The sequence below is a fragment of the Asterias rubens genome, chromosome 18, assembly GCF_902459465.1.
Source record: "Asterias rubens chromosome 18, eAstRub1.3, whole genome shotgun sequence".
NCBI classification, from domain to species: Eukaryota; Metazoa; Echinodermata; class Asteroidea; order Forcipulatida; family Asteriidae; genus Asterias; species Asterias rubens.
In genome coordinates, this window is record NC_047079.1 from 7,083,096 (window position 1) to 7,362,110 (window position 279,015).

The window sequence follows — 279,015 nt, forward strand, 5'->3', positions numbered from 1 at the left end:
GCCTGGTGGGTGTAGAGGTAGATTTGGGTAAGTTTTGATCTTTTGACCCGGTTGTCAAAACGGAGTCATCTCGACCTGACGAACTCCATCCCGTAACGAGGCTTGTTGTGAGTGATTTTAGAGTTGTTGTTTTGGTAGGTTTGGTTGTTGTCGGTGCAACCCTGCGAATCGTGACCGTAGTCGGAGGGGGAACGGTGGCCGGAACCACCCGGAGTCTCGAGCTTGCCGTCCGGATTACACCAGCTATAACTGTTTTGCATGTAACGACCATGCCATCATCATCCAGGTCTACGGCTTTGAGCCACATTGAGTCCGCATAACCTCTGTTAGGTACCATAATCCTGTCCGGATCGACGAACGGAACTGTCGTCCATGTTTTTTGTACCTTCGCTTTGGGCACGTGTGGCGTTACGGTCAGGACGCAGTTTAGTTTAGCCGGGGAACCGACATACACCGTCAAGACTGGTTCCATGGTAAGAGCAATCATTGAACTGCGTGGTACTGGAACGGTAACAATCGGCCCAATGGTACAAGATGCCGCTCTTGGCTTGGGACTACTTGCCCTGATACGACACGGGTAGCTACTTGCAGCGTACTTTGCAGACATACTCACCGTTAACTCACGGGTAATTATGTCATCGTTTTCGTAGTATGACCAGTTTGCCGGCCGGATCCCGCCGGTCGTGAGGAGCGGGACGGACCCCGCGACCTCCCGCGTGATCCTCATATCGACGGTAGGGTTCCCGGACTCTGAGAGGCACGCCATTGTCATACGACTGTTTTCGATCACGTAGAACTCACCGGACGGGTAACACGTCGGAGGACTGGGGAAGTATAACACAGAGATGCTGGTAATCCCATACGCCACGGCAATGTTTTTAAATCTATCCATAATCTGGCACCGGTAAGTTCCATCATCTTCCTTGCGTAGCATTGTGACGACGAGGCGGTAACGCGTCCGTCTTGCTCTCGACTCCTCAGACACTAAAAATCTCTCTCTGTAGTGGGCCTGGACGACGCTCCCCACGCTGACCAGCGTATTCCGGACACTCTCAGCGTCCAAAAATACCCATGTTAGATACTGTGTTGCTTTGTTTAAGTTTTGGACATTGCACTCGATGGAAGCTCGCGTGCCGAGTTTCTGCTCTACCGGGGTGCCAACATCCACCCTCAGTACGGCATCCACTCCGGAGAAACTGCAAATCCACATCATAGCGAATAAAGTGACCCATCGGATGGTTAAGGTGAACATGCTTAGTCCAATTTCACCTCTTAGAGGTCTCCAGAGATAAATAAATCCCAAAGGATGCTTGTCCCACTTGTAGAGTTAGCTTAGTAAATCTGGCACAACGAAGCTCACCGTCGCCACCATATCGACGCACCGAGCAGGTTCAACATTCCAAGTGGGCTGAGCTGACTGAGCTACATAAACCATCCCAGTCAGACCTCCATGACAGTGTTCTTCAAAATGTGGAAGTCGCAAAAAGTTGGGTCCCACAAATACCTCAGCTCCCCGTTAGTCAGACAGCTCCCTGATACGTCTGTCTCTTCACGTAGAAACGCACCACCACCGTCAAGTGCGAACCGTGTCTCAGCAGAGCGCAACATACACACAAATTATGGGCATAAACACCGTGTACTAAAATATCGCATTAAGTCACTCGCAGGAGATCCTAGTGAGATGGTGTGTGGCATGCAGCTGTTGTCAGTGTCGGCTACCATCATCATGTAGACGCACTGATGGATGGGCGACTGGGTGTTACAAGCTGTATTGCACTCCTGAGCAATAGTTGGTTCGGTGCCAGTGAGTACCGTCCGCGTCGCTACTGGGAGAGGAATTGCTTTAAGTGCTTTGCTTAGATAAAGAGTGTAGATGCGTCAATGAGTGTGAACACTGATGTTTCTTTACTACTTGTACTATCTAGTAAATGAAGATGCATTATTAAACCACGCCCACTTCAGTCACAGCCCCAGCAACGGTCCCTAGTGACTTGGTCACGTGCGTATACGCTCCAATAATCTAACCAAAAGATTACGTCATAATTTGTATACAAAGTACATGTCCAACGCAGCCATTCCATGAATCGGCAGCTTACATTTCTGTTGTGTTTTAACGTGTCTAGTTTTGGTTGTTTTAAATGTCTTTAAGAAACTTTTAGGCGCACCTTCAAGGGTTAGTCAGCAGAGCGCTTTAAGGGGCGGAGCTTCATGCTGCGGTTCATGATTAAATCAACATGAACATGTTTGGCGCTAACATAAGTTGTATCTGAGCAGTTACAGAACGTTCACTTTGAATCTCACAGGGATCTATGAAAAATCCCGGGTGAGAATTGACCCATTTTGGGGGAACAAGGCCTATAAAGGTCATTTTGAGAACTAACCCTAGGTCCTAAAATTCCCCCATTGGACACATCATAAGGTATTGTTGCCTTGTCTCAAGTCATTGCAATCATTTGTCTTACTAAATGTTTTTTGCATGAACTAACTCTTTAACTCTTTGCAATCTTCGAATCGCAGAACAATATCGTCTGGGTCGGAGACTAGTCTGCGTGAAGAACGGCTACACATGTTGCTACAAGTTCTTTGACACAGGATGTGTTTAATGACGCATAGGAAAAGATGGAACCGATCTGTCCTATGGTGTGAGACTACTTGTCGAAATGTTATGCAAACAATAGCACATCTAGCAGAATACGAGCTTACTGCTGACAAAAGTAAAACGTGTGTCACATTACGAAGTGTTTCTGAGAACATTCACTCTTTTTTGTGCATCCCTGTTCTTTCCTTTGTCCCTGTAGTTAAATACCTCCCTTAGACTTTGTACAACAGATTTCTTGTGGAGCACTTCAGTCACTAATATTCCTTAATAAAATGTCTTTCTTGTGCAATACTTGTGGTGCTTTATAAACTTGTGCGAGCCATGTGATTCTTCTGTCTTATGTCTTTACTGGAAACCTCTTGTTTTCCTTTTTCTGTTTTGTCCTCGGTCTCTATAAGATAGTGAATAATTAAATCACGAGTTCCTCACAAATGCAGGGACTTGAAACACCATGTGCACACTAACTACGCCAAGGCACACACAACCTTATAAGGGTCCAGTTTGAAGGGGCTTGCTTTCGTTGTACTGTTATTCCCATCAAAATGCATTATATTTATTCTGAGAGAAAAATCCCACAATCTCATTACGTCACGTGGTGCATGTGACATTTGGGGGGACTGTTCATGGATCTGGTCACTACAATTTGCAACACCGGCTCAACCGAGAGTCCGACATATTCCCTCCAAGCCATTCATGGACAGGAAACACCCAATTTCTACATACATATAAGGAGGATTACTATCGCTCAACCTCTTTAACGGTGACAGATCCTTGGACTCTAGCCATGTATGTAAGGGGGAGGGGGGGTCGAGCGAGAGGCAGGGTGCCAATGCCCGAAGACATCTCGACTTCCTCATCTGAAGGAATCAGCCGAGGAGGAACTTAAAAACGGAAGTCTGCTAAAATAAAGGGACACTAGTCTGAAACATTCTTCAGGTCTCACAGAACATATGTACACATATATAAATAAACTCAAATGACTTCAGGCCAGGCGTACACCCACTACACGCAAAGGTCAGGCAATTCTAGAAGTTGGTAAATTATTATACATTGAAACGCTTTCTAACATCTTGGACACACATCTTGGATACAAGTTCAAGAACCATCGCCAACAGAATGTATCTACGCTCTATTTTTTCTATTTTTAAATCTCGTACAGGTATTACTTGCGTATCATGCATCACCAAGCGCCAAGGTTTAGTCATAACTTCTTAATGTTGATTTTAAGGAGGCAGAAATCACATAATTATATCGTCGGATTGAGGTACTTCGTCAAAGAAATGAGAAAACTATCAACAAGACAGAACCATAGTAAGACTTTTTCCCGGGTCGTAAGGTTTGCTTTTGATTACATGTCACCCAGAGTTAAAACAAAGTGAAAACCTAAACCCGCTAAGCAGGTGCTGTATTAACCATCTGACAAATCGAATAGAGTTGGGAATCATTTTTGCGGGAAGCATTTACAAACCGGGGGCTTAAAAGGGAGTTCATAAGGTCTGTTTACCCCCTTAACATTACAATACACATCAAGTTACTACAAGGCAATTAACTTTACAAACTGCGAGCGTTAGTGTCTTTATTTGATCAAGTGTTGGCAGTTTGGTTTGACTAAAAGTTTCATCTTTATATGGGGTTAATTTCCTTTTCTAGTTTGCTTTCCCGCATTTAAAAAAAAAAAAATTATATTAAAAGCCCAACCATAAAAAGACTCGACATCAGTGATAAGACGTCACCGTAAACTACATCTTTCAAGTCTGTCTTAATTTCAAGTTTACTGGGTTTTTAAGTCTCAGTGCATTCATGTTATGAAGGGTGTTGTGGTAGTATGCGATTCTCCCAACGATTTGCCTTCATTCGAAAGATACACCAGTCTCAGAATATACAAAATGTGATCATCTTAGCTTCATTCAAATATCGAGAAAAAAAAATCACAACAAAACACATTACTCAGACAGGCAGAAAACCCAAACAAACACTTTAAGGGGGTTTTACATCGCCTTTAAAAAGGAAGAGCATAGCAGTTTTGTTAGGACTAGTGTAGACTTGGTAGAACCACCTTATCTCGACTCTGATTTAACTGGCACTGTTATGAAAGATGGGGTTGCGTTAGCTTATTTTTCCATGTAAATTATTATTACTGAATATCCCAGGGCCTTAGCGGAAGGCAAGATCCTACATTCTGGTCAATGCACTATCGGAAATTACACATTATGTCATAATTTCCTCATAAATTTAACAGTTGTAAAAGTAACAGCTGGACATGTTTTGAAATATGCCCCACATGTGTGATTGTTATCAACTGTCAGATCAAAAACTGCTAAAAACCAGACAGTGTAATCTGCACAAAAATTATTTATTCAATTGATCTGGTGAGTACAAATCTAGCCTGCAAGTCCAGGGGATCCGTGGCTCTTTGAGCTGTGTACTAATTGTACATGAAGTCCCGGCTCTATATGACTCTTTTTAAAAACATGTGATGTTACGAGTGATAGTCTACAAAAATTGCAATCTGTTTTAAAGCTTCCTCCATGGTATAAACGTCCTCTGAACCATGCCCGGAAATGCTGCCTGATGGGAACGGTACAAGGTCGCTCTGCAATCAGGCATATCTTAAGTCCCTATTTAGTCAAACCACTGCGACAGTAAACGCCTTAATGGACCCGAAATATAGCAAAAGTGACAGCTGAATTATTAATTTGCAGTCCTTTCACACGCCACCCCAACCAAGGTTTGAGCCATTTGGTAAAACAGTGGCCTAATTAGCTGGAAATTTAAAAACAAGGGGTCCAAATTGTTCACTTAAAACAAACTTGCATGTAAAATGAAAAAAAAAGATTGTCCAAATTACAATCGGGTGTCCAAAAGACCCACAGACACCCCTCTGGCGACTAATTCTTCAACAATTTTTCACATGTATAACCTAAAACATGTTTAGATTCTTGTTTTGATTTTGAATCATCAAAACCATGTGCGCAGGTGTCAAAATAAAATAAAAACATCATTTAAACTCTTCAAACGCAGTGTTTACAGCGTAACTCTTAGCTTTAAAGTCAGAGCAGAGGTCGGAACACTGACCGTCATCATTATTTTTTATTGTTTTAGTTTAATGCAAGTTGCCAGACACACAAGGCCTGAATGCCACTTGAAACAGGGTTACCCCTTCAACTGTCAATACGGGTAGGCTTGGGTATCATCATTCATGCGTTAGAATGAGCCCAAATTCATCTAAATCTTCATTAAAGCATGATTGATTGATTGTGGATGACGAACCGACAAAAAAAGGATATACATAAGAAAAGTAGAACAGATTATAGAGGAATTGGTGACGAATGGACAAAGTCCGGCGTACGGAATCTTCCTCCGATCAATTGGTAACACGAATGACAAGTGTTCTTTCCTGTTGGTTCAATGTTGGCTTTCAAACCACAGGGCAAACTATTTATTGCAACATGACAAATTGGATGTGTCCAAAGACTGGAATGTGCATGTCAATTCTAATAAAATTGCCTAATACACTAACATGCAACCATGGCTTTATACAAATTGGGAACAAATATGACTAATGATTTCGTTTAGTTCGGGCTTACTCGGTGGTCTAGTGGTAAGCCATCTGTACAAGCAATGCAAATATCATGGGTTTGAATCCCAACCGTGTGATTGCCTGTTGATTTTGTTCAATAGCCTGGGATAGTACTGAGTATACAGTGCTTTATACACATCGGTATATCAAATTGTACAAACATAGTCTTTGTACCTGATGCAAAACTAACATTAAATTTGTAGCATATTCTCAAAAACAAAAACAAACAAAAAACTTCCATAACAAAATAAGTACTCACATACAAATATATAATGATCTATGCGACTCATATTAATACACAATCACAACTAACATTAACAATCTTAGTTTATCGTGAGACTTCATAGAACCTTGTTGAAGGAATCAGATTCAGTTTCTCGTTTGTTGTGATGTTTGTTTGCTTTATTTGTTAATCTTAATTTTGTTTATTTTGGAATCATTGTTTATATCATTATTGAAACCCACATACGACGCTTTGGTTACAGCACTATTTTGAAATTCTGTGTCACACCTTAAGTAAATAAAACTGCAATTCATGATTTGGGACTTTTGTCCACCACATTTTCCTCTATATTTATAGCCATTATCTCAGCTGTGTCTCTAAGACGGTAGAATATCCATCCTCCAAGATAACTTCTTCAGTCAGAGGAACATAAAGAATATTCTCCACAGTTTCAGCGTACAACTCCAGCTCTGGAACGGGAGATCCACATTCAAAATGCACCTCCTCCGACTCGGAGATGAGCACATCCTCTTGGCTCTCGTTCAACGGCAGAACCACCACTTCAGCGGCCTCTTGGTAGACATTCTCCCCTTCTGTTGAGAGCGGATCCGTCGAGTCCACTGCTTCGTGGTAAATATTATTTCCAACAAATGTGGACGTCACAGTTGGGCCCACTGTCTCGTGGTAGATGTTCTCTCCGCCGAATGCATCCGGTGGTCCTGTTGTCGGATCGCTTGCTTCGTTGTAGATGTTCTCAGAAAACATCGTCAGTGGTCTTGAGTTTAGGTAAACCGGTGAGTAGCCTGTGTCCTGTTCAGACCGGAGTTGAGCTTCTTGAACCGTGTTGCGATTCAGTTTGCGTCTTCGGCGGCATGTCAGGCACACTACCATGAGTATAGTCAGCAATAAAAGCACCACAGCAGCACCAGAAATTATTGCAATGGAACTTGGCTCGGTATACCAAGGGAGGTTTGATGTTGGGGGTAAGGTGCGCGTAGGCACAGAATTGGTTGCAGTGGTGGGATACGCAGAATTGGTGGCAGCGGTGGGATACGCTAAAGTTGTGTCAGGAATCGATTCACGTGTGACATGTAATGTTATGTTTCCTATGTAGACTTTACCCCTGAAAGTAACCGCACATTCTAAGACACTTCCGCTATCCTGCACAAGGACGCCTATATAAACATTTCTTTGGATCGGATTGCCTGAATGGAATGTTCTGTTGTAATCAATCTCGGAAGGGATCTGCCAGTGACGCTGGATGTAGTCTGTTGCCGACACGGGTGGTGTAAATACAATATCACAGGTGAAGCCTGAAATGACACCGTCCCGTAGTGGGAACTGATGCTGACGAATATTGACTGATACGTCCATTGCTCCAGGAGGCACTGCCAACACTGTGATGAGACCTATTATGCAAGTTCCATAAACTAGATAGCTATCCACTTCTGTTTCAGTAGCACATACAAACTTACTGTCGTTGAACTTGTTATCAACAATTAAATTGAGCTGTTTGACAACCGAGCCACTACTGTCATTCACGACCTCCCAGTCAGCGTCTTGAGGTCCGTCCCAAGACGTCAAGGTGTTCCTGGGTGGTATCCATGTTAGTGTCATATTGCCCGGTGATGTGACCTTCTCCGATGAGCAAGAGATACCTAGCAAGCTTCCCTCCATGACGCTGACCGATCCCTCAGGGGAGCATGAAAGAGCCTTCGGGTGATCGTGTAAGGAGACGGTTGCAGTTGCTGCTGCCAACGTTCGGCGAGTCCTTATATCTACCACCACACACCTATAGTCACCAGTATCGCCAGGCATTAAGTCACTTATAGTCAAGTAATAGTCCAGATTTGTGAGAGTCAATTTGTATACACTGACCTCAAATCGCCCATTGCTGTACTGTCTGGCTACCGTCAGTCCAGAGCTGACGACATTCTTATGAATCCAGTAAAACTCTTGATTCAGTAAGTTCACATTCCGAATGGCACATTTGATTGTCACAATGTTCCCTTGGTATTCTCGGATGTCCATCAGCGCAACCGTAACATTGAGCTCCATAGCGGCAGACACACTTTGAATAAGGACGGCGATGACCAGTGTCCTTAGTGCAGTAGTTGCTGAACCCTTCATTGTTTACAAATGATACACTCAAAAACAAGAACACAACTTAAAACAACTGGAAATTCCTTAAAATATGTGCGCTCTCCCTCCAAAAGACAATGACATCCAGTAGTCAACTCAATTTACCTTTCATGGTATTGTAACTCACTTCCTCACGTAAATCCGAACTGACAAAGCATATTCAAGGCTACCGGTTGATTGGACAAGATCTTACGTCACAAACAACCTTCTCTGACGGAAATACCAACGGTATCAAAACTTTGTATCGGTCAACGAACATTTAGGACAGTCCTGTCATATCCGATGAATCAATTGTTATTATAAAAACAATGAAACTGATGCAACTGGACATTGTTTTAAACCTCGGGTTCAATTCCTAATGGTATTTGTCTATTATTCAAACGAGACACGAGGTAAAGGGAAACTGACTGGGTAAATTGTGAGTATTTTGGGGCTGATCTAGAAAACTTCAGTATGCTTTTATTACAAACTGGGCCACCTAAACATAACAGATGGTTGACGGTCTCCCTATATTTTTTCGGGAGCGAGTCAGAAGCCAACAAGCATTTCTCGACGTGTGTAGAAAATAGAAACACAAAAAGAAGCCTTACTAGAAAAACCCCATAGCTTTGGCTTATATGCTACGTCCATTTAAAAACGTAGAGTTTCCGTACAAGGCTTAAAAATGGCGAACGGAGCCTCAGTCGGAGCAAAAGCTAGAACCGTGATATCAAAGAGGGCGGTACACACCAACAAACTTAACAGACTGGTGCCTTCGCATGATTAACACTGTAACAACTTAGTGAATACAGGAAGCCTTACAAAGATGGCTGCCAAAAGCTTTAAAAGACCGTTTTTTGTCAAACAAACATGATTATCGAGTGAGACCCTATAAAGGAATATAGGCCTATGCAGCCGGGGGGGGGGGGGGGGGGGGAGAAAGTGTGTCATGTTGACATTCTGTTCCAATTTCCGCTATAGTAACAGCTACGGAATCCCAAAACATCTCGTCCTTGATTGAAAAAACAAGTTTTTCATACCAAACTAAATATAAGTGAGGATATACAGCAGGGTTGAAACTTTACTCCTGATGAATGAGACATCTCGTCCTTGATTGAAAACACAACAGTGTGGGTTTGAACTTTAACTCATGATGACTGAGACATCTCGTCCTACGATTGAACCAGTGCAGTCTTTGATACCAAACAAAATAATTAAAGTGAGATGAGAATATAACAGTATACATTGTAAATTGCAACACTTGAATCTTGTCATTGTTTGAATAAAAGTCTTAAATCTAAAAGAACAAGTAATCAGACCCCGAAACCTGATCTGTAGGGCTGAGTTTAGATGTTATATTAAAGCATTGCATGGTCTCTATCAGAATTAAACTATATAACATTGTTTTTGATTCGATCTGTTTAGACATAGTTGGGTTTAAAACAAGAACATTGTATAAAATGCAGGAAACACTCTTTGTGAGAGTCTGGTCCCCAGAGAACCGGTACAGCTGTGAGTCAGAAGTTCATTGTATAAAGAGATTAAAGCAATGCAAGGGGGTCAGTCTGAAAAACTGCCCCAGACGTTTAATGACAAAGGAAAGAATTAATTCATCTGTCATCAACTCGGCCTGTTTATTTGTGTCAACTTGTATTCTGGGGGGGGGGGGGCTCGAGATGTCAATTGTCTCTGTATTTTAGTCAATAATTGAAACTTACCTGGTATGTCTGTTGCCACCTAGCGTTCTAAAGAATTTACATTGTATGGGCCCATGAGAACAAGCATTTTTTGCTAAAGCACAAACAGAACTATGCTTAGAAGAACAAGGTTGTCGGCCAAAAGGTTGTTTTGAAACTGTCTTAGACTGGTATCATACTTATTTTCGTTAAGCAGAAAACCGCTCAGCAATGTTTTCTGCTAAAGCAGCTCTAGCTCTAATGATGTCTATGCACCTCTTAACATCGCTACTACACAAGCAAAAGTTCTCAAGACACCCTTTAAGAAAATAACGTAGATTTGTGAATAAGATTTGCTACGGGGGCCGGTACCATGCTTGCTTTTCCCAGGCACGGAGAGAGTGTGGCCGTGGGTCGCGGTTTCCAAATAATTAATTTGCAATTTGCTGAGAAATTGAACCTTTCCGTATTGCTTGGCGTGGCTTCCGTACGTCGGCTTAAGCTGAGGAAATTGCACGTCTCTCAACTTGAGGCAGGGGCTGTCAAACCTGAGAGAATGTGTGTTGACGGGAGGTGGAGGGGGGGAGGGGGTAGTTTCAAGGGGGATCGGTGTTCTAGGAAGAAGAAATAAAGTGGGCTTTTTCATGAATGTGAACTCTCCTGAAGACGAGCAGAGTATACTGTTCGAAACGTCGAGACCAGACCGGCTCTTTTCAGAGGCTACACTCCACCCAAAAGCGATGTTACTTCTTATTTTCAAAAACATGCAACACTTCAAACACCACTTAATTCGAATAGAATTTATTGGTTATTGCATGTAGCGTGCGAAGAAGACAGGAACGTGTTTAAAGAACAAGGGAATGACTAAACCTCTTCACGCAAGTAAGCCTAACCAATGTCAACCTCAAAGAAACTTTTAAAGAATAACCTGAAACTTAAATGCATACTACATTGTGTGCCAAATGCTCCAAGGAGATCTATAGCACGTGTTTTGCATCGTTATTTATACTTCGTTACATCTTACCATGACCTCACATGTCATGGCACACTTTCATCTTCTCCATCGCCAAAAAAATATTGGAAAATCACATAAACTACCCGGCGCCACTTAGGATCCGAAAAAAGGGAATTAGGAAACAATGGCAATTGTGTAAGACGAAGTGTTGAACATGTATTAGGGAACAAAAATAGACACCTTGACGTAGGTCTGGTGGGCTGTTCAATGTGTTACACAGGTAGGGCATCATATGAATTTCATATGAATTATGATATAATAAGGTTGTGGGTCAAGACAGGCGTGACCCCGGCAGATTTAATCACTGCTTCCTGGTGCCCCTTTTTTGCAATCTGAAATGTATTTTTATTCAATTTTTCGAGAGAGAAAATAGAATTAGCTTTTGCATTTTTTTTTCTTTTTTTCCAATAAGGACCTATGGTAGACCACCATTTTTCAAATTGTATTGTTGTTGTTGTTAAACTGGATTGGCACATTACTACACGACATGCCTTAGCTTTTTATTAAAAAACACAATCTTTTATTTTCTTTTTCCTTCTAGAAGAACATGGTGTGAACTTTGTAGCACTGACATATCCGCGATTAAGGTATCTTTCCTAGCATTGCTGCATATACATGTATGTATGTAGCTGTTATTTTGCTATTAAATTAAATGTTGTAGAAAGGAATTGTCACCAATGTCAGTGAAGCGTGCTGATATATGCAGCTCTAGAATTTCGCCTATTGTGTTTTCTGATTGTTCAATTTAAAAACAGTAGGCCTAATCCATGACTATTTCTATCTTTCTATTCTAGCTCCCAACCTGTTGATCAAGGTCTCCTTAGCTAGACATACGGCTGTGTGTTGGCAAGTATACTGGTAAAAATAGGTTAGTGTTTACTGTTGCCATGGAAATAATACAACAGGCAACTCCGGAACTCCACCACCATACAATACATGTACCTGTATGACCTTTTAACAATACACTACACTGGCACGAACAAAGTGGCGAATTCATCGCGTGCTATTTCGCAGCAAAGGGGAAAATGTCAAAGCTACCTTGAAAACAGGCCCCCGCAGGCAAAATATAAATCCATGTTACAATGGAAACCATGCCAAACAAGCCTTTCAGTAAACAACCACCATGAACCCGATGACAAATCATTCACTGTGATAGAATTATGTACAGCACTCAGCGAAATATGTAAATTTATTCAGTTTTTGATCACGGTTCTACTAAAAATGTTTTCCACATTTAACTACACGAGCAGCGGTTCAATATGATACTGTTTGAAAAGAAAACATAACATATTCTGATACATGTACATGATGATATAATATGTACAATTGAAATACATTTATTCAATTTAAAAAAGAAGAAGAAATTGCAGCATGAATGAAAACAGAAATGACACAAAAAGTATAATCACAATTGTCAAAAGTGCCACACAAATAATATACAATAATATAAAACATCTTCAATTATACACAACAATATCACAAAAACCCTGTATCAAATTAAAACACAAAAACATTCTAAAAATGCAAGTTAAAAAAATATCACCGGCTCAGCCCAAAATAGTGAGGGGTATTTCTATTTAAAAAATCAACATATTTAAATTGACATTGCTTTGGCTGGTGGTCCATATTTCCTAGAAGTGAACCAAAAATATCAATTTCCATTAGATACATGTATGCTGTGCGGATAAAAACTATTGCAGTGAATGTACTGTATATTATTGCGGTTTTCCCTAAATATTGCCAACAGAGACGTTTTGTCCTTGACAAAAATAGCCATGACACAATACAAAATCAATTTTCTCATTACGGCTATAGGCGTATTATTTCTTGCCTGGGGTAAGGGACATTATGTCTCCGGTGGGAAAACCCACGTTTTACGCCTACAGGTTCCTCCCAGTTTAATTTACATGTTTGTTGTCTGTCATGTTTGTGGGGCATTGTATGGGAAAAGGTATAAGTGTAGAAAATATTCAGTTTTCAGTTCCACCCTACTCATTACTTTTTTATATTCAGTTTTTGCTATAAACACATAGGGGTTGTGTAATATAAACACGCGAAAGGAACGTTGTATAAAGTTGTATTAAACTACAAGGCAATATACATATATATGATTGTGCAGCATGTGCCAGACCTGAGACTTATGCCCCCTACTAAAGCCTTGGTGCCCTTGAAATGCTTCAGTAGAAGTCAGTTAATACACTATCCCAATAGGGTGCCCTTTACCAAGGAGAAAATGCCTGGATGCCCTCGCTCTTTCAAAAACGAAGCATATATTATTGGCCTGGCATACAATCAGTCTACCAGTGATTAACGTTTTATGTTTCACACGCGACCAAAGTATAAATATTATTTTGAGTTACAAAAAAGGCACCTTATTGACCATAAAATAACTGCATCACTCAATACTAGACGTATGATTCCAATCTGTCTTTAAAGTATTTCCTGTTTCAAGTCAGTCCCAATACACAGTATATATCTACTCTGTAAACTGACCATTTTTGTTCATTGATGCTTTGATAAAGAAATACCAATTTTTATTTGAGTGGACAAGCCTAGAGTACATGTCTGGTGGTAATGCAATTGGTCAAAGTGTTACTTGAGATCTTCAAAATCAAAACACACCCAGTCTGTTAATCAGACACAGACACGCCCCTTAAAAGACACACCCTTGATTCCACAATCATGTAGATCTAACATTATATTTGGTAAGGAGAGATACATGTAGAAGTTCACATATAAAGCAATAATAATCACACCTCACTTTTAAACTTGTTGTTCTACTTCTCTGCAAAAAACATAATTTTAAATAAATTGTAATAATTTTGTTTCCTAACATATTGGTTTCAAACCTTCAGTTTTCCGCCTTGAAGGTTAAATAAATTTGGCTATTGTGAAGCCCAGAACACCCACAGCAATTGCCGTGGTGCTCTGTGCTTCTGCTGTGGTGCCCTTTGTAAAGTTCCAAATGCAAATTTACATTTTCCTTTATAGAGGTGCCCTTACCAGAGGGAAATTGCTTATAGCCCCTTCATGAGCAAAGTTAAAGGCCAGTGTACATTACTTATTCAGGCCTAGAATTTACCCAAATCATCAACAATCATTGTCCCACAATTTTGCGAGGTAGACCTTTGCAAAGTCTAAAGAGAAGAGAACATTGCCACGCCCCCTTCAAGAATGAAGTTGAAGGTCTGAAATCTCAAGACCAGTTTGAGATGATCAACACTCAACAGAAAGTTGAAGAATACTGTGGCTTTCCTGTTATGAAGTGGAATCTGCCTCGGCTACATGAAGGTAGGCCTATGCATTGCTGAATGCTATGAGGTGTTTTATTCATTTAATTGCACAAACCACCATGAAATCAAATATTTTGTACAAGCTTCAACTAAGACCTACTACTAAAGCTGCCCACAAACTAAAAAAACTAATAACTTGAGCATTTAAAAAAAAAGGCAGTACAAAATTCATTTTGTATTGCATACATTTGATCTCTATTTCCGAGTCTACATATTTGTTTAGATCTCAATTGTTGAGTTGTATTGAGTTTCAGTGTGAAAACTGCTGGCTAACTGAGGTGAAATTCGACAGAGACCCAGTTCCTTGGGAGGCAGTAGATTGACTATCAGACCCTGTAATGTTTATGAGGTTACTAGGGAGCGTCATTGCATAGCATGCCATACGCAATGCAGGCGCGGGTAGCTCCCCCACGACGTCCCATTCATCTTCAGCAACTGTATAGCAGTGAATGTCTTTTTCTCTATGTCGACTGCGTCCGTTGTAGCCACCTATGATGTAGATCCTCTGATTGTCTATGACGGCCGAGCCGGCCATACTAAGACCGGTCAGCATTGGGGAGAGGGGTGTCCACTGGTCATTTGAGGGATTGTAACGTTCAACACTCATCACATCCACTCTGTCACCATATGGGTTCAGATGGTTCCCACCCATGGCGAACATCTGATCACGGACGGCGCACAGCATGTGGAAACCTCGTTCTGCATTCATGGAGCACCGTTGCGTCCACTCGTTCCGTTGGGGACTGTATTCAAACACAGTCTTCCTGAAATTGTGATTTGCAAACCCACCAGAGATGTAAAGTTTATCACTGATGACGCAACAAGCATGAGCATACATGGATTCAGGGAGATGCTGGACATAAACCCAGGTATCATTGTTCGGATTGTAAGACTCCATCGAAGCAAGGGCGCCTTGCTCATTTTTACCTCCGATAGCAAAGAGTTTACCATCTAGAGCAGCAAGGCCGAAGAAAGCTCTTCGTTGCTGCATTGGGCACACCTGAAGCCAGTTGTTAAATCTTGGGTCGTAGCGATGGACAGTCCCAATACTTTCCTTCCCGTTTGAGGTCAGAGTCACTTGTCCTCCAGCAACATACAAGAAGTCATTCAAGACAGCAACACTGTGATCCACTCGTCGTAGAGGCATCGATGTTAGATGCTTTAGCTGACAATGAGGTTCGTCCAAAATCATAATATTGTTACTTACACACTTGTTGGCAAGCTCCCCACCAACAACTAGAATCACCTCGCTGGTGGAGCGCATTCTGGTCCGTGCCGACTGCATAAGATGTTGGCGTTGGGGTACAAGATGATAATTCAAGGCTTCTAGGAGAAATTCATGACACGTTGCATTCTCCATCATGAAGCTCTCCGACTGCACATGATCTACAAGCTCATTCGTTGAGATCAACGGGAATCGGATGTGCTTCATGAGACGAGGTGCAAACTGTTCCCTGGAGTTGCGAGAGTGGTTAATCCACTTGGCTGCCGCTCCAAACAACTCCATCTCAGTGCCTGACATCATGCGATCCTGCCGTATGAAATACGTGATTTGTTCCGGGGTCAGAGTTGGGAAATCTCTCGTCGTCGACACTTGGACGAAATTTGCTATCACAAAATCCTGCACCGATGAGAGCAGCATTGGAAAGTCATACTTCTCAGCGAGATGAAGTAACTCTACGCAATTCTGCAAACTGATTGTTGTGATGAGGTACTGTACGCAGTACTCGGTGACGCGCCTGAAACCAAGTTTAATAGCAGCGTACAGTGTCTTGCGGACATTCTCTATGTTCAACGTCAGCTGAGACGTGTATGCAAAATGAATTAGCATCTCAAGACCCAGTCTCGGTATGCTAGTACTGATCTGGATGTCCTTGATGTTCTCATTCTCTACAAACATCTTGTGGAAGAAATCACTACAAGATGCAAGGACGATGCGATGAATTGAGAAGTGATGCTCTCCACAAATGAGAGTTCCATCACACAACACTCGCTTCTTTAGCAATCCATCGAGTTGCTTCAGCATCTCACCGCCATGCTCTGCGCACTGGTAAACCCTCGTGGGTGGGGGCGCTGTGCTATTCCAGAAAGAGAAACTGCGTTCTAACGGACTGGTTGGAATTTGTGAAGAGACTTTTGAAGCCATGTTGATATATTATGTTGCCAATATGAGTTGTTGAACACTTCAGTAAGACCAAGAAAATCCAACCTTTTAAAAGAAAAATTGAATAACGCTTTAAAAAAAAATCAACAAAAACCATGACAAGGCACTTAGCTCTTCTTCATTCATTTCTTGTACTTTCTCTTGTGATTTCTCTGTCTTTTCATCTCTTTGCACTTTGACTGCTTCTGTTGTGCCAGGTTACCTGTTTATGCGTGTTGTGTTGTCATTTAGCCTTCGACAAAGACTCTGCTAGGGTCTAAACTATTTTGTTTGTAAAATTTGTTTTAACAAAAACTGTACTGAAGTAGGTCTACTAAAATTCAGATCATTTGTTCCCAAATAGTCTGTTTGCATTGATTTTAAACCTTTTTTATTAATACTACTAAAGTAAATTTGATGTTGGGCAGTGTATATTTTACCAGCACTGAGCCTGCACAGAGACTTTTTGAGGGGGAACTGAAAATTTCACAGCAAAGTCTGTTTTTGCGTCGTGTTAGTCGATGTGTCTTCGTAATAACGAGATGGGATTCAGACGATTCGGACTTTATATCACTTTCAAATTTCTTCAAGAGCCACAATTTTTTATTTTTTTATTAAAGTAATTTGTATCCATTTAAATTGTTTATGTTCTTATTTTTTAGAATGTTTTTGTTTTATTTATGGCGGCGAAATCAATTGCGCATAGCGCATGTTTCAGTAGATAATAGCGATTCCACTTGACCATGCAGTAGTGTTCGAAAATCCGTGAAATTTAATATATGCAACAGTGCATATAACATAGCGTCGGTAATTTTTGCAGCAAAGAGTGCAAAAAAAAAAAAAGATCTGTCGGCTTAAAAAAGCATTTAGTAAAATGTAGTAAACTCCTGAAATTACATGTTATCTGAAACATCAAACTTGAATACTTACAAAGCTTGATGTGCCTTCAGGTAGCTTGAAGACCACGAGGGAACGTTTTCCTAAAGCATCTCGATCAAATCTCTGAAACGAAAATTATTTACAAGTTAGTTACAATTTTAAATTGTATACTCAAGAACACACCAAATCAATGCCTGACCAATGCACAATATCGTGAAAACTGTGCCTCGATAACACAGATAAAAGTATTTGTTGATGATATTGGTAGACCTTGAGTGAATAAAACAGCAATTGAATTCATCATCTTTTCAAACAATTTTTGGAGGTATGATTAACCCTGTAATGATGATTGATAATGACATCTACTGACCATGACATTGAGAATCATTGACTCAATCAATTGACACAAGTTGAAAACGGACAACTGTCACACCATGGATGGATGTAAGAAGTCACACTGACTGACACTCTGAGTCTGACACTTTTATAATCTACTAAATTACCTCTGCATTATTAAATTGATTGAAAAGGCAAACCAAGGCAGGAGTACAGACCATTTTTTAAAACATAAATGATAAATTATTAATGTGACGGCCTCGACCTTGGATTGGTGGGCTTGTGTTGTGACGTCAAATTAATTCACACTATTGAATCACCTAACTACTACAACTGCACTCATTTGTCGTGTAGTAGACGCAAAACACCGTTGTTTTGTTAGTCATTCGAAACAGCACTGAACAGTAACCCGGCCGACATACACCTCTGGGCCCTTGCATACAATTTGGCATTACTCATCTATATTATGCAATTATAATAATTAAATTCAGTTATTTAATTTACCGCCCTTAACAAAACAAAACAGCGTGTGTACTCACGTTCAGTCACGCATCTCAAACAAGTGATTCACAGTTTGCCTTTTTAAAACCTGTCAGTTTTCACAACAGCGAAACAGGAACGAGCAAAAACAAAACAAAACAGATGTTACGAAAATGTTTTAATCTTGTTGTGCCAAACAAAACACGTCAATATATCGACGAAAATACAGTCTGGCAGTGAATGCATGCAGGGCGTCATTGGTTGTCGAAGGAACGTCGGGTTAACACCTTGACCTTTGACATTGTTTTCATTTTTTTTTTATTATTAACCTCGTTTTAATGGACTCAACTAGCTGCACACAGTTAACTTACACGGACGTGGCGGCGTTCAGTTGCTCATGAGGACGAGGTTGTTTACGCGTGGCTGTAGAAGTCTGGTATTTACTCATTTGCAGGGTAAAATGCTTGTTGAAAGTAAGTGGTATCAGACTACTTGTCGGAAAGAAAGAAAACAAAAATCAAAATGGCCGGTGAAGTTCTAGTTGACGCTCTGCCGTATCACGATAAAGGATACGACGAACCAGGAGAAAAAGAAGCGGTAATATTTCACATAATTATTTATAAAAGGAGTATATTATTGTACATTCTGCTCTGGATCTGTAAAGATTTATTCGTCCATTCGTTTGCTGTGTCGAAATATAGGTTTTGAGAGTTGTGTAGTTTAGGTATCCGTTATCCGTGTATTTTCGACACATGTCCGTTCAAAAAAAAAACACGGTGTATATTTTGCTGACACACTGTAGTGATTTTGGGGGGCATGTAATACTTCCCTTGTTTCTCTTTATAAAAACGCCAGAAATTGGTGTCGAGGTCGTACAATTTGTCCTCAAGTCAAGGGAGGAAAAAAAGAAAGAAAAATCCCTGTTGAGAATCAAACATAACTTAAGTGCGCATGGTCACTGCACTGGTGTGTGTCAATTGTAGCACAACGAATTAGTTTCCTCTCGGGGAGTCGGCCATCGTGATATGCAGATGGAAACCATGGTAGGGCCTACTAGGGCCCTCGCTATATTATAATTTCCCTGTTCAAAACAGAAGAAAGCAGGTAATGAAAGCAAGATGTTTATGAACAATGAAATCTGTAATCTGATTACAACCATGTCAATCCATTTCTTTGCCTCAGGCCTATGCCCTGGTCGAGGAAGAAACGAGACGTTATCGCCCAACAAAGAACTATCTGGAACATTTACCAGCCATTGATCATACACCGTTTGAAACCGACGTCCTTAAGAATGAGTTTGAGCGGATGGCATCTAGACTTCCTATGGACGTCCTCAGCATGAAAAGGTGATTTATCCCTGCACATCTTGGCTTTGATTTTCCACCAAGGCATTTGATTTGACGGTTTAATTTGTTTAAATATTGGGGAAAGTTTTGTTGATAAGATTTAGAGACAGCAAATATAGGGCTAGTGAGCTGAATTGGTGGAGCACTGGCGCGTCAATTAGGGCAGATATTTTACTGGACCAGAGTCAAAATGAGAGAACAAAATATCTACACACCTCAGCACTTATAAAGAGAAGTTTTTAAAAATTTGTTTTAAAAGTGTACCTTGATACTGGCCATGTTCATTTTTCAAAGGGCACTTCCATTAGAAACTCTTAAAGTCTATGGGACACTTTTTAAGGGCACCAAGGCTAATACCAGGGCAAAGATTGTCTTTGTGGCCTCTGTTTGATTCCATGACTGTATTAATTATCAAGCTTTTTGAATAATTATTGCTGCAGATATGAGCTACCCCCTCCACCTGCTGGTAGACAGAATGACGTACTCGCTTGGAATGAGTCCGTGGAGAACTCTATGGCCCAGCTAGAACATCAGTCCGAAAGGTGAGCCTCAACTAAGGGTGTTGAAGGATAGATAAACTATGCCAACCTGCAACATGATATCATGTGGTGAATGCATCTGGAAACGCAAGGTCAACCCTTCTACTGTCTGACCATTCAATATCATCTACTGCGGTTTTGAGTTATATTTAAACTATGCCAGCCTGTAATATGATAATAGGTTTCTTCTTGGTGGACTTGGTTCTTGTCATCCAACCAAGAATGTAAAGTGTGAAATATTATGAAGCATCGAAGTTTAGGGGGAATTGTTCCAATACCTTTTAAAAAGTATAATTGTAATCATGATTAAAATTTCTGACATCATTTTCTTTTTCAGAATTGCCAATTTGGAGCTCCTTTCAAAGTACGGCAGTTCAGCCTGGAGATTTTACAATGAGTAAGTTCCTATAATATGGCTGAATGTGACATAGCAACTGTCTCTGTAGTCTGAGGAAGTCAAATTTAAGAAGTGGTAACTGGTGACAAAGCAAGTCATTGTACCAGACTTCATTGCAACTGGATCACTGAATGCTTGCTATGCCTTTTTTATTTTAACTTCATCAATTTTATGACTTATACTGTTTTTGTATTGCATTTTTCAGTATTCTGGGGAAGATGGTCGAGCAAGGCCAGGATCAACTGACAAAAACTCGCAAACACATCCAGGAGCTGAACTGGCAAAGAAAGACAAAACAGGTACGGAATACAATCAACCTTCCTTATAAACAGCACTGTATCCCTTCTGATTGACAAATCTTGCGGTTGTTTCTGTTTTTAACGGTAATGTTTTGTGTCTTACGTTTGTTTTCAGAAAAGTGCTGGCGAAGCCTTGAGGAATCTTGAAGAAAGGTAAGTAAGAGAAAAGGTTTTCTCCTGAAGACAATCCGATCGAAACCTCTCATCCAGGAGATGTACAAGGTGTACCTTACAAGATGAGCAAAATGTTGTTTCTAAAGCCTGGTTCATACTTGAATTTTGACATCACGGGGCTTTTTTCGCTGCGAATGGTTCACATTAGTTGAGTACAGCTCTACTGTTGCGAGCTGTTCGTTGCAGGAAGTATGATCCAGGCTTTAAATTTGTTTTATGATTGAATACAAAACGTGATTGAAACAGAGTTTGCATCATTACAAGCTCTTTGTAATTGTAATTTTTGTTTGTTACAGTTGGACAGGCCTTGTTGGCAAGAACTATGAGATAGAGCGAGCCTGCCTAGAGCTGGAGCAAGAAGTGGAGAGACTGAGACAAGAGCAAATCATCAAACACGCCAAGGAGGAGTACAAGACGCAACAGATGCTGCAACATCCTCAAGAAGAAGATGAGGAGGAAAGAGTCAAAGCAGAGGAGGAGGAAGAGGAAGAAGAGGAGGAGGATAGTGATGAGAGTGGGGAGGAGGGAGGGGACGATGTGGAGAGATATCGGGTTGGGAGTCACTCCTCCTCGGAAGAAGAAGGGGACAGGTAGTTGCAACATCATCTTGAAGATGGGGGTTAAGATGTGAAATTATGGGTTTGGGTTTTGGGAGAGGATTCTGAATAAGGATAGAAGGATGTGGAGAGATATCGGGTTGGAAGTCACTCCTCGAGATGGAGAAGGGGACAGGTAGTTGCAAGATCATCTTGAAGTTGGGGGTTAAGAGGTGAAATTATGGGTTTGGGTTTTTAACTTCCCCAAAGTATTGTAAACTTTGTATGAAATGGAACCCAATGTAAAGATGGACCATGCTAAAGAAAAAACATTTATTCACTGAAACTTGCTCCTTTGCAAACCAACACTTCTCTCACTCAGCTTTTTGTATTTTTGTTTTGTTTTTACTGGTTTTCAATAAATTCATTTACATTTCATGAACATGTCATTGTATAAGTCTTTTCGCAGCTGTTGTTTTAACATGAAGGTTATTTTATTTAGCACCGGTAGAGGGCGCACTTCATTATTAACGGACGGCAGTAGTGGGTCTATTCCTAAAACATCTTTGCTGTTTCGAACGTCGTCACAAAGCAGTAATCATTTGAAACTTTTGATTTCCGCCACGTGGCTTTTGGTACGGACGTTACTGGAGCCAACATTGAGGTTTTAGAAAAAGACACCAAAATAATGAGCCACATTTGTACAAGTTCCTGGCCATTAATTATGTAAAAAGCTCCATGTACATTGGTGTTCTCTCGTATTTATCACGCGTCCAAAAACGAGGCTTGAGGTAACTTTAATCTGGCTCTGTGTTTATTTGTTTTGCTTGTTGCTTTTTGATTCATACAATCACACGTACAGATAAATAATGAATAATGGTCATTACAAAATGCATCAAAGAACAATGCAGTATGAATTGGAGTGACATCCATAGAACTACTAACATTTTAGAGCTATGTCTTTAAAGCCAGTGGACACTATTGGTAATTGTCAAAGACCAGTCTCTCAACATATGCATAAAATAACAAACCTGTGAAAATTTGAGCTCGATTGGTCGTCAGAGCTGCGAGATAACTATGAAAGGAAAAAACACCCTTGTCACACGAAGCTGTGTGCTTTCATATGCTTGATATCGAGACCTCAAATTCTAAACTTGAGGTCTCGAAATCAAATTCGTGGAAAATTACTTCTGTCTCGAAATAAAACTACTCCACTTCAGAGGGAGCTGTTTCTCACAATGTTTTGTACCATCAACCCCTCTTCATTACTAGTTACCAAGTGAGGGTTTATGCTGATAATTATTTTGAGTAATTACCAATAGTGTCCACTGCCTTTAAGGAACAGCCTCAATGATACTCATAACAAGAAAAGGTAAACCAAACAAAAGAAATAACCACATCGTGAAGATCAACTGCTCATTTCATTTACAAAACACAGCATTTCATTCGACAGAAATGTAATGTACATTCTGACGACTTTGACAATGCTCCATATATCCTGAGTACTTGAGATGGCGTCTGATAAAGCAAAAGGCATCGTGGATGGGATGAAACCTCGCCCGTATTCAACCATCCATGTTCCCTCGCTCCACTGCACCATTGTAACATCACCCCAGGCGTGAAGTATCGTGTCACCTGTTGAAATAGGAAACAAAATAGTTTTTGTTTCGGTCGCACAATTTCAAGAAATTCGATAGCATTGACGAGATATAATTAATTTCTGAATAAACTGATTCTTCAGACATGGAAATCATACTCTGTATTATAGAAACCGTGAAAAATGCATTTCAATAGGTAGCATTTTTTAGGTAATGCCGAAAAATGACACACCTGACTCATCCGTGCAAATATTCACGGGCTGCCCCTGGAATGGCGAAGTACTATCTCTAGACCAACATGGTGGCACTGCTATCAGTTAGTTTATCCCTCGGTACATGAACAGCATTTTGATATAAGCATTGCCAGTTGTCAAAGGACATGGCTTATTAACGTCATAAATGGACTCTTACACTTGAGGGTTTTAAAAGGACTGACAGTTAAACAACGATTTTGTCAGTTCTGTGCTACCCCCCCCCCCACCCCCAAACAAAAAGGGTCGGCCCTAAAGACCTGAAGGGTGAAGGAAATTGAATGACATTTGTGATTGAGTTTTACTTACCTGGGATAAAGACTTGGCTTTGTGTTGTCCCTTCCGTCCATTGCCTGAAAGTGCCGGTCATGACAGTGTCGGATATATTGGCCCAGTACCGTCCTAGTAAAAAAAAAAACAACCCCAAAACAAATAAAAATGGAATTTTAAATGATGCATGCGGTTGACACTACATCTTGGGTTCTGAGCGGACCCCCTTCCACTCCCCAGCCTACCAAGCTAACGGGTGATGTCTCATTGACTGGAATAAGTATTGTCGTCTAGTTTCTGAAACACAATGAATTTCTGCATGATTCATAATCATAGACGTTAAACCAATGTTTGTAGGAGAGAGATTGGCCGTTACTATAACTTTGAGTATACACCCTTGTGGGAGTTTGCGGAGTTCCATTGACGGGAAAATCGTCTTAATCAAAAACACAAGCAAAACAAAAAAACTAGAGACTCAATCAACCCTTGACCCCACATGACCCCATATCAACCCACCTGAATGTCCCACTGTATCAACAGCTGTCCCAAAGAACGTCACATACTCCGTGACGGAGGCATGGATCATGCGCATCGCACCTTTCCATCCTCCTGCGCATACAAACATCCACTCGGTATCCTCTGGTGGTAAGATGTGACCCGGAAACATCTTCATGAGGTCAGAGTAGACTCTGTCAAAAGCCTCCTCGTGGGGCAGTCCTGTGAGAGAGAAGCAAAATATTATCACAATTTTTTTCCCATTTTTTCCCAATCTACTGTTTTATTCTTATTTCCGTTCGGGATGGATAGCTCAGCTGGTAGAGCGCCGGCACGTTAATCCGGAGGTCTTTGGTTCGAGTCCAACAGCATCTAGTCAATTTGTCATCATTCAACCCCCAAACCATTTAAAATTTTAATCACTTTACTAGCCAAGAATGGAGAGAAGACAAGGAAGTTTTAGTTTTATTGGATGTGGGAGGAAAACCCAAGACATTATGATGAAAACCCACGCAGTCAGGTAGGGACTGACAACCCAATTCACGTAGTGCCCCTGGTGGGATTTGTACCGGGGCCCCAGAGTTTGAAGGCAAGGCAAGACACCACTACGCCAATCCAACCGCCCTCTTTTCAGCTGCCACACCCAGACGTGTGTATTGAAAAAGTTGCGACATGGAGGGAGCAGTTTGAACCACGTGACCAGTGCACTGGTCACGTGGTTACTGGACGTATCAGAACCCATTGTGCAGTCTAGTCTAGCGTTATAGTTTTGCTGAAAATGACTGGGAAAACCTTTACAATAATTTTATTTTTATTTAAATGATTTATAAACAAACTTATTTGCCTGACGTGTCGACCATGCCAGAGTCTTTCTCAAAGGCTAACACTTATATACACTTTAGAACAAAAAAAACAAATTATTTTAGGTAAGATGATAACAATCTTACCAACATATTTTTCAGCAATCTGTGCAACAATCTTGTCATCAAGGAGGTAGGTTTTATTGTTGAGCCAGTGATGTATAACCATTATACTAAGACCTATGGCGATGGTCAAAATCACGGCAAATCGAACGACAGATTTGAAGTTCATTCTCTCAGGATGGCGTCTTCCAATTCAAGCAGGGGAAGAAATAATCTTGAGAGATCCGGTCCAAGTCACTCACCGACTCAATATAATCGTGAAACAACACTTCTTAAAAAACACTCCGTGACGCTTATCTGAAATGAAGCAATATTGTGTTAGTGAGATTTTGTGTTAAATGACAATACATGGATGATCCAGCGAGTCATATTAATGGCATTGATTCTGTTTGTATACGACTTTGCGTTTGCACTATAGGCTGGGGGTATTACGGCTCTATTTTAAGGTGCTGGTATACCCGCACTTGTTTGATGGAAAATCTCTGGGAGTGAAATCGAGTTTGTTTATCACATCGATGGTTAGCATGATTTATCTTCTAATTTGTGTGTTTCAAGGGATGTTGACAAATTTTTACAATATATTATTTGCAAAACTGTCATAAAATGAGACCACTTTGTATGTTTGTTCAAACGCACTGTTCGAAACATCCAACCCTTATCCCTTAAACATACTTTTAACAATATACCTACACCAATGTGTGAAAAGCACGGTACACTCCAGTCGTTTTGACAACAATCATAGAAATTATTATTAAAAATATTAACTATTATACATGATTATCATAAACAAAATGCAATTGCTTCAACTTCGTAGATTGTACTTTGATCATCAGCAGCGTAAGGGGAGGGACGGTCGGACCCCCCCCCCCCGCTCATAATGCTTGCCCCCCCCCCCCCCCCCATCAACACTGACCGAATACAACTTCACTGCAGGACCCATAATGAAGCACATAACATAAAAAGTAACATGGATGATAATCACTTACCAACAATTGGAGTTTTCTCAATCAATGTTCGGTTAAACCGTTGCTTCTTACCCGTTGCCGTACCTACATACTTACACATGAGCTCTCTACACTGACCCTATGTATAGCGTAAAAACTGCATTCATTGCGATAATGTTGTTTGCTAGTTTTACCAATAAAACAATGTCTATTTGTAGTTTGAGCTGGGCTATTGTTAGATTGAAATTAATTACATCGGTATATACACGCTATCGAGATACCTCGTCAAATCAAAGTGCAAAGTTTCAAGGACGGGCAACTGAAACTTTTAAGCAAATTGGCCGTGCTTACAAGGTCTTATTGACAGCTTACTAATAGGTCTTTGTGATCACGGAATAACAACGTGTACCAAAACCTCAGGATGATCCCTGACCCCAAGACGGTGTTTGCACCAGATAAAGACGGAGAGTTTGGATGGGGCCTCAACCCCCTAAAGCTCCCCCCCTCTCCAAATTGACACCACTCGTAGAGCCAAACTCAGCTTCGTACAATGGGACAATTTGTTTTTCCAATGCTCGCAATTCGTCTCCGCCTCCCGATCCTGGGCAGGTAGGTCGGCGTAATTCGGAAACAATTTTGAGAAAAGCAAGGAGGCCTTCAGAAAGTTGTTTTGTCATGCAGCGGGATGAAAGTGTAAAAAGAGGCCGGGATAGGAATTTACACACATACAATTATATTATGCCTTTAGAAAATTGAGAAGGAAACATGCTCTCGGCTAATTAAGAAATGATCTTTTGAAGAAACCAAATTTTTCGAGCTGGACTGTTTTGCTTCAATATTCTGATAACCCCCTCCCAAAAACATCCCTAACCACGCCCATCATCAATGTAATGCGTCCTGTATCTGGAGGTCGTAATTTAAGAACCGATAGCAATTTTCAATGTTCAATTGAATATAAATAGATTTTTACAAAATTATGGATTAATTTCTGTTCCACTTATCCGAATTGGTTAAATATTTTGACAAAACAAAGTCATTAGACCTACTGTCCTGGTGTACATACTAAATCTGAATTTTTCAAATGAAATTTGTCTTGCATTTTGTTATTAATTTGACGACACACCTCTATGTCACTGTCCATAAACAAAATAGTATTGTACTCGTTTGCCAAAATCAACTTCTAACCTCTAAACCAGTAACTCAATACATGTATTTTGTTTACATCGTTGCCCAGTTGTTACTCAGTCACCTGACTGCTCAGGGATAAATATTAAAGCTACTGTGCAGCAAAAACGGTCGATATAATGACCTACTATTTGCATAACAATCGGGGGAACTGGCATTGTAATGTCACAACCCCAGTGGTCCTGCAACAGTATCTATTCAAGCACTTTTCCCCTTCACTGCTCACGTCAACCCGGAAACAAAAATGGCCGCCAAGAGAAGATGATCGAGTGTTTACGCTGTCTCATTTTTAAGATTTGTCTGAAAGATTTAAAGGTAAGATTTACTTTCCCCTCATAGTTTAATTTAAAATAATTGTTAGTGCTTACCGACTCCAATGATGGTGTCAAGCTTTAGAGGTGGGGGTGACGGGAGATAGCATGCGCAGGGTCGCCCATCCAGTGCCGACTTCTCGCCGCATCCACCATGTTCCAGGCTTGGGTGAGACTTGAACCACACTGGATTGGGACTGAGGGTGTCCCTCTTAATGTACCAATGCATCTTCCTCCGTGCTTTTAAAACACAATCGTTTCTCTTGTTCAAAAGTACCCCCTAAAACCCTTTGTCTAAAAATTCCTCAGATTCCTAGAGAACACAGTGAAGGTGAATACACAATGGGGGGGGGGACAACCATTTAGGTAGAGAAATAGACAATATTATATTATTTGGTTTGCCGTAACACCATGTGTATACTCTACTTGCCATGTACAGTTTATTCTTGTAGAGAATTGCTTTCTTCATTCTACTGAGACTTCTCGGTTCGAACTGTCCTGCTTTTTAACTACTAGGAGGAAGTTCTTTTCAGAACTGAGAAGTCTCCCGAACATCCGATAAATTTACTCCGCGGTAGTTAAATAAAGAAAGACAGTTCTCTAAGAACAAACTCTACCTGGCAAGTAGATACACACGTGGTGTTACCGCAAACCAATTACATGTATATTGAAACCTCACCACGCATTGCCTCAAAAACATCCCATTTAGCACTAAATTGTGAAACTAAACAAAATTCATCTTTTTCGGTTACATAACGCAGGTATAATAGTAACCATGGCAACTGGAAGGCTTTCACAAAACACCCGCTCCAATGGGTTGTTGATCCTGGTCTTATCAACTGTGATCACCATGAGCTCAGCACTGGAATATGCTTCGAATCTCACAGTTTCTTCCAAGACGGCCAACACCGCGACTCTTACCTGGACATCAGCAGCCAGTGGTGGTAATGCCTCAAGCTACATCGTCTCTGTTGTCTTAGACACCAGCGTTCTCGAGAATGTGACCATCTCGACCATAGCTACTAACACGCACACAATCACCGGGCTGACCTACTCGACCTTCTACACCGTGCTGGTGTACACCTACGATTCGACCGGGCAGAGCACTGGGGAAGCAACCTCTGTTTCCTTCTGGACTAAATACACCTCATGGAACACGAAGTTCATCGGAGCGTTGGGTGTGATTGGCTTCATCATTGTCACTTTATTGACGATGATAATCTTGAAGAGTAAGTGCCTCCCTCCCGATCCGAAGCCTATGGTTATGGATGATGAGAAGCTTGTGGTGGATGGGGAAGGTGTTAATGATGAACTACCCAGCGAGGAGGGTAACAAAGAGGACAAGGAGCAGCCGAAAAGTCCGATCAAAGACAGAGATATAGCAATATTCTAAAATGAAAATCAATTATCCATGTGTAAAGTTTGTGGACTCCTTTTTTTTTGCAGTGAACTGATAAAGTTTTAAGTTCGGGTGATAGTTGTTTTAAACTTTATTTAGGTCCTTTTAGCATCCATGGCTTCGGCTCCAGAGTCGGCTCAGGCTAGGTTAGCCCCGCGGTTGTTTTGACAATTTATTGTGCGTCCTTTGCGTACGTGCTCAGGACATCAGACGAGAAGACGGAGCCCGAAGCCGAATCCAAAGCCGAAACCGTGGTTTCGAAAAGGGCCTTACAGAGAATGTCTCCAAATTGATTGTATATAAAGTCCACTGCAGCCTATTAAACCTTGTACCGGTATGTCTTGAGAAAACCTTGTTTGTATTGAAGTATAATTGGAATTGCACTGTAACCTATTTCACCACTTTAAATTAATGTAGTGTGGAGTCCAATACGTCAGTCTTGAGTCAAACACCGATTGCAAAAACCAATTAGGGCACCATCTTCAAGTTCTGTTTTATGTAACAAGCAAACTTAATAATTTTTCTGATTTTACTTCAAAGGGTATAGATTGTGGTTGACAAAAACTACATGGTGTACGTGTTTAATGAGTTACTGGCCTGACGCTTTGACCATACTAGCTACGTGAGAAGAACTGAAGTTATAAATCATGCATTCAATTCAAAAAGGATTTCAATTTTGTTGTCGCCACAATATTTAGCGAACCATAAATCATACACAATAATTCACAAGAAAATCTATGTTTGGAAGGTAACAGACAGCACACAATGGAACCGAATTTAATAGTGACAATAGTTGAAGTTACTATATCCATGCGCTGATGATGATCAAAAGGATAACAGTTTGTTGTCGCTTCAACTACCCACTTGAATTCAACGAACCACGAATCTATGCACAATAATATAATATTCAAAAGAATATCAATACATGTACATAGATTTTGTTGATGCATAAAATGATGTCCCATCTCTTTGATTTTCGTGTGTTTTTGCTAGTTTCCTCGCCTCCAAACCAAAGTGACTACATGAACACAAATTCTCTAATGGATAACAATGCATATCAAAAAATATAGTCTCTGTGTCATTGTTCATGAGTATGAATTTATTTTACTACAAAAAACTTTCTACTATTTTAACCTAACTATACGATATAAATAAATGTGTTTGTTTATGCAGCCATTAAACCGTGTCAAGTACTGATAACATGCACTGCGTATCAGATACAATCGTGTGCGTGTACATGTATTAGTCAGAAGCTATAGCGAAATTTAGCCAAAATGTATGTGACGAAAAGTTTTCAAGCCGCTCTGTAAAAAGATAATAATGGGTAAATCTTAAAACAACTTTTTAATAACAAGTTCCAAAGTACTTTTAAATCTCAGCCTAAAATGCATTTTGCTGTCTCAGACCTTTTCTCGTGCATTTTTAATTTGATCATCTTTATCCATGTTTATGCAACATACAGCAAGCAACTTTCTCTTTTTAGTTCTGGCTTTGGAAGTACCATTGCACAGAAGTATCAGTGTTTATGTTTACACACTTGTTGAGCCAATATTTGTTTGCTTAAATATTATTTGACAAATCTGCGTCCATTGGTTGGGGCTCCTCACCATCTGGCTCATCGTAGGGGGCGCTAGAGATGGGTCTACCAGAGGCATTCTTCTTCTTTCGGGCCTTGCCTTTCTTCTTTGAGTGTCTCTGGAAGGTCTGCCAGCCTTGCTCAAGGAGCTCCGTTCGCTTGTAGGCCAACACCCTGTTTCGACTCTTTGAGACCACGAAATCCAAAATGGCGAACGTCACCAAGCAGATAAGGAGGAATAAGCCCGCTACGATGGCAAGAGATGTCGTTGAACCCATAGGTGTTGAGAACTGAGCACAGCCAACTTCCGGTACTTCCGGTGCAGGGACAAGGGTCGCCACGCATGCGTTGTAGCCTCTCAAGTCGTCCAAATCTGGCAGGCTGTACATTCTCGATGAAACATTGTGAATGTCTTCAATCATGTTCATTGCAAAGTCACCTGAGTTGGTGAGACTAAATCCAGTCAGATTAGAGGATTGCGGGATGCCCAATTCCCACCGTATGGTGGCGCTATACGCTGTGATGTTAACAACGGTTACTGTTAAGGCGGAGTGTACAGTACGGAAGCTCAGAGAGGTCATGAGTATCGTTAGCTGCACGGCATAGTATGCACAGAAGGTCACGGCAGACGCCATGATTGCCAAGTTTGGATTGTCCGCTAATGGCCACCGTCCCTGTCCACTTAAAGTACTCTTAAAGTTCTGTAAAAAAAAAATAATAAAAAAAATTGAACAACAAATAATTATGTTTGCCAATAACTGTGAATTATGTGCTATTTTCACGATACTCTTAATTTCGTGCTTTTACACAAGATTTCTTGGAATTTAGATTTTTATATTGTATCGGTAACTTACGATTTGTTTAATCTTTGACCTTTAGAGCTTCAGCCCAAAAGTAAAACCCCACAAGTAACCAAAAGCTCTCTCGATGGACACTGACTACGTAGTATGTAGCGAGCACACTTATGCAAATTCCAATCGTGCATTTATCATTTATACGAATTCAATCTTTGTTATTAAAAAAGAAAAAAAGAAAGAAAAAAAAATCTTTACACCACATCAGAGTGTAAAACACACTCTTTTGTTATTTCAAAATCCTTGGTTCAGAACTGTCCATGCTTCAGTGCATGCATAGTACGGCTCAATGTCAACTTTAAATGATACATGCAGGCGTGTATGAAACACACTGTACGTGTAGGCGTGTGAGTACAATGCGAGAAGTCAACTGTGAATAACTGAATGGCAACGCATTTAATCTTGCGACAAATGTTTTGTTACTCTAGTTTTGTTACTCTAGTCAAGGTGACATTTTAATACGATTTCTGCATGACTAGCATTGTCATGGCGAATCACTTTGTGTATTTTTCTTAACACTTGTTTCGTATTGTAATTTCAGTTTAACAATTATTGACATGAGTAGTAGCCTATTTAAACCTTTGTTTGCCATCCTCGTATATATAGAGAAGGTCGAATTAAACTTTGGGATCATGAAGGTTCGGGGGGGGGGGACACTGCCACCTTCCGTTAAACTGGTGTCAAATGCCATTGTATATGCGAGTTTTGTCAACATCCAATAAAAATATCCAAGGATGTCACATTTTCTACGCAGGTTGTTCAGTCCTACAATTTGATGACATCTACAAGAAAGTCATTGAATTTACTTTTTGAGATGCGCAAACAAATCCGTTGTTGTTGTGGTTCGTATGTTTCAATTTTCTCTCTGAAAGAGTATAAAATCAAAAGACAGGTTCAATCATCAAATGTGAGTTTCAGGCTTAACATTTCCCCTGCTTTCACAAGTACAGCGCATCATAGGGACATCACACGGTGATAATATGTGCTATATAAGAATGGTTTTATTATTAGTACTACGTTCTATTGGATAATGAGGGCATTGTCATGTCGATCATAGAGACCCTAATTTCCATGTTATTTTAATGATGATATGAATATGCATGAACTGAGTGTAGTTTCCTGTCTTTTGCAATTTGAAGTCCTAATGCGGACTGGATAACGGAAACGTGCGGCCTGAAGGAAAACAACTCGAAATGGCAAACCACACTGTGTTTTATTTAGATCAGCAATTTCCCTGTTTCGATTTGGGCTGACGAAACACATAGCTCACCAAATGAATGTAAAACACCAACCGAGACTTGAAACCCTTCAGTTTCATGTATTCTTATGATTAAAATCATGACATATCGCAGAGGGTAAACAGTAGAGGGCGTGTCCGAATGTACGACCTTTATCCTTTTAAAATATGATTAAAATCATGAAATAATATCACACAGAGGGTAAACAGTAGAGGGCGTTTCCAAATGTACGACCTTTAGCCTTTTAAAATATTAAGTTAAAGGCAGTGGACACTATTGGTAATTGTCAAAGACTAGCCTTCACAGTTGGTGTATCTCAACATATGCATAAAATAACAAACGTTTGAAAATTTGAGCTCAATCAGCCATCGAACTTGCGAGATAATAATGAAAGACAAAAACACCCTTGTCACACAAAGTTGTGTGTGTTTAGATGGTTGATTTCGAGACCTCAGGTTCTAAATCTGAGGTCTCGAAATCAAATTCGTGGAAAACTACTTCTTTCTCAAAAACTATGGCACTTCAGAGGGAGCCGTTTCTAACAACATTTTATACCATCAACCTCTCCCCATTACTCGTTACCAAGTAAGGTTTTATGCTAATTATTATTTTGAGTAATTACCAATAGTGTCCACTGCCTTTAATAGTTTATGCCTAATATTTACTCTTTGACTCATATGAACAAGTCCTGTCACATGAGACGTTTGTTACATGCAATTTAAAGGCGCATGGCCTGATTTTCATCGATTATTTTAATTCATTAAACAATTTTTTTAACTCTTTTCTTTTTCTTGTATAGAAACTCTTCAGAAGATTTTAAGGGGCGTGGTACTTCTAAAGACTTCCAAAGATATCCATAACACAACGATGACGTGATAATTTGAGGGGAGGGGTGGGGTACGCCATGCCGCCTATCTAGTATAAACTACAATATCATTATGGTATTATGTTCTGTTCATAACACCAGCCGTTGATTTTACCATAAAATTAATCTAAGGACTTTGGACGAGTTAAGTTCCGTATCCTTAGACGTTAGGACGCAAATTGAACCCATCCTAAGTTAGGACATGGTTATTGGACGAGTTACTCATTTTAACTCGAGATAGGATTAATCCTAGCGTTTTGTGAAATCAGGTGCTGGCTTTTTAATTCGCATAATATCTCCTCAAAGAACTTTCATTCTAAAGAAAAATTTAAATTATTATGTTGTCAAACCTGCTTAGAGAATGTTGGGCTGATCGGTGGACGCCCACTCATAACTAAGCCGCGGCACGGATAGCTTAAAGATTACTGTTAAAGGCAGTGGACACTATTGGTAATTACTCAAAATAATTATTAGCATAAAAACTTACTTGGTAACGAGTAATGGGGAGAGGTTGATAGTATAAAACATTGTGAGAAACGGCTCCCTGTGAAGTGACGTACGGTAGTTTCGAGAAAGAAGTTATTTTCCACGAATTTGATTTCGAGACCTCAAGTTTAGAATGTGAGGTCTCGAAATCAAGCATCTGAAAGCGCACAACTTCGTGTGACAAGGGTGTTTTTTATTTCATTCATATTTCGCAACTTCGACGACCAATTGAGCTCAAACTTTCACAGGTTTGTTATTTTATGTATATGTTGAGATACACCAAGTGAGAAGACTGGTCTTTGACAATTACTAATAGTGTCCACTGTCGTTATTAAACGAAACCAACCGAGTCTCATAAATAGTTCGGTAATCCCCGTTGAGTAATCGCAAAAGTAAATGTACATTTCATTGCTCATAAAACATGATCCCGTGATACCTTTCGTTTTTTTGTCAGGCCTTTATGCTTTTATAATTGACACTTAAAGTAGAGCCCGTCGTGTACACAAAAGTGCCGAACTTACATTTCGATGCTAACAAAAATACTGCAATTGAGGTGGGGCATTCACTGCAGGTCACAGTGCAAATACAATGCTTAGCTTTGTGGGTTTTCTTTGGGTTTGGACCAATGGCTTTAGTTATGTTTAGTCCTACTACAGATTGTATTTTTTACGATGTCAGAGTTTGAACACATATGCACATACGAATATATACGCAGAGAAAACTCCTACATAAAAACATTTTAAATGGTTTTCCCCTTTGTGTTTCCCTCAATTTTATCTTTTATTGTTTACAAACGGAAACCAAAGTCCTTGGTGTATGTCGTTAACCGTTTCCTCGATACGCTGATGTTTCTTGTGAGTTTCCAATTTGGGTAATTTCCCGAAAATTCCCGATAACTTCTTTTTATATATTTTTTATTGAAGTTCACGTGTGGTACATAGAAAACTCTCGCACACTTGTTGTATCACTTTTTTCTGCGATTTTCATTGGCAAAGCATTACAAATGTAAGATACATATCGTCACATAAACGAAAACACACAACAACAAACCATAGAGCAAGTCCTTGCCCTATATGAACAAACAAACAAACAAACAAAAACAAAAACAAAAACAAAAACAAAACTGCAGTGGTAATTTAAAGCCCTATTTCCCCTGAAATAAAGACAGCAGGCGAAGATGGATAGTGCAAATAATGAAGGATTTGTGGTAAACACTAAACAGCACTAAAAATATTCACCAACATCTTACCTTTATACGTTCCAACTCACAGTAGCTCCATCCATCATACTAGACTCTTCAAAGGAACGTGAACGTAACTACACCTCACCAGTTGTCAAGAACACTCATGTACACATTCATGGTTTATTTACCATAATTTATGCCTTGGATTTCCCGTCTTTTCCTAATTATAATAATGCATGTCTCGTGATACAGTTCTGGTTGTGGTGTAGTGTTGGTGGTTTGCAGATCATCCATGTAAGAAAAAGGAAGTCACCTTCATCATCTACGCACACCAAACAAAAATGGTCTGTGGGGCGACTTCTCGGCAGTGTTGTTTCAATAAGTGTGGTCTATGTGTCAGACCTGCTGCATTCTGCTAGCGCTAACCCTCGTGGGCTGCCTTGACCTAATAAGTGAAACCAATGGCACAAATGCGATCTCTATTGGTACATGCTTGGCTTATTATGCCTGGAATGTACTACGCACTATTCCACAATGATGAAGGACAGTCCTATGATCAAACTGTACACTGCCTCCTTTGCACACCACAATCGAATCAGACCACCATGACCTCCACGCCCCAAGGTCAGTCTCGGAGGGTTTGCATCCGGTCCGGTTCATGGAAGCTGTTCAAAGCAAGCCTCGTGTTTATTTGAACATTATTTGATATATTGTGATGACAGATTATGTTCAAATCTCAAAGTCAATAATCGCAAGTGGTGAATTGTATTATTCGGATCATGCACTTGCGCAGATGGTTGGTAGGGAAGGGCCTTAGATTGTGACGTCATGAAGGTCAGTGTTCGGTAGTATAGACGCAACACTATGTAGTTGGAAAACAATTAAAACGAGCAAAATGATTTTCAGAGTACAACGAGTGAAACTTAAAACATGGAAGTAAAACATGTACACAATTAGGGACTTCGACAAAATAATAAAAAGAACACTCAAAGGGCGGACCAAAAACTACACAAATATATTAAACAGCGCCCTCAGATTACTGGACGTATAATGGCCTTTTCGAATAACGGCCTTAGTCTTGAAATTAAGTCGGTAATGGGAAACTTTAGACTATCTGCCAATCACCAAGAGAGGGCGCTCTTCACCAGGTAATGTCAACAACTTAGGAAGGAAAAGCATGAGTGACGGTCACTGACAGCAAATACCTTGTGTTTTGCGTGTTTTTGATTTTGTATTTTAGATTTAGCCAAACTGTATTTTGTTTTTTATAACACATTGCCAGCAAAAACCAAACTGTTCTGAAACAGGACGTACTGGACACGAGTTCCCCAATGATAACAAGCGATGTGCATGAGTTTTTGGGAGTGTTTCTTCTAGGGTAATTAGCAAAAATTCCAAAATGCTGACCTACCAAAAATTGAGAAGAAATCTAAAGTTAAGTTGTATGACAATGTATCTGATTTAATTTTCAAGAGGCTGAGAGACTTCTAAATATTGTTTGAGTGTTTTTGAATTTTTAGCATTTACCATTGTTTGCTATAGGAGTTGTGCACCCTTACCTGGTAGGTCTGCTGCCCTCTAGTGGCAGAGCTTTCAAAAAGTCTCCCATTGTTTTAGCGCGGTGTGGTTATGGGACTGTGACTGTTGCATGAACAGCGGACTGTGTCAGTCATCAAATCTAGCTTTGCGTACGCGCTCAGGGCTTAGACGAGAGGACAGTCTGAAGCCGAATCCAAAGCCGAAGCCGTGGATTTGAAAATGTCCAAGGTCACATCCCCTACCCCTTAGACTTGGGTCATATATACCCCCCCCCTCCCCAAGTCTCCTATCCTGAGGTTCCTTCTTCGTTCCTGTTACATCCATGGTTACATAAAGGGTGTGCCTCATTTAAATAAATTAAGCCAATATAGGTTTCCCCAAGTCACACCCCACAATACACTACCGTATTATACTTTTTCAACCTGTAAACAATATTTTGTTGATATAAAATCTTCTAGGTCAATTCAAGTCTAGTTTATTAAAGACCCAAGGTCAGTTGGAATAATAAAATGCATTAATTTGACACCTGAACTTTTGTAAGTGACGAGCTAAGCTTACAACGGGTGCGTTCGATAAGCTTCCCTGGGTCGACCCCGCAGTGCTCACTCGGTCGAGCCCCTGACAAGAGCTAATCGAACGATCACACACTCGCCCCCAAGTGACCCACTCCACAAGCATGGCACTGGGGGCTGACCCGGGTGAGCCCCGTTAAAGCTATTCGAATGTACCACCGGGGCAGACTGGGGTCGAAGCTAAACGAATGCACCCATCATGAAATACGGCGCCAGGAAGTGCACAATATTTCACGCCTGAGTACACAAACATTTCTCCCAGGGGTCAAATACAAGGTTTTATCAAAATCATAAACGGTGCCTTGAGCGTTATTGGCGGGACACAAGTTCACAGAAAAATAAACATTATTTCGTGTATTGAAAATGAAATGATGAATGATGAACTTCAGTAAAGGTTACAGACGTCGGCCCCCATAGGATGCGTGCTGTCTGTATTTCAGGAAGCGTCTAATCGCGAGTCTGAACTTGACAACAACTTGACAGATCAGAGTAAGCTATCAAGCAGTTGAGTTCGAGAGCCCACCGACTCAAGCCTTTTTTTTTCTCGAGCAGCATGAAGATGACTGAAGAAGGTGGTGAGGCAGGGACTTATGTACCACAAGGCGATGGACGTACCACCAGGAGGAAACCCGGAGACAGTGCCTGTATGATTCTACTCAAGTTCATTGTGATTGTTGGGTTCGTGATATTCCTGGTCGCAACAAGTAAGGCATGCCTGGCGGGCAAATTCTCTTTTTCTGTACATCAAAACTACCACTGTCGTAGAGCTTTTCAGAAGGATTCTTTTATCTAAATTGATTCAAAAAGGAAATCCTTAAAAAATACATCAGCAATTTTGATGTACGTGATTTGCATGTCTGGAGCACTGTATTTTACAAGCTCACTGACCCTGTCCTAAAGTACAGCGTTCGTATATTGTGCAATAATTGCATTCTCGTATATTTCATTTGATTGTACATTGTCAATCCTATCAGGGCAGAACAGGGCGCCCTTATTTCATATTATCATTTCTACGGCTGCATCAGATTACTACAAAACTTCTGAGAGTTTTCAACGTTTTTGTGATTTCGTTTTCTTCCAAAAGGCCGTGTTCTGATAGTGTCAAAGGCATGCCGTAAACCTTAGGTGCTGAGTTCGAATTCACTTGGTCTTTTGATCCAACACAATTAAGTGAAATTATTTTAGTAACTTTGCTGCTGTCATCGCGAACGGCAAAATGTCATAGAGCTGCTGAGCAATTTTCTGATTATTTACCAGAAATGAGCAGGAAATCAATTATACATGTGGTAGTTTGGCTGGTAACCTTATTTTGATAAGCATAATTTTGTTGTGCTTAGCTATACTTTTTGTGCTCAGCCTTATGAAATTAGTCAGCTCTAATGAAACTTGACATAAGTCTCTCTTGTTTTTCAGTCGTCCTCTTATTTGACAGAATTAACACCAAAGGAAGTAGTGGATATGAAGATGCCATATGTTTGTCTGAACAATGCGTCCAGTCAGGTAAGTTACTCCACAAACTTGCTTCAAAGTGCTTAAAGTTTAGGACCCAAATGTTGATTGGAGGCCAGTGTGATAACACTATTGTTGTTTGTTGTTGATGTTTGTTGTTGATGTTGATGTTCTGCCAGCATCCTTTATGTGCTCTCTTAATGTAAAAGAGTGAAAAAGCACTCGTTGAATAGCCGTATGAAGGACAACTCTTTGTCGAGTGGTCTTCCACTCTTTTAGATTGAATGATGCATCTTTTTGAGTGATTTTTCACTCTGTCCTGGAGTGAAACCCTTCTAAAAGAATGAAATAACCACCACTCTCTTTGAAGAGCCGTATGGAGGACAGCTCGAAATGTAAAGAGTGGTGTTTTTTACTCTTTTACACTTAGAGAAACCGACTATGTCAAGTGTAGAGTAAACCAAACTATACAGCTTAATTAATATTGCAAACAGATAACTTCAAATGACCAATAATTTAACAGCATATGCAAAAAAGTCGCTGGAAAAAAATTGCAAAACGAACAATCCTAACCTGTGGAAAACAATGTTGCCAGCAGGTGCTGGAGAGTTTTAGCGAATATTATCCAAAATGACGTATTAAAGAAAGGATTGAAGAAGGAAATGTTCAAGACAGTTCAAGTTGTTATTGCCAAAAATAAACACGTCTTCGCGTTTCGTTTTACTTAAAGGTTTAGTTTGGTAAGGATAAAAGTCATTAAAGTTATGGGAGCTTACTGAATACGACTTCTTTTCTTTTGAAATGAATCACTCGGGCATAAAGACTTATTCGAGAAAACTGTATTATATGCACAAAAAAAGTGCAGGAGATGAGTTTGGTTGTTACAACTGCATGCGGACAATATATTTACTTGCTGAAAATGGTGCATCGTTTTTACCTTTTTTCTTCCAGGCAAAACAGATTAAGCCCACATTGTCACAGCTTATTATTTCACGATTGTTGAAAGCGTGAACACTATTTGTGACTATTTTTGTCCATGTACTTATCCTGTTGTTACAACTCAGTGATCGAATGAGCGCATTTTCTTAATTTCCTTCATTTAAATGAAGTCGCATGTTTGACGTTATCTTTATCATGTCTCTCACTGTAGGCTACTTGGCAGTAATTAAAATCAGCGTGCGGCTGTTTTGGCGAAAATTGTTTTCGTGCGGCATACACAGTAGTCTTGTTTCAAGGCGCAAGACAGTTCAACTTTAGCTTATTCTCGAATATTGGTGCGCAAACAACCCATATCTCATCGTGTCTAATTTTAAGTAATTGATGTTCTGTCTTTTCAAACTGTCTCAATATCAATGGATTGTTTTTTGTCTATACATGGAAATAATAATGTGTGTGTTGATCCCTTTTTGTCTTTTCAAGCTGCCATGTTACAGACGAATATGGACAAATCAGCCAAGCCCTGCGATGATTTCTACGACTTTGCCTGCGGTGGCTGGGCCAAGAAACACGTAGTAACGGGGGATCAAACAAGCTTTGGTCAGTTCGCCAAACTTCAAGAGGCAACGAGCATGAAACTCAAAGGTGGGTATACAGGATATACTAGACCTTGACTGCTGCCATTTTGGCTGGCTTCGCTTTACAGTTTATTGTTGTTTGCTCAACAAGAGTGTTCCATGCCCGAAATGTGGCAGAGGGTGTACTCCCCCATTCAATGTTCGCATGCTTTAACACACTACTTTCATCTTGGCAGAAGTACCCACCCCTTCTGAAATCTTCTAAAGAATTCCTGAGATTCCCAGATCACAATGAAGACGCAACGGGGGGGGGGGTGGGCACAAGCTACACATTATCGAACAGACACCGTATTCATTCTGAAACATTCACAGGTGATTTTGATTGTATCTTTCTTGATAATGGCAGAACAATCAACGATTCTGTCTCTAAGCAGCTTCAGGAATTACAATCGACTTGTATCAAGTGCTGTCTTCCAGTTGATCATGTGGTATGCGTCTTCACGAACTCGGCAAACTCTCGCGACAAGGGGATATATTATACGCCAAGCTGGCGACAGCCATTCTCTCTCATACAAACATTGGTTCAACGTATATGGTTATGAATTGCACAAATCAACTATGACTTAGTATAGTAGACGGGATTACTTGCTTGTCTATGCCTTTAAAAAGTTCCCATGTGACAAGACCAGCTAACATTAACAATGTTTGTGTTTTTACTATAGGACTGTTTGAAAGAGATCCGAAATCAAACGAGCCCGCATCTTTCAAGAAAGTCAGGGATTTCTACCATGGGTGTATGGACACAGGTATCGTTTCATTTTTTTAAAACTTTTATTTCTAAAATTATGTTTTTCTATATTACCCCATAACAGCACCATAAGCGCCAATAACCCAATGGATAGTAAACGAGAACAAAGGTTAAGTTTTAAAACATGCCCACCAGATTTACGGGTGATGTAGCACCTCACGTGCCCTCTCTTCCGCCCTCGCTACCACTCTCACACCCTTTAAACAATCTGTCCCAAAATGGAAGAGAAACATTTACAAACCATGAGCTGTCTTGTTTCTCTTGAAGTAATATTGACCACTGATTTCCTTTAGAAACAATCGATAACCTGGGCAAGGCACCAATGATAGAGATGTTAACCAGTCTCGGTGGCTGGCCAGTCCTCGAAACAAACCCTGGTGGCAACTGGAACCAAAGTGCCTTCAGCTTCGAGCGACTGTTGGCGACTCTAATTGGGCAGTACGACACTTATCCCATCATATCTGTCTTTGTGGAAACGGATGACAAGAATTCTAGTGAATATGTTTTGCAGGTAATTTATTAAGTGTCTGTTTATACATCAAGTTAAATAGTCCAAACATCTAGTTATAAATTGAATTAACTTGAGTACAAGTTAAAGTACCATGACTGGGGGTTGATACCCCTTTTTCGGGAGAGGGGCTCATGGGGAGCTTACTGTGTGCCCGTTTTCGTATTTGTAAAAGTACTCTGTCTTTTTCGGTGAACTTGCCACGGACGTCTATTTCACCATCACGTTCTACTTAACAGTAATGTGAACTTGACATTTTTCAGGAAGTTTTTATGGTAATCAGCTGCACCACCAGTTACGGGCAAAACTACACGGAGGGGGGGGGGGGGGGGGTTGCAAAGACTTCACCGGACCTTGGGGCTATAAAACAGTGAGCAAACTTATGTGCAAAAACAATGGAAGAGAAAAGCGGACAACTCAAGGAAGTTCTCGATTCATAACAAACAATGCATGAGGTTTTTGAGTCTGTTTTTAACGAAACGCATCCGGATGGTTTGACAAGCTGGGGACGTATCCTCGATCTACTTGATCGGCCAGAACGTTTGCGTGGGCGGAGCCTCGGGTGTCAAAAAGGTATAGAGGATTTTCTACTGGAATATTGTTTTGGCTAATCCATGAATGTGTACAAGTGAAGGATTTGTGAGAAAAACAATCATAGTAAACTCTTGTCTTTTTTTGTCATAGATGGATCTGCCGGGTTTTGATGTGCCAAGCTTAGTCAGTGATAAAGACACCCGTCAAAACCGGATTAAGTCTTTGGTGAGAGAAGTGATTTTAAATGAACCTGCAAGAAATTATTATAACTGATGTTTTTTTTTATTGATCTGTTGTTTGTGTCCACTTTGTGTATTGTTTTACCTTTACACCAATCTTTTCACAGATTCCTGAGCAGCCTCAGTATGATCCTGGATACAGAAACTTAGTTGGCAAAGGAACAGAGTACTCAGCGGTAAGAAAATAGTATTGAATCAAGCCGTAATTTCTCGTAAATCAGTTTCTTGAGTACACACACTCACAAAGCCAGGTATTAAATAATGTCAACAAATAAAAACGACTAGAAAACACGTCTAGTAAGATTGCATGCATTATCCAGTGAGCTGAACAAAATAATGTGTGTTTGTGCATTCTCCACTGTACTCTCTAACCCCTGGGAGCTCGAGCTGTTACTATTAGTCTTAACTCGAGTCTTTTTATACATGCAGGCCAGAAAGGCATACCTGAAGTACATGGTTGATACCGTAGTCGCTCTCGGTGGGAACAAAACGACTGCAATCGAGCAGATGAATGAGACTATGGAATTTGAAATAGAGTTGCAGAAGGTAAGACATGGCTAGTAAGTTTGTACAGTGTCTTGAAACAATTGACATTGTAAGACATGACCGTGAAATACGTCAAAAGTTCCTAAAGCCTTATGACACCAAACCATTCTTATCTAATTTTTACGCGACTTATTTCTTCGCAGATCAGAGACACTACGGATCCGGATCAAAACTATAATGAGACCACAATAGAAGAGATGGGAATCACCTACCCTGAAGTGAGTAACAAATTTAGAGTAAAAAAAAACATAAAGCGTAATTAATTGAAGCATCGTTAGCTTCAAAACTGATCCAAACCTAAGCCAGAACCGGAGCCAAAACATAGGCCGTTTTTGGCTCAAGATGTTGTTATTTTTGGCAATTCTTATCATTACATCATGTTTAGATTGATTGGGAGCTGTTCTTTGAACACGTCATGCCAGAGACTATGACTCCACCAGTGACACCATCTGAACGGATCATTGACTACGCAGGGGGACCCACTGGTTACTTCACGCATGTAATCAGATTGCTGGCGGCAGAGGATAGATTTAGAAGCAGGTAAGACATAATAATACAATCATATAAAAAAATAAAAAAATAAAATGAAAATAATTACTGAATAAATAAGCCCAAACTTAAACTACCTGAATAATTTCGGATCTTCCAGGGTGACAGCCAATTACATGCTCTGGCGACTTGTGGAAAAAATGGTTTCGAACCTTGGAAGTGAGTTTACGGATATAGTGCAGGAATACAAAATGGCGACCCGGGGAACAACTAAAGAGCTCCCACGATGGAAGACGTGCTCGTGGAACACAAATGCTGTACTTTCTTTCGCCTCTGGGAGGATGTTTATTGATGAGTACTTTCCCGAAACCGCCAAGGAAAAGGTAGAGTAGGAACTGTTGAAGAGTCACAATGAACAAACAAACTGGACTAAAAATGTTGGCAGCCTCTGAAGCGGAGTCAGCTCTATGTATTCGGAGAGTTGCAGCATTGTTATGATACATAAACATACACAGCTAGCCTACCAAAATAATTAACAACATTCAAGGAGTTTTGGGTAAATAAATTGTCTTCATAGTGATTGTCTCCTGCAGACACTTACAAAAGAAACAAATTAATTTTGGAAAGAATTTGTGAACAAAATTCAGATTTTTCTGTTATCCATAATACAAACAAAATGCAAAACAATGTACACAGCAAAGTAGGAAATAACATAACATAAAACAAAATAATGAGATGAATAATCGACTTGTTTATAATCCCCAATGAAATACTTGTACATATAAGTAGGACTCAGAACTGTTGATGGATGGGAGTATCCTAGGTGAGGCTCATGGTATAGCGCTACGTGTAATGGTGCTACCACGAACTTCACCTTATTGTACAAAAGTAAAAAGAAGTGAAAGTCCAGACCTTTATTAAAGCTTTAATCTTGTCAACTTGACTTGCTTTCAGACGAAGGAGATGGTTCATAAACTCTTAGACGCCTTTAAAGTCATGTTGGATAGTAACGAGTGGATGCAGGATGCGGATAAGAAGGAAGCACGTGCAAAGGTCAGTTTTTTTTTTGCACTTTTTAAAACGCCCACATGCCCCCTTCCAGTCTGCCTTAACCCCCCCCCCCCCCAACCCCACCCACCCCTTGTTGTTTTCTTTCCTTTTTAAGGCTCAACACGATTAAGACTTTAAAGCTTTCAAAGGAGAGTAAATAAAGGTCACAGGTTTCACTCATGGAACAATCTCCCTCTACACATCAAACAAGCTACCACTGTCCCACGTTTCAAGAGTTTTCTCAAAACATTCAATGGGAGACTTTTGGGACGCTTGGTGGCAGCAGACTTACCAGGTAAACTCCATTGTTCTCGGTAATCTGCGCACGCTCAGAACTACGTAAACAATGGACATTTGAGAGCTTAGATATTCTTTTTGGGGTGTTAGGCGCTATATGAATGCAGTTGTTGTATTAACGTTATTATTTAAATAAAGTTCATTGGTTTGAATTGATCATGTAACATTTTTCATTGAAAACAGAAACCAAACTTCCAACTATTGGTTTAAAGCCATTGTACACTTTCGGCACAGAAAAAAATCAACAAAAAAAATCACAGACTTACAAATAACTTTAACAGGGTTTACAGAAGGTAATGGTGAAAGAAAACGTGCGGAAACAATGGTGGGTTTACCCCGTTATTTTCTCCCGACTCCGATGACCGATTGAGCCATATTTTTCACAGGTTTGTCATTTTTTATATGTCAGTTGTGATACACGAAGTGTGGGTCTTGGACAATGCTGTTTACCGAAAGTGTACAATGGCTTTAAAATACTCAGGTACATTTTTAAGTTACAACAGCATAATATAACATTACTTTTTCAAATTGAATTCATTTATATTTTGGATTGCATGTTGACTATTATTATTGTCATAAACCAACAGGCAGATAAGATGGAAATTGACATCGGTTTCCCAGAATGGATGAAGAACAATGCTAAAATGGACGCCAAGTACAAGGACGTATGTATAATTATTATGTAATTTAATTTTAGAAAGGGAATTTAAAACCATGGTTTTGCAACAATTTGGAATGAGAAAGTTTTTGCCCCTTTTCTGTCCTGCCTTTCAAGTCTTGTCAAAAATTGCACGGGAATCTTTTATCCGTTTGGTTAAAACTACAGAAATTAATTATAGGATAATTGCCCCCGACAAAAAAATTATAAACTATAAAATAAATTATAAACTCTCACCCTTGTTGATGTGATGGTGTGATTTGTTGATTTTAGATTAATACTACGAAGGAAAACGGATTTGCAAACTTATTATCGTACTACAAATGGAGGTCAAGAGAAGATCTGCAAATTCTGCGACGCCCGGTCGACAAGAACGAGTAAGTTCGTGTACTTGTTAGTTGATCCCTTATAAACAAGGAAAAAAAAACTAAATAAATGATTCTGGTCTAATTATCATTCTAAATTGATTGTGTTTTCTTTATATTAACAGGTGGAGGAAGGGACCTGCTACTATAAATGCATTCTACATCGGTTCATCGAATAAGATGCGTAAGCAATGCATTTGATTTGACGCCACACCCTCAGTTTACCCCTAATATGGACCGCCATGAGCATAAAAGTGCCCCCTTTCCCTCCGTATTTTTCAAAGTTCCCAAGTTTAATGAAACTTTACACAATGTTCATTTCACATTTCAAATGTTCAAGTTCTATGATGACATTATTCAAAACTTTCCCATTTTAGTGCATTGGTTGTTGGAGTTTGTTCATACAAACTATATATTTGTCTACTAATAGTTTCCGCATTTCTTTCTGTGCCCAGTCAAAAGTAGTGGTTCGCATAATTATCATAATCTAGACCTAAACGTATTTTGCGTAATCTTGTTATGGCGAGGTTTTCTGATAATGTCGGCCGGGCTGGGAGGTGTGAGGCTTGTTTACACAATGTATGTTAGAGAGCATGGTACATTGTAGTCTCGCAGTGGGAAATATTGCAAACAACGGCTTTATTTCAAGTCAAGCATTCTCATATTTTGCTTTCTTGATTGTCTTTTCAGAGTTTCCAGCAGGTATTCTCCAACCGCCATTCTACCACCAAGACCTTCCATGGTAATGTTACTTGGTTGTAGTATTATTTAGCTTGTCTCCTTAGTGCTTACTGTAAGATATCTCTATGGCTTCTCGAAGATAATTCCCTTCACGGGAAATCACTTTAATCCGGTGTCCTTAGGAAATCTGTCCCCATAGATTCTGTCCCCTGTATGGGAAATTAACATAAGCTAGAGGAGGAGGATTCAAAAAATGGCGCTGTTTGAAGAAGTTTGTACACAGTTGGCCGTTTGGACGACATGATAATCTTCAAATAATAAACCACGTGTAGTAATAATAATAATAATAATAATAAGACTTGTAATGCGCACATATCCACCCTGCTGGGTGTTCAAGGCGCAGTAAAACCAAAAACAAAACAAAAACACAACACAAAGAAAAACAGACACAACAAAATTAGTCATTGAAAACCTGTGACATAAGATAAGTTTTGAGAAGAGACTTGAATTTTGCAGTACAAAGACAAGATCGAAGATTAAGTGGTAGAGAGTTCCAGATGCGTGGCGCGGCTGAAGAAAAAGACCTGTCACCCCATGAGTGTCGAGACTTGGGTTCAATGAGGAGAAGCAATAACTGCATTCTGATGATATAATCAACGTGCTCTGAAGTCCTTTTTTCGATTCCTATGAACTTCATTGCAGGTATTTCAATTATGGAGGGATAGGAACAGTCATCGGTCACGAAATAACTCATGGGTTTGATACAGAAGGTGAGATACAGTTAGGTTGACTCCGCAACGCCTACTTCACCTATAGCCATGCCTATTTCATCTAATAGCCATGCCTATTTCACCCATAGCCACGCCTACTTCACATATAGCCACGCTTACTTATCCTAATAGCCACGCCTACTTCACATACAACCACGCCTATATACTTTATAATCCCGCAGTAGGCGTGGCTATGAAATGAAGTAGGCGTGGCTTACACTGGCAGTTAGCTCTGTTATTGAATGAAAATGTTTAAACATCTTTCAGGAAGGACTTACGACAAAGATGGGAACCTCAGGACCTGGTGGAGTGAGAAATCTATCGATAGTTTCAATAACCAGACTCAGTGTATGGTGGAGCAGTATTCAAAATTCGCCTTGCCGGACACAGAGACACATGTAAGTAAAGCACGGTTTCCCGTTTGGTTTTTGTCAAATTATCTGACATTTTTTGTAAAAAAAGTTGATGTTCAAGTAATGTTAGATAAGAATATGATCCTACTTTTTGCCTATTTAAGTGAAACTTGTTTCTTACTTATTCACAAGGCACTATTGATGCATCTTGAGATGAGTTGTCAGTTTTACCAGAGCGATGTGTACTATGACGTCATACTTTGCTTCGGCAATACTCAGTTTTAAGATCAATAATTATTAGCTCTTTGTGAACACGGCCCATGATTGTCTTGTGATTTTGTTGTTTTTACTCCAGCTCGATGGCGAACGTACTTTGGATGAAAACATTGCTGATAATGGAGGAGTCAAGGAAGCTTATCTGGTATAATAAACATTTAACCCATTTCTCGTTTTATAGACAGGGTACACTTTTGGTATTGTCAAATATCAAAATGTCAAATGTCAAATATATCAGAGTACATGTATCCTTAATTGGTGCATCCCTACACGCACACAAAATAAATGTGAACAATTTTGCTAAATAGTCGCTGCTTTAAGTACCCCCTTGTTATATTATGTTCCCGTCAGGCCTTCAAAGATAGCTCACCAAATGAACCCCTTCTACCCGGTGTGGACTACACTCAGGATCAAGTCTTCTTTATCTCATACGCTCAGGTAAGGTCATAGGTCAAATGACTTAGAATAGGGTCACCCAACTTGAATCACGACACTACATCGGTGATTCTATGTTTTAAAGGATTTTTGTCCGTCTTCTCTTTATAGATTTGGTGTTGCATTTTTACTCCAAAAGGTGCACTTCACTCGATTTCCCGCAAATCACACTCCTTGGAGCCATTTAGGTGTGTATCTTTATTATTGTGTTACAACAGCATACTATTAATTCTCACTTGGCATCAAAGTTGTTAAGCAAACTTGCTAATTCCTACCCTTGTCTGTTTTCTTTCCTGATTTAGACCTGTCGGCACTCTGCAGAACAATGATGACTTCTCAAAGACCTTCAATTGTGCGGCAGGGAGTTACATGAACCCTACTGAGAAATGCAAAGTCTGGTAATCAGTGTGGACGCCAGGCTATATGTCACGAAATAACCACCTTAAAAATGAACCCTACTGAGAAATGTAAAGTCTGGTAATCAGTGTGGACGCCAGGCTATATATGTCACGAAACGACCACCGATAGTTGTATTTTATTGTAATAAGCCTTATATTAATCTTCTTTTTAATTATCAATAACTGAGGTGTTTTAGCTAAAAGGTAAAGTTTTCAAACATGATTGTTGGAAGAACATTTTATATAGTAAATATTGACTCGAAAACAAGTGCCGAAACGTTGTTTACTTTTATTAATTTTTTGTTCGCATTTATAATTTTAATTGTTTTTTAATAACAAACTATTTTTTACAATTTAAAATGTGCAGTGAATATATGGAGAATATGATTCTTGTTTCAATATAAAAAAGTGCATTCGTTTTGGGTTGAACATGGCCATTTTTGTCCACCATTTTGTGGGCTGGATGGCTCATAAGTAGAGCGACTCCCAGCCTCGGTTTGGACTCCAGATTCTGCTTGGTATCTGTCAAAGAGCAGTGTGCGTTTTGATATTTCTGTATAATTATGCAAGTAACATAAACAAATTATTCATAATATTTTAGGCAGGAAATTTATAAGACATAAATATTAAATATAATCGGGAGTAAACAATATATATTTTTAAATAATTAATGGTATATTTTGTAATTATCTTTGCAAACTGATGTTGATACACTTATTTGATGGCATTATAAACTGAGAATAAAGTGTTAATGACGCAATGCCGATGCAGTGATTTTGTTTGTGACGATCTTCAGAGTTTTGCCGTTTTCTTTAAAGAGACCAGCGCCCTCATCTGACTTCGGATGGAGTAAACAAAATATTAGTCATAGCTCGGCGGCAAGCTTGCACACATGCTCACAGAGGTTTGCCATACGCGACACAGTACAACAGAAGTGCGCTAAGGCCCACTTGCCTTTGCGTTCAAGCGCGTCCACGATACAAGTGCACTATTAACACATCCACTGGTGCCTGCGTTTGAAGTCCAACCAGCTATACCCAATAGGGCAGTAGGTCTACTCGCGTTTATCAGACACCACGACGACCGAGGTTTCACCACAACGACCGAGTATATCTACACCACACCGACCGAGGATTGACCACCCTCACCTCGAAACATTCAGCCGGGGAATCGGACCCGTTTCACGGTCCAGCGATGGTACTCTCAGCGCTGAGGTCAACCTTTCGGAGTTTAGCCCGAACCAAGACCTTAAACCACGGGGAGTTGGTGACCACCGAGCTGTCGAGATGTCTGGGGATTGCGGACCTGACTGCCATCGGGGTGGGAGGCACCCTCGGGGCCGGTATCTACGTCTTGGCTGGGCAGGTTGCGAGGGAGGAGGCGGGTCCGGCTATCGTTCTATCTTTCCTCATCGCAGCCATCGTCTCTATGTTGTCAGGTAAATAATTACGGTCCAACATTATTTGCTCAGGTCTTTTCACCACCTTTGTCCTGTAATGTATTTGCATAAGCCAACAATCCCGGCCATACTGTTGGGCCCCAATTGGGCGGGGGGACAGGTGACGGGACGGGGAAGAGAATGTTCCTTGTCGGGAGAAAAAGACAGGGAATATCTATTGTAACGTTGGGAATGAGTGGCCTAAGCGCTTTAGCCGGTATTAAGATTACACAAATATTGTTTAACTCAGAGTAGGGGAGATTTGGGGAAATGTTGATTCGATCCCGACACTATTTCACCCATTTATACCCAGAGTATCTTAATATTAAACAATAGTGATCTTGAGTGAAAAAGTGGTGGACTCTGCTTCTTTTTCCATTTTGGGACAAGGGGGTAGCATGTTGTGTGTTTTCTTTCTTTTTGGGGTGGGTGGGGCTTGGGTGGGTGGCAAGAGTTTGGGTTCGCGTGGGGGGGCGTACTGATGTGTAGTGGGATGGGTGTCTTGGGGTTGATGGTTTGGTTTTGGCACGTCGGAGACCCATGGCGAGTTTAGGTTATTGTTGAGGCAGCAGTTGATAGTATTTAGAAGGTTTATGCACCATAAAGTCTCGTTTGTATTCACTGTTCTTTCGGGTCACCTCGTATTGTGTCCTATGCCTCACCGCCTCAATGTGGTGTGTCCAGTGCTGGGCACTTTGAACAGCTTCGTCACTGACTATAATAGTTAATAGTGTGTTTTGTCCGTCAGACCTTCAATCGCCAAAGCTGTCTTTCATGTGTTGCATTCTACTTTCTATCGTCATGCTAGTCAAAAAGATATTCCATGTGTTGGCTTAGTTTGATTGTGTACGTTGAGATAAGCATACAAAATGCGCCGACGATTTCACAAAGAGTTAGGACTCGTCTTATCTCAAGTTAGGACGAGTAACATAACTTAGGATTAATCTTAAGGTCTGCATGCTACAGTGCAGGGTTGGGACTCGTCCTAAGTCCTAAGATTAGTCTTAAGTTAGGAAGAGTTTTGTGAAATCGACGTAGAGCCTTTACTGCTGGGTCATATTCACAGACCCATGACTTGATAAACGTTGACCAGAGTGGTCCTTCTCTATATATCATAGCTAATCATCCTGAACCTACTTTTGTCAACGGTGTTGTATAAAACTTTTTTGTGGAAACGTTTCGCTGCACCTAAAACCTTTGACGTAACGTTTCACTGCACCTAAAACCTACAAAAGAGCTACAGTGCATAAACTTCAATGCATGATTTGTACGATGCTCAATGAAAGAACACAACTATGGAGATTGCAGTTTTATATGATGATTGAAGTTTTGATGTGATGATTCAAGGGGTCACATTTCAAACTTGTACAGCTCTTGACTTCGTTTACATATTATGATCAGTATGAGCAGTGTGTTATCTTGCCTGCCAGGAAATGTCATGGATTGTACAAGTTAGTTCACTCTTTGTGTAAACGAATGGCATAGACTATCCGTATCCATGTGTCTTGATAACTATTCTTTTAATTTTTGTTTTCTTAACGAAGGGGATTATTTTTGAGTACTTTGCTTGAGGTACGCCTTTTAAATTAAAAATGTGTACTACATAAAGATAACACTGACACAATGTGAATGATTTTATCTAGCAAAGTGAGGAATGTCTTGTTAGAGGACATTACTTGTAGTTTGACACCAGCTTGAAACATTATTGTAAACAATTGTCAATACTGAAATAGTGTGTGTATATTATGTACTTTGAGATGAGATTGCATCAAGTTCAGTTTTGACTATAAGCGAGTCAAGCTGACCTAGAAATGGATCAAGCCTTTAGGAACAGAAGTAAGACCCTGTGAAGAATCGTGAATCATAAGTGGGGAACAAACTTAATGTCTTGAAGCTCCGTGGGCATTCGAGTAGTCTACTCGAAGTGGGAGCCAATTATGATGCTTTACTATGCAGCCTACCAGGGATAAACACTTATCTTCATTTGTGTGCTTAAAGGCACTTGGCACAGTTGGTAATTAACTACTCAAAATAGTTCCTAGCATAACAACTTACTTGATAACGAGTAATGGAGACCCCTTGATAGTATGACCCATTGTGAGAAACATAGTTTTTGAGAAAGAAGTAATTTCTCACTCAATTCAGCTGAAGCCTTATTATGCATCTGAAAGCACACAAATTTGCAACAAGGGTGTTTTTTCTTGCATTATTCTCTTGCATATTCGATGACATCTTGAGCCCCAAATTTTCACAGGTTTGTTATGTTATTCATTGTTGGGATACACCAAGTGAGATTACTGGTCTTTGGCAATTACCAAAGGTGTCCAGTGACTTTAATGTCTTGAGGTTCCGGGTTCCGTTTTGACTTGAGACAGCGCGGCGTCTTAGAAGATGAAGAGGATGCAGCTTCATCCTCTTCAAGTCTTGATTTATCCGAAGGCTTTAAAATGATGAAATCATAATATTCACAGGAAAAGATAAATGAATCGTGATATGTTTGTTTGCCCTCAGGTGAAGTTGGTTTTTACTTGCAGTCAAACGAAGCCTCAGCGACTCTCTTAAAAAATAGAAATGTAGTGTTTGTTTTTAGAAAACACTATGTGTTCGGTGAAGACAAGTATGTACAGAGCTGTGTTTGAGAGATGAAACAACGCATAAACACATGCCATTTTTCGAATGTTTGTTCCCATCCGGAGAGTTGGAATCAAACGAAACCGACACGAAGCCGAAGCATTAATTCATTAAACAAAAATCAGATAAATAAAAATGAATCGAAACACTGTTTGTTGAAAAAGTCTGCTCTTCCTGAAGTATGTTAAAGCAGACATTTTGAAAGCGCGTTGAAAAAACCCTAAAACACACACACATACACACAAACAATTAACTCAATCGAAACACTGAGGATTGTTTGTCGAGAAAGTCTCCTCTTCCTGAAGATGTTCAGAGAGCAGACATGTTTGAAAGGTTAATCATTCCACTCACACGTTGAGAAAACCCAAAACACACACCGCAGACAGAACAAAAACACACAATCATGGCGTATAATCTTTCCCCGCAATGCATGCTGCACAGGCAAGACTTGTGTATGATTTTCTGTGCTGTGAAATAGATGATAGGAGAGGGGAAAAAAACTACGGGACGAATTTCCCCACCGGGCAGAGCTGCGATATCTACCCGGGCCGCAAGAGCTAATCAACGGTTAATACATTGGCTGTCTTTTCGGGTTGGTTGCTAATAAGGCGTAGATGTGTAACACGACACCATCGGGCTTTAGATCTCGTCTGTGGGGGAAATTCTCTCGTGAATTGAGCCAGCCGTGTAATTCCCTGGCTCAATCGAAGGGAGGGGGTAGCGGACATGAGATTTACTTAGTTGAGCGACCGGGGAAAACTGGCAAGGCTAGAAAATTATATGCAGTGTTTGTTTAATCATTTTATCGGGTATTTAGTTTCTATTTAATATCTACATCATTCTTGCAAAATATAATATTAAATTATAATCAGATATCCACGAATTGAATACCTACCCTTTGTCTGCTATTCAAATCGACCTTCGTTTGGATTTCTCTCGATTGATATTATATCTTTTGCGATCATAATATTAATGGTTATTCTCAAGGCCTTTTGGTTTACTGTCTAGTTACTTATAATTTCGTATTGGTATTAAACAAGAAGATTCTTTCATATTGGGGTTACATCAGGGCATTATCATATAGTTTTGCAACAAAATGCTCTAGAAATCTATCCCAGCATGACCTGGATTGTTTTTCTCTTCAATTTGATGCACTAGATGGTACAGCATTGTTAGATATTTCTAACAATAAGTATTGTATCGATGCTTGTACAATCGGGGCCCGGCTGTGACGGCAACAGAACACATGTAATTAATGTGCAAGTCTATACGTTCAAATACTCTCGAATGTTTACTTTGTCTTAAAACGGGAGCGTGATACCGTACGCAGTTAGTTCAACAAAAGGTCAAAGGTCAGTCTTTGATGCAAGGCAATGTTAAAGGGAACCTCGAGGAGATTACACCTTTAAGGCAAGCTTCGATGTCGGCCTTTTAAACATTAGTAACGTCTCAGTGCTGTTTATTCCCAACCTTTGCGTTCTGTAGACGTCCGCTCAAGCCGGTAAACCTTCCCAGGTCGTCAATCAATTTTGATTCACACGATATATTTACGTGGGGACAATTCAATCAACAGCCCAAGCTTTTATGATGAACTTGGGGGGGGGGGATTTATTGTACAACGGCCGCCGGACTGAACGCTGCTTCACAAACGGGGAAGAAATGTAATGCATTTTTGAATAACACTTTATATCTGTACAGTCAGACAATCGTGAAATTGTGGATGGGGAGGGGGCAACTGCCCTCCAAGTTTCGGGCAAAACAGTTAGGAAAACTCGAGCACAGCAAGATGAAGAACAAAAGCGAAAAGTGAAAGCAAACCCAATAGAAAATCGACCCCCCACCCTCTTTAACCAAAGTTTGACACGCCTAGTCCTTTTTCAAAACTTCAGACTGTCAAATTTGCAGATAAGAGAAAGTTCTTTTGGCCCGAGGTAAAACCAATCACCACTCTCTTCTCACGATTTAGTGATTGCGAGGATGGCATTTACAAAATACAAACGCGCTTCGTCAGTGGACGTCGATGGAAATAAAAGTATATTGTGCTTAGAGTGATGGAGATGTTTTCACGGCTCGTTTGGTGTGGAAAAGTCTTCAGGAAATAGCGAGGCGTGTCCCGCATCAGTACCCCCCCCCCCCCCCCCCTCAGCGTAAGGCCATCGTCCCTCTCGGCATTTCTTCTTTAGCTGAGGTACTTTCTTCTGATTCTTTCTGTCCCTCTCCTTATTCTTATTCTCCGTCGTTCTTCTTCTTCTTCTACTACTACTTATATAGGTCTGTGGCGGTGTAGGGTTTTGGACTCTTTCATCTTTACGGTGGATGGATCAAATAATGAATCGTCTGGTAGTCTTCTTATTTTGTCCATTGTTGGTTGGACTACTTATGTTTGTATGTACGGGGTGTTTCACGGGGTGAACTGTTTGTTAGACTTCTTAATGTGTTTACTTAGTGCCTCATTTTTTAGTCCGACGCTATATTACGAACACTAAAATAAATTCTTCCCTGGATGACGTCACAATGGGTGTATCTGCTCAAGCAATAATATAATAATTTACATTTTGACTGATTTAGAAAAAGCAGATTCTGCGTGGTTACATCCTTTTGCATTTCAACGATTCACCATATAATAAGTACAGATCCCTGTACGACCAAGTAAAGAGATCCACTTTCCTCCAAACTCAAATCGTATCATCCTTTTTGTACTGACCCTTTTCCCTTATTGTTTGTGTTGTGATTATTATATAAACTTCAATTTGGTGTGAATAGTCATCATAAATTGTTTTGAATTTGTTTAAGATGGCATCACCCTCAGTTTCACGGAACTTTAGTTATGTTGGAACTGTACGCAAAATCCAGGAAAAGGGAGGTATTGATGGCGCTATACGCGAAACGACATCCCTGATCTGCCCCGAGGGCTTTCTTCTTCTTCTTTTTCCTCTTCTCTTCAGGTCTCGTAGATTCTCTCTTTATGCCTCCACACAAAGGGCACAGGTCTCTATTTAATACACTTACCGTACCACACCATCCCTATTAGTGTTGTGCTGTCATAAAGGTCATTGCCGGGGCCTGTAAAAACATCACCTCTACCAAATTCGCATATAAAAAAGAAATCCCTTATCTCGTATCTTGATTGAGCTAAAAGGAGACTTCGCGAGACTCAAGATGTTTTCACAGCGTACTCAGAGATGTTGATAAGATGCGTTGTCATGGACTCTGGTGTGTAACGCGCTTCCAAATAAACAAAGTCGTATTCAAAATGACGTGGTTTTTCTTAAAGGTGTTGGTCTTGTTTTAAAAGCTGAAGAAATTTGTAGTGCTCCATCGTGGAGAGTAGGGGTTAAGGCTGGAGTTTCTGGTTCACAAATCTGTAGGTTTCATGTACCGGTAGCGCACGTACCTTTATCTTGAAAGAGTATGGGGTTAACCCTGGTGTTTCTAGTTCACATAAGCCGTATCCCGCATGTACTGGGATTGGTAATGGACGTGAATGAACCCAGAACACTTGTGGTGGAAGGAACACCCCAGTGTTTCAGGTTCATCAAACATTCTCGCTTACAGGTTTGCTCAAGCATGCTTGGTTTCATTACCAGACGTTTATAATAATAATATCAAAGTGTTGTCGAACACTCAAGCAGATGATACGGTGCGAAAGAGTCAAGTGCAATTATAATCGCATTATTAACATCCGGGAATATCCCTACAGATGACGTTGCTGCTAGCCGAGGTGTGATTAAAAATGGATGTATCCAGCGATATATACGGTGTGTTTGCACCTGGGAGACGGTTTTGTCAACAAACATAGGTTTACTCTTATTTGGAAAAATACAACCAATATCGAACCTGTAATCCTAGCTCAGCAAGCGTCTCTTGGAATTAATTAATTTTACATATTTTTTTTATCTACGCTTCAGTGATTATTTATATTTTTTGTGTGAAAGTAAATCGATACCCCAATTAGGCATGGAAGATGGATATAAAGCATTTTATTTCCCACATTAAAAACAAAATCGTTATCCCCTGGCAAATGTTAACATAGTTAATTTAGATAAGTCTCATTTTTACTGGCTCTGTTTTAATTTTAACTTTTTTACAGTTTTCTATTATAAAATTTATTAATACAATTTGATGACCATAGATACTGGTCCAGGGACCGTATAATTTTCTGGGAAATTTTTTTTTTAGTAATTTCCTTTCTCTCTCCATCAAAATTTAGTGCAGTCATTGTTAGGTTGCATACGGGGTCTTGTATGACTGAAATTGATACTCGATTGCATTAAGTGGATGCAAATGGTAGCATTTTATAAGTGATTCGCAATGCTCAGTTTTCCCAAAAACTATAATTCTTATCTCGAATTGCTCTGTTGAGGTTTCCTTGCCCGATTGTCTTGGGAATCCCTGCATTGGTCTTAAGAAGACGAGGATGAAGTCTTTCGTATTTCCATGGGACCTCGCTTCCTTCGAAGGGCAAATGTCTTTCATAAAGCACGATCAGGAACAACGTAAAAAGGTATCTTTTCAGGAACCTCATTTTATCTTTTTGTTGTCCCTTTTTGCGTGTCTTCCGTCTTATGATTTCTCGTTAATTGCCCTTTAGGATTTGTTGTTGATTTTTGTTTGATGTTTGTTCTGTGACTTGTTGTCTTAGTTTGTTCTTTGTTGCATATAAAGAGAGAAGAAAATAAAATCTTTTTCAGGAACAAAGTAAAAAGGTATTCCCTTTTCAGGCTGAAAGCGAATGTAACAAGAGTCGTTGCCCCAACTTGCCCTTATCACCAACTTGTCAAAGTGGGACGAGACGAGAACAAAACCTTTCCTTGTCGTCATTCAGATGGTGTGACTCTCCGTGCTGTTTGGCCGTCCATCTTGGAGGAAAGGTCACGGAGGAGCAAATCTTCCCTACACATTCTTCTACAAAGGATGATATTAATTAATATCGGAAAATGAATTTAAGATTTAATATTATCAGAGATTATAAAATAATATTTCAATTCTTAAATTCTGTCTCAGCGGAGAGCTTTAAAAATTCTAAAAATGTTATAAATTTATGTTTAGTACTGACATTACAATCCCTTTAACGAGGAGGCATTTAGGTAGAAATTACACAATTTTTGTTACGGTCAATGTAAAAGTATATTCATATATATAAATATCATACGATTTCAATAGTCATATTAACCTGAAACCTGCTGTAGAAATATTCTCACTGTAGACGAAGATGCGAGTCTAAGGCCAAGATCTTTACGAACGTCTATTCATACATCTCTCTCTCTCTCTCTCTCTCTCTCTGTTTCTCGACGAGGCCACAGGCATGCAGTCAGCGCGAATCGTCGTACCGGAAAAATAAAACAGAACAATCCTAGCCCCCGTGAATTCAAAATCCGGCAATTTAGGCATTGGCACGTCGTGTCAAAAGAGAGATTACTGATTGTCGTGCCAATTTCCTACTTCTCTGATGTACGGGGGCAATTCCTCAGCATTTCTAAAGGATTTATGCTTGGCTGCTAGCACGACACGATTCGGCATGGGAATAAGGTATTTAGGCGTGTCAGGAATTGGCGTGCAGATCAACACTGTAGTGGAACGATGAACTGAAGAAAACGAAAACAAAACTGAAGTTTGTAATCATAAAATTTGATGTGGGCGCGAACACAAATTTTGCAATGAATAGTGTCACACTGTAATGCTTGCTTTCAAAACGTCTATTTTATATCTACAAACCAAATTTTTCAAGAGGGAATTTATCATTGGATTTATCGAACCATATGTTTAGGGAATAAAGGTACCATATGTTTCGAAGAAAACAAGACATTGAAATTAGTTTGATTTGCTTAGCCGAGTTTGGTTAGAATTTAGTTTAAATGTTTTGTTTTCTCGCATAGACAGTCACACAAATATTTTTTAAATTTTTATTTAAATTTTAACTTATTGTGTTTGTTGTTTGTTTCAGGGAGGGAGTAGCAATGAAACGTAGAGTGCTTATTTCACCAACATAAAATCGAAAGACTAACAATGTGGTACACCTAACTTAACACAAACAAAAACAATTATTTATATACTCATCCAGAAATAGTAATTATGTTGATTCACATCTTTATGCGCTGGAGTATTCCAGCAAAACAATTCTGATTGATTAGACAAAACGATTATGATAAATTGAACTCCAGTGTACGTTCATCCTGGCTTTTGTCACACACCGATAACTGCCACAATTTAGCGGTCGTGACGTCATGACGCCAGGGCACGCGGCACCTCGTCTCTCCTCTTCGTATCTCCCGTATAATATGGTGGGGAGAGTAAAAACTAGACTTGTTAAACAGTCCGTTGTCCATTCTACGGAGAATGCCTTTCTTTGTGTTGTAGTGCTTCCAAAATCTACTCAGTCACACATTTTTAGCAAATGGAGGTGTTGAAACAGGCTGTTTGTCGTTACAGTTAATTGCATCAATTAATATTCATCTTCCCTCGGTTTATAAGACCTTTTGGTTTTGCCTTTCGAAATAAATTGCATCCATTAATTTGTTTCAAAGTCCACACAGCTGACTTGTGCAAGTCGACGGTACGAAAAATCCTTGCCCTATGGTATTGTATCGTATTCGTACGGTGTCGTGATTTACTGGGATTGCTATCCATGCTATACGGTGAAGTCCACCATATGGATGTAATGAGCGACCACCAGTCGCTTTACTAAAAGAAGACTGATGCAAGTCTATGACGAAGGTTGATGTTGTTTACGTTGTATGTATCTTCACGTTGTAACGATATATAATTAGAGTAAATTTAATCATAAATAATGCATTTTAAAATTATGGCGACTGCATGGTTTCAAACTGTATTTAATCCACATGTAGCATTTAGACCACAGACTAATATTGATAAAAAGGAGGAATAATTCAATAAGAGCAATGCAATACCCCATATATGCACAGGCACCATCTTGAAAAAAAAAAAAAGTATCTTGTGAAACCAGAAAAAATACCTTTTCAAGCTGCCAAGATGGACGCCACTAACCACGCCATAGAGTTTGTTACCGCGTTGCTTCAAATTTAGCGCAACATAATGGTGGCCGGTATTACCCTTAACCACTGAACGCCGCATCAACCACATTAGGGAACGCATCATGTCATATTCTTTGTCCCATCAACTTTTCCCGATAGGCACTTACCCTTCTTGGGCACAACATAACACACACCGGACTTGTGCAAGTCTACCTCAGTCCATATGGTCATTTTCTGATGATGGCCCAAACTATTCTAACTGGTGCTAGTCAATTAATGGCATGCTTCAAATCACATCAAGGAGCATAATTTATGCGCTGGTATACCTCACTGAACTTCCTGCTAATTAGAAAGGCAGAATTGCAGATGAGGGAAAGTAAGCTCATAGCGATCGGCCTCAACAACTCACTGCCAATAACACAATAAAGGGACGGTGTATGACATGGTTTTCCGATGCGTAAAATCATTTCGAATAGTTTATTTTGACTTCTCAGGTTAATGTATGTATTAAATTAAAATCAGCAGAACATGCGTCCAAGAATCAACCACGTGTAACTCAACCATGGTGGCATTTTGAGCAAGTACGGTCGATTTTTGTGGAATGTTGACGTTTCATTCAGGAAAAATATACTTCCAAGATCGTACAAGAGAAAACAATATAACACCAAAAAAAGAAAAGAAAAAAAAATACCGATGAATGAAGGCACAGTTAACATCATAGAAAGAGGAGTAGGGATGTTGTTTAAGTAAGTCCAAACTTGTAGAAATCAGCCTTGGGACATTACACAGACAACCAATGACTAGACAAACATTGAACTATAGACAAGCAAACATCGAAACTTGTAGGACAAGCAAGACAGCCAAAGAGACGAATGAACAGACAGACATTGGACTAGATAGACAAGTGTATGTTTAACATGAGGACAACTGCCATGCCATAGAGACGTCTACACAGTCTAAACCCTTCTGATGCCCCCTCCCCAATCAGGTATGACCACGCCCACATTACTCTGCGTTAACCTCGTCCCCGTGAAGGAAGCAGATGTCAAATTTGCATGCCCATTACGAACTCCATTATTGTATAATTCAGTTAGTGATCACACAAATAGGGTGGCTGTTATTTTTGTCTCTGTTCAAACTTCATTTTATTTCAGTTATTTAGTGAATATATCACCATACAAAAAGTTCAAGGACTCTCAGGATGTTTGGATCACAATAATAAAATTTACATTATTATTAAATAAGAGAAGACAAAAACGAAGATGGAGGAAACCTTTACAGAACAATGCGTGTTACGTCTTTCTTGATTTTGTAGGGGGAAATATAAAGATGCCGACGGGTGATTTGTCTGTGGTTAATGTATATTACTATTATTATTTATAACACTCATATTAAAACTGTAAATAGATTTAAGCATGAGCAGGTGTTTAATCACGGTGATGGTGAATGTATTCCTTGCCCCTGGCAGACAGGTTAAGTGCCGTAAAGCATTAATATTCCAATCCTTGAATCATTGCTGCTTGATAACCTCGGTTACGCACTTGTACTACGTTCCCATAGGCTTTTCTCATGGGTTTTTATATTAATTTTGCAATGTTCTTTATTTTGTTCTTCAATGTTGGGTTAATCTAACAACACACAGGTAAATAATATTATTAATAAAAAAACAAACATTTGTATAGCGCTTTGCAAAAAGCCTATAAATTTATGTAGAGGAAGGAGCATAAGAACAAAGAATTAACAGTCATTAAAAGGCTAACTTAAATAATGTGTTTTCAACCTGGACCTAATTCCCCCTATTAAATACACCCGCAATAGTTCTAAGCTTTTATATAAACTGTGATATAGAAAATCTAAATTCAATTCTTAAAATTACATCTTACAGACAAGGATTTAGGGAAATGTGAAGTGATACAAAATGTAAAGTGTGAATAGGACACCCACAGTGCCATAGAGACAATGTGTTTCTTTGCAATTCTTTCTGCTTTGTATTCCTTCAATTTACGCGTACAACTATGATTATGTATTTCCATACAATACACCACTGTCTGTAGTAATGCGTCAACCCTTTACATACGTCTTCTTCCCAGCAGTCTCTCCAATTCTTCTGTTCAGACAAGGTACCATAAAGATTCTCTTTAAATTACTAATACATGATTGGAGAGCTAACACTACCCCAAATGAGATGGTTTACTAGTGATCAGAAGGGGTATTATAATGCTGGAACACCATGAGCGTCCACTGACATAGTCCCTTTTCGAAACAACGGCTTCGGCTTTGGATTCGGCTCAGGCTAGCTTGGCTGGTTGGTTTGGACAAAATTGAGTGTGATTTGCGTACGTGCTCAGTGCTTCAGACGAGAGGGCGGGACACGAAGCCGAATCAAAAGCCAAAGCCGTGGTTTCGAAAAGGGTCTTAGTGGTGGAATTGAGCGGTATTAGAAGAAACCACTTCATCATCTATTGTTATTATCAATTGTGACAATTGCACAATGGTGATGTAGGAGGGCTTCACATACAATTCTCTCAATTTATACCGACCTATCTCTTTTTTGAACCGACCTGGTTTTAAAATTTTACTTATGGATGAGCTAAAGAGATTGCGGTAAATTATTCAGTACATAGTTCCCAACCCTAACTCTTCGTCTTTAAAATCCCGTCTTGAAATCCTCCTTGGTGAAGACAAGACAACGGAACTTGAGGATGCGTTAATCATTGATATAAGCAGAAGGATTGCTGGATGCTCCGTCCTGTTATTGAAGACGATCACACTGGGGGATGCACCTCCTTGGGGAGGCGTGGATAGCATTTGTTTTGCTTGAATTATCCTCTTGAAGTTATGAATATTATTCTTATAATTATTCAAATTTAGGGAGAAGCTGATGATGGGATTTAAGGCATTGCGTGGTGAGGTATCATTGGAAGTTTGGTTTGTGGTAAAACCATGTGAATATCTACATAGGTAGACTGTGTTCTTTTTGATATCTTTTCTTGCTTTTTTATTCTACTTTACCGTGGAGTAGATTTTGGGGGGAAATTTGGGAGACTTGTCTACTACAGTGAAGAAGCCGTGTTAAATTTTATCAGATACTTGCTCCTCAAAATGCTCCTTATTTGAAAATGAAGGCTACGTTTTATGAGAAATGTGGAGGAAGGAGTACAACTTGAAAATCACATACACGTACGAAGGAGCTTGGTCGGGAAACCTTAGCTAAAATACTCAAGCATTAAAATTTATTAACAATGCTCGGTGTGGTCGCATGACTGTTGACTTAATCTAGTTAACCTATTTCCGTTTGGACACCTAATGCAAAGAAGGAAAGGTGACATGCGTTCGAAACTCTTCGTGCCTCATTTTTTTAATGTACTATTTACCACCCCTTCTCCCTCCATGTAAATCGTCTTGCTTTGATGTGTAATGTCAAGAGCAATTCTGTATTTTTGAAAGTTTTATGTGGGTCAAGTATTTTTGTGACATTGCCATGGTGCCTTAAGTATTTATGTTTTTAAATTAAAGAGACTGTTTTCAAATTGAATAAAATATTTCTTCCGTCGAAAAAAAAATGGAACAAGTAACCAATTTTGAAGAGGCGAGAAAGCAATTTGACCTATATTTGTTTGGTTATTGCAGAGCCTGCTGTCCCAGCAAGACTTGTTAAGATTCCGTGTGTTCTTTATGAGAGCACTGCTTGGGAATTCAGGGATGTTTCTGTCGATAAATTATGTTTGAATCTGTCGAGGTATAGACGTGAGAGGAAGGAGCATGCCGCTCATACAGAGAGCAATCTATTGCTTTTTCACGGCGTGTTTCTCCACTCTCTGAGGCCTGTCGCCCGCCTCCATGTCCACGTTCCGGATTGCTTAATTTCATTACAACTCCCTTGACTTCTCTTGAAATCAAATCACTCTCCACTTTCAGACCCTTCGTCAATTTGGGTTACTTATTAATTTCTATAAAATGTGTTTGTGAGAGGATCGTTAAGTTTTAACGGCGTCGACGGTCTAGCTGTGCACGTTCTGTTCGGAGAAGATATCACACCATACTTCATATAGCAATAACGATGTATTCAAATTATATTACAAGTGATTGGATTTTGTTTGAGCAGAATTGAGTTAAATGAGACAGGAACAAGAAAACTTGTCATTAAAAAAAGGTTACCAATCATATTGTTATCCATGGTTTTCTTCCATTTAAACATGGATGAAGTCAATTAACAATAGTGATTTGTGTATTGTGACATCCGACTTTACTTAGAAAGTAAAATTGTCTCACACATACGGCCAATCTTAGCTCTGGAAATCGGTCCCTGGTTCACATAACTCATTTGCGCTGATAATTTGAGGCTTCATTTTGCATTTTCCTGTCCCCTCGTTTGCTGCTATTTAAGGGCTCGGTGGTTAACCTTTAAACAGACAATGTGTCGCTTCTCTCCACGGGACCAATTTACGAAGAGAAGTGAGGAAGCTACTATATTTAGCGCTCTGTCAATGTATCTTGCCTTCAATACACACATCCCAACGACAGTGAAGAAAACTAATGGCCTTTTGCGAATTGCCAGGAAACCTGTTTGCTCTGTGGAAATTTTTTCTTGGTCACTAAGCAAGACGACCCTTCTATTATCTACACGTGCCGGTTGTCACTCTCCCGATATCAGTTCAAAAAATACTGTGCTATCACCGCAATGACTTCATATGATGTATCGTTCAATTTGTTCCGATGTACCAGGGCTGAGATTGGGTTGCATTGACGTATTGTTGACGTAATGATGACGTCACGACGTGCTGACATGTCGAGGGCTGTTGTCAAGCGGGGAGACGATGAGGGAAATTGTGTTTACTTTATATCTTGTGGTGATAGGTAATAGCTGAGCTTGCGAGGGACAGAAACGTCTTCCCAAAAGGAAGTTCTACATTTCCATTCATATGCAAATTTTGATTTGATATTCATTGACGTCATCGATAACGTGACATCGATAAACAGCCAAAAGATGTCTCCCTATAGGAGATTCGCTTCAAGCTGATCAGATTTCGAAGTTTTTTTAACGGGTAACCCAAAATTGATAGTTTGTGCCTCGGAAGGAGGCTACTATTGAAGGATTTAATGAAGATAAAAAGCTGTTTTTTAGAGAAAGAAAAAAAAAGGAAAATGTTGTAAACAGGCTGAACAAAGACGTAAGAGACCAAGTCAACCAAATGTTTTAGAAGTAGTTTTTGTTTTATATTTACTTTTTATTGTTCAAATTTAAACATAAAGCAGACATAGTGTGTTGTGTTTCCATATTAAGTTTTGTAAACAAGCAAAACGGCCGGTGGTTTCACAGAACGGGATGTTTGCTGCCACCTAGCGTCTCGTACTGGATAATTAACGTTCTCTCTGTTTGCTCCGTTACAGGGTTGTGTTATGCTGAGTTCGGGGCCCGCGTCCCCAAAGCAGGCTCCGCCTACATCTACTCTTACGTCACCGTGGGTGAGTTCCTCGCCTTCGTGATTGGTTGGAGCATGATAATGGACAACATCATCGCCGCGGCAACCGTTGGCAAGGCGTGGTCTCAATACCTAGACTCCATCGTGAACCAGACTATCAGCACAGCTATCAAATCCCGGGTGCAGTTTGACTCGCCATGGTTCGGGGATTACCCGGACATCCTGGCCTTCGGGTTGCTGATCGTTCTCACGATTATCGTGGCACTCGGGGCCAAGATGTCTACCGTGGTTATGATGGCTTTGACGGGGGTTAATATGCTGGTGATAGTCTTCGTCATCGTGGCTGGGTCGTTCTACGTTGACGGGGAGAACTGGACGACGAATGGCGGCTTCTTTCCATATGGAACATCCGGGGTACGTTTTCTATTGGTAGATCTGTTGGGAAGGGGGGGGGTGTTCCGCATGCAAATGCGTTTTGGATTTTCAAAAATCACGGTACAAATAAATCAGAGCCATCCGTTTTGACCTCCCTACAAGTAAGTGAGTGTCATAATCCCAAAAGAGAAGCGCCCTCTTAAGATCTTCACAATTGAAAATAGTACAGGAAAGTAGAACACTTTTTAAAAAGGCGTGTCCGAAATATGACGGGTACGTCTTTGGGGCCTGATGGTTAGGGATAGCTACAACACCTCAGTGGCCACGGGCTATTTGTACTGGTTTATTCAAATAATTTTATACTGGTGTTGCACTCTAAAGAAGAATGATGAATGACGAACTTTGTTTTGTTGTTGTTAATTTGCTGCAGGTATTTGCGGGTGCCGCCACCTGTTTCTACGCGTATGTTGGTTTCGATGCAATCGCAACGTCTGGAGAGGAGGCTAAGAACCCAAGCCGTGCCATACCTATCGCCATAGCTCTCACCCTATTCATCTGCATGGTATGCTACATGAGCGTCTCTGCAGTCTTGACCCTTATGATCCCGTATGACCAACTCTCTCCATACGCACCATTGGCTGAAGTCTTCCAATCTAGAGGGTTACCTGCCGGGCGGTATATCGTGGCGGTTGGGTCACTGCTCGGACTCTCATCCGCCATGTTGGGCTCCATCTTCCCTCTGCCTAGGATCATCTACGCCATGGCTAAAGACGGGCTGCTCTTCAAGTTCTTAGCACGTGTCAACAGCAAAACAGATGTACCAGTCACGGCTGCTGTCATGTCTGGTGTCCTGACTGCGATCATGGCGTTGATATTCAATCTGGAGCAGCTAGTCGAGATGATGTCCATAGGCACCTTGCTATCTTACAGTCTGGTTGCGGCTAGCGTGTTGCTTCTACGGTACCACCCGGATGACGTTGGTCTGAGCAAAGACCAAGTGAAGGAGCTGGCTCGACAGTCGGGAAATAAGGATGACTCGGAAGAAGCTATATCCCTGGTCGAAAAGTCCGCCGGGAAGTACATGAAATACACGGATGCGGCTTCACCCGGTGATGCCGTCGATGACACCGTGGGTAGTAAACCCGACGAACCGTCCAGTAGGTCGGGCTACGGACTCCTCCAGAACGACGGCACCGATCAGAAAACCGACAGCAAGAAGACGTCACCAACGTTAAAGACTTACATGGTGGTGTCAATATCGTTCACCATTTTCGTAGTTTTGATCATTAGTCTAAGTTGTCTCCTAGCCTTTGGTATGGATGATATCTCACGGATTGAATGGTGGGCCATTGTTCTTCTGTGCCTCTTCGTTGCTGCTTTAGTCTGCCTCGCCGTTATCATAGAAACACAACCTCAAAATCAGATGGAGCTTTACTTCAAGGCGCCCGCTGTTCCGTTTCTTCCGCTTCTAGCTCTGCTCTGTAATACTTACTTGATGATGAAGCTCTCGGCAGCGACGTGGGCTCGGCTCGTCATCTGGCTCGCAGTGGGTTAGTATTCAAATCTTATTGAATTTGATACCCGTTTGATTGAGGGATTGGTTGATATTAGTATGCATAGTCATGAGCTGATACTTTTTTGATTGGTTGATTGGCTGACACTATCATGCATATTCATGAGCTGATAATTTTTGATTGATTGATTTAACTGACGCCATCGTGCATAATCATGAGCTGAAACTTGTTGGTTTTTTGACTTTGCATATTCATGAGTTGATGCATATTCATGAGCTGATACCTGTTTGTTTGGTTGTTGATTGGCTGAAGTAGTGTGTTTACTTGCGCTGGTGTATACAATATTTAAATTTCTTACCAATGTGAGACTTTTCTGACGATAGGTGAAAGCAGACGCACTCCATAAAATCACCCTCCCACTTTTTTAAAAGACTAACTATAGAAATATTCCTGGTTGTCTGCTGCCACCCCGTCTCAAAAATGTCTCATTGCAACCATTGATTTATCTATCTAACTTATTCGTCCCTTTTTAAATCACAGGGTTGGCCATTTACTTTGCATACGGTATACGACACAGTGTTGAAACTCTAAGAAAGCGAGCCGAAGAGCCCTCAACGACAATGTCGGAAGATGTGACCGGTGATGGCGCCCTTGACGATTCACAGGATGTTGCTGAGGATACTAAAGACCAATAAAGAATTCGGATTATCGGTGCAAATAAAAATATGTAGACCTTTCTATCAGCTTTTTGAGATAAAAAAAAAATAATAATAGTGTCATAGACCTGTGTCCGTGAATCTCAAATGGCTGCTGAGCCCAAGTTTTTGCCAACCGAGGTTGGACTGAAAACTATGGAAAGCCATACTGCAAAACAACAACAAACTGTTTCATAGTGTTGAATTTGTTGGAAACAAAACACTCTTCATGGAGGTATTATTAAATTGAACGTTTGCAGGCAATTTGGAATTTGGTCAGAACATCTGTTAACACGATCGACTGAATGTTTTGCCAACATTCGGCCGTCTATTTATGTCAACCAGCAGATTTAGTTCAGCAACAAATAGCCTTGACAGTAGAGCAAGTCTCCATTAGTTTATGTGAAATATTACGGATGAATTAATGTCTTAACAATGTGTTGTTGCACTATAACAATGGTGTATTGTATTGTACTGAGATTTAACATGAATAAAAGAAATGTACACATGAAAGTACTTAATTGTAATGCTTATCTTAAAACAACCTATTTAAATGTTGAGTCCAATCGGCTACAAATCGGACCAAGCATTGCCCGATGTTCCGACTGTTCTAAGTTTTTTGTGCACTTCCGTCCAGTCAAATTTTACACGTAGACTTGTTTGGTCTAAACGTTTATTTTTGGTGGTAACACTTTTCGTTTGGTACGCTCTGCTTACGGGAGCCAGTATCAACTGTGCTTATCATTTTTAGCGTGTTGTCATAACAAAAAGTGTCACGTTGTACTTAGTTTATGTGAAAATACTGCTTGTTTTTTTAAATACTATTTTAAATTAATGTTAATTAATTTGAATATTGAAATGAGAATGATTAGATTATTCGAAGCATGATAGCATTGTACAGTATGTATATAAAAATAGTAATCCATATTGTTGTTAATAGCGTATAGTGTACTTATTTATCAAGGGTCATGTTGTCGATGTTTAGAGCGAAGTAACTTATCTCGGCGTAATGGATGTTTTAACAGACGTGGCTAATTATTTTTTGTGTAGATAAACTGTCTAGTTTTTAGCCACTGAACTCACAGCCAAAACAACGTGTCACGTGTGTTGTTTCCGCAAATGACAGAGGTGTTAAAATGTCCGGCTCGAGTATAATCATAGTATAACCATGCTATTATGGTTAAATCATAGCATAACTTAGCTTGTATGTTTAATGAAAGTAGTAACTCAGAAATAGATCAGCTGAAAGAAAACGGTCAAATTAACATTTTGTCACCACCTTCCTTCCCGAGATAAGTAAGACTGAAATTTCAGAGACCTTTGTGCAAAGTTTTTTTCTGTAAAAAGACAACCAGGGTATCACCTCATGAACTTTTAAAATGAGGAGGACGGTGAAGCGTATTTTCACAGGAATGCTAATGGGGGTCAACGCTCCTGTAGGCCCCACTAAATTACTCACCATCGAGACGGTCAAATTTCAGTTTACCTTTCCACTCTTCGTGATTTACCGCGGTGTTTGTTGTCAATCAGAAGTTTCTCTAAAGGAGAGGATGAAAGTCTCAAGAGCAACTTCAAGAGATCGATGGCGCTCTTTCCAATTAATGTATTCTTGTCTAGGGGAAAGTTGTATGGTAAATTCTGTGCGATGTGGCCGTCGGTTAGACCCTTGGCAATGCAACGGGATCAAATTATGGTCTCTGAATTAACTCGGGAGCTTCGGAATTTAGTTTTAACTTAATACACAACTAATGTTGTTATAAAAACACTTGGATTCATGTCATCAATCATTTATGTTTTTAGACAAATTATCGGATTGAATTTATACCGGACCATTTTTGATCAGATGTTTACGTCACTAATAATAATATTGTCATTGATTATTCAAGAATGATGTGCTCGTTCCAGTTGGTTGTTGCGCAAAGGGGATTCTTATAGCCGTCAAAATAACACCCTGGCCACCATTAGGGGAACTGAAAATATTGATCAGGGTTCTGTCTTAAAGGTCGAAGAACCTTGTTACATTGGATCGGATATTGGGGAGATTATGGCGCGAAGGCAGCAAAAGCAATAGGAGACTTTCCAACGCTAGGTGGCAGCAGACATACCGGGTAAATTTCCATTGTTTACGTAGTTCTGAACATGCGCATAATTCTGAGAACAATGGATTTACCCGGTAAGTCTGCTGCCCTCTATCGTCCCAGAAAGTCTCCCATTGAATCCTTACATTATGACGTCACAAGCCCAAAACAGCGCCCCGACTGATGGAGCTCCCTTTCGTACACGCGTGTATGTTTTGCATGGACCTCGGCGGTTGATTGTTATGGCTACATCAAAGTGAACAAGTGATGTTTGCATTGTGTCTCACCATCTCATTGAACAAACTTGTCCAGAGTTGCATGCACTTGCTTCAACGGGGGTGACTTAATTACCTCACAGAACCGAAATTTATAAATTCGAGTCTTCATCAGGGAACTGTCATTTTGCAGCTGAGGCGAATAGCGCCCGCTACCGGCAAGTAGATTGGAAACCGTGTCATTAGTCAGTGTATCGTTGCTTGTTCTGAGTCTCGCACGCTGTAAATAAAGTATACATCTAAATAAAACTTGAGTTTGTCGTGTTGCTTATTACCGATGTGTTAACCTTCACGGAAATATCTGTGTGGATAAACCTTTTAACAAAATGGATATTCATGATTGTTTAGGTAAGCCTCCACTGCCATTGGTTGAATCACATAATGGTCAGGTTGCCATGGTTTCTTTCATTGCTTCAACCTCTACGACCCTGGTACGAATCACGATAGGTCACTAGACATAGATTGGATGTCCAGTCCCTACCTGACTGACTGTGTGGGTTTCCCTGGAATAGTTCCGTACAAAATAAAAACTTTAGAACAGAGAGATAGGTGTAAAAAAATACATGTGGAAAGATTACAGTATACTATTTACACTCTTTATAAAACACCGCTAAACTTTATTTAACTTTATTTAAAAGAAATTCTAGAACTCAAAGGCTAAAGACTCAAGGTTAATGGATAACAATGATATTAACCACATATTACCTTGAAGAATGCAAGTATATTCGCCTTAGAGTGTGTAGGGCTAAGACACCTTTAAGATCAAAGTGCACACATCCCCTAGGCATCTTCAATCTCATATTCAGCAACCTGCCCTCTGATGTTATTTTGAATAATTAAAGAAGAACACATCAACTTTAATAATACATTACTAGATGAATTGTTAAGTACATCACAACCTCGTGCCCAAGAACCACATCGTTCCCGTGAATAATGTAAATAACCCTGTTTCACATAATTGCTGAAAACGGCGCCGAGATTTTAAAACAAAGCACATACTAAAAATAATAATGACCGTATTTTGATAACGCGCCTTTGGCAAAATAGTTATGATGCTTACCAGAAAAAGAATATCATACAAAAAGTGTCATTAGACTTGTACTGTTTGTGACTGGTATCCTGCTTATTTTTGCTTAGCAGAAACATTCTGCTGAAGCAGGTCTTTGAAAGTGTCTTCTTATGGGAGACATCAAAGTGTAACCATACATGGTGTGACCTTGTAACCCAATTACTCATTAAGACGATCATTTCGAACTAAAACATAATGGCCTTGAAATTGGGACACCAGAACGGTGCATTACGCTATTAACCTATGGAAATTTAGGCAGTCTATTAGACACGTTAAAGGTGTCTCTAAAATAATGTGGCACCGTATTGCACTATGGGATGATCGTAGCCCTGAATAACTTAATAACCATAACCTTCAATGGTGATGGGCTTAATAATCTTGACTTGTACAAGTCTAGCTAAACATCGCCATGAGCCCAATTAGAGACGACAAGCAACTTGGCGCGCTTTCAAGCGTAAGGCAAACGAGAGGCCCGTTCCGACAGCTGCTGCTAACTGCATAAACGGGTTCAAGTTCCATCATGAAGTGGTGGGACTGGTACAAGTCTAGCACGCCCATCTCCACGCATCTCTGATGAGGCAAAACCATGGAGATATAATAGCGACATGTCTGAAACCCAGTTGAAGCTTGGAGTACCGTAGTGAATTTCAAGCAGGAAGAGGGCTTTCGTTTCACGTCTATGATGAACGCTTTGCTATGATGCTGATAGGTTAACCGCATAGCGTTCTCAATTCTCCCTTTCAACCGTTTGTAAGTGGGATCTCTGTACCGGCTCTAAAAGCTACATTTTGTAGAACTCCGAGATTCACCATCACAGTCACCGTGCCGCTCTGGTAAACCCTGCCGTGTAATTCACCATTAGCACCGGGTGGGCCCTCTCCGGCGTAATACGTAAGTGGTAGGACATAATTATTAGCGGCATTTCTTTGTTCGGGATGCAGTAACAATGCACTCACCGCTTTTGACTATTTGCCTGTAAGTGAGAGTCACTTTGAACTCTTTTCATATTTAGATTTATTTTGTCAATCAATTAGATGGAATGTTATTCACTGCACGGATAAATTCATGTTCAGCAGCGGTTTCTGAATAATTGCTACAAGTACATACGTTGTCGTTGTCACTCAATCTCAATACCGTCATTTTCAAATGAATTTCCGCTCTTAACTTTTATTAAAATATTGCCGTGTGAGTGTTGTGCTTTTGACTAAAGATAAAATCTTTCAAATTGAAGTTTCTAATTTGTGTATACACCATCCACCCCACAGGGGAAATAATGCTTTCAAACCTTTTAACGTGATAGGCATTCTACAGGTTGGGAAGGGTACAATTTATTGTTTAATTCGATAAATTGGAATCTACTGATTATGGCGTTTATTTTAGAACCATTTTTTTCTGTGAACTATTTCCCTCCGAAATAAAAGTCTTAAGCACAGCTGATTTTAGTGGTAACAACCAAAATCCAGGACAAGCTGAAAACGTATAAACGGTCTTCACTATTTTCATCTGACTCAGACAGCGGAATAAGCCCGCATTTTCGCAGGTTTATAAATTCATGGTTGAACACACACTCCATGAATTGTAGCTGTGACTACTATAGCAATAACGTTTAATACCCTTCAAACACGACAGCTTTCATGAGCTAGCCATAATAATTAATGAACAAAAAATCGCTACATTTCGGATTTATCTAAGCCGTTTACTGCTTCGCGTAACGTAAAGACAATCTTTAATGAATGTGTACAAATCCAGTTTCTTAAAAAAAATCGGCCAATTCAGAGCGTTATAAAAAAGAATTTCTATCAGAATAAAAATTAATGGGCACAATACTCTGCCACATAAATTGAAACAGAAGAATAAAACACAATGATATAAATAAAGGCTATATATAATTTATGTTTCAGGGTATTGTGCACTGTTTTTGCTGTCAGTTGTTAGCAACTTGTTCCATTTTGACCGACATATTGATCAAAAGATTCACCAGGTTTCTGCGTTCACTGGTGGCCATCGAATCCATCATAATTATGACACTTGCTTTCCAAACAATATTTTGGCGAAACTGACAAGCATGGACAGATTGTGAAGCTGCAAAGTTAACTCTCGAACCGGAATGGTTTCCCTGGTGACCACTTTAAATGCCAAACATATGACATTATTTTTTAGTGGCGGTCGGGAATGGTCTACGCTTGGTTGGGTGCTCATGCAAACTGATGACATTTATATGTCATACATTTACGGGGGCAGCCGTTGTTATGGTTGTTCATAAAGGCAATCTTTAAGGTCAGCCAGGTAATGCAGTATTTTAACTTTTTCGATAGTCAGCCATTGCTTTCTTTTCCAAATGTTCATAATTATTGTAGGAACCTTAGGGGCATATGGCACCCAGAGTATTACGGTCGGGTGTGTACCCCATTCTTAAATTCCATTGTCTGTCTTCTCACTCTTTGGACGAATGAAAACATGGCTGGTGTCGAACAAACTAATAATACACGAACTTAATATTTGAGATCAATAATGTCACTCGTGAAAATAAAGTGTTGAATAAGTAACCAGTTCCCAGTTCCCAATTCACCTTTAACATTGATTTCTTATGTAGGCCTTTTAGGCAGGGAATCCGAACACACATCACCGCCATCAACACAGATTAACTGTCTTCAAAATAACTACATACGTAAATGGCAGTACTACAGTTCGAACAATGGTGTTAGTTAGGTCAAAGGTGAACATGACTCAATTCGGATTTGCCGGTAGGCATTCACTGCAGAGCAATATTCACATAAAATATTACATAACTGCACCTTTAAAGAGAACGTATACCTTTGGAGTTTTGAACCGTTCGATTGTTTTAATCCTAAATGTAGATACAAAAAAAAAAACTAACCTGGGAAAATTTAATTTCAAAAGGTGGTTTCGTTTTTGAGATATCGCCGAGAATCCGGACCGGTTTATAGTCCGCGCATATTAGAAAAAAATCATTCGTAATTGGAAACATTTTTCGCAGTAACGTTTCTAAATTCAAATTCGGGGGGATAAAAACCCGATATGGCATTTTCCATAACCAAATTAGTTTGAGGTGAAATGGTTCCCAAAAATGCTTTATACTTTCGAAAGCTGCTGCCAGCTGTACTCCTTGTGTATAGCCAAGTAAGTTTGTATTGCCATTAATTTTAGGAGAAACTACGAAATGTATACAAAATATTCACTTTGAAAAGATTCTTGACCAAGAGTGGATGCTGAAAGTACATTTCCTGAGTTTAAAAAATACCATATGTTAACCATTTTCATATGGCGAAACATGACGTCTGCGCATGATGAACCAAAATGGTTTTTTGTTACCTGGGGTATTTTTACGCGGGCCGGGGAGGAGGCGTGTTGCATATCCGGGAGTTATTATGTGATCAGTTAAAGGTTTCGTGTGATCTAATTAATTTGGATCATTCAGAGTAAGGTTGTCACACTTTCTAAAAAGCAATTAATCTAAGTTAATAGAAAAATACGAACAGGTGACATGTATTGGGATTGTTTGTGAATGTTGGGCTTGGATAGGGCATTTTCAATTTGCAGAGTCAAACAGTTTCAATTGTTTGCAATTTTATTTTTAATTGGAAAATATATAGGGCATGCAGATGATTATGAAGATATGTTTTTTATCTTTAGAGGAAATATTGTTTTTTATTTTGCAAGATCCATAAATATTGCCCTAACCAAACAGATTGCTGACCACGTACCACCGGATTAGTTACAACATGTTGGCATAAAATGACCGTACAATCTCATTACTTCCAATTAATCGCTCAATAATACATGAAGGTCATCAAAGGTCCGTGTTTTACCGGATAAGTTCCGGTTGTCAAAGTAAAAGCCCATGTAAAACCATACGATCCGGTCACTCCGTAACCGTTTTCTCGCCAATCCCGGCCCTTACGGGTTCCTAAACCAATTTGCTTCGATTTTGATGCGACGTGTGATGCTCACGTTATTACACCACTCTCTGCGAACAACACACCCCCCCCCCCACACTCCAACAACCTTTCTTCTTTAAGATGGCAGGAGTGTGGTGACTGTGGGCAGGGTAGAACTTTACCATGGCAACAGATATGCGTGACTAGGATGGTTATGATGAAGTGTTATTTTGAGAACGTCTGCTGGCGGAGCAATGTCTGCTGATTAAACATGCATTGAAGATGCGTCAAGCTGGGTGGACTGTAGTCTCGCTCTGTGATACTGTTAAAGGAATTGTATCAGTTAACCGAAATGCACTGCTGCATCTTCGTCATGCTCCCTGGCGTGGCTCCAAAAGGGGGCCTGCCGTCGATTTCACAAAGAGTTAGGACTCGTCTTATCTCGAGTTAGGACGAGTAACTCGTCCTAACTTAGGATTAATCTAAAGGTCTACATGCTACAGTGCAGGGTTGGGACTCGTCCACGGTCCTAAGTCATAAGATTAATGATTCCTCAGTTAGGAAGTGTTTTGTGAAATCGACGGCTGACTACTTTTCTTTCGATACTCCAAATTTGTTATTTAGATTTGCATAACAGCGCGCCATAAAAGGGCTTTGAAGAATTCGTTTTATATATTAAAAGAGAAACTTATATGAGGCAGAACTGCTCCCCTTCGTTGTTATCGTGTTTTGGTGGTTTCACATGGTATAGATACCCCAAAACAACCAAAGTATACACACGGGGCTAAACTTCTTCCAAACCAGTTAAGTTGGTGTTATTTAATTAATTAATAAATACAAACCTTTTCAAAAAACAAGTTGCATTATAGTCCTTTGTCTTCTTTGAGAAATTTGATTATTTCCCCGGTTTTCATTTGAAGGTGTCAACCTGAGGTCTTAGTACCACCGAATTTATTCCACGATATACTTTTGATATTAAGCATCAGGCAATGCCCTTAAGAAAGTGACATTCGCAAATGTCATGATGTATTCGCAAGAAATGTCATGATTAGGAACAGACGTGCAATTGGGTCATGACATTGACATCACTTCAAGAAACTAAGTCAGAGGAATGAACCAACTGCATTCGTATTTGTAGACAAAAATCCTGTGCCACAAAAATATTTCTTTGTATTCCGTGTCTAAGGTTTAAAGCTATAATTATTATCTTGTAATAAAAAAATAAAAAAGTGAAGGGGATAATGGTCGACCTGATTAAATAGTTGTAGGTAGTGTTCATGTTTTGTGTGATCAATCATGAACTTACAAACCTGCATATTTTGGCCAATTGTGTGAGTCAGGAGATAGTATGAAAGCCAAGCGCAATTGTCCTGAATTTGTATTGTAGCAAACTTTTCTCAACTATGGCTTCATTTTTTAAGTAAGAAATATTTAAAGAAGTTTATTTTTCAATTAAAATACTGTAATCCAGAAAAAAAGACCTTTAGTATTTCTCAAATTGAAAATAGCATCAACAAAAAACAACAACTTAAAACGTACATTAAGCGTTTAAATTTGTTGTTTTTGTTGTTGTTTTTTTTATTATTGTTGTATCATTCCAACCTGTCATGTTATTATCAATCGTATAATCAAGGTTCGGGTCACAAGACCACGGACAGTCTTAGATCTTGCCTTCAGCTCTCCTCAAGTGCGCGGGCGGGAACGCCGTTTATTACGGTCGCTGTTTTTTGATGAATAGCCTTGGTTTTCCGGGATCATAAATTTTGTTAAAAATTGTGTATTGCCGTTGTTCAAACAAATTCCGCCTTGGGAGTACTTGTAATTCAATTCACCCGACCTTGTTTCATAGATAAATAAATTTGTCAAACGGTTATATTATACCCTACCATTTTGCTATATCATATTTAAAGGGAAGGTATATGGTAATCACTCATTGGTTTAGAAAGCCTACATTGCTTTCGACAGTAAACAAACTTCGGATAAACAAATTATTTTAGCATGTAAAAACGTATTTGCATGACATTGTTTTACTAATTTCGTAAAAACTACAGCACCCAAGCATCTAATATTTTAAGGTACACTTTCTACTATCATTATCTTCAAACGGTGTAAGTTTAATGTAAATCTGTGGACATTGTGTTTTGTGTTACAAAAAGTACCAAAATCTTTTAAGTATCGATGGTTATCTAAAGTATCAGTTGTTATGCCCCAAATGTGAATCTGAGAAGCGTTACTTTCGGTAACGCTTCTCAGATTGTGTATTTCCATTAAGGATAATTCTTGCTACGGGTTTTCAGCGATATCTCAAAAACTCGACCAAATGAAAACTTCACAATAATATGCAATAATGTCGTCCGGATAGTATTGCATATAGAGCATGCGACACCGGCAGGCATTTGGGCGAACTATAATAGTGATCCAATAAGCAATCATGCGCCACTAGCTTACTAAATAACTGTGGGTTAGTATTAAATTAGCCCACACCTGTTTCTAAATATCAATACATTATTTAAAGGCCAATGCTTGGTTTGCTGTTTCAACAAAATGCCTTCCAGTAAAAGCCAAAATAGTTATCACATAAACAGTTTTCGTGATATTATTGAAACTTCATTCGTTATCTAGCATGGTTTGGTTGTGTTCACTGTCTCCAGGTTGGCCAACGGGAAATATTCACAGCTAACCGTGTGTTTCTCATTCGGTGGGATGTTTTCTCCAACTCCGGTCCACGTTCTGCTACCTGTGGCTTGGCAGTTACTTGTGACGGTACTGTGCCTTACTGACAGACCAGAGAGAGGTGAGCAATGTGTCTATACATACTCGTCACAAATCCCGGATCAAAATTGTCCCGGGTGAAAATTGTCCCTGATCAATTTTTTTCCCGGGTGAAAACTTTCCCGGATCAAAATTGTCTTGGTGAAAATTTACTCCGATTCTGATCCATTTCTTAGTCAGGCTGATCCACAAATTTGTCAAAAATTTGTTTTTTTTATATTGATGTTTCGATTGACAAACTTCTGGATAATTGTTTACACAGATCGTTGGTCACACTGACCAAGAAATTGGTCAGTGTTATTGGTAATTGGATCCGGGTCAATTCTGACCAAGGACTTTCTAGTTGTGTATTATTTATGTTGATTTGATGTGTTTAATACCCCAGTCACTTTTTCTTCATACGCAAAACACATTTTTTGTACAAACGTTTGCATAAGAATGTCAGCTTTACAGAAATTACGCACGGATTTCATATCATCCTGTGTTAGCCATGTGTTTTACAGGACGCCATAAGCGCCGAATTTCGCAGTAAGCAGATCGAGCCATAATAAGAATCAGTGTTTTTTCTCATCAGGCTGGTTGTACAAAAACAAAATGATTCTTTTTTAATTTAAATCTTCGACTTACGACGTGGAACAAATTAATAATTGAACCAGAGAGGACGAAAATGCCAGGGAAATGAAGGACACGTTAATTATTCATCGCTAAATAAATTTTAGATGATGTGAGGTATAAATAATATATTATATTTTAATATTTTTCATAATAATATTCCCACTTAAAGTGTGATTTCTATTGGTGATGTTTCATAATAATATTCCCATCTAAGTACGATTTTGAGTGGTTTTCAAGTCTTGGGCATTACATGAATCCCTACTTACTGTGAATTAAAGATGTATGTAATATATTTTACATTAGTCGTCAATGTTTAAGAAAAGCGAAAATAAAATCACAGAGCGATGTTTTCAGAAGAGTCGCGTAAATACGTTGTACATGCTAAAATAATAATCGTCTCCTGAAACGAAAATAGTTTCCTTAACATCGTTTTACTCATTTTTCAAAAACTACAGCACCTTAGCAAGTAATATTTTAAGGGAAGCTTTCTATTATCATTATCTTTAAACCGATTACATTTAATGTAAATCTGTGGACATTGGGTTTTGTGTTCTACAAAAGGTTCCAAACCCTTTAAGTGGGGGGAGCAATTTATCCTAGAGCTTACTAGGCCGAGATTGCATTGCTTTCAACCATGCAATTGCTATGCTCTTAAGATGCACAAGACGATTGCTGCAAATTGGTTGCGTTCGTCTTGATGTTGGAGATGAAGAGGTGACGATTAGGTGTTTCCACACAATAATTTAACCACAAAAATACAAATTCTCGGCTTTTGTTTTTAACGTCTACACACAGCTGTTGGCTCCGTGGTGATTTCAAGATGCACCTCTTTTGACTATCTTGGAAAGACTCGTGTTGAGTTTGTTTAGCTTATAAACAGAAAAGCAGGCTCGTTTGGGATTTCAACATAGACGCATACATAATCCATGTAATTCTTCCGTCGTGGTTAATGAACGTTGCCCTTAGCCTAGGGACCTTAATTTTGGTAATTTATATTTCTTTTCAATTCGCACGAGATCCAGGAAGGCAGCTTTATACACAGCGGCATAGAGTAAACACGCGTTTGAATAAAATTTGAAACGCATTGACGCATTTTTCTCACCCTCATTAAATAGCTTTGTTTATTGGTTATTCCTTAAAAACATTGTTTGTACTCTGTTTTCATGAAGTATGGAAATAAATATCAGTTTGAATGAATGAATGAATCAAATTGCAGTAAGTTACATGTTGTGAATCGATTGAATATAGTGCAGTACCTCAGTATCGAGTTTTTTCCTCTCCACCCCCCCCCCCCCTGCTCTACTGTTGATCTCTCGGTTTGTACCATCATGCCATGGAATCCAACGCTTTATAATACCACCTGTCAATCATACTGCACTGCTGTGTGCGTGCTTATGTTTCTTAGCTCCGTTTTAAAGAGCAATATGTTTGGGTATTAAGTTAATTTGCACTGCATCGAGGAAAACTATGTGTTAACCGGATCAAGGGAATAACTGAGGTGTTAAAATCGATACCATGAGTTTTGTCACAAAGTATAGAATAATCTAATCTTTTAATAAAAACGATCGTCGAAAATGCAAAACTAAACCAAATTGTAAAATGTTAGCTGTACAGTTTGACGTTTGAAAACTGAGTCTGCAAGGAGTCCCTTTAATGCAGCCAGCCTATGGACCTATTCAAGAATAAAGAAGCCTCTCTCGCAACCAAATCCAAAGCCCGAAACCCAAACCTCTAAAATAAGGTCCTGTGATCTTCCCTTTAAGATGAGTGTTTTGTCCCTAAATTGGAAACTAATAATGCAATAGACGTCGACTTATTAGTCTCACATAATTGGCAATAATTGTGCATACTGGCGGGGGACATTCATTTTCCGCTTTCGTGAAATTATTAACTAGAGTTGTACAAGTCTTTCGGTGAAAACGCAAAATAATTTCTGATATCATAATTCTCTTCAACGTTACTGTTTTCACCTAGAGTCGTTTTGCCCAATGCTGTCTCTGATTTTTGGACTCTTGTCGTGTTGTACAGAATTTAAAAATCTCTGCCAGTATATCTCTATCCACTTAACCCTTGACGAGTCCTGCTTTGAGTCCGGCCTCATTAAACCAATTATGGCGACTACCAGTTCGATTTACTATAACTCTCATTCCTCGCCATTTTGTTTCTCCGCAGCTATGCCATCGATACCTCTCAACCTCACCCTGGTTCATAACCCTCCACTCTACTACAAGGAAGCCGAGATCAGCTGGTCTCCGGGGAATCCCCATGAACCCTTAACCGATTACATCATCGTCAACAGAGCCGAGGGGAGCGACACCAAAGCCGTGACCCGCATTGACCCCGAGTATACGTCATTCACATTGAAGGATTTAAAAGAAAAGACGAAGTATGTTGTGTACGTCAAGGCGGCTATTGGGAACGACCACAGCGAGGGCAGCTCCAAACTAGAGTTTAACACCCAAAGTAAAAGTACGTGAGTTAGATTAGATTAAATTAGATTAGATTAAATTAGATTGGATTAGACTATAACGTTATTCATCTATCATCAAGGGGAAATTTAGAATGGCCTTAAAAAATGCAACCAAAAAAGGGTGGCTTTAGTTAGCTAGTTAGCTTACCTGGTAAGCCATATATAAAGAATTTAAAATAGGGTCATTCATGAAAAGTAAAACTTTCTATACCAGTGTTTAATTTCATAAATTTCACCCTTCATAGCTGGAGAAGGCCTTTTGCTATTGAATGTTGCCACCATTCTGCACTTTAATGGGAGACTTTCGAACGCTAGGTGGCAGCAGACTGACTTGGTAAATGTCCATTGTTTCTGTTGTTCTGAGCACGAGCACATAAACCAAGAATAATGGATTTACCAGGTAAGTCTGCTGCCACCTAGCGTCTTCAAAGTCCCCCATTATTTAAAAACAATACTGTTTCCTTTTACCACCGCTAGGGGGCCTCCACCGCACCTTCACAACGACTGCAGCAGACATTCTAATCCTCCTGATGGTTCTGGCGGTCTGGTTTGGCGCCCTCTCTCTCTTTATACGCACCTGGAGGAAAAAGATGAACGGTCACGTGTCACAATCTTCCAGCAACGCGGGGACCCCGGTACGCCTGCGCAGTCGGTACAGGAAACCATGGATGTGGTCACAAAAGCGCCGTCCGGACCACCGTGGATACCCGATGACATGATATGATGACGTCACATCTAGGTACTATTGTCTGGTAAGCTGAACGCCTTGTTAAAAAAAATTCAAATCTTACCATTCTGTTCAAGTAAATGGGGTTCCTTTGAGACAGCGGCCAAGTCTATGTTGTCCTTAATCCATAGGATAAACGACCTTTCCCTAAAGGCCAATTAAACTTTAATTTATGGGGGTTTTCGGGCGTATTCTTAGGTCAAGGGAAAAGGGATTTTAACGAAATTTCCAACACAAAGTAATTTAAAAGATGCTTAATTAACAACTTGGTAATCGGCAGTGTAACGCACTTTGGGTAAAGTAAAACATTATTATGCCTTGTTCATAATTTTTGAGAGGTTCTGACAGTTTTTTTTCATATTTCAGCTGAGGATATTAATTAACGGAGTCTTGTTGATTTGAACGTCTCTGTCTACCATTCGGTTTGCCGTTGGAGGAATCGTGACAGGTGCTGAGGCTAGTTAGCACCGCGACGTTGAGGGCGTTGATCATTTCGACGTTGATGACGGTGTTTATGTCGCCGTTGAGGGCGTCAGTTTTACGGAGGAAATGGATATTACAACTTTGAGGTCTTGATGATGGATATGAATTGCAATTACGGTCGACGGTGCCTAATTAACCTTTCATTAATATAATAATGCTAATCATCTTTGGTAACTGCCTGCAGTATTCAGCGTCTTTAACTTTCCAAACGTCACAAGCAGTACGATGCTTTTGAATCAGTGCGCCCTCCCGAAAATCAGTCCACTCTGACTGGGAAACTGTATGTGTTTCTTCAGCAGCATGAAGTTGAATATTGATTCTACTCGATAAACCGTTTTTAAGAGGTAGAACAGTTAAGCAACGAGAGAGAACAATACCTACTCTGACAGATGTCATCGGTGACATTATGATTGGAAGGAATTGAGGAAATGCGCCCTCTGTAAAGACATGTTTCGGCAGGTAAATAATGCCCTTTGTTGATTGGTTAGCCCAAACATCTGACGTCACACGATCGAAGCTCGTGATTAACGCCCGATACCGGCTTTTATAAAGCCTAGCAGTTACCGACCAGATGTATTTTTGACCTTGCATGCCATAATAGTGTGTGGATTATAAAATGATTCAAAATGTGGTCTTTTGTGGATATTCTATGTTTCATTGGGGATAAAAATTATAACAAGATTGATCATTTATTTCATTTTCAATTCATGACGCAACATGACTGAAATCTGTTTTGGCTCACTATGTTCGTGTCCATTTTGATCGGTTGAGAGAGCACTGTTAACATTTACTCATTTAATTGATTTATGAATACTCGAAACTTTGTAAAAAAGTGAATTGTAGTAATACAAATATTTAACACTTTAACACTCCGTATTTTCTTATAAACGAACATTTCGAACTTGTATGATTAACTTTTTAAGAAAGTTGAAATTTTGTCTGAAAAGGAAATCTCTGCATCAAATGTTTTACTATTCTCAAATAGTTAAACAAATAACTAAATGACAATCTCTTCGCCCTTCACTGCTAAAAACACTTTAATTATGTATGATTATAAAACACACGTAATTTTCATCACATCTTTAGTCCAAAAAACCATGAATTGCTACATAAGATGCATTTTTGAATGTCGCTAGTGATTTTTTAATTACATTCTTTGTATGGTAGTCTGGATAGCGATCCTGATCTCTTGCTTCGTGGATCTGTGAATAAAATAAAATAAAACAACATAAAATGTTTTAATAAATCACGTACCTGTCTTTTGTTAAGTATGTTATTATTTTTGTTATATGCATTTAACAAGGCCAAGAAACAACCAGTCAGGATGGCCGAGAGGTCTAAGGCGCTACGTTCAGGTCGTAGTCTACTCTGTAGGCGTGGGTTCGAATCCCACTTCTGACAAAATAGTTTTAGATTTTTGGTATAATAAAATAAAAAGTGCAAAATTATTGTTTTAAAAACAAAGATAATAACCAACAAGTCAGGATGGCCGAGCGGTCTAAGGCGCTACGTTCAGGTCGTAGTCTACTCTGTAGGCGTGGGTTCGAATCCCACTTCTGACAAAGTTAGTTTTTGGTTTTCTTTTATAATAAAATAAAAAGTGCAAAATTATTGTTTTAAACACAAATATAATAACCAACAAGTCAGGATGGCCGAGCGGTCTAAGGCGCTACGTTCAGGTCGTAGTCTACTCTGTAGGCGTGGGTTCGAATCCCACTTCTGACAAAATAGTTTTAGATTTTTGGTATAATAAAATAAAAAGTGCAAAATTATTGTTTTAAAAACAAAGATAATAACCAACAAGTCAGGATGGCCGAGCGGTCTAAGGCGCTACGTTCAGGTCGTAGTCTACTCTGTAGGCGTGGGTTCGAATCCCACTTCTGACAAAGTTAGTTTTTGGTTTTCTTTTATAATAAAATAAAAAGTGCAAAATTATTGTTTTAAAAACAAAGATAATAACCAACAAGTCAGGATGGCCGAGCGGTCTAAGGCGCTACGTTCAGGTCGTAGTCTACTCTGTAGGCGTGGGTTCGAATCCCACTTCTGACAAAGTTAGTTTTTGGTTTTCTTTTATAATAAATAAAAAGTGCAAAATTATTGTTTTAAAAACAAAGATAATAACCAACAAGTCAGGATGGCCGAGCGGTCTAAGGCGCTACGTTCAGGTCGTAGTCTACTCTGTAGGCGTGGGTTCGAATCCCACTTCTGACAAAGTTAGTTTTTGGTTTTCTTTTATAAAAAAATAAAAAGTGCAAAATTATTGTTTTAAAAACAAAGATAATAACCAACAAGTCAGGATGGCCGAGTGGTCTAAGGCGCTACGTTCAGGTCGTAGTCTACTCTGTAGGCGTGGGTTCGAATCCCACTTCTGACAAAGTTAGTTTTTGGTTTTCTTTTATAATAAAATAAAAAGTGCAAAATTATTGTTTTAAAAACAAAGATAATAACCAACAAGTCAGGATGGCCGAGCGGTCTAAGGCGCTACGTTCAGGTTGTAGTCTACTCTGTAGGCGTCGGTTCGAATCCCACTTCTGACAAAGTTAGTTTTTGGTTTTCTTTTATAATAAAATAAAAAGTGCAAAATTATTGTTTTAAAAACAAAGATAATAACCAACAAGTCAGGATGGCCGGAGCGGTCTAAGGCGCTACGTTCAGGTCGTAGTCTACTCTGTAGGCGTGGGTTCGAATCCCACGTCTGACAAAACAGTTTTAGATTTTTGGTATAATAAAATAATAAGTGAAAAATTATTGTTTTAAAAACAAAGATAACAAACAACCAGTCAGGATGGCCGAGCGGTCTAAGGTGCTACGTTCAGGTCGTACTCTACTCTGTAGGCGTGGGTTCGAATCCCACTCCTGACAAAAAAGTTTTAGATTTTTGGTATAATAAAATAAACAGTGCAAAATTATTGTTTTAAAAACAAAGATAATAAACAACAAGTCAGGATGGCCGAGCGGTCTAAGGCGCTACGTTCAGGTCGTAGTCTACTCTGTAGGCGTGGGTTCGAATCCCACTTCTGACAAAGTTAGTTTTTGGTTTTCTTTTATAATAAAATAAACAGTGCAAAATTATTGTTTTAAAAACAAAGATAATAATCAACAAGTCAGGATGGCCGAGTGGTCTAAGGCGCTACGTTCAGGTCGTACTCTACTCTCTAGGCGTGGGTTCGAATCCCACTTCTGACAAAATAGTTTTAGATTTTTGGTATAATAAAATAAAAAGTGCAAAATTATTGTTTTAAACACAAATATAATAAACAACAAGTCAGGATGGCCGAGCGGTCTAAGGCGCTACGTTCAGGTCGTAGTGTACTCTGGAGGCGTGGGTTCGAATCCCACTCCTGACAAAACAGTTTTAGATTTTTGGTATATTAAAATAAAAAGTGCAAAATTATTGTTTTAAAAACAAAGATAATAATCAACAAGTCAGGATGGCCGAGCGGTCTAAGGCGCTACGTTCAGGTCGTACTCTACTCTGTAGGCGTGGGTTCGAATCCCACTCCTGACAAAATAGTTTTAGATTTTTGGTATAATAAAATAAAAAGTGCAAAATTATTGTTTTAAAAAAAAAGATAATAATCAACAAGTCAGGATGGCCGAGCGGTCTAAGGTGCTACGTTCAGGTCGTAGTCTACTCTGTAGGCGTGGGTTCGAATCCCACTCCTGACAAAGTTAGTTTTTGGTTTTCTTTTATAATAAAATAAAAAGTGCAAAATTATTGTTTTAAAAACAAGGATAAGACTCAACAAGTCAGGATGGCCGAGCGGTCTAAGGCGCTACGTTCAGGTCGTAGTCTACTCTGTAGGCGTGGGTTCGAATCCCACTCCTGACAAAGTTAGTTTTTGGTTTTCTTTTATAATAAAATAAAAAGTGCAAAATTATTGTTTTAAAAACAAAGATAATAAACAACAAGTCAGGATGGCCGAGCGGTCTAAGGCGCTACGTTCAGGTCGTAGTCTACTCTGTAGGCGTGGGTTCGAATCCCACTTCTGACAAAATAGTTTTAGATTTTTGGTATAATAAAATAAAAATGTGCACAAATATTGTTTTAAAACAAAGACAATAACGAACAACTCAGGATGGCGGAGTGGTCTAAGGCGCTACGGCCAGTTCGTAGTCACCTCTGTAGGCGTGGGTTCGACTCCCACTTCTGTCAAACAATTTGGTTTCTACTTCACTCACTATATTTGACGAATAGAAAATTTGTCTAATGTTCCACTTTCCAGTTTTGTTTTTAATTATTTATCGAAATAACCAATCGATACATATTACCAAACGACTATTGTTCACTGCCTCGAAATCAGGCCAGGTGCATTGGGTTTCAATTCATACAAATATTATCGATTTTTGATTATAGTTTTGTTCGGAGAAAAACAAAGTATAGAATGTAACATTGATGTTTCAACAATGGTCGTTTCGATTGGATTGTACTGTTGTTGTATAAATGGGATGCTATTGATGACGAAATAGGTTGAACGTATGCTTGTTTAGGACGGTATTGAAATAGTTCTTTTCGAAATCTGCTTTTCCCGAATAAAAATAGACTAGATCCACGTCACGATTGTCTCCACCCGGTCCTATATGGTCTTTATTCCAGACGTTTTTATTGGTAACTGATTTTGAGAACCTAATTGAGGTACGCAACTGCAGACGTCGTTACTTGTCTAACTGACCGTAATGGCGACTACGTGAAACCCGTGTTATCATACCACAGACTCTGACGAGGTTTGGAGCCAACATGCTCAGGAGAACAACTGGGGAGGAATCAGACAAAATGACGGTACACTTTATGTTTCTGGCTGTGGTGCTTGTCTTGTCGATTTCTCCATTTGCATCGCAAACAGGTAGGTTAATGTATCTATTGGCATGGTGTGTTTCCGAAAATAAATAAGTAAATAAAAAATCCATACATTTAGTATAAACACACATTGCTACAGAATGAAATGAGTCGTGCCAAGTCTTTTGGAAAACCTCATGCTTTCCATTTGAACTGTACACATGGTTTTCCTCTTGTACGTAAGTATGTAGCCATCACCCCCCCCCCGACAGTTTTCTGTAAAGAATTCTTAAGATTCCGAACACACAATCGATACACAATAGTCGGTACACCATACTCTATATTCAGAATCAAACGTATTGTAATAAGACGGTGCATAACTTGATTCGCATCTTGCAAAAGAGCAAAGCATATCGTGAAAGCAAACTACAATTCCTCATGTTACATTGGTAACATTTGGGGAAAATGTTCACAGATTTGTACATTACTGATATGGGTTAGGTGTTTCTCTCAAGTAATTTTCACCTTTTATTGACCAATTCTTTGAATCTGTATTAACAGACTCAACCACGACAAATGGACCGTTCGAAAGTGGCAGGCCTACAACGCAAAGTCAGTCAACATCGTTGCCGGTACCAACGACGCAGTTTTCGCTCACCAATGTCACCATGATGTCACACGGGACCAATGACAGCCAATCAACGACACAGCCAGTGGAAATTGTTTCACAGGGAACACAAAATGTGACCGGTGTATTAATCCCGAGTGAGTTAAACAACACAACAGCTTCTCAAAACCAACAAGGAACCACAAGCTTAGGCAAGACGACATCGCAGACAACTTTGGGTCTTAGTTTGGCGGGAACGAATAATGGAACAACTGCTAGACCCGATGGGGTTAACACAACAATGCCACAAGGGGCTAATGGCAGCGACTCGACGACACAGACGACGGAAACTATTTTACCTGGAGGACAAAACTCGACCATTGCAACACTCCCGAGTGGGCTTAACAAAACAACAGTATCTCAAAATCTGCAAGGAACAACCAGTGTAGGCCAGACGACATCACACACAACTTTGCCACTCAGTTTTGCGGTAACGAAAAATGGCACAACTGCAAGATCCGATGGGGTCAATACAACAATGTCACATGAGACCATTGACAGCGATTCGACGACACAGACGACGGAACCTATATTACCTGGAACACTAAATTCGACCATTGAAACCCTCCCGGGTGAGTTAAACAACACAACATCATCTCAAAACCAACAAGGAACAACAAAATTTGGCCAGACGACATCTTACACAACTTCGGCACCTAGTTTGAATAATGAAACAACTGCGAGATCCGATTGGGCTAATTCAACAATTGCGTTGCTCACTACTGAGTCTGTATTCAACAACACACAGTCATTCCTGTCGTCAAATCATACCTCTGCAGGAACCACAGACAAGTCAGACATTTCTCAAACGGATACTTCGACACTTCCCGTCCATACGGATGAAACGATCACAACCTCGTCCCCAAACCAGACGTCACTACTTCAGAACGAGACACAGTCGCCATTTGTAACGGCAACAGCCAACTCGTCCCCTAACTCCACAGGAGTGGATGCGAATATGACCAGCACGTGGACAACTCGACCACTACAATCAGATGAGGCTAATGAGCAAACTATGGGAGTCACACAAGAAATCCTACCTGGAAAAAGCAGAGTGCCAGCATCCCTATCGTCGAACAATAATTTGACGACCACAAATTCAGTTTCAGACAGTAATTCGACAGAAGCAATGGAAAGTGCACCTTCTACGACACTGAACGGAACACCAACCGCAGCTATTAACAATTCGTCCTTGCTTCCTGGAAAAGAACTTGCAACTCCTACACCTACCCTCGACTCTAATGTTAATGCTACAACGCAAGTTTCTACAATGCCCCTGAACATAACGCTTCCAGTGACATCAACACTTCCATTTTCAGAAGTGTCGGGAACGATCAGTGCTGTTAACAACACTCAAAATACAACATCTTCGACTTCTTTAGATTACATTACAGTGAATGTCACGCTCCCAGCGACGACCACGTTAATCGAGGTACCACCAGTTAGTGTCGAAGAAGTTGTGTCTACGGAAACAACCGATCTGAAAACCGTCGAACATCAGGGCTCAAGCACGACAGAAATACTGACTAGTCAACTAAGTACATCACTTTTGACGAATTCCTCGACCATCTTACCAAGTACACCAAATAGTGTCGACAACGACCAAATGTCCACAGACCTTGGAGGACGAGACCAAACACAGCCATCAACCCAAACTGACGACTTTCCAACAACGGATAATGTCGAACCGAAGTCTTTCAACGGCGTTCTGAGAATCACTTCAATGGATGGTCAGGTTGCAGCTTTTAACTCTTCTCTTAGCGACCATAACAGTCTCTACTTCCAAAAGGTTGCAGGTGAAGTCGAGAAAGCCGTAAGTAAGAAAGACATGCTGACTATATTATACTGTGCAAGTCTCGCGCGTCTTTTAAAGGCAGTGGACACTATTGGTAATTACTCCAAAAAAATATTGCCATAAAACCTTTCTTGGTGTAAAGTAATGGGGAGAGGTTGATGGTATAAAACATTGTGAGAAACGGCTTCCTCTGAAGTGCCATAGTTTTCGAGAAAGAAGTAATTTTCCACGAATTTGATTTCGAGACATCAGATTTAGAACTTGATGTCTCGAAATCAACCATCTAAACGCACACAACTTCGTGTGACATGGGTTATTTTTCTTTCATTATTATCTCGCAACTTCGATGACCGATTGAGCTCAAATTTTTACAGGTTTGTCATTTTATGCATATGTTGAGATACACCAACTGCGAAGACTAGTCTTTAACAACTACCAATAGTGTCCACTGCCTTTAACATTTGTGGGACCACTATGGTCCCATGCCGGGAAGCGTTTTTTTTTTCCATGACAGATGAGGCTACTACTAGCGCATGCTAAGTGACCTCATCTGTCCTGGCGGGAAACAGACCCGAAAGTAGGTAAAACACGCCCATTTATGTTAAGTGGCCTCATCTGTCCTGGAAAACAAATACGCGGCCGGTAAACGAACTCACGCAATTTAACGGGTCACGATGTTTGAAAACTCGCGAGACTTGACAGTCTATAACATAGATTTCTATTGCCCGACGATAAAAAAAACAAGCCGAAACAAAATTTACGATTGTTTCGTAAATGAATAAACACATTTTAATACAATTGCACATTATTTATTTTAGCTGGACAAGCTCTATCACAATAATCAACAGACAACCAATGTGTACATAAACTCAACAGTATGGGGTTTCAGTAATGGGAGCATTATCGCAAACTACACGACACTTATGGCGTCGGTTTCGACAATCACAGCGGAAGATCTGGGGACTCTTACAACGACGGCTCTAGATGATGACTTCATACCAGATTCTAGCATACAGGTCGACCCAACAGCAACGAAGTTTACCTGTACGTGAACATTTTTCTTGTTCTCCAATTATACTTTTTGTTACAAAAATATTACAGAAGGTAAATTTCTGGGAACTAACTACGAACTAAAAGCGTGACTTCATGTCATGGTTTGTTAGTAATTCTAGAGCTATACAATAAATCGATGGCTTCATCCATACGTGTTTTGTTAAAAATTATTGCATGAATTGAATGCTATGAGACACTAATGTCTTTTCATGAAGACTTTCCGAACAAACTGGTCGAAACGTATAACTATTCAAAATGGATACATTGATATTTATGTCGCAGCAAACCAGCCAGGAGAGTTTTAAGAGTTCGGATGGTACACAAATCTAAGAAAAGGTATATTTCCTAAGAACAAAGTCCTAACTACATTTTCGAAGTAATTTGCTTGTTTTAGAGCTATGCAATGATCTTAACTTTATTCATGGTCTTTCAGTGAATTCTCCACCGGAAGAAACACCGGCGTCGACAATACCATTGCTGTCGACAACCCCGGCACTTATAACAGCAGCGTCCGAGGCAATTGTGTCGACAACTCCTTCGCAAACTCCGGAGCCTCTTAGCAACGGCACGACTGTGATACCAGGAGAGACGTCTTTTGACGGCGTCTTGAGGATTGTGACACTGGATGGAAAGCCTGCATTGTTTAACTCATCTTTAGAGGCCCCTGGAAACTCCTACTATCTGACACTTCATGACAATGTTGTAAAAATTGTGAGTTTTCCCCCTGCAAACAAAGTTTCACTGTTACATGTTACATGTATGGTGCGAGTTTGTTTCTTTGTCATTTTTGTCACTCGAAGAAACAGAGTGCTTTATGGGTCGTTGGTTATTTATGCCTTTTTTCCACTTCACCTTTTATTGTTTATTTGGGGAGGCTGTTGGAACGCAAGGTGGCAGTAGACTAACCGGTTGAGATCAATGGATTTACCTGACAAGTCTGCCGCCACCTAGCGTCCAAAACGTCCCTCGTTGTTTATCACAGGAATGTTCCATCTTAATCTTCTTTTTTGTTTCACTCAGCTCGATACTGTGTTTAGAACGATGCCAAAGACCAAGACCGACTATCTTCGCGCCGTGCTTCGGCGCTTCAGCAACGGCAGTGTCATAGCGGAATTCTCGGTGTTTCTGACGCAGACCAGTAACCTAAACCCAAAAGATTTTGAGGACCAAATGAATAGTTATTTTGGTTCGACAAACGGGGCGATGGGTGGAGTTAACATAGTCGTTGATCCTGAGCACATAACATTCACATGTAAGTTGTCTGCTTCTTTGAAATACACCCGGAAACTCGTGAAAATTAATATCTCAATGAAGAGAATAAGCCATTTTGAAACATGGAGGACACATTATTATGACACTAGGTTTGGGTAAATTTGTCTGTATACACCCAAACCAAAGAGTGCACTCCTATATACCAAACAAACATTTGAATTCACTATTGTCACCAATTACAATTGTTGGTCTTTTCTCTAATGGATTATAGCCGTGACATGGTGCTTGACAATGATTACTACTACTAAAAAGGGGACATTGTTTTTGAGTACCATTTCATTTCTCAGTTTCTTTGTCGTTTTGAAGCATTTGTAATAATTGTACTAGCTTTGCAATAACGTTTGCTCATTTTATTATGGTCTTACAGCAAACAATCAACCACCGGTGTTGACAACACTATTGCTGTCGACAACCATAGCACCGACAACAGCAGAGCCCAAACCAAATGCGTCGACAACGCCATTACTGTCGACATCCAACGTACCAACAACAGAGTCCCAATCAAACTTGCCAACAACAACATTGCTGTCGACAACCATAGCACCGACAACAGCAGAGCCCAAACCAAATGCGTCGACAACGCCATTACTGTCGACATCCAACGTACCAACAACAGAGTCCCAATCAAACTTGCCGACAACAACATTGCTATCGACAACCACAGCACCGACAACAGCAGAGCCCAAGATTTCGACAACCCCTTTGCAAACTCCGATCCCTCCAGGTAACAACACAACTGGAGAGAAGTCTTTTGACGGCGTCTTAAGAATCTTGACGCTGGATGGGAAACCTGCTGTGTATAACTCATCTTTAGACGACCCGAGAAAATTATACTATCTGACCCTTCATTTAAATGTTGTAAAATTGGTAAGTTTTTAACTTTATAAAGGACATTGGACACTTGAATTGAAAAAAATTACCTAAATTAACATAAAATAGACTGTTACTCAAAAAAGAAGATGTGTTTTTTTCTACCTGGAGCGTCCTTTTATCTTGACCTTCGTTCTTGTTTCCCCTCAGGTTGATGTCGTATTTAGGACGATGCCAAAGACCAAGACCGACTATCTTCGCGCCGTGCTGCGGCGCTTTAGCAACGGCAGCGTCATCGCAGAATTCTCGGTGTTTCTGACGCAGAATAGCAACCTTAACCCGAAAGATTTTGAGGACGAAATGAAGGATATTCTCGGCTTCACTAAAGGGAAGATGGGTGGAGTTGAAATAGTTATTGACCCTGAACACATAACATTCACGCGTAAGTTTTCTGCTGCTTTCTTTAAGGAAAATTACAGAATTGGTTTTGCTAACAAAACAGTTGCTGGCAGTGTTGATCCACCATATCCATAAACTGACAAACCTGTAGAAGTTTGAGATCGATCGGCCATTGCGGTCACGAGAAAATAGTGAAAAAACGATTACACAGTTTGCATGGCATTGATGCAAACAAAAAAATTAATAAATCGCTCACTGAGCGATAAACTCCAAACGCAAAATTAAATTATTTATATTTCTCATCAAATATGACATTTCATATAGAGAAATATTTCAAGAGGTGTTTCCTACTATCATCATCGTTAGACCGTGTAAGTTTGATGTAAATCTGTGATCTTCACGACTTTGTTTTCTTACCATTATTATGTTACGTTCCTTTACGAAGTAAATTCCCGGTCAACTCAATGAAGTGGAGTGTTAAAACCATTTCAAATAACACTCGAAGCGTTCTGTGTTTGTTGAATTTATTTTTCTTATAACTTCTTGTACATAAAGCAATGGTTTGAACTAATTGGTTGGTTTCAGATACTGACGAATGCAAGTGGAAAACCGACGACTGTTCCATGTACGCTACTTGTGAGGATCTCGGCGCCGATGGCTTTACATGTCATTGTCAGGCTGGTACCACAGATGCACTGACCCTAGGCCAGCCAGGACGAGAGTGTATACTCCGTAAGTTATCATAGGATACCAGACAGATATGTCACCGCGGCAATCTTGTTTTCTATAGTTTTTGAGGTAAAAAATACAGGTGAACCATAGAAGATTAATGAAAAGGCATTATCGGAAAGCAAACAAACAAACCAACAACAAAAACATGAAACATCATGTAATAATAATATTGGTAACAATTTATCAGCGCCAAATCCATCTAAAATAATGTTCCATGGCGCATACAACAGAATAAACAGCAAAAAGAAACGACTTGTATTCACAGAAACGAAAACAAGCAAACAACACCAAAACGAAACGAACATTATTGTGATAGCTGGTCTAATAATGCGTCACTCTGTCGGTTTTTGTCCTCAGCAACGACGAGGAGGCCAATCACGCATAAAAAGCCACCAGTGGTGAAAGGTATCAACGGACCAACTTGGGGTACGTTTTTGAATATTTTGAGTAAACATAGTTTTGTTGTGCTGAAGCTTAGTGCTGGGATACTTTTAGGCTTGTTCTATATGAGGCCCTGGTCAAATTGTGGAGTTGTTACTGCCAACTTAGAGGCAACCAATTGCAACCGCATTGTATGAACAAGAGCAACTTGGTAACACTTTTCGAACGGTCTATAAATACTCTAATGAAATATGCGAAAATTTAAATAGGAATGGCTGTTTACTTCTTGGAGATCGCTTGGTACTGGTTAAAGGCCGGTTTATAGTCGGTCGCGCGATGGTCGCGCGACGGAAGACTTGCGCGCAATCCTAAGACTGAGGCCTAAAAACCATGTCTTTTTATGATTGCGCGTCAAGATTTCCGACGCCCGACCATCGCGCGACCGACTATAACTCGGCCTTTACTTTAAATTGCACCGGGAGACATGGCCCTAACCTATAGTTTGCCAACATGACGGAACGTCTTACCTTGCTGTTTGGGGATGATAGTGCTGTGACGCATACACGATTGTGCGTATGTCTTTTGCACAAAATAATTCATTTTAATAACAGTGTTTTATTATTATGTAAACATTTGAATTTATTAAAATCTGACTTTAAACTTATTGTCCGATAGAACCATGGCAGATTGGCGCGTTCGTGATAGGTATTACCATTGGGATGTTGTTCGTTGCTGCTGCTTTCCAGTATTTCTGCAAGTGGCGTCATAAATGCCGTGAAGAAGACGACGATCCTAACAGGTCAGTATCTAATTAGTCTCGATTCAAGGCGTCACTGAAGTATGCTGTATAAAGGATCGATACAAATTAATGCTCGTCAACAGAGGGCCCCCCCCCCAAAAAAAAAAAAAAAAAAAAAAAAAACTTTTTTCTTTATCTCTCTTTTTTTCTCGAAAAGTGAACGAGCCCTCCGAGAACAGGCCCTGTACCGCGAAAGAATGAACCGTCGGTGGAGCTTCATGTACCGCCGGCCTGAGACTGAAGGCACGGTCGACGAAGCCATGTACACGGACGGCTGTGATCGAGACAACCCATTTATATCAATTGGTCACGACCAACCTTTGATACCAAGTGCTCCAACAGCTGGTAAGGTGTTATTTTGTTGTTTTATTTTACTTTTACTGTTGTTTAAAAGAATAAAAAGTATGGATCCTGGTTTGCCTTCATTTAGAATATTGCCCCCACCCCGACCTTTCACAATTGTTTTCTTGGGGATCGTATGACATTGTTTGAAAAAAATGACCATACATTACCAAAGTGGTTCTGTAGAATTGCATGCAGTTTTGGTTGCCTCCAAGATACCTGTAAAAGTTGCCTCATGCATGTGACAACGCCCTAACAACCCTCGCGGTATATCAACACTTTATAAACATGCCATCGTTCAGATCTGCTCCCGCCCTATGTGGGAGATTTAGAGCAAACATGTTTTGGGTATCTCATGTTTAAACATAGCCACGTGATCACCTCTTGACCAATCAGAGTGTTGGATAAGCTCTCAAGTGTATCTATGAATAATTCGTGATTTGTCTTCATTTTTCAGATGATGGCCTAGATTTAAGATTAGCCCAGCGTAGTACCACAGCAGTACAGACGGACCCGGAGCCTGGCTCGGACTCAACGGGACTCAGGGCGCTCGGAGACGGCTCTGGGGGAAGTCAAGAGTCGGGTTTCCACGATCTACCGGCCGGAGAGGTAAAGTTCCTTGCCTAATGACGTCACTCTCTAAAAAACACCCTCACTGATGTCAAAGCTTAGATTATTGCTTGATACATATTGATGTTTAATTTATTTTTGTTTACAGAATTCTCAAGACACAACAGCGGTGAATGTTGAAGAAAATGGAGACCAGCCAACAGAGGGCGAACCAGTGAGTGTACTTTGTGTAATAATATTATCAAAAACCATAAATCAGAGAAGATTAAACTTTGTTTTGTTATTATTTAACTCACAAGGTTCTAGGAGTTTTGTTATAAATATAACAATATTTTTTTTTTTATTCATTGTAGGAATCTGAAGACAGATGCCTCGTGATGTAAATTAGACGTCCGTCTAGGGGAATTTCATTAAGTTTGACTGGGAGCACAAAAAATGCTAAGCACTGAAAAGCATTGCTTACCAGAAACAGGTTATCAGCCAACAATCAAATGCATTCAGTTTGCATTGTTTTGTATTATATTAGAAGGCCTTTTATTATTACATAGGTAGGTAAATAGATAAAATGGTTTATTAAAAAACTGTCCTCGCAGCACAAAGGCTGAATTACAACAATTTTACATTAATTTACATAGGGCAATTTCATGTGTTTTTGAATGTTTGTCATGTCCACTATGATGGAAACACAATGATGTGACAATACAGTGTGGTTCGTGTAGTGTTGTCTTGCCTCGCCTTCAACCTCTGGGATACCAGTTCGAATCCCACTTGGGGCACTTTGTTGATTTGGTTTTTGGTCCCTACCTGCTGCGTGGGTTTTCCCTAGAATAATTATCTGGGGTTTTCATCCCTAAACCTGAAATTTATTTATCGTCTTCTCTGCTCGTTCGGCTGTAATTAGAGCGTTGGGAGTGGATGGGACTAGCACGAGGGGCCAAGATAATCTTGAAAAGTTAAAAGTACTCGGGTCATTATTCGGCCAATTTCAAAGAAGGGCTGGAAGCTTAAAAACTTGTGGACGTTTTAGGCGGTATTTCAACGGGTTCTCTTGCCACGATAAGTAAAAATTTAGCAAACTTGAACATTTAAAATAAGTCGCGCATGATCCATGTAGTGTCTATTTTGCTGTAAATATTATTGTGTGTCAAAATTTCACTTGCTAACTGCGTAAAACTATACGCTCAAAAATAAATTATTATTGACAATGTACAGCATTTTGTTTTTGCCTCATGCCGTTTTCTTCATAGTTTGAGTAAAATAACGACATAAACATAGACATAACCTGAAAGGGGGGTTGTTGATTGGAGGAATGCAGACCTGGATTTACAGACCTCTGATCAAATTATGGGTCTTGACCTCATGGTTCCCTTTCAAAGTTTTCCTTGGGAATTAAGATTTTTCCATGCGCCCTTGTGCAAAATGAGTGGCCGTGGAAAGAGTGGAAAACCAGGCCTGGGAATAGCTTAGTGTTGATAGGCTGTCCAAGTTGGCAGTTGTGGCTACGGCTATGGCTTGATCGCCATGTAGTGTAGAAGCCCTGAGCAAGCCATTGGAAACATCCACGAGCCGCCATCCACCTGGCTCTCGGAAAGCCTCGTCAACGAGATGATGAACTGGCAATAATTATCTGAACACTTGAGGGCGCTGTATAAGTTCGACCGCCCAAACAAAACAACATTGTACAAAATTTCGCCACAGCACGAAATGTCTCACAGAGCATAACATTTCTCATCGAAAAATGCTCAGAATGACGTAAGCTGTGGGTTAATAATTAGCAAGGAGAAGCAAACAAGGACTAGCAAGAAGTGCGGACAGCTCTTGGTAAGGTTTTTATTTCTTCTGGGTATATCCGAATCGAGAGATAATTATTATTATTGACTGATTAAAATAAAAGACTTGATGCACTTGGTATTAGTTCGAAAAAAAAAAGTAATTCAAGGTCAATGATGTAGAACACATGCATGGGACTCAAATCAAACCATGGAGGAAGGGAATCAAACCTACCGTATCAGAGTACCTATTAATTATTATTACGTCTACGTGCACTTGTTCACGGAGATCGTGTTAATCATTCACTCACTGAATTAGTCACATTTTTCTCAACATGAACATGCGATCAATGTGAATGACACATCATAGTCATAGTTATACATGAACACACCACCCACTGCATCAGGACAGTTCTGCTGCAGTGACTGTGCAAGTGAGTCTTAATTTTTATCGTTAACGAAGTTACCAGAACCAGAAACAGGGGCAAAGTCTTATATAACAGGTTTTCTTTGTTGATTTGTTTAGGAACTTTAGTTTATGTTTATTTTGTTTTATTGCTAAAAATAAAATGGTACTACTTTACTTAACACTAATTTTATAGCACCCTCCTCAGTCAATGAGGTCAATGTAGCCCCACCTGTGTGGCCAGCGCACGATTCGAGTTGGCCACACAGGTGAGGCTACGCTAAGGTCAATGAAGACCTTCGATCGGTAGATGTGCATGCGTGCACTTTTCCATTGTTCGAACTCTCAGCCATGGCTGCCAATGCAAGGGCCAGACTGAAGAATGTCATCCATTTTTTGCCAAATAGAAACAACGTTTCTACAAGTTACGATGGAGACGACAGCCAAGACAACTCAAGATGATAAGGTCAGTCTTGAGACGACAAAAGAAGATGGGCATAAGAAGCAATCAAGTTCAGAGCTTGGACAACAAGCGACGACAACAGATAAAAACGTAAACCAAAACAACGCAGAAGAAACAGATTCAAGGAATTCTGCGACCAGGAGAAATGTAAGTCCAACAGATGAAAATCTTTTAGGATCAAACTCTGTTAGTTTGTGAACCAACATTAATTTGAAATCTTTAAATTGTAATTTAAAACTAGTATGGAGTAGCAAAAGCTCATTGGGGGCATGGAACCAAGTAAGCTGAGTTGCCGATATTTGTAAAGTCATCCTGTCCTAAAAATATTAACTTGGTAGAGTAGAGGGTTTCATAGTTTCATTACATTAATTGAAAGTGTTTTCCTTTTCTTTTCTTTTTTCAATCAGAAAAACAAGAAATCCAAACACACGAAAGCCACTGATGCTTTGACTGACCGACCTGAGGAATCGACCAAAGATCCAGACCCTTATCCCCACCGTGAGACGAAACAAGATGCTGCGTACAAAGCCAGACCAAGGTCCTCCAGAGGCAAGAGAAAGAATGCAATGCAGTTTGACTCACAGAAACCTAGTGGTGCAGATGCTACAAAGAGCCAGGGTGCAACACCTAAGAAAGACTTTGGAGGATCTTCAAGGGACAAGAAGAAAGGCTCTCGGACACCCAACAAACATCATCCTAGTGTAAACGGTGGTGACACGACACCCACTAAGGGGGAGCACCAAAGTCAAAGTACACCAAGGTCAGCAAGTAGGGGTCAATGTCAAGGAAATCCAACATCAAAGAGCAGGAACTATGGTGGTACTCCCAACAAGAATAAAAACTTCAAGGTAATCATCTTTTATATTTTGGTAGTGTGTTCTTTTTCCTTTCGATGAAAATGATAAAACAAGTTTACTGCTGCCTGCATTGAATTTAATGAGAGAACAAGTCACTGTGGTTTGCTATTAGCTGTGTACAACTACCAAACAGCACAACACAGTAACCAGATCCCTTAAGAGATTAACTAAGGTGATAAAGAATCTCTCAAAACATGAGAGTGCTTTTAGTGTACACTCTGCTGGCTGTAAATTGTGTCTTGTTTCTTCTCTTGAATAGCCTTTTGAAGATTATCTCTCGTTGGAAGAAGTCTCGGATGGATTAAAGAGAAAACGTCTGCTTCAAGGAGCTATACGGATCAACCCAAGGAACTTTGAAGAATCTTACTTGGCCGCACAGGTAGGTATGAGGGCGTTAAGGGGTCATCTGTATTTCTACTTTTCTGAAAACAAAATTATTTATTAAAACAAAAAAAGAAACAAACAATTTAATAACTAATTTTTGTGTTACATCCAACAGCACAATAATAAGCATCAAGAACATAATGAATTGGATCAATAATAGGCCTAAATGAATATAATTATTAAAAAGGAAATTTTAGTTTAGAAGCAAGGCCTTTTTAATTTTGCAGGGAGCACTTTCATTGGAAATTTTAAAGTCTTTGGTAATCTTGGAAGGGGCACCAAGGCCAAGACCAGGGGCAACAGAGACAAGAGACTGCCTGTAATATCCGGCCTGAGAAAGCCTTTTTCAAGTTTATCAAACGTCTCTGTATTGCTTTTTTTTCAGGATGGTGGAGCTGATATTTTTCTGAATGGACTCACGGCCCGTAATCGCGCTTTGGAGGGGGACGTCGTCGTTGTTGAATTTCTCCATAAGTCTAAATGGAAGGTAAGGTATTGATGCGTTTCAATCAAATAAAGTAAGAGGTTTTCACTGTGATATTTTGTTTCTATTATTTTGTAATTTTTAATGTACAAAATTTGAATTTTTTTTGGAAGACAGTTTAGGTTTGTAGGAATTGAGCTGGATTGATTTCCCAACAAGCCCAACGAGGATAATGTCAAACTGCAAATTTTCCAAACTGATAAACTGAAAACCGCCAAACCGCCCAACCATCTGAACCAATGACCAAATGCCCCAATTTTAATTATCTTCAACATTAAACTCTTCTTAAAAATTACCAGGTAGCTTAACCTCTCCATACTGATATAGAGATCTTAACATGTTCAAAGTTTGAAAAAGGGTAAAAAACTACACAGGTTTTGAAAACTCTTTTTTTTCCCTCAGCTCATGGAAGACGATTATCAGCGATACAAGCAAATGGGTCAGAAGGAATCAAAATCAAAATCGACTTCAAAGCCAAAGACTGAAGAAGCCGTTCTCGCCAAGCAACTCAAAGATCTGAAAATAGAAAGTCTCCAAGACAAGAGTGCAATGAACCCCACTGGGGAAGCAGCTGAAATCACTAAAGATGAACTAGCTTTGGGAAAACATGACAAAGCTGACTGTTTGACGTTCGAAAAAAGCTCCCAATCGGAAAGACCTGAGACAGAGAATCAAGCCTCAAAAGGACTCGATACTAAGAGCCAAGATGAAGGAGGAAGTCTTCAGGAGGAGACTGATTCTATAGTGAAGAGGCTTTTTCCTGAGGAGGATAAGAAGGAACAAGGCATGGACGAGGAGATTCCTGAGAGGTTTTATCAAAGGCTTGCCAAGGTTGTTTACATTGTTGAGAGGAGCCACTCTAGAGCATGCAGCGGAAAATTGAGACCACCACCTATGAAGGTAAGTCAACTATATCTCCAGAAATTTGTTACTTTAACCTTGTACTGTTTGTTCACTAAATATTATCTACATGATGATGTTTAGAATGATGGAAAAACTATGACAGCCCACAATATAATACCACCCAGTGAACAGTTAAATGTATCTGCACAACACACAGTCAACCCTCTTACTGTCTGACCATTAATGTCATCCACTATGGTTTATAATGATAGATATCTTCATGAGGTAAGAGGTAATTCTTTTTTTTTTGAGAGAGAGAGAGATCCAAAGCTATTGTGTGGTGATAACATTATAGGAAGAATTACCCAGAGAGTCAAAATGTTCAAACTCTCATAAGTTTCATCTGATCTTGCAGAATGCTCCAAACGCTGTGTTTTCACCGTCTGATTACCGTGTGCCAAGGATCTACATCCCAGTGTCTGAATGCCCAGAGGGATTCTTAGAGCGTCCCGGTGATTTTGAATCAACTCTGTTTATTGCGAGGATAGATGAGTGGCCTTATAACTCACCGTTTGCTCTAGGGTAAGCAACCAAATCCTCTCAGTTTTTTTCTTTCCTTTCCTTCTTGAGGAGCGTTAATCAGGCCTTGAACTTCGTTTCTTGAAGGGGCACAGCAATTTCCCTCTGGTAAGGGGCACTTCTAATATATATTTGTAACGGAACCTTGCAGAGGCCACCAAAGCAAAAGCACAGGGCACCACGCAATCGCTGTGAGTGCCATGGGCTATTGAGAGGCCTGGGTATTCGGGTAGTTAGGCTGTGTCCGAAACGACGACTTCGGCTACAGCTACGTCTAGATCAGCGCGTGTACCAGTGTTGAAGAATAGGCAGACGCGCGCGATCTAGCCGTAGCTGTAGCCGAAGTGGCCGTTTCGGACACGGCCTTATTATCCAAATGATCTAGGTTATATACAGCCAAAGGAAAACTATGCACACAGCTAATCTTTTGGGTTTATTTATTATTTGGGTTTTTATTATTTATTATTTGTGTACAGCCACCTTCACCGGAGTCTTGGGGAGGCTGGAGAAATCGAGCCAGAAACAGAAGGGATGCTGATGGAGCATGGAGTAGACTACTCGGACTTCTCAGACGAGGTGAGGTCTTAAAAACAATTCCAAGTCCAATTTCTGCGACAGGTCCAATATCAACCTAAGGTTATATAGATTGGCAATGATGCCCTCTTAGAATAAACTCATTGATTTGAACTTGGATAAGTAAATCAACTCCAAAGCTTCAACTACAGATGCAGAAGTCGACCAATGCTGTTATATTTATTTGCTCATAAATTGCTTTGATCCATTTTCTTCAGGTCATAGCTTGTCTTCCTAAGAACCTTCCTTGGACTATTCCTCAAGATGAGATTGCAAAACGTAGATCCTTCCGAGATGAATGTGTCTTCACTATAGATCCAGCTACGGCCAGAGACCTTGATGATGCTCTGTCTTGTGTTGCACTAGGGGATGGTGAGATAAATAGTTCCAAACCTCACGCCAAGTAGTGTATGATCTCGCCGTGCATTTGTTCTTTCCCAGTTTGCCTTGCTCGATCCTAACCCCTGGAAGTGTGACTTTGAAATATCCAATGAACCATAAATGATGATTGAACTCAAGTTGACTCTTTGGTTTGCATGGCCCAATTTCATAAAACTGTTTAGGAGGAAAAATTGCTTAGCGAATTTCTTTCGTGATCTGTATGGAATGCATTGATGGAATGTATGCTTTTAACCTGTTTCTGCTAAGCTTTTTGTGCTTGCTGGTTTTTAAGAAATTTGGTCTTGGCCACTCTATGCCTTGGCAATGCAAGACAGCTTAACATGATGTTTTGCTTAATGCTTAAAAATGAGACCTTGAAATCAGCTTTCACCTTCTCGATTATATTTTCTGAGATTTTTGTTGTATCGTTGTCATTTAAGAACTTTATGATTTACCCATCTCAAACTAATGTAACTTCCCTTGTTTTGACTGTAATCAATTTTAGGGGAATATGAAGTTGGAGTGCACATCGCTGATGTCAGCTTCTTCGTTGATGAGAACAATGCACTGGATGAGGTTGCCGGATTGAGGGCCACTAGTGTCTACTTGGTGCAGAAGGTGAGAAAGATAATTTCTTAACATCCTAAGAAACTTACAGGGTGCACCTTTTGTGTGGCCTCTCAATAACTTTTTTGTTTTGATACTTTTTAAGGTGATTCCTATGTTACCACGGTTACTCTGTGAGCATCTTTGCAGCCTCAACCCCAACGAGGACAAGTTGACCTTTTCGTTTCTATGGCGACTCACGGAGAATGGAGAGGTAGGTCATGCTCTTTTTCTGGTTATCATAAAAGTGCTGAGTATCAGTGTTAAATACAAATCAGTGTACTGGTAAAAAATAATTGATATAAATTAGCACCCCAGCACTGATCTCAAACTGTGTTTATTTCAACCTCTCCTGGATGTATCTTACCTCTTGGACTAGATCCTTGATGAGTGGTGCGGTCGTTCAGTCATCCGCTCCTGTGTCAAGATGAGTTACGCTCACGCCCAAGGGATCATCACGGAGCCTGAGAGAGTCTGGACACCAGAGGAGATGCCGACAATCACAAATGGGTTCACCATCCCGGACATCGTGGAGAGAGTTCTTAATCTTAACAAGGTACCTCTTTCTCATTACATATATTGTTACCTTTGTTTACTCTTTTGGTTTTCCAATTTTACTTACTCACTAACCTACTTATTTAGCTGCTAAGGACAAGGTGTCCCTGGGCCTTTTTAGACGACCTTCCCCATTTCAGTTTTTGCAGTTAGTTGCTCTGCCTCATGAAGTGGAATTAGGACATCTTCCTGGACTTGATCCTTCCAGCGCAATGGTGGGCATCCTCGTTGATGTGGTTTGATGAAATCATTGAAGTAGACCTGATCGGGTAGCCTGTCGGTAATCTGGTTTATTTACTGTAAAATGGGTCCCACAGCTTGAGGGCCCAATTTCAAAAAGCTTCTTAAACAGAAAAAAGTTGCTAAGCACAACAAAAGTATGCTACCAGGATATAAGGTTACCAGCCAAAACACATTGCCTAATCTGTAGTGTCTGTCACTGGTGTCCTGCTTAAATTTGCTAAGCATTATCTTGAGCACTGAGCACGTTAACTGGAAATTAGAGGTTATTCTTTTAGAATCATTCAAAGATTAACAGGAGTTGATTCACACCTGATGTTAAACATTTTCTGGTCTTGTTTCTAGATTGCCCAGAATATGAGGAAGAAACGTTCCGATGACGGAGCGTTACGCCTGGACCAGGTGAAGCTACTGTTTACTCTGGATAAAGAGAGTGGTTTACCGTCCGGTTACAATGTTTACCAACAGAAAGAGAGTAACAAGTGAGTCAACTTCTCCTTAAAGGGAGAGTTTACCTTTGGCTTTTTGAGCTGTTTGTTATAATCCTATATAATCGTACACTTATACAATAACTGGTGAAAATTTATTTTCAAAAGGTGATTTGCAAATAATCCCTAAATTTTCCATCAAGCCATCTTTATACCAGTTATGTGCATATCTGTGAACACTTATCTTTTCATTCTTACCATCTTGTGCATTGCCTTTAGCCTATAGGTATCCCCTACCGACCCCAATTGTCTCACCAATTTTAATAATATGCACCCCTTTAACTTTTGGCTTCCCTTCTCTCACCACAATTGACAGATTAGTAGAAGAGTTCATGTTGCTTGCCAACATGGCCGCCGCTCATCGAATCTACAACGCCTACAAAGACACTGCCCTCTTGCGACGTCACCCTCCACCCAAGACCAAAATGATTGACGACCTGATCCTGATGTGTTCGGAGATCGGACTCAAAGTCGACGGTAGCAGCTCCAAGTCGATTCAGGAATCGCTGAACCGTTACATTGGTCCTGTAGGAGATAAAGCATCGTGGGGCAAAGGTCAAATCCTGACTGTGTTTTATTCAAAACCGATGCAGGTAAGGTGCTTATCATACTCTACAAGAAGAAAACAATTATTCAAAATTTAATAATTACCTGTACTGAAGTGGGTTTTTTTTTTTTTCATTATTAATGTGAATACAATTTATTTCCAGAGAGCCAAGTATTTCTGTACCGGGAGCATTGAAGTTGAGGACCACTTTCGTCACTACGCCCTCAATGTTCCGTTTTATACGCATTTCACATCGCCCATCAGACGTTATGCTGACATCATTGTTCACAGACAACTTGCTGCATCCCTAGGTAAAACTTTGTTGTATCTTCTCGTTTGTTGTAGTGACCCAATTCTTTGATTTATAAAGTTTTGAAAAAAGATGAAATCTCATAGTTGTTTGGCAAGATTCACGGTGGCCAGAACTAGTCCTAGCCAGAACTGTGTTTGTGAAACTTCTAGGAACTCTCTTTAAAGATATCTGAAAAGTTGGATCTTGAAAATTTTCTCTTGTTTTTTTTCTTTTCTTAAGGTGTTGGTCCTGCCTCTCAGAGGGATGAAGTTACGATTCAAGACCAAGCTGTGAGATGTAACGAGCGCAAAGATGCTGCCAAGAAAGTCTCAGATATGAGTGGGGAGATGTTCTTCGCTATATTTGTCCGGGTGAGACTCTTTAAATCACAAGTATTCAACAATGCATTGTGTGAACATGTACAATCTATACACTGTCAAATCTTGGGGTGATGTGACACAATCGCCAATGGTATCATCCACGGTATACCCCCATTTCTTCATGTTTGCATAGCTATTAACTCTCCCTGATTCTGCAGAAAGTTCCCTGAAAAAAAACCCCAATCTTTCCATGTTCTGATGAACAGCTTTGAAATTATCCCAGATAATGGAAACTTTCTCCCTGTTTAATAAACGCATTTCTAAATACCTCCCTGATTCAAATATTGGCAGCTCTGTGTTTATCTTGCATCATCCCACCTCCGTACGTAGTCTATTGTAGGACGTGTTATTAGCCGTGTGTTTGGCCTGATGCTTCTTGATTCCAACTTTGTCTAACTTGTAAAATGATTTATACATTTTGTATAGGAGTGTGGCCCCTTGAAGCAGGATGCTATGGTGATGCATGTACTGGATCGTGCCATTGATGTACTAGTGATGGAACTAGGGGTGGTCAAAAGAGTCTACTGCAATGTGAGCCTCTTCAACCATTTTAACAAAAATCAAAGTTCATAACCAAAATTATTATTTGCTATAAGTTAAAAGACATCACCAGGAATGAAAAGGGATTCTTTTATGGCTGTGTCAGGAATACTGGCTTGGTAGTGGGTAGTGGCCCTGGCCATTGCAACCAACGCCAAAGCCAAAGTCTCTTGATTCAAACGCAACTTGTTGTTCAGTTTTTAAAATCTGTTTTTTTTTTCTTTCTTTTTTCTCAGGCACTCCCCTTGAAGAGCTTCAAATTTGAGAAGCAAGGCAAGCAGGGCCTGATGAAGATCGTCTGGGAACCAGATCACATGCATCCTGAAGAAGAAACACAGACCTTACAGCTGTTCTCATTGGTCAAAGTTGAGCTCAAGGCTGGAAAAGAACCACTCAAGTTTGATGTAAGTAAAGAAACAAAACTGTTACACCATCTGGGTGGTTTTTTTTAATTATAACTTTATGTGGTTGGTTTTTTTCTCAAAGTGATGTCTGTCAACAAATTATTGGTTATAAATTTGTGTTTTTGTCTTTTATTTTTATTTTTATCTAACAGGCAAACCTGATAAGACCAGAGTAGTCATCGGATATTGGATGAAAGGTGTAAGATGAAAGAGATATGCACATGACAATATACCCAGGGATGAGGAATTTCAGACTTTTATCCGAGTTTAGACTTCACAAGTCAAACCTGGTGTAGTAAATCAGCTACTGTTTTTCCCACAATAAGGAAATCCTACTCTTTGATCTACTTCTTTAGTGCTGTGGACACTTTTCCTCAAAGCTCTGTGGAATCTATAAACTCCAGGGGTTACCAAAAGATGGAAATGCCATCATCTCAACATGTCTCCTAATATTTGGATCCTAGATTTAGACTTGTTCGTCAGCACTGACTCTCACCAATGAATAATATGTGGAAACGATTTGTGCTACAACACCTAAGCTAAAATGACCTGTACAAGTTAAAATAATGCTTACAAAATTAGGTCACAGGATAATAGTGAATGGTACAGTCCAAAATCCCCTAAGGTTAGAGGTTAGTGACTGTGACACGCAACAGCTCTCCAATGTTTGTTACCAAGTCAGTTTTTAAGTTAACATTTGTTTTGAGTAATTACCAAACGTGTACCTTTAAACACAAGAGTTTAAATGATAGGGAAGGGGCCATTTGTTAAGGCAAACCGATTTATTTTTTATCTGAAATTTGTTTCACTTTGAATTAATTCCCTCTCAGTTAAGAATTAATATGAAAAACTAATGAATTTTAAAAACCTGTTAATTTTTAAACTATTTTTTAATTATGCAAATTATTTGAGAGGTTTAATTGAATTTTTTTATTTTTAATTCGATTAGTATCTAAATTTTTAGACATAAGATTAATTCGTAAAGGCCTTGTCTTGATGGAAATATGCTTCGCCAGCAGATATTCTTCTAGCTGGTATTTTAAAGTTGAAAAAAAAAAAAATAATAATAATAATAATAATAATAATATTAATTAAATAAGCTGTACTAAATATTAGAAGCCTTCAAAAGGTTTCTCCAAGAAAGACTGAATTTGATCGGGGTGGCGATGGGGGCACCTCAGAGTTTGCTGAACATATCTCTTTGTATTAAAGGAGCATACAGTACTGTTAATCATCTCAGTGAAATTATAATAGATGTGAAATTTGCATCGGGGATAAAGAATAATAATTTTAGTTTTTACCCATACACCGATGTGTGCTAGCACTGTATACTCAGTACTTTTCCGTGTCCTGTTAAAAAAATCACAGGCATGTTACACACGTACTCAGGTGGGATTCGAACCAACCAGACTACCGAGGTAGCTAGAGGCAGTTCGAATGCTATGTTTTGGCAGCGGGTACCGCAACGATATACATAGTAGATGTTAAATTTGTATCAGGGATAAAGAATATTAATTTTAGTTTGTACCCATATACCGATGTGTGTTAGCTCTGTATACTCAGTACTTCAGTGTTCAGTACTTCTCGGTACTTCCCCGAATCCTGTGAAAAAAATTGTTTCATCTTCAAAAGGTCACGTTGTAAATAAGCAAAGGTCAACATTTTTATTGTACTCTCTGTCAAATTGAATTTGGTGCAATACTTTATTATTTCTTTATTGTCTAGAACGAAAATTTACTCTAAAGATAATATGCTTTGTCTGGATTTTTAATGTGACCTTAAACTTTTGAAAAAGTGCTCGTCGAAATGAGATGGTTTCATTTAGGAACAGTTTACTCTACGCCAGTAAGACCTTTTGTGTCACAATTGGGTCTATTTTGTAGGCTGGAAAGCCAAACGAATCCAATGTGTTCCTTTAACAAGTAATTTGCGGATACAGATTTTAATTAAGGGTGATGTCAAATAAAATATTCAATTTGATAATTTGCATAATGCTAATGAGCAGCTTATGAATAATTATCAATGTGGGCACTCCCAGTATATCTTGACTTTGTGTGTCATTGTGTTGGAGGTTACTTACTTGTGGTGTGTGTGGCCAGTGGTCTAGACTGCATGGTTTACGAGTTATAATTATTTTCTGGAAGCACTGGATAATCGGTTCCTGAATCTGTGTAGCATGTTTTTCATAATCGCTCAATAACCTTTGGGAACAGGGCACTATTCATTCCCAGCAGCCCTGGATAGGGTTCTTAAAGGAACACGTTGCCTTGGATCGGTCGAGTTGGTCTTTAAAAAGCGTTTGTAACCGTTTGTTATAAAATATCTATCTAACCATATGCATTTCACATCAAACGGTTTCAAACACTTTTCAAATACCAACTCGTCCGATCCAAGGCAACGTGTTCCTTTAAATGCGTCAAGAGAAGTTTGAACTCAAACTCACAATTCCTATACGGTCGAACCCTGGAAGCAGAATTACTCCAGATTGGACCTTGAAACCATATAGATCGCTCCCTGACTGACTGGTCCAGTACAATTTGTACCCCCCCCCCCCCCACCACCTCCATTTTTTTTGTTATTTGCTCAATTACGTAATAGAATGTTTTGCAAACAGAACATGGTTGGACTGAACAATTAGATTAGATTATATTATAATTCTTTATTGTCCGCATAACATATACAGATAATTGTTTTCCATTGGCAATTGGAGACATTAAAAAATTATTATTATTATTATAATAAACATGTTCATAAAACCGAACAATAACCGAACAATGTGGAGTCCATACCTTCACAGGCGAGTCAAAAGAAAAACACGGGTTTTCACAATGCGAGAGGATGAAACGCAAGGCAACGTGTTCCTTTAAAAACTTGTTCTGTACTACGGTTGGGTTTTACTCTTTAGCACATTGCTTGTATGGAAAATACAGTCGACAGAGAGGTTGTCGAGAGCTATATAACACAATCACCAGGAATAGGTGTAAAGCTGTGTATTTTGGCATTATGATGATGTAAATTGCAACATGCTTTTAGAGAATTTGGCCCAAGTACCGACCCCTGAGGTAAGCCAAAATCTACTGTAGGCTGCTGGAGATTCATGAAACAAGGTCAGGAGTCAGCGCTTTACAGGATTTCTGCTCGGTTCATGCACAATTTCTGCGCATATGAAGTAACTGATCCAGACTAGTGCCACGGATGAGCAATTGTCAAAGCCTTGGGCGATATATATTTTATACAAAGCGTCAAATACAGGGGGTCAACTTTGCCAGCAACGGGGTACCTATAGCTGTCGGTGTCACGGAGAATGACAATATTATTGCACAAAATACGGAGAGTGGATATTTGTTGTGCTGCTGTGATGACATTGTAGACTGACTGGGGAGACACATCCTAATAAAGAGGTAACGTGGTTTAGTGAGCCTTTTAAATCGTTGTATTACCATGTAGGCTACATGGACCGGCCAGTATTAAAGCTATAGGTCCTCTAGTTGTCCAAAATGTTAAAGGATCATAGGTCCTCTAGTTGTCCAAAATGTTAAAGGATCATGACACTATTGGTAATTACTCCCAAAAAGAGTTAGCATTAAAACTTGGCAGTGAGCAATGGAGAGCTGTTGATAGCAACAACACAAATCAAGTCCTTGAAGCCCAACACGATTTAACGCGGAATTAAATACTCCGAGTCCAAAGGCACGGCTACCCCAGTACCACATAATAGGGTTACGCATGATTAATGTTAGGCCATGGTGGGATATCTCTGTTTTGTTTGCATTATTTTGACATTGCAATACTCCATTGTATTATGTTATCATAATTCGCATGGGGTGGATGACCAGTCTTTGCCGAATATAGGCGCTTTAACCCCAGGAGTGACGGTGTGCTATAACCAATACACTCGGGTCAAAGTAGCTGTGGGGAGTCCCACACCAATATTCTGGTGCGATTTTTCAGGTAAGGTTGACATTTTTCTATCTTTGTTGCATGAAGGAGTCCAACCTGGGCTTGGATTTAGTATTCCAATAATTGTTCAAGTGTTAGGCTCACGTGTCATAGATCAGACAGAGCGACGAATTGAATAGGCCATAAAATATTATAGCAACTTTGTTGATAAAAATATGGACGCATTTTAATTGAACTACCCCGCAATCACATAATTATACCCTTTTTTTAACTATAGACTTACTCCGACTTAACAATGGCTACAACAACAGCATACAGCCTTTGGAGGATGTTCATCTTAGTTACATTACTTCTATCGTGTGTACTGCGGCAATCTCAGGCTAATTTCACATTCTCGTTGAATGGCCAGAATTTGAATGTGCACGTGGACGGAATACAGGTACGCATTGTTTTACTGTTTTGAATATTGTACACTTTATTTCTTGAACAAATTACGTTTTCTGTAGTAAAACTGCATGCATGGTGTATGGTTTATTTAAATCAAGTTTATTAAATTAATTTAAACTCGCACTTTATTTACTTACTTAATGAAAACAGTACATAGCCAAAGCAAAAGTCACAGAGCGCCCCCTTGTGGAATAACCTCAGTCAATAAAAATTACGAGTTGGCATTTGGTTGCTAATTGTGGGAAAGTTTTGTGTGGCTGATTCTGATAATAATAACCGCGATCTCAGACTTGAAATCAAGTCTAACCATCCTACTGCATAATTATTCCCTACAGGTGATCGCCCATTCTCCCGGCACCCCCTTCCTGTTCGTTGGGAGTGGAGTGTCCTCGTTCAAGGGACACCTCGGTAATTTCGTCATCAAGGACTACGTGGAGGAACGAATTGCATTGAAAAATGTCACCGTTATCGATGATGCGGAAGGGATGATGCGAGTCCAGTTCCATAGAGACGGAACCATGAAGGTATTGTTATGGAACTTTCTTTTTGATGATCTTCCCGCCAAGGTGATACACAGGCCTAAACGCCGAGCTACAGCAACAGCCAACCTCTCTCGTACAAAGACCAGTCTTCTCACTCTTGGTGTATCCCAACATAAGCATAAAATAACAAGCCTGTGAAAATTTGAGCTTAATATTGGTCACCGAAGTTGCGAGAAAATGATGAGAGAAAAAAACACCCTTGTTGGACGAATTTGGGTGTGCTTTCAGATACGAATAAAAGACTAGAAGTCATTTATTATTCTAGTGAGAAATTACCCCTTTCTCAAAATCTATGCTACTTCAGAGGGAGCCGTTTCTCACAATGTTTTACACTTTCAACAGCTCTCCAATGCTCGTTACCAAGTCCGTTTTTAAGTTAATATTTGTTTAGAAATTACCAAACCTGTACCTTCCATTTTTTATTTAACGTATTATGATTTTATGAATAAAAAAATTGGCACAGTGCATCACGAAAAGAAACCAGACGCCATAAAGTAAGGGGTTAACCCCGGTGTCACTGGTTTACTTGAAGAAACCTTTTTACATCTCCTCGGGCTTTCGAGCTACATGTCACTTTGTTCCAATACCAGAAATATTATATTTAAAAGCTTTAGGTGATAGTCTGATTATCAGGAATGACCCATCAGAACTACATGCTGTTCATTTTAACGTGTACCAAGCGAAGTGCAAGGATTTTTCTTATTTTTGTTTTGTTTTTAATCTTATCATGTTACAGACAACGGTTACTTTCACTAAAGAGAACAGCAGTCTCGGTGACGTCATAACTTTTGAGGACCTTCCCGGTGACGTCAATCACATCTGGGTACGACTACTTGCTGATGAGAAGGAGCACGTTTACGGCGCCGGGGAGCAGTTTTCTTACTTTGACCTCAGAGGTCACAACTTCCCGTTGTGGATTCAAGAGCAGGTGTGAACTTCCGGTTTAAATTGCTTTGTGGAATTTCCTAAGTTGCATGCAAGAAAGTATTTTATTAATAACTTCTTTAAAAACCCTTTTTCACAAAACTAACTAGCCTGTTGGGCGCTACTCATGCATGAATCAATAACTTCTCCAAAACTTGTTTTCCAAAACTCATTAGGGCGTTGGGCGTAACAAGTCAACTGAAGTAACATTCGAGGCGGATCGACGTGACGGTGGGGGCGGGGACTACCACACCACCTATTGGGCCGAACCAACTTTCACCTCCTCTAGGAAATACTGCTGCCATTTCGACACCACGAGTTATTCCGAGTTGGATTTCCGTTACCCGGAGTTTCACGAGGTCCAGATCTGGAGCAATAAGCCTGGCAAGATCTTCTTCGGGGCGAGCGAGACGTTCACCGGCCTCGTCGGGAAACTGACGGCGTTCCTTGGTCGGCAGCCTGCCCTACCGGAGTGGACTTATGATGGCGCCATTTTGGGTGTTCAAGGAGGCACGGCGGCCATGTTGGATTACCTTAAATATGCACAGGTATAAGGCTATGTCCGAAATGGCGGCTACGGTTACAGCTACGGCTTGATCGCCGCTTCATCGTGCGTTGAAGTAGACTTCTTAAGCCCTTAGCAACAGTCGTAGCCGTAGCTGTAGCAATCACTTCGGATATACAGCCTATGAGAGCGTTGATTTTGACCTCAAATCACATTTTAAAAAAATAAAAAAAATTAAAAAATCTGCCGTTTTGGTCAGTAAGAACACAGTGTCAGTATTTTTTAATCGTAACTACTGTTTAGAATTAAAAGTATTTTGTATGTTTATTCCAGGGAAATTCAACTTATGTGACTGGTTTGTGGATTCAAGATTGGGTCGGTCGAATCAAAACTTCGTTCGGATCAAGATTATTCTGGAACTGGGAATGGGACAAGAAACAATACCCTGACTTGGACATTGAGATTGTGAGATTGAAGAAGGAAGGGGTGAGAGTCTTCGCCTATATCAACCCGAACCTGAACCGCGAGGGGGGTCTGTTCAAGGAGGCAGATGAAAAGGATCTTTTGGTCAAGAATTCTACGGGAGATACTTACGTTGTAGATTTCGGGGAATTCTTTTGTGGAATTGTTGATTTGACCAACCCGACAGCTGTAGAGTGGTATAAGGGCGTTATCACACGAAACATGATTGATTTGGGGTTCGGTGGATGGATGGCGGACGTTGGGGAGTACCTCCCAACAGATGCCGTGTTTTACGGCGGGCAGGCCGGGGAGGCACTCCACAACGAGTGGCCCGTTCTGTGGGCTAAACTCAATCGTGAGGTGGTGGAGGAGGCGGGTATGGTGGGCGATATCCTGATCTGGATGAGGGCAGGTTTCAGCGGTTCTCAGGAACACACCATCGTCACTTGGGCGGGAGATCAGTTCGTAGATTTCAGTCTTGCAGACGGGTTGGCATCGGTCATACCGGCGGCTCTCTCGCTCGGTATGACCGGGTTTGGGCTGACGCATTTTGACGTGGGAGGTTTCACGTCGCTGTTCGGCATCGGTCGGACAGAAGAGCTCCTGCTACGCTACGCCGAATGTGCGGCCTTCACTCCCGTCATGAGGACGCACGAAGGAAATAGACCCGCGGAAAACTGGCAGTTTTATTCCAGCTCGGAGACAAGCGTTAAGTTTGCCCGTCAGAGCAAAATATTCAACATGCTGAAGGACTACACAATTTCTGTAGTCCAAGAAAACACCGACTACGGTATTCCTGCTCAACGCCCTCTATTTATGCATTATGCAAATGATGAGCGGTCTTTCTCAATTAAATATGAATATTTATACGGCCGTGACCTTCTGGTTGCCCCTGTTTATGACGAAGGGGTGGAATCGTGGTGGGTGTACCTCCCTCCTGACAACTGGGTGTTTCTCTGGGACGGCAATGAGTACAGCGGTGGTGACGTCCAAGTATCAGCTCCAGTCGGACAGATTCCCGTTTTTTATAGGAAGGGTTCCCCCTGGACTCAAGTCTTCAAAGAAATTGCAAAAAGTAAGGGGTAGTAAATGGATTTATCTTCATTTCATGTTCTAGTTCTTTCCATCCATACACTACTGCCCAACAGCTTTATTTTGAACCTGCATCTCTTTGCCCTCTACATTTTCACCTCCATCTTACAATCTAGACTGCTTTTATAAGAGTTATCAATTCCTACCTCGGCTCTGGATGAGTATTTGCCATCTTTATTTATCTTCTTGTAGCCCCTTGTCAAGTGACCTCACAGGGCGTGGCCCTCAAACAGGCGTGGCCATATAAAAAGGCGTGACACTTGAAAGAGCTTGGCTCCTTAATACCCCACAAGATTCACTCTGATTGCATTTTGACATCATAATTGCAATCATTGCTCCCAAGTTATAATAATTTCGTCACCTTCCATAACTTTTGTCTGCAGCCAAAGACTTTGCATCGAGCAGTAGCAGGGCGCTCAGTTTTAAAGTTGTTGCATTGATGTCAGTCGTCTTCGTGGGAGGATGGGTTACCTTCAGACGGCTATGATCAACCTTCTGTACCAGAGAGCACTTTGCCTTTTTTTATTCACGCTATACCTCCTTGGTGTAGACCAAAGACGAGCTCCTAACTCTTGTTTTTGAGATATATAATACATTTTTTAACAATGAAGTGTTAACGTTTAATGAGCCTTCGATATGACAAATCTCATCCGGAAGTCGCATCCAGAATGTTTCTTGAATGGCGGGAATTCTGGAAGTTTAAAAGAATACAGACCTGAATGGATCTCATTTTTATGTTAAAGATTTTATAATAATTTTTTTTTTAAATATTTTTAAGAATTTGAATCCTTTAATAATGAATAAATAATGGTATTATTCATTACTATGTCGACTTGGCTGCTTTTGTTGCACAATGTTTACCTGTTTTTGTTTGTTGTGCTGTTAGCCTTCTTTCGATAAAGACTGCTAGAGTAGAAAGGTCATTTGTTTTGGATAATAAAGTCTTATTTCACAACGCACTGGAATGCATAACAAAAAACGAAGAGTCTGTACGTATAGGATTTATGGTACAGTTCTCCCTAAATTGATTTTATGTTATTGTAACTTCTATATACATTTTTTTAACTATCCTGAACAAGTTCAAGTTTTATGGCAGAATTTTGTTAAATTATTGAATGGTATTGATTACAACCCAAAACGGCATTACAATTTTGCTAAAACTTTCTGCAAAGATGGATTTTATCGACATGAGTAATTTTTTCGAAAATTAAAGGGATGGATCGGTCGAGTTGGTCTTTGAAAAGCGTTTGTAACCGTTTGTTATAAAATGCATATGATTAGAAAGATATTTTAAAAGTAGAATATATTGATCCACACAAACATGCCTCGAAATTGCACGGTTTTCCTTTTACTGTGCGAACTAACACGGTCGGCCATTATGGGAGTCAACAGACTCCCATATTATTAATGTCTGACCGTGTTTGTCGACGAGGTAAAAGGAAAACCACGCAATTTCGAGTGATACTTGTGTGGATCAATATATTCTACTTTTAAAATATCTTTCTAATCATATGCATTTTATAACAAACAGTAACAAACGCTTTTCAAAGACCAAAAGTCGACCGATCCAAGGCATGACAACGTGTTCCTTTAAATGGTTTGTCCAAAAGACGTTATAATCTCCACATTTAGGGCGCCACAATATATATAGAGGGCGCCGTAACGGCGGACATTTTCAGCGTGCTTGTTCGATAAAACTGTGTACATTTTGTTGTTGTTTTGTACAGGTCAGTCACACGTTCATCGTTGTGGTACGCATTGACCTTTTTTGTGTAAAATTTGTTTACAAACTAATTCATCGATCCGTGAACCCAAACCAACAAATCCCACCCACTCACCAAGCCCACTCATTGATTGGCCCCCATAAATGATTCAACATGCCCAGTCAACCACTACGCACACAAACTACTGAATTATTCATGATTTAAAAGGCCTCAAAATATTGGTGCAATTCCATTTCGTTCTCTTTCGTGGTTAGACGGCCATGCCGTGCGGACAACGACGACAGAACATCGCAAACAGCTATCGTTGCAGACGACACAGTGCATTGACGTGTGTACATTGTGACTTTGTTGTGACATCTTTCCTAAAAAGGTGAGCTCTGTTTGTTCACGAATTCTTGTTTATTTTGGCCACCCGGCTTCGGTGTGCATAGGGGCCTTGTTGACCTTGTTTTGTAGTGAGGAAAACAATTAAGTTCACAGTTTTATTTCGTTGTTATTTCTTTGTTCAATTTTTTTTTTTTACGACTTTTGTTTTGAACAATTTGTGACTGGAATTTTCTGATACAGGCAGAGGGTTTTGCTGCTAAAAATAAGAGTTCAGTTGTGAAACATGAATTAATTTCAAGAAACTCTGTAGAATAGAAAGAGGTTCAAACTGTCACAATTTAATTTTTTTTTTTTTTGTTATTTTTTTATATAATTATTTGACTGGGTAGAGCTAGAGTTAGACCACATGCAAAATTTGACTTTTGTTTAGTGAACAATTTGTGACTTGCCTTTATTTTATTACTAATTAAATAGTGTAGACACTGACAGTGTAGACAGAGGGTTTTGTTGCTGCTGAAATTAAAACTATCAAAAATCATTTGTAACCCATTTTTTAATTTGTAAAAAAACCTGTAGAAAGAGGTTAAAACTGTCAACTCAAAAACGCATTTTTACAACCTAGTACTTATTAAATAATAGGGCCTACATGTACGTAGTATAAATACATTTTAAAAATCAATTTTAATACAAATAATTTTAACAGAATGCTGTTGTGTGTAAGACTAAGAGCATACATGGAGCTATAAAAAGTAATTTTTGTTTTGTGCCAAGCACAAGATGATGGCCTCACTTGGCCCTATGCCTACAGTCCTACACATTCATAGCATGAGGATCTGAGTTGAGATGAATTTTGAGTAGAAACTCCAGTTGTTTTGACTGAGTTGCCCCCAGTTTGTCACTTACCATTGCCTTAAAGCCATTGGACCCTTTCGGTAAACAGTGTTGTCCAAGGCCCACACTTTGTGTACCACAACTTCTATATCAAATAACAAGCCTGTGAAAATTTAGGCTCAATCGGTCATCGGAGTCGGGAGAAAACAACGGAAAAACCCACCCTTGTTTCGCCGTGTCATGACATGTGTTTAAAATAAATCTGTAATTCTCGTTAACGAGAATTTATATTGTTTTACTGTTTTCTCAAAAAGTAAAGCATTTCATGGAATAATATTTCAAGAGAAGTCTTTCACCATTGCCTTCTGTAAACCCTGTAAGTTATTTGTAAATCGGTGAACTTTAATTTTTTTTTTCTGAACCGAAAGGGTCCAATGGCTTTAAAATGAAGTATAGGCTGCTGTATTTCATTAAAGCGCCCCAAATCCCTGTAATAATTATAAAATATCAACATCATCTTTTTATTTTCAGATATTAATCTCAACATTCATCCTGAGTCAAGCTCCTTCTGTATTCTACCATCATGAGTCTCGTAACGAATGGAACGAATGGATCCAATGGAACCAGGAAACGTAACTCGACTAGCAGCAGTAGTGAGGGGTCCTCCGTGACTCCCTTATCAGTATCACGAAGCCCCTCCCCTTGCAATACCCCCCTCATTGATCGAATCCTGCAGAGAATTGCGTGCAAGGAGAAGTGGTTTTCATTGGAGTTTTTCCCTCCAAGAACAGCGAATGGAGCTGTCAACTTGCTTGCAAGGTATGAACAATTTTTCCAGATAATCAATCCATATTTTCCCAAAAAAGTATAAAAAACGTTTCATAGAGCCACACATTAGGGCTAGCAGAAATGAGCAGGCTACCAGTCACAAATTGTACATGTGACATGGTGTTTTGACGGGTAACACTGTTCTGGTAAGCATACTTATGATGTGCTTAGCAGCATTTTGTGTTTTTTTAAGCAGCTCTATGAAGAGCCTCCACTGGCTTATAAATGCAGGGGTTGCAGGATCAGACTCGGTTTCATGTCAATTTTTCTTGTTCATCCCTTTTGCATTTAAATTGTGTTTTCTTCAGATTGGAGCGTATGTTCCAAGGCGGTCCTCTATTCTGTGACATCACATGGCACCCTGCTGGAAACCCAGGCGCAGACACAGAAACAAGCTCCATCACCATAGCACACAGCTCAGTCAACTACTGCGGTATAGAAACCATGCTACATATGACATGTGTCAAGCAGACAAAGGCCGATATCACCAAATATCTGAACCGTGCCAAAGACTGCGGAATACGCAACATATTGGCACTTAGAGGAGGTAAAGTATTTTGTCGTTTGTTGTCCTCCACTTTCCCTGCCAAGCCTTGCTCAAGCCCACTCTAATAGTTTCAGGGACACTCAACATTTTACATGCATGTACCGGGTACCTCAATTCCCTCCCTGAAAACACAGAATGTTAAAGACTGTTGTTTTAAATCATTTGCATTGGTGCTTAAACCTTTTTACACAACAGATGTTTCTTTGGTTAAAAAAAATTTTTACATTTTTCAATCCATAACGCAGAATAAATATTTCGTTTTTGACATTAACATTTTGTAATTGATAACAAAGAATAATGTTATGTTTTTAACACCTGTTGCCAAATTGGCAAGATTGTTGGTTTGAGGTTCAACATCAGGCAAACGCTTAGGATAAACAAAAAACATGCAAGCCATTAGAATGGCGATGATATTTTCAGTTTTAGATTAAACATTTATACAAACCTGCATGAGTAACTGTAAACAATGATGATGAAACCTTCTGTTTACGATATAAACAACATCCTCTTGTTGACAGTTTTTGATAATAATAAAGACTGGTTAGAAGAAAACAAATAATACAAGAAATGACAATGATTGATAGATAAGATAATTGTTTTAGAAACAATTGATCTTTACAAGCTATTATCAGCGAAATCTAAACTATCAGTCATTTATTGACAATCCATTGTTCAGCAGTGTTTCAAAAACAAAGATAAAATTCAAACAAGCATTTCTTATACTTTGCACCTGCCCTCCCCTTGTCTCTTAGATTTTGACCAGCATGAAGCTAGCGAGTGTTCTTTGTTTAAACAATTGGGTTCAATCATTGGACCTAGATTCACACATTTTTTATATCTTAGTCAGGGCTGAAAATTAATACTAATCTGAGTCCAGTGATTTTAGCATTGGGACACTGAAGGCATGACTGGAAAAATCTGGCAGTCTTGTGTTTTTGAAGTTTAATACAATACACTACCTCATTGCTAAGATCTTCAAATGCTGACCTTGATTTTTATGATTTCTTTAAGTATAACTATAAGTAGCTAAAGTGGTACAGTGTCAGCATGTTAATTCGGAGGTCGTTAGTTCAAATCATGTTCATGCACTTGTCAGTTTTCTTTGTACAACCACAAAATATTAGGTTTTTTTTCCTCTAGATGTTCCTGGAGACTTGGAGTGGGAGAAGACGGACTCTGAGGATAGTTTTAATTATGCTGTTGACCTTGTGAGGCACATCAAGAAGACCTTCGGTGATCAGTTCACAGTCTGTGTCGCAGGTATGTTTTCGTAGAACTTGTGTTTTTATTTGATGGTTCGACACAAATAAGTTCAACACATGTCATAAATGTCAGTTGCAAAAGCCACAATCATAGGTACACTTTTTGATACAAAGACATCAAAATTAAAAATCTGTTAATGCTGAGTAACTCTTTGCATATCTAGCACATTAAATCTATTAATTTAAGTGTACAGGATATGTGTATAATATAGGTCAGCCCTTTATCAACAAAATTGTTCTATTTTATTCCACGGAAAAAGATGGTTCTTGTGATTGATTTAGCCGATTAGCGCATTTGTTGCACGAGGCTGTATACTCCCCAGGGAGCTGAGATGGTTTAAGGCCCAGTGACCAGGGGTAATAATTTGAAGCGCTTTGAGACACCCATTCGGGAGTGAAAAAGTGCTATATAAACTCAAATATTAAATTAATTAAATTTAAAAAAATCATGCCTGATATAAGTAACATTGGATACAACTGCTTCATCAGTTGTTTTCAATGAACCCCAAAAATATGTACCCATGATTGTCGCTGAGCACACTTTTTTCACAAATTTCATTGTTTATGCCTGCAAATAAAACTTTGTCATCGAGTTAGTCTTGATTTTGTTTTGTCCTCTTTCCTCCTAAGGGTACCCTGGTGGCCATCCCGAGGCTGAAAGTTATGAAGAAGATCTGCGCCATCTTAAGTTGAAGGTGGATGCAGGAGCTGAGTTCATCATTACTCAACTTTTCTTCAAAGCCAGTGAGTTCATGAAGTTCTACAAAGATTGTCGCGCTATCGGGATCAAGGTGCCGATCATTCCTGGAGTCATGCCAATTCAGGTAAGTAGCGCAGCTGAGTTTGTGTTGGTTTTGTATTTAAACATAAAATATCAAGATGTTTTTTGAGAGGAATGTTATTTTTGAAGGTTGTGGATGACAACTGTGAGCAATTTAATTTTAGACAAGTTTGTTTTAAATGCAGGTTACATATTCTAGTAATCAAACACCAGTATCCTCACTTGGTGTATTCCAACATAATCATCAAATAACATACTTTGGGGCTCAATTGGTCATCAAAGTTGCAAGAAACAATAAAAAACAGAAAATCACCTTTGCTGCATAGAAATTAGGATAGTGTGTTTCAGATGCCTACGAAAAGTCAAGTTTGGATTTTTAGATTTTAATGGGTTTGGGATGGCAAGGAATTTAGCTCACATAGTGATTGGCTAAAGAAAGTGGTCTCTGTTGTCTTTAATAGGGGTACGGTTCCCTTCGTAATCTCGTCAAGTTGTCCAAACTACACATCCCAGAAGATATCATGAAAATTATTGAGCCAATCAAAGACAACGACGCTGCCATACGAAACTATGGAATCCACCAGGCTGTCACCATGTGCAAAGAAATGTTTGAAAGGTATGTAGTTCTGATATAAGTTTAGCAATGACTTTGACTTTAAAAGGAATGAATGAATGAATGAAAAATTATTTGGATATGAATTCAGGATGAAAATAATGAGTAAGTTTGTTTACAGTGGTGAGGTACATGGCCTTCATATCTACACTCTAAATCGCGAAGTAGCAACCATTGAGATCCTCAAGCAGCTAGGATTGTGGTCTGAAGATCCTGTCCGACGTCCCCTTCCTTGGAAGATGACCGCCAATCACATGAGGACTAAAGAAGATGTGCGACCAATCTTCTGGGGGGCAAGACCGAAGAGTTACATTCACCGGTAAATTCAAACTTTTCCTTTAAAAAAATATTTGTCATTTTTTTTCTAACCAAACCTAACCAATAACACTTCCAGGGATAGACAATTTCAGACTTTCTTCTGTGTTCAGATATACAGTTGGAACAGTTTGGATACAATATTTAACATTATTATTTAAACAATTTTCTCTGGTTCTAGAACTAAAGACTGGGATGATTTCCCCAACGGTCGCTGGGGTGACTCCTCCTCTCCAGCCTTCGGTGATCTCAAGGATTACCATCTCTTCTATCTGAAGAGTAAATCCTCAAAGGAAGAACTGCAGAAGATGTGGGGAGAAGAACTCTCATGTGAAGAAGATGTATTTGAGATCTTCAAATGTTACTTGGATGGAGAGCCCAACCGTTACGGACATCAGGTATGGGAAGCTGGAATACAAGTTTTTAGAAAAATATTATTAGCTGTTGCAAACTGCTTAACAACCAAGCGGACTTATTTTGTAATTGAAAAATAATTGTTAATGGCCTGATTACTTCAGTTTTTCTCGAAGGCTAAATGACAGCACAACAAACATAAACAAGTATACTGGTTAAATGAAATGGAGTTGGGCCCAGGTTGCTCTTCGGTAACTTTTAACTTGTATTCTCATTCCTCCCCCATCCTCCTTTTAGGTGAAGAGGATGCCATGGAACGATGATGAGATTGCTCAGGAGACATCTCGTCTCCGTGACAGACTCATCAGTATCAACAAGCGAGGCATCTTGACGATAAACTCACAGCCGAGTGTCAATGGAGTTCCTTCATCAGATCCCGTCGTTGGTTGGGGAGCTCCTAATGGCTACGTCTATCAGAAGGTAAGGCGTAAGTCTAGATGAGGTCATCTTAAGAGGAACGAGCAGCAGGCCTTGGGCTCGAGCTCCGTTGTCAATTTTAGAACAGTGTTCTATGATGTTTCTAACATCAAACGGAAGCTGGAGCCAAGGCGTGATCAAATCAGGGCCTAAATTAACAACTCTGCTTACCATAAACAACGTTATTAATCATCCTTATACAAAGTTGGGCAGACTGAAATTCAGGGCTTGCACAGTAAGCAAAGAATGGTGATCATCAGCGCAGAGTTTGGCAGTAAGCAGAGCAATGAAATTGTGTCCAAAAGCACACTTTAAATTGGGTGGGATGTATTTCAAAAAGTAACTTTTCTAAAGGAGCCATATTGAACTTTGAGGTTTTTCTTTATCCAGGCGTACTTGGAGTTCTTCACCTCCAGGGAGAATGTTGCTGCCTTGCTGGACATCTTGAGAGACTACCAAGCTGTCACTTATCATGTGGTCAATCATAATGTAAGTTCTTATACAAGTGTTTTTTTTTTTTTTTTTACCTTTGTCTTGTCAAATTTACACCCTTCAAATTGAAACTCTTGTTTCAGGAATCTTCTTTTTTTCCCAATATTGTAGAGAGATGTGATGGATTGCTCCTTATACCAGTTTTAGGGTAATGTTTTATTCTTTGATGTGAAGTTGTCAACTATGACGCAGTATGAACAGATTATTAAAGGTGTTAAAGGGTGGAAATTAAGAGAATAGTAAAAACATCACCATTGCTGATTAATCAAATCTAAAGAAGACAAAACACTAAAATATTATTTGTTTTAAGAATAATTTAAATGCATTTTTTGAGATTTTAACAGGAAGCTTTAATAGTAACCAAATTAAAAACAAACAACAACAACGAAATTAATATTCTTACTTTTTAAAATAAATTGAGTAATTCTTTTGAGAATTTGACAAGAAGCTTTGCCCCTCCTTGTGAATGGATATTTAGGGTAAGGAGGATATAACCAACACGGATAGACAGCGGCCGATAGCCGTTACCTGGGGCGTCTTTCCAGGCGCTGAGATTATTCAGCCCACCATCGTCGATCCAATCAGCTTCATGACTTGGAAGGTGAGTCCATTTTGGTGTTGATTACCTTTTTTATCCCCTGGTATTTTGTAAGCCTGGGCAATTAGTGTCAAAAACACGACTATTGACTGCTTAGTCAAGTCGCTACTACCGTTTTTCAACTACCTGTGAACCGTGCCGCCACAGCTACATGTACATGTACTACACAATTAGTTGTGACTTCCTGCTTGGTGAACAAATTGTGTCGCTCAACACTATTCACAACAAAATAATTTACTTACGAAACACATCAGACATCAGTGACACAAACCTTCAATCCTTTCAGCTTGAATTTTACTTTAGTGTCAAACAATATCTCCCAATGCATCTTTGGAAATAATTTGGTTGTGCCTAATATCGAGTCGAGACTATTTGAGGTGCGGCTAGTCAAGTGATTAATTTCACTAGTCGCCCAGGCTTAGTATTTAGTGATTTTTACTGTCTTAAGAAGGGGTTGTTTGGAAGGAAATCAATGCTGGTTGCGGTGCATTTAGGTTTGGGCAAGGGAAGGATGTTCAGAAGAAGAGTCTTTAAAGTTAAGGTGATCTATTGTAGGGTTGAGAAACTTCAGACTTGTTTGCTTGTTTCAGGCTTTGCATTGTCACAATATAATCACGATGGCAAATCTGGCTTGAATTCTATTTCATTCATTTTCACTTTGCGAAATGGCAGGAATAGCCCAGATTTCACCTCAAGATTGTATTCTGTTAAAATGCACAAGTTTGTTTTCATTCAATATTTGTAGAGTATTCTTAGTTGGTTGTTATTTATTGGAAACTTCCGGGCATGGCAATAATGGTCGGGGTTTTTAAATTAATTTTTGTTCCATTTTGTGAGCTAAACATGTCACTATTTTATTTTGTGAGCTCAAACTTGTGAGTATGTAGGCAGTAGTTGTTGAAGATATAACTTTGAAATTAAACCTTTTAAATATTCAAACTCACCATCTTTATACTGACCTAATTTTTAACGTCACAAAACGGATCTAAGAATGTGTTTCGTTTCATGTGCATGTTGTCATCAATCTGTGGCCTTGCTAGGTCGTACTTTTAATTTGTTGTTAGCACTGCACTTAACCCCTCAGCCCCTCCCTCCTGGCTGCACAGCTCTGAAGGAAGGGAATAAGCTGGCTCTTACCTATCCAGCAGGCAGAAATGTACCTTTGTTGTGCATGTGGTGAGATAAGGGTAGTCATTGGTAAATGCTACCCTATGGTAAACTAAGAGCAATGATTGTTCAGACGTGTATGAACTGATGTGGTGATATTTGTATTATTGTAGTTGATTTAATATTGAATTGAACTTAATTTGCATTTTGTCATGGTGTTTGAACTCAACATGGAGTTGTTTCACATTGTCTCGTCCACATTTAAGTTTACATAAGATCACTCGTCATACTATTTTATATTCCTTGAAGAACTCTTTATTCCCATCCAATCCCATTCCTCACTGTCTTTGCCAGCATTTTAACAGGTGCCTCTGAAAAGATAATTGGTTGATGTTTCAACCTGCCAGTAACCCATCCCATCTAAACCGTCGTCATCTGCTATCGGCTTTCCTTTTACCCTCTAACCTCCCTGATACTAACTTTCCCATAATGTGGTAAAATGAAGCATTAGCTCAGCTTGGTCAGAGCGTGTGACCCTGTGAGGTCACACAGGCCGTGGGTTCGAATCCCGCATGCTCCAATGTATCCACATTACATGGGATCTCAAAACTTTCGTCCATCCCATTTCCCTTTTCAGCCTTTCTTTCCCACATCTCTAGCTCATCTCAGAATTACAGTTAACCCTACCATCATTGCTTTTATCTATTTATTTATTTATTTATTTATTTCATTTGTACATAATAATAATTTATAGAGTGCATAAGCAGCGGCATCAATGCGCAAACAATAACATTCTTTAGCTACACATATAGAATATTGAGAAAATTATTACAAAAATGCAGGAACAACATTAGGCCTAAGTTAAAAAGTACAAAACTGTTGACACCAGCAAACTCTTAGGGCTCGAATTCGGTGAAAAAATCCAAAGGCTTGTAGCTCAAACTTTTACTGGACCAGAATTTTGAACAAAAAATCTAGCTTTATTTTAAAAAGAATAATGACATTAGTGCTCAGATTTGCATGCTTTTGATTGTGATTTTGGTCCAGTAAAGTCATACTTAACTTAACTCACTGGATGATGAAAGGGTTTAAACCAAGAGCAGACTGCGGAGAATTGAAGTGGCAGGGGATAATGTACTTACAAATATTTATTGTACATAAATTATATATTCTAATTTCCTTCTATTAGCTCTATGGTATGGTCATTGGTCATAAACCATCATGTTTTTTTACGTCAGTCCATTGTGTTTTTCATCCATATTTAAAATTGATATTGGATTAAATCAAATCATTTTGTTTTTAGGTGAAAATATTAAACACTTTCTCCAATTTCCCTAGACTAAAAAAGAACTCCCTCTAAACTTTCTTAGTTTAAAGGGACAGACTGCTGGTCAAGTTCTAACACAAGCTTTACCCTGTTGTCTCGCAGGATGAAGCATTCGGACTCTGGAAGGAGCAATGGGGTCACATCTACGAGGAAGGTTCCCCATCTCGGCAGATCATCAATCACATCCACGACACCTTCTACCTGGTCAATCTGGTGAACAATGACTACATCAACGGTAAAGATCTCCTCTTTGAGGTCTTGGAGAGGATGCTTGTGAGGCGTGAAGAGAGACAGAGAGAGGAGACTGAAGGGCCTGATATGGATGAGGAGATTTGTACAAAGAAGCTTAAGATGTAGCCAAGAAAAAGGGAAGATACAAAGACCTATATTTAGCTTTAGTTGCCAAATTTATGTTAGATTCTGTTTCTTTTCATTCTACGGAATTACAAGATCTATACTTAAAATCTTTACTTAAAATCTTTTTTAACAAATGTGACGTAAGGAAAAGTCTTAATGATATCCAACTTGAAACTTGGTCCAGTAAAAAGTATAACTTGATCCCCTACAATCTTCTTGATCGACAGCAATTCGTTTTTTAAAAACTAGGGCCAGGTGAAAATAATGAACTTGTAGACTTAGAACCTCAGTGTATATAAATGATAAGAAGGCTATTAATTTGTTCTCTTAAACTACAAGGTCAAACGTTATATAAAATCTTTTGTCTTAAAAGTGTGTACTACTTGTATTAAGTGTGTTTACAAAACCATTTATGAATTAAATTTTGAACACCCATACACAGTTCTGAAAGAATGTGTATGCCACAATGTTACCAGGCTTGGTTGGTTCAAAACAATGTGGCGTAGGATCATCATCTATATTGACAGATGCTCTTTTGTCTCCTGAATTGGGGCAAGCTTTTGTGTAGTGACTCTGTAGACCATGAACATCCATAAACTATTCTACAAGAACAATTATGGCAGAATAGTACCAGAGTTTGCTCATCTGGAGGTTGCTAGAAACTATCTCTACAGTCTGAGATGGGTTACCAACATATCCAGAGTTTTATTTATTTGTATGTAGCCAGTGGCATTGGAGGTTAAGACTTACAATTCACTGTTATCTTTTTAGTTTGTGGCATTGTGACTGGCTTATTGTCTTGTTTGTGTTTTCCATTGTTCTTTTTGAAATATATGCCGAAAAATAAATTATAACTATAAGTTTTAAGCTTTCTAAAGCTAATGAACTGAACTATAAGTTTTAAGCATTCTAAAGCTAATGAACTGAAGAAGTTGAAATCAGAGTTCAATATAATAAGAAATTCCATCCTTGCTTGGGTTTTGTGGTGATTTTTGAGTCTTAGTGGCACTAAAAAGGTTCTTAATGTATTCTAGTATTAGAGAAAGACACTTCTTTAAAACTGTTTTAATTCTTAATTTTTTTTCTCTATATTTCTCTTACATTCTCATATTATACCAAGTATACTTAAGCCACATCATATCCTTGTGTATATTAATTTAAATTAATAATACCTTTTGAATATTTTCTCCTTCTACATTTTACCCTGCAATGTTTCTGGAAATACTTGACCCAACAATAGAAATTCAATTGTGTACTTTAAAAAAGCAGTTGACCTGGTTTAAAAAAAAAACAATTTTTAAATTTTTAAATTGTTTTATTAGAAATTTAAATAAATAAATTCAGAGTGGTTGGATGCATTTATAAAAGAGTTAGATAATTTCAAGAAGTTGTGAAACTTTGACAAATTCGGTCACCCTGAACTTGAGATGACTTGATGTATCGTTTTAATGAGATTTTTGGCCAAGCCTGAAAAATTTGAATTGCTAAGCAAGGTTTAAATATACATAAAGATTTATTTTTGAACAATCACAAACTCTAAGCTCGGCCCAAAGAGGACTGAAACCTAAAAAGATCAAGGCCTGTCTGCTCCGAGCTGACTGTGTCTTTCTTGGGCTTGCAAAGTCCTTTTCTTCTTAAAGTTTAAGTTTCAACAAGTTTTTATAAATGTGTCCCACCTTTTCATCTGCCAGGTAGTGAAAGACCAGTGACGTTAGAGTAATGGTCATTAAAGTACTCCATGTTATCTATTACTATAGTATTAGTAAATTTTGTATCCCTTTCTATCTTTTTTTTTACTTCTGTGCTGAAATGAATTATTTATTTTATGTTTCACTAATTGATTTCATTAAACTTTTAACAAGCCCTTGCCCTTCAATCGTTTTGTCAAACTGTGCCATTATTATTTCACCATGGTTACACTTAACTGCCTTAGTAATCGGTTTTTACCCGATATTAACATTTTATGAGAAGTGCCGCTTGACTTGCACGTTCACACACAGTTGTCGGCTATGTTTGCAATTTATGATACGCATTGCAAACATTATAAAAGTTGTGCAATACACTATAACACAAAGCAGTCTTGCAACCACAGGCAGCGTGCTGCATCAATACCTCTCGTCACTAATCCGAGATGTGCTGTAAAATAACGCTGCTTACAATAAGTGACTGCTCTATATGACTATGTGCGCACTTGTTATAAACTTTTGAGCACTTTAGGGATGCTAAGTATAGTTGTGTCAAAATGAAAGTGTTTGACAACTCCAGTTGGAGTGAATTATGTTTTTACATGGTCAACCTAAACTGCACAGTAACACATGTTGCAATACAAAGACGAATGAGAGGCGACACCCTATATATGAGCCCATGCAATGAAGGGTCTAGTTCATATAATAACTTACACGCTACACTGGAGTCACTGGAAAGGATTGTCATAGATGTTTAATGGTGACAGGAAAGGAAATCTAACAAAATAAATAAGTATAATACATGTAGACCATTTTAAAGGCAGTGGGCACTATTGGTAATTGTCAAAGACTAGCCTCCACAGTTGATGTATCTCAACATCTGCATATGTAAAATAACAAACCTGTGAAAATTTTAGCTCAATCGGTCATCGAATTTGCGAGATAATGAAAAAAAAAAACACCCTTGTCACACGAAGTTGTGTGCGTTTAGATGCTTGATTTCGAGACCTCAAGCTCTAAATCTGAGGTCTCAAAATCAAATTCATGGAAAATTACTTCTTTCTTGAAAACTATGGCACTTCAGAGGGAGCCATTTCTCACAATGTTTTATACCATCAACCTCTCCCCATTACTCGTCACCCAGAAAGGTTTTATGCCAATAATTATTTTGAGAAATTACCAGTAGTGTCCACTGCCTTTAAATATTGCTTAGTCATTTGGCCAATCAAATACCATGTTTTGTGAGCCTTCATTTGCATTCAGAGATGCTCGACAATGTAATGGTGAATAACATGGGAAATTATTTTGTTCCATTATAAAGACTCGGAAAGTACTGCAGCTACAATCTCTTATAACTATAGACGATGTGACCTTTGACGTCACTCAAAAACCATAACAATGATTCGCGCGCATACCGCCGGGCAAAACCTTTGTGTTTTGGCAGCCAGCTAGAAAGTGTATGCAATCTTACGTCTTTTTGCCCGGCGAAACATTGCACGTATACAGTGTTTTGTCAACAGAGGGCCGTTTGAATGTAAACATGGGTCACACCGTCTATACATTGTACATCACTAAAGAAAAAAAATACAAATAATCTGTTCATATTTATTATATATAAAAAGTTGCATCAGATATTTATCATATTTCTTCCCTACTAAACCCACCCTTCAAATATGCACTCTCTTTCTTGTAAACTTCACTGTCAATAAAAAAAGCAAAATACAGGTATATTAAATGGTCCCACTTTTAAACCCAAGCAGAGTCATTGTCAAAGGCCATATGACAAGACAACACAAAACCAGTGACTGGTGTAAGAGAAGTCAAGTGGATAAAAGTGAAACAAGATTTACAAAATAGCTCCCTCTCTCCCTCTTCATTTCTTTCAAAATGGCTCCCTCTCTCCCTCTCCATTTCTTTCAAAATGGCTCCCTCTCTTCCTCTCCATTTCGTTCAAAATGGCTCCCTCTCTCCCTCTCCATTTCTTTCCAATTTTCTGTTACACACTAGTACATATTCCTGATCATGTATGTTGTGTTGTCGTTTAGCTTTTGAGAAAGACTCTGCGAGGGCTAAAACGTCCGGCCACTATCTATTCATTTGCATTTATACCATACGTTCTTATGGTTACAATCGTCTAATTCTGATTTCGACAACTAAAAATAGAAGTGGAATTGTACAGTTTGTTGTTCTGATTCCAACTCAGTTCTTGAGTGCCATGTATTTCCTCATGTGTGAAGCAATTCCTCCAGCGACTTGTTCGTCGTTCTTGTTCTGACCGAAATAATCCACAAACTCCCCGTCTGGGTTCATGAGATACATGATGATTGTGTGGTCCACCTGTGTAAATATTCAAACACAAAAACAAAAATAAGAGAGGTTGAACTATTGCTCATGGAAGAGAACATTCTAGCTGTATTATTTTCCTTTGGCAATTTTATCCCTACACCAAAGTGTGACGCTAGCTTTCCAAATAACATTTAGTCTGTAAAAGGGTGAATTAAGGTTCATCACATTTAAAGTTTTGAACTAAATGTTTTACAAAATCACAAATTAATAAACCACAAGGGAAAGTGGGTTCAATGTTATTCCACAAGAATTTACTAGAACAGGCTTTGAACCTGGGACGTCCGGACTGACTTGCAGGCGCTCTACCAACTCAGCTGTCTAGCCCTAATGCAGGTGGCCTCTCTACTTTTTCAATCGTTGTTTGGGGAGCCAGTGAGAAAGCCCTTCAACCTTAAACTACCATAATATAGCCACGGATAACACCCATGTAATGTATGAGGTCAAGCAGATGTCAAAGGTCATGCAGATGTCAAAGGTGAAATGAGAGTGACTTACAATGTAATCGTTATCATCGTCCTTGGGTCCTTGGCTGTGATAGACGCGGAAGTTTCTCGCTACTTCGTCAACCTGTTCCTTTGTTCCAGTCAGCCCTATTAAGCCTGGATAAAATTCTGTGGAGGAATAGAGAATGAATGAAGGAATGAGACAATTTTAGGCTACAAACACCAAGGGTGCAGATGGATTCATCTGCCACCACTTCAAGGTGAGGGCTACATTTAACTGGTTTGGGCTACCGACCCAGATCAACTGTCACCAGGAGCCTGTTGCCACATGTACTCATGGGGCTTAAACAGGGTTACCCCCTTCACAGTCTGGCTAGGCTATCATCCACTAGGAGCCTGACTGGTAGAGGAGAATTTCCCCGTCTTGGTGGTTTTTTTTCCAGCAAGTTGACCAACCATTTGAAACCAAGTGTGATCGTAGACTTACCTTTTACATATTCTGCGACCACTTCCACAGTGTCCCTCTCTGGGTCGATGGTAATGAATAATGGAGTCACATCAGGAAGATTGGGACTTTTATCTGAAGAAGATAATAAGTAGTAAAATTACACAAATAATAAATGTTTTTGAGTGCAAGGACGAGAATAATTTATGCTCCATTCGGTTGAGTCCATCAAGAAGATCGGTTGTCAATCACTTCTTCTCAGAACAACCAATCACAAGACAACATTTATTTACTTGATATCAACACAAATTTCTCGTTCCATTCAACTTTAAACAGAAGGACTAAGTAAAGTTTCAGGCCTGGAATTTCATCTTTGAGAGGGCAAGGCCATTTTCATTAAGCAATGGGCACTTCCATTAAAAAATCTTTAAGTCTATGAGAAACCTTTGAAGGGGGCAACGAAGGCCAGTACCAACCAGTACCAACCAGTACCAGGGGCAACACAGGCCATGTGCTCCGTGACCTTCGTGTAATTCCAGGCCTGCAGTTTCCAATTTGTGCTCATCAAATTACCTTTCATTAATTATTTTGATCAGTGTTATTTCCTACTTACGTATTTTCTCGACAGCTATTGCCATTTTTTCCAATTCGTCCGGGCAGATGTCTGGACAATGTGTAAACCCAAAGTACAGCAATAGCCATTGGCCGAGATAGTCTTTGTTTGTCATTGGTTTCCCAGTGTGATCAACCAATGAGAACGGGCCTCCTATGGCCGCTTTGCCAACCGCTCTACTCCTCTCTTTTTCAACCTCTGTAAAAAACAAGAAAGATACGTAAAGATTAGACCCTTCTCGGTATGCACTAACACTTCCGATTGGCAAAACAAGAGCAGCATTTTGTATGTGGCGTGATGCGTACACACTGTGCGACTTCTGATCCAAGTATAATTATGTCTTTAAAGTGTTTGCGAACTATTAGTGTCTATGCACAACAAATGTAAATTTTAGCATATTTCTTGTGAAGGGATTATAATTGTTAATTGGGCCTTCAGTATCATATCCTATAGATATCCAACATTTTTCTATATAGGATGTTGGAGCATTACTTGGTTCACTTGAATTCATTTCTTACCTAATTGTTTCTTGCGTTGTGCAAACTTAAAGCCGACCAATAGAGTGCCACTGAGAATAAACGTCACCAAAACAGTCTTCCATGTCACAGGCTGAAATTAAATTTCCAAAACAAATATACAAACAATAATTCACAATGTGGACAAGATGTTGCCAATTACTTTCTCCATTCCTGCAATCCAATGTCATTCAGTTGTTTTCACTGGGCGTGTCACATGAAACTTACTAAACAGGGAAACATTAAATACAACAATTGTTGTTTTACACACCGATTTCTTGTCACCACTGTTCTTGCCGCCAGCTTTCGTGGCGTAACATCGCTGACTGAGAGAGATTTTGGAGAATGTTTTTATGTCTGGTTGGTTATGCCTTGTTCCACTGTTGCATAAATGACCTTGGTTACCAACACAGCTCAGATGCCGACAGAGGTAGCACTGGAATAAAAACACACAAATATAATTTTTTTTATTAAATAAAAACAATGATTTAAGTATACCTTTATCTTTACCTTTTATTTTGCTGGTACTGATAACTGAAAAGGCTCAGTGACAAGTTTTTTTTTTTTTTTTTTTTTAGGGGGGGGGGATTTGTATGGGGCGCCATTTGTCCATTAATTGTTTGACACTTTTAAGGCATGTTTTTACCATGGTTTACAGCAATTAGATGTAAACCATAGAAACTGTTGCCAAATCCTGTTATGGTTTACATACCAGTAAAGTATTTGTTGTGTATAAGTTTATGGTTTACAAACCATGAACATACAAAAACCATTTACAAATCATGGTTTGTGACCATGGTTTATAAACCATGAAAATCGAGACTTCTTAAAACCATAATTTGTGAGTGCACGTTTTTTATGGTTTATAAACCATGATTTGTGAGTGCACACTTTTTATGGTTTGTAAACCATGATTTCTGAGTGCACATTTTTTATGGTTTGTAAACCATGATTTGTGAGTGCACATTTTTTAAGGTTTGTAAACCATGATTTGTGAGTGCACATTTTTATGGTTTGTAAACCATGATTTGTAAGTGCACATTTTTTTATGGTTTACAAACAACGTTTTTGAGATGTGTAAATTGTCATGGTTTATAAACCATGTTTTTTAAGAAGTCTCGATTTTCATGGTTTATAAACCATGTTTTTTAAGAAGTCTCGATTTTCATGGTTTATAAACCATGGTCACAAACCATGATTTTATGGTTCATTTGTTATGGTTTATAAACCATGATTTGTAAACCACGATTTTTATTCTCCAATTTTCATGGTTTATAAACCATGTTTTTTAGATGTCTCAATTTTCATGGTTTATAAACCATGATTTGTAAACCATGAATTTGATGCTTCAGTTTTTATGGTTTATTAACCATGTTTTTAAGATGCGTAAATTTTCTTGGTTTATGAACCACGATTTGTAAATGTTTTTTGAATGTTCATGGTTTGTAAACCATAAACTTATACACAACAAATACTTTACTGGTATGTAAACCATAACAGGATTTGGCAACAGTTTCTATGGTTTACATCTAATTGCTGTAAACCATGGTAAAAACATGCCTTAAAAGTGTCAAACAATTAATGGACAAACGGCGCCCCATAGATTTGACCATTTTAATGAACAAGAATTTCAGACTTTTTATTTACTCAAGTAAAAAAAATCCTCAGTTGAAACGATAAAATTCTAAATATAAATTAAAATTTTACCTTCAAACAATAATTGGAAACGTTTCCGTACCCAGGGGCAACCACTTTTCATTCAAAATGAAATAAAATAGTATCTATCTGGCGCCGCATACGGAAAGTTATCCGTAATTAATATTTACAACAAAACTTACAAGTTTACAACAGTTAAATTTTTAAATAATCTGACTGATGTGTTAGTTAAACATTATATAATATAAATCATAATTACTATTTTATAATAAAAATATATAGATTTATGATTTACTTATCTGCTCTCTCAACCATGCTCAATGTCGCTGAGCTGGGTAGATTCTCTCATCACCCCCCCCCCCCCCCCCCCCCGTTTGACATTATAAAATTCAACCATCAAAATATGCACATTTTGAAAAATAAACTTTGTGTTAAGTTTGTCCCCATTATATTGGTCATTGGTTGCCTACCTTGTTGTTACACAACGAGCTGACCGGACGAGTTGCAGACGGTGCGAAGATCAATCCACCTAGCGCTGCCTCTTGGAACACTTTAGAAGGCCCAAGACGAAAACAAAGTCTTGCTGTTAGTAGCATTGTGTCTGAGCTTGATAATGAACATTAATGTACCATAAAAACTGTCGATTTATGAAGAGATTCTGACTTCAAATCACAATCACGGAGAGGGACTTCACTTCACCCAGTCACACAACTTGTTTTATGTAAGTTGCCATTGTAGGCCGCTTAGGTTTCTGATATTTTATTGTTCTCATAATTCATTTCATGGCTTTATTTTTTATTTTATTTTTGTTCAGCTAATTAAAAAAAAAACCCATATATTTACATTATTTCCTACTACCTAATAAAGATATATAAAAAACAATTACGATTTTGATTTTAACACTGCTGTAACATTAACGATAATATTTTTAGTAAGCTAAAGGGCCTTTTATCACAAGGTCTGGTACCCAGTCGCAGTTCAGCTAAACTGAACATAGATGTGGTAGGAAACTGACTAACCATTGTAAAGCAAAAAATCAACATCAAAATGGAGGACAGACGACGTGTGGAGAATTTTGACATGGAGAGAACGATTCATTTCCTGAAACAGGAACTTTCCAAACAAGATCCTATGGTTCTGGGCGTTGGAGTAGCTGTGGCTGTTGTAATTCTTACTATTGGTAATTATTTTGGAATAAATGTTTGTTCGCTTGAGAAGTGTGCAATAAAACAAAATAGCCATATGTTTGTAAAGAAAGGAAAGTAAATGCATTAATTGCAATGCCAATGGCAATGCATTGCAATGCAATGCACTCTGCAGTATATTTTGCTTGAGTCAGCACTCAGCTCTGACTGTGACTGTCTGATGGGAGTGATGGCCTTTGTTTTTTGGAAAACTTGCCGTATCCTGCCACCACATTTTAATTCGTTATGAAATAATTTAAACTCCCTCGCTCAAATGAGATATTCCTTTTTGTTAAAATAATGAGTGAAATTGAAAAGGTTGTGTGGTGGTGGCAGGATACGGAAATTTTCCCACGAATTGTATGTAAACTAATTGTTGTATTTTTGTAAGCCAGTTAAAAACAAAGTAAAACTAAAAGTTTTTCTTGTTCTTGATTTTGTTTCACTTTCAGTATTTCTTTTTATACTTGCAAGAAGGAAAAACAAAAGGAACTCTGTTCTTCTCGTTGGACTGTGTGATGCAGGAAAGACTTTACTATTCAGCCGAGTAAGTTGATACAAAAATGATAACAAAAAAATGATATAAAAAACATAAAGTATACTATCGGTTTTATATAAAAAAATGCATAATCCATGTGATAAAATCTACAAAACCAAGTTTTTGTGGAAACTTGAACTAAAACTTAAAGGCAGTGGATTCTATTGGTAATTACTCAAAATAATTATTAGCATAAAACCTTTCTTGGTGACGAGTAATGGGGAGAGAATGATGGTATAAAACATTGTGGGAAACGGCTCCCTCTGAAGTACCATAGTTTCCGAGAAAGAAGTAATTTTCCACGAATTTGATTTCGAGACCTCAAGTTTAAAACTTGAGGTCTCGAAACCAACCATCGAAACGTACACAACTTCGTGTGACAAGGGTGTTTTTTTCTTTCATTATTATCTTGCAAGTTCGATGACCAATTGAGCTCAAACTTTCACAGGTTTGTTATTTTATGCATATGTTGAGATACACCAACTGTGAAGGCTCGTCTTTGACATTACCAATAGTGTCCACTGCCTTTAAAAAGGAAACGTACTGTAAATATATTAATATCATTGTTGTTATCTTTTGCCTTCAATAGTTGGTCCACAATAAATACATCAACAGCTATACATCAATCAAGGAAAACTCTGGCATCTATCAGTTGACTGGAAGAAAGAAGGGCGCCCTCGTGGTCATTGATGTGCCAGGAAATGATCGCCAACGTATGCAATTTTGGGACCGCTTTAAAAACCAAGCCAGGTATACTGTCAGATTTCAAATTTATCAATACTGTACTGCTTTCAATGTTTCCGCTCCTTTGTTTTAGAATTTCCATTGAATGGATTATTTTGTTGTTTAAAAGAATTATTATTATTTTTTTTTTTTATTCGATTTACAAAGAACACTGCCAGGTTTGAAACTTTCTGGTTCCTCACTTGCAATTAATTAATCTACCCATTCTTTTTACTGGTGGTCAGTTTGCAACAGAAATGCCTAAATATTTATTTTTTCATTTTCTAATTTCAGGGGCATTATTTTTGTGGTAGACAGCGCATCCTTCCAGAGTGAGCTAAAAGAAGTAGCTGAATTCGTGTACACCTTACTCTCTGATCACATCATCAGCCAACACAAGCTTTCTGTGCTCATCGCTTGTAACAAACAGGACATGGCTGTGGCAAAGTCCAGCAAGATCATCCAAGAAAGACTAGAAAAAGAAATGTAAGTTGTGATACAAAAAAGCTACTTCATATGTGACAGGTTCGAATCCCAGCCACTTCAAATGTGACAGGTTCAAATCCCAGCAATTTCATACTATTTTCTATTTCCCTTATCTTTGAAGGAACACCTTGCGAGTAAGCAGAGCAGCCACTCTGGGCAGCACTGATGGGTCCAGTGGCGGGGAGGTTTTCCTCGGAGCTAGAGGGAAAGAGTTTAAGTTCAGCCAATTGTCCCCAGTCACTGTGGAGTTTGCAGAGTGCAGTGCAAAGGGAACCAGTGATGAAGACGGACAAGGAGAGCTCAACATTGTGGAAGAGTGGATGAACAGGATTGCGTGAGTTCAGGCACAAAAATGTGTGGATAATCGGCAAATGAATATTCGATAGTTACTTATGAATATTTAATACATACTGTGAATTGTCAACACAAACTCATGAATATTCAATAGGTACTGTGTATTATTGTCAAAACAAGTTCATGAATATTCAACAGAGCTGTGATTATTCAAAACTTTTTAAAGTTAAACACATACTGTGAATGGTCAACACAACCTCATGAATATTCAACAAACCTGTGACTATTCAATACTTTATTATGAATATTCATCACATACTGTGAATTTTCTACACAAACTCATGAAATTAAACAGAACTGTGAATATTCAATACTTAAATAATTCGAAGTGAACAGTTTTGAATACTGAAAGAAGCCCAAAGTGTTACTGTTATTTGAGCCTTATTGTACTTTAATTCGATAGTGTAAAGAAAAACTCAATTTTAAAAGACATTGAGTTTCTGTGCACTTGCTTTTAAAAACACTATACAGTTCGTTAAAAGACTTTCGTTTGCTCCTTATTTCTGTTTAAACACAAGCATTAATAATCGAGCATTTTGTATGAAATCAATCTGCATGTTTTATCTTCAAACACTTAAAAATTAATTTGTCAGATTGACTAAGTCTACTGCAAAACATTAGTTTCATTATATTGGGGGTAAGATACAAATTTGTTATGCTGTATTGACAACTCATGTTTTTAAATAATAAAACGAAACAAAAACAATCGACTGGTAAAAAAAGTAAGCTTAGTACGTGTGTGTTAATTATTTCCCCAGCTAAGCCAACAGAACCTGTTCGATAATTTAAAGCAGTCAATTTTGTCAAGGACTCCCGCAAACTTTGCAAACCTGGAAATTCCCAAAGCTATGAAACACCCAGTCAGCATGGACGTTATGTTTGGCGGCGATGGAGGCCCAACGGACGGTGAGTGGGTCGGGGTCCTGCCAAGTGAAGAACGCTGGCTGACCTCTCTTCCCTACCATCGTCAGACCGTTGTAGTTCATCACCCAGAAATGGTGGTACTCATCTACTGACATCAATCCTAGTAGATCAACCTGGTGTTGAATCTGGCACAGGTGACACCTTCGTATCCGGACCTTATCATCATTCTTCTCGCCAAAGGCTAAACAAATCAAAAAGTGAACAAACTTAACTCTACTTTGAGATTCTACACAATTTCCATTTTTCTCGGCATTGTTGATAAAAAAACAGGAATCGACATTTATTTTTGTGCATAAATACCATTTTTCTGGGATAAGTTGGAGAAAAAAAATAGACTGCTTTTCAAAATTCATGCGTAATTCCCTTTTTTCTGGGATTTGTTGAGAACAAACAGCTCTACAAGATTCATGCACAATTGTTATTTTTTCTCAGCATTGTTGATAAGAAACTGGACACAACGTTTCAATATTTATGCACAATTCACGTTTCTGCTTGAATTTGATGGGATTTGATGACGTGAAACTTAACTAAACAATTGCTGGCAGCTGGCACAAACAAAGAACTCAAAACAAAATTCTCACCAATCACGTACATTCTTCGATGGTAAACTCCTTTCTCCTCAGCCAACCCTACGTACACCGTTGAGCTTGCCCGTACTGAGAACACCATAACAAACACTTCTGCTGGGTCGAATGGCGGGAAAATGAACCTGTAATTGGCATCCGGGCTGGATGGTATCACGTATTCAAATGGTGAGGAATTACCTGTAATCGATCATTGGCGTATGTGGTTACCAGTGAAATAATGTACCCTGGGGGAACAACTCCGTCATACGAGGCATCTTTTACAACTTAAAGGCAACCTACTGCCACATGCATACCACATGACCACTTCGGTAGCACATGGGTCGTTTTTCAAACAATTACAAACGGTTACAAACGGTCCCCATCCATGTGAACATTGAATTGTGAATGGCTTTTTTTTTCATGGAGATTAACTGGAACTGGTTTCCTGTAAATGTGACATGGTCTTAAGGTAAACCGACTAACAACTAAACTCATTGGAAGTCTTTGAAGGATTTTGGACTTTATGTATTAAGACCAAACTGTGTTCAAAATGTGTAATGGGATTGTGAAGGAATAGAACAGCTTTTTCCAATGCATTCATATTTTGATGGAGGTACGAATTTGTAGAAAGTTTCTCACTGTGTAAAAATAAAGCTACTAAATTGATTGATCACTTACATGTTGTCAAATTGGACTGTGATCTCCATTTGGTGTCATTATCTTCCTGTTGAATGAAACAGTCAAAACAAAATGTCAACTATAAGTATTAAATTTAACACTTGGAGACAAAGAGTGCTTAACAATGATATTGTGCTATAATAATTGGCGAACAAAATGGAGACTAGAGGTTAAGATATGATGACCTTTGACACTTCGTAGTAGGTGCAATTTACGTCCACCTGGAGGTCACCGGGATACTGTTCAGCCGTAACATTATGAAGTTCACACCGTTGGGCGTCCTTGCAGAAACTGAAGGCACTACATGCAGTGTCTTGGAGGCATAACCCGGCGCAGGATAGCGGCGACCACTCGCTCTGCCACGAATACGTATGATCTTGAAGTACTTGATTTGGTGCTGGACAAGTGGTCGTTGATGTAACAACACCTTTAAACTGCAGTAGAATTACTAAGAAGACATGACTTATAGGCCTAATGGTAAACTTTGATTGGTGTACTTTGATCAGCTTCATCTTTCTGACCACACAGGCTAGGCATTATGCATCTTTTTTGTTTGTCATTGGGAGCGCGTGCCGAGTTTGTGTCCCTTTATTCTCGCGCCACTTTTTGGGCGCGTAAATCGACCAATAATTTAACAACAATCCTGTTGGTGAGCGTGGGCGCACTACTTCCTACTACCCCTCTCGCGGCACCTGAGCTAAAGTTTGCATGATGTTTAATGATTAGATTTGATCACATCCCTTGATGTCTAATCAATCAAATTCAGTGTCAGGAACGCTCCATTTCCATTATGATAGACCCCTTGCATAGGCCGCCATTTTAGACGAAAAACAATGAAAACCTGTACGCGTTGCACAAGACTCATAGCCAATACGCATATTTGTTTTAGCAGCAATGGCTGCAAAAACAAGGGATCTTTTGTGGAAGAGTGGAGGGAGGCTCAGAGCCCTCCGATAATCTACGAAAATCGAAGTGGAAGCCTCACCCGTATTGTTCCTGGTGGTTTATTTTATCGGTGGGTCTTGTAAGATTTTCATTATTATATGGTTTTTGGTAAACAGTCAAATCCAACAAGAAAAAAACTAACCTGTTTGGGCAACAAAATATTTGATATTGAGTAAAATATAAACACCAACAACTAAATCAATCGAGCAAGTTGTGTTCTTATCTCTTTCAGCTGTGCTTGTTCTAGCGTTTATTTATTTTTTATTATTTTCAAAATTAAACAATTAAACAAAATTATCACTAATTATTATCAAAAACCAGAAGAAAACAATAGTTCCGAAGCCATGAAAGTCTAAAGAGCTTAATTTTCAAAAGTCTTTTTTTATTTTAGTGCAATGTAAACCATTCAGGAGATACCACCCTTCCACCTGTCATCTCTGACCACATGTCGATCATGCTTTCATCTTTTACAAACTGGTGCATTCGAAATCCTTCATGTCTTGGGTTGTCCTTTCTGTAATGGACGAGTCTAAGCTCAGACTCAGGGTCAAGGGTCAAAGTGTCACTTCCAACTTTAACTCCATGGATTTTGAAATAGTGCACGTTGATTGGTCGAATGATGCATTTGTCGCGTCCTCGGTTCTCCTTCGTAGCACTTGGAGTTCTCCACGGGTTCCTCTCGAAAACAGTTTTAGCTTCGACAACTTTTTTCTTGGCGTAAGGTGGCCTGCCAAAGAACCAGTTCCGAATCCGAACGGTTCCTAAAGAACTCAAGTACGGATCTTGTAGATAATCAGTAATCTTAGTTCTGACCGGATCCATGGGTTGGACGAATTCATCAACGTCTACTTTTAACATCCAGTGCGTGTTGTGACGGTGTCGCCATAGACAGTCATTTTCATGAGCTATTTGAACTTCTAAGTAAGTCTTATTTGGACTCGGTGTATGAGCCCATGGTATGATAGTCAGGAACCCAGACTCAATGTACCCTTCAAGATCACCTGACATCGTTGCGTTGGGATCATTGTCGTAGATATAGACATGTTCAACACCAAGTTTCTTGTAATAATACATCCAATCTGGGATGAACTTTGACATGTCTTTGACCATAGTGCAAAGACTCAAAAACCGCTGCTCTTTCTCAGTGAGGCAAACCGGTACGCCCATGTAAGCGTACTCCGGATTGGACAGCAGACGAAAGTTTACTCTGAACCGACCAATAGTGTGCTGTTTGACTTGGGTCATGAAGTGATGCGGCACAGGGCATGTGATGATAATGAGGTATTGCGGGTAACCACCGAAACTTAGAAAGTCTTTTACAATAGGATCAGTGATACTCATCTCGCCGTTAGGAAATTCACAGATGTACCTCTCTGCGTCCCAATCATCTTCATAGCTCCGGACTCCTACAAAAACGACTTCATCTCTTGTGGACTCCACAAAGGCGGAGTGGAGAGTAGGGAGCTTCGAGCAGCTGAGTTTCTCGCTAAGGTAGCAACCGCTTGCTGAGTTTTGAAGATTTCTGGTCCCAGAGCTGTCACACAAAAACGTCGAAAAACTAGTGGACAGCTTGAACTTTTCCCAACTATCCTTTCCCCACTGTATCCAAGGTTTGATTCCCCTAGAGTTGGCGTCTTGTGTTGCAGGAAACGAGAGGAGGAAAACGAAGAGCAACCATGCTGCTAGTACAACGAACAGCGCCCTCTTACATTGGGAGCGCTTGGAGCGTAACATGATTGGCTGGGCGTGCCGAATAATGGCAGGGGATTCATTCACACTTTACACAATTTCACGTTGAAACTCATGTTTAATTTCACTTCATCCAGACAAGTCACAAGATGGAGTCATGGGTCCTTCCCCTAGTGCGAAAGTCATCAGACACAGATCTGAAACATACACAAATAAAGCGTATAGTGTCAATGGCTCTAAACCTCAGCTCACTGATGTGACATACAATAATTACTTAAAATATCGAATAAAATCATATATTGTTTCATCTTTACTTAATGTGTTCTCTAATCAAGAGTAAATAAATAACTTAGTTTAATGAAACCAAGATCAACATCAGTCGGGAGCTGCGATGGCTTGTCCGACAGGATTTTGGAAGCCATCGACTAATAACAGCGCGAATCTCACCGTCGGTATAGTGGTAGAACCGAGATGTTTTCCCCCAACAATACAAATAATTGCATTCTATACATAGACACCAATATTTTCTGTTTTAAGTTCAATTGCAAACCTGCATTACGATCACATTGGTTCCAACATTGTCCAAAATTTCAAATGAACGAGCCAGTCACTATTTAAATAATTGTTTTATTCCTCCTCCATGGTGTTATTGAATTGTAACAGTCCATACCTGAGTTGGCCAAATCATAGACTTGCTTGATACTTTACGTTCAAGCAGACATTGTTGCTGTTGCTTTAACAGCCAAATGTAAACCTTATTTGAAGTCCAATCTGAACAAAATTTCGTGTGAAATTTCTTACCTTCATTCCACAAACGACCGTAAATTCCCATTGACATCCTCCATCGGAGAGTTAAACTGTATAACTTAAAAGTAGTGTTGAGTTTGCACACTTCGAATTGTTGCGTGTAAACACAACAGTCCAACGGTCACCCTGTGGGTTTTCTGAATAAAAGATAACACAAAGGTTGCAGACACTCAGCATTCTTCCATTCTGTGCGATTAAACTGATTACTGTTGACGAAGTTACACCTGGAGCCTCTACGAGATTAAAGAGGTCATAAAGCCATCAGACATCTCGTTCATTTGAATGATTTCGACCCCCCCCCCCCTCACACCTTTATGGAGCTCCAGGACAGGGGCGAGACTAACTTGTTCAAATACTCATGTTTTGTGTTATCAATCTTATTGATCATTATTTTGACCATTTTGTTCACAATCTTTCGTAAACACGCAGTGTGACATTATTGTTGGTTAAGTTTTAAATATCTTGAAAATTAAGGGTTGAAATATGTAGTTGCAAGTTCCCTTTAAATAATGTTTGTGTGAAAACGTCTAGACTTAATTTGCCGGCTCGACCATTACCTCTTGAGCCTTTGCAGCAGAAAGTACATTCATCTCTCGTCAGGGTCTCAGAGAGGAGATTATCTTACAAAGCAAGGTTTTATTTTCTTAAACATTCAATAACTTTCATCAACCAAAATGCGGAATGGATAATGTTTGCTTTCAAGGAAAGGATGAGTGCGTCCCACTTAATCCCCTTAAACAAAAACCATGAACGTATTGTTGTAGGCCTAGTGTTATGTTTTGTTCGATGTACACCATGTCCAAAGTTACAAGAGCTGATGAAAAAGATACAAAATTGGTAAACATGTCTTCTATGAAGTGTATTATACCCGTATCAAGCCTATAATGGACAACTGATGACATCACCGTGATGTCATAGCGTATTTCGTGTTAAGCAATTGCGATTCGATAAGTGTGCTAAGTGTGCTATAAAATAAGTTCACACAAATTGAACTTGCAACAGATTTTTAGTAAACTATAGTTCCTTTTATCTTACATTTTTGAAATGAGGAACTTTGATCAAGCTTATTATGGAAAACTAATGACGTCACCGTGACGTTATAGCGTATTTCGTACTCAGATACTGCGATTCAAAAAGTGTGCTAAGTGAAAACCAAAGTTAAACTTGTAAAATGTTTTCAGTAAACTATAGTTCCTTTATTAATCTTGCAGAACTAGTTCCTTTAATCTTGCAAACCCAGTACGGCAACAACTGGACCCCCCCCCCCCCCCTCCCACACCACCACCACCACCACCGATCCAACAGACACACACCAAGACTAACTCAAACCAACCATTGGAGTTCTCTTTCTAAATTTTCGCATTAAAAATAAAATGAAAAACGAGAAACTAAATACGCAATGCCATTGGCCACAATGACAACACATGTTTTATTATCGACTATCTGTTTATTCAGCATGTATATACCGATCCAAAGTTCATCGGCAGTAATTTGAAGCATTGAATAATACCATCACTAGGTAGTAGTCACAACCGGGTTAGAATGTCTGACCAAAACCACCAAAATAATTTCCCAGAGATGAAGAAAGTTACTTTTGCCATCTTCGGTTTGGGCCGAGCTGGTACCATCCACTTCGGCAATCTCATACGGAACCAGCGTGCCGTTATACGGTACATTGTGGAGGAGAATCGTGCAAGGGCTGAACAGGTGCTACAGGAACTTCAGTTTGATATTGTTAGTAAAGAGTGCCAACTCGTCACTGCTGCAGAAGCTGACAAGGTCTACCAAGATAAAAGGTGTGTATAGTGCCAATGATTCATGAAGTGCCCCCTCCCTTTTTTTCTCGGCTTGGGGCCCATGTGGTTGAGCACTGCGGAGCCTGTGAGTCGAGGTTAGAAAAAAACATGGCGCTGATCCTTGGATTGTATCATATGGCGGATCCAGGATTTTATCTCGTATTATTATAATACAGGGAATACAACGAAGCACACAGGACTGTGTGTGGGTGGGGTGGGGGGGGGGTCAGGGGGCGGCCCTGTGGGCGACATGCTATGATGAGCCTTTGAACAGTCGGAAACGCCCACTAACACCCCCAGTACCAAACACACATTACCCCGCCCCACCCAACACACGCGTGCACAGTTTTTTCCCTATCCCAATCAGGTTAATATGCAAATCTGTGGTGCTTATAGGTCTACCACTTTGTATACCATTGTTTTCCATTATGAGTGTTTTAATTACGTTTATTTCGCAGCCGTTGTGGATGCTCCCATCGATTTTCTTAAAACACATTGGGCTGTCCAAAATGCAATTTGATATTTTGCACCTGAGTCTATAGAGCTAACATTCAATCAAAAATGGTTTGTATATGCCTAATATTAATACACTGAGTGCAAACGTTATCCCTTTGTTTTGCCTGATGCACTGGGCACCCAGCAGTGTGTCCAAACACACTTCCCCCCTGAATATTGTGTGTGTGTTGTATAGAGCAAGGAAGAGAGTGTTATGCACTATTAATTGACACAATGGTAGACGGTGCGTCAGGGACATAACCCCTGTGCCTAAATGTTGTTGTTGTATAAAAGCATTGGACTGTTTCGACCAGATATGCCTGGCCATTCAACTTCAGTAGTTTGTTTCTCGAGGGTGGGCAGTTGGATTACGAGGAAGAATGATTTATTTTTATTTTGATGAGTGAAGTTATCAACACAAAATGCAAATTCGGGCAGTAAAACGAAGATAGTGATCGGATTTGAAGGTATTGAAGACAAATTAAAACTTGGACAAAAATATGTTTTTTTTTTTCTAGTAACCTCGTTCTACAATGAGCAACCCTTGTTAAGGCAAAATTGTTTGGTATTTTGTCTGGCACATTTTGTTTACAGACTCTAGCCCTGTTTTTATTTTATATTTCGATTACAAAGTTTAGAATTTACCTTTTTACTCATCAGTGTCGATGCAGTTATTGTTTGTACACACACGGACTCCCATAAAGAAATCGTGCAGAGCTCACTCCAAGCAGGTTTGTAGACGTGACGTCATTAGTCTCTGTCTTACTATTTTATTATTTTAACTTACGTCATGTGGTCATGATCAGTATTCGTTATTTTGATGTGTTTTATAAGTTATTCTTCTGAAAGACATGGCTGCTGTCAAATACAGATGCCTGAAGAATAACAATTACACCACAAATAAACACACATTTCCTGCCCATTACACATTTTACATGAGTGTTATTTTAACACCTTATAGTGTTCATTTGGGGGTATCTGTGACAACGCCCATGGTGTAAATTTGTGTTTTTAATTGTTTAAATTTTTTTACCCTTTCAGGTAAATCTGTGTTTTGTGAGAAGCCCGTTGCCACCGAGTTGAGTGATACGAAAGCTTGCTACGACCTCGCTGAGAAAAACGGACAGTTTCTCTTCTGTGCGTTTAATAGGTATAGTATTTATCGACTGATCAGGGCGGGTTTCGTTCACAACATTGATTCCAAAATTAGTTGATAAGTAAATATTTAACAGTTTTTTTTTCTATTTTTACGATGCTCGAATATAAGATGATTAATTTATTTGTTTATTTATTCATTTATTTATTTGTAGACGTCAAGACCCTTCCATTCGTGAGCTCCATAAACGTGTTCGAAGAGGAGATCTGGGCCAGATCCAATCGATCAAGACTTGCTCAAGAGATAGCCCCATTCCAACAAAAGAATACCTCAAGATATCAGGTAAAGATTTTCAAATAATCTTCCCGATATTCGTTGTCTACTCAATGTCTTGTCTTACATACTGAATAAGACAGTAATACACGATGCATTCATGCACAAGCTATAAGTATAACATTCGATCGAAAGTGCAGAAATTTTTTAGTGAGATGTGAGCTTGTCCCAGTGTTCTCTCGCATAATTTTTTTATTTTTGTAAACTTTTGCCCATAAAAACATTGTGGGGGTAGGTCCAAAATGTAATATTATTATGTCTTTCATTAAAAAAGAAACCTGCCCACAATGTAGCTCTCGTACCTTACGTACGAACTGACAAGTATACATACCTCTGACCAATCATAACACAGATATGGAAAACTTACGTCAAAGTAAGTTTATAACGGTGTCCAATGAAATCATTGGGTATGTAAGGCCAGTGCCTGTATTTACCATTATGACACATCCACCGGGGGAATAATCCCTCGTGCACCTGCTAAATTAACTGGTGTCTCCGTTGACACCTCTTATGACAGGCGGTATCTTTCACGACTGTGCCGTTCACGACATCGATGTAGTCTGTTGGATTCTTGGCGAGTTCCCTGACGTCGTTTACACGCAGGCACACGCCTTCCACAAGAACGTTGCTGAGCTGGGTGATGTCGACCAGGTCAACATAACAATGAAGTTTGCCAGTGGTATCATCGCTACCATTGACTTAAACAGAGAAGCATCCTACGGATACGACCAGCGTATTGAGGTAAACTATCAGTATTCGAAATTCATTGAAGGCCAAAGTACACACGGACAAGGGTGTCATGACCGAGCAATGTATAGGGCACTTAGTTCTGGTGGTTTTCAAAGTCATCGGGGGTGGGTTCGAGTCCCGGTCATTAGGTCTGCACTTATATTCTTGAACGAGACACTTCACTATAAGGCGTGGCAGTACGATCAAAAGTATTTTGTTTTCTCTCCACAGGTTTTCGGCTCAAACGGGATGCTTGAAACGAGAAATAATAGCAAGATAAACCTTGTGGGTCACCTTGGTAAGAATGGCGCCTCTTCAGATCCAGTTCCCTTCTCATTTCCACAGAGATACGCCGACGCATACAGGGAGGAACTGGACTATTTTATAGACTACGTATTAGGTAAAAGAAAACAGTACATTTCTTTGGGTTGAACAAAGAACAATCTTGAACAGAACTAAGTCCTAAGCCTGCCACCTCCGGATTGTGCCGACGTGCAGGAGATGCTGTGTCCCCTTCCCCTCATAATAATAGGGTCTTTTCGTTTTCGACGACGGATGGTTCTGCGACGGTTGTTCAGCTAAACGTTGTCGTTTTCAGCACAACGAAGATTCATCCAAAGTACTGTCGTAAAAATTGAGGGACGACCGTCCTCAGAGCCGACGCATGCGCAGATGACGCCAAATGTCATCTTTACCGTCGCAGAACCATCTGTCGTCGAAAACGATAAGTCCCTTTACCGGCGAACTGTGTACAAGCTTCTTCTGAAAGCGCCCTCTTTTGAATCCTACTCCTCCAGCCCACGTTAGCTTAACTTTCCATGTGGGGCGGGGCGGGGGGGGTGCAGAATCTTCGAGGACAGATGTCCCTATATTAAACACAAGAGCTCTGCAAACTATGTACTTTTATAGTAGGATGGTAAACATATCAAAATAAATAATTATTATTCTATGGAATGCTCACAAACACAGGCCGTGTTCGTGATGTGAAACTGGTGGAATGTCGTAACCTAAGTGTGAACTTTGATTTAACATAGCACGTGGTAGCAGATGATATTTCCTAACATCCCATTCCACTAGTGACGTGATTTGTGGACACACCTCTTTTAAAAACATGCATTGAATAGCGCGGGATAGGTGCATTGAAAAGTCATACATTTCAGCCCAAGATCATCCATGATTCTGTTTTATTCCTGCAGGGCTAGACAAGCACGTGGAGGTAACAAGAACTGATACTATAATGGCGACAATTATTGCTGAAACATGTATGATGTCCTACCACAAAGGAATCCCAATCAAGTTGAAGGACGTCATGTAAACACAGAAGATTGAGGCTTCAGCGGGGGCCGGTGTCTATGCAATAATGTCCTCCGGATAGTATTGCATGCAATCGTGTGCGCCAGGACGCTGCCGGCAACTGTGTCCGCCCGGGCACACATTTGCATATGCAGTTGTGTCCGCCCCGTGCAAAACCGTGATTGCAGTAAATTAAACGCCCTTGGTCAACGGAACACGTTCGCCATTTTTGTTTTACAAGCTAAGTGTATGTCATAAATGACATGAGAAATGTTCGGCCTGTGGGTATTCGCTGCAATCATAATACGTGAATATTCCTACATAATTTATACGTAGCGTGCATGCACGCTCGTGTACAGTCATGTACAGTCATGTATGTCCGCCGGACGGTTTTTGCATAGCCCGGACACGGATTGCATATGCAAAAGTGTCCGAAGAGGACAGTATTGCATGGCGGACACAATTGCATCTGACACCGGCCCTACCGCGGTGCACCGCCACAACTAAGCTTCACCGTCCATTGCAGTTTTAGAGTTTTAGTACGACCATTATTTACATCTGTAAGTCATTCTAGGATACAGTTAGAAATGTTGACAGCACATTTGTCACATCTGTGCAGGGGAAACTAAAAATGATACCATTAATAAAGAAAATACAATTAAAGTCGTTAGAGATCTTTCAGTTGAACACAATGTCAAAATACTCCACCACTGCTTCAATCAATTATACTGCTATGGACCCTTAAACTTTGTTTTCTTATAGTTTTTTAAATTTATGGATTATTTTGGCAGTCTATTCCAGTATTTGTTTTTGTATACATTTTATTTATAAAGGGCCTATATTTTATTTCTCTTTAAGATGACTTGGAAGTATTATTTTCTTATAAACTTGGATTCGATTTCACAGTTTAACGATGTATATTTACTGATAGAAGGCAATGTACGTTTGGTAAACATACTTTGCCTTTGAAGTTTGTTTCCTGTTGTTTTATTTTCATTTTGATTTTAATGTGTAACTTGTTGTTAATTGTACTGTGATTAAAATTGTTACTTCTTGTATAATTTTGTTATAATTTTGTTATTCACATTTCAAACACCGGTGTGTTGCTTTTGGTTATTGCTTTAAAATAAATAAAGTTATTTTTTTTTTTTTTTTAATAAGTGAACCTACCTTTCAAGAGACCACCAAGCATTTATTTTTTATCTGTTTGTATTCCCGGAGGAAAGTTACATTTATCCATGGTTTATTCAAGCAATCCAGTTACTTACACGTCAACCACCCACCCACCATCTCCGTGTCCCCGCCCCTCCCATTACATTAATTTGCATAACAAACAGCTAACCAGTCAATCAAAATGAATATTCATTTCATACCGCTATATTCATTGGTCCCCGCTCAATGACGTATAGTTTCTGTGTAACAGGTGTGTGCGTTGAACTCGTTATTTATTTACGTTCAACAAAATCATAATCAACAGAGTAGTGGCGAGTATTGATTTGCCATGTGTTTCCACGTAGCGGTCGAGCCCTCACACACACACACACATCTGACTGAGCTAGCGGTTATCACTTTCATCTTTCATCCTACTATCCGTGTGCTAAAGTGTACTTTGAGGCGTAATGGCGGACCCAATAGTTTCAGGCAAGTACACTGTTCATATTCTTCAAGAACTAAACGTGGCTTAGGGATGGTTGTCGTATTTTCAAGCAGTCACTGGGTGGTCTAGCGTGTTTGGTTGTGTCTATCATTAGTATTGGTGGACTCCATCATGAACTCTTTCAAGTTGGTGATGTGTATCTTGTGAGTGAAAGTGACTGGATGTTTATTTATGGGTGTGTGAACTTTCAGTACTGCTATAGTGTAGGATACTACGTGAGTGACAAGGCACAACTCTTGGTGAGGATTATGAGGGTTGCTTATGCTTCTAGATGATTATAGGGTTGAATAGGATTATTGGGAAATAAATTGGGACTGTATGGGGACAGGTGTAGGAAGAGGGGTGTCGAAACTTGGCCACATAAATAAGGCCAGTCTAATTCGTACATCCTTGGACATGGAATTGGATAGCCCATGCAGAGCAAACGACTGGGGTTTTAGTTTTTTGTATACACCCACCATGATAACACGGATGGTGGGCGACGTCAGTATAAACAACTCTTTGCACAATTGAATAGTTACAACTGTGAAATTCAAAACAAAAACATGTACATGTTTAGGCCTATTTTTGTTCACTGTTGTGTCCAGACTCTGATGACTCAATAGTCATTGAGGTGGAGCATTCACAGGTTTGTTATTTTATTGTAAACAAATTGCATGGTAATCACATTTGGTAACTATTTTAAAAAGAAAAACATTATTTCAAGTATCGAGGGAAGAGTACTAGGGAAGGCAAAAAAGACTGTGTAAAGCTTTGTGCAAATCAACCCCGACCCTGTGCCCCCCTAGACCAAAGAGTTCCCCCATACACCCATTTAATCCCCTAAGTAAGTAGACACAAGGGTGAATGTGAACTTTTCTCCCTTAAACCATGGACCAAGAACTTGCTCTTAAGATCTGACAAAATCGAACTTTTGTATATCTCCATGATCAAACACAATGTATGAAAACTCCACACCTTTGTAGGCCTCTAGACCCAGTAACTGGGGTGATGTTTGTTGACATCTGCGGTTTGTAAACGTCAGCATTTTTTGGACAGGAGTACAGCACCCCAATTACTGCAGTGTCTATAGTTGAACTCTGATTAGTGTGGTATTACCTGATTACATGGAAAGCATAATCTCTGCACTAGTGCATGCTGTTTTCAACCCAAGGTTGGTTGATGGGTTTTACGTGTTTTTGGTTAACAGGTGTTGTTCGTGTTTTACTTAAGCAGCCATAACCCAAAGCATACAGGTTTGTACATAATGGTAATAATAATTATAATAGTAAACAGTACTGATAGAGTGCCACAATCTGCATAAAAGAACATTTATATTTTTACCATAATTATATAAAGATGAGAAACAGAAAGCCTATTATTGAATAATACACAGTGTAATATAAAACACAGTGATTTTGAATACATAACTTGTGCAGTAAGGCCTACATGTAAGTTTCAAAATGATAAATAAAATGAGGCAAAAATTTTTTTTTTTTTAAATGTCTCAGAGGCAGGTAAGAAAATAAACCGTTTATAATTGTTTTTTTATCAGTTATAGGAAAAGTTAAATTTTCCTCCTCAGTCTTGTCTTCTCCATATCTTTTAAAAACACTTTTGTGTGATCTTTATGAGCTTGTTGAGAGAAATAAAATAATAATGATAACCATGGTGTTTTCAGCAGGAACCAGCAACATTATGATCTTGGGCCTATCAATCTAATAGAGCAGTCTGGACTGTATGCAGTATATAGTCTTGAAATCAAGTCGGTAATTGTTAAGCACGGTGTAGCTACGGGGACGGTACACTCATCCTCAATCCCAGTTTGTGTCTGAGTCAGTGGCAATCTACGACCGTTGCATGAATGACTAATCGCACGAATGGCAGAATGTGTGTTTGTAACAAATCGGCAGCCAGCACCTAACGACTTGTCATCAAGTCTATTTTTATGCAGTAGGGAAGTACCTGCAATATTTGTCAGTTTTTTTTGTGTTTTTTTTTTGGGGGGGGGGGGGGGGCTGGGATATGTACAGCTGCTAATCAAGGCACTTGTAAGAGTACTGCGTACTTGTAATGACAGATATGCAGGCAGGCAACCCTTTTGTCTACGACACAATGGGTGGATTGGGCCTTTGAATTACAGATAATATTGGAATTTTGAATTATTGTGAACAAAACTTGTAATGTCTTTTTTATCTGCAGATGAAATCAAGAAGATAATCGCAGAGTGCAATGAGGCTAAGAAGTTTGCTTATTGTCCGTACAGTAATTTCAGAGTTGGAGCTGCTCTCTTGACCACAGATGGTCAAATTATAACTGGTAAGGATTCTTATGTTACCACAAGAAGTTTTGTATTACCTAATTGTGTAACAAGACATTTTCAGAAGGTCCCATGTGCATTTTTGTTCACAGAACTTTGAAAAGCACTGATACAGAATCTTTGGGATCGGGGTGGCTGTAGATAGGGGACACAGCACTCTCAAACAAATATTTCAATGGAGATTTGTTTTGATCTTTCCAAATGTTTAAATTATGCCTATAATTTGTGTTCATCATACACACCAAGCCCAATTCAAGCACTTCTGCACCTCAAGTTTTTTTAATTTTTTTTTTATAATTTATTATGAACAGCTTTTCTTGAAACATGCTATTTAAGTTTAATGAAAAGGAAAGCATTGTTGAACGTTTCTATTGCAGACCAAACAATACTTAAACCAGTGTTGAAATTCAAAAGTAGACCTTGTTTTATAGTATTTTCTTCTTCTTTTCAACTAGGCTGCAATATAGAAAATGCTTCGTACACTCTTGGTGTTTGTGCAGAGAGGTGCGCCATCTTCAAAGCAGTATCCGAAGGTCATACAAGTTTTAAAGCAATCGCTGTTGCAAGGTAAGTACATTCTAGACCACCAACTAGCCTTACTTTCTTAATCACAGAATATTGCTTTCTTCTTGAGCTTTTAACTTTTGGTTGCCGCTTCTTCTAATTTTGCTTGGTTGTTCTCAGAATGTTTAAAGGCAGTGGACACTATTGGTAATTGTCAAAGGCTAGCCTTCACAGTGGGTGTATCTCAACATATGCATAAAATAACAAACCTGTGAAAATTTGAGCTCAATCGGTCACCAAACTTGCGAGATAATAATGAAAGAAAAAAACACCCTTGTCACACGAAGTTGTGTACGTTTAGATGGTTGATTTTGAGACCTCAAGTTCTAAACTTGAGGTCTCGAAATCAAATTCGTGGAAAATTACTTCTTTCTCGAAAACTATGGCACTTCAGAGGGAGCCGTTTCTAACAATGTTTTATACCGTCAACCTCTCCCCATTACTCGTTACCAAGAAAGGTTTTATGCTAATAATTATTTTGAGGAATTACCAGTAGTGTCCACTGCCTTTAAACATTGTGATGTAAATTGTATTGCTACACCGTAGCTTTGGTATAATCCTCTCATTTTGTTTTTTCTTTTCTAAGTTGTAATGTGATTGTTAATAATTTACTTTTTTTATTGTACATTATCATGTGCCTTTGAATAGCGTTGTCTGGAATTGGCGCATTATAATGTAAAGTTATCAATCAATGGCCACATCTGCTTTTAAAATAAAGGTTTGGAATAGTTTATATATTTATTTTATATTGGTTATCAACAAATAGAACAACTAAAGGATGAATCAAAACAAAAACCATGTTAAATTTTTGTATTCTGTTGTTTTATTATTTGATGTAGGGGTTCTTACTTATATTTGTTCTCTTTTTTAACAGTGATGTGAAAGACGAATTTATTTCTCCTTGTGGAGCTTGCAGACAAGTGATGTTTGAAGTAAGCACCTTTTATCCATGGACTAGCATTAAGATCTATATATCAAATAAATATGTTTGAGCATTACTCAAAACCAGGACTAGCTCATTAATATGCATGAGCATAAGTCAAAACTATAACTTATTTCTCATGAATATGCATGAGCATAAGTCAAAACTATAACTTATTTCTCATGAATATGCATGAGCATAAGTCAAAACTATAACTTATTTCTCATAAAAATATATTTTTCATAATAATATGAGCATAAGTCACAACTGGGACACACATTACACCCCATAAACATTTATGAGCATAAGTCTTACCCCATTAACATTTATGAGCATAAGTCAAAACTTTGATTTATATCTGATGAATATGCATGAGCATCAGTTATATCTATGACGCATTATCCCTTTATGTTTTTCTTATACTTCTCGTAATTTGTTTGCAGTTTGGTGGAAAGGATATGAAAGTGTACTTGACCAAACCAGATCATTCCTTTCGAGTGACAAGCAACAAAGAGCTACTGCCGGACGGTTTTGATTCATCTGTCTTGGACATGGATAGAACTAAGGTCTTACCTTGAGGAAACATCAGTTAAACTCCTCATTAGATCATCTGAAATCCTCCATTTTGTGCTCTTTTACTGCTACGACAATCTTAATTATTCTCTACTTGGCAGACTCCATTCCTGTGTTTTTAATGCGAGTCTGTGAACCTACTCACTTTCATAAAATATGTGAGGTTTTATTTTATAACTGCGAGGTTGCCTTCATCCTTTTTGCATATGAGGTAGGGTGTCGTGGCCGAGTGGATAAGAAGTCACATGGAAATTTGGTTGGTAATCCTGTTTTTATCAAGGAAGAAATTTAAAGCTAAGCAAATTGTTGTGCTTAGCAGCTCTATGAAATTTAGCCCAGCTATGGGGCTACCTCATGCTACTTACCATCCATTTGCACATTGTTATTTGTATTATTATAAACCTCAGGACTACCTTGTGCTATGAGACTATACTAATATTTTTGATAATAGTTTTGTATATAAGCCTCCAGCCTGAGGCTGTGAGCTAGGCTACTCATTTTCATAAAATATGTTTGAGGTTTTATATAAAGAACCTTATGTGTGGGGCTATAATAAGGAGCATACTTTCTTTCAGTTTGTCTTTAAGAAGTTATTATAAGGAAGCTGTCGAAGGTATCATAACACATCGAGAGCCTATTGTGCCCTCAAACGGTCAATGTGTATGCTAGGAACAAAATGACACTCGCAGCAAAAAGGTGACCAGTTATTAACCATCCATAGTTATTAAGATTGTTTGTGGTCTGACTGCTTCATTAATATAACAAGTATTTGAGAACAATAGAATAGATATATTATTTTAAACAAAAAACAGGGGTATTTTTAAAAGAGTTTTATGATAATGAAATAATGTATTCAATTATTGTGCATTAATAATTTCTGATGAGATTTTGAGAGAAAAAAATATAGTTATTATGCCTATAGTAGGCCCACTGCAGCATTGGCCTTCTAAACTTTATTGTTAATAAATTGTGCTGTGGATAATTGATTCATGCCTCCGCGATGGGGCAAAACCTTTAAAGCAAAACACTAGCCATTAGTCAATGCTGTAGCGTCCGAACCGGCGACATACGGCAGTCGCTGAGGGCTGCTTTGACCGTGTCTGAATTGGTGACACGGATGAAGCTATTACTGGATCGCTGCGTCATCATGATTGAATATAGGACGTCCTATAGCAACATCCATAGCAACTTGAACCGTGAGACGTAACCGTTGCCGCCAATTCGGATACGGCGTGTGCTGCAACGCATGTTGACCGGTTGATACAAGCCGATAGTCGGCATCTCCAATACGGCCGGTGTCGCATGCAATTATGTCCTCTATGCAATACTATCCGGAGGACATTATTGCATATGCAATAATGTCCGCCGGACGGTTTTGCATATGCAATCATGTCCGCCCGGACGCTCCGCCTGACATTTGCATATGCAGTTGTGTCCGCCCCCGTGCAAAACCGTCCTTGCAGTAGCCTTTTTTTGCAAGCTAAGTGCATGTCATGAATGACATGGGAAATGTTCGGCCGTTTGGTGTTCGCTGCAATCATAAAATACGTGTTTGTTCATGCTGCATACACGTAGGTTCCGTGCATGCTCATACATGCATAGCCTCGGACACGATTACATGTGCAGGGGAGTCCAGAGCGGACAGTATTGCATGGCGGACACAATTGCATCTGACACAGGTGAGGTAGGAGTTTCTGGTCCCCCATGTGGCAAACTGTGTACAAATCTCTTCTGATAGCGCGCTCCTTCAGCCCACGTTCCGTGGGGGAACAGAATCTGCGGCGGGTATTTCACTGGGACTGGGACACCGGCCTTTTAAATATTAAACAGTGCGAGAATAATAGTAACTCCTTAATTCTGAATTGGGCAGTGATTCTCATTTAGACCTGCACGATACCATTTAACTTCGTCAAGCCAAGCACCTTTCCCTCCCAGAACTTGTCAAGAACGAGTCGAAGAAAAGAGTCGGTAACCTCGTCCACCCTAGAATAGAAAAAAACAAAAAAACATCAACATTCGGTTTTGTTATTAATACCATAGTGATTTTATTGTGAATTTATGGGAGACCGTAATGCTACAGCTAGCTGGCAGTGCACTTTGCCAGGTAAATTTCTATAAAGTGTCAATCTGTTTCAAAGAAACAATAAATTTACCTGGTATGTCTGCTGTGCCCCTATAGCTCTCAAAAGTCTCTTTTTTTTTGTCGAGAACCAATCACGGGAAGTGCTACAAAGATACATGGCTCGGGGGACTGATAGGCCGTACCTCACCAATTAATTACCTTGATCGTGCCCACACCGTTAGTCGTTTATACCTTTACAAATGAGCTTATTGCTAGTAACATTAAAGGAACCTTGTAAAGGCATGGGTGCGTGCAATAATTTGGTAAACGCTTAGTCAATGTACAGCGACTTTTGATAATGACGGCTCAGCCTTTTAACTAAACACTTCCTAAATAATGTCGGGATAGATAAGGTTTGATTTGTGTTAATACCATAGAGTTATATATAACTCTATGGTTAATACTTACTCTAAGAGTCCCATATGTTGCAAGAGAGCAGTAGCAATATCCCGATGTACATCACTATTTAACCGAGCTATTCCATCAATGATCGCTGTGTTTGCAAATGCTGGACACAGAGCGCCGAAGGTTATTCCAATCGCCTTCAAGCACGGGTCAGCCTGTGAACGAGATGGAGTTTAGTTATTAAAAGCATGGACACCTTTGGTAATTATCAAAGACCAATCGTCTCACTTGGTGTATCTCAACATTTATGCATTATATAACAAACCTGCGAAAATTTGAATTCAATTGGTTTTCGAAGTTGCGAGATTATAATGGAAGAAAAAACACCCTTGTCACACGAAGTTGTGTGTTTTTATGCACGCGGTGGCAACGCTTTTTATAAGGGTGACGCCTTTCAGCCATAGCCCAGCTAAAGCAGTAAATTCGGACGAGGTTCATAAAAAAATACGATTAAAAAATGGAGCAACAATTTTGTATCAAAGCCTCTTTCTGAAACTTGCATGAATATCTCGATGCGAGTTAATGACAAACGATCATTACAAAACCACGAGGCCCACTATGGCAAACTTAACGTTTGGCGACATTTCGATAAGGTTTTGTATTAGATCAGTGAAAGTAATTTGTTTTTACCTGAAGAGCTCTAGTCCATCCAACGCTGGCGAACTTTGTAGCGGTATAGGTGGGCATGAAACTTGCCGCTTGAAGACCTTTGACAAGAAAAAAGATTGGGGGGAAAAAGTTTTAACTTACCGAAGTATCACTGATAAGACTATTCTTCAAGCATGTTCTGACGTTCACGTTCACGTATTGCTCGCGAAACGTGCAGCTAAACCTCCCTATTTTACGTCAGGTGTACGTACGTGAAGACTTTATACGTGAGCATGCAATAAGCCCAAAGTGGCAACGTCACCTATATAGAAATAACACCATTTTCTGACGTTTACGTTCACGTATTTGCTCGCGTAACAAACGTGCATCTAAACCTCCCTAATGTTTTCTTGCTCACCTGCCATTGATGCAACATTGATGACCATTCCACCTTCACCACCTTCTTCCGGGCCCATGTACCTGATGGCAAGCTTGGTTCCTCTCATCGTACCTTTCTGTTCAAAAGAGAGGAGGAAAATTGTGAAATATGGGTGACCACACAGACGTGAAAATGAAACGGGGATTCCCCCACCCCACTCAACCCATTTGGTACCAATTCCTCATTTATCTTTATGTCAATGACAATATTCGTCAGTTGGTCTACATGGTTATAACGATCCAAATGACTTTCGTAGATAGACAGCATAGCAGGCATGTATGTTTCGTTTTTGAAAGAACAAGAACACCAAGACATTTTCTTCTTGGTAAAAGGCACCCTATGATGGGCATGTTAGCAACCGGTTACCTTCGTTACCTCCGTGGAGTATCAGGCCCGGCATAGTTTTTTCAAATATGTTTTCTAAAGCATGACTCTGAATATAATAATATAAATTCGGAAGATAGGAGCGAGGAAACAAAATGGCGACCGTATGAAGGTTGTTACCAGATTAGTGTCGACGCATTTTTCCCAGTTGTCTTCGTTCATTATTCCAGCATTATTCACCACCAAGTTGATGCATCCAAACTTCGCCTTCGTCTTTTTGAAAACATCTGTAAAAAAAAAACATCGACAATTTGTTTTCTTGAATTAGAGATGAATAGGTAAAACACTTGCCTATTGGTGTTTTATGGGAACAGTTCAGTATCGAAATGATGCAAACCACCGACTAACAATGGACATTATGCATTGAAGTCGTATCACTGCGCCGATGAAAGAGAAAGGTAAACGCACAAAATGTTCGCGCGGCCCACACTACGGGCCAATGTGCAACCTTCTGCTTACCTCTAGTTGAGGGCACCCTAATCAAATTAATGACGTCCCACGCATGAAAGTCTAATCCCAAATATTTCTTTTCTCTTATAAATAAACTGTAACAACTGATATTACCTTCGAATTCGGACTGAGAGGTAACGTCACATTTGACGAACATGACACGATCCTCTCCAAACTCCTCCGCAAGTTCCCGAAGTGTCTTGTTTCCAGTCGTCTCGTTGAAATCAGCTATGCACAAACCCTGCGAATGGATCGAAAACATGAGCAACTTGTATGTTGATCTCATTCACACGTCATCGACACACTTAAAAAGATATGGTTTGTGCGCATAAATAGTGCGCACTGAATAAGTGTATGTGCATTATTCTTCACAGTATTAACTTGAGACCACACCCCGGCTCTTTTCAGAGCCAAACATTCACACAAATTTGTGTTTACACATGGTTGTACCATGGAGGAAGGAAGAGAAGGAGCTCGAACGACCCGCGAATGTTTGCACTGTACATGCGGGTATAATTATGAGAATTTATTTGCGCCATTGTTGTGAATTTTATTGCCTTCTACTTTTGGGGTTGGTGTAAAGAAAAACAAAAAGCGGACGAGTTGGTAACACAAATGCGCACGCTATATTTGGCGATATATGCGCCGAGTCGTCATGGCCACCAATCCCACCATTCATTTCTATTTTGACCGACTTCTCAAAATGATCGTCTCCTCCAAACATTACCTTGGCTTTCTTCTTGAGTAGAGCGTGTGAGAAGGATTTACCGAAACCATCAGCACCCCCAGTCACGATGGCTACCCTCCCGTCTTTCATCTCGGCCGCAGCCGTGTCAAAGGAGTCTTTGCTTACCGCTGTCATGTTTTGTCTTAGATGCTGGTTGGAGCAAAGCTTTAGTGCCGTCTGTAATGGTACGGGGTACGGGTACGTTATAAGGGAAAGTAATAACAGGTCATATAAGGCAAAAACAAAAACACTACCAGTTGATCGTTCGGATTTTTCAAAAAAGAGGATGATGAGGGCCTTACTATTTACTCTTATTTTTTTTTTTCAAGATGGCCGCTTAGTTCAAATCACAGGCCACCAATTGCAAACTTATTTTATATCTATTATGAATGGCCGAATTCTGAATTTGAAACGCAGTAACAACTGGAGAGGCAAAACAGCTTTAATTCGAACGCATGAAAATGAAATTGACTGCTCATTTGCCGAATTTGACCGAGAAAACCTAAATTAACAGGGTCGGATTTGTAGAAAGATTTGCTAGTATGTTTTATGAAACAGACGGTTACACAATTATGTTCAAGAACATCATGTTAGATTCAGAAAGCTCATAGGCCAGTGTCCTTTTGAAAAGATGGAGTAAAACAAATATTTAAAAAAAGATGCGGGCGGGGACGATCAACTTGTGTTTTTTTTATTTTTTTTATTTGACCTAACAGGCTCTCTTGTTTCTAAAGTAGCAGGAAGTTAGCCTTGACTTTTGTCCTTTATAAAATCGATTCCTGTTCCTATGCCACTGCTGTGGTAGTTTGACCATGGAGGAAGGTTCCTTCCTTGACATAGTACAAAGACGGAGCTTGCTCTGTGCATAGAGTAAGGACAGAGACTTTGACAACGAGTCTATTATATAATAGAGCATGCAAGGACAAAGTTCAAATTGAGTTCCACGGATTATATTCTATGCATATGCCAATGTTACCCTATTAACTTTACACATCTCACAATCTATAAGATAAAACAACTCACGGTGATGATACAGAATTAATAACATATTATTTTTGCAGTCTATGATTCACCATGAGTTTCAGAAAATGGCATGGCTATAAAAGAGCCAGTGAGAAAGATAACTTGTCCTTCCAGCAGTGCAATTTTCAAACTTTTCAAAACGGCTGTCAATGTTTTATAGGAACATAATGGCGCATGACCTTCAAAAGCTCGTGCGCGTATTTATACACACATTTCTGGAACTTCTCACTTGGAACCACATGAGCCCATAACCGAAAACAACCTGACATGGCAGGGCTTAGCTGCTGTGTGACTGTGTGCCAATTGGAATTGGGACATACAGACAAACCTATAGAGGCCGGGCGCCCACACAGCCAATTATACCGACCACATTGTTGTGGCACACTGCAGGACCAACACTGCTAAATGATAGTGTACCAGCAAGTTCCATAGTTTGCATATCAAATCGGAGGTAGAATTGTTAAAGGCACACCCCCCCCCCCCCCCCCATCACCTGCCTCCGACGTATACAGGGTTCGTTTAGCTTCCCTCTGTCGACCCCGGTGTGTGACGGTTTTTTTCCCCAGGACGAACGTGTGCAGATAATATACCCACGTTCGTCCTGGAAGAAAAAACCGCCACACACCGGGGTCGACCCAGGGAAGCTAAACGAACGCACCCACAAATACCGGGATAGTATCACCACGAAAGGATTCCAAAAGCATACAGTCACAATATCAATGGAGTGAACAGGTTTGCCTTTCAAATTGATCAGTTTGGTGTTTTTACACAACATGGATAAACAAAACTTACCTTACGAGGTGAGTGTGTGACTTCAGTGTGTGTGGTCGTCTGCTTTCAAATGTAGTGTTTTTGCACAAGATACCCTTACATCGTGAATAATTACAAAAGAGTCCTAGCTTGGACTTTGTACACGGCTCAATGAAAGAAAGCATCGAACCATAGCAATTAGGATCCAACGAATGAGGTTGCTGCTGCAGTTATACGTCACGATTTTGAATAAATGGGGGAACATCTTAAAAAGGGTAAATTCCAATTTTCGCTTTAAAAATTCTTTTGCATTGATTTCTACTCAACTGTGATCCGTGGCCCCAGGCCCAAACAAACAAACAAACAAACAAACAAAAACAACAAACACAAATAAACCCAGTTATTTTATGGCCTGACCGATGCTGTCCCCCCCCCCCCCCCGATCAACCAATGCAACTCTGTAGTGGATAGCTAGCTTAACATATCATACTTTCTCGAACTTCGGTTGATGTGGCCTTCAAGTCAAATCGTTTTGTTGAGTGAATCCACTCTCAACGTGATCTAGTTTGCTGTCGAAAGATCCTATAATTTTTTTAGTACAGACACTCACCATATTATTATATTTTTTTAGTGGACAATACACATCCGGGGAGTAAAGCTCCTGTCATCGTCTAGGATACCATTAAAATAAATAAGTATGCCTTCTTGGTTTTTATATATCTATATAATATATATATTTATGAGCATCCTGTAATAATGAACTGCAAGCGCGGACAATAAATCCAATAAAAAGCCTATTTTGAAATGTCTTTGGTCGCATAATAAAATACCAACAAAAACTACACAAGTCATAGGAAATTCAATTTATGAAGGCCTAATGCGTGCATTTATGTTCGTTTTTTTTTTTTAATGAACGTTAATTAATTTTTCAAGAAGTTGACCTGGGAAAAAATATTATTATCAAAAATAGAAAGCCGCCTCGATTTTATTAATTTTGTTTTTGTTTAATGGCAATACAAAAACAAACTGGTTCATAGTTTCTTGTCAGAAGAGACAGATTATCAAATAACACTATAATGTTGTTTGTTACTGGTTGCCGGCAAAACTTCGCTTTTTAGATGAATAATAATTACACCTTTGTGATTGACAGCCGCTGGCCCCAGGCCCAATCTTCAGCCATTTTTCTCGACCCCTCAATTAGTCTAACGTACCAAGAAAAGCTCCCAGAGAACGGCGTTAAAGCTTCCCCGTTGCCAGTTTACGGTGGGTCGAGCTGACTCATCAATGACGCAGCCGTTGTAGGTCGAGATCTCGCATACATTGTATCGAGTTGTCGAACTTAGAGTTCAGTAGCCACTCTTGAGACATCTCGACACTCGGTATTTATATTGCATAGCGTAGCTCATGTCATGAGTTTGTTGTGTTTGGAACTCGGGAAGGTTTGTTTGAGCTGTAAACTCATTTTTTTTTTAGGGAAAGAAACGTTTCTTTCATCATTAGATGGGCACAAGATTAAACATTGATATCAAGTGCTGCTTTTTAATGTGGTAAGTTAAGTTTATTTATTATTGTATTACGATTAATTTCTTTTTGCAGTTGGCAGCGAGCAGGTGAGGTAGTTTGGCCTTTGGCTCACGTCATCACTGACTAAATTAGTAAGTGTTAACAGTTAAGTTAAGTCACTAGTACTAGTACTAGTAGTACTCTACTGGATTGGGTTTTTAGTTTTACCCGAGTCAGCATGGTCAGTGCCCGGCCGGGTTGTTTACTAAAGTCCTCAACTCGATCATGTGCTACAACAAAAATATCTCATTTGACTTGTGAGTAAATTAATCAGTTTAGGCCTAATTTTAACAAATTAAAAAAGTGGTGGCAGGATATGGAAATCCTTCCTTCCAAAAACTAAAATTAAAAAAGTTCCAGAATCCATTTTCTTCCATAAAACTGAACGATTCTTGTATTTTATAATACTAACTGGTATTAAATTATATAATTACTGAATAAACTGTATTCGCAATGATTGTAGTTGCGATAACGTATACCTCCTGCCGACGGTTGGTGGTTGTGCTGCTGGATGTGTACGATAACGTTACAGAGAGAGTAAGTATGAGATCATGTCCAAATCAGGAGAGCCTAATTTCTAAACACTACACTGTCGGAGGACACACCCACCAAATTCAGTTCAGGATTTTTCATTGTTGTGTATAAGATCACACCCCTCAATAACATTTAACAATGTTTTTATTCTTTATCAACAGGCAAGGCCATTTCGGCTGTAACACAAAGTTGAACCTCACGAAGGCCGAATCAAAATGCCACACAAGATATTCTTCACAGTGATTCATGCGAGTGGTGTAGACAATGGATTTAATATCCGAGAGCTTGAGGTTCACAGTCCGCTATCCAGAGGATGGCAGTCCACAAGATTTTGTCTTTATCCTCAAGAGATTGTCATCCAGTTAGCGGAGAAGATCCGGATCAGGAAACTACAGTTGCTAGCTCATCAGTATCTGATACGTGAGTTTGACGTTAATCATAAGCCTAATCCTTTCAAACCCTCCAAAATCCTCTTCATAAAGTTGTCTGATTGCGAAAAATTGAGAACTGTAGATCCAAAGAACAACTACTTTGTTGGGCCAGGCATACAAGTCTTTAGTCTGAATCTAATTCTGCTGTTTGTTCAACACTCACAAATATTCATTATTTTGTTTGATGGATTGTTTTGACTTGACTTGTCAGTGTGGCAAAACGTTGCCAACTACTTCTGGAACTTTTTTTTAAATTTTTTCTTTTTTTTCTTCTTTTTCTTCTTCACCATCACAGCGACTAAGATCGAGTTTTACATCGGAAGTTTACCACCAGACCACATCACAACACTTCATGGAACTCGCTACAAGAGACTGGGGTAGGTTAAGATACACTAAACAAAATCATGAGTTAACAAATTGTAGTAAAACAAATTAATTTGGCATTTTAATTTCATCTAGTGGGCTGTAGGAGGGCACTGCATAATATTCTTTCTCTCTTGAGTTCCACAAAAAGATGATTTTGAAAGTTCATAATTTCCATGATCGGATGAGCAAATTTGAATAATAATAATAAACAAATAAACAGCACTAAAGCACATATATAATATCTCCATAATTTTGGAAACGTTGTTCATTTATATGTATGTTGAATGTAATTCTGAAATCTCTCTGATTGTTGTACAAAATCTCCCTGATCGCAAGATGCAAATAATGGCAGCTCTGGAAAAGTTGTCCGAGGACTCAGTGTAAATCCAAGTTGATTAATCTTTTGCATTCATCTTTGAACATTTGATAACAGGTATGTTGCCATGTCCGATAACTCCAAGACGGGCTACAAGGCAAGAGAGTTGAAGTCTGTCCATGTAGATGCAGTCGGGCAGTATTTAAGACTCGTCATACACAAAAACCATGTCAACAAATACAACACGTACAATCAGGTAGGGTTATAGTCATAATAAGAATAATAATCATAAGCAATCCCTCGATGGGAGGAGATGTGCTCCACAGAATAAATTGAGTTATTAGGGTTGAGGTAGCTGGTGCCAAAGGTGGCTCCATCGATGACTCAAAAGTCTGATCCGAGACGTCCCACTGTTTTTTGGTGTGCGTGGTGGTGGTGAACTGGAATTTTTTCAACAGTAATAATAATAATAATAATAATAATAATAATAAGACTTGTAATGCGCACATATCCACCCTGCTGGGTGTTCAAGGCGCACACCAGTAAGGTGTGGGATTGCGGTAGTTGAGTGATAGTGAATAACTGCGTCTTGCACCAAGACTAGTTCGCATATGATGAACTGTGGTTAATGTTTAACATTGAGAGCTGAATTATTTCATGAAAATGACGGATTTCTTCAATAAACTGTACTTTTTCCGCCTCTTGGAAACAAAGAATAAAACCTCAAAATCTAATTTTGTTTCTAGGTGAGCCTGATCGCCATTAACGTGATTGGTGACGAGATAACTACAGAAGAGGATCTCATCCAATATGACGAAGAAAACAAACAGAAAGTGAATCAGGTGATCAAAGATTTCATGCCGGAAGGTTACTATGGAGATGATTTGAAGAATGGAAACGACGTGGATCCTGCTGTACTTGGTGCTGTCAATAGGTCAGTGACATACTGTTTCTTTTCCACCGTAGGTCTGTGGCCAGCCTCTGTCTTTTCTAGAGATATTATTAGGGTATATGTGCCCCTAGCCCTATATAGGACTCTTTCTCTGTACACAGGAACAGAGTCCTAACTATTGAGGCCCGTTTCTGGGGCGGAAACATTCCATGGCGGCATACATTTTTCTGCGGTGGGTTTTGGTCCTCATATTTTCCTCACAAATCCATTATTTTCGTGAAATAATGCAGCTTCCAACGTAAAAAAATTCCCGTTTCGATTGTTTTCTCACAGTGTTGTCTGTTGTCGTGCGTCTGCGTATACACTCGCGTGCAAGACGCATGAATTCTTGGTCACCGTATCTTTACTGCACAGCGTTAACAACACAATTCAAAACTTGCGCGTCGTGCGTCTTGCATACACACGGCAGACTGTGAGAGTACGAACAAAAATGGGAATTCCTTAACGTTGGGAGCTGCATTATTTCATGAAAATGACGGATTTGTGAAGAATATATGACGATCAAAACCCACCGCAGAAAAACATATGCTGCCATGGAATGTGAATCTGTTGAAATTGGTGCTTTCTTGCAGGTAAGATTTGAGTTATGAAGTTGTGAAAATTTTCCGCCCCAGAAATGTACCCTGATGTCCAGGACGTCACTGTAGTACAAAACGAAAGTGTAAGGCCGCCAGGGCTAATGTGCCACCAGTGTGTCCGACCTGGTGTGGCTGATGTGTCACAATAAACTGCCTATCAGACCAGGAACACCAGGGCATAAACCCCTTCTCTTTACGATACGTGCACTGGGTTCTTTTACTTGCATGACACAACACATGGGACCTACGACGTTAGGCCCCCCATCCGAAGGACACATCAAGAGTTTTGAAATGTCTTGCTTTTAAAAGGACACTAAGTGTCTTGACCAGGACTCGAACCCAACACCAGAGCTTGATTCTGTTGTTCTTATTCGTCGGCCACAACTCTGTGTAGAACACAGAGCCATTCCAATATTCCAATCCAATGTCTTTTATTCTTCTAGGAAGGACTACATCTCCCCGATGGATGATCTGGCATTTGATATGTACCAAGACCCAGAGGTGGCTCAAATCATCAGAAAATTGGACGTCAGAAAAAATGAAGCTGTACTTCGTAAGTATTACTAATAGACTCAAAGCACATCAAGTTTCTTCTTGCTTCTTGTTGTAGCCATGTGTAGGAAGTAATAAACTGTTTCTATTGGATATTATGTTTTCCCCTTTAAATTCCTATGTTTGGTTATTATTATTTTCTTTAGAGGAGCAGTATGACATGGCCAAGAAGTTAAAGCAAGCCATCGCTGATCTGCAAAAGGTAGGTTACCAAGAGGGTATACAACCCAATCAAAACATTTCACCAACATTGATTAACAACGTGTCTCGTCAACCGCCATTCTTGTCACTTATAAACCTGTGCGAGTTTCAGCTCAATCAGTCGTGGAACCTAATGACTTTACCAATAGGAATAATCTGATACGACTGTCATAATTTGTCGTGTAGGTTGGTGAGAAACTTGGGCGTTATGAGGTGGAGAAACGCCGAGCCATCGAGACGGAAGACTACGACCTCGCTAAGGTCAAGAAGATCCAGATGGAAGAATATCGACTACAGATCTATCAACAGCTAGAGGTCAACGACCTGTTGCAACTCAGCAAGGTAAAGAACAGGGTGCGTTTTCGGGGTCGTAACCATTAACTGTTTCGGTTGAATTGCCCATTGGTTAATCACTGGCCATAGACCGAACAGTTATTGGTAATGTGTTCCTTTAATAACAAGGCCTGCGCTGGCTAGAAACTTCACTGAGGCAACTGAGGCAATTGCCTCCAAAGCACCGGGCACTTCCTTGGTGCCTATTTAATTTTTTCCAAATAGGCCTATGTTTAAATTCCCACTTAGAAAGAAAAAACTGTATTACCCCAAGAATGAAGTATAAGACCTGTCCTGTTTTGAATTGAGCAGTCTCTTGCCAATAGAGTTGAGGAAGATTTTTTATCATACAATTTTCTGTTAATTGAAACATTGATTTCCCTTTTTTCTCTCAAGAACTTGTTCTGGCCACCCAAAAATGTAAGTACAAAAAATACATGAGAATATTCTATATTTTGGTGACGGGGTTTTAAAAATATTGCTTGCACTGTTTCTGTTGGTTAAGGCAGTAAAGTTAACTTTAAAATGAGTAGATTTAATCAAGTGGATTTGTTGCTGTGTTGTGTGGTGCTGTACTAATACTTAAGGTGTGTTTTTATATTTTGTGATGTTCCGTGCCAAAACTAGGCACTGCTTGTGGTTATTCTTTCCGTAAAAATGTCTGTGTAAAACTGAAACATCACCTTTGTATTATTTTGAATAGAAATTGACGAAATATGTTTGCAGTTTGTATATGCCTGTCATTGTTTAAAAAAAGCTGCAAGGCAGAGGATGCTATTGTGTTTGAAAACACATTGGAGTGCCTCGGCAGCCCGGGCCTGTTTACTCTGAAGGGAACTGAGAAAGAGTACAAAAATGTTATTGGTCCAAAAAATGGCACATTGATACATTATTGAAAATGTGCTATATTAGAACAAGTTATTATTATTACTTTGTATTTTCTATTCAGAGCGGGGATCGAGACACAAATGTTCCCCTAGAGAAGGAGTCACCACGACGACCAGAACCAGTCAGGAAGCCCATCAGTCCATCCCCTACGAGAAATGGAATCGCCCGACCCGCCTCACCCATAGACATTGATGAGAGGCCTCTACCAACGATAAAAAGGTACGTTCAGATCATAAGAAACTCCTTGTTGCATTGACATGAAGGTTGGACATGGTTTTTCCATGGCATGTTGTGGCTGGTAAGTTTTGTTGAGCGGATCCAGTGTTGGTTCGAATCCCTGTCATGACACTTTTGCCTTTGAATTAACAGTATAATTGCGGCGTGAAAAGATGGGATACTAGTGCATTCTGCTCTACCAGCCAGGGTCCAATTTCATAGAGCTGCTAATCAAAACAATTTGCTTAGCATGAAATTTTTGTCTTGATAAAAACAGGATTACCAACCAAATTTCCACGTAATTTTCAGGATAAGCAAACAACAGCTGAATACCAGTAACAAGCAAAATGCATCAAGTTGAAATTTGGTTGGTCATCCTGTTTTTATCAAGGAAGAGATTTCATGCTAAGCAAATTTTTGTGCTAGCAGCTCGATGAAATTGGGCCCAGGTTCCTAGTGGATGATACCAATGCCTACATCATTTCGGACTGTGAAAGGAGAAGTCCTCTTTCTGTTTCAACCCCCATGAGTAGGCTGCAGCGTGCCCCTGGGGCCGATTTCACAAAGAGCTAGTTGCTAAGCAAAGTGTGATGTCACAATATGAATCACCATGGTAAGGCTGACAAGTTGTCTTGCGATGAATTTTATTTGCTTTGTGAAATCGGCCCCAAATTTTGGGCTTGATAATAGTATAATTTGACGGTGAATCTAAGATCAACCTTCTGTCACCTATTAACAGCTCTCCAAGGGAGCCGTTACTCGAGCCATCCCCACGCCTGCTTGAACCTGATGATGAGCCAGTAGCACCTGCAGATGCCGTTAATGAAGCTGCTGCAACTGGAGCAGCACCACCAGATCACGCTGAACCTCTGAACGAGAAGACGCTGCGGGAGGCAGCGGCAGCCATTGATATCTTTGGACAAGATTTGGTGAGATTTCATGGCATTTTTTTCAGAGCATTTTGAAAATTTGAATCAATCATATATTTTCAGGAAAGGAAAGATTTTCATTAGGGAGAATTGCAATGTAACTTGAGGTAAATTTCTGTGCTTGTGTCAAGTGTACTTCAAGGATTAGGTAGGAATTTTAACTTGTGTGCGTGTATGCCAAATATTATTAGGTATTCTTCGCTGATAGAGCTGGCGCAGGAATTCTAATGTATGCTTGCCCAGTGATTGAAGTGCAAATTTTGACGGAAAGCAGAGCCCTAAGATTGGGCCCTTTTCAGCTCGTTATTTATTCTTGCTATTTATGTTTCCAAAGGTGAGTAAACTGTACTCTAAGAACTGGTCGTTAAGAGAGGAGGCCCTCGCTGAGCTGAAGCAGAAACTAGAAACAGAGACGGAGACGATGGACAAGGAGGAGTTGCGTAGCATGCTCAGGGCGTCTGTCTTTCTCTCCTCCAAAGGACTCAAAGATAAAGTCTTTGCTGTAAGTTGATTTTCATGGGGCTGTATCAATGCAATTTTTTGTATAACAATGTGAAGTGGTTATTAAAATGAAAGTTTTCATGGGGATTAGAGTTAAGATGGATGTATAAAGATCTACCTTAGCGTTAAGCTCAAACTGGATGTCTGATGATAAATGTAAAAGCGACAGGTATTAGAATTAGGGAGAAGTCATCCTCAGAATAGCGTCCTGACCCGTTATTTATGAGTGTCACATTGTTTAAACAATATTTTCAACTCCGCTTTTCCCACATTGCTGTAATATTTGTCCTAATTTTATTCTGGATGATTTCAGGTGTTCATGGCTGCATTGAGTCTCGTCAGATCAATCTACGATGATTGGATACCGAGACACAAACCAAGCAAAGGAGATACGAGTCATTCCTTGGAGCAAGTATTGCCTGATCTCATGGCTAGGATTGGAGACACCGTAAGTCTTTCAGACCCACCCCTTCTAAGCTCTCCTCAAAGATTTCAAAACATTTCTTTTTTCAAATGTTTTTGTTTAAAACCCTAGCTCCCTACAGTGATTTTCTTCAATCCTTCCCTACTCATTATCCCTTTTTTTTGCACTGTAACTCTTATCTCCGTGGAAAACAGCCCGGGTCTTGTTTTACCCCACGGCTACCCGAGGGCAGTTTCACACTGTGTCCCTATTCCACAGGGTTCTGTTTGCATGTTTCAAGAATACCCCAGGGTTTTACTGCTTACCCCTACTCCAGAGCATGGGCTAGCTATTTCCAGGGGTATGCCCATTTGCAGGGGCAGACTGGGGGAAGACCGGGGGTAAAGCGACCATAGTGTGAAAAGGCTGCCCCCAATATCACATGGTTAAGTCAACATCCATTTGTTTAATAAATATATCAAAGAAAAGCACTGGGCGAAGGCTGATCTTCACATTTTAGATTTTAAGTACCTAATTAAAGTGTGATGTCAGAGCACAAATCACTATGCAAATTTCTTTTAGGCAATTCTTCGGGCTCCAGTTGTTTTTTTTTCTCTACTGTATTTAAATTCCTCTCTGCTGTATTTTCAATGTTTTTAACCTAATTAATGTGCATTATTGTACTTTTTATTGCCGATTAAAGAAATAAATATTAATATAAATGTAAAATATGGCAATATCAACAACTCATCTTAAGATAAATCTCAGTGTTGTGTGAAATCGTTCTCCAGTCTTTTATTTTCAATAATTTTTGTTTTCGTCCTCCCATTTCCTTTAAGAATGCCCGACTGAAAGCAGCTGACATTGACTTTATCAACGAGCTAGCTTTGTACAAAGATGTGCGCTCTCTGCACATGGTACCACATTATTTTGTTGCACCGTTTAAAGGCACAACTCAAGCTAAGATTGCCGTCACTAGAGTAGACGTTGTAGACAGACTCTTAAAGGATCTTGGGGTTGACAAACATAGGTAAGCTCTTTTGGTTTAAAGAAAACGGCAAAACGCCATGTCGTATATGTTACATTTGTGAGCGGGTTTAATTGTTTTTCTTTCATCTGTATGGCTTGTTCTTCATAGCTTGTCTTTGCTGAGTGGTTTAGCACACCAGACTCTAGGTCTGGTGTTTCTGATCAGCAGAGTGTAGGTTCGAGTCCCAGCTTGACCATTATTGTTTTGTCCTTTAGAAAATCAAATGCAACTAACTTTTTAAATAATTCGTAGTTTCGTCTTTAATTTTCACTTTAAGAACTTATATTCATCTTTAAACTGCCAGTCATGGTTTTGATAAACCATTATTGTTGTCACAGTTGTTTACTTTAATCTTGACACTTGAATCTTTCAGTGGTTTGACCGTTGACAATGTGATGACGTTTGCAAAGCGCGCTTTGGAGCATACGGCCGGTGAGGTCAGGGAAGCATCCGTTCATCTGATCTTGGAGTTATATCGGATAAAATCGGAAGCCGTCCGATCGCATCTCCCCTCGGAAGACGATCATAAGACGTTAAAGAATCCACTCTATCATAAGATCTTTGATGGTATGGATAAAGTTGATGGGAAACCCACCAAGGCGGAGAAAAAGGTATGTACAAGTCAAAAACCAATTTTGTTTCGAAAAATTCACAAATTACAGGGATGATCGAGATTTGTCCCTATTTTTCCTTTTTGACCAATCACTTTACAATCATGTTTCCCGATGGCTAAAAGAGATCTTATTGTGGAATTTCTATCTGTTTAATTGTTTATCTGTACTTGCTGTGGCCCATGTGAGAAAATGGCTGACACCACGACCAATGTTTTTTGCTAAATTATTACTATTTTTTATTCAATATTTGAAGGCCAAGGCTCAGAGTGACAAAGCATCCGAGAAGAAACGTAAACAAGCAGAGATTGAAGAGCTTCAGCAACAGCTGGCTGACCTCAGAGCAGCCACCTTAGCACAAGGGAAAAATGTACGTCTCTTTCAGTCTTTGTTTGAATAAAAATGTTAAACAAAAGTTTCTTTATTGACTTTTAATTACTTCTGTCATAAATAATCAATGATTGTATTTCTTCTCAATTTCAGCCAGATGCTCCAGGGAAGAAGGGTCCAAAAGCTGGAAATAAAGGTAAGAGTGTCTCTTGGTGGATTTGGTTAATTGGGCAGTAACAAAGCCAGCTTCATTTCACACCAGGAGGGAACTTTTATGAAACTTGCATTTAATTTTTTATTTATTTCCATGCAATCTCACGCCTATACCTGTACTGTAACTGTGTTTCATAGATTGGGTTTTGTCATCTTAATGTTGATTTGTAAGACTCCCTTAGTAAGGACTGCATCAGCATTTATTGATGTGTCGCTGCCCCAAGACCATCTCTAAGATGGATACCGACGCATCATAAATGCCCTTCATTTGTTATTATTACCTTTTTAAAAGTTGTTAAATTTTGCCTCTAGATCTGCCCAAGAAGCTGCCTCGAGCTCCAAGCATCGCTGAGCAATCCGACTACGGAGACGAGATTGATAAACAATGCATCTTCTGCTCAGAAGAGGACAAGAACTTCAAGGATGAAGGTCTGGATATGCATTACTGGAAACATTGCCCGATGCTTAAACGCTGCCATAGCTGTAAACAGGTAAAAACTCACCCACTATGGCCGGGCCAAATCGGTTCCTTATATTTTTTTAATATAATCTATTTCCTGTAATGCGTTCTTTTTGGACTGCCTGACCACCAATGTTGAATCAAGATTTTTAATGTGCTTTTGGGTTGTTCTTGCAATTAATTAATAAATAAACCACAATATATATAATGCTTTTAGAGTTTTTATCTACTTGTGTATATACTTTGATTTTTGAATTGTTATGTGAAATTGACAACAATAAACTATAATTAAAAAAATCATATTATTTATTGATTACTTTGTTGTCATTTTCTGATTGCATTAACAGGTTGTTGAGATTTCAGCGTTGAATAATCACCTTCTGATGGAGTGTGAGGGACGAGCAAAGTTTGGCAAGTGTCCAAGATGTACAGAGACTCATGAGAAGTCTGAGATTGATCGCTATGTATCGGAAAAGATCTGTCATCGTAAGTATCCTCTAACAACATCGAGGGCCTCTGAGTTGCTTGTGTACGCCAGAGGAGATACACAGAGGCCTTGAAGCCATGGCCTCTGTTGCTCCTGGTCATGGACTTGATGCCCCTTGATATTGACTACAGGCTGGCATAGATATTATTGCAATATCAGTAGATGATGTTAAATAGTCAGACAGTTGGAGGGTTAGTTTGGCAAAAATGCATTATAATTGAAAGTCAAATTATTGGAAAACAAACTAAAAAATTCACAATATTTTGAGGAAAATGTTAAATCAATATTGACGACTAAGGATAAAATTGCTTTAGTCTTTCACTTTGTTAAGCTTGATTAGTGAGTAGGGTAAACTTGTATAAGTCCTCCACCTTGTTAACCCTGATCGGTGGAGAGAGATAGATGTGCTTTAGTCCTCCACCTTGTACAACTTATTAATACTGGTGAGGATTTATGAATTTGAATAAGTACTCTCAACTTTGTAAACCTGATATGTTTGTTTCTACACAGCACCCAAGGCTGGTATGAGTAAATGCCCCTTGTGTCACAATAGCATTGCAGCTGAAGATGATAAAGATGAAAACTGGAGGAAACATCTTATGGAGACGGGGAAGGATGCTTGTCTTAAGAACCCAAGACGAGAAGCTTCCATCAAAAGAGGTCAGAACTTTAATGTCAAGTACAATATTGGTTTTAAGAAGAGTTAATTCAGTCCCTTACTCTTGCTTTCAATAAACGCTCAAAGTCATAAGTCCCTTGGGTCGTTAAGCAGTTTGCAACAGCTAGTTCTATTTTTCTAATCGAAGTGAACACGCCCACATTATAAAGCTCATTTCTTGCTCATCTTCAATTTGTTTTCAGTGAGAGAAAGCAAGAACCCGTCTGATAAGCAGCCACTAAAGAAAGCCCCAGAAGCAACAAAGAGTAAAATACCCACCAAGGAGCGCAAACCCAAAGGAAAAACACAGAGGCCTAAATAAATTAAAGAAACCCACCGAGAAGTAAGACCAAGTCACAGAGAGTATCAACCAACCCACCAAAGAACAAAGCTACAACAAGCAGCAGTGTAAAGATAGTTTCAAGAACAGAGATTGGCTGAACCCACCTAGAGAAAAGCATCACAGCACTTAGAAGTGAAAATCTGAAGACACCGAGGCCTTAACAGACACCAACCAAGACATGAAACTAAATAAATAAGACAAAATGTCTGCAGAGATGTGTTTTAAAGATGAACTTGTCTAACTCATCAATACACAAAGCAAAAACATAAAAACATTGAGGATAGCTTTAAGGAGAGATGAACTCAGACAAAACATTTATAAAATAAACTGTCCCCCAACAGTGGCGGGGTGAACCTTTGAAGTTTTGACTCGTGATTAAAGCTTGCCAGAGTAAAATGTGGACAAGATTTAATGTGATAATTTGAACATTTTTAAATTCAGCTTGTGAGAAGGAAATTACAGTAATGCCAGAAGTGCCCCTAGAAAAAACTATGCTCTCCTTCTGCCCCCCCCCTTTAATGTTAACTTAGTTTCAGTGCTGCCCACCAAGACACAATAAGAAAAGGCAATACACAATCCATGTCAATCTGTGACACCAACAGTTTATTGTTGAAGTGATTGTTTTTTGTTCATTGGATACCGATTTCAAATTTACCACACTCGTTCTGGACTTAACAAAGAGCTGCCAACTTTTGCATCTTGCATTCAGTGAGGTTTTGTACAACAATCAAGGAGGCCTGGTATTGCTCGTTTTTTGCCTTGTTACCCCTTCAAAAGTTTCTCATAGAAGGTAGCATGTCTAAAGGAAATTCCAAGCCTGTCCATTTTTGGTTGTTCATGTAGAACGTAAATGTCAGTTTTAGCAACTGAACATTGCCGACCGACCATTTTGATCTTCAAACTGACCTCAATTGTTTTTGCGTAGCTCATCGAAATTGTTGCGGTCATTAATTTGTAAGGGTCATCGAAACCCACCCAGCACGTGATTTATACATGAACAAAACATCAAGCTAGTTCCAAAATGAACTTCAACACCGTTATCTAAAGAGATTGTTCAACATGTTATCTTTTTCTTTGTACAAGACCACATTCCTGTTTTACACATTTTGTGTTTAGGCGTTCTTAGAAAAGATGTTGCCGTGAATTTTTGTTCGTTTTGTTGTGCAAATGTTTTTGTTGAATTTGAAATCAGTTGACTAGTTTACCTCACGTGTACATAATGTAAACAATTATATTGTATAGAATATAACAACTTTTATTTAGACAATGTTTCTAGATGTATGATATTGTAAAGGACTCGTCGACCCATTCAATTGATCTTGTATGATAGCTATTAAACTGAAATTCTAATAATATTTAAATACAGGAGTCGAGTAATTGTTGATGGCATGTTCGTACTCACTGTGCATGACTCTCGGCCAAATAGCTCTGCATTAATACCTCAGTGAGGGGACTATTTTGGGCTTGTGACATCATTTACGATTGGTTTATTAAAACATGATCTCAGATGGTAAAGCAGTGGTACGGTATCGAGAGGTCACAGGTTGAAAATAGTAGAATGGTTTCCTTATGTCAAATTTAGGCACAAAAGGTATTCCATCCCATGCGAAGGCTGCACTGACTAACTGCAAACTTGTTCATTGATACAAAGTATACAGTCTGCAGATTTGTTTGTTTTGCATTGAACATTTATTTATAGTCCTCCATTTGAACAGCCTGAAAACCTATTAAAATAAAAAGTGTAACAAAAATTACAAAAATGTAAAAAAAAACTGGGAAAACTCCCCACAACGTAACACAATATCCACATAGCTTACAACAAGACACAAAATTAATACGTAAAAAAAAGAAACTTTTAAAAATCTATTTCCATGATAACTTCATGACTTACAGGTTTTGGCCATAAATTTTCTTGCTCGAGGTCAGTGGTGGAATTCACAAAGAGTTAAGACTAGTCTTATCTCAAGTTGGGACGAGTATAACTCGTCCTATAACTTGGGAGCTAGGACTAGCCTGAAGTTTGAGTAAAGGGATAGGAAAAGTCCGAAGTTATTACTAGTCCTAAGTTAGGACTATCTTTGTGAAGTTGGCCCCAGGACTCTGCCGACAGAGTTACTTTTGCAGTCGCGTTACTTTGAACATCCACAGTGAAACGAAGCTGAATCTTTCCTGACTGAATCATAATCGCAGCCCACACACGTGACATGATACCAGCTATCGCAGCTGTCACATTGTACCTGCAAAATAAAATAATACAAATTATTCACATTAGATGTCATCATAGGAAAGTTTTAATTTTGGGTTGAACAAAGAAAAGTGGGACGCGAACCAACGACCTCCGAATTAACGTACCAGTGCTCTAACAACTGTCTAGCCCGGTATTAGCGGTCCCTCGCTTGTCTTTATGTTTCTATCACTCACCCATGCAAGCGTGTTGTCTGTTGGCCTGCAGCAATCATACGAGTCACACACTTCAAACTCCACATCCGGCATCTGGGCTTCATTTTGTGCTCCGATGGGTAGCTTTGCAGGGGGTCCGAGGGAAAGCTTTACAGGGGGTGGAATCTTCGTCTTTGATCTCCTATGATGATGTTTCTTAGAGCCTTTCTTCTTGGCCGTTTCTATTGAGGATGGTCCTCTTTTCTTGCTTTGTATCTCCTCTGAATCATTGATGCTTTTCTTCTTCTTGGATGTCTGAATTGGAGAAGTTGACCGCGGTTCAGTAGATATTGAGTCTGCAAGGCTACTAGTACGAGTAACTTTCTCTTGATCCAAAGACGAGAGCGTACTCCTCAACGGTGTTTGAGAGGATACAACAGAAGATGATGATCTAGAGGGATGCAAGTCTGATGAGGCGGAGAAATGAGCACCTTTAAAAATCAAAGATGTAGGATTTTTAGTCCTTGATTGCTACAAGGCTGTTACTTAAAAGTGAGATTTCCTGCTGTCCTCCTGGGTGGAGAGAATCAACTATGTATATCAACACAGTGGAATAATATCAGTTGCATTTTTGATCCATTATTTGTAAATGAAGCCTACTTTCCCCTATCCTCCCAGTAGGAGAGAATCAACAATGGATATGAACACTTGAATTATGTCTGCTGGATTTGAGCACAGTGCTACTAACCAGCAATTTGTGGGTGTAATACTTGTGCTCATTTCTCTCTGTCTTCCTGGATGGAGAGAATCAATTATGGACAATGGCGCAATGGTGCTTCGTTAATTACAAATTAATCTACCTTGACATGGAGTGCTACTTGTCCAGCGTGTCTGAGATGAATTCTTGGATGTCTTAGGCGCTAAAAAGTTTGTGTTTCCAAATTGGAATCTTTGAGGCAAAGGATCCAATTCTTGCTCCGAGGCCGACGAATCAAAGTGCTCTGCCTTGGCCCTGACGACTGACGTCAGTCGAAACAGCTCATCATCTGGGTTAGAAATAAAATATAATTCAAAGAATCTCTGCATTATTGTACTTTGGGCACATCAGAGAGATGTCAAAATAAAACCCAGATACCTAAAGATCACTCTGGCACTCTGGGTGAGGCAAGGCTTGACCTGAATCTGAGTCGGCAAATCATCCTAATGGAAACAGGCAAGTGTTTGTATCCAGTTTCCTTGACTGAGAATATTTTGATTCCTTCTGGACAGGATGCCAGTCCATCGCAGGTTACTCTCAACTCGGGCCGATACCCATTTGTACTCCTGGGTGGAGGGAAGCAATTTCGAAAAAGTGCCTTGCCCAACGAAATAGGTGAAATGTCGCAATTGACTAGGCCAGGATTCAAACCCACATTTTGTAAATTACACAACTTAAGTCTACCGCCCTAGACTCAGCCACGACACCCCACTAAACCAAACGGAAGCTATTACCTAAATTACTTGCAGTACGTTTGTCTTCTTCGCTGCTTCTCAAACCATGTTTGTCTTTCCTCTCTGGACTTCGGACTTCTTTGCTGATGTAATTTCCAGTAGCTTCTCCAGGAGCTCTGTCTCCTCTTAATGAGGAGGCTGCAGGAGTTGTCGTGAAATGTTTTGAGGAATGAGTTCCCGGTAGAGAGTTTAATGAAGGGTTCATACTTTGAATACGAGGCATTTCTGGTGATACATGAAGGCTTGATGTTGATTGCAAATGAAAGTTCGTTGATTGTTTACTTTTCGTCGAAGGAGTTTGATGATCACGAGGAGTCGGGCTTTGCGGCGTTCCAAAGTTAGTGGGAGTCGACAAAGCTGAAGACTCTAAATTGCTGTTTGGCTGAAGGGATGGGATACGACTCGGAGTAGAGAAGATGTGAATTCTATTTTCAGAATTGGATTTCGGCACAACTGCAATGTCACTAAGTACCGCTGTATCGAGACCAGGAGGAGAGGAGTGTTGGTCTCTTGGGAGTGAATAAGTTGTCGTTAATGGATGGCGTGAGACGAAAACTGACGGCACTTTGAGTTCATCGGTTTGTATGGCATTCTCTGAGAGGACCTTTTCAAACTGCAAATAACAATAACAACAATAATAATCAAGTTCTTTAATATAGCGCATTTTACAATAACCGTATCAATGCGAGTTACATTAGTGCCCTGGTCTTTGGGCAAATAACATTCCTGTAATCTTTCTCTGCTCCCTGGGGAGTAAACAGCCCCGGCTGTCGCTCTTCAAAGACAAATAGTTAGTTATTTGTTTGCTATGTTTCTGAATTACTTACCACGAATCTGAATTCTGAATGTATCTGTCGGCTGAGCATGCCAGGCATGAGCTTGACCCCAGACGTGTGCCCAAACGTCAACGTATCACCTTCGTTGATTCTGACTCTACCTGCAATCTAGAAATCCAAAAAAAATTATGTATTACAAAATGAATCCCAGGCAAAGAATTGTCTTTAACAACCTAAACACGTTATCCTTTGTGTTTTCACAGCCTCGGACTCAATAGAGAAATTAGTCAGGCTCCTTTTTTGTATTGAGCTACACGTAGCAATCATCACTAGTAAATGGATACAGGAAACATGACGGCCACCTTAATGGGCTGTTGTGGCTCTCTTAAACATCGATCTTATCAATCGTATCTCCTTATCAATCATAGATGCCATTTCAATTCATCACTATGATAAGACCGATGTTAAAAGAGAGCCATAACAGCCCAAGAAGAAGGGCTAGGCCGTAGTTGTATCTTAACCCTCCATCCATCCGCCATTTGGGAGGATGGAAGGTGATATCGCAACTAGCTAGGCAGCTGCATGCTGGACTGGATGCCTACCTTGACGTCATTTATGAAGGTTCCATTTGTACTCATGTCTTGTACATAAACCATCTGTCTATTGTTGTGATATTCGCTCGTCACGACAGCATGTTGTCTTGAGATGAGTTGCTTGTGGATAGATGAGTTCAGGTAGACGTCTACCATCGCGATGTGACGACCAATCGTAAGCTTCTGTTTATTTAATCTGTTTGTAAAAAGATAATTTTACATGACATGCCATTATTTAGGATTCGAGCCCGAATGAGATAAATGAGCCAAAATAAGCAATTTGCTTCTCAAGAATTTGAACTTGTTTTAAATGTTCTAAAACTTAAAAGACCTGAAGAATAGGGTCACACAATAAAATACAGAAAAAGAAGGCGAGTTTGGGACTTTGCTTTTTTGTATTTGTATTTCATTTGTAATTGTATATTGTAGACTAAAAAAAAACTTAAACTTAAATTTAAAACTAAAACTTAAGGAGGTTGAAGACCTTGCACACTTGCAGACCGAAAGTCGAAACCCTGTGCCCTGTGGCACGGTGGTACCAGATGATACTCCCATACTGGTTCCAAATCCTTACTGAAAAATCATAACAATACGTAAAATTAAAGATAGAGCAAAATGACAGGACAGGCCAGAATGGCAAAAAAAAAACGGAATCAGAAGGACTCGAGTCAGTCTAACTAACTAACCCCCCCCCCCTTTTATTAAAAAGTGCAAAATCGGCAAAAAATAAAATTTAAATATTCTGCACTCCCTCCGCAAAAAAGCTAAAACTTACAGAAATACATCTTCGATTCCTTTGCATGTTGCCGCTGCTCCAATTCTTCTCAGCTGATAAAGGCAATTTTCAGTCAACTCGCCAGAATCGTCCATGTTTTTGACAAGACGAAACTGTGTTTTGTTTTTCTTCCGGAATCCGATGATGAATGACCGTCGTAAACAAACCACTTTTGGGCCCCGGCCAAACATGATTTTTTTTAGTCAACAATCGTCAAATGTAATGCAGTCCCAAACCGACCGCGTGATGGCTTGTGTATGGCTGCGAACCGTGGCCACGTAATGTTCGCATAGAGCTTTCAGAGGAAGTGCGTACTGTCACTGATGACGGTCGTTTACGGTGTTTGATAAGGTATCGAAATTAAGTGCTAACTTTCAGTCATTTTCGCGTCATCAATGAATGGACGACACGCGTACAACGAATGGCCTGCAAATATCAAGAGAGGGCGATGTTCAGAAACTCTGCAGCCTTCCCAGTAACCACGCCCCTTTTTACTTCCAATTTTATGTAAAACCAATTAACAAAAGGGAATTCAAAACAAGAACCAAAACCAAGACAAAGTAACTGCAGTTATTATATTTAATTTCAATGAGTATACAAATAAATAACAATTATAGTATTACATGCATGTACAGCTTCAAACAAAAGGCAATCTAATTATTAAATTTGTTAAACTCAAAGGTCCTGGGGAGGGGGCCCGGGCAAGTTTGTGAAGGAATAATAATTATAAACTTTTCATAATAATAATACATGCCCTTAATTTGTTAAATAAATACCCAACAAAAATTCATCGGCCCATATCGAGTTGGACATGACGCTCTGATTTCTTTAAACAGAATAATAATTGCTGTGCAATCCAATACTCATTTATATGATCCATGATTTTAATAACTAAGGGGAAAATCAAGGGTATAGCTGTTCCTCCAAAACCTCAAATAAATAGCAATTTTACCACATAATCTATAATTCTAAACACAAAATTATTTGAGACTGCTAATGACATCAATATTTGTTAATTTATCACTGGGCTAGGCATAACTGTCTTTAGTCTAAAGTTGTTAGTTGCGATAACGTAACTGCTATCGGGAGGAGGGTTACGTTATCGCAACTACCGATATTATGTTTGGTGTTGAGTGACCATAGAGGCTGGAGTATACATGTAGTACAGGATTTAGGTTGCCCTTGGGTCAATTTGCCCTAGAGATTAAGGGTCAGTTGCTAAGGTTGGGGCCGGTCAGTGATGGGAAACATTACTCAATAAGTTCCAAAATAATGAGTTATTCATGGTTCGGCAGCAGGAGGTTGAGTAATGCTTCGACGCCCGACTCGACATCTTGGCAGAGTGCGACTCTTTCCATGCTGAGTAAGATGACTCGATCTAGAAAACCCCTTCCCGCATACGCCACATACGAATGGTTTCAGCCCAGTGTGTATAATCTCATGTCGTTTTAAATCACCGCTCCCAGCAAAGGCCTTCCCGCAGAGATTGCAGACGAACGGTTTCTCTCCTGTGTGGACTCTCTGATGAACTTTAAGATTGTGGTTCTGGGCGAAGGTCTTGTTGCATACATCACAGGTGAAGGGTTTCTCACCCGTATGGGTGCGTTCATGATGGGATAGGTTACCGCTGCAGGTGAACGCTTTACCGCAGAATCTACAGGCAAACGGTTTTTCCCCGGTGTGAGTTCTGAGGTGTATTGTTAGATGAACACTCAGGGAGAAGGCCTTTCCACATTCACCGCAGACGTAAGGTTTTTCACCGGTGTGAGAGCGCTGATGTTTCATTAAGTCGCTCCTGCTTAGAAATTTCATCTCGCAGAAGTGGCAGGCAAACGGCTTAACACCAGTGTGAAGGCGTTCATGTTGTTTGAAACTGAACTGCTGTCTGAAAGTGTCTCCGCAGAAGCCGCAAACGTAAGGCCTCTCGTTGGTGTGGATTCGTTCGTGCTGCTGTAGGTGACTGTTACGAGTGAACGACTGAGCGCAGAATTTGCAACTGAAGGGCCTGTTTCCGGAGTGAATCTGCATGTGTCTGCGGAGATAGCCGATTTTTGTAAAGCGTTTTTCACAGAGCTCACAGGCATAGGGGCGTTCTTCTTCAGTATTGAGGTTTTCATGACAGCCGATCATCATTTTGTGCTTGTTTTCATGGGCTATGCTGGATGATTGCAACAAGCATGGTGATTTACAAGCATTTCCTCGTTCGCAGTCGCACCCAGGCTGGCACATCAACGATTGACACCATCACCTGTAAAAACAAAACATTCAATTTGTATATTATTAGACAATTAAAAATTAAATACATTTTACAGTCACAGACATTTCCTTTTTTCATGTTGCAATATGTGAATTGACTACTCAGCATAAACAGTGACACTTTTACTTTACTTGCTACTTTAAAAAAACAGAACATTGTTTGTTTACAATACATCATTGATTGCATTGATTTGAATTGCAATTTGCATGTTGATGATTTCTTAGCTCAGCCTTTTTTAATCATTCAGAAAATTGATATATCATTCAGGGTTTCCATTGAAATATTGAAGGATCAGTACCTCAACTTGAGTTACAAACACTGAGGTGCAAATCGCCAATAAGTAGAAAGTTTTAAGTTTTATTGCACATCCTGTCTGTGTCTGCAGTGCAGCAGTCCACACAGCTGTCAAAATAAAGAGTAGAAAAACATAAGGAAAGCCGGAAACCCGGAACCCTGACTACACTTTGTCTTGGCAAGAACCCTGCGCATGTGATGTTGACACATGTCAATTTTGTTTTAGTATTGTTTGTGTGTAATATGACTTCACATGATGTGAAGTATCCACCATGTAAACTCAAAGAGCGCGCTATCCCGTGATCCAGGTACCAGACTGACGCTAAAATGGCCGCCATCAGTGGCAACGGACGAGAACGGACTACGCCAAAATCATGGAAAAATATATTTGCAGTTTGTAACACCATACAGCCTTTTGCGGGTGAAAGGAGTGATGAAGTCGCTAGTAATCCTTCCAAATCATATTGCCTTACTGTTCAAGTAGTTGAAGGCTTAGCCAAATCGGTAAGTTGCAGTTCTGGTTTTAACTTTTAATTTGTTGTTTTAGGGGTGTGTGCAAATGTTAATTTAAAAGACAAGTCGACCTTAGCCTTTTATACCCGACTTTGACGTTTTGTGCAGCAGGTGGTCGACGAAAATGTTTCGCCTTTTGCCCTTTACGAAGAAAGTTTGCTGGGATTGGGGACCAGCTTGACCTTGCTCATTCATTTGGGAACTTTTAAACATATCAAATGAAAGAATTTGTGCTATAGGGTCATTCCGTGTCAAATCAACCAGTGGTCCCCAGGTGACCCTCTCAGATTTTGATGAAACTTCATCAGAATGATTGGATGTTGCAAAAATGAACACATACAAAAAAGCTAAGTCATATTCCATGTCGTTTTCGAGATATGACCGTTTGAAATTTGGCCGAGGCGGCCATTTTGTGCTCGCGCGAGACGCGAAAAGTGATTTTTTTGATAATTTCCGACTTTGAAAGCTCATAATTTAGTTTTTGTACCAGGTAGAGAGCTCAAATTCAGTATTCCATCTTACTTTTTGCCAAATTTCATGAATCTGCACTCAATTTAAATGTATTTCCTTTAATTTTCTAGTTATGGTCACCCAAAGTAGGCACTTTAATCAGCCGAAAATGTTTTTTGTGATTTTTGGGGTCACCCTGTGCCCACATGAGGGGTCAAATAAATCCTATATTCCCTAGGTATTATCTATGGGAGCATGTTTATACCCATAAGCAATTATAAGCTCACCAATGCAATAATTTAGAAATAGCATGGGCCCAAAGTTGGTTCCAGCCAGAAAAAGGTCAAAAAGACCCCGCCCGTCTTGACCCCGGTTGACCCCGCGATCAATTGAAATGTTTTTTGAAATTGATACCAGTTAAACATATATATTATATCTACTTATACACCAATTTTCAGCTTTGGCACTCAACTCCTTCATGGTGTGGTGGCAATTTGAATATTATATGTTTTTGGCACATTTTAATGTAATATCATACAGTATACATGTACATGTACATTCATGTACACATGTACAATACATGGTAAAATATGTTTGAAGCTTGTGTAACTTATTTTTTTCTGGCTAGCAAAAAAGTAAGTTTATTTGTGTTATTGTTTTTAGAAATGGGTTGATGATGCATGTTTTTAACTGCAATAAATAATTTAAGGCAGGTACCACAAAGTGCTGCAAAATTCTCCCATAACACACACAAAATATTGGAACCATACCCCAGTATGGAACCATACCCCAGTGTACCGTGTGTAGTTTCACTTGAAACATGGATCAAACCACACAATACAAATTAAATCTGCCAGTACTTAACACTAACTATCTGTCATATTCTTCTCTGGTTTTAACCCAACCCCAGTCCCCTTTGTTTCCTCCATGCTATGTTTATGCTGGTTAAACTTTCCAATCACATGGTCACCTCATTTGCATATTAAACGCTGGTATTACTTTCCATACACTACTTTTTTAGAACAATACTTCTCTAATGTGTATCACATGCAAACACTCATTTCTCAAACAAAATATGTACTTGTGTATCACGCAGACACCACAGATGCCAATGCGTTGATGTTACTTTTTGCTAGCCAGAAAAAATAAGTTACACAAGCTTCAAACATATATTACCATGTATTGTATGTGTACATGAATGTACATGTACATGTACACTGTATGATATTACATTAAAATGTGCCCAAAACATATAACATTCAAATTGCCACCACACCATGAAGGAGTTGAGTGCCAAAGCTGAAAATTGGTGTATAAGTAGATATAATATATATGTTTAACTGGTATCAATTTCAAAAAACATTTCAATTGATCGCGGGGTCAACCGGGGTCAAGACGGGCGGGGTCTTTTTGACCTTTTTCTGGCTGGAACCAACTTTGGGCCCATGCTATTTCTAAATTATTGCATTGGTGAGCTTATAATTGCTTATGGGTATAAACATGCACCCATAGATAATACCTAGGGAATATAGGATTTATTTGACCCCTCATGTGGGCACAGGGTGACCCCAAAAATCACAAAAAACATTTTTGGCTGATTAAAGTGCCTGTTTTAGGTGACCATAACTAGAAAATTAAAGGAGATACATCTAAATTGAGTGCAGATTCATGAAATTTGGCAAGAAGTAAGATGGAATACCAAATTTGAGCTCTCTACCTGGTACAATAATTAAATTATGAGCTTTCAAAGTCGGAAATTATCAAAAAAATCACTTTTCGCGTCCCGCGCGAGCACAAAATGGCCGCCTCGACCAAATTTCAATGGGTCATATCTCGCAAACGACATGGAGTATGACTTAGCTTTTTTGTATGTGTTCATTTGAGCCACATTCAATCATTCTGATGAAGTTTCATCAAAATCTGAGGGGGTCACCTGGGAACTTTTCTGAAAACTGGTTGATTTGACACGGAATGACCCTATACCTTTTGGAATAAAATGTTGGTTTTGAATGATTTAAAACAAACAATCATACAATCTCCTTCAAAGTTCAGGAGTTCAGTCCTTGACTTTGACCTTGACCTCGTCCTCATCATCTGTCAAAAAAGTCAATTGAATTGGTTGGATATATATTCTTTCTTTGTTTTTTTATCATAATTGCTTCTCTCCACCCATATGAGTACAAAGTAAAGGGTAGTGTGTGAGAGAGAGAGAGAGCTTGGGAGTGCTTGTTGATGGGCTGGCATCCTTTCCATAGGGGAAAAGAAATATTCTGAGTCGTTTAATGCCAATTAAACCAAATATAAACACTGGTCTGATGATCCATCTCATTATGATACTACACAGAAAGTTTCTTTATTTACACATTTAACTCTAAAAAATACTTTATTTTCCTGTACTAAATATTTGTGTTTTAACTTTTAAGCGCTGTGATTTAAGTTTTATAAGTAGAACGTATTTAAAATGCCGTTTATTATTGTTATTATTATTATTGTTAACTTTCTAACTCGTCAGTGAAATTCATAAAGATGATAACGAAATGAGTCAACTTGTTATCGGGCAGGTAGTTTCATTTTTTTACCCAACAGCTGATTTAACAAAAGTAAATAATACTAATTAATATAGTAATAGACTGCTTTCAAAGAAGAGTAAACCAGTAAATACAAATCTGAAATGATTTATTTAATAGCCTATTTTCTCACTTTTCATCACTGGCCAAGTTGTGTTTGTATAAACTGGAGTCCCTGTAGCTGGCTGACCTTCAAATGCTGTTGTTGTAGCCAACCGCCTTAACCATTATTCTATTAGCTGAAGTCACTTGACTTAGATAAAGATTTAAACAAATTGTTGGTTAAAAAAATTACCGCAATAAAAAATTTGTGTTAAAGTGCAACTTTTTGTAAAATTTGCTTTGTGACATTATAAATTTCTCAGATGAATGTGAGGTTTATTTACAATCTGAGTGAATGTACATGTACAGTACAAGTTCACCCGTACGTAGCTGGTTTACAATTATAAATAGCGCCCTCTTTTGATTTTTAGAAGCCTCCACCAGGCATTAGGCTAATGGTTTAGGTTGTACTTCAAAATTGTTGCAATGATTGACTCATAATGTAATTTTCAACACAGAAATATAAATTTTGGTTAAAAAACCCAAAAAACAATACATTGTTACTTTACTTACCCATCCTTAAATGTCTTACAAGTCTTTTCTACATGTATATGAATAATTGTTGAATGTAAAATATTTTTTGGGGGATTCAGCTGAACATTATGTTTCTCAACGTCTGAAATATAATTATAAAAGGTAATTGTTATCTCCCATAAAAAGAATTGTATTTTCTCTTGACTGGTAAACAATTATAATTTACTTAATTTTTTTTTTTTTACTGCATTTTTTTAAAAGTTTACATTTGTTTTCTTCTTTTACATTTTTTTGGAAAGGAGGTGAAAATAGTAATCTCATTAGCAATTTAAGTTTAATCATACATTGTAGACATGCTCTATTGCGCTGAACAAAGGGAACAAGTCAAAAGCTAAGCAGGTTATGCAGACAAATGCCTTGTTTGATTATGCTTTTAATGCACAAATTTAGACAAAAACATTTGGCAGTACTTGACAAGCTGTCTCGCATAATTTATGTACACTTCCTGTCAGCAATCATTACCAGTGGAAACATCACTCTGCTAATTGAGCAAATGGCAGTGTGGCTCAGTTCTTTCATTCTCACTCAGAAATAGCGACAGACAAAAACCCTAAATCCACCGACTCGCTCCGACAAGTCTTGTTATCATTAACAGGAATGCCTAGCAACCATTTGCATTGTAGGTGTAGGGTGGTTATGAGACAAAGACATTTCAATAGCCCTTTACTTGTGCTCTTTACCCTCCCCCCCCCCCCCCCCAGCCCCAGCATGTAGTGTATTGTATTTATAGATCCACTGACCTACATTTTCTTAATTTGAATTTGAGTGGCAGTAACCTTCACTTTGCCTGCTATTTATCATCATTACCTGTCACTCTTTCAGTGTAAATTGCTGTCATGTTTTTTCCCTTTAATTTATCATCATCTCAGTATTAATAATCCGACTGTATTTAAAAAGAAAAACCTAATTTACTCTAACGCATTTTTTAGAGGATGTGAAAAAGTGGACCTTGTTTTCTTTCCCGATATTATGAACAAAATTCTCTTTATAAGGAAACACCCAATTATTAAGAAGTATGGCAGGGGTTACTAAAAGATTGTATCTTGGCAAATCATGAACAAGATAAATGGCAATTTTTGTAAACCTCTTTTCTAAATTATACATGTCATAGGGAGAATAAGCACTGAGCAGAGTACATAGTATTGTTCGCCGACCTCAAGACCACATTGGTTATTCCCAAAGCCAACACTTCTCCCAATAAGGTTGTATTCATCTTTGCACTCACCAAGTTTACCAATAATTATTCTTTTATTGTAAAACCTTTATTAAATATAAACTAAATAGAATTGCAAACTGAACAAGAAATGTCAGAAAGCTTTGGGTTATGAAATTTAAGAGAACTTACCAAGTTTAGGTGTAAAAGGCAAACGACCAAGAAGATTGAAAGCGATTTCTAAGCATCATGCAGTCAATTTTATACCTTCTGCTACTGACAAGACTGATGTCATGTCCTCTGGCACATAACACCTCCACACCTGTATCTCCTTTCCCCTTAACGGAGTAATTGATGACAGGTGTAATTGATCACAGGGAACAATCCTAGAACATCTCAACCGCCTGTCTTCATTCCTTCCCCATGTTGATTTTCGGACATATGAAGTAATATTTCTCTCCACCTCACCTTCCGTCGTTCTCCTGGTATATTGACTTCATTAGATTTACCGTAGGGCAGTTAGACTATATAAATCTTCTTATAAAAAAATGAAACAAAAAATCCTTTCTCCTGCTTGTGTTTTTATTTTTTATTTGTTTTTATTATTTCACAAATATTTAAATAACGAAGTTCTTTTGTAACTATCCTGCGTAATATATTGTTGTCTTAGTCTTCTACTTTTAGGGTACATGTACATAATGCACACTTCTACCCGCACAGCAGTGACTCTAAACGCAGAAACCTGTGTGCAGAGGTGGTCTCTTTGTTTACTAAATTGTTCATCTTTAAATCTTTAAGCAGCCCTCGCCAATCCTCAACACAGGATATTAGATTGAGATAATATCTAGCAACCCCCCCCCCCTCAACTCAAGGATCTTGTCTGCCCAACATCATCATAATAATGAGATGCATTTAGGTCGCCTTTTAAGCACTTGGCGTCAACTTGACCTGACTCAGTTGTAAATGCCTCGCTTCTCGATTGCCAAGGTCTCAATTGGAATTGATCCTTCAATATTCACCACAGGATTTACTGTACCAAGACTAAATTACCATGGTAACATAAGAGCACAATATACACACAGTGCCTGGCTTCTACATTTTTGTTGTGGATGGTGATTGGAGATCTTGTCACTTGATAAGTGGGTGTGTTTTGTTGTTGCTGTTTGGTTTATTTATAGAGGTCTTTCTTCTCTGAGTATTGCTACTTGCAGAATATTTACTCAGCCACGCTGCAGACTTGCATACATACATAGAATTGACCATGTGTACATTGTGCTTTGTGTGTGCTGACTATCCACAACTTGGCATTGAAGTGAATTGATTATTTTTGTATTCATCTTTTGGAGGTGAATTTTAGAATCATAAAAGGATAAAACGTTAATGTTTGAATGATTCATGGGGTTAAGTGTCAAACCTGCCTCGGGCGGTACATTGCTGTTATGACTGGTTGTTAAGGTCTCTGCGACGACGATGTGTATTCCTTCGATATTGAACAATTTGTCCATCAAAGAGGAAGGAAGTATTAGCCACAACCATCATTCCGTTATACACCTGTTCGGAGCTCATTTCGCTGATCGCTAACGATGACAGGAGACAAATGTTTGAGCAGATGTCTTGTATGCCTGTGACAGAGGACTTCTATTTCTAAGGGTACATGTATATTAGAGAAGACTGATCCAGAAAGGCACTTGATCACCCAGGCGTGTAATTTCCTTGGATTTTGTCCTGAATTATGGATTTTCTTCAATAAATCTCCTTGAGTCTTCATTTCTTTAAAGCCGTGAAACAGACATTTGGGGGAGAGAGAAGTTGTCAACATTGTATCATAGTTTTGTGTTTATGGTGATGAAAAGAATCTGAACCTCCTGAATTGTAACATCTGGGAGGAAATTCATTTATACGAGCCATTTTTAGGAATTTTTTTATTTCTCAAATCCCATCCACGATCAGTGAATATGAGAGGAAGATATTGATACAACGTCAACAGCATCTCTCAGATATTTGCACCCGCTGCTTGTGGCTAACTCAGAAATCCATCGAGCAGTTCATCATGGCAGTGTGTTTGCCTTTTGCTGTAGAGTTTGTAGACATGGAATATCAAGCGCTCCAAGAAACGTGATCTCACATGATCTAGTACTCTGTGGCATAGACAGTGTCAACAATGGTTGCGATTGCTTCATTTGCAGACGCCGCTGTTTTTCTGTATTTTACACGGTCATTAGTATCCATAGAAGGTGTCACAGCTGGACCTGCATCGACAATAAAAATGTCAAGACCTTGATCTTTATTGTTTGAAGACCAATTCATTCGTTTATTTTCAGTGATCAACGAAAAATTGGAATTAATTATGTTCATAGTACAGAGACGTGTTTTTTCATCAATCTGTTTGGAGTGATTCGATGTACTCGGCACTGATGATGATGATCGGACTGCAATAAATGTAAAAGATGAACTCTCAAGCATCAGGAAGTATGGGTAGGCTGCGGGTACCAACCATCTCTCTGGCCACACCCGCTCTGCTGGAACCGCCCAACTTTTCCAGCACTGGACGGTTATCAGCCACCCTCAACACCCTCCCGAGCCAAATATCAACAACTCGTCCTAAATCTAACCAATCTTTTCAAACTTTGACGCAAACTTTTACTCAGACTTTGACTCTAGCAAGAGTGTCTCAAACAAAGCAGGAGGTCAGAAACTTAAGCAAGTTTTTCTCGGAGCATTCTGTTATTCCGGCTGCTTCTAGACGGACTCTCTTAAAAGAAAGCACGCAGGAAGATTGGGTGCCATTTTGTGTAACGATACTTTTTGTGGATGGGATACCACAAGCAAAAGAACATTCCTGGAGCTTTGAAGATGAGGTACCAAACTGCATGTTTTGTGATGTTTTCCTCTCAAATTTCAAGCTGAAATCATTTATTTGACTTTCCTTCTTGTTTCTTGTTTCTTGTTTCTTGCTTCTTGTTTCTTTAATTATTCAAATGACCTAGTTTTAAAGTTTTCTGTAAAATATTTATTGTTTGTACGTGTGCAGGAAGAGGGTGAGAGGTTATACTTCCATAGCCACAGGCCAGGTTTGATCAAAATGCCATAGTCCCTTTAACCAAAGTACAGGCAGGTCTGGGATTTCATCTTTGATAGGGCAAGGTCATTTTCATTTTGCAAAGGGCACTTCCATTGAAAACTTAAAGTCTATCATCGGTGTCTATTGTGAACTTTTCAACGGGCACTAAGACCAACACATTGGGCAACAATGACCATGGCCTCCTTGCCTGTAAGTGAAATATGTGTACGTGATGTAACCCTTCATCAATCTTAAACGTAAGAAATCTGTTTGTTCTAAAGTTCTAAAATCGTTCATATTTTTATCTGTAGGAAGAGGAAGGTGTGAAGATTGAATATGAGATCAGACTGCACCTTTTTGACTTGACGTACACCATGTTCTTTGGGCGTTCGTGGGTCGGGCCTCGGCGTACAATCAAGAAAGGCGCAGCTCAGAACACAAGGCTACAGTGCAATGTGGTAAGGTTACTGTACATTGTACAGTGTAATTAGGAGCTTTGAGTGGTGTTTTTTTTAGTGCAAAATGTATTGAACTTTTCTAATGTGGGAAGGTAGAACAGATTTGGTTGTTTTGGGGAGTTTTTTTGTGTTCAAGGGTCACTCTACTAGTCAATATTTCTTTCTTCAACCCCGAATTAATAACAAGCTGAGGTTTTTGGTTCAAGTCCCACTCTAGTCAATAATTCTTTCTTCTACCCCAAAATAATAACAATCCAAACTGTTTCAATAGGTAGTATATTCCTGGTAAGATTAGCCTGTTTTGATGACATCTCTGCGGCAGGGGATTTAAGCGACTGATAATCGCAGGGTGTTGCGATTGAGGTAGGCCTACCTTAAATTTTCATTGGGTCGCCGTCCTAAAAATTTTCAAGCCGCTGCTCTAGTCATCATCAGGAGACCAAAGAGTTTGTCACACCATCTTGGCCATATTTTCATCATCTCAAACAATTTGATGTTTCAAACAATTTTTCAACAACCATGACCTCCATTTGACCATTCCTTTGCAGCCAGTGTATTTTCACACCTCGTTAGCCGACCCCAACATCGTCATAGTAATTGAAATAGTACGGGTCACTGTACCAAAGCTCGGCAAAGCTCAACACATGTCAAGTGGATGGGGAATCTTAAGAATTTTCCAACAAGGTAAATATTTGTTCAAAAATAAACGTCTGCTTCTCTTTCTGGAAATGTCATAAGATCTTAAAATCGAATGCAATTCGGCACTTCATCTCTTCAGCTGTGATTTTAAACACAGGACTCAATTTTGGAAACAAAATCCTTAAGACCGCAGATGTACCTCAGAATCTTAAATGGACTGGAACTCTGTTGGCCTTGGTGCCACTTTCAAATGTTCTTATCAACTTTAAGATTTTCCAACAGAAGTGCCCTTGGATTGCCCTTGGCAAATTAAACACCGCCTCCCATTTCATAGAAACATGAAACTCCAATCAGCTGTTAATAAATCTACCATTTGTTTGAGTTTGTGGTTTCACCAATTTATTGAATTTTTTAGAAATTACGGAGAACTTTTTATTTTTTTTTATTTTTCAAAGGCGATTTCACCGATACATCTCATAGTACGCCGGCACCTGTCAAGAGAGTAGATTTATTTCATGGATCTCCAAGAGCTCTCTTCTTCCTTGGAGATGACATTGAAGGTAGGCCCTCCCCGCTGACAACTCCCTCCTGGTCCCACCCCACCCACACCCTAAACAGACTAGCTTCTGATCAAGAAAGTTGACTCGCTTCGTGGATACATTGTGTATTACACACTGTGTTATCAGTACTTTCCCGAGTTCTGTTCTTTCTTTAAAGAGCTCAGGAAAGTACTCAGTAAACAGTGCTTTAAAATACAACCTTGGAAGCTACATGTACACGGCTTGTATGGCTTCCGACTGGCACCACCGAACAAAGACAAAATAGGGAGACCACCAACATCTATAGAGCTAGATAGCTCAGTTGGTAGAGCACTGTTATTAGGAGGTTGTTGGTTCAAATCACGCTCAAGTGAATTGTTCTTTGTTCAAACCCCCAAATAAGTACCAAAAAAAAAATCTCTCAGTTTCCCTTGTGGTTTATTATTTGATAAGTGTATATTCATTTCATTTGTTGCTGCAGGAAATAAAAAGCTGACGATCATATCTGAGTGTCAGTTTTGCTACACGATACGCACCCATCGTTATATGGATAAAATCATGCATCTACTACCTGAGAACGTACTGGTGGGTGGCAATGAACTGATACCCGGTGTGACTGTGGTGGATCCAAAAGATGGTATGTGGTCAATTGTCAAACTACGGCCGTGTCCAAAACTGCGGCTTCAGCATGTCTGCCAGTGTTTAAGAACGGGGAGACATGCACAATCTAGCCGTAGCTGTAGCCGAAGTTGCTGTTTCGGACACGGCTTATCTTCTGGCTTCTCACCAGGGCCCAATTTAATAAAGCCTGTAAGCACAAAAACTTGCTTAGCACAGAATAGTATTGCCTAGCAGAAACTCGTCACCAGCCCAAATTACATCACGCTTGCATTGTTGTGGCTGGTGCCCCACTCAATTTTTGCTTAGCAGTATTTTCTGCTTAAAACAACTTTATGAAATAATTTTGCAACGAAGACATTTGCTAAACAATTTCTTTTCATCGACTTAAGAGAATTTGTGATCATTGTTAACTTTGTATTACCGTTATTTTTGTGACAGGTGGGGACAGTTTACGTCGACCTAAACCCATGAAGCAGGTGCAAGCCGTTATCGATAAGCTCTCCCTCATCCTCTACCCAAATATTGATCAGTTTGAAGAAGATCTATGCAAGCATTTAAACTCAGACCGACTATCCATGGTGAGTGCTAAAGTTTGAGTTAAGTTTTGAATATCTGCATGTGTACCTAGATCTAACTTTATCAGAGAAAAAAAAAACGTTTTGAAAATCATGGCCCAACTTCAGAAACTTGTTAAGTAGAAAATACTGCTAGGCAAATTTCTTTGCTAAGCAAAAAAAAAGTGGGGCACCAACTGTAACATTGTTAACTTTAAAGTATCTTGGCCTGTAACCAGTTTCTATTATGCGGAATTATCTGTGCTTAGCAAGGTTCTATGCTTACAAGTTTTATAAAATTGGGCCTTCTTCTTTTAGCAAACTCTTCTCTGACAAGTTATAATTTGTTGTAAATTTCTGATTCAGGAGCACGTCCAGACTGAGAAGTCAAGTGTCGTCGTCTCAGAGCGAAGACTTCAGATTGGTGTCCACAATGGCTGGGGGTACATCAGTAAACCACAGATCCTTCTCTTAGATACCTCTGACTCGTCCATGGCTAGAGGAGGCATCAGAGGCAGTATGAAGAAGACAAAGTCAAGACAAGGCTCGGCAGAATCTAGGTAACAGGCCCTCAGAAACACCCACAGCACCCACAGCAGTTGCCATGGTGCATTTTGCTGTGGTGCCCTTTGGTAAATTCCAATACAAATTTACATTTTGCTCAAAAAAGAGCCCTTACCAGAGGAAAATTAATGTGCCCCTTTAAGAGAGAAGTTCAAGACCTGGTAACATTAGTACCTCCTTAGAGGAGAAATTCAAGGAGAGTTTCAAGAGTTCAAAATGATCCAAACAGTTGTTTTTTTAAAGCTTTTTAGGTCGGAAACATAAGACATACATTTTTCCAAAGCTGCAAGTATGATGCCCTCTAAAGAAAGATTATGATTTCATTTCTGCTTCTAGGGAGAATCTTGGATCTGCTTTACTTGTCAAGAATAAGATTACTTTACCTTATCTTGTTGATAGTCCATCGTTCGCAATTGTGTTCTTTCTTGAGTACATCGTATCCATGCCAACATCTACGCAAGACAAAAAGGTAAATCTTGTCAGTTATGTGATGAAAATATAAAAGTAACGATCATATTTGTTTTGAAAGCGAATCAACCAAGCAAGTCTTGTGTTGCCAAACCGGTTTAAATAGTTACATTAAATAGATTGTTTTCCTGCACACCTTGGAAAAGCACCAAGTATACATTGCTTATTGTACTTTAAACCAACTTTACTTTGTATGCTTTATAACAATTTCTGAATTTGTTTCCTTTAACTTCCAGCTTTCTGTGAGCATGAACAGAGCACAAACCCAAACAGTTGCTCTACGCTGGGGGGCATGGACACCATCCTTTAAAGAGAGTACCAGTGAAGTCTCGATCCAGCTGCAAGGGGGCGCTCTACCAAACCCTGATAATATGTTAGTCTATAAGAACCTCAGCGCTGAGTTGAGCGATAAGGAGATGGCTAAACTCGCTGCCGGAAAACTACAGTTTGTCTTCAAATCCAAGGTAAAATATTTTATATCAGACCAGGGTTTGAGTTTGGGGGGGGAAATCAACAAAACCACAGCCGTCGATTTCACAAAACTCTTCCTAACTTAAGACTAATCTTAGGACTTAGGACGAGTCCCAACCCTGCACTGTAGCATGCATACCTGAAGATTAATCCTAAGTTCGGACGAGTTACTCAGCCTAACTCGAGATAAGACGAGTCCTAACTCTTTGTAAAATCGACGACTGGACTTGTACAGGCCTTTAACTTCTCTCTTGAAGGGCCGAGACAATTTTTCTCTGGAAAGGGACACTCTATGAGGAAAATATATATTTGTGTTGTAACTTTGCAATGGGCACCACAGCAAAAGCACAGGGCACTTGCTGTTAAGTATACAACTCCTATTAAGACAAGTTCTCAAACGAACATCATCTACCCAGCAACTAGATATACATATTTTAAAACCACAAACCAAATATACATTGATACCACACATGCAATGCCTCAAATTCCATATACAACTCTGATTTGTTTCTATTTTGTTGTCTACAGAGACCAGGGGGATCGAGGCCCATATCCCCAATGTCAACCGAGCCATCTCTACTGGTAATGTGCTCAAACTATAATCATCTTCAGCTTCACTCAACCATATCAACTCCCATTGTACATAACAACTAGTATAATTCTTAAAGACTAGCCTTCACAGTTGGTGTATCTCAAAATATGCATAAAATAACAAACCTGTGAAAATTTGAGCTCAATCGGTCATCGAACTTGCGAGATAATAATGAAAGAAAAAAACACCCTTGTCACCTGAAGTTGTGTGCATTTAGATGGTTGATTTCGAGACCTCAAGTTCTAAATCTGAGGTCTCTAAATCAAATTCGTGGAAAATTACTTCTTTCTCCAAAACTATGGCACTTGAGAGGGAGCCGTATCTCATAATGTTTGATACCATCAACCTCTCCCCATTACACGTAACCAAGAAAGGTTTTATGCTAACAATTATTTTGAGTAATTACCAAAAGTGTCCACTGCCTTTAAGGTCCTATTTTTATCTCCCTCTCTTGTGAGGTTTTGTGGTGACACTATTGTAAAATCTCTTCTGAGAAGCGGTTGTTCTGAGAAGAACCGGTGGTTGATAACTCAATAATTCAATCAGTTTGCTCTTCCTCCTGAAAATGATCAAAGAATACTGATTGAAAGTTGAGTCGTCAACCACCGGTTCTTCTCTTAACCACCACTACTGAAGAGAAGTTTTACACATGATGTGACCACAAATCTCCGATAATATTGTACTTCCACTACTTTTAATCCTTCCTCTGCTCAATTAGAACTCCTCTGCTCAATTGAGACTAACAAATTATACCTTTAGAACTATTTAATACAATTGTTTCCTGATTGCTGTGGAACAACTTTTAGAAATAATTTGCATTCATCAAACCATTCACATTTTTCTCATAATAGATTGTTTGGCCATGTCCATATTGGCAGCTACGGCTACGGCTATGGCTAGATTTCCGCGTCATTGTGCCTTGAGGTATAGGACATCCTTATAGCAACACCCTTAGCGACAGCCGTAGCTGTAGCTGTAGCCGCTAATTAGGACACGGCCTTTGATTAATCATTTTCTATTATTTTAAACCCATACATTTAGCGCTTTTAGTTTACTAACCTAGATGATCATTTGGTGTTTTCCCTCCATCCTTGCATGCCACCTCTCGCTGCCGAATCTACATCTCTGGCACATCAGACTGACTCTGAGGTAGTAATCTACTTTCTTCAAGATTAATTCAAGATTGTTCAATCATAAATGCATATTTTCTCAAGAAAACGATTTTAAAAGACACTTAAAGACACTTGACACGTTTGGTAATTGTCAAAGACCAGTATGTCCACTTGCTTAATTAAACCCATTTCACAAATAGGTAGATCATAGCAAAAAGATATTTATTTATTTGTTCATGTTTTGTTTTGCATGTGTGAAAGACTGTGCTAGGGTTGAAACGCGCACCATCAAGTATTTTTTGCAAAAGGATACGTGTAAGATTCTTGTTATAAACACGTTGGATGTTTTCCCCCCAAAAAACAGAAAGGTAGATTTCCATCCGCTGCGTCTCTCCCGTCAGTAACTACGGCTACAGACCAGGCATCGATAGCGGGTGACATCATGGGTATGGTGTCTGGAAGACCTCCAATGCCAAGAAGTCCCAGAGTGCCTTCAAGGTAAGTCAATCTCAAAGTTAAGAACCATTGACTGTGGTCAGTCATTGGATGGGAGACCGTTCCATGGTGTCTGGAAGACCTCCAATGCCAAGAAGTGCCAGAGTGTCTTCAAGGTAAGTCAATCTCAAAGTTAAGATGGCTAGATATGATACGGCTCCTTAAGATCGAGTCCATGTCTTTCAGATGGGACAAAAACCTCTAGGTCCTTGTGCGTTGTGTAATGCACAAAATACCCAGGACACTAACCATGAAAGAAAAGTGACTCGGCTGCATTATGAAACTTGAAGTGACAGTCCACAGAAATGTTTACTTTTTTTGCAGACTACTTGCAGACTACAAATACTTTTGTCATTGTTGGAAAAGTTTTGCCTAGGGTAACAAATTGTTTGTGTTGTTTTAGGGGTCAATCATCACCAATCGGTCATGCTCCGATCCAACCAATGAACTTGCAACCGTCTATGGCATATCCGCAACACGGCAGCCAACCAATAACGAACCAGTACGGTCACATGACAGCTTCTCAACCACCCGGCTCCCTCCATCCCACCGGCCAGTATACCAGTGACCAGTACCAGGGGAGAGGCCAGACTGGAACCCAGTCCTTGTACCCAATGGAGATCAAACACATGGAGGTAAGAGATTTATTTATATGATTTTTTTTTTTATTCAAGCTCGCCTCAAACAAGGCTAAAAGCAAAACAACCACAAATTTACATTTCAATTTTGTACTTGCCTGGGCAAAATGTAAGTGTGTGAAGTGCTACTGCATGCCATTGCTAGCGTGCTCAACCTATCGAAGAACCAACTCAGAGAAGACACTGTGACGTCTTCTTCTCTCATTCTTCTGAAGATGAACACAGGTTACAATTCGAAAAAGGTACAACATTTTTTCTAATTTTAGGAAGTTACTTTCCAAGAAGCCATGCTCGTTTGGTTGTTTTTTAAAATATAGTGGCTTATAATCCACACAGATTATATTCTGAAAGTTACAATATTTTGTATTCCACCTGGATTTCTTAAAGCACCTCCACATTTATTTGCCTTTATAGGTTGGTACAGTCAGTAATGGAGATCAGCTGGAAGAGCTTCCCTATACACCTGTACATGCACCCATTATGCCGGTAGGCCCATACCACACAAGGTACTCTTCAAATTCACCTTGTTTGTACTCTAAGGCCCTTTTTGATTCCATTGCGTGGGCCTCGACACCCATCATGCCGGTAGGCCCATACCACACAAGGTACTCTTCAAATTCACCTTGTTTGTACTCTAAGGCCCTTTTTGATTCCATTGCGTGGGCCTCGACACCCATCATGCCGGTAGGCCCATACCACACAAGGTACTCTTCAAATTCACTTTATTTATACTCCAAGGCCCTTTTCGATTCCATTTCCATTTTCTTCCCTTTAGTTATTACCGAGCTATTGCCAAGCTAAACTTGTTGTTACTTCCCCCTCCCCCCCCCACAGTGGTCCAGGACTAAGCAGAGCCTCTTACGCTCATCTCTACCAGGCAGGGTTCGTCAACATCCTGGACAGACAAGGAGAGGTTCCGGAGGTCGTTGACCCCTCGGATCATGTGATCTTAAACCCAGAGCGTGAGAACAAGGATCTTCTACAGTGCAATGAGATCGTTGTAAGATTCCTGGCTGTTTCGAGGTGGGTGAGATTTCCGCGCTGGATGATTGATTCTGTTTTGCTTTTCAGCAATCTAGTCTCTTTCAAACTTTGGAGTACTATTCACCTTGACTTATAGAGCTGTGTCAGCACAACAAGTAGCTAAGCATAACAAAATTATGCTTACCAAAATAAGGTTACCAGCCCTCAATGGTTTGTGCATGATTCAATTAAGTCCACTGTCTGAAACAGGAATTACATGAACATAACAGGTGTGAAGTGCCAGAAAAAAAGGATGTTTTATTGTAGCCTCTTTCTTTAATGTAGCTTTAATGCATTTTATTATTTGTTTTGCCACAGAATGCTTCAGTTTCAGCAGTCCGTTCCTTCTGATTCACCACGCACCGTGTTCTTCACCTTCCAGTTCTATAGATACCCACCGGTCACAACAGAAAGGTCAGGGTTCATTCAGGATGGTATCTTTTGTTCACTTTACTTGCTGTTAGTATGTAAATAATCGTTGATGCGAATTGAAAAACTGAATTTAATAACAAAATACTGTGATCATGTTTACAGGTTATTACTTGGGAATGTGGAGGGTAACTTGACGGCAGATTCCCACAGCTTGCCGTGTGTTCTTAAGAAGATGAAAAACGATGGGAAGAAAAATGATGAACCACCTGGCTGGACGGTAAATTTAATGTTACTTTATTTCCTTGTTTTATTTTATTTTATTCCATATCCAACAGCAAAATAACAGGGTGAATAGGAAATGAGAAGAGATGTGCAGTTTTATACGTGGGAGGGAAACCCTTAAGGGGAAACTCACACCTGTCCTAATCCTTGGGGATAAGGGCAGGCGGCCAGTCTATGGTTATTAAACCCAGTGTCCTCTTTCAACAGGTCCATTCATTCTACTCAAGCTAATGTGAGGTTCTTTTATAACAGGTGCGTTACACTGTGGATCCTTCCTTCTTAAAACCCGGTGAGGGACGGCTATTTGTGAAGTATTTATATCAACAGACTCTCCATGTTGATGTATGGGACGGAGACTCATTGCTTCTGCTTGGTTCATGCGCCGTGGAACTCAAGGTGAGCTTAAAGAGAGTTCCTGAAGAGAACAGTTGGGGCTGGTCCATGGAGTGGCATGAGGATACGCCTCCTTAGCAATTAATCAAATACCTGCTTTACACATACATAGAAAAGTTTGCTAACACAGGCTGCAATTGGTGAGCTCCTTTTGTCCCCCTTATTTGTTTCAGGTGAGCCAAATCAGTATAAAGAACTGGTTTCCATTTGGGCCCTGCATATTAAAGTTAAGAACAAACAATTCATCATTTAAAAAAATAGACAGACGTAAAAGCAAAAACTATGTGAACCTTTGATCTTGTACACGTTTTCAAACTAGGGAATTCACCCAACCGGGCACCCTAATGTCCCTTTTGTTATAGGGTCATAGTTTGAATGTGCTACCTTTGATAGTTGCTTTAAACTATTCATTTGTTTTGTACTTTGTTAGCATCTTTTACGATGTGGACGTGAAGCGGTGCAAATCACCCATGAACTGGACGTCATTACTACTGAGTATGGTGAAGATGCAAATGCCATGACTGGAGACTTGGTGAGTCGTTGATGTAACCCGCTCTCAGGAAAGTGATGATAGAGGGCGCTTTGTAACATTGACCTTCTTTCGTGACATACATTGTCACATACTTGTAACGATGTTTCTTTCTTGTGGTAAATCAAAGTATTTTTGGTAAAAGTAATTTTTTTTTTCCACATTTTTTTCCATTATTTTATTTGATTGAGGAGTGTTTAGCTAGATGAATGAATTCTTTTGTTATGTTGTTTGTTTGTTCGTTGGGGTGTTTGTTTGTTTTGTTTTGTCAGATTTTGATTCATAGGGTTTGCCCCTTGAGTTCTTTGACTTTGAATGAATTTACCTTTACGTGTTAGGATTGAAGTGTGCTTGTTTGTTTTTCAGAGTTGACTTTGTATGTTTGTTTCTTTGTTGTAAGATGAGAAGTGGTAGCGTCCGCCCCGTTGGCGTCAAAGCCATTCTGAAGGGTCGACTCCATCTTCAGTTGGCCAATGTTGGGCACCGTGTAGACGTGAACGTGATGAAGGCAGGTACGATGCCGGTTAAGGCCGCTAAGGTGGTGGTTCAGGAGGACGGAAGTGGAGCTTTTCTTGGCGGGAGCGTCAATCTTGGGACTCGACCAAGCGGTAAATCTCTCTCGATTCTTCTTTATATTCTTGGTTCCTTTACCCTGAGATCACGACTTGCTTGAATCTAGAAATCAAGAGTTAGTGGTACGGTTGTAATGGCCCAAACAATTAGCAACAGAACAGATTAGACTTGACCTTTTAAGAGACGATGTATTTCTGTACAATCGTCAAAATGTGTCCAGAGCTGGCAAAAATTTACGATGTCCTCTGAGAACCTTAAAAATAAAACCGAATGAAAGACGTAGGATGTGATGTAGTACAAGCCTCCATGGCCACTTTGGTCATCAAAGAGTAAGAATGATATTTGTTTCCCCCCATCAGGACTTGGGTTAGCCAACCTGAGGCAGAAACGTAGCTACATGGCATCACACATGGTGGAGACCGACAAAGAGCTGGCGTCATCCCTCCTCATGACGCGGAAGGGGCAAATTGATCAAACTGGTCAGGCCACCGGGCGGGAGGCTGACTCCAAGAAACAGAGGAAGCTCGCTCGGATGCAGGCAATCAGACAAGCTCAGAATAACGACACAAACAAAGGCCCACTCAGCCAAAGTTTACTGGTAGGTTACACCTTACCAAGATACTAAGTAAAGACAAATTAAATGCTAACAATAAGTGAGTCAAAGTTTTCTTTGGATCATTTTGAAAGAGGTAAATGTGATTTTTTCCATCTTGTCTTATCCTTAGTTGAAGAAAGAGGAGAAAGTGCAACGGACTAGAGATCTAAAGACGATTGAAATTCATCGGTAAGGACATAATGTTTTGAACTCCATCTTGATATATCCAAAACACAACTGAAATTTTGTTTTTGTCAGAATAAAAATAAATTGCGTACAGAAAAATAATTTATAAATTGTCTGTGTGTAATTTTATCTTTCCATCAGTGACAGGATGAAAAAAGATGGCATCCTCTCGATGTTACAGTCGGCAATCACCACAGAACACATCGTCCATCCAACCTTCGGACAAGCGGAATTCTTTGAGTTCGTCTTGAGGAATCCGTACAATGTCCAGCATACCATCTCAATACAGTGGGACGAACCTGAGCTGAGGTAAAATCAAGGCACAGAAGCTAGCTAAGCACATGTGATATGTGCTTACCAGAATAAGGTTACAAGCCAAAAATCACTTGTACTATACTATGTGATTGTTGCCCTGCTTACTGTAGTACGGATAAGCAAAAGATTTCTGCTATGTCATTTTTGTAATCTATCTCATAATAGGGAAACTGAGTGGTTAATTTTTTGTTCTGTTGTTGTACAATTGGAATTTTAATTTCATGTATTTTTATACTTGATGAAGAAAACATTCAATTCAATTCAATTGATATCTTATCTGAGCTCCTTTCGTCTCATCCAGTGTAATTACGGACCCCAGGGAGTGGAGACATTTCAAGCAGCTCTTTGAGACGTATACAGCCATCGAGGAGAACATGTTTAATCAAGATAAGAAGACGGACGGAGATGTGCCAGGTCTACAACTATTCCTCAGACCCAAGGAGACAGTCAATGTTCCTTTTAAGTATCAGAGCTTCAAGGCTAATCACGCTGTTCAACCACAGGTGAGGATTGTTTTATCATCCTGGTCATAAGATCCTCAAAGATGTCTCGCACTGTAACGTGTAGATACCTGTAAAGTGAAGATGATGATGAAGCAATGTTGATGAATTCGGTTTTTACCCTTACACTTAAGTGTATTCAGCACTGTATACTCAGCACTTTCCTGAATTTTTTGAAAGAAGTCCACAGCCAAGACATGTTAGTTGGACCAGTCTAAAGTCATTTAACCTTATACCGACATTTTTTTTATTTGGGTGTTTTTGATTCACCATGCAAAGTTTCAAATCCTAAATATTTCTTTCCTTTTGCAGGGTCCTCAAGTCACTTCCAAACCTCACTTCAAGATTCAGTTACCTGAAGAGCACAAGGAAGTCGATCTCGCCTTGGATTCTAGAAACGTTAGGGTGAGTCTAGAGGGACAAGTTAATTCCATTCAGTTAAAAACAAAATTGATAACAATAGTTAATAGGCCTCAACATCTCCTGCAGCTTCATATTTTCTTGAAAGATGATGATGCTCAAAGTCTGTAAACCTAAATTGCAACATCTAGAATAAGGGGGGTCCAAGACCAGCAAGTCACTTTCAGGAGTTTTTATATTTTGGAAATCTCATCCCTGATTTGTCTGGCCGATTGTTTCATTTTCTTGTTGTCAGGTATACTTCAAGACGCAGGATAACAAACCTATAGCCATCTTGTCTCTTAATGTCGAGCCTCAACCTCACGTTATTGATCAGACGTTTCGATTTAATCATCCAGAACAATCGTTCCTCAAGAAGTCCATCCGTCTACCTCCATTTCATTCCACCCAAGGTAAGGAATTGTGGCTTATTTGGCTGATTGGTTGTGGGTTCGAGTCCCTCTGTCCGATTCATTTATACTTTTAAGAATCTTTCAGAAGTTGACTCTTTCTGGTTTTTGTGGAGCCATGACTCTGATAAGTCAATTTATTTTTGTCCCAGCTTGTTTTGAAACTGTTTTTAGTATAAATTTGCAACAATGTTTTGGTATTTATCTTGGGACCTTCCCATTTTTTAATTTAATTTTTACAGGCCTACATCAAGGAGGTGGTGCTGTGGGGCAGCTTTTTGTCAAATGCAGCGACGAAAATGCAATCTGTGAAACAAAGAGAGTGGTGAGTACTACATTAATCTTCAAATCAATTGATTAACAAATTAAAGAATCAACTAATGAACAATGAATACTTTACCTCCATAAGAAACTAAATGAGATTTATTGGGTTTTTTTCCTAAGCCTCCTGGTGAGCCTCAGGATGTGTACGTCAAGGTAGCGTGTGGTCTGTCGCCCTCTATCAAGAAGCTGTTCATCCTAATCTACTCGTAAGTAAATTTGCGCCATCAAACATTCTCAGATGTGGAGGACAAAATAAAAAGAATGGAAAAGAAAAGGACTCCATTATCAAGATTGGGGTGCTCTTTGTGTACAAAGTCTTTGGGAAACTGTAAAGTGCAGGAACAAAGGAAAAAAATGCTAAATTAATAAAATTAAATAAATGGTGAATTAGATCAAATTGAAACTTTTTTTTCTCCCCTTCTCTCTGGTTTAGAACACCCTTTCTTTCTAGACCTCTCCAGACGTGGCAGTTTTACATCCACGCTTTGCAGAGAGTAGACGTGAGTTGCGTCCAGGGACAGACAAGTCGCCAGTCCCTCATCCTCAGAGGAACGCACGCCTCTAGACTTGTTCAAAGCTTCTCCTCACATCCAAACGAAATGCAGGTAAATAAATTATTGAGAAAGAGTCTGGTAGGGTCGAAAAGCTCAGGCCATTAATTGTTTTTTTACATTTAAATTTTAACTGGTTGAATATTTTCAAATGGTTGGTTAACTCACTGAAATTTGAAATTAAGTAAGAGGGTTATCCTCAACACAAAAATCACAAAGTAAAATTAAATAATTAAATTTTCCAGAAGATTGAGATACTTTCTGCAAGTGAACTGACCTAAATATTTTTGTATTTATTTGAGCAGTTGCTTCCTTCGGAGCCTTTCATGCTACTAGCCAACTCTGTCCACGAGATCCACGTAGGAGTGCGCCCTCTATCAGTTGGCAACAAGTTCATGTACATCAATGTTGTCGGTATCCTTTGAGTGAGGGAACATTTTATGAAAGAAATGATCTGCAATATCCAAATTGTAAGTTGTGATAAGAAATGCAAATTATGATTATACTTTTTTTCACATTGAGACAACTTAGAACTGTGCTTTCAAGGTAAGAATTCAAGGTTTTGGAAGAGTAGTCTAAAAGTGCGTGAATTTTCCTTAGCCTGGTTCAACAGACAATGAGTACCACCAGCTGATACGGTCTTGGCTGGTATGCGTGCAGTGTCGTCAGCCTGTGATATCCAAAGCCTTTGAGCTGCAGTTACCGGTGGGCGGAGGCAAAGGTTCAAATAAGGTAAGGAAACCAGACTAGGACTACAGTTGTAATACGTGCATCAATTTAACAACCCTTTAGAGAACACAGTGGCTGGAAACAGTTGTTGGTCGATGTGGTCTCGATGTTTCAAACAATATTCTCTGCTCATCTTCGAGAAGAGGAGCAGAGTATAGTGTTTGACTTACAGTTGTACTATGTGCATAAATTTAATAACCCTTTATAGACCACAGCAGCTTGAAACAGTTTTCGGTCGATGTTTCGAACAGTATATTCTGCTCGTCTTCTGAAGATGGGGAGAGTATACTGTTAGAAACACTCAAACCACACTGGCTCTTTTCTGAGCCAGCACTCCTCCAAATAAGATAGTGTACATGTATATGGTTGTAACATCAAGTTTACGATTTAAAGTTAGTTCTTAAGATTGACTGATTGATATGTTTTGTATTAAGTTTGTTTTTCCGTTGTTATTCTATTTATACAGCGTATAACATACACCAATCCGTACCCTCATCATAAAGTGTTTAACATCAGATGTAATCGGGACGATTTGCTGCAGTTTAAGGAGACACGGGTTCAGGTAGGCTACAGCGCCCTCTATTTCTACTTCTCTCATTCTTTTGATTGTGAGAGTATGTAAATTTATGAATGCTTGAATGTTAAACTATTTTATTCTTTACATAAATATTTGATATTTGTTTATTGATTGATGTTGATCCCTTGATTTCTTTGTACCTGTAAAACTTGATTAATTTACTTTTGATTTTGTGAATCCTTTTCAGTGTGTGTTCTCCTCTAAACTTGAAAACTTGTTGTCTGGATTTATTGATTGTTTGCATTGATTGAACTGACATAATTATTGATTGATTGATTCTCTGATCAGTTATTGACTATCTGATTGGTTAATGACTCTTTATTTGATTATTGATTCTCTAATTGGTTATTGATACTGTGATTGTGATTATTAATTCATTTCTGTATACCTTTTTACGTGATTTGCTATTGCCTTCTACCCTTGTAAAATTGACTTATCAACCACGTGATTGATTGACAGATTGACTAATTGAATTAATGACTTATTGATTGATTGATTAATGTGCCTATCTATTCACAATTTGATTTTGATTCTTAATCCCCCACCTTGATTTTATAATATTTGGGTATTGATTCCTGTTATTAAGATAAAATAAAAGATACATTTCCAATATCTTTGTTGAATAATACAGTGATAAATTTTGTATTGAACTCAACAACTCAGGGCTACTCTTATGATTCAAATATTTAATATTGATATTGATTGACTGATTTATTTATTACTTGATTGATTATGGTAACGATTGATTATTATAATTTGATTAATTAAGGTATTGACTGACCTACTATAGTATAGGCCTAGAATTACCCACAGGCCACTGAGGCCCTGGCTTCCATTGCCCCTTGTCTTTGACTTTAAGATGTTTCAATTCCCTTTGCAAAATGAGAACCTCCTTGCATGCCCTTTTTAAATATAAAGTTCCAGGCCTAGTATTAATTTGAATAGTTGCAACATAGCTTGATTGATTGATTGATTAATTATGGTATTGATTTTGGAATTCCTTAGATTGATGGCGGTGAGACATACGGTCTTGGTTTAAGATTCTCTCCGTGTCAACAAGCAGGCAGCGCCGAGATACTCATCTTCATCAACGATGAACAAGACAACAATGAAGAAACGTTCTTAGTCAGAGCAATATACTCCTAACCCTCCTACTGTGTGACCATTCAATGTCATCCATTTTGAATGATAGATAAACTCAGTACAAGGCAACAACAAGGAAACGTTTTTAGTAAATACAGTACATAGTCAAGCCTCCTACTGCCTCACCAGTTTCATATCTTCCAGTGTGGTTTTGGTGATAGGGTAACTGTGCCAGCCTACCATGAAACAGTACCTGAAAAAGGGTTAACGTGTCGGAGAGTTTTTTATGTGTTCAGAAATCTTTAAGTGCACTTAACAGTTTTTGGTACCAAAGATTTTGTACCTCTCACAAATATTGTACTTTTTGTTTTATGTCTTTCCTTTGGGGCTGTGAGGGGGTTGGGGGCAGTGTGTGTCTATAGTAATATTTATTTGTATGGATTTTAAGAATTTGAAACAAAGAATACAGTACTATAAAACATGCACTCCAAAGATGCAACGGGAATCCTATGAATGAGAGCCGTTTCTACAAGCTAAATGTGTTTTATATAAGAAACAAATTTATGTAAATAGAATGTATATTTGTTAAAACACACGTGCGGTTTCAGTTGGAAGTACAGTTTATATATTTTGGATGCAATGTTTTTAATACCTACTTGATGTATACAATAATGCCTTATGCACATATTTGAGTAGGGCGCCCTCGGGTAGAAGTCATATAAGGTTGGCCATTGGTCCATCCTGTGCACCGCCGCGCGTAGTAGCTGTTCGTTTATACTGTTTCATCAACGTTTTACCTTTTAAGATGGCTGCGTGATGACGTCATGGTCCGTCGATAGGCAGTACCGAAGTTGACCATGTGTTCATGATACCGTCCAAATATTTCTGCTGCAAGTGAATTTGTTGGCAGAAGATTTTAATGGGCCAGTCTTGGCGACTAGTAAATTCTTCATGCATAAGTTTAATAATTTTGTGTAAAGGATTTGAAATTTAAGGGCCTTTTAGTAACGGTTACATTCGAAGTGCCTTTGGTTATGTGCAATATGAAGTAATAGCATTTTGCTGAGAATAAACTTTGTTACTACATTTTTGGTTTGTCTTTTGTAAACTTCTTATTGTACATGCAAAGTAGAAATGCCTTAAAATTGTCTTGAGCAAGTTCGTGCACATTATTTTGTCGAGACAATTTAAAACAAACCCGTTCCCATAATGATAGCGTCTTATCGACCCCTCGGCGGCAACATGTATGTATGGGGATATTTACATACAAGGATGGGATTGAGGTTGGGGAAAAGTATCAAATGTTGAAAATGTGACATTTTCAACACAACCGAGTCTTTGACGTCACAAAGGCGTCGCTTGGAGTCGAAGCGCCAACGCGCGCGTTCGCGTGGGGGCACATCGCACACAACTATTAGTGATGATCAGATGGTCAGTTTATTGTTTGGTACGAAAGAAGACGATGCTTACGTGTTGTGAACGCTCTCTTTTTTACACAAACTAAGATGTAGACTGAAAAGTGTGTATGCGATCGCTAAAAAAGTGAGTTTAGAGTTCAATATATTCACATAATAGGCTTATATTCGATGTCAGATGTCGACAAGTCAAAAAGGCTTTAAACGTTCTTATCATTGTGTTGTTTGTACCTGGGCAGTTTTCCAACTTGTAGTGATTTGTTTTGAACTCAAAGTAGTTGCTCAAACTACGTCTGTAACAATCTACCTCATACTATTGTAATACTTTTCGCAGTCGCAGTGGCTGGAAACATCGCCTGTTGTATTGTAACCATCTCCATCCGTGGATGAAGTAACAAAAGATTCATCGCAGTAATTAAAACTTTGACCTCCACCAAGAGCTCCCCAATGCACCATTCTCGGGCGAGATCCCTTCTACCAGACGTCAGTTCAGCCAAGGGGGATTCGAACCTCAACCCATCCGGTCTTAGAGTCCGTTACGACATTGCTGAACGCGGCCGCATGAAAGAGTTAAAGAGCTACCAAGCGTCCACCATCCTGAAAGACTTCAAACTTCCTCTCATCTTCAAGCACCCAGTAGTTGATGCGTCTACTACGACATCCTCAGATGAGCCTCACTCTCGTAAAACCACCAGAGCGAGGCTGCCATCCATCATGACTGGGAGGAATCGTCGGCAGCTTGTGCGGGATCCATTGACTCGCTCCTCCAATGTCGTCACTATCCCCTCCGTGGATAGGTTGAACTTTGGGGTACGAGGTTGTTCTAACCGTTATAGGCTAGAGGCTAGGGGAACGAAGACGGGTTCACTACTTAGGTATAGAAGTCCAGCTTCAGGCATGGCGGATACTTTTCCGGATGTGCCCCCTGGAAAACATTGATATTATAACAATTAAGTAGTCTACTTAAAGATGTCAAACTACAATTTTAAAATATCAACTAAAATATTAAACAAAACATCTCTTCACATATTTTGAGTATGCAGTCGTTAAAATTGCAAACACGTATTGTGGGACTTGAATACAAAAACAAAACAAAACAAAAACAAAATCTTTTGTCGTCATAAATAACCGATAACTTTGGTAAACATTAAATACAGCACCGTGAACAGTTTTGTGTGTGCCATCTCGCAATAGTGTGACGTCGTTTGCCTCAATGTGAATTTACGTTGTTGCATATTAATTTCTTGTTTATGTGGAAGCATTTCAGTGAAACAGTTTTTTAAAGGTGCCTCTATACATTCATCAATAAACAAATAGAAAATTGTACGAGACAATACAATGCAATCCAAAGATATTTACAAAAAATATATAAAAATACGAAGTGATGCAACGGAAACATCAAACATTAATTTGTTTACGTCTGTAGTGTCATTAATTTATTATCTGTTTAACAAAACACAGCCTTAATTAAAAAGCCTTTTTCACGCGAGCAATTTAGCAAGGCTGAATGCGAAATTAAACCTAATGCAACTCGTGTAAAACAGAAACAAATCTTGTCTATAAGGTCCCTTGTGAAATATTCTCGATTGTGACAATTGAGAAAAAGAGAGGCGAGCTGTTTAATCATGAAAACATTGACCTGGGTGACAGGTTATTGGGTAAAACTCCTGCTAAACCATTCAGTTGTTGACAAACTTATTGTTGGTTGTTGTGGTTGATTCTTGGTAATGTTCAATGTGGCTCAGTGAACAGCAGAGGCTATACTGTGATGCCAAGGACTTCAAAACTTATCGTATTTGTTTGCTAGTGATAATAAGGAGGTTACTGAACACACAAACACCATGCACAAACTGCGTTATCATTTTGGTTATGGTGAAGATCAGGGGCGGATCCAGGATTTCTCAAACGGGGGGGGGGGGGCGTGATTTATACGTGGCGACTCTGTAAGGGGGTGACTTTGTAAGGGGGTGAACTTTATAAGGGGTGACCTTGTAAAGGGATGACTTTGTCAGGGGCCGACTTTGTCAGGGGGCGACTTTGTAAGGGATGACTTTGTAAGGGGTGACTTTGTAAGGGGTGACTTTGTAAGGGCGTGACTTTGTTAGGCGGTGACTTTGTAAGGGTGACTTCCTGCATGGACTCGCTCTGGATTTTTGGCGATATCGAAAAACGCAACCACCTTTTGAGAAAATACTTTCAGATGTTAGAAATCAAGTTATTGTACAGAACATAGTAGGGCCCTTATGCATTGTTTTCACAATGCGCTCATGCAACCTTGCAAACTTAAACACTATTGACAATACAGACAATCTAAAACCCCGGCGTGTTGACACATGGGATCTGATGATGACGACATAAGTTTTCTCCTCGAAACGGATGGGATTAAAGAATCAAGGTTGGGTACAAGGATCTATTGCCATTGCCAAGGACAGTGAAAAACAATAAAAAGCGCGACCCTAGAGTAAGTTAAATTAATTTTTGAAAAGATCTGCGTCTGGAGAATTATTTAACTTTCTCTAGTTTCATTGGACGGGAATCTTCTAATCATAGGTGAGTACATGTTCAATGTTGGATTTCGATAGAGTAAAGCATTTTCGGAAACATGTTGTGAATCTAGCATGAAAATAGCCTTTTAAAAATACAAGAAAAACTGACTGCAGTGTTTTATCTTGTTTTTATTGGCATATTCATTTTATCTGATGTTGGACACCTTTACAACCAAACTGTCACCGTCGGTGTGAGACTTTGGTGTGTTGTTTGCCGTTTTTTTGTATGCCGTTTACAACCAATGCAAATAATGACCGCTCAAACGGTAGCTATAGGCCTATTACAACTTATCGCATCGAGCCATAAACTCATCTTTATGTAAATTTCTGTGGATGGCTACAGTTTGATCGGATGATAAAAACAAAGCTTGGCCGTGTTAGATTATAAAAAGGGCTGCAGCTTAGAGTTTTAGGGAACTTTATTAATTAAAACGCACATTTTCATAGTGATATATCGGCCTACTACTCGTGAGTGGCATCGTGGCTCTAATTTATGATTGTATTAAGCAACGTGTATTCAATTAAACAAACCTTAATTGATATCACTGATATAGATCTGTTTTTGTTCTGTTCTAGGCTTCACTCATAAGGTTTGAAACCTTTACTCGTACGGCTCTACAAGTTCTTCTTCGTCGGCAATTAAGAAAAACGAGTCAACATTGTCAATTTTATCCAGTTATTAGCTGCCGAAAGTACACCCAACGATCTGGACAATCGGACAGCATCCTTATTGACTTTGAAAGTTCATTTTAGAGTTGGAAAAAATGGCGTTTTTGAAATCTGTTATGTTCCTTCTGCTTGTCATGTGGTACTGCCTTGAGGTCATCCTAAAATCTGTTATTCCACGCCGCCTCCGAGCTCGCAAGAACATCGCCGGGGAAATCGTCTTAATCACGGGTGGGGGTAGCGGTATGGGTCGCCTCTTAGCCGTAGAGGTAGCAAAGCTCCACGCAACGGTAGTCCTATGGGACGTGAATGAGTCCGGGAACGCAGAGACTGTAGATGTGATTAGGAACCTCGGAGGTCAAGCCTTAGCTTACACAGTAGATGTAACGAAGTCTGATGAGGTTTATAAAGCAGCTGAGGTTGTGAGGCGTGAGGTTGGTGAGGTCACTGTGGTGGTTAACAATGCTGGTGTGGTGGCGGGGAAACCTCTACTGGAATGCCCAGATCACCTCATACGCAGGTCTATGGACGTCAATGTCATGGCACATTTTTGGGTAAGAACAATTTATTATTCCTAAAACATGCACTCTAAAAACTCCCGGAGAATAGACTCGGATACCTAATCCAGAGGTTCTGACCTATACTGTGGGTCAGGCTGACTCTTAAACTGGTTACAGTTTACGGTATATTTGGATTTTTATCTCGGGTTTTGATCCGTTTCTTGATCATTTTGACAAATCTGAGCCATGTGAACCAGAAATGGCTCAGTCCATCGGGACCAGAAATCCGGGTCTTGACCCGGTGGTTTTAGAGAGTGCTCTTTCTTTAGCCTCAGGTTTTTTTTTATTTTATTATTTTTGTGGCAAGACCTTTGCATTTGTAATCAACTGAAATTCCAGACGTTCAAAAAAACAATAACCTTTTTCCTAAAAAATTGTTCTTTATTTTTATTTTTTATTTTTTTTCATTTGTTTTTTTAATATATTTCTCAACATTTTAAAAATATATTTTTAAATTGAATTCCAGGTTCATAAGGCCTTCCTACCAAACATGGTGGCCAGAAATCGAGGCCATCTCGTGACGATCGCCAGCCTGGCCGGCTTTTTTTGCTTCAAGAACATGACAGAATACTGTGCGAGTAAGTTCGCCACTGTTGGCCTCCACGAGACGCTACGAATGGAGCTGGCACATAACGATTTACACGGCATTGACATGACACTGGTATGCCCTGCATTCACGGACACTGGGATGTTCAGGGGAGCCAAGTGTAGCAGCAAGTAAGTTCCTATAACGAGCAGCCATTTTGATTCTCCCCATTCAAATCAGTGTAACCAAACCAAGGCCGGAAGGGCAAAGAGTATGGTTCATTTTTGTACATTGCATATTAAATTTCGGAGACATAATAAATTATACTCATTTTGATACCGAAAGGTTTATTTTTTTTCACAATAACAGCAAACAATTTCTGCATTAATGATTGTTTTCAATATTTTTGTTTCCAGGTTTCTGGAGCCAAAGTACGTAGTCAGTAAGATTCTAGAAGGGATGCTACTGAGGGAGAAGATGACGTGCATTCCAGGCTCCGTCTTCTGGACTGTCCTTTTAAAATAGTAAGTCAAGTTCATAGAGTAACATAATAAGAACTCTTAGATTGTCAAGTCATACTGCCACAATTTTGTAAACGCCGCATCGCCTAATTCGCCCAATGTGTAACACACAGGGGCGTTGATGCCCTAAATGGTACCACCAAGATTGTGATGATATTTCATGTGGTAAATATATTTTTCTATACGCTATTCCTAACAAGTCATGCACGACGTCATCACTGTAGGCCAATAACGAAACTAACGACGCAGTTCCACCAATACACACAGCCCGCCCCTTTTTTCATTGACCAATCACCGCCGCAGAAAGGCTGCCCACCTTTTGGCGCTGCGCTTGTAGCCTCGTTTTGGATTACAATGATGACGTCATGCATATATTAAGAAAGGTGTACATCGAGTACTGAATTCATTAGTAAAAATCTGACACGTGATTCAAGAATCTGCCGCCAGATTCAAGTTTTAGTTTCGAACCTATAACTTGTACTGGCAAGGTATTTGACACTTTACTCATTTATAAACTCAGCTCTTCTTTTTGTGTTGTTCTCTTCTCAGCTTTATTCCGGAGAAACTGTCGCTGCTGATGCAGAGAGCCAGTGGGTTAGACCGAAGCATGGACACTTTTGTCGGGCGACAAAATGGCACGACACCACCAAGACGCTGAATTTCCCGACGCTGTGGTGCAGGAATTTCTGTCGTCATAGATAGCGGACAATTTCAGTCACTTCTTTATCAGTACTAACAATAGACCTATCATTCTGCCTCCATCTTGGTCATGCTCCTCGTATCGAATAACAATAGTGAATGCTAATAATCATTTTGCAAATAGGAACCAGACTATTTTGTTCTTTCAGCCTCGGTTTGGTAACATTGATATCATTGAGAGAACTTCAAGATGGCTGCACCGTGATAAATGTCTATAGTGACCGAGACGCTGTTTATCCCACCTCTATTGTATCTCCACCTCCATGGAAAGTACGAACCACGAAGATTTCACAAAGAGCTATTTTTTATTATTTTTTTTTATTTTGGTCGCCTGACACACAAGGCCTGAAGGCCACTTCAAGGTGTGGGCTACAATGATTTTTTCCAGAGGCCGTTGCCACCTACTCCTAGGGCTGAAACAGGGTTACCCCTTTCACAGTCCACACGAATATAGGCTTGGGTATCATCAATTCGAAGCCTGGCCGGTAGAGCAGAAAGCACTACCTCCCCAATTTTATATGATTGATCTTGTGTATTAATCTTATATGCTAAGCAAAGTGTGATACCACAATACAGATCACTGTGGTGATGTTGATAACTCTTCTTAAGAATGTACTGCTTCGTGAAATTGAGTTACTGTATGTTCACTACGGAATTATCAAATAAACAGTAGGATGCATCTCGTTGTTATAATTGGTAATATCCTATATACAAGAATAGTTAGTGCTATAACAACATAGCTTGGGCCCAAAACACAACGAACACAAAACAAAACATGACGTGGAATAATTTTCCTTTTTATATTGTTTTTTTTTGTGTGTCCCTTTTAAGAGTTTATTTATATAGACATCCAGCTGCACGTAAAAGTCACAATTGTTGACTGAACTTTTTTCAAATAAGAATTTATCTAATATTTTGCGAAGAATTGTTTTTTAAATAATAATAATTTAAAAGAACAACAAGTGGAATCAAACAATCTTACTTAAGTTAAAAAAATATTGATAACTGTTAACTACGATCGTATTTAAAAGCGTCTTATATTCACTTTGCCTGCTTTGAAAAATAAGACAAAGAAACGGAATAAAAAGAGCAATGTGCACGAAAACAAAATGTAATAGTAGCTAAAACGAAACGCTAGCTTTGAGTCTTAATACTTGTTAATTTATGAAATGTTTGTTTTGTGCTGAAAATCGGACGTGAAAATTTACAAAAATATGAATTATGATTTTAATGCTTTTCTGCCATACAGCTACTTTAAAAAGACTGCTATAATGATGGTTATAATAATCTCATTTTAAAATTAAAGATGGTTCAACCACAAAGTACGTGGTTCATGTTTTAGATTGGTTTTTTTTGCCACACAGATAATAATAAAAGTGTATCCTAGGAAACGACTCAATCAGGCATCAAATGTCCTTCATTATGGTCTGTGATCAGATTTTTAGTTTAATGTCATTTCTTTCATCAATTAAAGCAAGTCTGTGTAAAATGTGTCCGTCTGAAATCTAGAGGAGCGAGATTTTTTATATATGTTTTGTATACAGCGGCTCGGGTTGGGCTGGTTTTACCATCTTTCCTTGACTTCCTCCTCCGCACGACCCGGTTCAAATCCTACCGGGGGCACTATTTTGTTTGGGTCGTTCGTTCCTATTCCGCAGGTTTATCTTCGCTTCATGTGGCTATTGGCTAAACTAAGTGATCAAGATTGCCTTTTTGAGATTTTGTTGATTAATGAATGAAGTTTCAGAAGAGAATGAAGCCATTTAAAAGTCAAACGAGTGTCACAAAGATGAGAGTGTCGTTCTCACCTACAGCTCAAACAGGTGACAATTATCGTTAGCTTCGACATCTCCATCAGCAGCTTCATGACGAGTTGCGTTGTTCAGCTGACAAACCATCTTCCCTGGACCTTGCTTCATCAGCAGATTGAAGGAGCGACATCGGGGCTCTGATCGGCACGCCTTCCCGCACGACACCACACCATCAGCCCGTAACTCCTTCATGACGTGACCGACCAGACACTGGGACTCAACGCGGCCATCAGGACCGGTCTGAAGGCTAAATACCGGGGTGCTGCTGATAACTGGGAGCTCGCAAACTGCGGAGTAGTTACGGGTGCATACCCGATCATTCCAGCCAGCGTTTTTCATTACCACTCCACAGTCGCCATTGTAAGCGTTATCAGGTTGCCCGTTTATCCAGTTCTTAAAATCTTCAGATTCCCCGTTAAGTGGGCAGAGCTGCCACTCCCCCTCCACCTCGATGTCGTTACAGCCCATCCACAAATCTCCATCTATGTGCCTCTCTTCATGAAGTCGACCGATATAGTTGTTTTCAGCTCTAGAGTTCGGCACTGCAAGGGTTGCTCGTAACTCGGCACAAGTGCGATTTGCTTCAAACCACGTCATTTTGTTTGTCATCAGTAAATAATAACAAGACTCACCAAATCGCTGCCAGTTCAGAGGGCATATTGCTGCCATCTGACGGCCGCAGTAGACGCCAAGAACAAGAAGGAACAAACAAGAGATTTTCATTGTAGTAAAACACAATCTTTAGTGGTCTGCAACTTTACTCAATTTCTGCTTCACTCTGTACCAAAATGTCACAGCTTCTGTGTATGTGTGATTATGACCAACTTGACACTCTTTCAATTGTCAATTTAAAAAACGCAAACACCAACAAACCCTAATCATTTACTATGACTACCGAATATTAGACCTCAAAACATGTGATGATTTAAAGGAGCTGTCGTGTTCGGTAAAATCGATTATTGCGACGAACGATCCTTTCACGAAGCATACTTTCTTGCATATTTTATTTGAAAGAAAATAAAAAACATGTTAAGATGTGATTCGATGTGTCCAAAAAGGCCTTTGTTAAAATTGTTACATTTTAATGGTTTTATTGTTTTTTTATAATCTCGTTGGTATCTCAAAAAATGCCGTCACGAAGTTTCTTTAATCAATAATCCAAGGTTTGCCCGCACAGTTCGGTACGTTATTAATCTCAGTGCGTTGTTAACACGTTCGGTCAGATGGCAACGACAAAAGGTACGTTAATATACGCACCATTACATTGGGCTGTACAGTTATGAACAAAGGTTTTGTTTTTGGCGATAACCGAAAATGCATTCTCCGTCCGCGGCAGGGAAGTTAATAACGCGAAGTGCCTAAAAGGCCGTGGACACTATTGGTAATTGTCAAAGACTAGCCTCCACAGTTGGTGTATCTCAACATTATGCATAAAATAATGAACCTGTGAGAATTTGAGCTCAATCGGTCATCGAACTTGCGAGATATGAATGAAAGAAAAAAACACCCTTGTCACACGAAGTTGTGTGCGTTTAGATGGTTGATTTCGAGACCTCAAGTTCTAAATCTGAGGTCTCGAAATCAAATTCGTTGAAAATTACTTCTTTCTCGAAAACTGTGGCACTTCAGAGGGTGCCGTTTCTCACAATGTTTTATACAATCAACCTCTCCCTATTACTCGTCACCAAGAAAGGTTTTATGCTAATAATTATTTTGAGTAATTACCAATAGTGTCCACTGCCTTTAATTCCCCTTTGCTCGTTGGTTTCACTGACCACTGAGCTGAAGTCCTACACCAGCTCTTATAAGGTTCGTCTCCAAGTTGAAAAAATAGCCGGGTAAGGTCTTATATGAATTGGAAGTCACCTTAATCTCAAAGTGATGAGACGATGTTACACCGCAGACCGAATATTTATGAATAATTCACAATAATGTCACAATCATGATTATAATAATGGTTTGCGCGTAACTTGTTGAAAGTGTTACACGACCCTTTACAAATTGACTTGGTTATCATAAAGAGAATGTGCCTATATCAGTTAACCGAAAGAAAACGCGAAATAAAAAGAAAATACAATAAGCTATAATATTACGCAACGGTGACAATGTGGGTCTAAAAACTTGATGAACCAAAATTGCTAAAACATTATACAAACCTGCATATTATGGCAGAGTTTAGTGGTACATCGGACTTACTTGAATTAAAATGACTACAATTCGGTAGTTTAACTAAAACTTCATGAAACGGCGTCTAGAAATAGCGATAGCCCCCCCCCCCTCCATTGTGAGCTTTCTTACACGGCTGAAGTCAAAGGCAGTGCGTATAAGTACGGTACAAAGTGAGCACAGAACTCCATAACGAGTTTCAACATAGATTTTCTTTGACGATTTATGATAAAAATGAAATACTTTGACTTTGTTTTTAGAAGTTCTGAGACGTCTATATACGTTTTCAAAGCTTAACTACTGCTGCATTGGTTTCGATTTTCTTTTGCAATTGCATTTTCAAGTTATATAGATCTTCGAGTTAGAGTGTCGATACCATCACTTTACAACAACATGTTATTCGATACCACAGTAACGCAATTTGAGTTGTCTTGTTTCAGTTGATGTGCGCACGTGTTTTATTTTGAAACTTCTGTTTAATGCAGGACTCGCAGGCATGCAAAAGAAAATATCATCAACAACAAAAAGGACACATTGAGGAATAATATAAGAGCGACTTGGCAACAAAAAAAGCTTTAAGAATTCAAGCCGCAGTTTGTAACTTTGAATATTGACTCCATATTTGAAGTTGATATGTGAATAATATTATCTTGAATGGTGTCACCCATTGATAAAAAATGGTTATTTGTGGACAAATATTAAGAGTAAATGTAGTTCTGGACATGAGTGATATAATGGGCTTTATAACCAGGCTAGTATGCAACTAAAACTGATGTCCCGAATGATCTAACCACAAAACACTTTATTCCACACGACTATAATGCTGTCATGTTAAGCAGCGCAGTTCCCGTAAGTCATTATATTGTTGATTTGGCATGATTGTTCCGACGTTCCGTGATCTTGATGTTCAAACAGTTAAGAACACTGCGCATTACATCAACTGGTGCAGCGAATATTAACAATCAAAGTGTTCAGTTTAAAGATGAAAAATACACGAACTGCCTTGATATCTCGCTACAGTTCGTAGAAGTAGCACTCTTCTCTTGCCTTCATGTTTCCATCAGCAGCTTCATGACGAGTCGCGTTGTTCAGCTGACAAACCAGCTTCCCTGAGCCATGTTCCACCAGCAGATTGAAGGAGCGACATCGGGGCTCTGATCGGCACGCCTTCCCGCACGACACCACACCATCAACCCGTAGCTCCTTCATGACGTGACCGACCAGACACTGGGACTCAACGCGGCCATCAGGACCGGTCTGAAGGCAGAATACCGGGGTGTTGCTGACTGGCAGCTTACAGACTGCGCATAATTGCCGAGAACATTTGTGGTCGTCCCAGTTTGAGTTATACCTGCTAAACATAGCTGCGCAATCGGCATTTCCACTGTCATCGGGTTGATTTACTGACCAGTTTTCAAATCCAGTAGACCCTCCTTTAAGCGGACATGGCTGCCAATCTCCCTCCTCCTTAATATCATTACATCCAATCCAGAGACTTGACGGTTCTGCGACCATCTCTAAATAACGTCCCCAAATATAGTTGTGCTCAGAAATTGAGGTTGGCACAGCGAAGGTTGCTCGTAATTTAGTGCAAGTGCGATTTGCCTCCAACCATGTCATTGTTTTTGTTATAAAATAACAAGACTCACCAAATCGCTGCCACCCGGGAGGGCATAATGCTGCCATCTGACGGCCACAGTGAACTCCCAGAACAAGCAGGAAAACACCAACGATTTTCATTGTAGTAAAACACGATCTTAGTGGTCTGCAACTTTAATCAACTTCGTCTTCTCTCGATCTCTCTACCAAAATGTCACAGCTGCTGCAAATATTGACACCGGTTGCTCCAATCAAACTTGACACTGTGTTTGTGTATACAGCCACGTACTGGTACTGTGTCTCGCTCGAAATCTAATTGCAATTGCAAGAGACCAAAACAATGAAAGACCAAAGCAGCAGTCCACAATATTGTTCAGCATGATTACCGAAAAATAGACCTCAAAGCACGTGACACTTTGAAGGTGATGCAGGGATGTTTGTTATTGGGAATCTTGATATTTTTTAACAATGCATCATTAAGGGAATAAAGGGGTAGCGACGGCCGTTTAAAGACGGCAGGGTCGGCGGTCGTGTGATACGCCTTTCTTAATATTTATGCATGAGGTACGTCACAATGCTGCAAGTGATGGGGAACGTGGGCCCATAGCCTCCTTTTGGGTAAGAATTATAGACACTGAAAATTCAAGGTTTGAAATATTGGCATGCAGGGGGGGGGGGTGGGGTGGGGGTGTGCACAACCAGAAAAATAGAAAGAAAGAAGAACATAAGATGGAAGTCGATGGCACACAGGTCTCCATGTTTGACTTCGGTTGAATCTTCCTTAATTATTGTCAAACTTGAAATATTCAAAAACTATGTTTTTCTTTTGATTACACTCACTCAATCAGGGAATCTTAACATTTAAATGGCGTCATATTCCAACGGTCATTGCTCATTGTGCCGTACAGTAAGTTCTTGTAAACAGGTGAGATTTGAGTGACGTCTTAAAAATATGTATTGTAGGTGGAAAATTAATCTTTTGTCAAGAAAATGTTCTGACTAATTGCTATATTCCATGGCTGTAGTATTAGCACAGCAGTATACACACAATGATACGGACAATCAATGAAATACAATCAACAGCTTGTTTTAATCTGTATATTTCATTCCCCCTTTATTGGGGTTCATTTAGCCGTTATTGAGAGACGGGGAGGTGGAAAACCCTTGCCCGTACAGAACTTAAAACCTTTGGTGACCACATTAGAGTCTGTACACAAACGCTTTTACACCATCGTACTGTTTCCAACAAACCGTTTATGATAACTAAGTTAATTTGGGGGTGAAAACAATTCCTTTCATACAAATTCAATAAAACAAATCCCAACCCAACCAGGTATCTGTTGACATGATTTAGTTCAGCCTGGTGTGGCTGTTAGCCAAATATTGAGATTTTTGTTTGCAACTCTGTGGATGTGCATGAAGGAGAGGACATTTGATGGATTTTGTAAAGTCAAACAATGATCAACTCATGGTGTATAGTTTGTCATTTCCCGTGCTATTTGCTATGTATAAAATAGAGAACTTTGAACGGGTAATATTTTGAACTTGATTTTCGTTTGGTGGAGTAAACACAATTTGTTGATAAACAGCCTGTTGACACTAGTGGTGGTTTCGCCGAAGAAAACATCAAGAAAACTTAGCCATATGTGGTACAGGTTAGCATGGTTGGTAGTTCTGGAAACTTCATCAGAAACTTACTAAAAAGGGCTACATTATCCCATGCATGTCATAGTTTCTAAAAGTCTCCCTGTACCCCCAAATTGTAACAGTAAATCATTACTTTCGATCAATTTATATTACCATTATGTTTACTTTATTTCTTACAACCAAACACGTTTAAAATAGCAATAGATCAACAAAATGCACAAACAATTTTCAATCTTTCGCAGCTATTTTTAGCAGGTGACGTCACCTCCCGAATTGGCTGATAACCAGTCACAGTAATTAGCAATGCGCATGTAGATGCCAGGATACCCGGGATTGTTACAGCCCCATGTCCAGCTGACAGTCCCTTCTAGAACCACTCCTGGTTTGTGGACTTTGTCATCATAGTTGCTGACCACGGGACTTCCACTGTCACCCTGTTGAAAGGAAACCCAAAAATATTAAAGGCACTGGATACTATTTTTAATTACTCAAAATGAAGTGTTGACATACAAACTTACTCGGTAACGAGCAGTGGAGAGCTGTTGATAATATAAAACATCGTGAGAAACGACTCCCTCTGAAGTAACATAGTTTTTTTTTTCAATGAAATATCTTGGGGTTAGTTTGATTGGATTGAGACATTAACTGCTCATTATTATTTGGTTCCTACCAAACAGCTATCATTCCATCAAAGGCAATAAAGACTAAGAAACATTAACTACTCGTTATTATTTGGTTCCTACCAAGCAGCTATCATTCCATCAAAGGCAATAAAGACTAAGAAGCATTAACTACTCGTTATTATTTGGTTCCTACCAAACAGCTATCATTCCATCAAAGGCAATAAAGACTAAGAAACATTAACTACTCGTTATTATTTGGTTCCTACCAAACAGCTATCATTCCATCAAAGGCAATAAAGACTAAGAAACATTAACTGCTCATTATTATTTGGTTCCTACCAAACAGCTATCATTCCATCAAAGGCAATAAAGACTAAGAAACATTAACTGCTCATTATTATTTGGTTCCTACCAAACAGCTATCATTCCATCAAAGGCAATAAAGACTAATAAACATTAACTACTCGTTATTATTTGGTTCCTACCAAACAGCTATCATTCCATCAAAGGCAATAAAGACTAATAAACATTAACTACTCGTTATTATTTGGTTCCTACCAAACAGCTATCATTCCATCAAAGGCAATAAAGACTAATAAACATTAACTACTCGTTATTATTTGGTTCCTACCAAACAGCTATCATTCCATCAAAGGCAATAAAGACTAAGAAACATTAACTACTCGTTATTATTTGGTTCCTACCAAACAGCTATCATTCCATCAAAGGCAATAAAGACTAAGAAACATTAACTACTCGTTATTATTTGGTTCCTACCAAACAGCTATCATTCCATCAAAGGCAATAAAGACTAAGAAACATTAACTACTCGTTATTATTTGGTTCCTACCAAGCATGCGTCCTTGCCACTGGTCCCCGCACAGAACATGTTATCAGTAATAGAAACACCAGAGTACCAGGAATCACAAAGTCGTCGTTCAACTACCATCACATCCACCTGCATCAACTCCCAAACCAAACTACCATAACCTGGAGCAAATAATACAAAAACAAGTGTCGATGTCTAGCGGTTAAGAGCACCGGATTCAAACTCTGGTGTTTCTGATTAGCAGAGTTCGGGTTCAAGTCCCAGTCGTGACACTTGTGTCCTTAAGCAATATACTTAACCATGATTAATCATGATGATTCGTCCTTCGGATGGGACATAAATAGGTTGGTCCAGTGTGTTGTGAACCAAGTTCTTAATAATAAGATTTATAGTTGGATTCAGTTTCTATCGTAGGGGACAGTTCTCGAGCACAATCCCAAGTAAGTCGTATTTTCAAAGAGACTTTTGGAGGCGGGCTCGCTGGAGCAGTATGTTAAAATGATAGCCTGGCTGCCAAACGCCAACATATATTAATGGGTTTTTGTACTTTTTGTATATCAAGTTTTTGGACATGACATAAATCCTTACTAACTGTGATTGAAGACGTTTACATGTAGAAATTTCAGCTTCACGAGTCGTCAGTCAAGTTTTTGAGGATAAAAAGTGAAAATCACAGAGTAATGTTTTTAGGAGAGTCGCGTAAAATCAATTACGTTGCACATGCTAAATTAGTTTTCGTTTCCTGGGACAAAATTCATTTTTGGTTTTCAGAAACTACAGCACTTCAGCAAATTGTTTTTTAAGGTGAGCTTTCTGTCATCATTATCTTAAAACCGTATAAGTTTATTGTAAATGTTGACATTGTGTTTTGTATTGTACAACAAGCACCCAAACTATTAATTGAGTAATGAAACAAAGAATTTCAAATCATGAAAATGACTTTGTACCTGAAGTACTGCCCCATCCACTGACCAGTAGTGTAGTTCCATCCGCGGGGTCACTGCCCCTCCTAGCGAGTGCAATGGGCTCGACGAGACTGTTAAGTACCGCCTCCTCCTCAAGCTCAATGAGAGAGATATCATCGTCATACGTGGCGGTGTCGAACTTTGGGTGGGGTCGATACGTTCCCATAATTACCTGTGTACCAGCCTGGTTCTTTAGGTCGGTAAACCCGAGTCCAACGTACACGGTTTTAGACCTGTTTAAGAAAAGGAGCACGTCTTGTAAACATTTTTTCTTTTTATGTTTAGTGCTTGGATAAAAAAGAGGCATGCTTTGTCTGCCATTTTGACTCAATCAGTGTCTAGGAATAATTGGAATATCACAAATTTGGACATGACAAAAGGAACACATATTACGAACACATAATATGTTTGTCGGCCATTTTGAATCCAGGGAATGTCTACCTTTAATCATTGGCATATTATAAATTATTTGAGTATAATTTCTTGATAGCCATAACAGAGAAGTCCCGAGGATGCTATGGACGCTCTTGAGCTCTTGATGTTCCCCTTTGGGGTTTTTTCTTCCTCGTCTAAAAACTGAAATGTCTTTGTCTTCTCTACTAAAATTTGGTTAGATGTTTCCATGGGGATGCATTGCCGACTTTATAATTCAGAATCAGTTAAATGTCATTATTGTTTTCTCTACAAAAAGTTGATGTGATGTTTCCATGAGGATGCTTTGCCGACTTAAATTCAGATCTTAGACTTACCCTTGGCTGCAATGGGCAGACGTTAAAACCCATTTCTTGTGGACTAAGACACCACCGCAGAATTGGTCCGAGCCATGGTCGCTTGACATGAGAGCGACCTGATACGGCCGGCTACCTACAGGGGACTCCGTTCCCCCCATGATCCGCTTGGATGGTGGTCGGAAGGCTACCGAGGGAAAAGATCGGACATGAATATGTTTACTTCTGTTTTAATAAAGATGCATTTAAGATCATCTTTTGACGTGAACGTTTCCTAGAACAGACAATACCGTGAATTCTTACCAAATGCCAGTGACAGGCAGGCGAGGAAGGCAGCAACCCTCATGGTGATTGAGATGATGTCTGGTTGGAAATCAGCGAGAAAATGAAGACATCTGCCCGATGTCCTGACCTATTATTGCCGCAATAATTTCTGCTATCAATAATAATAGTTTCTTCATTTGACTGATTAGTTTGTAGATTGGTGATGTACATTCACCAGCTGCGGATAATGAACAAGGAAAGATAACGAAAACATGTCACGTTGCAATAAAACACGAACAATTACATGTGTTGTTTAAAGACAGTGGACACCATTGGTAATTCTCAAAGGCCAGTCTTCTCACTTGGTGTATATCAACATATGCATAAAATAACAAACCTGTGAAAATTTGAGCTCGATTGGTCGTCGGAGTTGCGAGATAACTATGAAAGAAAAAACACCCCTTGTCACACGAAGTTGTGTGCTTTCTGATGCTTGATTTCGAGACCTCAAATTCTAAACTAAACTTGAGGTCTCGAAATCAAATTCGTGGATAATTACTTCTTTCTCAAAAACTACGCCACTTCAGAGGGAGCTGTTTCTCACAATGTTTTATACCATCCATCTCTCCCCATTTAACTCGTAACGATGATAAATATTTTGAGTAATTACCAATAGTGTCCACTGCCTTTAAGACAATAGTAAACTAAATAGGACCAGAAGTTTTGTTGTTTGTTGTTTGTTGTTTGTTGTTTGTTGTTTGTTAAGATGATCTTCTCGTCTAAAGGAACTAGCCCCCCCCCCCCCCCGCGAGGGGATAAATGACTAGCTAGCAATAGCCACTCTCTCCCATACAAACATTAGTTTAACGTCTTCTGCACACATTAGGATTCGGTAAAGGGATTCATGTTACATAGTGCAATTTAACCATATCGGTTGTCATACTGTTAACGCCTTAGTGATGTTTTTTCTTAATAAACCAATAAATATAATAACAGACGACACTACTTTCATAATAGTCGTTGTGAAATCAGCAGTTAGCGTGGGGGGTTCGAACCCACAACCTTGTAAATGCAGTCCATGCAGTCATCAAACCCTGGACTACGGTTATCTTTAAAAAAAAAAAAAAAAAATTGTGCACCCTTGTGCCCATAAAAATGTAATCCTATTATTAGTTTTGGCCCTGAAAGCACAGCACTATGAAGTTTGTGGCGAAACGTCAGGTATAAATAAATACATTTTGTTTTATGAATCCTGTACGTCGGTAAGCATTTTAAATAAGCAAAATATTCTCATAAACAAAATGAATTTAATAATTTTACCGATTTTCTTTTACAGACGCTTTTGTTTTTACTTCAGTCACAGACACACATGTTTTCATAAAGCCAGATAACCCAATTAGATACATAATTCATCCAGACTGGTTTCTGCCAGATATTATCTATAGAGGTTAACCAGGCAGCGATAACACACAAAAAAAAAATAAATGAAATAAATGATATACAAAAAAATAGCAAACTTTAGAAAGTTCATTGATACATGGAAAGTAAAAGATGGATACAAAGTTTTCTTCTTCATTCAATGTTTGGTTAGGCTTAAAGTTCATTAAAATGTTTGTTATCACACAATTTATTTTTTATTATTGGGAAATCGCGCGTAATAAACTCATCTTTGAGTAGGTTTCATCATGGAAAAAAAGTCAACGGAAAAGGAGAAAATTTCAATTGAAAATTAATTTTCATGCGTTAGATTGTTCTGAGAAAAACTGTTTCTTATTTTAAACAACCATTTTATATACTTTTTTGGGGGAACCTGGTTCCTTATTACCTCGAGTTTATGAGAAAACATTAAAGGGAAGGTACACCTTTGGTAATTGTCAAAGACCAGTCTTCTCACTTGGTGTATCCCAACATAAGCATAAAATAACAAGCCTGTGAAAATTTGAACTCAATTGGTCATCGAAGTTGCGAGAAATTGATGAGAGAAAAAACACCCTTGTTGGACGAATTCGGGTGCTTTCAGGTAGGAATAAAAGACTTCTGGCTAAGGGTCTTTTAATATTTTAGTGAGAAATTACCTCTTTCTCAAAGTCTATCCTACTTCAGAGGGAGCTGCTTCTAACAATGTTTTATACTATAATCAACAGCTTTCCAATGTTCATTACCAATTCAGTTTTTAAGTTAATATTTGTTTTGATTAATTACCAAACGTGTATACATTCCCTTTAAGGTCTAAAGAAATTGCTGTCAAACATTTATTCTCTGTTAAACACTATCGCCGATTTGTGTATGATGAATAATATTTTTTACAACACGATCAGCGGCAGTATCTATGGAGGTGGTGGTGTGGGGGAGGTTGCCAGAGTTGAAACTTAAACTTAGGAGAGCAAACATCAATCTAAGATCTTTGATTTTGCATTTGCGGACTTAGATCACAGTTATTTTTACGCTCACTGGTGATCGTGAACATTACGGTTAAATGTTGTGTGTGTATATTGTTATATTATACACAATCCATTCCCGCCAGCTAACCGGTCAAACATGACAAACAGCTCAACAAAATACCATGCAGAACAACAGCAGGATATGGGAGCGACAATAATAGGATGTTCAAGACAAAATCCTATAAACGTGCTTTAGACTACACTGTGAACTCCTTTTCCATATTATACATGGGGACTATGACCGGCTCTACAAAAATGGGTATTAAGGGACATAATAAATAAACTGAGTTACATACACAGCTGTATTGGTGTTATTATAAGCTTCATTTTGGTGTAGGTTTGAACCCTGTGGCATTTTGCGTTCTGGAAATATACTGATATTTTGCATATTTTGGTGGCGGAGTATACACTCTTACCACTATGAACAAACAGACACCCCAAGACCCCAGCAAACTAACAAACACCCCAACTAACAAACACCCCAACAAACAAACAAAAACACTTCGACAACAACAAACTATGGACAACGTCTGAAGTTAACATGATTCTACTCTCTTTTATTTCTGCCATCATAATTGCAAGTTCGCACGAAGAATCATTAAGTTTGATATTATGATCAAAGATAAGGTAATCTTAAATTTTTCTGCATCATTATAAAATCCAGAAAATAATGTGGCTTTCAACAAAGTGCTTATGACAAGGAACATCACACTGTCTTGTGTACATTGTCTCGAAGATGTTACACGATTGAAAAGGCGAACTTGAGATGTCAGTTCTTGAGGATACCTATATGAACTGATAGTTCTGGGTCCAATTGCATGGCTCTGCTTTCCGTAAGCAAATAATCGGCGTATACGGAAGCGGGGAATTATGTGCTTACGGCAAGCGTATTTCACGGGTTAGCGGCGAATTTTGGCTTCTGCGTCTGCGTACTCCACGTTACTAGGCATTCTACGCTTTCAAGGATCGCGCAGAAATTCGGCGCTTGCACGTAAGCGGGGAATCGTGATCGTAAGCGCAGAACTCGGCGGTAAGCAGAGCCATGAATATGGGCTCTGTACAGTAGCAGGGTAAGGCAAGTGTACTCGTTTTAGGGTGTCACACAGTTATGAAAGTCAGTATGTAGAATAATGTGTCAGTAATAATGCAGTATATAGCTGTCTGCTGCCACCAAGTGTCCCAAAAAGTATCATGATTGTTTCAGCAGTTTCAATATCACGTGGTGGTAACACTAAACAATCTGGAGGCATTTTAGGGAGACTGTTGGTGAAGGCAGAGACCTAGGCCGTGTCCGAAACGACGACTTCGGCTACAGCTACGGCTAGATCGCGCGCGTCTGCCTATTCTTCAACACTGGTAGACGCGCTGATCTAGACGTAGCTGAAGCCGAAGTCGTCGTTTCGGACACGGCCCTACTCTCTTAAGACAAGCTCATTGTTTAGGAAAATGCTATGTCTGCTGCCCTCTTGCGATGGCTTATAACAGCCGCCCGGTCCATTATACAACAATTTAATTGCTTTTTAATTGCTTATAAATACCGATTGTCATTGTAAATCGTGAGAGTAGCCATGGTAACAAACTGTTAATTCGTTTAGTGTTAATTGAAGATATTGACCAAACTGTCAATGAAGTAGTCGATCAAGCTGTCGGTTGAGCCGTCGATCAAAGAGGTGATGGTCTAACATGTTACGTCATTATTGGTCGTGGTTGCGAACCACGCGCAGTAGTTGGAAGGTCGAGCGTAGACACCTGGGTATCTAGAGTCGGCGCAACCCCAGCCCCAGCTAACAACCCCTTCAAGAACGACGCCATCTTGGTGAGCTTTCTCGTCGAAGTTACTGACCATCGGTCCACCACTGTCACCCTGTGTCAAATAATGGTACGGGTCAGGAGATTAGGAGATAAAATCAGGCATAAGGTTGGGTGCGTTCGATAAGCTTCTCTGGGTCGACCCCGCAGTGCTCACTCGGTCGAGCCCCTGACAAGAGCTAATCGAACGATCACACTCGCCCCCAAGTGACCCACTCCACAAGCATGGCACTGGGGGCTGACCCGGGTGAGCCCCGTCAAAGCTAATCGAATGTACCACCGGGGCAGGGTCGACCCAGGCAAGCTAAACAAACGCACCCTTAGTGTTTGGGTGTCTTGCCTCGTCTTCCACCTCTGGGACCCCGGTTTGAATCCCACTGGGGCACGGGGATTGGAATATTCTCTAGGGTTTCCTCACACATCTAAAACTGAAATTTCTTCACCATCTTCTCTAAATTCTCGTTTAGCTCTAATAAGAGCGTTCAGAATATTTATCCAGATCCGGATCCGTAAAACATGTTGGTTGAGAGGGAGGATACATCATGCCTTTGATATTGATTACATAACTCGGGAATATACTGAGAGTTTACAGTTCTAACACACATCGGTGTATACAGGTAAAACCGAAATGAATATTCTTTGCCCCCGATACAAATTTAACATCTATTGATTCATAACTTGCCTGACAAGCGTCTTTTCCTGCGGAAGCTGCACAGATCATGTTATCCGTAATTGTAGCACTATCATACTGTTTATCGCACTGAGCCCTGTCAATACCATCCACAACAACTTGTCGAAGTTCCCATCGGGGGTAACCACCAGCTGTTGGATGAACAAGTGAATATCACGTCAAGTTAAGTGTTTACGTTATAAACTGTGTCATGAACGAATTTTGACATTTATTTTGACTTTTCTTTAGTGTACAATTCCGTTCCCGTTTTAGATGGGGAAACAATAATGCAAGTTGAGTACACCTTAAGTGTAATTAGCATCAATAATATTATAGTATTGGAAATCTTAAAAAAATATTGGCAATGTCTAACTTATAAAGTTGTGCAGAGTCTTTGTTCAAGTCACGCCCCTTAAACATGTCACAGATGACGTCATTGGTATAAAAATAACATACTTACACTGAGTGGAGCCCCATCCGCTGACAAGGAGTTTGGTGCCTGGTGCTACGTCACTTCCAGCCTTTGCAATAGGAATAGTCTCTATTTTGGGGGTTAGGGTGACGGATTGGTGAAGCTCAATCAAAGCGATGTCGTGGTCCAAATTTTGTGCGTCAAACTTAGGGTGTTTGTGCCATGTACCTTCAATCGCTACACCTTCAAAATCGGTGTCTGCCAAGTTGTGCCATCCCATGCCAGCGAACACAGGCCATTGGCTATGAAATGAACATACATCATATCACATACATTATTAATGCAAGTATCCATGATTGTTAAAAGAAACATTACAGAATTGGTTTTGCTAACAAAAACAGTTGCTTGCAGTGAGAGCATGTTATGCACCACACGAGGTTTGATTGGGATTATGTTTGGTTTAAAGCTATTAATATAGGCCCTATACAGTAGAAATTGCCTTTGCTCTCGTGCTTAGAAATACACTATTAAAACATAAAAGGACATTCCAACCCGTCTACATGCTGCATGTTAATTTGTCACTTAACCACCCCCAACCCACCCCCCCAAAAAAAAACAACAACAACAACAACACACACGCACACACACACACACCCAAGTCAAAAAAAGTATAAATAAAACACTCAACATACTTGACACAGTGGGCTGCGGTGAGAACCCATTTAGGGTGGACCAAGGTGCCCCCACAAAACTGGGATTCTCCTTTTTCGGTGTATGACAGAGCCACCTGAAAGGGGCGGCTCCCCCGAGGTGCTTCAACGCCACCAACGATGAGTTTCCTTGATGAATAACTACGGGGCAATGCTGGAACGAGAGAAAAGAAAATAATAGGAAAAACAAACTTTCTTTTTGATGGCACTAAAGCACTATTATTGCCAAAGAGTATTTTATGATCAACATAGCAGCTCGATTAAACAGTTCCACACCCTTGAGAGAACATCATACTCTATCATTACTTAAGGATTTTCATTACCGATTGAAGAAAAAAAATCCATTTTAAAACTGCAAATGCTTGAACAAAACTACTCCTCGATATATTTCGACTTTACTGTCACATTACACTCCTCCACGATTTCGTCGGTCCACACTTGACATCATTCGCTTGAATGTTCCCCGAGCAAACAAAGTTCTAGTCCAGCGATTTGGAACAACCTCCATACTGCCATTCTAAGAATCTGTTACTCAATCTACATTTCGTAAAGTTCCAAAGACTCCCCATTGTATGTTAGTTGTTTTCATGTTCGCTATGATCTTGATGAAAAAGCGCCGTATGACTTTGAACTTTTATGATCTTCCAACCGAAGGGATGGTTTTAGTGATTGAGTAGTTTTAAGCCTACTGCACCCGTTGTCGAATTGAGTTGCTACAAACCATAGTTTTTGACCATTTCTTACCTAAAGCCACCGTGAGGCAGGCGAGGAATATGATGATCTTCATGACAGTGGAGCTTCTGCTAACTTGGAGTTTAAAAGGTCTTCAAGTTATAAGAGAGAGCTTTGCGTGAAATGTTTGGTGAGTGTTCCTGGTTTATATTGACTGGAAAGTAGATCAACATTGATAGCACGTGCGAGTTAAACAGCTGAACAGGAAGAGTGCGTTTGTTCCTGTTGATAATAGTTATTATTTTTGTACTTTTTATCCAGTTGTATTTATTTACATAGTTATTTATTTATTTCCTAAACTCGTGACGGCAAAGCTGACGTTGGTGTTTAGTAATGAAGCATATACATGGCGACGCAAGGGTGTCCACGGTTTAATAGTAGGACTGAATTGTTCCAAACCTAAAATGCATTAAATTCATCTGTCCTCCTTTTTATCGCCAGACACACACGGCATGAAGGCCACTTCATCAAATTGTGGGCTACAATCTATTTACGTCCATGACCGTTGCCACCTACTCCTGGGGCCAATTTCATAGAGCTGCTTAAGCAAAAGTTTTGCTTAAGCACGAAAACAGCTCGCTTATTTTACACATGTTACTGGCCAAAATGTTATGCCATATATAAATTGATTGTGACTGGTATTTAGCTGTTGTTCACTTAGCATACACTGTAAAAAAAACCTGTAAATATACAAGTTTTTTGGGCAATAAAATTACAGCAATGCAACGTTTTTTGGGGGCTGACTGAGTTTTGCTGGTAAATAAACACCAAGTTGCTGTTAATTAACATTACGACGTTTATTTACATAGTACACTTTTTTTTTTACGGAAATGATCCTGAAAAAACGGTCTGCAATTGAAAATAACAGTTATAACTGTAAATTTCAATTGTAGGCCGTTTTTCCAGGATCATTTCCGTCAAAATACAGGTTTCCCGTGCGTGTGAAATAAACCTGTAAAAATACACTGTAAAAATGACTGTAAAATACATGTTTTTGGGCAATAAAATTACAGCAATGCAACGTTTTTGGGTTTGACGTAGTTTTACAGGTAAATAAACGCCAACTTGCTGTTAATTAACTTTACGACGTTTATTTACATATTTTTAACAATGAAACTGTAAATTTAAGTTGTATGCTGTTTTTTTCAGGATGGTTTCCGTCAAAATACAGGTTTCCCGTGCGTGTGAAATAAACCTGTAAAAATACACTGTAAAAATGACTGTAAAATACATGTTTTTGGGCAATAAAATTACAGCAATGCAACGTTTTTGGGTTTGACGGAGTTTTACAGGTAAATAAACGCCAACTTGCTGTTAATTAACTTTACGACGTTTATTTACATATTTTTAACAATGAAACTGTAAATTTAAGTTGTATGCTGTTTTTTTCATGATCGTTTCCGGCAAAATACAGGTTTCCCGTGCGTGTGAAAAAAAACCTGTAAAAATACACTGTAAAAATAACCGTAAAATACAAGTTTTGGGGCAATAAAATAACAGCATGGCAACGTTTTTTTGGTCTGACGGAGTTTTGCAGGTAAATAAACGCCAACTTGTTGTTAATTAACTTTACGACGTTTATTTACATATTTTTTACAATGAAACTGTAAATTTAAGTTTTATGCTGTTTTTTCAGGATCGTTTCTGGCAAAATACAGGTTTCCCGTGCGTGTGGAAAAAAAAAAACACTGTACAAATTAACGTTTTTTGGCAATAAAATTACAGCATGGCAACGTGTTTTGGGTCAAACGGAGTTCTGTAAGTAAGTAAACGCCAACTTACTGTTAATTAACTTTACGACGTTAATTAACACACTTTTTACCCTATAACTGTAAATTTAAATTGTATGCTGTTTTTCAGGATCAATTCCGTAAACATACAGGTTTCCCGTGCATAAACCCTTAGGGCCTATGTAAAAATACTCTGTGTAAAAACATCTTATTGGGGGGAGGGGGGGGGGATCAAAGAATGGCAACACTTTGTGGTCTGACGGACTTTTGCAAGTAAGTTAACGCCAACTTACTGTTGTTAACATTACGACGTTTAAAATAACAGCGCACCAACGTTGGTTTGACGAATTTTGTTGATGACTGTAGACTTTCTGCTAATAATTAACACACCGTTTATGCCATAATTAAACTGTAAATTTAAATTGTAGCTATTTTTATGAATTTTCCCGCTGTCAAAATGCATTGTTTCCCATTCAAGAAACCTGCAAGGATGCCCTCATATGTCATCTGAATATCGTCTCCTCAATGTTTTTCCCTTTTCATTTCCACCGACCCCTTTTACCTTCTTTTTGTGACCCCCCCCCCCCCCCCCCCGAAAGAAGATTTCCCTCAACTGTTGATTTTGTAACCATTGATCATATATTTGTATTATTTGTTTATTCATTTACTTATTATGGGCCTGTAGTTTCCTTGTTAAGTCGATGGTTAATATTGCCGAAAAAATCCTGTAAATTTACCGTGGCTCATGTATGCAACGCACGTGGAAACTGGTACCCAGATTTTACATACCGATATAGACAAAAAGTATTTTGGCAACCAGTAACTTTTTAGGAACCAGTCTATCCTCGCTGTACCGTGAATAACATGGGCTAAATTTGGGAAACTAGACGAGAAGCGGGCGCGCATGATGAGCTGTCAACCGTTGCTCTCTTCCTTTCACGTGAACTGTCGAATCCTGAGCTGAAGTACTGTACTGAGAATTGTGTCAAACAGCAGAATCATTGCTGCTTAAGGTATTATTAAATCATTTTATTCATATTGTACGTGTAGCTTAGAATTATACGTTGTTGATGTTGGCAAAATTGGAAAGGTGTTTTGTTGTTTACTTCTTTTTTAGAATTAACGAAAAGATTTAATCCTTTCTGCTGTTTGACACAATTCTCAGTACAGTACTTCAGCTCCTGGCGTCCAAACTGCCAGGAAAAAACCGTAATAATACGATGATTTTTTTTACAGTGTAACAATGTAGTCTTGTTCGGTAATCTGATTTTACTAAGCAAGGATTTTTTTGCTTAAGCAAAATTGTGTGCTTAAGCAGCTCTATGAAATTGGGCCCTGGTCTGAAACAGGTTTACTCCCTAAACAGTCCATACTTCATCCATCAGAAGCCTGGCTGATAATGCAGAAAGCACTACCTCCCCAACTTTATGAAGCAATCATGGTTAAGTGTCTTACTTTAGGACACAAGTGTCACAACCGGTACTCAAACCCACACTCTGCTGATCAGAAACACCAGAGCTTGAACCCGGTGCTCTTAAATTAACCGCTCGGCCATGACACGCGTTGGTTTTATCCTTCCAAATAGTGGTGCTTTGACACAGCATCAGTATATGATTTGAAACTTTACATTATGGATTCGCAATGGGAGACTTTCTGGGACGATAGAGGGCAGCAGACTTACCGGGTAAATCCATTGTTCTCAGAATTATGCGCATGTTCAGAACTACGTAAACAATAGACCTTTTCGCAAATACCGGGGTGCGCGCGTAAAGCTTGGAATTAGGTGCATTGTGGTCTAGCTGGTATCCAAATTTGATCCATATCTATCCCACAATGCACCTCATTCAACAGTCTGCGCTTGCGCATTGGTATTTGCGATAAGGTCTATGGAAATTTACCCGGTATGTCTGCTGCCACCTAGCGTTGGAAAGTCTCCCATTAGTATGGTTTGTGGTAGAACCATGTTAATCAAAGTAAAAACAACTTTTCAAAACAGTTTTGGTGGCCGTAAAAAGAAAAGCTTTTTAACAACTCGACATTTCGATCAGTATGCTGTTATAGTCAGCAGAATTTACTATTAAATTTAATAAAAATAATATTGGGAAATCATTATTTTGATTGTATAGTTATCAACAACCCTTTTTTTCAAACGCAACGAGAGACACAAACGACACAGACAAAACATTTTTTTAACCCTCGTGTAAAAAGCTTGTAAAATTTCAGCTGCTGTTTTTTAAAACGAAGCTTTTGATAAGATTACGATGTGAAATACAATATAAAACAAAAATGGATGAAAAAAACATAATCTAGATAATTTAAAAATAAATTGTCGAGTGCTGCTATCTACTTGGAAATGACTCAATGTATACTTGCGTGTCGATTTATTTCATTATCATTATAAAAAAATGTTAGGGTTCAAAATAGTTTGTCGACATTATTCCTTATGTATTGCGAACTTCTCCACCGCCCATTAACAACTCGATGTATCTTTCAACAAGTTTTTATTATTGTTATCATTTTGACTGATCTCATAACCATCCTGCCCCGTTCTTCGGATGGGACGTAAAGCCGTTGGTCCCGTGTGTTTTGTAACACCTCAGTGTAAAGGGAATGGGTTAACCCCGGTGTTCCTGGTTTGAGTGGCAGCATAATTGCACCACAGCACCTTGTAAACCATTACACGGTGCTATGTAAAAGGAGTAGGTCTCATAACTAACGGTGTCGTTGCATGGTGAAGATGTTATGGAGATTATTAAGTGTGGGAGTCTGAGGTCTGATTGCCAATGATTTCCAAATTTATGTTTAACTAACTTTTGGCTCAGATGGCTGATAATGATAGGCAGACTAAAGGTCCATCTCTCCGGCACAATGATGTGACGTCACCTCTACCGGTCTAAGGCCGTATCCGATTTGGCGGCTACGGCTGGATCGCCGCGTCATCATGCATTGAAGTATAGGACGCCCTTAGCAACACCCCTGGCAACGGTCGTAGCCGCAGCCGTATTCACCAATTCGGACACGGCCTGAGTTACTGTCAATATTCGCAACAACGAATAGAAAACGTTACGATTATTTCCATCACAATCATTCGGGCCTGTATTTTTACTTGTAGAAGGGAAATTGGAACTGAAATCTCAAGGCGTAATTTGGATTAGTGTATTAAAGAACAAATAGTGTCCGTTGAAACATTTTTGACGCCCCTCTTCCCCCACCACACCATAGGTAGAGTTGCTCATGATCCAGTGGTGTATATATATTCAATTGGTGCGCTACATGGTTCGGTCGTGAGGGTGCAGCATTGCCACCAACCCAGTCATTGACCGCACATCACGTCACATCATGTGGTCCCGAAGAACCGAGTGGTCCCGAACCGAGTGGCCCCACGCACCCCCGAGTGCTCTACAGCGAAACCCGTACCCTCCCGTGAAGGCAGCTCTCCCGACGCCCTCAACGCTCGGTAGAAGAGACCCCACAAGCCCTTCCATCAGTCGAGCTCTCATCCCATCGCCCTCTGCTGAAGGGAGTTGTTCACATTCAATCTGTCACGACCATTATACAGCCCTGCATGTGGTGGGTTGCTCATTTTTTTTCACCAATTCAATAAAAGGATGAATTTATTGTTTTGGTTCATTTGCTAGTGTTGATGCACCTCATAATTCAGCACTATGTCTGGGGTTGCGTTCTGTTCATATTTTATTTGGTATCAGTATGTAAAAAAAGAAGAAACATTTTTGACTTGGAATAAACCCAAAAGAAACCCAGGGGGGTCAATAATTATGATCCCTTTCACATGACTAACACGAAACATGCTCCTCACAGAGAAACTAAGTGACAGGAAATATAATGTCGCCTGTCCCTGTAAGGAGAGCTAAAGGGGAAGATACAGGTTCAAAATGCAGTTTCTTAGAGTAAACAAATTAAAAGAGTTATATTACGCCCAAGATCAAAGAGGGCGCAGTTGGATTCTAAACACACGCCAACGATGACGTACCTGGCACAATATTGTGAGCACTCACGTTCATAAGAAGAATAACCTCCAAGCAATCGACTGTGACGGTCTGAGTCGACGGCCCGTGAAATCGAGTTTCATGACCCAGAGAAAAAATATAGTAAAGTCACATCGCTAAACTCGTCAGTGTCATCGAATCGATTTCTTTCTAACGATTTGTTTGAGTCCAATTTCGATTTGTTTGTACCTGTGGTAAGAAACATTTATTTCTGTATGAGTGACACTGTGCACTGGCCGTGTGAATACTTGGCGAACATTTCAAACCGTTTTTACCGCACGGGGATTTTGCACACACGTCAACATATCCATCTGGTTCGGTAACTCTTTTTAGAGGCCCAACTGACGTTTCGTTGGAGGTGTCTTCACCAAACAGAGACAACTGTCGTTTCAGGTGTTTTTAACATTGAGAGACAAGATGGTGAAGCTGCTATTTCTGACGAGTTTGGTTTGCGTGTATGCCATGGAGTATTGCCAACCCGGTCATCAAGAACTCTTCGGCACTTCTTGCTACGAGTTGCTCACCGGTACGAAGACTTGGCAAGATACTCGAGACGAGTGCTCGGCCATGGGGGGTAAAATGGCCGTCCCAGACACCCCGGAAGAGCATGCGGGTATCTGGAAGATGTTCACGGAAAAGATCGCTGTCACCTCAGAAGGAGAACTGTGGATCGGCTGCGAAGAGAATAAGACAGATGGAAGGTGGGTCCAGGCTGGTTTGGGAGACTACGAATGTGTTAACCTTCAATGGGCTTCAAAACAACCTAGCAATCATGCTAAGGAACATTGTCTAGAGATGAGGGGCCAATTCGACGGGAAATTAAATGACCGACAATGCGACGAACCTAACTACGGGATGTGTGAGTTTAATGTCATTACCGGTACCACCACACTGCCGCACCGTGCGTCTGCGAGCCCCGTGCTATTCTGCTTGGAAGCTGATGACGACGGCTACTTTAAGTCCCCCCGTGCCTAACTGGCCACTCTGCCAAGAAGGCTAAAGACAATCAGAGTTCTTAACTCTTCTGCTTCAACTTTGAGTTGCGATTAAAGACTTAAGCTAGGCTGTGTGAACACGTGAGGCCATCAACAATTATGTGCAATTATACCAAAATAGATCATGATTTTGGTTGAAAATATTTTTTAACAACTACATTTTTCCTAAAAAGGAGAATTAATTAAACTCGTTAAACAACACCATCTCTCGGATGTGACTTTTCCACGACAGCAACGATCTTTATAAACACCAACGTCTCTAAAAGCTGACTGAATTTTTTATGACAGGTTCTGTCGGATATTTGTTTAAAAACTATTATATTTTGTTTAGCCTATAATTGTCACACTTGCTTGTGTTGTAGTTGTGGGTTTGGTACTTGAGTTTGATTTTACTGCATTTAAGTAAAGAAACATCAACAGCAACAATCAACACCAACTTGCCTGTAGTTCTAGCTAAACAACAATAATTTAAACTCATTGTGAACACAAAGGCATCGTAAATTTGTCAAATTCTTGTTTAGACAGTGGTTTTAGACAAGTAAAACCTGGTGATTGTACACTCTGAAACATTTTTGTAGAAAAGAAAATACTAATATTAGCATTGAATATAACATGTTTAAAGCAGATATTTCCAGCTTACGGAGTGCTCCTTCCGTAACAGAATTCATTTCACCACAATCTCTGCTCCTTACAGTAAGTAAAATTTTCACTACTTGCCGACATTGTAGTTCTAAACTGGGCAAAATTACCAACAACCGCTTAGCAAAAAATATTGCTTGTTAAATTACTGCTTATAGGGTGCTTGATGGTATTCTGTGGCTTGGCTGGCAACCTTAGCTAAGCACAATTTTTAAGCGTGCTTTTAATCAAGCAATTCTTTGAAATGTGCCTATAAGTGAGTAAGCTAGTTGAGGAAAAACGTATACTGCCTAATTAATATTCTAGGAATTATTCATGAAATAGCCACCCCCGTGCTTTTTTTTTTACTGGCAAACAGTTTAATTTCACTAGAATTGGCGATTGGTTTTAAGCCAAATGACCACGCGCAAGCCTTTGTGTACTTATCTTTCTGTGAAAAGAAATCCCTGACGGATAACGTTTGAAAATAATTAACGGCCATCACCTGACCGATTTATTTCTATTTATTTTTTAGATTTGGGAATCCAGGGCAAGGACGAATTTAGTATTCGTCAAAGGAGTAATTTGTAATTACTGAGTATACCAGTGACTGTTAATAAATACACCATAATCAGAAACACGCGTCAATTTCTTTCCTTGTTTTTAATTACTGTTTTTTTAGCAAACTGGGCCAGCCAGGTACTTCAGAACTGCCTTTCCTGCAAATGATTGAATTAAATTATTTTGTATATAAGATACGGGGGAAAACTGATGTGTTATTGCATCACAACCGAGATGGGCACTGGCAAACATGTACAAACATGTAAAAAAAAAAACGATTAAAGCAAAGAAACCAAACAGAGCAAAGAAAACACCCCCCCCCCCCCAAAAAAAAAAAAAAAAAAAAAAAAAAAAAAAAAAAACAGGTTTTTAAAATCTTAACAATAATTATTATTACAAATGAAATTTGTCTATTCCTTTTATCTGTAATCTAGATCGTGTGTGTAGCTGTCAAAAACGACTGAAGCAAAAAACAAAAAAACAACAAAAAACAAGTGTTTAAAATGTTGATAACATAATTTATTACGAATGAAATAATGTATCTTATCTGTAATCACGTTCGTTCGTGAATCTGGCAATAGTTATGTTGACAGCATAAAAACCATCCAGTTTTTCTGATCTAAATCTGATTAAATGAAACTCCAATCTTACACCGTGACTATACAAACATCAATTTAAAGAGATAGGTTATTATCAGAAAGCGGACACAGTTAATGCGTTGCTATGGAAACCCATCTGTTGCTGAATCTCTTTTGTTTGGAACCGGGAGCTCAAGATGGGAGGGATTTGATGAAACGTGAGTTGATTTCATTGATCTATAAATAAAGGTAGTGGTAACTTATTGTTTGAACACACGCATGTAATATCTGCTGTTGTAATGGTATCTATGGAGACCGATGAAACACACAAAGTAATGTCAATACATTCTCGATGACCATTGAGCCCAATTTATTTTATTTTATAACACCCTTTGCAAGTATTCTGCCTGCTCAGTGGTTTAGAGCGCGTCACATGACATGTCTTAGTTTTGCTAGACGACGGCCGTGTGATAGTGCGTCGGTTTGCCATGCGCTAGTCCAAAGACTAGCACACGGCGTGCAGTACCCAGACGTCCGTTGCGTGTACGAGGATGATAAATTAATAGTCTGTAACCATTTCGGATTGCACGACACTACATGCAGCACAGTAAAAGTGTTTGCAATCTGTATTCTCGTCGTCCGTGGATTTTAGCATTCAGGTCTGTAACTTAATAATAATAGTACAGTATTTAGAAATGATTGGGGTGTTATAAAACAAATATTGACTGCTTTTACTCGTGCAATGGTTAAAAACTATGACTCCCTCAGTGATCCCCGTACCGTTCTATTTTCCCTCGGCTTCGCCTCGGGCAAATAGAACGCTCCGGGGATCACCTCAGGAGTCATAGTTTTAACCATAGCACTCGAAGCAGTCAATATTTGTATACTATGCATAGTTTGGGGATACATCAAGTGAGAATACTGGGCCCAATTTTCGTGCTTAAGCAAATTGTTTGCTTAAGCAGCTCTATGAAATTGGCCCCTGGTTTTAGACACGTGTCCCAGTGCCTTTAAGTTTTGCATATCTGTGACTGGTATCCTGGTTATTGTTGCTTAGCAAAAACTTGAAATTGGCCCGGGACAGTCAGGGTTAAGTCAGTACACCCTCTCTTCAATTTTGAATGGCGAAGAAAGAAAAAACAATCATTATGTAAAAAGACTTCGGCATCTTTAATTTCGGATTTCAAACACCATCAAACATGAAGTTTATATATTTGGACGTGCTGCACTCAAGTTGATGTTGTACAACTGCAACACGCTTAAAACATTCACTTAGATCATTTCTAGTCTGTTGTCATCACAAACGTTCAGTGAGCTTTAAAGATGTATTTTTTCACTTAAATAGTAAAATACTACAGGTCTGAAGCCTTTTATATAGGCACCTGAAGGCACACAAATTTGGGCAACAATGGTGTTTTTTCTTTCATTATTCTCTTGCAAATTCGATGACCAATTGAGCCCAAACTTTCATAGTTTAAATTCTTTGTTGCATATATTTGGATACACTAAAGTGAACATACTGGTCCAGTGTCTTTAAGGCGTCAGTCCAAACTGCCCTTGAGTACACTGTCTTTATCGAGCACTGTTTGTTGCGAGTCAAGCAAAATCGATAATGACAATTTGCCAGCTTGGTGACACCATTTTCACCCATTATGAAAACACAGTTATCTTTTAGTATACACTCTGCGTCAATTTTTTTGTTCTCAAACAATAGACAATATGTAAACAATGTAGCACCTTATGCAAGGATCCTCAAAGCGCTTCAACCCCCCCCCCAAAAAAAAAAAATATATATATATATATATATATCTTCAAATATGACTTATAAGGCCTACTATTGCCGGAGCTTCGAATAAAGATAATTCCATTGTTTTATTATTAGTATTTTTTCATAGAAAAAAAATAAACAACATTTTCACTCCCGAAAAATTAAAACCCGAAAACAGCATATATGTAAAAAAAAAAAATAATAATAATAATACTGAGAAAATAATTTTTTCGAACAATAGAGCCTACATATAAAATAGAACAAAATCAATATGTAAAACAGGGTTTTGCGTTCATGAACAAACTAAAGCAAACCTTGTCCGATTAGCGTAGTCGTCGCAAGATCGATAACAGCCAATTTGATTTATTGTTTAAGAGGCACACTGGCCTTAATTATGCTGTGGGCATACGTTTAGAAGTTGAACCATTAAATTCACATAAATATGCCATGAAATTGTGTTATTTTTGTGCAACTTTAACGGTCTGCAAACCAAACGGATAATATTTTACTCAGTTCTAAAGATGAATCATAGACTCAGAAAATAGTTTCCATAGAAACCCATCCTTTTCCGGGGCTACTCTGTCACTACGAGATGGGAATCTGGTGGCTTATTAAGATTGTCAAATCCATCCACATTCAACAAAGTGACTATGCGGGTACCAACTGCATCTCCTGTTGCAGCATTCACAAAGAGACACCATGGAAAGCCAAAAGTCGTCTGAAGTCGATCTATGGGGAGGTACATGTTTCACATAGTGGTTTCTAATCAACGAGGATACTTCAGATGAAATAATTGTGCAGGATTCCACTACAATTGTATACAACAAAAAGGTCTTCGGTTGAAATTACACACAATTTTGTTTTCGGGTTTAGAATCAAGTATTGATTTATAATCAAGGGTTACACGATTTGGCAGGATGCGCGTACTACCATTCCATCTTTTTATATTAGGTTAGCTTTCAGTTTGAAATTACACAATATTTCGAGGCTATTATTAAATGATCATATCATTCCTTTAAGTTCACCCAAGGCTTTGTTTGTTAGTGTCTGTTCATGAAATAATATGATCAATGTTTTTTTAATGATGGACCTTTAATTGATGTATTCCCGACCCAAATGTAGACCTTTTTAAATCTTTCAGTACCTCAAACCTCAGCCTCACCTTATAACATCAGGGGTCACACAAAGGTAGTCCTAACTTAGGACTAGTCCTAGGCAATGCTAAGAGATAGGACTGGTCCTAAGTTAGGACCAGTAACTCATCCTAACTTAGGACTAGTCCTAGGCAATGCTAAGAGATAGGACTGGTCCTAAGTTAGGACCAGTAACTCATCCTAACTTAGGACTAGTCCTAGGCAATGCTAAGAGATAGGACTGGTCCTAAGTTAGGACCAGTAACTCATCCTAACTTAGGACTGGTCCTATTTCTTAGCATTGCCTACGACTAGTCCTAAGTTAGGACTACCTTTGTGAAATCCACCCCAGTTCCTCTTTAGTTGCAAATAAATGACGTATGACACGAGTGAAATACCTACCACTACACCAATAAGTGACGTTGTTGTGTTTGGTTTTTAGCTACTACTAAAAGATAAAAATCACCTTTGGCTGAAACAAAGAGCTTGTAAGCCCTTACTCCGAAACGTATCTGGCAAGTACGCGTGCTCCGTAGACTCCCGCGTTGCTGGAGAAATGTGACGTCAGTTACAAAGGCTAATTGGCATTATGACGTCACACTATACTCCCCTGGACGCCGTACAGCTAGCTACACGCGCGTTGGGCTACTACGCGACGCGTCATGATAAAACAAACAAACACAGTAGTTCATGTTTCTACACTTTGCAGAGGGAGAGACGGGCCTGTCTCTTAAACGCTTCATAAATAAAGTAAGACTCTTAAAAGATGGTTGGCTGTTCCATTTTGGTCCAGAATCTACGCTGGTAACAATCAAACTCTGAATCACTAGAAGGTTTTCAGTATGCAGCAGTGGATCTGTATCAAGGCGTTGTCGCTGGTGCTCGGCTTGTCAACATGCATTGTCATAGGTACTTATTCCATCTTAACATTTTATGTTTAAACATATCGTAGACATAGTAAGCCATGATAATGTTGTACACAATTAAAGTGATAATCTTAACTTTGAAAACGGTTTCACATTGTAATTTCGTGACGTATGTTTTTCTGTTTTCCCTTTTTTCCGTTAATTTAGGCCCTCCATTTAAGATTAGATTCTGACGAGATCATTTTTAGAAAATGGAAATAAAAACATGTGACTAATCATGTAGGCCCACTATTTTTAAATTTAAGTAACTTGTTATACTTTACATAATACCTTACATAATTGACACAATATCGTTGGATTTTGACTCACAACATCCGGGTTTTCTTTCTCTTTTATTTGGCGGCGATCAAAACTAGCGGACGGGTTTCTGTCAGAGTGGACAATGAGGGCGCCTTGCGACGATCAACATTTCCCCCCTTCCTCAATGACCGATAAGGGCGATGATTCTCGTTATCCATGTACGATGTTTCTGGAAAAGATATATCTTGAAGGTATCTGAGGTTATGTCTTTACTACCCCCACCCCATCCTCCCCACCCTGACCTTTTCCAGATCATCAACTGTTCGGTCAAGGTAAAAACAAACAGCCCATAGCCATTGTTTACAAAAGCAGAATATCTGAATGAACTTTGCAGCTGGAAAAACAAAAACTGATTCATCCGGGACAAAAATCGAAGTCATGATTACGATGTTTTCTTTTAAAATAGCAATCATAAAATACAGGGAAGAGAATGTTTTTGAAAGACAGACAATCTGCCTTATAACCTTCACCTAATTCCAAACCACACAGCATTTTACTTGATTCTGCACTAGTCAACTGATTATGCTTTATATGGTAAATTCACATGTTATTAAGCGTTTCCCTGTAAATGTAACAAATATTGGTTGATTTGCCTTCAAATACTCCATGAAAGAGTATTGACTGGTTTATTGGAGGAGGAACATCATGGGCAGTGGACAATTGTGTGCTCCTTATATACTGTTTTAACCCACCTTTTCTTGACTCATTGCAAAATTGATTGTCATGTACTTTATTTGGGATATTGACCCCATACCTGACGTCATCATTCCAACAAATCTTTTCTCCGACATTTTGGAGATACCTCGTCTGTTGGTGCAGAGTGTGCATTTTAGACAAGATTTGTATGCGCTATGAGACTAGTATCTTTACGCCAAAAAATGGCACCCAATTGTTTTAAAGTGATTATCTCCTCATTTGTATCCCCAATTTCAATATCTGTTTCAGAAAACGAGAGTTTCATGTTTTACTTCTCGAGTGCCGCGAGCAGACATCCAGTATTTTCTACTTTCCTTGCGTGTCTTGCTACAGTCCTGTTGTACCTCGCTCATGTTACCTTCAAATGGGACCACCGTCATTCGGCTGTTTACTTACCCGGTGTTTGGGAGCCGAGGCACGGCCCGGTCAGAGAGCTCAGGGTACGGTGGGTGGACGAACAGCCAGAATTCTCGTTGTTTGAATGGAAGAGATGTAACAGTTGTCATCGTCTGAAACGAGTCGGCTAAAACAACAAATGAAATAAAGTTAAAGATGGCATTTCACATTAATTTTGTATAAACAATTTTCATTGCTTCTCGATTTAAACTTGGTATGTTTATTGCCTAACACACTTGACTCTTTGCAGTTTTATTAAAAACCAAGTCATTAATAACTGATCACAAAGGTAACCTTTGTCAAGTTTATTTGGAGAGTTTTCCTCAAAAAGTAACTGTTTGATTTAAAATCGAGGTGTGATTTATTTTCCTTTTCCTGCTAGGGATAAGAATAACATCATTTATTATGGGATTCATTGACATAAGAGATCAATCGCACGTCAGGTTAAAATAAATCAATAACCTAGCCTACACGGTCCCCCATTAAAGCATAGCTTGAATAAAAAAAATAAAAAAAAAAAAGGATGACTGAGAGTGCTTAAAGGCATGGGCACCTTTGGTAATTGTCAAAGACCTGCATTCTCACTTGGTGTATCCCAACATATTATGCATAAAATAAAATAATAAATCTGTGGAAATTCGGGCTCAATTGGTCATCAAATTTACAAGAGATTGTGTTAGAAAAAAAACACCCTTGTTGCTTATATTTGAGTGAGAAATTACCCTTTCTCAAAAACTACATTACAGAGGGAGCCGTTTCTACAATGTTTTATATTACACCACTCCCCATTACTCGTTACCAAGTAAGGTTTTATGCTAACAATTATTTTGAGCAATTACCAATAGTGTCCAGTGCCTTTACAACTCAAGTTGTTGTCTCTTCACGGAGCAAAGACTATACCGTCGATGGCGATGAAACACCGGGGGGAAAGCTAAGTCTGTTTCCGCTCAGGTGCGTGAGTGCTCACTCCTCGTACTATAATTCATCATCTCACACCATCATCAGTGACCTTGAGAACTTAATGCAAAGCCAACAACCTTCAAATTGAATTAAAACGCCAGGAAGGAAAAACTTGTGATATCTAAGAGTCTTTTGTGATCATCTTGATTTTTTAAAAATTGTTTAGTGGTGGATGAAAGTAACCAATCCATATCTCGATTGACCATTTAAACTGTGCAGCCAGCACTAATTCATTATTCATAATTACTGTTTCTTGATATTAAATGTCAATGCTTAAATAAAACTCTTCATCCGTGTACGTCCATAGCCGTTTCAAATTGTTGTCGTTGTTGTTACTGGTCACTGGAAAAAGGTTTTCACGAATCCATTATCTCAAAGGTTCTTGCTCTTTGCTCAAGGACAACCTCTTTGCTAAACAGGAAGGCCACTGATTGGCTAATGCTTGAGATGGCAGCAACCTCGGGTATCTAACTCGACGGTCAATATTTAATACATTGTCATCGCGCACGTTATTTTCACACTGTTTGATACAATGTAAATAATATGGATATACTATCTTGGACTTTGGGAGAAGATTGTAGTTAAAGACATACAGTAGATACATAAAGACAGCGTCAATCGTTCATTATTACAAATAAATTGCATTTGCATTACGGCATAACGGTACCTCAAAGTGACACGACACGTAAAGAATGTGAAACAAAACTCACAATACGTTGCGATGGCATGACGCGGAGTCACGACACAAAGGCCCACGACAACACGACGTGACACGACACGGTGAGTCATTAATGACAAGCCAGGAGACATGAAACGACACGTCGAGTCACGAGTCACGACAAGCCACAAGACACGAAACACGTCGAGTCACGACACGACAAGTCACGACACAAGACACACGCCAACATAAAATGACGACACTTTTGAAAATGTACTTTTATCACGATTGCAAAATATCCCATTCCGTGTATGACCAAGACCACCATTGATATTAAAAAGCAACTGCTGATCAGTTTATAACATCAAACGTACTTTTAAAATCACATCCCTCAATAGCCAAAGCAACATCGAACTGTGTGAAGATACAAGCAACACTCTAGCGTTAACACCCAGATCACGTGAGGGGTTCTCCATTCCCGCGTTATCCCGTCAGGCATCACTCTAGCCAGAAATATAGAAATAACCATCGCATTTTGAAGTGGTATCGCTTGAATAAACTTACCTACTATTGTATAATTCGGTGATAAGATTGCATCTGCTTCAATGAAACTGATTCTTAGTGTCCATCACAGTGTGGCGAGATTGAACTTGATAGGTGCATAATCGAAACTTCTCACGCACTGATGCTTCTTAGCAAATATTGATTCTTTTCTTGTTTTGTTGTTTTCCGTCTCTCTAACTTTCTTCCTTTTTTCGGAGGGGACTTTATCAATGAATATTTCGATGATTTACGAATGACTGTCGCATGATGGCGCAACTCATTGCGTTGGAAATAGTTGAAGGACATCTTAATGTGTATCTGAGGGAAGACAAAAATAAATAATCCATATAAGTGGTTGGTTTCCATCATGCTGGTTGTGAGTGAGACTACTTCGAGATAAGAGCATATTTGGATTTTCTGATTTGGCGGCGATTTGAGGAGCAAAAGAAATAACTAATATGAAATTTTGCAACAACAATTACTTAACCCTGCAACAAATTATAATTGATTACCTGTTTGGCTGCAACGCCCCTGGGGTACGTTGTGTTGCTGACAAGCTTTTCCCATTGATATGATTAGAGGTTTATTTGACATGTGTTCGTGTGTTGCCTACAATGTCCATGCATTGCCTCGGCTAATTAAAGCTTAAATTGAGTTTTCACATCACTTTTGTTTTCCTGAAGACCAACATAACATAGCGGTCGAAACGTCAAGTAATTGAACGATTAGTTCTTGTGCATTCCATGATTATTTATAAATAATGTCACTTGAAAATCGTGTTCTGATCCATGAGTTTTCACGTCACAATTGTTTTCCTGAAGATCATCCGAACATAGCGGTCGAAACTTCAAGTTATTAAACGATTAGTTCTTGTAAGACTCCAGGATTATTAATAAATAATGTCACTTAAAAATCGTGTTCTGATCCATCAGGGATTAAATTAACGTCACCTACGTAAACACACATGTATTGTTTTCGATTCGAAAGTCACTCCCAGCAAAAGGTCCTATCACTGATATCCCTAACCATTGAACGGTGAAATCTGGACACGCTACAAATGTTACATTAAAAACACGTCACTGTTTGTTGAGCTGAGAGGATTCGATTGTCAACTAAACAGTACCCAGCTTGATGCTGTATCAACCAACATGGAGATACATGTTGAAGTGGTGCGTGTGGAGATATCAAAATAATGTATAATAATCTGATAGGCTTGTACAGTGCGCATGAAGATATCAAAATGTTGAAGGGTAGAAATAGCCATGACGGGTTATATTGACTATTCTGGTCATACGTTTATATCATTTTCTTCGCCGTCCATGGGTTAAGAAAAAAAATTCCCGCATATACAAGGACAAGTTGAACGACTAGCCCAGATGGAATCTGCGCGGGAGATAATGTGCTGCACCTGCCTGATAAAAACCAAAAGTTACGGCCGACGAAACAGCGTGGCCCCGCTGGGTTCGGACACCGAGTTGGGGAACGTTGTCTGCAGGACAGACCTGTCTTCGGAGAGGGGCAAACAGCTCCAGATTGCCCGCCTTAGTGTGGTCTGCGCTCTGGCTTCACTCGCTCTTATTTTCTCGTCTCTGGTCGATATTCAACACTTCACTAATCTTGAGTTTGCTCTCCGTAAAGCACGTACTCTATTCACGAACCTCACGGGGGATGAAACGCTCTTGCACTCTTTGCAAGTTGAAAGTGCCATGTCTGGATTCTGGCACAGGTGGAATAGTAACTGTAGGACTAATATGTCTTCAAACCTAACTGAAATTTTAACTTTTGAAGCTGGTCTTCGTCAAAGCTATACAAACACTGACCTTGCTTGGAGTACATGTACCTTAACCTATTGTGCCTCTTTAGATTCCATTGAAACCATTGGGTCGACCATCAATGACATTTTGCAGACGATAAAAGTGCACCGTTCCCGCCCAAACCAAATCTCTTCCGTCTCAGGGGTTGGTTTTTACTACAACCTTACCGGTTCGTTAGTAACGGCTGTTTCGAAACTTATAAGTAAATCTGAAGTTGAGAATTCTGGAGTTTTTATTGCAAGTTACGATTCGCTGATGTTAGCGAAGGATTATTATAGCAGGGACATGTATGGTGGGGCAAGTTTCTACGCAGGAACATCAACTCTGGGATTTGAGTCAACTCTTTCTGTTGGAGATGCTTTCTTTGCTCATGCAGTTAACATTGATGAGGATATTTTGAACGTCTTTAAAGATGAGTTTAATGGAAATACTACCCGGGAAATTCTTGAAGAGATGTCTAAGATAAGACAAACGACTGTAGAGAGGACGGGCAAGTGTGATTTTGCAGAAGCCTTAAGGTGGTTGGACACCTCGGCGGAGTTTCTTGTAATCTTGCTTGAGATCCAGCGCAACCGGAGAGCGCGACTCATCGAACATATCACCCTTGAAATCGAGTCCACGACCCGTCTGCTTGCCTTGGAGTTCGCGGTCACGATCCTCGTGGTCATCTCGTTCCCTTTGCTTCTTCATTCAGCGTGTAGCATGACCGGGTGGATTCAAGACTATATCAAGAGGCTACAGGGGAAGACGTTAGAGCTACAGAGAGAGAAGATGATCGTGGAGGGGCTGCTGTTTCAAATGTTACCCCCGACCGTAGCCAATCAATTACGGAGGAGCAAATCGGTGCCCGCTGAGAGCTTTGACAGCGTCACAATATTCTTCTCTGACATTGTCGGGTTCACATCCATCTCTGCTCAGATAACACCTATGCAGGTACGGTACCCCACCCCAACCCGCACACATTCAAGTGTTTAATAATAGCCCCTAGGCGTGCACGCTCCTTTGCTCCACGCTTGGTCCTGGCAAACAAGGACCTAATTGTTTTCCTTGGAATAGCAATCGTGGACCTATTGTCTTTAATGTTATAAGTACTCGGTCTTAATATCGCTACAATTTCACTCAAATAAAGCTTTATGGAACACATACTCTGTGAACATTTCGTTGTTCCCTCAAGCTTTATGGAACACATACTCTGTGAACATTTCGTTGTTCCCTCTTGGGTGTGCACTGCCGACTAGCGGCACTCACAAAACAGGAAGTCGCGGGAAGTACTTGGAATTCCAATTGTGCCCGTTTCCTTTAATTTATAATGATTTGGGTTTTAACACGTCAAAGATTAATGTGAATGAAAGTACACTTCTTGCCACCTGATTTAAAACCCTCAATTGAAGCACCTGTTTAGTCCTAACAGCGGCACTCGTTTTATAGTTTGAATGAGTGTATTTAATGATATTCATGTTCATGTCTCGTGGTCCAACTCATTCAGCGGGGCTCGAAAGGCAAAATTGTTCCCGAACATGGGGCACCACCCCTTGAATCTAGGACAGTAACGTGCAAATATGAAATATACATCAGATAAACTTTTAAGCTTTTAAAAGCCGACTATAAAAGCTCACGGCCCTCACATGTAGGTTACGGTTAATCAAATTTAGCCTAAATGAACCACATTATTCGAGGCTAAACCAGTAAAAGCGAGTCGTCGCCCCATTTCCATATTTCACTTAAACTTCTCGAGACATGTTTTAAAGCCTTTTTTAAATACGCTTGATGGAACCTGAAGGATATAATCACCTTTTCATCTGGCTAAGCCTGTGCCAGATGCAATTGTGTCCGCCATGCAATACTGTCCGCTCCGGACACCTTTGCATGTGCAATCGTGTCCGAGGCTATGCAAAAACCGTCCGGTGGACATGTGCATGACTGTACATGTATGTGCGCGCGTAAGCGACCGTGCATGCACTGAACCTACGTATATGCAGCATGAATATTTACCTTCTTTATGATCGCAACGAATACCCAACGGCCGAACATTTCCCAGCATGTCACTCATGACATGCACTTAGCTTGTAAACAAAATGGCGAACGTGTTCTGTCATCGACTAGGGGCGTGTTATACTGCAAGGACGGTTTTGCACGGGGCGGACACAACTGCATATGCAAATGTGTCCGGGCGGACATAATTGCATTATGCAGCAGCGTCCGGGCGCACACGATTGCATATGCAAAACCGTCCGGCGAACATTATTGCATATGCAATAATGTCCTCCGGATAGTATTGCATAGAGGACATAAGTGCATGCGACACCGGATTCTTAGAGCGTGTAGCTATAGAGGGAGAACTAGAGCGACTATCGACGCAAGAAAACAAACAAGAATTCGACATTCTTGGAGCTCATATGATTACATTAAGAAGTAAAAAGCGTAGGCGACAAGAGATGGCTATAAAATCAATTTTTTTAAAAATGCGAAGATTACCCCCAACCCGATGTTGTATTGTATCGTTCAAAATACACCAAGCCACAAATTATGCTATTTGTTTTACACTATGTGCCAACCGAATAAAACTCTAACCCCAAACGAACTTCATGACAAAATTGGTTAAAATTAATTTGCCGTTCCGTGAACGGTTATTTTTGACATTTTAATTTAATCGCACTCCGAGAAACCCTGAATGAATATTTCCCCATCATCCTTTTAAATACATTCTACACAAACAATTCAATGACCTTTGCCTGATACTATCTCTTATTGCTACTTGATGATGTTAACAAAATGTGACATTGGGGGACAACAGTTTCAATTTATAGACAATTTGATAATGCCGTATGGTGCCAAACTCTCTTGTTCTATACACCAATTCAACTTGATTAAAGCAAAGCATTGCTGAAAAGGAGAAGACAGTATGTTCTCTTTATACCAAGACGAGAGGAAAACACAGTATGAGTCAGGGAACTAAACAGACATGACAGTAGGATTTTAAAATATACAAATTGGTTATTAAAAAGGCTTGCGGTAGCACCGTTGGACTTAAAATCTTGCACGTGCAATACTGTCTGTGCAGCAGCACCGAACATGAATATGAAGTGCATTTTAAATTTCCATCTTCATCTTGGTTTATTTTTTTATATATTTTGTTCTTACTAAAAAGGGGCAACAACAAAGTGGATTAATTTGTGTGAAAGTTGCTTCAAAGGGCTGTTCGTTCATAATTGTTTCATTTCTCCTTTCCGTATAATAGTATTCCTTTCTCAAGGGTCACTTCAAACACCTCGAAAAACAAATATTGCTCGCCCTTGGAAGTAATTATCCCAAGTTATATACAGTATACTTTATATCTCTTCCGAGATGAACGATTCTAAAAATTTAATTTAAATTGAGAAATTTGGAAGGAGCAGATGTGATACAGTAGAACGGGTATAATTATTAGATTTGTTGGTAAGATATTAAAGAAGTGTGAGAAGAATATTTTGTTGGTGCGTCTCGTCGTTCTGTTCTAATCTCATTAAGCAATCGTGTGACATTTTGTAATTATCTCAAACCATTTATATAACCATTTATATTTATTAATTTATTTTATATGCTCTTTTGTTTCAATTTGTTTTGTATTTTTCGTAATTTTCTGTATTTTTGTTTCATATCTTATTTACTTGTTATTATTATTGTATCCGGTGGCTGTTTGTTGGGGATGTCTATTTTTTTGGTATTGTTTGTGTTATTTGTTCTTGATTGACTCAGATTTGGTTTTCTGTGGAGCTTTTTCTGTTTCAATCAAAGCATGTATGAAATACACAGTGCGTTTTTCCCCAATAAAGCAAACATAAATATCTGCAAAATTATTTGAATTGTCCATCTTCTGCGACTGCTTTCCTTTTTCTCTGCCTCGTCCTTAACTATTCATGTCTCTTCCTGCCTGACCTCAATCTGTCACGAGAATTCCAGATTACGTGTAGATTGTGTTCTGTAGTCACTTAAAAAGACTCTGCCACGGTCATGACTGTCGGCAAATGTATCTGAATGCTTTGAGGCTGCCCCCCCCCCCCTCCCAGCCTGAGGGACCTTGACTTATCTTCAAGACATCAATGCATGTTCTTGGCGTTTTAGTTGATGTTTGAAAGGATCAATGGAATCACTGTGAGTAATGTCCATACACTGACATTTGCTCATTTACCGTCACAAATTACAGTTTAAATTAGATTTTTTCAAAGTATAAAGACAGTTGTTATGTTAAATGTTTGGGGAAATGTTTTTGTATTGCAACCTCATTCATCTGTGTGTGGGTGTTCCTTGTCACCAAATATCAAGTATGCACTGGTCGACTTATTTGTTGTAACAATAGACTGATGTATACAATGGCCGCAATGTTTCCATGCCAACTTCACAGACCCAGCTACCATTGCTCTCATTTCGGTACCTTCTTGAGACCACGGGAAAATAAAGGGGGGGGGCTGCATACGGGAATTCTAAAGACCGGGCGCTCGACAAGGAATGTTGCGTACACAGTCCATGGGGAAATCTTTAGTATAATGGATAAAAGAAAGAACAAAGATGTCTCCTCATGAATGCAAAGCGAGAGTGTGCACTTGCTGCTGTGAGATCTTTGCTTGCGACTTCAAGCAAGTCGTTGTACCAGACAATTTTCAAACTGAACTCATAAAGTGTTTCTTAAAATACTATACAAAATAGTACTGATGTTTTGTATCTTTTATTTCCCATAGGTGGTAGACATGTTGAATCGTTTATACATGTGTTTCGATGGCCGTATCGACATCTACGATGTATATAAAGTGGAGACGATTGGAGATGCCTACATGGTGGTCAGTGGTTGCCCTCATCTCAACGGGGATAAACATACCGGGGAGATCGCAACGATGGCCCTAGACCTTCGTAGTGCCATCAAGCAGGTCCAGTTGCCCCATGACCCGGAGAGAAAGCTAGAACTCCGAATCGGTATTCACACTGGTAAGGATTTCCATTTTTAACGAAAATTCTCAAATTCTGAAAAGGAAAGTCATTATTAAAAGGACCCAATGGAACTAAGGTTTTGGGGGCTATATCCTTAGATGATTTTGTCAGTTTTTCTTTCTTCTGTAAGAGTTCTATTTTGGTTTATTTTATTTCATTGTTTAACCTCTCGATGCTGTGTATGTATTTGTATGTATTCGACCTTCTTGCTGTATTTTTACTCAAATAAATTCAACCAATTGATCAATTTTTACTACTCTTACAACTTTGGACATTCTTTTATTTATGTTATTATTTTTCTTGTACTGCGTTTGTAATTGGTTTTGCCTCTTGGTTTATAAGAAATAATTATTATCCTGCAGTGTACACCTGTTTGGCTGCAATGCCCCCCTTTGGTTCGAGTCGTTGTCAGAATATGCTGGCAAGCTTTCCCCCTAGATTGAGGGGGGGGGGGGGGTATTTTGTATTTCTCATAGGTTGTTTTATCCAGTGAGTTGTGAACGTGTTCAGTTATAGCCTGGGTTATAATTTTCCTCAGTAATTAAGTTTGACAATTTATTTGATCTATCGTTGACATACAAATTCTGTACACAAAGAATATACTGCCAGAGTTTTGTCTTGCCCCCATCAAACCAAATCACTTACCCCTGTTGATTGACACCCCTCTATGACATGTGGTATGGTCCAACTTAGGCTGTCATGGCCTTATATGAGACGACTGGTGTGTACGATGTGATTAAAGCAATGGAAATATTTAAATAATGTCAGCATGACAGGTAGTCACTACAGTGTTTTAAATATCTATACATAACATTTTGTATAAGTATGTGTATTTATTCTGTTATTTAGGTTAAACAGTAATATAAACTTTATAATTATTTCTGTTGTAATTGTAATTTGTTGTTTTGTAAAGCGCATAGAAATGTTAATTCATATTTTGCGCTATATAAATGTAATTTATTATTATCATTATTATTAAAATAAAAATTATTCCCGAATGATAACAAATCCGGTTTTCCGGAAACACTCACAGCAGGAAAGACACAACAAGATAATGCATTTACCGGATTCTCCAGGAACACCATTAAACAATTCCTAACTGGTTGAACAAAATGTATTTTTTATTTTTATTTTTGTATTTTTTATAAATTGCTCCCAAAAGAAGAGGAACAAATATCGATCACTAAAACCCCAAATCCAGTTTTAATCCAATCAACGTCCTTAGCATTAACCCGTTGAAAAACATCCTTATTAAATACAGTAACCCCAAAAGTTCACATTCAAGAGATTATTGAATCAAGTTAAAAGATGGCAATGTGTAGGGTTTCCGGAGTAAAGGGTTGGCCTTTACTAAAATTAAATTTATGGGTTTTATGAAGAGTAGGAATTCCTGCTGCGGAAACAAGGGGCTATTATACCTCGTAGTTTGTTTCTTACGCTGATTGAATTATTTGTGTGGATCCGTGCGTAACATAAAAGATGCATTATATTGGCACCGACGGAAATGTGTGTAATAAACATGTACCGGTATAGTTGAATTTGTTTTATGAAATTGCTTTTCAACCCATTTATGATAAATTTAAAAAAAAATACTAAATTAATAATGACAAACTTTATATTTTTTTATAATTTTTAACAATGTTGTTTTGTTTACCCTAGTATTTGTTTAGCTTACTCGCAAAATGTGACGCACATAATATTTCAGGATTTTCTCTGAACCTCCTTGAGAATTCAGATTTTCCTTTAAAGCAGTGAAATAGTCATCAATGTGATAAATAAATAGTCCACAATGTGTCTTAAAGGCAGTGGACACTATTGGTAATTACTCAAAATAATTATTAACATAAAACCTTTCTTTGTGACGAGTAATGGGGAGAGGTTCATGGATAACATTGTGAGAAACGGCTCCCTCTGAAGTGCCATAGTTTTTGAGAAAGAAGTAATTTTCCACGAATTTTATTTCGAGACCTCAGATTTAGAACTTGAGGTCTCGAAATCAACCATCTAAACGCACACAAGTGTGACAAGGGTGTTTTTTTCTTTCATTATTATCTCGCAAGTTCGATGGCCGATTGAGCTGAAATTTTCACAGGTTTATTATTTTATGCATATGTTGAGATACACTAACTGTGAAGGCTAGTCTTTGACAATTACCAACAGTGTCCACTGTCTTTAAAGTGTGGTTTTGTTGTTCTTATGATACACAGAGTCTGTAAATCACCTGATTTGTAACATCTAAAAGGTTCTGATGGCTCTAGAATATGAGAGAACCCAAGCCCAAAAGCCCTTTTCAGGAATTTTCATAAATAATCTTCCAATTTCCTCTTTGTATGTTTTAGGGCCGTGTGTTGCGGGTGTCGTTGGTTCAAAGATGCCTCGATATTGTCTTTTCGGTGACACCGTAAATACAGCTTCAAGAATGGAGTCAAACAGTCTACGTAAGTTCATTTATTTTCTTGGAAATAAAAATATATGTTTTTCTATAAACATAATGTTCGTATTTGGTATTTTTATTTTCGTTTGTTATCTCACGTACACGCCATTTTCAGTCTGTACTATGTTTTTATTTGATATTTTTGAATGTTCGTTTGTTCTATTTTTCACGTACGCCATATATTTCGATGTGTATTACTCTACTTGTTACTATGGTGATAATGTGATCTGATGTAGATTAGTTTGAAACATTTTGTTTTCAGCAAATAAGATCCACGCCAGTGACGTCACATACATGGCCCTGTCCAAAGACAGTTCGTACGAGATGGAAAAGCGAGGAGAAATTAACATCAAGGTGAGACTGTTTGATAGATCTGTCTTTGGGTGAAAATAAATCACCGTTTTAGGATTCAAACTTTCTTAATGGTCAAGTGAATGCTGCAGAAATCAGTATCTGAAATGCGCTTAGGTTTCGGAGTTGTTTATAAAAATGCCACAGTGTGATTTTGTCACACAGTTAATCCACACTGATTACATGAATTTATTTAATGGTGAGTTGTGTTATGTGTATTGCATCCGATAACAGCTTTCTCATGAAGACATTCAGAGCATACTGATCGAAACGTTGTTTCACACCACGTTGAAGAACCGACACAATTACTCATAGAGATATATGTTCATGTACATGGTCTAAAGCGCCAACCTTAGTCGACTATCAATGATCACAGAAACAAAGAGACTCCTCGACAGGTCCGACCTGGGCTCAATCTCATGGCTCTGCTTACCGCCGAATTCTGCGCTTAGCGATTCCCCGCTTTACGTGTTTCTCCGCTAGTCTTGTAAGCGTAAAATGCCTAGTAGCGTGAAGTACGCACGCGCAGAAGCCCAAATTCGCCACTAACCCGTGAATTACGCTTGCAGTAAGCACATAATTCCCTGCTTCCGTACGCGCCGATTCTGTGCTTACGGTAAATAGAGCCATGAAATTGGGCCCATGCTTAGCAAAACTAATAAGCAAAAAAGGGAACCCAGTCAGAGATGGCATGTGTGAGATGTTTTTTTGAATGATAAACTTGTTTTTGCTTGTTAGCAAAATGTTTCATGCTAAGCTACGTGATTAATAAGCAGTTCATTAAAATGTGGCTTTTAGCATTACTAAAGTTTTTAAATTTTGCTTGAAATGTTAATAGGCTTTTTCTCAGCGAGAGATTGTCCGGGTCTATACTTCCCTCATGAGATTATAGGGTGCCATCATTAACGACTCTTGTTTCTAATTACCAATGATTATTGGAACAACTTGAAGCACCCTTGAGTCGGAGGCTAGTCTCGTTGCAGCTATACTTAGAGCTACGCTGAGACGTTTGGACAATTATTCTCCACCCTCAGGTGCAGAAATGTCATCAGAGATGGAATGATTAATTCCTTCTCGAGGACACACGGGAAAATGTCTAATAAGAAAAGTCAACCTTGGTATCTGAATGACGAGCTAATACCTTTTAGAGTCAGTCAGTGCTATAACCAAATAAATTGCTAATAATTTATTTCATTAAAATGAAAAGAGAGCACAAATTTCAAGTAAATTCCAGTCATATTGATTGAACTGAATTCCATTTCAATACATACATACCTACATTACAATAGAGCATTTGTAAAGCGCCTTTTTAACCAGATCAAAGCGCTGAAAAAGCAAACTAATGTAACTTTACTATACAACATTATTATACATCTGACACAAATAAAACAATTAAGAGATTTTTTTCAAAAATGAATCAGTCATGATGGCATCAATTAATTCATTGGTTTCGTTTGATTTGATTTGATTTGATTTGATTTGATTTGATTTGATTTGATTTTGATTTGATTTGAACGGTACAGTATAAGTGAGTTTAATGCTTGACATCGATTTGAAAATATATGCAAATTGTTTCAATATGTTGTTTTTTCCAGGGAAAGGGTATGATGAATACTTACTGGTTGGTCAGCCGTAAAGGATACGGCGAGCAAAATGAAAGCATGGTGTGCCATATTGACTTCGCTAAGATCAGGGCCCAAAAGAAGGCTGCACGGGAGGCCAAAAAGAAAGCAGAAGAAGAAAAAGCCAAGAAGAAAGCAGAAGAAGAGGAGGCGAGAATTAAAGAAGAGGAAGCTGAGGCCAAAAAAGACGAGGACGAAGCAGGATCTACACAAAAAGCAGAGCAAAATGAGGCCAAGAAAGACGAGGACGAAGCAGGGTCCACACAAAAAGAAGAACTAGCTGAAGCTAAGAAAGATGAAGAAGCAGAACTCACAATTAAAGAAGTGGTGGCTGTGGCTAAGAAAGACGAAGCAGAGTCCAGAAACAAAGAAGAGGGAGCTGAGACTACGCTAGATGAAGAAAAACACAAGTCAACCATTAAAATTCCACAAGACGAGTCCACAAACAACAAAGGAGAGACGACACTTGAAGGCGCTAGTAACATTTCTCCCTGGACTGAGGCTACAAAAGAAGAAAAAAAATCAGAGTCCATAAATATAGAAAAGGCAGCTGAAGCTACGCTTGATGAAGAAACACACAGGTCAGCCACTAAAAATATACCACAAGAGGAGCCTAAAAACATTAAAGGAGAGTCGACACTTGAGGGCGCTAGCATTTCTCCTGTACTTGTTTTCAAACCGGCAGCAACGGGCGCGAGTGACCACGTGGAGTCAAAGGCAGCTGATAAAGATAATTCAAATAATAAGTGAAGAAGTATTAGATACAGATAATGGTGAAGTACATGATGATTTCAAATGAGTTGGAGACAGGTCAAGAGTAGTTTTTGAATATTAAGGAGGATGGATAAACACAATATTTTTATCAAAATTCAGAAACCTCTGATTGTTATTACGCACGCCCAACCCTTACCAGCATACAACATTTTCATACATTTGTGATGAATAAATTGTGCAAGTTTCTCGCGCGTATTGTAAATGCGAAACAAAAGTCGAATGAAGATTTGTTTGTTTGTTTGTTTGATCTTTTAAAAGTATATTTTACACAATTTTCTGAAAAATTTAAAAACCAGTCTGTTAATATAAAGAATAATGTTTATGTGCGACAAATAAAGTTTTTTTAACACATTACTACCTCCGAAACAAAATCATATAAATCTTCGTTGATTGTAAAGTTACTTTATTACGGCCTAATTATATTTCATTGGCTATACTGTCCCAACTTATAACACATTATTTTGCAGCCATAAACTACGTATAAACAAGTTTCAATAAACCGAATCTTATACACATAACATTCAATTCTTAGGATCACAACTTGGTTTCGGAAGGTCAAATACGCGCGAGACTTGCACAAGTCTAGTATCATAGTTAAACACGACTCTCCCCACATATCCGGGATCCACCTTAAAAAAATGTGCATTTCATCCAAAACACTGTGCCAAACCTTTTAAAGGTTGGCTTAATTATCAAAATAGCAAGTCATCGGAGTTGTGTTTTTGTTACCTTGCATTCGAAAGAGAATACGATTCGGTGAAAGCAAACAAAGTGTCGAAAATGAAAGAAACATAAATACCGAGTCATATCAAGAATATCAGTTACTGTAGTTTTTATTTCTATCACGAAGCCTCTTCTTGAAAAAGGGTGGTTCAATATCAAATAAATTTTTACTTTGCATGCAATACATCAACGTACTATACCTCGTTCTTTTGTTTCTAACATTAGCAGCTGGGTCCATTCTCATGGCACTATACTCAGTGTAGTTTTATTACACTCTAGAAGACTCACACGTCAGAGTGAACCGGATGGCAGGTCAGAGTTGACCCGGATGCCAGGTCACAACTGACCCGTATTCCGGGTGCCAAGGGCCTAACCCATTTTCTAGGGCTAGTTCGACCAATATCTGGGTCATTTTGACACAGATTCCGGATCATCTCGACCCTGCAATGGGTCAGGCCTCAATGGACTCGGAATTTGGGTCAACTCTGAACCGGAAATATTTTCAGAGTGTCTGATGAATTCTTTACTTACCCATAGCTCATTATCTCACTGTATACTGTCAGACTCCCTGTATACACAATGCTATTTGTAGTGTTAAGTCTCAATTTAAAACAATGGACCAGACTTTTTTTAGGGTGCTGTTTCTCTTGGGCCAAGTATTAACATTCCTTCTTCTCTACCGAAAAGCTACATTGCATACCAACAAATCAAAGAATCAAATTAATAACCAAATGTATTGTAAGCTTGCTTGTTTTATAGTGTAGCTGCTGTTCTTCGTTTTTGTTTCGTAAAAGTATAATTTTGTAACTGCTGCTATGTCCACGCGATCTCAGTTAGACCAATCTTGATTAGTGTTAGTGTGATGGCGAGTGGTGCATTGTTACGATTCGGGTTCGATGGTGTGTGCGACACCTAAACGTAGCCCGAGCCCTAAATGTAGCCTGACCTAAATGGTGAGACAAGTTTGTCGACGTTTCGGTCAGAATGCGCTGATTATCTTCAGGATATTCCAGATCTCTATGAAAGTCCCCAAAGGCAACCATGAAGTTGTGATGACACTAAATGTTTTTAATTAACTCTACGAAAACTGAAAGTGCCTGTTCATGTTTGGAAGATAGTGCTTTTGCTAAATGCCTTCTAAATTGCATAAGAGTGGGTGACTTTTGGGCCAATTACGGTGGCGTACTGTGACATCTCGATGCTTTCAAGAGATTTGTTCGGTTTGGCATACAGTGCGTGGATCGACTCCTTGTGAGCGTGCGTGTCCTTGGACTGTTCGGCCGTCCTCCGTGGCTCAGTCACGGCGTGGCTGGTTGCCCTTGGTGGGGGAACTGCGGGTGGCTTGGGGTTGCAGCGTGGATCTCCAACAGTCATGTACTCTGATATTGTAATGCTTCTCTGTGGTCTTGATGTCAAGCGTGTTGAGTTCCCACTCTCCCGTCTGGTAGAGTCTTGGTCCTTGATGGGAATGGCGCCAGACTGACGTCTGTGTTTGGCGATTTTGTACAGACACAAGACAGAGACCACAATCATGATTAAGACGACCAGAATGACCCCTATGTAGAGATGAAAACTAGTGAAAGTTCCAGGAGTGTCTTCTTGTTTACAGTTGGTGATATTGAGAGCTTCGCTTGTCGCATTCAGACCGACGGCATTGGATGCAGAGCATGTCACAATGAGAGAGTTGAACGACATGCAGTTGTTGATTCTCAGGAATCTTGAAGTAGCATTCCGGCTTACGTCTTGAAACCCACTATCAGAAACATTCCACGATAACCTACTGGTGCCTTCCTGCACAGTCCAAGAATAGTGCGACATGTCGGGCACAGCTTCTGATCGACACTCTAAGTGGAGCTCGACCATCCCACTTTCGCTGTTGTACTTTTTGTCGACAGCGACAGTAACGTACCCAACCCGCACCTTCAATGGAGTAACCGAGCAGTTGGGCCCCCTCGATCCGCCCCAGCCCGCTATGCATACGAAACGTCCATAGTTATCGCCCCCGCGAAGGCGATGTTTCACACTACTCGTTGAGCCTGGCTCAATCACGCGTGATTCTGCGAGAAGAGCACTCTGAGCGTTAGTTCGGGCCGAGTACCATGATAGCAGGGTGGGAACTTTAGTGTTATTTGGTACTCTGCACACCAGTGACACGGTATCATTTACATGTGGGGTCGTTGGATTCAAAGTACAGATTGGGGTAGGAGGTTGAACAACAGTCAGATGAGCAGAATCAGAAAGTAGTTTTGAAGATGGCGAACATCTGAGGTCACCTCCTTGCTTGGGACGAACTTTGAGAAGCAATAGCGTTGAAATACAGTCTTTAAACAAAACTATTACATCTTGTCTAGCATTTGTCTCTCTGTAAGCAATCGTTGTTGTTGGTGTTCCATTAGCCTCCGCCTCATAATAATGAATCCAGACTATTCTCTCGCATTTTTTAGTTCGGCATGTGAACGTCGCGTTGCCTCCAACATCGACAGTAACATCATTTGGTTGTATAAAAAACACGCCATTTGATGATGAAGTCCCAAGCACGAATATTTGTATGCTACAGATAAGCAGTAAAATGCATAAAGCCATATTAATTCAGTGATTTAATCAATTAAAACAACAACTGAGGCCTTATAGGTAGTGTGGACTCGGATTAAATGGATCAATGTTATTTCAAATTAACTTATTACAACTAAAATTGTTGTGCATTGCTCAGTGAAGATGTTTCCCTTTTCGTTTGCATCAATTTCAGTTTTACATTCGATGTGACTTATTTCAATATTGTTATATGATTATTTAAATTTTGTTTCCTTTTACAAGAGTGCACTTTGATGTTACACCTATAAATTAACAACCTTGGCAAAATAGCGAAAGAGAAATAGTTTATAGAATGTGTCAATTAAAAGCTGAAACAAAAAAAACAAGTTAAACAAAACATTGAATTACTTGTAAAAAAGTAGGTCTACTCTAGGCCTGTGGATCTTGGCACGTTTGATGCTGAAGTACCGATCAAAATACAGCATCTCTTACAGACGGGGTTAACCACAAATTGACCAAAGTCTGGCGATAAAAACTTTCTAATTGGGAAGCAGCAATTAGCTAAATGAGTTGGTTACATCACTTTGGTAGAATTGGAGCAATACCCGGGATCCTGCCTAATATTGACAATTCTGACAAATTTCATCATGAAGAAACGCACAATTTGATTAACTTGCAACTTGTTATGAACGTCATCTAAAAATTTGCAAAAACCCAAGAACTATCCAATCTCCATTAAGGTGTACGTGGCCGGTGGGGGCGCCCTGCCCTTCTCTCCTTCCAGCCAAAACTATACCCATATTTGGGAAAATATTCATGTTCATAAAGGTGCAGTAGTAATTATATTAGTGTGGGAACAAAACTGCCTGTGACCGAAAATAAAACTTATTACAGAGTTTGGTCTCGTAAAAAGAAACGGTATTTCCCGTTTCCTGGTTGCAGCTAAAGTGTGTGAACAACTCGTACTACTCCCGTGAAACTGCTGGTTCTCAAGAGCGAACAAAGCAACCTCTTTCGATTTTGGAATCACTCAATTGTTTAGATAGTGGTTGGATACAACAACACTTATATGTAAAAATCTCGTTATAAAAGGTGAGATATCGCTGAAGATCAGGAGCAAATGCAAAAGGGAAACTCCCTGAAAGGACACACAATCTGAGAAGCGTTACAGCAGTATCGCTTCTCGGATTCAAACTTTGGGCATAAATCTGATATATTTTAGGTAACTTCAAAGTGAAGCATTTCTCAAAATGCTTTGTAAAATCAAAGGCTGCTGTAGGCTTCTAACCCGTCATTATATCTTTTTGAATTACCGAACGTATACATTCCCTCTAAAGGCATGGGCACTATTGGTAACTATTCAAAGTAATTGTTAGCATACAAACTGACTTGGTAACGAGCAATGGAGAGCTGTTGATAGTATAAAACATTGTAAGAAAGGACCCCTCTGAAGTAACGTAGTTTTCGAGAAAGAAGTAATTTCTCAGAAATATTTGAAATGAATTCGAGACCTCGAGTTCAAGAATCTGAAAGCACACACAGCTAATATGCGACAATGGTGTTTTTTCTTCCACTCAACTCTCTTAACCTAGACGACGAATTGTTCAGCTCGTGTTTACTGCCATGTGACGAGTCACGGGTTGAGTATTATTGCATAAACAGTTATTCAACAATAATAATGTTTGCAACAGGCGGATATTACATTGTTTTTATTCTGTTGTTTTGTGTGTGTGTGGGGGGGGGGTCTTGGAGCGTCGCAAACAACCATACTAATCCTATACACTTACCGGTAAACACGTTACACGTTACCGGTAAACTATAGGTCATGACGTTATATAGTGAAAACAATGAGAGAAGCAGGTTGGGTTTTGTCGTGGATTTTGTGCACGGTCATAAAAGGTGCACGAACCGTTACCAAGCTAATCAGCGTGGTAACGGTAATTTTCACAAGAATGACCATGCTGCTGCCTCTATAAATAACTTTGATTGAGAACATATAAGAGTTAAGAACTTCACGGCCAAGTTAAAAGTGTAAATTTTAAAAAGTGTCTTCTAAAAAAGTCATATGATTTTGTTGTCAGTCATTATATTTTGTTAAGCTGTCAAATCAATTCGATACACACTCGTTTTCATTCTATGTTATTAGCGAGCTTGCTTATTTACAGCCTTTAATACTGATTATTTTATAAAAGTTCAGATATCTTCACCTGACATTACTAATCTATAAACATTGCAATAATGTCTAGTTTTGGACAATAACTAACATGATCGTCTATGTGGAAATCGGTTTTTCTTTTGTGATGTCTAGATTTTTTTTCTCTTCTTTTCTGCTTCCATTCCTTCTTGGTTTTTCCCCGTTTTTTGCAGCTTTTTCCCCCCTTTTTCTGTATAATAAACGCAAGCATATTGTAGTAATGTTAAATGCATCGCACCATCAGGATATCAAATTGCCAAGCAACAAGGAATAATTGCAAAAATACGATATCAAAACTCATAGTAAAATGTTATAAGCGAGGCGAAAATTAAGGGTTGTTGTATCAACCTTTACTGTTGGATAAATACAATGATTTGAAGAAGAAAGTTCCAATTAAAGTAAACTTTGTGTAAAACAGTTACGTTCGGTTGCAGTGGTTACATAAGTATAACAGCTCTTACAAATGCATGGTTATAAAACTAGCTTAAATGTACAAAAGGTATAACTTTCCTTTCAGGATTGCATATAGACCAAAACATTTAAAACAATGTGTCTTGTGGAACTGAAATATCCATAGTTAAAATGTACAAATTTATATTCCGATATTTTATAGTATGTATATATAGACGATGGTGGTACAAATACACGCCAATTGAGAAACCAAAACACTCTATAAAAAGTATGATTTAAAAATATATTGAATTCCGTTCTATTCATGGTTTGCAAAGATACTACAGCATTTAGACAGATGTTTTTTAGAACAATTTGCTCAGTAAAAAAGTCACATTTTTACAAAACATTATACCCTCCTCTTCAAATGGCGGCATTTAAGCCATATACAGATGTTATGATTTTATAACATTATATGCCGCATACGATTACTATTTTTCAAATAACATTCCTTTCTTTTTATACATTAGGCCGTTACAAGTGCAGCCAAGTCAAATATATGAACCGGCCCAGTTCAAACTTCCTGCGAATGCGATGCAGACGCTGTTTGTCTTAATGTGACGCAAGAAACTTCAAATCGCGTTCGCAGGAGGCTAGGCGCAATCGCAGGAAGTATAAACCGGGCTAACGCTGTTAAAAACAAATGTGTTCAAATAATAATTATAGTACTTTATACTCAGTTATGACACAATGCATACAAAATATACAAATTTTTAGTAAAATAGAGGTAACAAAATATCAAGTAGAAAGTTTACAAACTGTTGTTATAAAGTCTTGTTTATATCTTGTATTCAAATCTTGCATATAAAAAGGGCAAAATCAAGGTACAAATGATTTCCCATCGTTTTCTGAAATAGATAGGCCTAATGCGCCAGTGCGCTTCTCCGTGTTTTTTTTTTTTCTTCTTTTTTTCTTCTTTTTTTCTTCTTCTTTTTTTTCTTTCTTTTAATTCTTTTAAAGATATAGCTTTCTTTTAACTCTCTTAAAGGGAAGGTACACTATTGGTAATTGTCAAAGACCAGTCTTCTCACTTGGTGTGTCTCAACATATGCAAAATATAACAAACTAATGAAAGAAAAAACACCCTTGTCACACGAAGTTGTGTGCTTTCAGATAGGAATAAAAGACTTCTAGCTAGAAGTCTTTTATTATTTTAGTGAGAAATTACCTGTATTACAAAATCTATGCTACATGGTCTTGTAGGAGATGGTTTCGTAAGTTTCAAAGTCATCAATCTCTCGAGCCTCGTCGGATTGATCAAGCTGACAAGAGGACCCGCCAAGTCCAACCTCTCCAACTGTCATGTAACTTGGTAGAGTAATAGGCACCCTGGCTTCATTACTCCCGGTGGTTGGTGTAACACGCGCTGTAAGCTTACTCTTTAGAAGCTGGTTTTTCAATGGGACTTTTGGTTTGGTAGGCCTAGGGTTAGAAGGCTTGATTCTTACCGAGTCGAGACTGCCGCCAGGGTTGACTTTTTCAGGGTCAGGATTGGCTGGGTGGGATGTCTCCTTTGTTGTTGAGCTCACTGCATGCTTTAGGGGGTGCTGTACATCAGGGGAAGGGGGCGCACCGATTAAATGATAGTCGGGTACTTGGAGTGGATTGGTATCCTCAACCTGAACTGAAGCTTCGACCTCTGGGTGCTTAACATCAGTGGAAGACTCGCAGCAAGCCCCATGGTCGGTCACGACTGGGAGTGGACGGCTGGTAGCCCCTATCTGTACTGGGGGTGGACGGCTGGTAGCCCCAATCTGTACTGGCGCTTCAACCCGGGATACAGTAACCGTGGTCGTGTCGCTATCTACTGCGGTACCTACTGTGGTGTTCTCAATCGGGCTGTAGTGATTCGGACTTGGGTCAACGCTTGCCTGATTGGTCTGCTCTATGTCATCGTTACTTGACATGGTGTGAGGAGCAACACTAGTGGTGGGTCTGTAAATCTTCCTGTTCCTCCTGATGACTACAATGATGATTATGGTTACCAAAATGAGAGCTGATACAACGATGATGATTATGAGCGCGATTGGGATAACCCAAGCTCCATTGGTCTTACCGGTGCGATTGCACTCTTCAATGTTCCCTGCCACAAAACGGCCGTCGGTACATTGCAATATAGTCACTGGTTCACTCATCTTGCTCATACCGATGTCATTATGAGCTGTGCACCTCACCTGTAGACCAGCATCTCTCTCTGTGATGTTGTACACGATGAGCATATTCGATGTCAACTCAAAACCTCTTCGACTTTCGTTGCGAACATCCACCCAAGTTTGATCTGAGTCGTTCTGGAAGCTGGTATCGACGGCCCAGTCGAACTCCGTTGCCTCAGGAACCGCCTCCGCATCACATTCTAATCTTAGAGAAAAATTTTGAGAGTCAAAACCGAGAAAATTTACGGTAACGATCATGTCAATTTGGAGGGGTGTCACTGTGCAGTTTGGTCCCTCTGTTGGCTGACCGGCAACACATATAAACTTCTTGTAGTTGTCTGTCTCTTTCAATACTAACTGTACGGTGTGTGATGAACCAGGCTCGACGTTGCGTGTTATATTTGGGGTTATACGCCATGTTAGTTTAGTTGAAACAACACTCTCTACTGGAACTTTGCAGCTCAAAGAAACTTTGTCTCCTACCACAGTGTTTTTGGATGAAGTTGAACACATTGGAGTTGGTGGATTCACTACCTGCAAATGTGCACAGTTTGAAAAGTTATTTTTGTCTGTATTAAGCCAACACGCGTACATCCCAGCGTCACCAAGTTGTACATTGCTTATTTGGAACTGACTGGATTTGTTCTGAAACAAGATGGAGAACCGAGTGGTATCCACACCAGGATTCAAAGTTGGTGCAAGGCACGTCCCAATAGTCAAATAAGAACCACTGTCGCAACCTGACTTCGAATATACCCAGGAAACACCGCCACACTCGTAGTCTTGGTTGAAGACGCACTTAAATGTTGCAACGCCCCCAACGGCAACCGTAACATTTTCTGGATCTGCCAAGAAAATGATAGCTCCTATAAACGACACCTTTAAGCAGCAGAGGATAAAGACAACCGCTGTTTCCATTTTAGTAGTGATCGAGTTGACGGCTGCAGCTATAATGACCGAATTGCTTGCAACATTGTTGTCCATTATATACCAGCTTTATTTGTACACGCCATCGGGAGGTCGTTTCCTGCTTACTGATTATCACTTTCGATATGACAGGGCTTCATCATTTTCTGCCCTACTTTTTACCGCTCCCTTTTCACATCTTGTTATTTCTCTTCTTCCCTTCCCCTTCTTTCATTTTCTTTAATTTTTCTTTTTCTATAAATAGTAAACTTTGTTTTGCTTTCAGTCATCAGAGAATCACATACTGATTTTTGTTATGAACCTATTCGATTTGATTTTCATTTTCTGTATTTTTTGTTGGTCTCCCTCATTACCAATTCTTCTTCATCTTCTTTTTTCTTTCTATTCTCCGTCAAGTAGAAATTTTTCATGCTATGTATCTATTTATTTTACTTATTTATAGAAAGCTGAAAATGATGGTTTTAACAGATCTGATTTTCGGGTCACAGCTGGAAATTCGTTTGATACAAATTTTGTGTGAGTCCGAACAGAGACAATCCCTCAGATTGTTTCGTCGCTCATTGTTTGTTATGAATATTCATGAGCTTTGTAGCCGCATGTACTCATGCGCAGTCGTCTCTCTATCACCAAGTTCCATGTATTCTCTATCCCCGGGAAGCTCGTACTCCCCACCGTCTGGTTCCCTGACGTCAGACACAGCTTTTCTGTCACTTTGTCGAGCTGAAACCTTCTTGACGAGTCGACCTAATCGACGATCCATTCTCATTTTCCGTGGTATCGCGGTTTCTCGTTGTATCTCACGAGATTGGGATTCTTGATATTTGGGGACTTGGTACCCTTCGTCGTCTATCACCCTCCCGTCTGAACCTCCTGCCTCCTCTGACGTCATCGGTGTGTCACGTGGTCCTTCTGAAGCAGAGACGGCGCCCATTGGTGATGAGATGGGCGCCATTATAGTTCCAATAGAAGTTGCGTAATAACTCGTCTGGCATCCTTCTCCTTGCAAGCCTTGCCTTTGGTGTGTTAGCTTAACAGGGGTTTTAGGGGCTGCCAGAATCTTCTGTCTTTTAATTATGCAGACGACCATTGGCATAACAGTTACAGACACTGATAAAATTGCAATGACCACCCACACGTAAAAGGGTATTGGCTGACTGCATTTCTCTGTGCACCCAGACACGCCACAGTCGTCGGTACATTGCAATATAGTCACTGGTTCACTCGTCTTGCTCATACCGATGTCATTATGAGCTGTGCACCTCACCTGTAGACCAGCATCTCTCTCTGTGATGTTATACACGGTGAGTAGATTCGATGTCAACTCAAAACCTCCTCGAGTTTCGTTGCGAACATCCACCCAAGCTCGATTTGAGTCGTTCTGGGACCCGGTCTCGACGGCCCAGTCGAACTCCGTTGCCTTAGGAACCGCCTCCGCATCACATTCTAATCTTAGAGAAGAATGTTGAGAGTCAAAATCGAGAAAATTCACGTTAACGATCATGTCAATTTTGAGGGGTGTCACTGTGCAGTTTGGTCCCTCTGTTGGCTGACTGCCGGCAACACATATAAACTTCTTGTTAGTCGACTCCCGTTATAACGAGGTCCGCCGGACTGGCCCATTTTCCTCGTATTATCCGAACCTCGTTATAAACGCAGCGCGCTAAATATAGATACACACGTCATCATTGTGCATGCACACAACACGTGTATGTGCATATACATTGTACACAACACGTGTACGTGTATATACACTTGTGTTAGCCTGCACGGAGCTGTTTGCTTATCAGAACAGCTATTACGAGCATCTTGTACACAAGAATATCATTGCTAAATGTCTTTTATTGAGTGATTAATCAGGGAAATGTAATATTTTGTACAATTTATGATAACAATATAGCAAAGAGATGTCAACTTGCCGTTCAGAGCGAGTGGATTCTGCCGCGTAGCGCATGGTATGAACATGATGCATGCACTGAACGTTCATTTTCGTTGGTGATCGACATGGAGTATCATGATAACAGCATGTCAAGCGTGGGACACCAGCGAGATGTTTCTGGAGTTCCGTTGCACATGGACTGAAGGGAGTGATGATTGTATAAAGGAGCTTGTTTCAGTTGTTTGCCGTTTCCTTTTTTAGCTGTTCCGATCCAGTTGTTTTGTTTCATTTTTCAATTTCTCCTTTTAATTCTTATAACAGTATTTAATTCATTAAATCTTTGTGTATCTGTGTCTTTTAAAATAATTTTCTTTTTGATTTATATTATTGATTTAATAAAATCTTTGCGTATCTGTGTCTTTTAAACCATCTCTATCTTTTGATGTGATTGAATTAAATATTCCGGACGGGCAACCTTTGTTTTTTTCTTTCTTTTCTTAAAAAAAAAACATTTTTGGAAACGGGGGAATCTTTATTCATTGAATTGTTATTATTGAATTAATAATAATATTTTTCATTGAAAAAGGGGCTCTACTAAAAAAAAAAAACTCGAACAGCGGTGACGTTTTTGAAGTTTTGCATGGATGATACGAGCAAGGAATAATCATTAGAACCCCCAAATACTGCCGAGTGCGTTCGCCGACATGAATTTATTAAGAAAGCGGCATGTTTTTGAAATTGAGAAGGATTGTCGTCAGTGGTTTTGAGCCACGCGCGTGATTTAAGCCCTCTATTGTCTGCTTGGGTAAACCAGTCCGTTGAATAGACTGGTGGCACTCTACGAGCACCATGCAATTATCACCTCTATTGTATTGATCATGGGGTTTAAGGGCTTCATGTCATTTCTCAACCTTGACGAAGGTAAGCTTTTTTTACACACTTATTCCAGGCCCTCGCTCCAAACGTCTGAAAACAATACATTTTGTCTCCAAGGGACCGCAAAATTACCTCGTTATAACCGTGTTCTCGCTACTTCCGTGCTCGTATAATCCATATTTTAATGCATTGAAACACGCACGGGGCAGTTCGGGACCGGCAAAAAACCTCGTAATAACCGGAACCTCGTTACATGCGAGCTCGTAATAACGGGAGTCGACTGTAGTTGTCTGCCTCGTTCAATACTAAATGTACGGTGTGCGATGAACCAGGCTCGACGTTGCGTGTTATCTTAGGGGTACGCCATGTTAGTTTAGTTGAAACAACACTCTCTACTGGAACTTTGCAGTTCAAAGAAACTGTGTCTCCTACCACAGTGTTTTTGGATGAAGTTGAACACATTGGAGTTGGTGGATTCACTACCTGCAAATATGCACAGTTTGAAATAATGTTTATGTCTGTAAGCCAACACGCGTACATCCCAGCATCACTGAATTGTACATTGTTAATCTGGAACTGACTGGAATTATCATTAAACGAGAATGAAAACCGAGTGGTATCTACACCAGGAAGCAAAGTTGGTGAACGGCATACGCCGATACTTGCTAAGGAATCTCTGTCGCAACCTGACTTCGAAGATACCCAACCAACAAATCCACACTCGTAGTCCTGGTTTAAGGCACACTTAAATGTTGCAACGCCCCCAACGGCAACCGTAACATTTTCTGGATCTGCCAAGAAAATGATAGCTCCTATAAACGACACCTTTAAGCAGCAGAGGATAAAGATAAGCGCTGTTTCCATTTTAGTAGTTACCGAGTTGAAAGCAGCAGCTATAATGAACGAATTGCTTATTGACCATTATATATACCAGCTATATATTTGTTCATGCCATCGCGGGAGGTCGTTTCCTGCTTACTGATTATCACTTTCGATATTACGGGGCTTCGCCATATTATTTCTGTCCTACTTTACCGCTCCCTTTTCACATATTTCTCTTCCTTTCCTTCCCCTTCTTTCATTTTCTTTAATTTTTCTTTTTCTATAAAAAGTATTGCTTTGCTTTCAGTCTTCAAGAATCACATACTGATTTTTGTTATGAACTCTTAAGATTTGATTTCCATTTTCTTTCTTTTTTTCGTCTCCCTTTTTTCCTAATTCTTCTTCATCTTCTTTTTTTCTTTCTATTCCTCGTCAAGTAGATATTTTTCTGTTTACCTATTAATTTTGTTAACTTAATTTTTGTATAAAAAGCTGATGAGTAATGATGATTTTGACAGATTTGATAGTCGGCTCACAGCTGGAGATTCGATTGAAATGAATTGTTGTCTGAGTCCAGACTAGACAGAGACAACCCCTCTATTCGTTTCGTCACTAATTGTTTGTTATGAATATTCATGAGCTATGTAGCCCCATGTACTCATGCGCAGTCGTCTCTCTATCACAAAGATCCATGTATTCTCTATCCCCGGGAAGTTCATATTCCCCATCGTCTGGCTCACTGACGTCAGACACAGCTTTTCTGTCACTTTGTCGAGCTGAAACCTTCTTGATGAGTCGACCTGATCGACTATCCATACTCAATATGCGTGGTATCGCGGTTTCTCGTTGTATCTCACGAGGTTGAGATTCGTGATATTTTGGGACTTGGTACCCGTCGTCGTCCATAATCATCCCGTCTGAACCTCCTGCCTCCTCTGACGTCATCCTCCCGTCTGAACCTCCTGCCTCCTCTGACGTCATCGGGGTGTCATGTGGTCCTTCCGAAGCAGAGACGGCGACCATTTGTGAGATTGGCACCATTCTAGTATCAATAGAAGTTGCGTAAAAACTCGTCTGGCATCCTTCTCCTTGTAAGCCTTGCCTTTGATGGGTTGGCTTAATTGGGGTTTTAGGGGCTGCCAGAATATTCTGTCTTTTAATGATGCAGACGACCATTGTCATAACAGTTACAGACACTGATAAAATTGCAATGACCACCCACACGTAAAAGGGTATTGGCTGACTGCATTTCTCTGTGCATCCAGACACGCAACAGTCGTCGAGACTTTGCAATACAGTAACTGGCTCACTCGTTTCGCCAACTATGACGTCATTATGAGCTGTGCATCTTACCTGCAGACCAGTGCCATTTTCGTAAACATATTTCTTGACCATCACTAGAAATCTTTCTGCCTCGATAAACTCATATGTGTTGGATGCATTAATGTTCTTCCATTCCATCGACGGATCTTTAACCAACCAATCATACCTCGTAACCGCTGGTACCGCGAACGCAACACATTCTAAAAGAAACGTCGACTCGGAACCGTCTTCATCCGGGAGGATACCAATATGAACCTTGACCCTGGTCGTCATAGGAACCCTCAGTGGTGAAGCCACCGTGCAGTTCGGACCTTTGTCTGTATTGTAACCAGCAATGCACATGAACTGTCCGTTATTATCTGTTTCTGTGAGAACATGCAGGGTAACTAACTCCATTGCGCTTTGTGTCGTTCTGATTATGCGCGTTGGCTCCACTGACCAGGTAAGTTGTGTACCGACTGTCAGGTTTTCCGGCACTTTACAGGTCAGCATAACAGTTTCCCCTAGCGCGGCATTTTCGTGTGGGTAAACCGTACATACAGGAGTAGGGGTTTGGACAACCTGCAAATGTGCACAGTTTGAAACTTTGTTTATGTCTGTAAGCCAACACGCGTACATCCCAGCATCACTGAATTGTACATTGTTAATCTGGAACTGACTGGAGTTGCCAGTGAACGAGAAGGAGAACCGAGTGGTATCCACTCCAGGATCCAAACTTGGTGTACGGCATACGCCAATACTGGAATAAGAACTTGTGTCGCAACCTGATTTCGAATATACCCAGGCAACACTTCCACACTCGTAGTCTTGGTTGAAGACGCACTTAAATGTTGCAACGCCCCCAACGGTAACCGTAACATTTTCTGTATCTGCCAAGAAAATGCTAGCTCCTATAAACGACACCTTTAAGCAGCAGAGGATAAAGAAAACCACTGTTTCCATTTTAGTAGTGATCGAGTTGATAACAACAGCTATACTGACGGCTCAGTGCCAATTCCCACACCAACTAAATTGAACCGTTCAAAGGTAAATTCTTCCGTCCCTGGCTTTCATTTTCGTTTTTTAAATATTTATTTCCTTTTGGAAATTTACCTTTTTGTGTCTGTTGCCATAGCGGGCGCAAAATTAACTGGCTCTGGGGAATCTTTATCAAAAGCAGCCTTTTGGCGTAAGTATGTTTTGCTCAGGAACCCGGCTAATTTGCATGTTGGCGAAGCAAGCAGTGACAGAGTGTTTGCATGCCTTAGACTTTTATTAGAACTGCAAAATGTAAAAATCAAGACGTGAACAGGAATAGGCTGCTATAGGTCCGGTGCGAGAGGAGATGTCTCTCTGTAAACGGTCGTTGATGTTGAGGTTCCATTGGCCTCCGCCTCATAGTAACGAATCCAGACTATTCTCTCGCATGTTTGCGTCCGGCATGTGAACGTCGCGTTGCCTCCAACTTCGACAGTAACATCATTCGGTTGTATAGAAAACACGCCATTTGATGATGAAGGCCCAAGTACGAATATTTGGATGCCACAGATAAGCAGTAAAATGCATAAAGCCATTTTAATTCAGGGAGTTTATCAATTAAAACAACAACTGAGTCCAGAAGACGCCTTATAGGTAGCTTGGGCATGTGGATGAAATGATTCTGTTATTTCAAATTGACTTATTACAACTAAAATTGTGGTTCGTTGCTCAGTGAAGATGTTTCCCTTTTCGTTTGCATCAATTTCAGTTTTGCATTCGATGTGACTTATTTCAATATTGTTATACGATTATTTGATTTTACTTTCTTTTACTCCCAAGAGTGCACTGTGATGTCAGTTTGTTACACTTGAAAATTAACAACCTTGGCAAAATAGCGAAAGAGAAATAGTTTATAGAATGTGTCAATTAAAAGCTGAAACACAAAAAGTTCAAAACACCATAGAAGTTAAACAAAACATTGAAAAACTTGTAAAGTAGGTCTACTCTAGGCATGTGGCTCCCGGGCCCGTTTGATGATATGAAGTACCGATCAAAATACAGCATCTCTTACAGACGGGGTTAACCAAATTGACCAAAGTTGGACGAAGAAAAACCTTTCTAATTGGGAAGCAGCAATTAGCTAAATGAGTTGGTTACATCAGTTTGGTAGAATTGGAACTATAATGTGAGGATCCTGCCTTATTGGCAATTCTGACCAATTTCAATCAAGAAACACAGAAATTCTACAATTTGATTAACTTGCAACTTGTTATGAACAACATCTAATAAAAAACTTTAAAAAAAATCAAGAACAACTCATTCAGGTTTACATTTCCGGTGGGGGCGCCCTGCATTTCTTCCCAGCCAAAACATACCCATAATATTTGAAATAAATGTTCATGTTTATAAAGGTGCAGTTATAATCATAATAGTGTGACAATAAAACTGCCTGTGAACGAAAATAAAACTTATTACAGGGTTTGGTCTCATAAAAAACAGTATTTCCCGTTTCCTGGTTGCAGCTTAAGTGTGTGAACAACTCGTTCAAATTGAGTGGCTGACACTTGACTATACTACTCTGGTTCTAAGAGCGAACAAAATAGCAACCTCTTTCGATTTTGGAACCACTCAATTGTTTAGATAGTGGTTGGATACAACAACACTTACATGGAAAAATCTCGTTATAAAAGGTGAGATGTCGCTGAAGATCAGGAGCAAATGCAAAAGGGAAACTCCCTGAAAGGAACACACAAACTTGATTTGCCAAGAAAATGCTAGCTCCTGTAAACGACACATTTAAGCAGCAGAGGATAAAGAAAACCGCTGTTTCCATTTTAGTAGTGATCGAGTTGAAAGCAGAAGCTATAATGACCGAATTGCTCATAACATTATTTGCCATTATACCAGCTATATTTGTACACGCCATCGGGAGGTCGTTTCCTGCTTACTGACTATTACCTTCGATATTACGGGGCTTCACCATATTTCTGTCCTACTTTACCGCTCCCTTTTCACATATTTCTCTTCCTTTCCTTCCCCTTCTTTCATTTTCTTTAATTTTTCTTTTTCTATAAAAAGTATTTATGCTTTGCTTTCAGTCTTCAAGAATCACATACTGATTTTTGTTATGAACCCTTTAGATTTGATTTCCATTTTCTTTCTTTTTTTCGTCTCCCTTTTTCCTAAATCTTCTTCATCTTCTTTTTTTCTTTCTATTCCCCGTCAAGTAGATATTTTTCTGTTTACCTATTTGTTAACTTAATTTTTGTATAAAAAGCTGATGAGTAATGATGATTTTGACAGATTTGATAGTCGGCTCACAGCTGGAGATTCGATTAAAATGAATTGTTGTCTGAGTCCAGACTAGACAGAGACAACCCCTCTATTCGTTTCGTCAATAATTGTTTGTTATGAATATTCATGAGCTATGTAGCCCCATGTACTCATGCGCAGTCGTCTCTCTATCACAAAGATCCATGTATTCTCTATCCCCGGGAAGTTCATACTCCCCACCGTCTGGTTCACTGACGTCAGACACAGCTTTTCTGTCACTTTGTCGAGCTGAAACCTTCTTGATGAGTCGACCTGATCGACGATCCGTACTCAGGTTCCGTGGTATCGCGGTTTCTCGTTGCCTCTCACGAGATTGAGATTCGTGATATTTGGGGACCTGGTACCCGTCGTCGTCCATTATCATCCCGTCTGAACCTCCTGCCTCCTCAGACGTCATCGGTGTGTCACGTGGTCCTTCTGAAGCAGAGACGGCGCTCATTGGTGAGACGATGGGCACCATTCTAGTATCTATAGAAGTTGCGTAATAACTCGTGTGGCATCCTTCTCCTTGTAAGCCTTGCCTTTGGTGTGTTGGCTTCATGGGGGGTTTAGGAACGTTCAGAATCTTCCGTCTTTTAGTGATGCAGACGACCATTGCCATAACAGTTACAGCCACTGATAAAATTGCGATTACTACCCACAAGGGTATTGGCTGACTGCATTTCTCTGTGCATCCAGACACGCAACAGTCGTCGAGACTTTGCAATACAGTAACTGGCTCTCTCGTTTCGCTGACACTGACGTCATTATGAGCTGTGCATCTAACCTGCAGACCAGTGCCATTTTCGTAAACAGATTTCTTGACCATCACTAGAAATCTTTCTGCCTCTATAAACTCATATGTGTTGGATGCATGAATCTTCTTCCATTCCATCGACGAATCATTAACCAACCAATCATACCTCGTAACCGCTGGTACCGCGAACGCAACACATTCTAAAAGAAACGTCGACTCGGAACCGTCTTCATCCGGGAGGATACCAGTATGAACCTTGACCCTGGTCGTCATAGGAACCCTCAGTGGTGAAGCCACCGTGCAGTTCGGACCTTTGTCTGTATTGTAACCAGCAATGCACATGAACTGTCCGTTATTATCTGTTTCTGTGAGAACATGCAGGGTAACTAACTTTATTCCGCTTTGTGTCGTTCTGATTTGGCGCGTTGGCTCCACTGACCAGGTAAGTTGTGTACCGACTGTCATGTTTTCCGGCACTTTACAGGTCAGCAAAACAGTTTCCTCTACCGCGGCATTTTCATGTGGGTCAATTGTACATGTGGGGGTTCCGACAACCTGCAAATGTCCACAGTTTGAAACTTTGTTTATGTCTGTAAGCCAACACGCGTACATCCCAGCATCACTGAATTGTACATTGTTAATCTGGAACTTACTGGAGTTGCCACTGAACGAGAAGGAGAACCGAGTGGTATCCGCATCAGGGTTGAAATTTGGTGTACGGCATGTCCCAATGGTAAAATAAGAATAACTGTCGCAACCTGACTTCGAAGATACCCAGGAAATACTTCCACACTCGTAGTCTTGGTTGAAAACGCACTTAAATGTAGCAACGCCTCCAACGGCAACCGCAAAATTTTCTGGATCTGCCAAAAAAATGCTAGCTTCTGAAAACGACACCTTTAAGCAGCACAGGATAAAGACAACCACTGTTTCCATTTTAGAAGTTATCTAATTGACAACAACAGCTATAATGACGGCTCAGTGCCAATTCCCACACCAATTATTAAATTGAGCCGTTCAAAGATAATTTTTTCTGTCCCTGGCTTTCATTTTCGTTTATTTAAATATTTATTTCCTTTTGGAAATTTACATTTGTGTGTCTGTTGCCATAGAGGGCGCAATATTACATGGTACTGGGGAATCTTTATAAAGCCTTCTAGGCGTATTACTTTTTGCTAAGGAACCCGGCTAACTTGCACAATGTCACCAAAGCAAGCAGCGATAGTGTTTGCGTCTTAGACCTTTTTTCAGGACTGCAAAATGTAAACATCAAGACGTGTGCCTACAAAAAAAAGGCTGTTATAGGACCGGTGTGAGAGGAGAGTTGCTTCACCCCCCCCCCCTTCCCCGCCCCACCACACCCACCAACTAACGGAAAATTTAATGCAGATCGGAAGTTTCGTCTTTATAGAGCCCTCTTTCGACTGCTTCTTTCGGCCCGTGTTAGCACCAATGAGGTACACACATCGAGAAAACAAAATCCCTTCTGATGACACCTGCGTTGGAATCTGTAAGAAGTGAA

The 279,015-nt window shown here is 39.4% G+C and overlaps 29 protein-coding genes and 17 non-coding genes across 52 annotated transcripts; 36 read left to right on the top strand and 10 right to left on the bottom strand.

The window, feature by feature from the left end:
• Window positions 1-12,390: 12,390 nt before the first annotated feature.
• Window positions 12,391-18,624, bottom strand: LOC117302510 (kelch-like protein 9). Of its 2 annotated transcripts, none has more exons than XM_033786473.1 (3): window positions 18,405-18,624; window positions 17,581-17,652; window positions 12,391-16,716 (listed from the first exon to the last, which is right to left on the bottom strand). In XM_033786473.1, the coding sequence occupies exon 3, from the start codon at window positions 16,651-16,653 to the stop codon at window positions 14,758-14,760; it is 1,896 nt and encodes a 631-aa protein (XP_033642364.1). In that variant the 5' UTR covers window positions 16,654-16,716; window positions 17,581-17,652; window positions 18,405-18,624; the 3' UTR covers window positions 12,391-14,757. The 2 variants fall into 2 exon arrangements, with proteins under 2 accessions (XP_033642364.1, XP_033642365.1); XM_033786474.1 differs by lacking the exon at window positions 18,405-18,624 and adding an exon at window positions 17,900-17,966.
• Window positions 18,625-18,801: 177 nt separating this feature from the next.
• On the top strand, window positions 18,802-22,078 carry LOC117302354 (pre-mRNA-splicing factor SPF27-like). Its single transcript, XM_033786269.1, has 7 exons — window positions 18,802-18,942; window positions 19,528-19,691; window positions 20,132-20,233; window positions 20,568-20,627; window positions 20,833-20,926; window positions 21,042-21,079; window positions 21,397-22,078. The coding sequence occupies exons 1-7, from the start codon at window positions 18,868-18,870 to the stop codon at window positions 21,692-21,694; spliced, it is 831 nt and encodes a 276-aa protein (XP_033642160.1). The 5' UTR covers window positions 18,802-18,867; the 3' UTR covers window positions 21,695-22,078.
• An 836-nt stretch (window positions 22,079-22,914) lies between these two features.
• LOC117302409 (sigma non-opioid intracellular receptor 1-like) lies at window positions 22,915-28,322 on the bottom strand. Of its 2 annotated transcripts, none has more exons than XM_033786347.1 (5): window positions 28,293-28,322; window positions 25,198-25,470; window positions 24,272-24,472; window positions 23,795-23,887; window positions 22,915-23,271 (listed from the first exon to the last, which is right to left on the bottom strand). In XM_033786347.1, the coding sequence occupies exons 2-5, from the start codon at window positions 25,340-25,342 to the stop codon at window positions 23,045-23,047; spliced, it is 666 nt and encodes a 221-aa protein (XP_033642238.1). In that variant the 5' UTR covers window positions 25,343-25,470; window positions 28,293-28,322; the 3' UTR covers window positions 22,915-23,044. The 2 variants fall into 2 exon arrangements, with proteins under 2 accessions (XP_033642238.1, XP_033642237.1); XM_033786346.1 differs by lacking the exon at window positions 28,293-28,322 and adding an exon at window positions 27,671-27,736.
• Window positions 27,473-29,321, top strand: LOC117302410. Its single transcript, XM_033786348.1, has 2 exons — window positions 27,473-27,617; window positions 28,375-29,321. The coding sequence occupies exon 2, from the start codon at window positions 28,389-28,391 to the stop codon at window positions 29,004-29,006; it is 618 nt and encodes a 205-aa protein (XP_033642239.1). The 5' UTR covers window positions 27,473-27,617; window positions 28,375-28,388; the 3' UTR covers window positions 29,007-29,321.
• Window positions 29,322-30,079: 758 nt separating this feature from the next.
• Window positions 30,080-31,277, bottom strand: LOC117302754. Its single transcript, XM_033786773.1, has one exon. It carries the CDS (start codon window positions 31,221-31,223, stop codon window positions 30,573-30,575), a length of 651 nt encoding a protein of 216 aa, XP_033642664.1. The 5' UTR covers window positions 31,224-31,277; the 3' UTR covers window positions 30,080-30,572.
• Window positions 31,278-37,728: 6,451 nt separating this feature from the next.
• On the top strand, window positions 37,729-49,469 carry LOC117302759 (neprilysin-4-like). Of its 2 annotated transcripts, none has more exons than XM_033786778.1 (22): window positions 37,729-38,029; window positions 38,739-38,825; window positions 40,194-40,355; window positions 41,011-41,094; window positions 41,390-41,607; window positions 42,289-42,363; window positions 42,485-42,553; window positions 42,807-42,923; window positions 43,067-43,141; window positions 43,309-43,463; window positions 43,573-43,795; window positions 44,367-44,465; window positions 45,347-45,424; window positions 45,691-45,794; window positions 45,908-45,966; window positions 46,473-46,524; window positions 47,166-47,233; window positions 47,501-47,631; window positions 47,942-48,007; window positions 48,214-48,300; window positions 48,409-48,485; window positions 48,600-49,469. In XM_033786778.1, the coding sequence occupies exons 1-22, from the start codon at window positions 37,879-37,881 to the stop codon at window positions 48,697-48,699; spliced, it is 2,337 nt and encodes a 778-aa protein (XP_033642669.1). In that variant the 5' UTR covers window positions 37,729-37,878; the 3' UTR covers window positions 48,700-49,469. The 2 variants fall into 2 exon arrangements, with proteins under 2 accessions (XP_033642669.1, XP_033642670.1); XM_033786779.1 differs by lacking the exon at window positions 37,729-38,029 and adding an exon at window positions 38,432-38,450.
• Window positions 49,470-49,584: 115 nt separating this feature from the next.
• On the top strand, window positions 49,585-68,697 carry LOC117302404 (cationic amino acid transporter 3-like). Its single transcript, XM_033786340.1, has 4 exons — window positions 49,585-50,133; window positions 65,148-65,593; window positions 65,985-67,104; window positions 67,609-68,697. The coding sequence occupies exons 1-4, from the start codon at window positions 49,890-49,892 to the stop codon at window positions 67,761-67,763; spliced, it is 1,965 nt and encodes a 654-aa protein (XP_033642231.1). The 5' UTR covers window positions 49,585-49,889; the 3' UTR covers window positions 67,764-68,697.
• Window positions 68,698-71,752: 3,055 nt separating this feature from the next.
• Window positions 71,753-83,400, top strand: LOC117302094. Its single transcript, XM_033785890.1, has 5 exons — window positions 71,753-72,076; window positions 77,736-77,878; window positions 80,644-80,940; window positions 81,419-81,693; window positions 82,035-83,400. The coding sequence occupies exons 2-4, from the start codon at window positions 77,788-77,790 to the stop codon at window positions 81,658-81,660; spliced, it is 630 nt and encodes a 209-aa protein (XP_033641781.1). The 5' UTR covers window positions 71,753-72,076; window positions 77,736-77,787; the 3' UTR covers window positions 81,661-81,693; window positions 82,035-83,400.
• Window positions 83,401-83,469: 69 nt separating this feature from the next.
• Trnal-cag lies at window positions 83,470-83,552 on the top strand. The gene has a single exon. It is a non-coding gene; the product is annotated as a tRNA-Leu (tRNA).
• Window positions 83,553-83,630: 78 nt separating this feature from the next.
• On the top strand, window positions 83,631-83,713 carry Trnal-cag. Its single transcript has one exon. It is a non-coding gene; the product is annotated as a tRNA-Leu (tRNA).
• An 80-nt stretch (window positions 83,714-83,793) lies between these two features.
• Trnal-cag lies at window positions 83,794-83,876 on the top strand. The gene has a single exon. It is a non-coding gene; the product is annotated as a tRNA-Leu (tRNA).
• A 78-nt stretch (window positions 83,877-83,954) lies between these two features.
• On the top strand, window positions 83,955-84,037 carry Trnal-cag. Its single transcript has one exon. It is a non-coding gene; the product is annotated as a tRNA-Leu (tRNA).
• Window positions 84,038-84,117: 80 nt separating this feature from the next.
• Window positions 84,118-84,200, top strand: Trnal-cag. The gene has a single exon. It is a non-coding gene; the product is annotated as a tRNA-Leu (tRNA).
• A 79-nt stretch (window positions 84,201-84,279) lies between these two features.
• Window positions 84,280-84,362, top strand: Trnal-cag. The gene has a single exon. It is a non-coding gene; the product is annotated as a tRNA-Leu (tRNA).
• Window positions 84,363-84,442: 80 nt separating this feature from the next.
• Trnal-cag lies at window positions 84,443-84,525 on the top strand. The gene has a single exon. It is a non-coding gene; the product is annotated as a tRNA-Leu (tRNA).
• An 80-nt stretch (window positions 84,526-84,605) lies between these two features.
• On the top strand, window positions 84,606-84,688 carry Trnal-cag. The gene has a single exon. It is a non-coding gene; the product is annotated as a tRNA-Leu (tRNA).
• Window positions 84,689-84,768: 80 nt separating this feature from the next.
• On the top strand, window positions 84,769-84,852 carry Trnal-cag. Its single transcript has one exon. It is a non-coding gene; the product is annotated as a tRNA-Leu (tRNA).
• Window positions 84,853-84,930: 78 nt separating this feature from the next.
• Window positions 84,931-85,013, top strand: Trnal-cag. The gene has a single exon. It is a non-coding gene; the product is annotated as a tRNA-Leu (tRNA).
• A 78-nt stretch (window positions 85,014-85,091) lies between these two features.
• On the top strand, window positions 85,092-85,174 carry Trnal-cag. The gene has a single exon. It is a non-coding gene; the product is annotated as a tRNA-Leu (tRNA).
• An 80-nt stretch (window positions 85,175-85,254) lies between these two features.
• Trnal-cag lies at window positions 85,255-85,337 on the top strand. Its single transcript has one exon. It is a non-coding gene; the product is annotated as a tRNA-Leu (tRNA).
• Window positions 85,338-85,415: 78 nt separating this feature from the next.
• Trnal-cag lies at window positions 85,416-85,498 on the top strand. Its single transcript has one exon. It is a non-coding gene; the product is annotated as a tRNA-Leu (tRNA).
• A 78-nt stretch (window positions 85,499-85,576) lies between these two features.
• Trnal-cag lies at window positions 85,577-85,659 on the top strand. The gene has a single exon. It is a non-coding gene; the product is annotated as a tRNA-Leu (tRNA).
• A 78-nt stretch (window positions 85,660-85,737) lies between these two features.
• Trnal-cag lies at window positions 85,738-85,820 on the top strand. The gene has a single exon. It is a non-coding gene; the product is annotated as a tRNA-Leu (tRNA).
• Window positions 85,821-85,900: 80 nt separating this feature from the next.
• On the top strand, window positions 85,901-85,983 carry Trnal-cag. The gene has a single exon. It is a non-coding gene; the product is annotated as a tRNA-Leu (tRNA).
• An 80-nt stretch (window positions 85,984-86,063) lies between these two features.
• Window positions 86,064-86,146, top strand: Trnal-cag. Its single transcript has one exon. It is a non-coding gene; the product is annotated as a tRNA-Leu (tRNA).
• A 610-nt stretch (window positions 86,147-86,756) lies between these two features.
• Window positions 86,757-90,231, top strand: LOC117302627 (flocculation protein FLO11-like). Its single transcript, XM_033786609.1, has 3 exons — window positions 86,757-86,995; window positions 87,490-89,412; window positions 90,209-90,231. Exons 1-3 carry the CDS (start codon window positions 86,890-86,892, stop codon window positions 90,229-90,231), a joined length of 2,052 nt encoding a protein of 683 aa, XP_033642500.1. The 5' UTR covers window positions 86,757-86,889.
• On the top strand, window positions 90,215-96,952 carry LOC117302710. The gene is made up of 12 exons (XM_033786709.1): window positions 90,215-90,434; window positions 90,877-91,154; window positions 91,464-91,695; window positions 92,083-92,582; window positions 92,736-92,967; window positions 93,510-93,656; window positions 94,014-94,082; window positions 94,713-94,836; window positions 94,994-95,181; window positions 95,636-95,787; window positions 95,897-95,962; window positions 96,102-96,952. The coding sequence occupies exons 1-12, from the start codon at window positions 90,314-90,316 to the stop codon at window positions 96,129-96,131; spliced, it is 2,139 nt and encodes a 712-aa protein (XP_033642600.1). The 5' UTR covers window positions 90,215-90,313; the 3' UTR covers window positions 96,132-96,952.
• A 474-nt stretch (window positions 96,953-97,426) lies between these two features.
• Window positions 97,427-107,603, top strand: LOC117302499 (DIS3-like exonuclease 2). Its single transcript, XM_033786459.1, has 19 exons — window positions 97,427-97,569; window positions 98,331-98,533; window positions 98,794-99,234; window positions 99,503-99,622; window positions 100,013-100,114; window positions 100,514-101,011; window positions 101,370-101,536; window positions 102,010-102,109; window positions 102,325-102,478; window positions 102,993-103,105; window positions 103,200-103,307; window positions 103,473-103,649; window positions 104,234-104,370; window positions 104,693-104,969; window positions 105,087-105,234; window positions 105,456-105,586; window positions 106,022-106,126; window positions 106,372-106,539; window positions 106,692-107,603. Exons 2-19 carry the CDS (start codon window positions 98,354-98,356, stop codon window positions 106,713-106,715), a joined length of 3,150 nt encoding a protein of 1,049 aa, XP_033642350.1. The 5' UTR covers window positions 97,427-97,569; window positions 98,331-98,353; the 3' UTR covers window positions 106,716-107,603.
• Window positions 107,604-109,888: 2,285 nt separating this feature from the next.
• Window positions 109,889-115,206, top strand: LOC117302440 (sulfoquinovosidase-like). Its single transcript, XM_033786388.1, has 7 exons — window positions 109,889-109,940; window positions 110,717-110,878; window positions 111,222-111,410; window positions 112,165-112,356; window positions 112,529-112,900; window positions 113,191-114,394; window positions 114,795-115,206. Exons 2-7 carry the CDS (start codon window positions 110,735-110,737, stop codon window positions 114,896-114,898), a joined length of 2,205 nt encoding a protein of 734 aa, XP_033642279.1. The 5' UTR covers window positions 109,889-109,940; window positions 110,717-110,734; the 3' UTR covers window positions 114,899-115,206.
• Window positions 115,207-116,394: 1,188 nt separating this feature from the next.
• Window positions 116,395-128,227, top strand: LOC117302263 (methylenetetrahydrofolate reductase-like). Its single transcript, XM_033786120.1, has 12 exons — window positions 116,395-116,505; window positions 117,825-118,112; window positions 118,430-118,668; window positions 119,809-119,928; window positions 120,561-120,754; window positions 121,173-121,327; window positions 121,446-121,643; window positions 121,821-122,037; window positions 122,291-122,473; window positions 122,861-122,959; window positions 123,441-123,563; window positions 126,097-128,227. Exons 2-12 carry the CDS (start codon window positions 117,877-117,879, stop codon window positions 126,349-126,351), a joined length of 2,019 nt encoding a protein of 672 aa, XP_033642011.1. The 5' UTR covers window positions 116,395-116,505; window positions 117,825-117,876; the 3' UTR covers window positions 126,352-128,227.
• A 1,354-nt stretch (window positions 128,228-129,581) lies between these two features.
• Window positions 129,582-134,774, bottom strand: LOC117302467 (protein SCO1 homolog, mitochondrial-like). Its single transcript, XM_033786421.1, has 7 exons — window positions 134,525-134,774; window positions 132,670-132,834; window positions 132,402-132,492; window positions 131,884-132,081; window positions 131,313-131,405; window positions 130,878-130,993; window positions 129,582-130,373 (listed from the first exon to the last, which is right to left on the bottom strand). Exons 1-7 carry the CDS (start codon window positions 134,648-134,650, stop codon window positions 130,236-130,238), a joined length of 927 nt encoding a protein of 308 aa, XP_033642312.1. The 5' UTR covers window positions 134,651-134,774; the 3' UTR covers window positions 129,582-130,235.
• Window positions 134,775-135,098: 324 nt separating this feature from the next.
• On the top strand, window positions 135,099-138,078 carry LOC117302468 (signal recognition particle receptor subunit beta-like). The gene is made up of 5 exons (XM_033786422.1): window positions 135,099-135,234; window positions 135,691-135,785; window positions 136,366-136,526; window positions 136,794-136,985; window positions 137,107-138,078. The coding sequence occupies exons 1-5, from the start codon at window positions 135,102-135,104 to the stop codon at window positions 137,321-137,323; spliced, it is 798 nt and encodes a 265-aa protein (XP_033642313.1). The 5' UTR covers window positions 135,099-135,101; the 3' UTR covers window positions 137,324-138,078.
• Window positions 138,079-140,779: 2,701 nt separating this feature from the next.
• Window positions 140,780-143,058, bottom strand: LOC117302706. Its single transcript, XM_033786704.1, has 2 exons — window positions 142,943-143,058; window positions 140,780-142,338 (listed from the first exon to the last, which is right to left on the bottom strand). The coding sequence occupies exon 2, from the start codon at window positions 142,184-142,186 to the stop codon at window positions 140,840-140,842; it is 1,347 nt and encodes a 448-aa protein (XP_033642595.1). The 5' UTR covers window positions 142,187-142,338; window positions 142,943-143,058; the 3' UTR covers window positions 140,780-140,839.
• Window positions 143,059-143,539: 481 nt separating this feature from the next.
• On the top strand, window positions 143,540-149,796 carry LOC117302247 (myo-inositol 2-dehydrogenase-like). Its single transcript, XM_033786097.1, has 8 exons — window positions 143,540-143,581; window positions 144,468-144,744; window positions 145,900-145,970; window positions 146,281-146,389; window positions 146,550-146,677; window positions 147,186-147,409; window positions 147,629-147,797; window positions 148,594-149,796. The coding sequence occupies exons 2-8, from the start codon at window positions 144,491-144,493 to the stop codon at window positions 148,710-148,712; spliced, it is 1,074 nt and encodes a 357-aa protein (XP_033641988.1). The 5' UTR covers window positions 143,540-143,581; window positions 144,468-144,490; the 3' UTR covers window positions 148,713-149,796.
• A 371-nt stretch (window positions 149,797-150,167) lies between these two features.
• On the top strand, window positions 150,168-155,640 carry LOC117302249 (cytidine deaminase-like). The gene is made up of 5 exons (XM_033786099.1): window positions 150,168-150,331; window positions 152,529-152,645; window positions 153,102-153,213; window positions 154,085-154,142; window positions 154,576-155,640. The coding sequence occupies exons 1-5, from the start codon at window positions 150,310-150,312 to the stop codon at window positions 154,708-154,710; spliced, it is 444 nt and encodes a 147-aa protein (XP_033641990.1). The 5' UTR covers window positions 150,168-150,309; the 3' UTR covers window positions 154,711-155,640.
• Window positions 155,641-156,183: 543 nt separating this feature from the next.
• LOC117302248 (15-hydroxyprostaglandin dehydrogenase [NAD(+)]-like) lies at window positions 156,184-161,748 on the bottom strand. Its single transcript, XM_033786098.1, has 8 exons — window positions 161,636-161,748; window positions 159,821-159,997; window positions 159,208-159,334; window positions 158,764-158,870; window positions 158,239-158,335; window positions 157,863-157,939; window positions 157,236-157,387; window positions 156,184-156,688 (listed from the first exon to the last, which is right to left on the bottom strand). Exons 2-8 carry the CDS (start codon window positions 159,953-159,955, stop codon window positions 156,586-156,588), a joined length of 798 nt encoding a protein of 265 aa, XP_033641989.1. The 5' UTR covers window positions 159,956-159,997; window positions 161,636-161,748; the 3' UTR covers window positions 156,184-156,585.
• Window positions 161,749-163,000: 1,252 nt separating this feature from the next.
• On the top strand, window positions 163,001-175,849 carry LOC117302285 (centrosomal protein of 104 kDa-like). The gene is made up of 21 exons (XM_033786158.1): window positions 163,001-163,140; window positions 163,852-164,110; window positions 164,417-164,498; window positions 164,921-165,059; window positions 165,550-165,737; window positions 166,777-166,886; window positions 167,032-167,087; window positions 167,273-167,428; window positions 167,816-167,839; window positions 168,369-168,526; window positions 169,263-169,452; window positions 169,787-169,954; window positions 170,267-170,401; window positions 171,196-171,386; window positions 171,760-171,997; window positions 172,254-172,367; window positions 172,481-172,523; window positions 172,853-173,031; window positions 173,348-173,486; window positions 173,998-174,147; window positions 174,349-175,849. The coding sequence occupies exons 2-21, from the start codon at window positions 163,906-163,908 to the stop codon at window positions 174,465-174,467; spliced, it is 2,784 nt and encodes a 927-aa protein (XP_033642049.1). The 5' UTR covers window positions 163,001-163,140; window positions 163,852-163,905; the 3' UTR covers window positions 174,468-175,849.
• On the bottom strand, window positions 175,071-180,678 carry LOC117302286 (uncharacterized protein C01G6.5-like). Of its 2 annotated transcripts, none has more exons than XM_033786160.1 (7): window positions 180,503-180,678; window positions 179,737-179,923; window positions 179,186-179,302; window positions 178,359-178,971; window positions 177,728-177,913; window positions 176,910-177,334; window positions 175,071-176,725 (listed from the first exon to the last, which is right to left on the bottom strand). In XM_033786160.1, exons 1-7 carry the CDS (start codon window positions 180,595-180,597, stop codon window positions 176,618-176,620), a joined length of 1,731 nt encoding a protein of 576 aa, XP_033642051.1. In that variant the 5' UTR covers window positions 180,598-180,678; the 3' UTR covers window positions 175,071-176,617. The 2 variants fall into 2 exon arrangements, with proteins under 2 accessions (XP_033642051.1, XP_033642050.1); XM_033786159.1 differs by having other exon boundaries at window positions 176,910-177,358.
• Window positions 180,679-181,076: 398 nt separating this feature from the next.
• Window positions 181,077-183,217, bottom strand: LOC117302097 (gastrula zinc finger protein XlCGF7.1-like). Its single transcript, XM_033785891.1, has 2 exons — window positions 183,058-183,217; window positions 181,077-182,750 (listed from the first exon to the last, which is right to left on the bottom strand). The coding sequence occupies exon 2, from the start codon at window positions 182,729-182,731 to the stop codon at window positions 181,784-181,786; it is 948 nt and encodes a 315-aa protein (XP_033641782.1). The 5' UTR covers window positions 182,732-182,750; window positions 183,058-183,217; the 3' UTR covers window positions 181,077-181,783.
• A 6,476-nt stretch (window positions 183,218-189,693) lies between these two features.
• Window positions 189,694-208,511, top strand: LOC117302392 (nephrocystin-4-like). 2 transcript variants are annotated; one of them, XM_033786324.1, is made up of 33 exons: window positions 189,694-191,230; window positions 191,745-191,891; window positions 192,440-192,575; window positions 192,986-193,090; window positions 193,551-193,706; window positions 194,129-194,268; window positions 194,611-194,804; window positions 195,145-195,277; window positions 195,513-195,740; window positions 196,276-196,329; window positions 197,477-197,488; window positions 197,816-197,949; window positions 198,350-198,581; window positions 198,999-199,090; window positions 199,419-199,607; window positions 199,926-200,021; window positions 200,142-200,256; window positions 200,514-200,657; window positions 201,085-201,186; window positions 201,584-201,791; window positions 202,116-202,354; window positions 202,482-202,540; window positions 202,679-202,846; window positions 203,154-203,355; window positions 203,665-203,757; window positions 204,008-204,164; window positions 204,404-204,486; window positions 204,606-204,691; window positions 204,919-205,090; window positions 205,342-205,450; window positions 205,650-205,768; window positions 206,232-206,327; window positions 207,348-208,511. In XM_033786324.1, the coding sequence occupies exons 1-33, from the start codon at window positions 190,820-190,822 to the stop codon at window positions 207,486-207,488; spliced, it is 4,752 nt and encodes a 1,583-aa protein (XP_033642215.1). In that variant the 5' UTR covers window positions 189,694-190,819; the 3' UTR covers window positions 207,489-208,511. The 2 variants fall into 2 exon arrangements, with proteins under 2 accessions (XP_033642215.1, XP_033642216.1); XM_033786325.1 differs by lacking the exon at window positions 197,477-197,488.
• Window positions 208,512-212,150: 3,639 nt separating this feature from the next.
• LOC117302628 (epidermal retinol dehydrogenase 2-like) lies at window positions 212,151-214,317 on the top strand. The gene is made up of 4 exons (XM_033786610.1): window positions 212,151-212,606; window positions 213,079-213,317; window positions 213,555-213,662; window positions 214,209-214,317. Exons 1-4 carry the CDS (start codon window positions 212,151-212,153, stop codon window positions 214,315-214,317), a joined length of 912 nt encoding a protein of 303 aa, XP_033642501.1.
• A 6,688-nt stretch (window positions 214,318-221,005) lies between these two features.
• On the bottom strand, window positions 221,006-225,111 carry LOC117302394 (mite allergen Der f 3-like). Its single transcript, XM_033786327.1, has 5 exons — window positions 225,030-225,111; window positions 224,748-224,913; window positions 223,981-224,231; window positions 223,055-223,194; window positions 221,006-222,015 (listed from the first exon to the last, which is right to left on the bottom strand). The coding sequence occupies exons 1-5, from the start codon at window positions 225,070-225,072 to the stop codon at window positions 221,830-221,832; spliced, it is 786 nt and encodes a 261-aa protein (XP_033642218.1). The 5' UTR covers window positions 225,073-225,111; the 3' UTR covers window positions 221,006-221,829.
• A 3,297-nt stretch (window positions 225,112-228,408) lies between these two features.
• LOC117302393 (trypsin alpha-3-like) lies at window positions 228,409-231,864 on the bottom strand. The gene is made up of 5 exons (XM_033786326.1): window positions 231,777-231,864; window positions 231,015-231,186; window positions 230,371-230,624; window positions 229,923-230,062; window positions 228,409-229,295 (listed from the first exon to the last, which is right to left on the bottom strand). Exons 1-5 carry the CDS (start codon window positions 231,817-231,819, stop codon window positions 229,110-229,112), a joined length of 795 nt encoding a protein of 264 aa, XP_033642217.1. The 5' UTR covers window positions 231,820-231,864; the 3' UTR covers window positions 228,409-229,109.
• A 5,764-nt stretch (window positions 231,865-237,628) lies between these two features.
• Window positions 237,629-238,476, top strand: LOC117302630 (tetranectin-like). Its single transcript, XM_033786611.1, has one exon. The coding sequence runs from the start codon at window positions 237,919-237,921 to the stop codon at window positions 238,474-238,476; it is 558 nt and encodes a 185-aa protein (XP_033642502.1). The 5' UTR covers window positions 237,629-237,918.
• Window positions 238,477-249,009: 10,533 nt separating this feature from the next.
• Window positions 249,010-250,422, top strand: LOC117302631. Its single transcript, XM_033786612.1, has one exon. The coding sequence runs from the start codon at window positions 249,010-249,012 to the stop codon at window positions 250,420-250,422; it is 1,413 nt and encodes a 470-aa protein (XP_033642503.1).
• A 3,076-nt stretch (window positions 250,423-253,498) lies between these two features.
• On the top strand, window positions 253,499-259,939 carry LOC117302395 (soluble guanylate cyclase gcy-33-like). 2 transcript variants are annotated; one of them, XM_033786328.1, is made up of 5 exons: window positions 253,499-253,578; window positions 254,163-254,406; window positions 256,749-256,847; window positions 257,106-257,197; window positions 258,790-259,939. In XM_033786328.1, the coding sequence occupies exons 1-5, from the start codon at window positions 253,552-253,554 to the stop codon at window positions 259,564-259,566; spliced, it is 1,239 nt and encodes a 412-aa protein (XP_033642219.1). In that variant the 5' UTR covers window positions 253,499-253,551; the 3' UTR covers window positions 259,567-259,939. The 2 variants fall into 2 exon arrangements, with proteins under 2 accessions (XP_033642219.1, XP_033642220.1); XM_033786329.1 differs by lacking the exon at window positions 253,499-253,578 and adding an exon at window positions 254,061-254,064.
• Window positions 259,940-279,015: the final 19,076 nt, after the last annotated feature.

What these genes read in the sequence shown, in the direction of transcription:
- LOC117302759 (XM_033786778.1), top strand. Translation starts at nt 37,879, where the DNA reads ATGAAGATGACTGAAGAAGGTGGTGAGGCAGGGACTTATGTACCACAA. An exon ending in TGCCGGACACAGAGACACAT is followed by an intron (nt 47,632 to 47,941) that starts GTAAGTAAAGCA and finishes TTTTTACTCCAG; the next exon opens with CTCGATGGCGAACGTACTTT. An exon ending in TCTTTATCTCATACGCTCAG is followed by an intron (nt 48,301 to 48,408) that starts GTAAGGTCATAG and finishes TTCTCTTTATAG; the next exon opens with ATTTGGTGTTGCATTTTTAC.
- LOC117302510 (XM_033786473.1), bottom strand. Translation starts at nt 16,653, where the DNA reads ATGGCTTCAAAAGTCTCTTCACAAATTCCAACCAGTCCGTTAGAACGC.
- LOC117302354 (XM_033786269.1), top strand. Translation starts at nt 18,868, where the DNA reads ATGGCCGGTGAAGTTCTAGTTGACGCTCTGCCGTATCACGATAAAGGA. An exon ending in AACCAGGAGAAAAAGAAGCG is followed by an intron (nt 18,943 to 19,527) that starts GTAATATTTCAC and finishes TCTTTGCCTCAG; the next exon opens with GCCTATGCCCTGGTCGAGGA. An exon ending in CTAGAACATCAGTCCGAAAG is followed by an intron (nt 20,234 to 20,567) that starts GTGAGCCTCAAC and finishes TTTCTTTTTCAG; the next exon opens with AATTGCCAATTTGGAGCTCC.
- LOC117302249 (XM_033786099.1), top strand. Translation starts at nt 150,310, where the DNA reads ATGGCGGACCCAATAGTTTCAG. An exon ending in AGATGGTCAAATTATAACTG is followed by an intron (nt 152,646 to 153,101) that starts GTAAGGATTCTT and finishes CTTTTCAACTAG; the next exon opens with GCTGCAATATAGAAAATGCT. An exon ending in AAAGCAATCGCTGTTGCAAG is followed by an intron (nt 153,214 to 154,084) that starts GTAAGTACATTC and finishes CTTTTTTAACAG; the next exon opens with TGATGTGAAAGACGAATTTA.
- LOC117302404 (XM_033786340.1), top strand. Translation starts at nt 49,890, where the DNA reads ATGGTACTCTCAGCGCTGAGGTCAACCTTTCGGAGTTTAGCCCGAACC. An exon ending in TTCCATATGGAACATCCGGG is followed by an intron (nt 65,594 to 65,984) that starts GTACGTTTTCTA and finishes AATTTGCTGCAG; the next exon opens with GTATTTGCGGGTGCCGCCAC. An exon ending in CGTCATCTGGCTCGCAGTGG is followed by an intron (nt 67,105 to 67,608) that starts GTTAGTATTCAA and finishes TTTAAATCACAG; the next exon opens with GGTTGGCCATTTACTTTGCA.
- LOC117302395 (XM_033786328.1), top strand. Translation starts at nt 253,552, where the DNA reads ATGTTTGAAAGGATCAATGGAATCACT. An exon ending in AAAGGATCAATGGAATCACT is followed by an intron (nt 253,579 to 254,162) that starts GTGAGTAATGTC and finishes TATTTCCCATAG; the next exon opens with GTGGTAGACATGTTGAATCG. An exon ending in GAGGAGAAATTAACATCAAG is followed by an intron (nt 257,198 to 258,789) that starts GTGAGACTGTTT and finishes TGTTTTTTCCAG; the next exon opens with GGAAAGGGTATGATGAATAC.
- LOC117302754 (XM_033786773.1), bottom strand. Translation starts at nt 31,223, where the DNA reads ATGGCGTCTGCCGTGACCTTCTGTGCATACTATGCCGTGCAGCTAACG.
- LOC117302706 (XM_033786704.1), bottom strand. Translation starts at nt 142,186, where the DNA reads ATGTTACGCTCCAAGCGCTCCCAATGTAAGAGGGCGCTGTTCGTTGTA.
- LOC117302263 (XM_033786120.1), top strand. Translation starts at nt 117,877, where the DNA reads ATGAGTCTCGTAACGAATGGAACGAATGGATCCAATGGAACCAGGAAA. An exon ending in GCTGTCAACTTGCTTGCAAG is followed by an intron (nt 118,113 to 118,429) that starts GTATGAACAATT and finishes TGTTTTCTTCAG; the next exon opens with ATTGGAGCGTATGTTCCAAG. An exon ending in CCAACCGTTACGGACATCAG is followed by an intron (nt 122,038 to 122,290) that starts GTATGGGAAGCT and finishes TCCTCCTTTTAG; the next exon opens with GTGAAGAGGATGCCATGGAA.
- LOC117302409 (XM_033786347.1), bottom strand. Translation starts at nt 25,342, where the DNA reads ATGAACTTCAAATCTGTCGTTCGATTTGCCGTGATTTTGACCATCGCC. An exon ending in TGATACAGTGGGACATTCAG is followed by an intron (nt 23,888 to 24,271) that starts GTGGGTTGATAT and finishes TTTTTTTACTAG; the next exon opens with GACGGTACTGGGCCAATATA. An exon ending in AAGCCAAGTCTTTATCCCAG is followed by an intron (nt 23,272 to 23,794) that starts GTAAGTAAAACT and finishes CTATTTCAACAG; the next exon opens with GTGACACGATACTTCACGCC.
- LOC117302710 (XM_033786709.1), top strand. Translation starts at nt 90,314, where the DNA reads ATGGCGTCGGTTTCGACAATCACAGCGGAAGATCTGGGGACTCTTACA. An exon ending in ATGACAATGTTGTAAAAATT is followed by an intron (nt 91,155 to 91,463) that starts GTGAGTTTTCCC and finishes TGTTTCACTCAG; the next exon opens with CTCGATACTGTGTTTAGAAC. An exon ending in TGAACACATAACATTCACGC is followed by an intron (nt 92,968 to 93,509) that starts GTAAGTTTTCTG and finishes GGTTGGTTTCAG; the next exon opens with ATACTGACGAATGCAAGTGG.
- LOC117302468 (XM_033786422.1), top strand. Translation starts at nt 135,102, where the DNA reads ATGGAGGACAGACGACGTGTGGAGAATTTTGACATGGAGAGAACGATT. An exon ending in TGTTGTAATTCTTACTATTG is followed by an intron (nt 135,235 to 135,690) that starts GTAATTATTTTG and finishes TTTCACTTTCAG; the next exon opens with TATTTCTTTTTATACTTGCA. An exon ending in GAAAGACTAGAAAAAGAAAT is followed by an intron (nt 136,986 to 137,106) that starts GTAAGTTGTGAT and finishes TTATCTTTGAAG; the next exon opens with GAACACCTTGCGAGTAAGCA.
- LOC117302393 (XM_033786326.1), bottom strand. Translation starts at nt 231,819, where the DNA reads ATGAAGATCATCATATTCCTCGCCTGCCTCACGGTGGCTTTAG. An exon ending in CTGCCTCACGGTGGCTTTAG is followed by an intron (nt 231,187 to 231,776) that starts GTAAGAAATGGT and finishes CTCTCGTTCCAG; the next exon opens with CATTGCCCCGTAGTTATTCA. An exon ending in CAGGAAAAGACGCTTGTCAG is followed by an intron (nt 229,296 to 229,922) that starts GCAAGTTATGAA and finishes TATTTGACACAG; the next exon opens with GGTGACAGTGGTGGACCGAT.
- LOC117302627 (XM_033786609.1), top strand. Translation starts at nt 86,890, where the DNA reads ATGCTCAGGAGAACAACTGGGGAGGAATCAGACAAAATGACGGTACAC. An exon ending in TCCATTTGCATCGCAAACAG is followed by an intron (nt 86,996 to 87,489) that starts GTAGGTTAATGT and finishes CTGTATTAACAG; the next exon opens with ACTCAACCACGACAAATGGA. An exon ending in TGAAGTCGAGAAAGCCGTAA is followed by an intron (nt 89,413 to 90,208) that starts GTAAGAAAGACA and finishes TATTTATTTTAG; the next exon opens with CTGGACAAGCTCTATCACAA.
- LOC117302247 (XM_033786097.1), top strand. Translation starts at nt 144,491, where the DNA reads ATGTCTGACCAAAACCACCAAAATAATTTCCCAGAGATGAAGAAAGTT. An exon ending in AAGGTCTACCAAGATAAAAG is followed by an intron (nt 144,745 to 145,899) that starts GTGTGTATAGTG and finishes TTTACTCATCAG; the next exon opens with TGTCGATGCAGTTATTGTTT. An exon ending in GATACGACCAGCGTATTGAG is followed by an intron (nt 147,410 to 147,628) that starts GTAAACTATCAG and finishes TTCTCTCCACAG; the next exon opens with GTTTTCGGCTCAAACGGGAT.
- LOC117302440 (XM_033786388.1), top strand. Translation starts at nt 110,735, where the DNA reads ATGGCTACAACAACAGCATACAGCCTTTGGAGGATGTTCATCTTAGTT. An exon ending in ATTACCTTAAATATGCACAG is followed by an intron (nt 112,901 to 113,190) that starts GTATAAGGCTAT and finishes TGTTTATTCCAG; the next exon opens with GGAAATTCAACTTATGTGAC. An exon ending in CTTCAAAGAAATTGCAAAAA is followed by an intron (nt 114,395 to 114,794) that starts GTAAGGGGTAGT and finishes TTTTGTCTGCAG; the next exon opens with CCAAAGACTTTGCATCGAGC.
- LOC117302467 (XM_033786421.1), bottom strand. Translation starts at nt 134,650, where the DNA reads ATGCTACTAACAGCAAGACTTTGTTTTCGTCTTGGGCCTTCTAAAGTG. An exon ending in ACAGTGGTGACAAGAAATCG is followed by an intron (nt 132,493 to 132,669) that starts GTGTGTAAAACA and finishes ATTTAATTTCAG; the next exon opens with CCTGTGACATGGAAGACTGT. An exon ending in AATAGCTGTCGAGAAAATAC is followed by an intron (nt 131,406 to 131,883) that starts GTAAGTAGGAAA and finishes TATCTTCTTCAG; the next exon opens with ATAAAAGTCCCAATCTTCCT.
- LOC117302631 (XM_033786612.1), top strand. Translation starts at nt 249,010, where the DNA reads ATGGAATCTGCGCGGGAGATAATGTGCTGCACCTGCCTGATAAAAACC.
- LOC117302630 (XM_033786611.1), top strand. Translation starts at nt 237,919, where the DNA reads ATGGTGAAGCTGCTATTTCTGACGAGTTTGGTTTGCGTGTATGCCATG.
- LOC117302094 (XM_033785890.1), top strand. Translation starts at nt 77,788, where the DNA reads ATGTTTTCTCCAACTCCGGTCCACGTTCTGCTACCTGTGGCTTGGCAG. An exon ending in TACTGACAGACCAGAGAGAG is followed by an intron (nt 77,879 to 80,643) that starts GTGAGCAATGTG and finishes GTTTCTCCGCAG; the next exon opens with CTATGCCATCGATACCTCTC. An exon ending in GTTTAACACCCAAAGTAAAA is followed by an intron (nt 80,941 to 81,418) that starts GTACGTGAGTTA and finishes TACCACCGCTAG; the next exon opens with GGGGCCTCCACCGCACCTTC.
- LOC117302097 (XM_033785891.1), bottom strand. Translation starts at nt 182,731, where the DNA reads ATGTGCCAGCCTGGGTGCGACTGCGAACGAGGAAATGCTTGTAAATCA.
- LOC117302394 (XM_033786327.1), bottom strand. Translation starts at nt 225,072, where the DNA reads ATGAGGGTTGCTGCCTTCCTCGCCTGCCTGTCACTGGCATTTG. An exon ending in CTGCCTGTCACTGGCATTTG is followed by an intron (nt 224,914 to 225,029) that starts GTAAGAATTCAC and finishes TTCCCTCGGTAG; the next exon opens with CCTTCCGACCACCATCCAAG. An exon ending in TGGATGGGGCAGTACTTCAG is followed by an intron (nt 223,195 to 223,980) that starts GTACAAAGTCAT and finishes TATTTGCTCCAG; the next exon opens with GTTATGGTAGTTTGGTTTGG.
- LOC117302499 (XM_033786459.1), top strand. Translation starts at nt 98,354, where the DNA reads ATGGAGACGACAGCCAAGACAACTCAAGATGATAAGGTCAGTCTTGAG. An exon ending in ACTCGGACTTCTCAGACGAG is followed by an intron (nt 102,110 to 102,324) that starts GTGAGGTCTTAA and finishes CATTTTCTTCAG; the next exon opens with GTCATAGCTTGTCTTCCTAA. An exon ending in GTGTCTACTTGGTGCAGAAG is followed by an intron (nt 103,106 to 103,199) that starts GTGAGAAAGATA and finishes ATACTTTTTAAG; the next exon opens with GTGATTCCTATGTTACCACG.
- LOC117302248 (XM_033786098.1), bottom strand. Translation starts at nt 159,955, where the DNA reads ATGACAGCGGTAAGCAAAGACTCCTTTGACACGGCTGCGGCCGAGATG. An exon ending in CTCTCAGTCCGAATTCGAAG is followed by an intron (nt 158,871 to 159,207) that starts GTAATATCAGTT and finishes TTTTTTTTACAG; the next exon opens with ATGTTTTCAAAAAGACGAAG. An exon ending in CAACATATGGGACTCTTAGA is followed by an intron (nt 156,689 to 157,235) that starts GTAAGTATTAAC and finishes TTTCTATTCTAG; the next exon opens with GGTGGACGAGGTTACCGACT.
- LOC117302628 (XM_033786610.1), top strand. Translation starts at nt 212,151, where the DNA reads ATGGCGTTTTTGAAATCTGTTATGTTCCTTCTGCTTGTCATGTGGTAC. An exon ending in GGGATGTTCAGGGGAGCCAA is followed by an intron (nt 213,318 to 213,554) that starts GTGTAGCAGCAA and finishes TTTTGTTTCCAG; the next exon opens with GTTTCTGGAGCCAAAGTACG. An exon ending in TGGACTGTCCTTTTAAAATA is followed by an intron (nt 213,663 to 214,208) that starts GTAAGTCAAGTT and finishes TTCTCTTCTCAG; the next exon opens with CTTTATTCCGGAGAAACTGT.
- LOC117302286 (XM_033786159.1), bottom strand. Translation starts at nt 180,597, where the DNA reads ATGGACGATTCTGGCGAGTTGACTGAAAATTGCCTTTATCAGCTGAGA. An exon ending in GGAATCGAAGATGTATTTCT is followed by an intron (nt 179,924 to 180,502) that starts GTAAGTTTTAGC and finishes TTTTACAAACAG; the next exon opens with ATTAAATAAACAGAAGCTTA. An exon ending in AAGTAGCACTCCATGTCAAG is followed by an intron (nt 177,359 to 177,727) that starts GTAGATTAATTT and finishes TGATTTTTAAAG; the next exon opens with GTGCTCATTTCTCCGCCTCA.
- LOC117302392 (XM_033786324.1), top strand. Translation starts at nt 190,820, where the DNA reads ATGAACTCTCAAGCATCAGGAAGTATGGGTAGGCTGCGGGTACCAACC. An exon ending in TGGGACGAACCTGAGCTGAG is followed by an intron (nt 202,847 to 203,153) that starts GTAAAATCAAGG and finishes CGTCTCATCCAG; the next exon opens with TGTAATTACGGACCCCAGGG. An exon ending in TGGATTCTAGAAACGTTAGG is followed by an intron (nt 203,758 to 204,007) that starts GTGAGTCTAGAG and finishes TCTTGTTGTCAG; the next exon opens with GTATACTTCAAGACGCAGGA.
- LOC117302285 (XM_033786158.1), top strand. Translation starts at nt 163,906, where the DNA reads ATGCCACACAAGATATTCTTCACAGTGATTCATGCGAGTGGTGTAGAC. An exon ending in CCTCTACCAACGATAAAAAG is followed by an intron (nt 168,527 to 169,262) that starts GTACGTTCAGAT and finishes ACCTATTAACAG; the next exon opens with CTCTCCAAGGGAGCCGTTAC. An exon ending in CTTGGGGTTGACAAACATAG is followed by an intron (nt 171,387 to 171,759) that starts GTAAGCTCTTTT and finishes TGAATCTTTCAG; the next exon opens with TGGTTTGACCGTTGACAATG.
- LOC117302410 (XM_033786348.1), top strand. Translation starts at nt 28,389, where the DNA reads ATGGCAACTGGAAGGCTTTCACAAAACACCCGCTCCAATGGGTTGTTG.